Genomic DNA, 243,793 nt, shown 5'->3' with positions numbered 1-243,793 from the left:
TGTGCCGTGGCATTTAATTACAAATTAAATTGAACTGTGGTGCGGCAGCGATGATTAGAGTGACACTGACAATTGTTCTCTGGAGCAGAAAAATAAAATTGGATTGTGTTGATAAATTAATGTCTTTGCAGACAATAATAGCTCAGAGGTAAGCACTTAGGAAATAGTTTCTCAGTCATCTTACAATACAAATAATGTTTTTCATCGAGGAAAGAGCCTGCATCAGAAAAATAAAACAGGGTTTCAGATTACCACTAGAGCGGCTGACTTAATATTGAACGTGTGAACTATCATGGCTTTGAATCATTATCTTTAGCACAGAACCAGAGGATGTAGGTTTAAGGTGAGACAGGAAAATATAATAAGTACCTGAGAGGTAACTTTTTCACACTGTGGGAGGTGGGTGTATGAAACGAGCTGCCAGAGGAGGTGGTTGAGGCAGATACCATCACAACGTTTAAAATGCACTTGGGCTGGTGCATAGATAGGATAGGTATAGAGGGAAGTGGGCCAAGTGCAGGCAAGTGGGACTGGTGTTGATGGGGCATGTTGGCCACTGTGGGCAAGGTCGGCAGGAGGACCCATTTCCATGCTGTATGACTCTATGGCTGAGAAGAGGGCCATTCATCTTCACTGGTCCATGTTGATGTTGCTGTTTCAGAGGAGCCTCCCCTATGTTCCTTAGTTGAAGCACCAATCAATGTATCCTTCTATTCGAATCCCTTCTTTGTATCTAACCTCTCCTTGAATATGATGGAATAAATCGATTAATTGTGTTCCAGATTATGCAGCCTAAAATATGGGTGGCAGAGTGGCGCAGCTGGTAGAGCTGCCACCTCATAGCACCCAAGACCTTGGATTCGATCCTGATATCAGGTGCTGCCTGTGTGGAGTTTGCACATTCTCCCTTGGACAATATGGGTTTCCTCCGGGTGCTCTGGTTTCCCCCCACATCCCAAGGACATGCGGGTTTGTAGGTTAATTTGCCTCTGTAAACTTGTCCCTAGTGTGTCGGGAGTGGTTGAGCAAGTGGGATAACATAGGACTAGTGTGGGTGGTTATCGATGGTCGCTGTGGACTCGGTGGGCCGAAGTGCCTGTTTCCATGCTGTATCTCTAAACTAAATCGTACACTGAAGACAAAATAGTGAAATATCTGCTTTTGAATTATTTTCCCTCCCACTATCAAGTTGTACGCATGCATCGAAAGCAATTAAAAAATAATATCTCAAAATTATTGTCCACAACAGATTGCTTACAAGTATTTTTAAACAAAATTGATTATTTAAAGTCATGCACTTTCCCCCCCAAAAATTCTCTTCTTGCATCAACTCGCCTAAGGAGTTGCTTCTTAATATTTAAATAAGCATAAATTGTATGTACATCTCATTAATGGAAATGGTTTATTTTCAGAACGTTTGCTAATTATTTTGTGTCGGCGTTTGAACAATGAAACATAGTTACTAAAATAAATAAAATTGCTTTTCAAAAGGTCTGCACTGAGTTGACATGGAGAAGGTTCAGTTCATTATAACTCAGATTAAACAATGACAATCCACCAAATGGATTAGATGTACTTCAATGAAATTAATTAATAAGACCATTCATTGCTGCAAATTAATTGGCTATCAACTTCTACCACAATGCTTCATTTGTTGAAGAAAATAGGATCAAAATTAAACATTTGTTGCTTCTTTTTGAGAGACAGCATGGAAACATGCCCTTCAACCCACGATTCCACAGCAACCATCGATCATCTGTTCATGCTAGTTCTGTTATCACATTTTCACATCCACTCCATACATACTAGCGGGAATTTAGAGGCCGCACGTCGTTGGGATGTGGGAGGAAATGGGAGCACCCGGAGAAAACCCATGCAGTCACAGAGAACATGCAAACTCCACGCAGGCGGCACGTGATCAGGATCAAACTCGGTTCTCTGGTGCAGTATGGCAGCAGCTCTACCAACTGTACCACTGTGTCACTCTTAGTCTGGGAATGCTAAAGTAGGATTCAGAGAATGGGGGGTGGCGGTGCTGGAATAATCGGGAAAGATATTGAAGTTGGCAGAATTGACGGCAAAGTGGCACAATGATATATTTAATGCCTTGCAGTACCAGAGATCCGGGTTCGATCCTGACTGCGGGTGCTGTCTGTATGGAGTTTGTACGTTCTCCCCGTGACCGTGTGATTTTTTTCCCCCCTTGGTGCTCTGGTTTCCACCACATTTCAAAGACATGTAGGTTTAAAGGTTAATTGGCTTCTGCAAATTGTCTCTAGTTATGTAAAATTTGTAAATTGTCCCTAGTGTGTGTAGGACAGTCTACACCAGACTCAGGAAAAGAGTCTTTGAAGACCGAGATCTAAAGGCTCCAACAAAACTGCTGGTCTACAGAACCATTGTCCTCTCCACCCTGTTGTATGGAGCCGAGTCATGGACCACCTACAGCAGGCACCTGAGAGCCCTGGAACAATACCATCAAAGATCCTTACGATAGATTCTGAGGATCGGCTGGGCGGATAAACGCATCAACATCAGCGTTTTGGAGGAAGCCAACATGACCAGCATCACCACTACAATAACGCAGCACCAACGTTGATGGACTGGCCATGTCATCCGCATGTCCAACACATGTCTCCCTAAACAATGGCTGTATGCTGATCACATTACACTGTGCCAACTGGCACATGTGAAAAATAAATGTATCTTGTATCTTGTACAAATCCTGTACTCACAAGTGAAGGAAGGTTGCCGAGCTCCCAGCGGGCCAAAGGAACACTTCAAGAACAACATCTAGAACAGTCTGAAGAAATTCCGTATCAGTTCGAGCAACTGGGAGCACATTGCACTGGACACACACTCCTGGAGGAAATCCATGCAGGAAGGAGCTGCACGCCACAAAATGGAACTACGCTGTGTCGCAGAGACAAAGTGACAGCACCATAAGGGGAGAGAGAACGGGGCTCAACGACTACCAACCACCGCCAGTCAACACTGCCCACGTTGCACCAAGGTGTGTGGATCACAGATCAGCCTCTGCAGACATCTGCAGACCCAAAAGTAGACGACCCTATGGAGAGGAGAGGACAGTCATACTCATTTCGAGTGACCGCTGATGATGGTAGGAGTGTTAGTGTATGAAATGATCTCTGGTCAGCGGGATCGCAGTGTTTCCACACTGTATCACTAAACTAAACTAACACTAAGAGTTAATTTCCGGATGCTACCAAATTGTTTGTGGTACAAGCTGTGCCAGTTCCTGCGACTATCAGGACTGATGGCTGTCATCCGGAAAAAAAGAGTAATGCCCCTGTCCCACTTAGGAAACCTGAACGGAAACCTCTGGAGACTTTGCGCCCCACCCAAGGTTTCCGTACAGTTCCCGAAGTTGCAGGTGGTTGCCAGAAGTTGCAGGTAGTGGAAGCAGGTAGGGAGACTGACAAAAACCTCCGGGAACCGCACGGAAACCTTGGATGGGGCACAAAGTCTCCAGAGGTTTCCGTTCAGGTTTCCTAAGTGGGACAGGGGCATAAGCTGTTCATGGCTCTAATCAGCCAACAACATTGAATCAGGTTTTACTTGTAATTTATTTTGCATCTGTGCTTCACTGGATAGTATTTATTACCCATTCCTCATTTTCCTTTGAGAAGATGGTGGTGGTTAGTCCATTTCAGAAGTGGGTTGAAGTCGCACATTGATTCGGTTTATTATTGTCATGTGCACGAAGGTAGTGTGAAAGGCTTTCTAGATGATAATGATACTTTATTGTCACATGTACCTAGCTCACAATATAGATAAGCACAATCATAGATAAGTACAGAGGTGCAATGACTGGAGCTTAACAGTAGATTTCATCAAGGCGTTTCTGGCACCCACAAAGTTTCAAGAGCGCAGTCTTGACTTGGCCTTAAAGGCCTGTTGTCCCAGCAGCACCGATCCTCTCCTCCATCCACCGCCATCTTGAAAACGGCCCTTTGACAATAGCCGTCATTGACTCTCTCCACCCTCCTCCCCGGTTCCTCGTCGGGTGAGCCAGGCGTGGTGTGGCTGTGGTTTGCGGCCTTTGCATGTTGTCCAGTCTAATCCTATAATACACATGAATACAATCAAGTAAAACTGGAGTACAATGGGTTGAGCAAATGGAACGGAGCAGGTTTCAACATTGTAGGGTAGCTGTTCCAGAGACAACGTTTGACAATGTCCACAATAAGGCAGGTCAGAGGATCGGACAGTACTCTAACTTATGGAAAGCCCATTCAGCAGTATATTAACAGACAGAAAGAAGCTGCTTTTGAGTCTAGTGTGCACTATCAGACTTCTGTATCTTCCACCTGAGAGGAGTGGGGAGAAGAAGGAATGACCAGGGTGGGACATGTCTTTCATTATGTTGGCTGCTGTCCTGAGGCAGTGTGAAGTGTAGATGAAGTTAATGGTGGGAAGTTTTGTTTGTGTGATGGATTGGGTTACTCACAGCTCTCTGCGATTTGTTGCAGTCTTGGGCCAAGCTGAGATGCAACTGGGCTGAATGCTTCCTATGGTGCATCTGTAGAGCTTGTAAGAGCCGCTGGAGACGTGCCGAATTTCATCTGTCTCCTGACGAAATAGTGGCATTGGTGTATCGCCTTGGCTACACTTCAATGTGGTAGACTGAGAAAATGTGCTGGATTCCACCCTAACTCCAACCTTAACCACATTACCATCACCATCTTGAAGGACGTTAGTGACATTGGATGGATTTTTTTTTTTGACAATTCAGTTGGTTTTTTGGTCTTCATTATTGGAATTAATTTGTGTTGTTTACAACTGAATTAAGTACGACAGCTGCCGGGCTGGGATTTGAACTCTGATCTCTGGGTCTTTAGGGCAGCGCTCTGGGTTACAAGACTATTATCTTAACCACTGGACCATCAATGCACCATGCGTCTGTGATGAGAAAGTGCTATGATTACAGAAAGCTCCTGACATTATCATAATTGACCGCAAAATCTATATTTCCGTGCATTGATATGCATTTGTGAATGCTGACATCCAGATATTGCCAACAACATTTGACAACCAGACAGCTAGTGTGAAGGCATCTGGCACTGGACCTGTGTGTTCATTGTAAACTTTGGCAATGTGCCCACGCATTTTAGACTTGCCAAGGAATCCCATGGGTAACTGAGTGGTTATGTCAGAAAGGTTCTCCGTGTAAAATATTCCTGATCCCAAAATAAAATATCTAGTGGATGGGTAATTTTGATTTTTTTTTTTTGCTTAGCCTTTATCTCTGTAATTTTAATGCTACAATACTGCACTAAATGCAAAAATACTTAGTATTTTTAGTATTTAATACCAAAAATACTCTGGTATTTTTCTCATTGCTCTCAAGGTGGCACAGTAGTGCAGCGGTAGAGTTAATGCCTTACAGCACCAGAGACCCGGGTTAAATTCTGACTACAGGTGCCCTCTGCGCAGAATTTATACATTCTCATAAGGTCATAAGTCATAAGTGCTAGGATCAGAATTAGGCTATTCAGCCCATCAAGTCTACGCCGCCATTCAATCATGGCTGATCTAACTCCATTTTTGTGGGTGCTCCAGATTCCTCCTACAACCCAAAGACGTACAGGTTTGTAGGTTAATTGGCTTCTGTAAAATGTTGTAAATTGTCCCTAGTTTGTTGGATAGTGCCATCTTGTTACCTTGTTACCTTCTTGCTTTAAATGTATGTATGAAAAGTCTTTGGATTCTCTTTAATTCGACTTGCCAATGACATTTCATGGCACCTGCAGCTCCTCTGAATTCCCTACTTTCATTTAGAGAAACAGCATGGAAACAGGCCCTTCAGCCCACAGAGTCCATGCCGACCAGCGATCACCTGTACACTGGTTCTATCCTACACACAAGGGACATTTTACTGAAGGCAATTAACCTACAAACATGCATGCCTTTGGAATATGGGAGGAAACCGGAGCATGCGTAGAAAACCCACGTGGTCACAGGGAGAATGTGCAAACTCCGTGCAGACAGCACCTATAGTCAGGATCGAACAAGGGTCTCTGGCGCTGTAAGGCAGCAACTCTACTACTGCGCCACTGTGCCACTCTAACATTCTGGGTCACTATGCTGAGGTCAGTGTGTGATATGTAAGCTCAAAATTTCAGAGGCAGAGAACAGTTCAGTCGGCACAATGACTGTAAATGGCAGCGTACGGCACCAGGAACCAGTGTGATTTTTCTTCTGTAAGAGCTCTTCACCCTGAGTGGTGACTCAGCCTGTGTGATTATCCCATGTTTGTTGTACACCAGTGAATGTATTAAATCAATGTCTGACATCTAAAAAGCAGGTGGGAGAAGTTTTTTTTAGAAGCAAATGCCAAGTACAGTTGCTTTGCTATTGATCACAAAATCCATTACACTCCTTGGAGATTGTTGAGGTACAAGAGTGATGGGCACAGGTCTCAGCGGTAGAGTTGCTGCCTTAAAACGCCAGAGACCCCGGTTCAATTCTGACTATGGGTGCTGTCTGTGCGGTGTTTGTACTGTATGTTCTCCCTGTGACCACGTGGGTTTTCTCCAGGTTCTCTGGTTTCCTCCCACATTCCATAGATGTGCAGGTTTGTAGGTTGTAGAAATAAAGAACTGCAGATGCTGGTTTATACCAAAGATGGAGTAACTCAACGGGTCAGGCAGCATCTCTGGTGAAAAAGGATGGATGGCGTTTCAGGTCGGGACCCTTCTTCAAACTGAAGAAGTAGCCTGACCAGAAACATCACCCATCCTGTATGGAGTCACTACCAAAAGTTGTGTTTATGTCAGGTTTGTAGGTTAATTGGCTTCTGGAAATTGCCCCTAGTGTGTGGAGAGTGGATGCAAAAGTAGGATAACATGGAACTAGTGGAACAGATGATCGATTGTCAACATGGCCTCAGTGGATTGTAGAGCCTATTTCCATGCTATTTCCCTAAAGTAAACAGAAGGGTCCCAATCTGAAATGTCACTTATCCATGTTCACCAAAGATGCTGTCTAACCCGTTGAGATACTCCAGCATTTTGTGTCCTTGCAGGAGCTGATATGTGTTTCCAGCATTTGTCATTATTTGCTTTTCACCCTGATTTCATGTGCAAAGGGCATAAATAAACATGGGATTCTATACAATATGTTTTTTTTTTAATTTTGGATCATTGTGAAAATGTAATACTACTGGATGTGAAATGGTTACTGTTTCCTCAATGAAATCTGATACATGAACATGGGGCATAAAACATAGAATCTAGGGTAGCACAGTGGCGCAGCTGGCAGAACTGCTGCCTCTGTGTCAAAGACCCAGGTTCGATCCTGAGGTTGGATGCTGTCTGTGCAGAGTTTGCACGTTCTCCCCGTGACTGCGTGGATTTCCTCCAGGTGCTCCAGTTTCCTCCCAAATCAGCAAGACACGCAGATTTAGAGGTTAATTGGCCTCTGAAAATTGCCCCCAAGGTGAAGGGAGAGATGTGAAAGTGGGATAACATTAACCATAAAACAGTACAGCACAGGAACATGTGTTTTGGCCCAGCATGTCTGTGCAGAATATGATGCAAAGATAAACTAGCTGCACATGATCCATATCCCACCATTCCCTGGAAATCCATATGCCTACCAAAAAGCATCTTAGCGGTTACTATTGCATCGCAATCCACCACCACCACCCCTGGTAATATGTTCCAGACACCCACCACCCTCTATGTAAAAAAAAATGTCCAACACATCTCCTTTTAAACATTGCCCCACTCACCTTAAACTTTGCCCCACTACGCCCCCTTGTCTTTGGCAATTCAACCCTGGAAAAAATGTTCTGATAGCCACACTTTGGCGGCAAAAACAAGGGGGCAGATTATTATCTCAATGGGGTTAGGTTAGGTAAGGGGGAGGTACAGAGAGTCCTGGGTGTCCTTGTACGCCAGTCACTGAAAGTTGGTATGCAGGTACAGCAGGCAGTGAAGAAAGCTAATGGAATGTTGGTCTTCACAACAAGAGGATTTCAGTATAGGAGTAAAGTGGTTCTTCTGCAGTCGTATAGGGCTCTGGTGAGACCACATCTGGAGTATTATGTACAGTTTTGGTCTCCTAATTTGAGGAAGGACATCCTGTGATTGAGGCAGCGCAGCGTAGGTTCATGAGATTGATCCCTGGGATGGCGGGACTGTCATATGAGGAAAGATTGAAAAGACTAGGCTTGTATTCACTTGAGTTTAGAGGATGAGGGGGGTTCTTATAGAAACATATAAAATTATAAAAGGACTAGACAAGCTAGATGCAGGAAAAATGTTCCCAATGTTGGGCGAATCCAGAACCAGGGGCCACAGTTTTAGAATAAAGGGGATGCCATTTAAGACTGAGGTGAGAAAAAACTTTTTCACCCAGAGAGTTGTGAATTTGTGGAATTCCCTGCCACAGAGGGCAGTGGAGGCCAAATCGCAGGATGGATTTAAGAGAGAGTTAGATAGAGCTCTAGGGGCCAGTGGAATTAAGGGATACGGGGATAAGGCAGGCACGGGTTATTGATTGGGAACGATCAGCCATGTTCGCAATGAATGGTGGTGCTGGCTCGAAGGGCCGAATGGCCTCCTCCTGCACCTATTTTCTATGTTTCTATTTTTCTATGTTTCTAGTCTACCATATCTGTGTCTGTCATAATTTCATATACTTCTACCAGGTCTCTCCTCAACCTCCAGCATTCCAGAGAAAACAAGCAAAATTGTTGGGAAACAACCACTCCTTATAACTATTCCCCCCTAATCCAGACAGCATTCTGGTAAACCTGTTCTGCTACCTCTCCAAAGCCTCCACATCCTTCCTGTAATGGGGCGACCAGTACATTACGCAATACTCTAAATGCAGCCTAACCAAAATTATATTAAAACTACATTGTGACTTCCTGACTCATACTCAACACCCCGATCAACGAGGGCAAGCATACCACTCAATCTACCTGTGGTGCCATGGTTTATATTTGTATAATATGTTCTATTGTGTCTGGATTGTGGGCTACACTTGAAATTAGAGGCATAGAGTCATACAGACTGGAACCGGCCCCTTCAGCACAACTTGCCGACACAAACCAACATGCCCCACCTACACTAGTTTCACCAGCGTCTGTCTGTCTGTCTGTCTGTCTGTCTGTCTGTCTGTCAATCTATCTATCTATCTTGTTTATCAGTGAGTCTGTCTGTGAGTCATGCCCTGAATTATGCCAAAATGGTACATGACAGCGCTACAATTTCTGGGCCACCTTACTCACAGTTGTCTCGTGGTGTGTTTTTTTTTTATCATGTTTCGCTCAGATTGATGTTATATTTTACAAGTTATTCACATTTTTAACGTTACAAAAAACTTTGGGAAAAATTTCTTCCATCTGCACACTGGCAGTTACAGCTATGATGTCACAATGGGAACCAAATCCTTGCTGGCCCTCCCCACAACAATGTTGCAATCGCAGAACACTGAGTCCTGCCAGCAAGTTTTTTAAAGTTTAAAAACAGGGAGGTTGAAGAGGAGAGGGAGTTCTGGGGGAGGCAGGGGAAGTGCAATTGGATTATTTTTTAAAGTCCTGGCAGCAAGTGCAATTGGGAGGCTGAAAAGGGAGTGCTGGGGATAAGGGGAAATGAGCCGCCGCTGCGCAGTTGGGGGCTATGGGTGAGTGGTGGAATATTGTGTTGGGAGAACGGGTTGCATTGGGAAAACAGATGAGTGGTGGAATATTGTGTTGGGGAAAGGGTTGTGTTGGAGGACCAAGCCTCCCATGTGACAGGAACACAATGGGTCCCACTTGGTCTAGTATATATATTACTAAAACTCTCATCTTGTTTTGTGCATGCATGTGTGTGCTTGTGCATGTGAGTGCGTCATGGCCTGAACTATGCCAAAACCGTATATGAAAGCGTTACAATTTTTGGACCACCTTACTCACAATTGTCTTGTGGTGTGTTTTTTTTAATCAAGTTTAGCTCAGATTGATGTTATATTTTACAAGTTATTCACATTTTTTAGCTATGACATCATAATGGGATTGTAGCCCTGCCCGTTACAATGCTACAATCCCAGGACACTGAGTTCTGCCAACCATAGCAAGTGCAATTGCATTTTTTAATAGTTTAAAATGAGGGAGTGTAAATAACGGGAAATGAGCTGCCCTGCACAGTTGGGGACTATGGGTGAGTGGTTGAATCTTGCATTGGGGGAATGGGTGGCATTGGGGGACCAGGGCTCCCATGTGACAGGGACCCAAACGGGTCCCACTTGGTCTAGTATATTACTAAAACTCTCATCTTGTATGTTTATATATTTGTTTGTATGAATGTTCCCGAAATGCAGCCAAAACAGTACACTATAGCACAATCATTTTAGGCTCACCTTACCATTCACCTGGGGTTTGCAGTAGCAAGTTTCGTTCCATTTGATAAAGTAATTCCCAAGTTATTCCCTTAATGTTTAAAGGGTGGTGAATGTATGTTTGTGTGGAAAGGGTGGTGGATGTATGTTACCCCTCGGTAATTAATTTGCAACCTCATATCAAAAATTCACGGGCGGGAGGTAGCTGCAACGTCAAGTTGTTACAATTTGGTGCACATTCATTTAACCGCATCCAGTTTATCTGCGCTGAATCAAACGGAGCTTCATTATTCCGTCCCCTCTAATGTGTGCAATTGAACCAGCACTTGACGCATTGGTGATCGTCAAATCCTTCGTTCGGCATCTTGACTTATTCAGAAGCAATTCCGAACGCGCCGAAACGCAGCAGGCATGACCATTCTTGTCCGTGTTCATCAGTGTTATTTTGCGAAATGCCTGCACCGTTTATAGTGGAGAGAGTGATCAGGCGCACGGTATTGATATCAACCGTGTGGGTATGGAGTCTCGGATATTGATTCCGGATAGATTCTATTATTGGATGTCAGCTTCGACAGAAACCGTGTTGCGGATGTCAGCAGCATTTTTTTTTCGTGTGTGAGATCTGTAGAAGTATTTATTTGTAATAGTTAAAACTCCATACCTTACCACGCAGATGGAAACGGTGCAATTGTATTCTGAGCTCTTGAAAATCGTTTCCCCTTGCATTTGTCCCCCTTTGCCTTTCTATGTATGTGTAACATGTGTAAACTCGTTGTTTCCTCGCCCCCGCCGTCGCCAGTTCTCAGAAGGAACACGCAAGTGAAATCTAAAGCAGCAAAGACAAACGCGAGTAGTTATTACCGAGACGCTGCACTGAAACCGTTGCTTTGTGTTTAAAAACCCCTTCCCTAAACCGCGCTCCCTCGTCACCACACACCCTCTCTAGTACAATTATATAACATGGATAGCGCTTGGCTTCGGAGTAGAAATGGCCACTACTTAACCTCATTGCTAGTATCAACATCCCACATGAAGCAGTGGAGCCGATGAGCTTTAAGTTTCTGGTTATTGTTTATTTGGTTGGGGGGCGGCGTTAGGCGAAGGTAGGGCCCTATAAACAGTCCGGGTCTATTCTTACATGGCCTTGACGTAGCCAGGCAGGTTTCCATTCACTGAAACCTGCGCAAACTCTTCGAGCCGCGCATTGTAAATTGTTGGAGATATTTGAAATAAACAGTTCTCCCTTCAGTTTGAACAGTGTATTTTACCTGTGTTCCTGTCCTGTGTTCCCGTCCTGTGGGTAGTTTGACTTGGATCCGTCCCATGCGAGGCACAGGGTCTCGACCCGAAACGTCACCTATTCTTCTTCTCCAGAGATGCTGCCTGACCCGCCGAGTTACTCCAGCTTCTTTGTGCGTAAACTGGCATTTGCGGTTCCTTCTCGCGCACCCCAACACCTCTCAGCCCTTCAGACGGGCGCTGTCCAGAGTGCTGAAAGTCGGGCCCGGCCTCTTGAATTACCTGATCTCCGAACTGTGCAAACAGCGAGGGCTGATACCAAGTCGCCACGTGTAGCTCTAATTCATTTCAGGTTGGTCCGTATCCTCTCGTTGTCACGGCCTTCCTGTCTGGACACTTGCTTTTTTAAGGTAACCCTATAGAGCGCCCAGTTGTTGGAGAACCGCCAGCGTCTTTTATCCTGAGCCTTCTCTACTGAAATAACATCCAGGTCGGCTCTCCATTGTGTCGCTGAAGTTCACTAAAGAAGGTTATGATGTGACTGATTTGTTCAGATGGATCGATACTGGCTGTATCAGTAAAATGCCATCACATTTTTGGTTTCTAGCTATAATATCTGCGCTTCTAATTGCCTTGTGGAGTAAGTATGAGTTAATTTATTAAAACGAGAGTCCGATGTGGGATCTCAATAGCATATAAATCTCGTGGATTGTGGTGTTTAATAACCTGACAGCCGTTTCAGCAGTGAATTAGTTTATTACAGCGTTATAATTAATTTGCATATTCATATATCAAACGAGACCCTCCTTCAAATGCATAAAGAGGACATTAACATGCGTGATATATTTGCTGTTATGAAAGAATTGGATTTCATAATTGTTTGAAATGGATTTTGTAATTTGTGCTATGTTTTCTATCGTGGAGATATGGCTGAGAATTTGCTGATTTTTTTCTGGCATAATGAAATACTAGCAATCTTACGTTTTTTACTATTTTCAAATTACAAAGCAAAGTAGTTCTGGGATTTAGTTATCCTTTTGCAGATTGAGTTCACATTTAACTTTAAGATTCTCTTTAAAATAAGGGTGGGGTTGGTTGATAGATCTAATTCTCTCAATATTCAACTGCCCGGTAGAATGATATAACATTATGAACGGCATAGATAGGATAGACACTCAGAATTAAAGCATGGAATAATCTCCACCCTACTATAGTTACCCAACCAGATGCAACTAATTTTAAAGTAGCTCTTTCTTCCCAATAACCCTTTCTGGCTTAAGCCCTCCCTTCACCACCTCCAGTTTAAATTCCATTTGGAATATTTTGGAGGACCACGAAACCAAGAACCAAGAACCTTTGTTTTCCCAGGGTGGACATATCAAAGACTAGAGGGGTTAGCTTTAAGGTGAGATGGACAAAGTATAAAGAAGTATTCAGAATCGTTTCCTCAGTCAATATGTAGAGGACCCTGCAAGGGACAGGGCAAAGCTTGATCTACTCTTAGGCAATTGGGAAGGGCAAGTGATTAAAGTGTCCGTGAGTAAGCATGTTAGGATCAGTGGATCTATTAGCTTTAAGATAGTCATGGATAAAGACAGGGCAGGTCCACAAGTTAACATTCTGAATTGGGGTAAACATAATTTGATGGTATTAGACAGGAATTTGCTAAAGTTGATTGGAGTAGGTTGCCTGTGGGCAAAGGAACATTTAGAAAATGGGATGCTTTTAGACATCTGATAGCAAGAGTACAGGTCATGCATGTTCCTGTTGGAGCGAAGGACAAGGCAGGTGGGAGTAGGACGCTTGGATGATGAGAGCAATTGAGGTTCTGGTCAGGGAAAAAGAGGAGACAATGGACAGAAAGAAACTGCTGGAATCAAATGTATCCCTGGAGGAGTTTGGGGAACTGAGGCATAAGAAGGAACTCAGGAGGGCAAAAGAGGAGGCAGGAGATAGCTCTGGTTGATAATGTTAAAGACAATCTAAACATATATTATAAATGCATCTTATAAATGTTTCCCACTTAAAGGAAAGAGGGTTGGTTGAGAAACAGTTGGGTTTCTCAGAAAATGATGATCTCTGTAGAGCTGCAGGAGATGGGCAAAGTCTTCAATGAATATTTCTCCTCCATTTCTACTGTGAAAAAGACATTAAGATGGGAGATAGACATAAATTGTTGGAGTAACCCAATGGGTCATGCAGCATCTCAGGAGAAAAAGGATGGGTGATGTTTCCGGTTGGAACCCATCTTCAGACTGAAAGTAGGGGGTTGGGGGGGGGGGAGAGATGAATAGCTGGAGGCTCAGGGACAGCTATATATTGCTTCAGGCAGGGCATTGTCTGGTAGGTCCACTGTTGGCTAGGGAAAGTGTGATCTCAAGAGAAACAATGTGGAGATCTGTGGAACTGGTAAACTAACTTGGGAGAAGGGGCAAGGAGGGAAGGGAGAAGGGAGAGAGGTATGAGATTAAGTTATTTAAAAATGAGAGAATTTAATATTCATACCACTGGGTTGTAAACTACCCAAGCAAAATGTGAGGAGCTGTTCCTGTAATTTGCATGTGACCTTAGTCTGGCAGAGGAGGAGGCCCAGGACAGAAAGGTTGGTATGGGAAGGGGGAGAGTTGAGATGGTTGGCAACCGAGAGATCCTGTAGGCCTTGGTGGACTGAGCATATGTGTTCAGCGAAATGCTCGCTGAGTCTATGTCTGGTCTCGTCATTGTACAGAAGCCCACTAGATGCAGTAGATGAGGTTAGAGGAGCTACATGTGAACCTCTATCTAAGTGAGGGTCAGTACTACCTATGACTACAGGCTGATTTGACCCTGTAAATGCAATACAAATTAAGGAAAGCTGTAGTTTTAAAGAATGATCACCATAAAGCCATTGATAACATGGGCGAACATGCATTATTTGCATATACAGTAAACCCTCCTTACAATGGACCATGGAGGGAAGGGGGAATAGTGCGGGTTATTGCTGATTGTCGGATAAAACAGAGTAAGGGTTTTCCCCACATTGTCATCACTGCCCAGGTGACTGGTCAGAATACTGGAGCCCCATCACTGATAACCCAGCCGGGCCCCCCTCACCACATGGAGTGCAGCGGCCCAAGGTGGCCGCCTGGCACCACTGTCCAGCACGGCTGGGGAACGCCAATAACCGCTGCTCCCGCTGCTGATTCCCATGTTTGGTGATGGAGAGCACAGTGGGAGGTCTGGGGTGGCGGTGTGGCTGGTTAAGGATAACGTGTCCCGTTCTAAGCGAGACTCCCACAACTACTGCCCACCCAGAGTTCAGGGTGAATGGCTATTGAATAAGGAATGTTAGCTCCATTTCTCTTTCCAAAGACGCTAACTTGCTGAGTATACAAAGTTCTCTTTAACAGCTCAAAATATATGTTTGTTACTGCAAGTTAAAAATACTAGAGGCTGTTTGTTACATCGTTTAATAGAGTTACATTTTTAGACCCTGAGATATACATGTGGAAACAGTCCCTTCGGCCCAACAAGTCAGTGCTCGGTACACTAGGAACAATTTACAATTTTTCTTACCAAAACCAATTAACCTACAAACCTGTGCATCTTTGCCATGTGGGAGGAAACCTCACATTTATCCACATTATACTGCATCTGCCATGCATCTGCCCACTCACCCAACCTGTCCAAATCACCCTGCAGCCTCATAGCATCCTCCTCACAGTTCACACTGCCACCAAGCTTTGTGTCATCTGCAAATTTGCTAATATTACTTTGAATCCCTTCTTCTAAATCCTTAATGTATATTGTAAATAGCTGCGGTCCCAGCACCGAGTTTTCGGTACCCCACTAGTCACTGCCTGCCATTCTGAAAGGAACCTGTTAATCCCTACTAATTTCTGACTCCTGGGAACCTGAGGCAGTTCATGCCTATAGCATCAAGAACAATACAGCTTTCAGACATAGACCTGAAACATCACCTATTCCTTTTCTCCAGAGATGCTGCCTGACCCGCTGAGTTACTCTATCAAGCTATGTCTATCTTCAGACTTAAGGTCATCTCTTCTCCCTGCTCCCATCTAGCAAAAGGTACACTGGCTTGAAAGCATGCACCGCCAAACTCAGGAAGAGCTTCTTCCCCTCTGTTATCACGTATCGGGCTTCTGAACGGCTCTTCCATAAGCAGGGATAGTGTCCAATTCACCTCTACCCAATTGTGGACATTGAACTCTGGAACTGATGCTCCACAGTGCTGGGAACTATATTCTGTATTCTGTATCTTCTCCTTTGCTCTACCTTTTGCACGAGGTTGGTATTGTATTTGTGTATTGTATTATCTGATTCGATAGCATGCAAACAAACCTGTTATCTGTACCTCAGTACACTTGACAATAATACACCTAAACCTAAATATTTCTGCTGGGCCCTCTTCACTCGGTCTAAAATAGGCTTCCGCCCTGGAATATCATCTGGCTATTTCCTGCACAGATGCTGATTGACACCACCCCCCCCCCCCCCCCCCCCCCCCCCCCCCCCAGTTCCTCCAGCACTTTATGTTTTGCTAAAGATTCCAGCATCTGCAGTTCCTTGTGTCTCCACCCTACTGTTAATACGGATATTTACAGAAAGGCGGCACTGAGGGTACATTGCAGTCTGCCAGGCTTTACTGGTACACCTTATATTACATCAAGAGGGGTTATCTACATTTAGTGGGATGCCAATACTACTCTATCTCCGCCAAGGCAACCTTTAAAAATAGAAATACGCAAACATTACTCTCTGTCGCCACCTTGCGTTCAGTGGTCAATCATTGAACTGAACACACAGCATGTATGTACGATGCCAATTCGGAGCTCATGCTTTTATAATCCAATCCATCATTTCACAGCACACGCGAGTATGATAACCGAAATATCGCAGTAGCACACTGCATTTTCGGCCCATCAATGATCAACTGGTTTGCTAGTGGCATCAGGCAAGAATCACATCAGAGGGGTAGGAGTGCGCTCCCCATTTTGCCTCCATTTGTTCCAACGGGCAATCGCTGCGGTGGCATTAATAACCACCTGATGTCCGATTAACTTTCAGATTGATGCTCTTCAAATTGGTAGAGGCAGAAACATCAGTCAAAGAGACCGGCGGCTCTGTGCCATTCCCCGTCTTCGATGCCATTCCTTTCAAATTTGCGGAACGGGATTGCATATTGATCCATACCTGCATTCACGACTGCACCATCATTATGTTCTTGGATTAAACCCCCCACCCCCCGTTTTATTTACTATATTCTGTAAAGTCAAGATACCGAGTCGAGATTCTTATATCGCGTCCTTATGTATTTTAGATGTAATTTGACGTGTTGAACGCTGTGAATGGGATTTCATCTGTCCACATTGCAAGACTGAAATGAAATCTGATTTTCCAAACACACACACACACGCAGGATTTAAGGGAGGCATTCTGGGTGTCTAATCATGCATGCTGGCTTTGTGCCATGGCTAATTTTTAACCAATGCGCTAAATACAGGATGCGTGCAGCGTATGGTCAGTGAAAGGTACTTAGAACTAAACGGGTTGATAATTAGTGTCGGTCGATACAGTCTCACTAGCGGAGAAATGTCTTTGACCGCACAGAGCACGGTTCCGAGTGGTGCTCCGAGATGCCTGGCGCTACTAATGAATCGATTCATTGTCACCTTTGTAATTAAAACGCGTAAAATATGTTCAATCAGATCATGTCACGGAGCGCTGGACTCTTAAAAAAAACAAAAAAAACGCTCCCCGTGTTCGCTCTGTTCAGTGTCGGGAAATGTAAACGATTTTTATTTAACGCGCTGTATTCCGAATGCATCGAGTGTGGCGTCTCTCACTGCCTTGCTTGGAAAGGCAAGCAGAGAACACATTGATTCCACGAACTCCGCGTTGTTCATGGATACCCAACAGTTCGACAACAGGAATTTTACTGCATCAAACTTAAATAACTTAAAATATATATTTTCGGGTGTGCCTCACAGTCATTAAATAATTCAACTCGAAGCCTATCACCCGAAAGACGACTGTCCCTTTACCTCCCCCCTCGACTCCATCCAAGGACCCCGACAGTCTTTCCAGGTGAGGCTGAGGTTCACTTGTACCGCCCTCAACCTCATCTACTGTATCCGCTGTTCCAGGTGTCAACTCCCGAACATCGGCGAGACCAAGCGCAGGCTTGACGATCGTTTCGCTGAACACCTCCGCTCAGTCCGCCTTAACCTACCTGACGTCCCGGTTGCTCAGCACTTTAACTCCCCCTCACATTCCCAATCTGATCTTTCTGTCCAGGGCCTCCTCCATTGTCAGAGTGAGGCCCAGCGCAAATTGGAGGAACAGCACCTCATACTTCGCTTGGGCAGCTTACACCCCAGCGATATGAACATTGACTTCTCTAACTTCAAGTAACCCTTGCTTTCCGTCCCCCCCTCTCCTCCTCCCCATCCTCCTCCTCCCCCCCTCTTCCCCCTCCTTCTTCCACCAGTCTTACTGGCTCCGACTCCATTCTATCTGTCCCACCCACTCCTCTGATATCAGACTGCAGAAGCGTCTGGAACCGAAACGTCACCCATTCCTTTTCTCCAGAGATGCTGCCTGTCCCGCTGAGTTACTCCAGCATTTTGTGTGTCTACCACCCGAAAGCCAATGTCTGTATCTTTAAGCGTGCAGCTACAAAATGGCTTAAGGTGATCATTGACTAGCTATGTTGATATATTAAAGGGGTCAGTCTTAAACAAAACAAAAAGACATGTTGGGTTTGGGAAGATTGCGATGTATGTGGGAGAATGTCAAATGTATAACACCACACGAATACATCACAACGGATGGCACTGGATCAGGCTGAAGTTTCATGAAAGATGGACAGTGTGCATTAGCCCTGCTAACCAATTTAAATGATGGTGATATGTATACCTTTCATTTCAATTTATCGATACGCCTTTTTTAAAGTAAGGAAAATGGCAGTTGTTCGGAGGAAATAATTGTCAAGTGTAAAGTTATGAAAATAGCTGAACTTGTGCAATATGAGTCATGGCGGTTGTCATGGAACAATAAACAGGTGGGAACAAATGGCACTGTAAGGCTCAAAGTGCCGGAGTAAATCAGCGGGTCACGCGACGTCTCTGGAGAACATGGATGGGTGATGAATGTTGAATTCTCTAATTTTAAGTAATTTCTACTAACACTCCCCTCCCCTCTTGCACCCTCCCTCCCTCCACCTTAGTCATTAAACCAGTTCCACTGTTCTCCACTGGCCAACAATGGGCCCACCAGGGCAGCACCCTGCATGAGGCCATTTGTGGGCGGCCCTGGCCTTTTCTCGCCTCTTCACCACCCCCCCCCCCCCCCCCCCCCCCCCCCCCTTCTCCTCCCCTCCCTTCAGTCAGAAGAAGGGTCCCGAGCCGAAACGTCACATATCCATGTTCTCCAGAGATGCTGCCTGACCCGTCGAGTCATCCCAGCGTATTGTTCGTGTAAACTAGCATCTGCAGTTCCAGTGTGAAGTAGGGGTTCGGGGTTATGGTGGACCCAGGCCCAAAACGCCACCTATTCCCTTTCTTTCGAGATGCTGCCTGATCCGCTGAGTTACTCCAGCACTTTGTGTCTTTTTGTGTGTGTGTGTGTGTCTGTGTGTAAACGTGCACCTGCCGTTCCTCGTTTTTAACAAACGCTATTGACTGGACCACCTTAAAAAATAAGACCCAATCCGCGGCAGAGATGTATCTGTGTATCAGACGTTACACAAACTTTTCTCTTCCGCACCGTGAAAAAAAGCCGAGGGTGCCAGCATGAATATTTTAACGTGACGCCCGCCAGTCAGTGCATTAAACACCCTTGATTTATTTCTGGGCCGTTCGCAGCGCTAGCAGGGTTAATTACGCGTCGTTCCTTTCACGGATAATTACAACAGGCGATCGATAGACGCTGCTAAAGCTGTGACTGGGCGCAGCCGGAGACCTTGTTGCTGCAGGGGTTCAGGCTGAACGTGGTTCCCGTGGCGTGGAGGGGGATAGAGGGCAGAAAAGCTGGGCTTTGGTGACCCAGATGCTTAACCCGCCCAGTGGCCCGCCACGCCTGTGCGTTCGAGGTGGTTTGGCACCGCCGTTGGACTGGAGGCTTGCACAGGTGCCTCGCTTTTGGATTAGCGCCGCGTCTTTTTGTGCTGTTTCTCTGGTCTTTGCAATCGCCCGCCGACTTCTGTGGCTTGGATGTGGAGAGAGGATGTTCATGTGTGCGCTTGAGACGCACAGAAGCCGCGCTCCGAAGCCGGGAGACCCCAGCATGTTGTCGGCCTCCAGAGGACTGAACGCCGGCGTCGGAGCCGCACTTTGTTGCCTGCTTCTCTGGATTATCATCTCGCACTTAGTCAAAGAAGGTAAACCTGCCATGATAAATAGCACTGCATTATTCTGACACGGCTAACCTGATAAAGTTCTAGTGGGAGACACACAGAGAGAGAATTGCATCTTGTTTCCCCCCCAGAACCCTATCCTTCTAATTTCTGATGCCTTTTACCGTGTAATGTTTGGACATGGAGCTAATATCACAGCCGTGACACGCGGCGATGATTATTGAGATGGATTTTGCAGCGAAATAAGCTCCGAACACCTACACACGCCTGCGCAATTAATAAATATGTACGCATTTTCTCTCTTGCGTATATGGCTAACGGCGGCTTATATTCTGTATCATGTGTTTATGTCAGTAATTCAAACACACACACAAACACACGTTTCTCTTGCAGCGGTTTGAACCAGTGAAGTCGGTGTCTTACACTACTCTGCGACAGGGCGCCGAGGTTGGAAGTAGGAGTTTTTTTGGGGGGGAGGGGGTAGGAAGGCACGAGGAATTAAGTGGGGGCGACCGAGCTCCGACGAATGCTTCAAGACTTTCGCAAGCTTAGCAACAGCCCTGGCGCTGCCAAGGAGTGTAATGTTACAGAGGGGACAGTGAGAGGAATCCAAATGGTAGAGGCAGTTGGCATTAATGACTGCAGCCGGATAACAAAGTTGGCTGAAACCACCTTATACCGAGTGTTATGTTCCGCTCGGTTACTTTTTCGAGGCGTATACGTTGTAAAAAGAGAGTGCCCGCAGCGGCACATGTAGCATCGGGCAGGAAGTATTAGAGCGATTTTTATTATTTTTGGAGCTTCCCCGTGACCTTTGAATTGGTGCCATGATTGGGGCACTCGGTCTACAGAGGTAAATCTATGCACCTGATCCAAATTGCTGGAGTAGCTCAGTAACTGGTGTCATTTTTCTCCAGAGATGCTGACTGACTCGCTGAGTTACTCCAGCACTTTGTATGTATCTATCTACTGGAGTAACTCGGCGGATCAGGCAGCATCCCTGAAGAACATGGAACGGCGACGGAACCCTTCTTCAGACAGTGTTAAAACCCTGAATCCAAACATCACTTCAGTTCATATGTAGTAACGATGAAACTGCAGATGTTGGTTTAGAAAAAAAAAATACACGAGGTGCTGGAGTAACTCGGCCGGTCGGGGCAGCACCTGTGGAGGGAATGTATGGGTAACGTTTCGTGTCGGGACCCCTCTTCACACTACGCAAACTATCCATGTTCTCCAGGGCTGCATGACCCTCCGAGTTACTCCAGCACTTTGTCTTTTTTCTGTAAATCAGTACCTGCATTTCCTTGATTCTACGTTAACTCCAGCGGTGCTTGGATTCGGGGCTAGGGAGGTCTGAAGAAGGATCCAGACCCGAAACGTCACCTATTCATGTTCTCCAGCTATGCTGCCTGACCCGCCGAGTTACTCCAGCACTTTGTGCCTTTTATTTCTGTAGACCAGCATCTGCAGTTCCTAATGTCTCCATATATAACCCCATAATTTGTCGATATTTCCAAGTTGGCCATTAGCTGGACGCGACTTAATTCCAGTCTTTGATACTGGGATCTGGGAAGCGAGATCTTCTGTTCCAAATATCATGAAGGTTTTTAGCTTTTGGAAGTTTCTATGCACGCAGCGTTCACCGTTCGCTATTGGATGTCAAAACCTAATGAAAGCGGCCTCCGGGATATATCCAATGACTGGAGCAGATTACTTTTATTTTGCAAGTGCGAATTAATGAATATCTGCCACTGTTTCTATAGATGTCAGAATAATTGGAAAGGGAACGCTACTTTAAAAAAACCCGTTCAAGATCGTTAAATATTACTCATAGTGTATTGCCAATAACAGTATTTACTCAGAGAACCGTTCGTTCAATTGCAAATTCAAAGGCCCTATCTGATTGGGGGGGGACAACGAGCGCCATTTGGCTTGGGCCTCATTCATGCCTGTCTGCTCCAAAGGGATCTTGATTTGGGGGCCTCTAAAATGGAGGGGCCTCTGCTTGATCTTGATTTGGGTGCCTCTAACATTGAATTTGGCCTGGGCCTCAGTTCATCTATGAGAGGGCCTGCCTGTATCTTTCTCTTCACTCTACCTCCTGCACTTGAGTTTGGCTTGATTGTATCTGCAGTGTATGTATATGTATTATTATCCAATCTATCCCCTGTTTGGATAGCATGCACAACAAAGCTTTTCACTGTATGTGCATGTGGCAATAATGAACTTTAATCTAAAAATCTAAGTCAAGACAGTCTGAAATTAGCAGGTGGGTGATCCCATTATAATAAGCACCCAATCAATTAGTTTGAAGACTTTGGTCTTTGCCCGAAACAACGCCGATCCAAGTACTCTGCGGGATGCTGCCTGACCCACTGAGTTACTCCAGTACTTTGCATTTTAACAATACTCCAGCTGTGGTTTCATCAATGACAAATACATTTTTAACATCATGGGCAGCACAGTGGCCAGGTAGTAGAGTTGCTGCCTTACAGCGCCAGAGAACCAGATTTGGATCCTGACTACAGGTGCTGTCTGCATGGTGTTTGTATGCTCTCCTTGTGACTGCATGGGTTTTCTCCAGGTGCTCCAGTCCCCCCCCCCCCCCCCCCCCCCCCCCCCCCCCCCCCCACACACACACACACCAAAGACATACAGGCTTGTAGGTTAATAGGCTCCGGTAAATTTGTAGATTGTCCCTAGTGTGTAGGACAGTGCTAGTGTACAGAGTGATTGATGCTGGGCATGGAGTTGGTGAGCCGAAGGACATATTTCTACGCTGTATTTCTAAAACTACAACAGTGATCTCATCAAGGACTTGTACTTTGTAACATGATGATTCTGTGTTCCTGTACCCCTTGGTCCCACTATTTATTTTGGTTTAGTTTAGAGATGCAGCACGGAAACAGGCCCTTTGGCCCACCGAGACCACACTGACCAATGAACCCCGCACATTAGCACTATCCTACACACATAGGGACAATTTACAATCTTTACAAAAGCCAAGTAGCCTATAAACCTGCACGTCTTTGGAGTGTGGGAGGAAACAGGCGCACCTGGGGAAAACTCACGCAGTCACAGGAAGAACGTACAAACTCCATACAGATAGTAACATTAGTCAGGATGGAATCAGGGTCTCTGGTGCTGTGAAACAGCAACTCTACCACTGTGCCATCGTTCTGCCCTAATTTTATTGAGGGTTATTTAATTTTATTGAGGATTTATTTAAATTGGCACTTTTTGTCTTTTTTTTGTACACCACAATCTGCTGCTACTTGTCTATAATAAATATACCTGCCATCTTGGGATTCTCATCCAAATCTGATATATAATCTCCTTGTTTTCTCAGCTGGGTAAAAGAATGTTTAATGTGCAGTCATTATCGTTGCCAAATGATTTGAATGTGAACAAGAGCGGAAGAATTGGGTGTCTCTCAGTTTATCCCATGGTAATGCTCACTCCTCTGTAGAGAGTGGTGGCAGGCAGTCACCGGATGACTTGCTGTGGCACTATGTTGAACTGGTCAGCAGAGGGTGCACACATGCAATGGGCAGACAGTTGCATTTCATCTTCTGCAACCTTGTGGCGCAGCTGGTAGAACCGTTGCCTTGCAGTGCCAGAGTCCCAGGTTTGATCCTGCCTGACTGTGCATGCTGTCTGTGGGGAGTTTGCACCTTCACCCTGTGATCCGGAGGGGGGGGGGGGGGGGGGTTATCACACTCCTCTGCTTGCTCTGTTTCCTCCCGCAACCCAAAGACGTGGATTTGCAAATGAATGAATTGGGGTAATTGACTTTTGTAATTTCCCCTAAAGTGTAGAGTGTGGATGAGGAAGTGGGACTAGTGTGAATGAGTGATCGATGGTCGGCATTGACTAGGTGGACCGAAGGGCCTGTTTCCATGCTGTATCTCTAACTTACTAAAGTTAGGTAAACACCTCACATATGTAGGTGCTGCACTGATTGGGAAACATACTGAACACTAAAGTAACAGGCCTCAACTATCACTCTATCTAAAGAAGTGTCCCGACCCAATACGTTGGCTGATCATTTTCCTCCACAGATGCAGCCTGACTCCCTGAGTTCTTTCTGAAAGTTCTGAAGGAACTCAGGGAATCGGGCAGCATCTGTGGAGGGAAATGTGGAGTTTTGCTCAAGATTCCAAAGTCTGCAGTTCCTTGGGTCACCACTCTCTCTGCGCCCTCAATTGAATTTAGAGATACAATGTGGAAGCCAGCGTTGACTACATTGAGTCTGCGCCGACCAGAGATCACCCCTGTACACCAGCATTATCTTACACACTAGGGTCAATTTTCAATTTACAGAAGCCAATTAACCTGCAACCCTGCACGTCTTATGAGTGTGGGAGGAAACCGGAGCATGCACAGAATCTGGACCGAACCAGTCTCAGGCACTGAGACAGCAACTGCTGCTTCACTGTGCCATTCTTGTAAACATCCTCTGGCCCCTCTCCTGTTGCGGCACATCCTTCCTTGGATATGGGTCCAAAATGAGCTCAATGTTGATGTCCCCCTCTTTAGACCATCGTACTGCAGGATTTATTTGATGCACTTTTGATTTTAATTACCTTTCTGTTTGCTCGACGTCCTAATGGACCTGCTTTAAGATTCTGCACTAAGGTGCTTGTGATCTTTGAATAGACTATTCTCTGATTAAATATTACAGAGGCTCACATGAAGGGCTCGACTGCAATAATGTTGTTAGCAATTCATTGGCCACTTTCACAGTATTCTCTGTCTTTCCGTGACCCCCATGCAAAGAAAGGGGGTGATTTGGTGATTGGACTCTCAGTCATTGGGGGACCTCACAAAATTATTCCTAGTCTCCCTGTTCATTCACGGACAATTTACATTTTTGCCGAAGCCAATACAAAAGATGTACAAACCTGTACATCTTTTGGAGTGTGGGAGGAAACACACCCAGAGAAAACCCACGGGGTCACAGGGAGAATATACAAACTCCGTACAGACAGACCCATAGTCGGGATAGATCCCGGGTATCTGGCATTGTAATGCTGCAGCTCTGCATCTGTGCCACTGTGCTGCCCTCATTGTTAATCGATAATTGTTTTGCTCAACAATTATCATGTGTGGCTTTGATAATGATGCACATTTACAAGTTTCCAATATGTCTATTGGTAACTTGTAAACATATGAATATCACAGTTAGTAGCTCCTTTTCATCTTGTCCTTATGGTGTCCCTGCATCTGTCAGAGCTCTACTTTATACCTATGGCTGATCCTCCTGCTATGATATTCTTTTCTGAGGCATCTGCCTGTACAAACAGGCCCTTTGACCCGCCGAGTCCATGCAGACCAGCGATTCATACACACTAGCACTATCCTACAAAGTACACTTGTACTCCAATGCAGATTCTGCCCTGAACATCTTGTGTCTTAGAATCACACAGCATAGAAATGGATCCTTTGGCCGAACTTGTCTGTGCCAACTAAGATGTCCCATCTACACCAGTCCAGATGCCCACATTTGGCCCATATCCCACTAAACCGTTCGTATCCATGTACCTGTCCAATTCTTTAAAATGTTGGGATAATACCTGCCTCGATGATCTCCTCTGACAGTTTGTTCCATATACCGGTCACCTTTTGTGTGGAAGAAGTTGCCCCTCTGTTTCTGATTTACTATGTCCTCTGATTCTTGATTCTCCTGCTCTGGGTAAAAGTTCAAGTTCAAATTCGAGTTCAAATTTGCCAAAGGTTCTGTGTATTTATCCTATCTATTTCAGGTTCACAAGTTATCCCAATTGGGAGTGCACATGTTTAGTGTTTTGGTAATGCAAGTCAATTCCGACACCCAAATCTCATAGAGACGCATGAAACTGCAAGAATATGGACTAACCTGCCAGAGGTGGTGGGGGAGACTGTTACAATCACTGTGTTTAAAAAGCATTTGGCCAAATACTTACATAGGAAAGAAAGAGGGAGATGACCCAAATGTAGGAAATTAGAATTTGTGAATAAAGGCACCTTGGTCAGTGTTAATAAGTTAAAAGACTCTGACTATCTACCCTGTCTATGCTCTTTTATGAACCTTGATAAGATCACCCCTTGGGCTCCAGTGTTCCAATGAGAACAATCCCATTTGATCCTTATTCTCCTTGTAACTAAGCCCTTCATTCCAAGTAACATGCTGGTGAATCTTTCACACTCTTTCTTGCAGTTATTGCATTCTTAATAACATGGTGACCAGAACTGCAGACTTTATTTTAAGTGTGGCCTGACCAATGTCTTGCAGAGCAACAATGTGATGTCCCAACTCCAGTACTTGGTATCCTTGCCTATGGAGGCAAGCAAGGTTATCCACTCATCATGCCATTTGCTGGGATCTACAGACTTGTACCAGAGGTCTCTCTGTACATCAATGCTTCTAAGGTATCTCGGCCACCTGGACACTTAAGACAGATCATTCTGGTACCATTGGACTCTTCTCGGAGGACGTGACCTCTGGTCCTGCTAAACGGCGAATCCAGTCAGGTTCTGGAAACAAGGTTGCCGGAAAATCGGTGGTGGACCTGTATTAAAAAGTTTAATTTTGTAAGAAAGTTGCAAACCATTTTTGTGAATAGATTTAAAAAGTTTGAAGTTTTCAACTGTTTTGTCTTCTAGTGGAGCAGACCCCTTCACAGAGTGCTGTGAAACAAAGGAACTTGTTACTTGGCCTTTACAACAATACGCCTTAGCACTGATTCCTGCCACTGAGTTCAACTTTGTTCATTTCTTTTGAATGAACTAAGCATTTCCACGGGGACATTTCATATTGATGCCAAAGACAAATTTATGCAGGAACCAGGCAACATAAAGCTTCCAGATGCTCTAAATTAGAAATATAAACATGACATGAGATAGAGCTCGACGGACTAGCGGAATCGAGAGATATGGGGAAAAGGCAGGCACGGGTTACTGATTGTGGATGATCAGCCATGATTACAATGAATGGCGGTGCAGGCTCGATAGGTGCAGGAGGGGGGCCTCCTCCTGCACCTATTTTCTATGTTAGGAATATTCTGCAGAGTCAGGCAAGATATGTGAAGACAGAAATAGTGTTGATAATAAGAGTGTTAATATGGGGTGACGCAGTGGTAGAGTTGCTGCCTTGGAGCCAGAGACCCAGGTTCGGTCCTGACTATGGTGCTGTTAGTGTGGAGTTTGTATATTCTCTCTGTGACTGCGTGGGTTTTCTCTGGGTGCTCCGGTTTCTTCCCACTTTCCAAAGACATGCAAGTTTGTGGCTTAATTGGCTTATGTAAATTGCCCCTAATATGTAGGATAGAACTAGTGTACGGGTGATCGATGGTCAGCGTGGACTCGGGTAGACCGAAAAGCCTGCTTCCACGTTGTATTTCCAAACTACATTTATGTCAAAAACATGTCACCTTCAGATCATTTGAATACTTGAAGCATTTTTGTATTACAATGAAATACAGGTTGCATTAAAATGTGTAGGAAGGAACTGCATATGCTGGTTTATACCGAAGACGTGCACAAAATGCTGGAGTAACTGCGGGTCAGGCAGCATCTCCGGAGAAAAGGAATGGGTGATGCTTTGCATCGGAAAACTCTATTAGGTTGCATTAAACATCCGTGGAATTGTTTTGCTGAGGTTAAGATTACATTTGGTACAATTAGACCAGAGATTTTTTGATATTTCCAAAATTGATTAAAAACGGTTTGCATAACATGTTTTTATAATGTTGCATGCATTTAATGTACACAGGAAGCCTAAATGACTGGGCAAAAATCAGATATAAAAAACTTTATACGTCTCGTTTCCTTATTCTGGGATAATAAGTTGCATCATTGTAGAATAATTTGTAAGGTAAATGAGCCCTGAACTTGGTAGCTGTATTTGAGAGGATTGGTTGTGACTGGTTTGAGGTGGTAGCAATAGAGTTATGGTGTCATAGAGTGACACAGTGTGGAAACAGGCTAACATGTCCCAGCTACACTGGTCCCATCTGCCTGCATTTGGTCCATATCCCACCAAACCTGTCCTATCCATGTACACTGTCTACCTGCTTCTTAAACGTTAGGATAGTCCCCGCCTCAACTACCTCCTCGGGCAGCTCGTTCCATACAAAATTGTTCCATGAAAAATTTACCCCTCAGATTCCTATTAAATCTTTTCCCCTTCACCTTAAACCTATGACTGCTAGTCCTCGATTCACTTACTCTGGGCAAGAGACTCTATGCATCTACCTGATCTATTCCCCTCATGATTTTGTACACCTCTATAAGAATACCCCTCATCATCCTGTGCTCCAGAGAATAGAGTCCCAGCCTACTCAACCTCTCTCTAGACCCGCTAGTCCTGGAGACATCCTCGTAAATCTTCTCTGTACCTTTTCCAGCTTAACAACATCTTTCCTATAACATGGTGCCCAGAACTGAATATAATACCATTCAGTGAGAGTGTGGAAGAGATTCACCAGGATGTTGCCTGCAGTGGAGGGCTAGAAGCATAGAAACATAGAAAATAGGTGCAGGAGTAGGCCATTCGGCCCTTTGAGCCTGCACCGCCATTCAATATGATCATGGCTGATCATCCAACTCGGCATCCTGTACCTGCCTTCTCTCCATACCCCCTGATCCCTTTAGCCACAAGGGCCACATCCAACTCCCTCTTAAATATAGCCAATGAACTGGCCTCAACTACATTCCGTGGCCGAGAATTCCAGAGATTCACCACTCTCTGTGTGAAAAAAGTTCTCCTCATCTCGGTTTTAAAGGATTTCCCCTTATCCTTAAGCTGTGACCCCTTGTCCTGGACTTCCCCAACATCGGTAACAATCTTCCTGCATCTAGCCTGTCCAACCCCTTAGGAATTTTGTAAGTTTCTATAAGATCCCCCCTCAATCTTCTAAATTCTAGCAAGTACAAGCCGAGTCTATCCAATCTCTGCTAGTGGTAGTTATCAGGGGAGATTGGATGTTGGGTTTACTATTAGTGGAGCATGGGACGTTTTGAGGGTGAGCTGAGAGGTTTGCTAGATTGAGGGATATGGAGACCATAGATGGCCAGAATTTTGTTTTCTGTCTAGACAGGGAAGTCCTGAATTGAAGGCCTCGGGTTTGAAGTGAGAGGGGAGAATTTTGAAGGTGATCTAAGTGGTGGATTTTTTTTGTACAGGGATGTTGAATATTTGAATATACTTGGCTAATACCAATACCAATACTAAATCCATGCCCTTTTAATGAACTACTGCCAGTGCTTTATTCCAAAAATACCAGCGCATAAAGCTTTAGGGTGGTGCAGTGGCACAGTTGGTAGAACTGCAGCCTCACAGCACCAGAGACCCAGGTTCGATCCTGACCTTGGGTGCTAGCTGTGTGGAGTTTGCATGTTCTCCCAGTGACCACGTGGGTTTCCTCTGGACACTCCGGTTTCTTCCCACATCCTGAAGATGTGCAGGTTTGTAGGTTAATTGGACTCTGTAAATTTCCCCTAATATGTAGTAGGGTGTGGGTGAGAAAGTGGGATTACGTAGAACTAGTGTGAACAGGTGATCAAAGGGCAGGGTGAACTAGTTGGGCCGAAGAACTTGTTTCCATGCTGTATCTCTAATGGAGACTAAAATATTCTCACTGCATCAGGTTAATTGGCTTCTGTTTAAAACCAAAAGTGACACTAATATGTAGGGAGTGGATGTGAAAATGGGATAGCATTGAACTAGGGTTGACAGGTGACTGTTAGGCTTCATGGGTGTGTTTTCATGTTCTATCTGTAAATTAAAAAAATCCAGCACTTTATCTATCATGTTATTCCAGAACTGAAAATGCACATTTACTAAGAAACATTGACATTAAACTTTTTCAATTTACAGTAAATTACCATTTGACATATGCAGCAAGAAGTCAAAGTTTCCAAATATTTATTTTAATTTTCATAGAACTAGGGTTAACAGGTAGTTTCCATGTTTTATCTAAATCAAAATTTGACTACTTGCTGCATATTTAGTTTAATGTCATTGTATCTTAAGTAAATGTGCATTTTGAGTCAACTGGAACAATATGACAGATAAAGACAATGCTGGAGTAACTCAACGGGTCTGGCAGCATCTCTGGAGAACATGGATAAGTGATGCTTTGGGTTGAAACCCTTCTCCCATTTTAATCCTTTAGTTCTTGGTTCTCCACTGCACATGGCTCAATGGGGCTTCGCTTTCAGTTCTATCATCTCTCTCTCTCAATTTCATAGGAGTTTGTGGTGGCTCAAAATGACTTCTGACACAAGAGACACATAACCGATTATTTAATTCTTCACAAATACCACTCCCACTGGTTATACCCAGCACAAAATCCCATGATTCTTTGAGCCTATAACATCAAAGAGCTTTGATTGTTCCAAATCCCTTCTCCTGCGTCTCCCTATATACATTTTTGAAGTGACTTGCAGAAGACACAACTACTTGGGACAACCTGTTTATTTTATATTCCACTCGCCAATATTTCTAGATATAGAATGGTAGAGGTAATGGATTTCAATGATTAATTGAAAAGTTATTGTTGCATGTACGTAAGTACAGTGAAAGATGTTGTTTTGCATATAGTCCGTTAAAGGTCAGCTCGATGGCACAGGGGTAGAGTTGCTGCTTTACAGCACCAGAGACCCGGGTGTTGGCTGTGTGGAGTTTGCACGTTCTCCCAGTGACTGCGTGGGTTTCCTCTGGTTGCCTCCCACATCCTAAAGAGGTTTGTAGGTTAATTGGACGCTGTAAATTTCCTCTAATATGTAGGGAGTGGACGAGAAAGTGGGATTACATAGAATTATTGTGAACAGGTGATCAATTTTCGGCATGAATTTGTTGTGCCGAATAATCTGTTTCCATGTTGCATCTCTAATGGAGACCTAAAGATTCTCACTGCATCAGGGTTTGTAAGTTAATTGGCTTCTGTTTAAAAATAAATGACATTAATGTGTAGGGTGTGGAAGTGAAAATGGGATAACATAGAACTAGGGTTAACACGTGACTGTTGGGTTTGATGGGTGTGTTTCTATCTGTAAATGAAGTTAAATATTTGGAAACTTTGACTTCTTGCTGCACATGTCAAATGGCAATCTACTGTAAATTGAAAAAGTTTAATGTCATTGTATCTTAGTAAATGTGCATTTTCGGTCAACTGGAATAACATGATAGATACAAAGTGCTGGAGTAACTCAGCGGGTCAGACAGCATTTCTGGAGAACATGGATAGGTGACACTTTGGGCTGGAATCCTTCTTCAGCCAATACGATGACTGTTTCTAACCTCTTGGCTCTCCTTTTGTACTTCAAACCACTTTTATAATCCTTCAGTTCTTGGCTCTCCACTGCACATGGCTCAACGGGGCTTTCTCTTTCAGTTCTATCATCTCTCTTTCAATTTCATAGGGATTTGTGGTGGCTCAAAATGGCTTCTGACACTAGACACATAACCGAGTCTTTGATTCTTCACACGTACCACACCCACTGGTTATATCCTCACAAGATCCCCTTATTTCTCTGAACATATAACATTAAAGAGTGTTGATTGTCCTCAATCCCTCCTCCTGTGTCTCCCTATATGTATTTTTGAAATAACTTGTTTATTTTATATTCCACTAGCCAATAACCATATACCAATTACAGCACGTAAACAGGCCATCTCGACCCTTCTAGTCCGTGCTGAACATGTATTCTCCCCTAGTCCCATATACCTGCGTTCAGACCATAACCCTCCATTCCTTTCCCGTCCATATAACTATCCAATTTATTTTTAAATGATAAAAACGAACCTGCCTCCCCCACCTTCACTGGAAGCTCATTCCACACAGCTACCACTCTCTGAGTAAAGAAGTTCCCCCTCATGTTACCCCTAAACTTCAGTCCCTTAATTCTCAAGTCATGTCCCATTGTTTGAATCTTCCCTACTCTCAGTGGGAAAAGCTTATCCATGTCAACTCTGTCTATCCCTCTCATTTTAAAGACCTCTATCAAGTCCCCCCTTAACCTTCTGCGCTCCAAAGAGTAAAGCCCTAACGTTCAACCTTTCTCTGTAACTTAGTTGCTGAAACCCAGGCAACATTCTAGTAAATCTCCTCTGTACTCTCTCTATTTTGTTGACATCCTTCCTATAATTAGGCGACCAAAATTGTACACCATACTCGAGAATTGGCCTCACCAATGCCTTGTACAATTTTAACATTACATCCCAACTTCTATACTCAATGCTCTGATTTATAAAGGCCAGCACACCAAAAGCTTTCTTTACCACCCTATCTACATGAGATTCCACTTTCAGGGAGCTGTGCACAGTTATTCCCAGATCCCTCGGTTCACCTGCATTCTTCAATTCCCTACCATTTACCATGTACGTCCTATTTTGATTTGTCCTGCCAAGATGTAGCACCTCACACTTATCAGCATTAAACTCCATCTGCCATCTTTCAGCCCACTCTTCCAACTGGCATAAATCTCTCTGTAGACTTTGAAAATCTACTTCATTATCCACAACCCCACCTATCTTAGTATCATCTGCATACTTACTAATCCAATTTACCACACCATCATCCAGATCATTGATGTACATGACAAACAACAGTGGACCCAACACAGATCCCTGTGGCACCCCACTAGTCACTGGCCTCCAACCTGACAAACAACCATCCACCATTACTCTCTGGCATCTCCCATTCAGCCACTGTTGAATCCATCTTGCTACTCCACCATTAATACCCAACCATTGAACCTTCTTAACCAACCTTCCATGAGGAACCTTGTCAAAGGCCTTACTGAAGTCCATATATACAACATCCACTGCTTTACCCTCATCAATTTCCCGAGTAACCTCTTCAAAAAATTCAAGAAGATTAGTCAAACATGACCTTCCAGGCACAAATCCATGTTGACTGTTCCTAATCAGACCCTGTTTATCCAGATGCTTATATATATTATCTCTAAGTATCCTTTCCATTAATTTGCCCACCACTGACGTCAAACTAACAGGTCTATAATTGCTAGGTTTACTCTTAGACCCCTTTTTAAACAATGGAACAACATGCGCAGTACGCCAATCCTCCGGCACCATTCCCGTTTCTAATGACATTTGAAATATTTCTATCATAGCCCCTGCTATTTCTACACTAACTTCCCTCAATGTCCTAGGGCCAACCTGTTTATTTTATATTGCATTCACCAATATTTCTAGATATAGAATGAATAGAGGAAATGGATTTCAATGATTCATTGATACTTTATTGTCACGTGTACCTAACTTTGTTTTGCATACAGTCTGGTAAAGGGTGGCTTGATGGCACAGCGGTAGGGTTGCTGCCTTACAGCACCAGAGACCTGGGTTCGATCCTGACCACCAGTGCTGTTTGTATGTCATTTGTACATTCACCCTGTGACTGCGAGGGTTTTCGAACCCGGGTCTCTGGCATTGTAACACAGCACCTCTACCACTGCGGTGGCACTGTACATATTCCATCATTGTTAGGAGACAATTTTTGTTTTAACAAGAATAAGCTGTTTAGTTGGTGGAGCTTATGAATGGAGAAGTGGGGAGGTAGAGAATTTCATGAGGTGGATGTGCGTTAATTCATGTTTCTTGATTTGCTGTCTCTATTCTTTTAACGGGAACCTCTGCCCTGAGGCCAGGCCAATTGGCAAGATTGATGTTAGGGTGAGGGAGGTGGGATTTATCTCTGAATTGTAGTGTCCAGGTCTTTATTAAGGCAGGAATGTGCCCCATAACCAACCTCTCAAAGCACTTTATCACCATGGAGATGAATGCCACTGGCCGCTATCCTCTGAGACATTTCATCCTGTCCTTGGGCATTATTATTGTGGATGTCCTTTTAAACCAGATGAGGACCTTTGACTGTAGTAGAGAGAGGTTGAAGATGTCTGTGGAAGCCCCAGCCATTGGTCAATGCAGGCCTTAAGAGCATTACTAGAGACACAATCAGGAATCAAAAGCCAAGAGTGGTTCATTGTCATATGTACCAACAATGGAACAATGAAATTCTTACTTGCAGCAATGTAATAGGCCCGTAAACAAAATTCCGCATAGAAAATATATAATAGTCAACAATACAACAATTTAATAACAGCAGCACTACGTAACCATAATAGTGGAAAACTGAAGTCTGTAATACAATGAGACAGTGAATGAGTCGGTCCATAAAAGTGTTTAATTGCTGAGGTTAGTGTTGTGCAGTGCTCAAGAGCCTGATGGTTGCTGGGAAGATGCTGTTCTTGAACCTGGAAGTCACGGTTCTCGGGCTCCTGTACGTTTTGGGTCGGGATCCTTCATCAGCGTGTGTAGGAAGGAACTGCAGATGCTGTTTTAAACCGAAGATAGACACAAAATGCTGCAGTAACTCAGTGGGTCAGACAGCGTCTCTGGAGAAAAGGAATGGGTGACATTTCCGGTCGAGAAAGAGTCTAAAGAAGTCGAGACCCGAAACGTGACCTATTCCTTTGCTCCAGAGACTCTGTCTGACCCATTGAGTTACTCCAGCTTCTTGTGTCTTCCTTCTTCAGAGTTTTCCTTTTTGCAAATCAGCATCTTCAGGTCCTTATTTTTCCAATGTATTGCACAGTGCACAGCTGGTGGAATTGTTACCTCAAAGTGCCAGAGACCTGGGTTCAATCCTGACTTTGGGTGCTGTCTGTGTGGAGTTTACACATTCTCTCTCTGACTGTGTGGGTTTCCTCTGGGTACTCCGGTTACCAACCCACATCTCAAAGATGTGTGGGTTGGTAGGTTAATTGGCCTCTGTAAAATTGCCCCAAGTATGTAGGGAGTGGATGAGGAAGTGTGATAACATAGAGCGAGTGTGAATGGGTGATCGATAGTCGGCATGGACTCAGTGGGCCGAAGGGCCTGTTCCCATGCTACACATCTTTCAAGTAACTTCAGTTAGAACTCACCATGCTGCAATAATAGCAGTATTTGAATTGGCTAAGCTGTGAAATATTTGTGTGGAAGTCTCTGTATCAGATCGCAAATTTTAAAGTATTACAATACAGTATGGATACATTATAGAATTGGGTCACCAAAGTTGCACATGATAAGACAATAACTGTCTGCAAACGTTCGTCATAAGTGTGTGTCACTATCAGTTTCACTATTCTGACAAACACATTGACTATATTGAATTGCTCTATTTGTTCAACAGCATTATGTCCCAGAACAGTTCAAATAGTGGGGCTTCACCCTAAATTGCTGGAGATAATAAAAGTAAAACTAAGACGATATATAAAGGGAAGTTTATCACCGATATCCTGAGAGGCTTATTTGTTTCCGTCGGGATCTAAAAGCCAGTGTAGAATGAAGAGAAGCAAATATGAACAATATAGATCAGTGGAAGTGGTGAGTGTATGCATCTTCCTATTTTATTTTATTGGTAAATGAAATTTAAATGCACTAATCCATATATTGTGTGTGTTTAGTTGGATTGAGGGCGAGAGAGTCCCAGGGATGGAGATTGTTCCTCTGGGAACAAGGGAAGCTCAGAATTCTGGTCAGATTCACTGGGTTAGTATGGAGAGTTGTGTATGTAGTCAGTGAGGATGGTATGCAAGAGGTTCGGGGGTGTTGGTGGTGAATTGGTGATCTACCATTTGTAGGACTCATAGGTGATAACCAATTCATCAAAGTCAGGCAGCATGACACCATGTATTGGTCCAATTGTCTTTAAATATATTTTTTTATAACCTGCCTCGACTACCTCCTTTGTCAGCTTGTTCCAGATACCCTCAAAATGTTGTCCCTCAAGTTCCTATTAAATCTTTCACCTATCTCAACCTCGACCTATGTTGTCTAGTTCTTGATTTCCCCACCCTGGGTTCACCCTATCTATTCCTCTCGTTATTTTGTCTTGTTTTGTGGACACAAAGTCCAATATTCATAATGAGGACATTTTAAATGGTGAGACATGAATTGATATGAACCATTGGGGTTTGGACAATATTTTCTTCTCTCTTGCAAAGTTCCAAGGATTGAGTTCTTCTCTATTGATGATTAAATTTGCCACTGCCTCCAGCGTTTTGGCTATTTGAGGGAAGAGGTGTTTCTCCACAAAGTTCATGATCCACTCGGCAGCTGGGATTTCCTACAATAGCACACGCCTGAAAGAAGACATTCTACGGATTCAGCACAGTAAACATTTGAGTCTGAAGAAGGGTTTCGGCCCGAAACGTTGCCCATCTCCTTCGCTCCATAGATGCTGCTGCACCCACTGAGTTTCTCCAGCATCTTTGTGTACCTTCGATTTTCCAGCATCTGCAGTTCCTTCTTAAACAGTAAACATCCTGTCAGGTTGTACCACAGTTTGGTTTGGGAACACGGTGATGCAGCTGGTAGAACTGCTGCCTCACGGCGCCAGAGACTTGGGTTTGATCCTGATCTCGAGTGTTGTCTGTGTGGAATTGGTACAGACATTCAAATTCCATGTGGGGCCATGTGGGTTTAATCTGGGTGGTTCTGTTTTCTCCCACATCCCAAAGATGTGCGGGTTTGGAGTTTAATTGGCCCTAGTGTGCAGGGAGTAAATAAGAAAGTGGGATGACATAGAACTATTGTAAAGGGGCGATTAATGGTCAATGTTGACTCGATGGGGAGGTCAGTACTCATGATGGACTGAGCTGTGCCCACCACTCTCTGCACCCTCTTTCATTCTTGGGCATTTGTTCCCCAGCCAGGCCCTGATGGAACCAGTCAGCATGTTCTCTACCGTACGTCAATCGAGTATTTGAAGACAATTGACTGAGGAATCTGGAACCAAACAAAAGAGTGGTATTTAGCAAGCTGCATTAATAGGGGGCAGGAAGAGAAGAGACAACTGCAGCCCTTTTACTCGGGTGCCAGTATAGGCAGGATACCAGGAGCGATTCTTCCTCACTTTCCTCCTTGAACATTCTATGAGCAACGTAATAGAGGGGCATTTGATGGTGCATGAGCAGTCATGACCCCCTATAATCCATTGAGTGGATGTTCCTGGGGATGTAAGTGTTCAGAGATGCAGCGCGGAAACAGGCCCTGACCGAATCTGTGCCGGCCATCGATCCCCGCACATTAACACTATCCTGCACACACTAGGGACAATTTACAATTTTACCATGCCAATTATCCTACAATCATGCATGTCTTTAGAGTGAGGGAGGAAACCGGAGCACCCAGAGAAAACCCACACAGTCATGGGGAGAACATACAAACTCCATACAGACAGCACCCAGAGTCAGGATCGAACCTGGGTCTCTGGCGCTGTAAGGCAGCAACTCTACCTCTGCGCCACTGTACCGCCCAGGTTCTTAGTTCTAATAAAATGCTTCTTCATCTTAATAGGAGTTCAACCCATCATAAAATCACCCCTCGCATCCCGTTATCTTGGCCTTCTGTCTGCTGGGTCCCCACAATAACTAGTAGTCATTGTTCCCAAAGGCTTAATCCCAGCTGAACGTTTGGAGTGTTCCTTCTTTGTGAGACTAGAGGACCATGCAGATGTATGAAGAGGAAATACACGTACCTTGTCAGTAGCCCAGGGCAATTGTTACTGATCCACATCCAATGGGGAAGAACTGGGTAAAAAATAACCAATATGGATTATATGAAGATCTTTGTTAAAACAACGATCACTTTATTTGGCATTTTTGCAATAAATATCCCTTGAGCAATATTGTAAAGACAGATTTCTGTTCATAGGTTCTTACTGGGCACGGATTGACTGCTGTGTTTTTTAATGGAATATTATAATAGCATTTAAACTTATTTTTTGTTTCAGTTGTGGCTCTGTTTGTAGATATTTCCTTAGAAAACAGGAAGAAGATTGTTAATTAGGATTAGTTTCTGTTCAGCACTCATTTATTTCATTTGTCAACACTGAAACAAGTTTATTATATAAAACTCAGAGGTTGAATGTTTTTTATCCCCTAGCCTCTGTTGCATGTGGAACAGCAGACTGCAATTTTTTTTTTTTTTTTGTTTCGTTTAGAGATACAGTGCGGAAACAGGCCCTTCAGCCCATCAGGTCCTCGTCGACCAGTGATCCCCACACATTAACGCTATCTACACCCACTAGGGATAACTTTTACATTTACCAAGCCAATTAACCCACAAACCTGTACATCTTTGGAGTGTGGGAGGAAACTAAAGATCTCCGAGAAAACCCACAGGTCACGGGGAGAACTCCTAGCGCTGGAGACCCAGGTTCAATCCTGACCTCGGGTGCTATCTGTGTAGAGTTTGTACATTCTCTTTGTGACTGCATGGGTTTCCTCCAGTTTCCTTTCACATTCCAGGGTTTGAAGGTGAATTGGCCTCTGTAAATTGCTCCGGGCGTCTTGGGAGTGGATGTGAACGTGGAACAACATAGAACTAGTAGTGTGAGCGAATGATCGATGTGTGGCATGGACTTGCTGGGCCGAAGGGCCTTTGCAAATGCTGTATCTCTAAAATTAAATCTTTGCATCCGGATTACAACAACAGTTTAACTTGTCTTAACTGGCAAAACCCAGCCACCAAATCTCAAAAGATTTAAAGAGTAATCCCAGATATAGAAAATAACACCAAGAGCTGGAGTACCTCAGTGGGTCAGGCAACACCTTCGGAAGACATGGATAGGTGGCATTTTGGGACAGGACCCTTCGTCAGACTTCGTGGATGGGGGTTTGAAAGCCCAGGTATAGGCTAGTTTAGAGACACAACACGGAAACTGGCCTTTCAGCCCACATAGTCCACACTGACCATCGATCACCCATTCACATCGGATCTATGTTGTTCTATTTTCTTATCCTGCTTAGCAGGAGTCATTTATCTACAAACTATCACTTCTTTGAGATGTGGGAGGAAACCAGAGCACCCCGAAGAAACCCACGCAGACCCAGGGAGAATGGGCAAACTCCACACAGAGAGCACCCGAGTTCAGGATGGGACGTGGGTGTCTGGCTCTACCAGCTACACCACTGGCCATTGAACTGCAGAAATCACCATTGTTGGAGCTACAAGCGAGCTACATGTTTAAGTAACATCTCCCATCGCAGCCAAGTGTTACCTAAGTCCACATTTTCATTTATATCATCTGCTGGGTTTTGGAGGGATTGTGTGATGGTACAGATGAATGAGGACGATTCAGAAACCGAAACGGGCTTTAAAAATTAGTAGCCTGCAGGTTTTCAACCAGTAAGTCATCGAATTACACAGCCTGGAAACAGGCCCCTCAGTTCACCAAGTCTATGATGACCACCATTCTAACCCAACATTAATTGCATTTTAGTAACTACATTCCCATCCACTCCCTTCAGATTCTACCATACATCCTCACAAGGGTACAGCGGCCAATTTATCTCCCAACAGGCAAGTCCGTGGAATGTGTTTAGTTTATTGTCACGTGGACCGGGGTACAGTGAAAAGCTTTTGTTGCATGCTATCCAGTCAGCGGAAAGACAACACACGAGTACAATCGAGCCATCAACAGTGTGTAGATACATGATCAGTGAATAACCTTTGGTGCAAGGTAAAACCAGCAAAGTCTGATCAAGGATAGTCTGAGGGTCACCAATGAGGTAGATAGTAGTTCAGGACTGCTCTCCAGTTGTTGGTAGGATGGTTTAATTGTCTGGTAACAACTGGGAAGAATCTGTCTCTGAATCTGGAGGAGCAATCCTGAGAGAAAGCCAAGGCATTTAGAAGGAGCCGAGGCAGTCACAGGGAGAACGTGCAAACTCCACACTGATGTCACCAGAGTTCAGAACCAAAATCGATCGAGCTGTACAAGCGAGCCACCCAGTTGGTTCGAACAAAAGCTGGATTCTGCAAAGTGTATAATTCTCTATTAACTCACCAAATTGAAGGTCAGCCCGTCAATGTGCAGCTGTGTGGAGTATTGTGGCCATAATAGAGCAGTCAGGAATGTGAAGGTTTTATAGTGCAGACTTTATTATTCAGTGTCCTCTTCCCTTGGGTAAAATCTGAACTTGAATCAATTAAATGCTAACTGTGTTAGTTACACTTCTGAATACTAATCTTTCAAAGTCTACATAAAGTTTTAGTATATCGAGTCACACAGCACGGATATGGTTCCTTTGTCCCAGCATGACCATGCCAACCAAGTTGCCCCGTCTGCACTAGTTTCACCTGCCTGGGTTTGGCGCAGATCCCTCTAAACCTTTCCTATCCATGTATCTGCCAGAAAATTGTTTAATAGTTCAATGGTCCTTTATTATTATTCGTTTAGATGTTGTTATAGTACCTGCCTCAACTACCTCCTCTGGCAGCTGATCCCATATGCCGCTGTGGTAAAATGTTGCTCCTCGGGTTCCAGTTAAATCTTTCCTCTCTTAACTTCAACCCTGGTTCTATTTTGTTCAGTTTTGGTCACCATGTCATAGGAGAGATATTGTCTAGCTGGTAAGGGTGCAGAGAAGATTTATGAGGATGTTGCCAGGACTCGAGAGCCTGAGCTTTAGGGAGAGGTCGAGCAGACTAGGACTTTAACCCTCGTCCTCCTGCACTCCAAGGTATAATCTTATAGAGGTACACAAAGCCATGAGAGAAATAGATTAGGTAAATGCACAGAGTCTTTTGCTCAGAGTAGGGGAATCAAGAACCAGAGAACATAGGTTTAAGGTGATGGTGGAAAGATTTAATAGACACCAGAGGGGTAGATTTTTTGCACATAGGTGGTGGGTATATGGAACGAACTGCTGGAGGAGGTAGTTGAGGCAGGTACTATCATGACATAAAAGAGGCATTTGGGCAGGTGCCTGGATAGGATAGATTTAGAGATATATTGACCAAGTGTGGGCAGATGGGAGAAGTGTAAATGGGGCATGTTGGTTGGCGTGGGCAAGTTGGGCTGAAGGGTCCGTTTCCACACTGTATGGCTGTATGGTTCTTGATTCCCTTATTCTGGGTGAAAGACTGCATCTCCCTTGTGATATCCATGTAATCTAAAGGGATAGATGAGACATGTTTGCTTAAGGCCCTACAGAAAATGTGTGCAGGGAGCATAGGGTGTTTAATCTGGAATATTGTACTCCTTTATACAGTTGGATACCTATTCACTGTACAAGCGTTGCAGGCAACTCATGCAGGGAAGTGAGGCTGAAGTACTATATGTAATGACTAAGATACAGATGCATTCAAGGATGTGCACGTCTATTTAACATTGCTTTTGCCTCTTGATGGTGAAGCTTAAGGCTAAGGGATATTAAAAAGCATGTCACTCCTAATTTATCTGGATAATGATGAGATTCTCTGTGCATATTATGAATGTTCCCAATCTATGAGATCATATCAATGTTAACCATAAGTTTGGATTATAAAAAAAATCAGTTTGTCCGTTAGTATCAACATATGATATTACTATAAAATTCATTCAACACTGCGAAGTTGAGGACGTAGGGACAAGGAACTGCAGACGCTGGTTTGTGAAAAAATGCACAAAGTGCTGGAGTAACTCAGCGGGTCAGGCAGCATCTCTGGAGAACATGGATAGACGATGTTTTGAGTCAGTCAGACCTTTCTTCAGACTTGTCCTGCCCAAAATATCACCTATCCATACTCCAGGGATGCTGCCTGAAATGCTGAGTTACTCCAGCATGTGTATAGGGCACTCCTGATAATAGTAATGAATCTCAAACTTCTAAATGTCAGTGAATGGGCACCACTCATGGATTAATTCCACAACTTTAATGTCCTGGAAATATGAAGATTTATGAATAAGTTTATTGGAATAAGTACACATACAAGGAATTTGCCTTCGTGCTCCGCTCGCAAGTAACAACACATACGGTAAACAATTAAGAATAAAACATAAAACATTAAAAATAAAACATTACAGTTTAAACATGTGAATGAAATAAAATACCTGAGCAAAAGGAGGCTACAAACTTTTGGTTATTGAGTAGAACTGCTGCTCGTGGGGGAAAAAAGGTGATTTTATGTCTGGCTATAGCAGCTTTGACAGTCTGGAGTCGCCTTCCAGAGGGAAGTGCTTCAAAGAGTTTGTGGCCAGGGTGAGAGGGGTCAGAGATGATCTTACCCACTCGCTTCCTGGCCGTGTACAATTTGTTGATGGGGGGAAGGTTGCAGCCAACAACCTTCTCAGCTGATGGAACAATTTGCTGCAGCCTCCGAGTGTCGTGCTTGGTAGCTGAGCCAAACCAGACCATGATGGACAAGGTGAGGACAGACTCTACGATGGCCGTATAGAATTGGACCATCATTGCCTGTGGCAGATTGATGTATTTCCTCAGCTGCCACAGGAAGTACATCCTCTGTTGTGCCTTTTTGACTGTGGAGTTGATGGTGGCCTCCCATTTAAGGTCCTTGGAGATGATGGTTCCAAGGAACTTAAAAGACCCCACAGATGTGGCTGTGCTGTTGTTGATGGTGAGTGGGGGGAAGGGGTGGGGGAACTCTCCTAAAGTCTACAATCAATTCCACTGCCTTAAGAGCATAGTTGTTGCGAAGGCACCAGGACACCAGCTGTGTCACTCCCTGTCTGTAGGCAGATTCCTCCCCATCCTGGATCAGTCCAATCAGGGTTGTGTCATCTGCAAACTTGAGAAGCTTGACAGAGGAGTCTGTGGAGGTGCAGTTGTTGGTGTAGAGAGATTAAAGGAGAGGGGAGAATGCACAGCCTTGCGGTGCTCCTAAGCTGAGGGTCTGCGGGTCCGAGATGTGCTTTCCCAGCCTCACATGCTGCTTCCTGTCTGTCAGGAAGTTGGTGATCCACCAACAGAGGGGTTCAGGCACGGCCGGCTGGGAGAGTTTGTAGTGTAGTAGCTCTGGCTACACATGGATCACTGTGTTATCTCAGATCAATTGTCTGTGTGGACTCAGTGGGCCAAAGGTTCTGTTTCCATGCTGTACCTTTCAATCAATGCAACCCATGTAATCCTCCTTCCTTCATCAGGGGTAATCTGTCATCAGCAGAAGAAAATATTGCAACGGGTGGGAATCAGGCGCTGGAAAGGGTATTTGTTTTGACTTTAGGAACTTTGGTTTACTCTGAAAGATGTATCAGATCGCTATCCTTCAACTTGCCCATAAGCATTCAATTCATCAGCAGTTCAAAGTTATAAGAGCTCATTTTTCACCACCATCTGGCAAAATATTAAAGAGATGTGCATGGCAAGACTTTTGCACAGAGTTGTGAGTGCTTGGAATGCGCTGCCAGGGGTGGTGGTGCTGGAGGTGGAGGTGGAGGCAGGGCACAGAACGTGGGTTTGAAGAAGCTTTTAATATGAACATGAAAATGCAGTGAATGGAGGAATATGGATCATGTGCAGACGGTGGAGATTATTTTAACTTGGCATTGTATTTGTGGGCCTACGGGTTTGCTACTGTACTGTACTGTTCTACAGTATGTTATAAGTAACATCTCATTTCGGAATTCAAAGTCCCTTCAATAATTTTAAGATTTTGAAAAGCAATGTGGAGAAAGTGTCTTAAGGGTAAGGCAGTGGGCAGGGACATGATCTCGGATAAAGACAAGTGAAATCATCCATGGGGAAAGTATCACAAAAATTGCTGGGCATTAGACGAGACTGTCAAAAGAATAGAAAGTGAGTGCAAAATCAGACTGTGCTAGTGTCGGGGAAATATCATTGATCATTGGCAATTGGCCAAAGAATGATAGTCCATCATCATGTCATCTAAATATGGTGTAATATAGATAAAAAGGTTTAGGAATTGCTCTTTAATCTGGCAACAGTTTCCTGGCATCTTCACAGCTGCTGTTCCTCTTTTCTGTTGACATTGGTGTACTATTGTCACATGTACTGAGATACAGTGAAAAGTTTTTGTTTCCGTGCTATCCGATTAAATCAGATACTAGATCTGATCAGAGCGGCACAGTGGCTCAGCGGTAAATTTGCTGCCAGAGACCAGAGTTTGATCCTGCTTACGGTTGCAGTCTGTATGGAGTTTGTATATTCTCTCCATGACCGTGTGGGTTTTCCTCTGGAGATGCTGCCTGACCTGTTCAGTCACTCAAGCATATTGTGTATACAGTGCATTGAGAAAGTATTCAGTCCCCTTCACTTTTTCCACATTTTGTTACATTACAGCCTTATTCTAAAATTGGTTACAGTCATTTTTTTTTATCATCAATCTACACACAATACCTCATAATATAAAAGCGAAAACAGGTGTTTAGTAATTATTGCAAAATAATTAAAAATAAATAACTGAAATATCACATTTACGTAAGTATAAAGACCCTTTGCTGTGACTCTCAAATTTGAGCTTTGGTGCATCGTGTTTCCATTGATTATCCTTGAGTTTTTTCTACAACTTGATAGGAGTCTACAAGTGGTAAATTAAATTGATTGTACATGATTTGGAAAGGCACACACCTGTCTATATAAGGTCCCACCGTTGACAGTGCATGTCAGAGCAAAAAACAAGCCATGAAGATGAAGGAATTGTCTGTAGACCTCCGAGACAGGATTGTGTTGAGACACAGATCTGGGGAAAACATTTTTTGGAGCATTGCAGGTCCCTAAGAGCACAGTGGCCTCCGTCATTCTTAAATAGAACTTTGAAACCACCAGGACTCTTCATAGAGCCTGGCCAAACTGAGCAATCGGGGGAGAAGGGCCTTAGGATGGAGACTTACTAACATATTCAGGGAGGTGACCAAGAACCCGATGATCACTCTTGACAGAGCTCCAGAGTTCCTCTGTAGAGATGGGAGAAACTTCCAGAAGGACAACTATATCTGCAGCACTCCATCAATCAGGCCTTTATTGTAGAGTGACCAGAGAGAAGCCACTCCTTAGTTAAAGGCACATGACAGCCCGCTTGGAGTTTGCCAAAAGGCACCTAAACAAGATTCCCTGGCCTGATGAAACCAAGATTGAACTCTTTGGCCTGAATGCCAAGTGTCACGTCTGGAGGAAACCAGGCACCGCTCATCACCTGGCCAATACCATATCTACGGTGAAGCATGGTGGTGGCAGCATCATGCTGTAGGGATGTTTTTCAGCGGTAGGAACTGGGAGACCAGTCAGGATCGGGGTAAAGATGAACGGAGCAAAGTATAGAGAGATCCTTGATGAAAACCTGCTCCAGACCTGCTTCAGGACCTCAGACTGGGGCAGACGTTCACCTTCCAACAGGACAACGACCTAAAGCTCACGTCCAAGACAACGCAGGAGTGGCTTTGTGACAAGTCTGTGAATGTCCGTAAGTGGCCCGGCCAGAGCCCGGACTTGAACCCAATCGAACATCCCTGAAGGGATCTGAAAATAGCTGTGCATCGACACTCCCCATCCAATCTGAGAGAGCTTGAGAGGATCTGCAGAGAAGAATGGGATAAATTACCCAAATACAGGTGTGCCAAGCTTGTAGCGTGATACTCAAGAAGACTTGAGGTTGTAATCACTGCCAAAGGTGCCTCAATAAAGTACTGAGTAAAGGGTCTGAATACTTATGTGAAAAATGTGATATTTCAGTTATTTATTTTTAATTATTTTGCAAAAATTTCTAAACACCTGTTTTCAATTTTTTATTGTGGGCTATTGTGTGTAGATTGCTGATAAAAAAATAAAAATAATTTAATCCATTTTAGAATAAGGCTGTAACGTAACAAAATGTGGAAAAAGTGAAGGGGTGTGAATACTTTCTGAATGCGCGGTATCTTCGGAGTCAACCAGCGTCCGCAGTTCCTTCCTACACAACCTACAAACCTGCACGTCTTTGGAATGTGGGTGGAAACCGGTGCACCCGGAGAAAACCCACGTATTTCACAGGGAGAACGTACAAACTCCATACAGGCAACACCCGTAGTCAGGATCGAACCCAGTCTATGGCGTTGTAAGGCAGCAACTCTACTGCTGTGCCACTATGCTTTACTGAAACCTAGTTTCAATCTGCCAATGGGTGTTGCAAGCAGTACTTACCCTCTGTTCACTTCTAGCCCTTGTATTTGTATGTTAAGATAGGAAGTACTGTCTAAGGATGTACTGTTCTAACAATGTTTCCATTGCTGGTGAGACTGGATTTTTCTGCTTTCCTTGGCTACTCTGAGGGTCAGAAGTGTCCTTGTTCTCTCGCTAATTGTCATCAGCCACTCGGAAACATGTCTTTGCCAACTATGCCAATAGTAAATGGTCTTAAAATGACAGCTGTGTGACAGTTCCCTCTCCTGAAATGGGTGTAGGTCATCAAAAACACGAGGCACGGCGAGTCTGTCAGTTCAAGGCTACCCGTGTATGCTGCTGCATAATGTCATGGAAATTTGGGTCACATCTCTGGAAGCTTGACTTTCAGAAAACAATGCTTGCTAAATCTGCATAAACCTGTCATCTGGCTCTGTGTTGTCCCTAAGAAAGGAAAGGAGCTGTGTGCTTCAGGTAAAAATGATCAAGATTTTGTTTGGTTTGTATTCCTGCTCCTTGCAGCAGAATAAATGAGGGGGGACCTCATTGAAACTTAGTGGAAACATCCACTCTATCCAGGCCTTTCACTAAATGTTTCCACTCGTGGGAGAGTCTAGGATCGGAGGTCACAGTCTCAGAATGAAAGGACATTGAGTTTGAAGTTTTATCATCACGTGTACTGAGGTACAGTGAAAAGCTTTGATGGCGTGCTAACCAGTCAGCGGAAATACTATGCTTAATTACAATTGAGTTATCCGCAGTCTACAGATACATGATAAAAGGAATAACATTTAGTGCAAGGTACAGTCTGATCACAGTCTGATTTGCAAGGGTTTCGGTGGTTATGAGGAGAAGGCAGGAGAATGGGGTGGAGGGAGAACGATAGACAAGCCACATTTGAATGGCAAAATAGACCCGATGGGCCAAATGGCCTAATTCTGGTCCAATAACTAATGAAAATGACCTCAACCAGCCTAAAATGAGGGACCCGGTCGAGTGCTTTACCCAAGGTCCATGTGGACAACTCCAATGGCCTGGAGACACAAGGAAGTTCAATACTTTGAGTGTTGCTCCAGTGTCCTGGCCTCATCAATCGTCATCTTCCGAAAACTGAACCATATTTGCGAGACAGGCCTCCACCACACAAAACCATGTTCGCTGTTCCTGATTAATCCATGTTTTTCCAAATGCACGCAAGTCCTGTTTACAATAGTTCAACAATTGGGCTGAAGATTTCCAGGAATTGCTGAGGGAGTTACATTTTCTTGAGCTTTTGACAGCATCTTTGAAGAGTTTTCTCTCCCATGGAAATCTCTTGCTTGAAGTAGGCGGCTTCTTTAGAGAGTCTGGTGTCGGGCATGTGAACCATGAAGCTGATTGGGTGTGATCTGAATTTCAAGCATGAGATTATTGACCTGGCAGAGGGTTTTGCCATAGGATAACCGTAGAACAGTAATGTGCAGGAACAGGCCCTTCCGCCCACAATGTCTATGTCGAGCATGATGACGAGACTAACTTGTATCTACCTGCAACTAATCCATAACCTACCATTCCCTGCATATCCATGCCCCTATCCAACAGTCAATTGAATGCCACTATCATATCTGCCTCCACCACCACATGGGCAACACATTCCAGGCATTCACCACTCTGTGCAATTTAAAAAAAAAAAAAAAAAAAAAAAAAAAAAAAAAAAAACTGCCCTACACATCCCCTTTAAACTTTGCCTCTTTCACCTTAAAGAACGATGGCGCAGCGGTAGAATTGCTGCCTTGTAATGCCAGAGACCCGGGTTCAATCCTGACTATGGGTGCTGTCTGTATGGACTCTGTATGTTCTCCCCGTGACAGGGTGAGTTTCCTCCAGGTGCTCCGGTTTCCTCCCATACTCCAAAGACTACAGGTTTGTAGGTTAATTGGCTTCAGTAAAAATTGTAAATTGTCTCTTGTGTATAGAGTTGTGTAGGTTTGCGGGATCACTGGTAGGTGCGGACTCGGTGGGTCAAAGGACCTGTTTCTGCACTGTATCACTAAACTAAACAATGCCATCTAGTATATGATATTTCCATCCTGGGGGGGAAAAAGGCTCTGATTGACTCTCCTATCTATGAATCTCATAATTTTATATGCTCCCATCAGGTCGCCCCACAACCTCTGGCATTCCAGAGAAAACAATCTAAAATTGTCCAATCTCTCCCTGTTGCTAATACCCCTAAACCAGGCATCATGACATAGGTTCACTCACACTGCAAGTAGATCTGTGGGATTATTTTGCGATGAAAATGTCAGTGTATTTCAGATTTGAACATACTTTGCACGAGTAATTGGTGCATTAACATCAACTGGGCACATTTTGCAATGAAGCTATCATTACTATAATTGGATCTATCAAATTTTCACAAATTTCGCCTGCTAATAATGATGAAATCCATTTATTGTTAATAGTTATTGCGTTCATAAAGCAAATCATTTAGACCCCTTATAGGACAGAGTTAGCATAACAGGACCTGAGTAATGCAAACAATTTTAAAATTATTGTTGTTTATGTTAAGAAGGCCTCTTTGTTGGGAATTATGAGCTGGGGGATATATGGGGAATTTAGCAGTAAAGTAACAATGTTCTTGAAGGCAGACCATCAGTTTCTGAACATTGCAGAATGCAATAGGAATCAAGTCTAATGGAAAATAACTCCCAAGATATTCTGTCTTTGTATTTGCGTCATTTGTCTTTTACACGAAGCTAGGAAGATCAAGATGTTGATCATTTCGCTTCAGATATGTTCATGTATGCCCTAATTGTAACTCTCATTGGTTTAGTTTAGTTTATTACTGTCATGTGCACCAAGACACAGTGAAAAGCTTTTTGTTGTGTGCAGTCCAGTCAGCTTGAAAAGACTCGACATGATTACATTTCATATGTGGCATCTCAGATTTATGCCAGCATTGCTGGGTACAACATCAGTGCAGCCTTTTTCCTCAAACAATTAGTGCTTTGGTTACTTGTATTAAGCAATATTAACATTTAAATAACATTTTTGCCAAAGTAACAAGAATTATTGAAAAATGTTCCACTGTTTCTGCATGAGAGCGGCATGGTGGTGCAGCGGTAGAGTTGCTGCCTCACAGCATCAGAGTCCCAGGTTCAATCTTGTCTAAGGGTGCCTTCCGAATGAAGTTTGCACATTCTTTCTGTCACCACGTGAGTTTCCTCCGGGTACTCCAGTTTCCTCCCACACTCCCAAAAAGTGCAGGTTCGTAAATTAATTGGCTTGGTAAAATTGTAAATTGTCCCTAGTGTGTAGGATAGGGGTGATTTCTGGTTAGCACGTAGTCAGTGGGGTGAAGGGCCTGTTTCCGCATTGTGTCTCTAAAGTCTAAAGAGTAAGCATTATGGAGGTGTGCGCGCAAGGTGTTAGTTCAGCTGCTTGTGAGCTAATCACTGATGGTGAACCAGCCACCAGGCTTTGGTAGCCTCCCCTCGCCACACCGCATAGGAAACATGCCCCTCAGCCCACTGACTCCATCTGCAATTTATCCCATCAGATAACGCGTAAAAAGAAGTTTAATTTGACACCTAATTCACTTTCATATGTTCAGTATTAAAAGAGTTATGGCCATTTTCATACTCTGAAATTAGCATCTTGTTCCCTATTGCTTTTCCAATGACTGTTAATGAGTTTCAATGAGTCTTTCAATGAGTTATCAAAATCCATGATCAAAGGCAGTCAAAAGCCCATAACATTCTTAAAAATTAAGAGAACTGAATGAAATTTTCAGTTATTATAGATTGAAGCATTCTGAAACAAATATGAAATAATCTTACCTGGATGACCTGAAATTAAAGCATATAATTAGTTAGTTACCTAATTGTAGCTAATTACAAAATTCAATTACTAGATCTAAACATCTATCCATTTCTTAAGACAAGGTTAACATTTTTAAATAGCTTAAGTGTCGAAATAACATTCACACAAGAATTCACAATATAACATGATTTTTTAAATCTCATTGTCATGAATTTATAGGCGAAATGGTAGGAATTTAGTGTTTAATTCCTGTAAATTAGTGGGCATTTAAATCATCTTGCGAGTGAGATTTTGTGGAACGCGATAGTTTGGATCGTTCCGGTAGCGGTGAATTTGAACCCCATATCGGCAGGAAAAACACTGCCGGTTCGTATTGGGCCATAATCAAGTTTATTTATGTGTAAAATAGACGACTTGCCTTATGTTTTGTCCCCTATGTGAGACCCCCCCCCCAAAGGCGCCAAAGTCGCGCACACGGCCAGTGGCAGTACTGCAGTCCTGCTGAAGGTAAATATTGTAACATACCTATATAGAGGTGTTCAAAATCATGAGGAATTAATCAGGTAAATGCACAGTCTCCTATGAAAAAGAAAACTGGAGTACCTGGGTTCAATGTGGGGAGAGGGGGGATGGGGGCGAAGATGTAAAAGGAACCTGAGGGGTAACAAGTGAAGTTCCCATAGTGCGTTCGGCCGAAGCACTACTCTCTGCAGAGCCTTCTTGTCCTTGGCAGAGCAATTCCCAAACCAGATGGTAATGTTCTCGGACAAGATGCTTTCCACTGCCGCTGCGTAGAAGCACTGGAGGATCCTCGGAGACACTCTGAATTTCCTCAATTGCCTGAAGTGGTAAAGGCGCTGCCTTGCCTTACTCACGAGTGCTGAGGCGTGTGATGCCCATGTCATATCCTCGGAGATGTGGACTCCCAGATATTTAAAACAGTTCACCCTATCCACAGGATCCCCATTTATCCTCAATAGAGTGTACGTCCTCGGTTGATGTGCCCTCCTAAAGTCCATGATCAGCTCCTTCGTTTTTTTTGATGTTCAAGAGGAAGCTGTTATCCTGGCACCAGAGTGCTAGATCAGCCACCTCCCCCCGGTAGGCCTTCTCATCGTTGTCTGAGATCAGGCCCACCACCACAGTGTCATCAGCAAACTTCGTTATTGAGTTGGAGTTGAACCTAGCCACACAGTCATGTGTGTACAGGGAGTACAATAGGGGGCTGAGGACGCAAACCTGGGGAGATTCTGTGCTCGGGGTGAGGGACTTTGGGGGCCTGGCGGTGAGAAAGTCCAGGACCCAGGCACACAGGGAGGCGTTGAGCCCCAATTCCATTAGCTTCTCGGCCAGTCTGGTGGGGACTATCGTGTTGAAGGCTGAACTGTAGTCTATGAACAGCATCCTCACGTAGCCCCCCTTCTGGCTGTCCAGATGGGAGAGAGCGGTGTGCAAGACCTGGGAGACCGCATCGTCCGTGGATCTGTTCGGACGGTATGCGAACTGCAACGGGTCCATGTTCCGAGGGAGGAAGTCGCAGATGTGTTTCTTCACCAGCCTCTCAAAACATTTCATGACTACCGAGGTAAGGGCCACCGGACGGTAGTCATTCAGACAGGCTGGGGAGGCATTTTTAGGTACCGGTACAATTTCAGATGCAGAACACTACCATATTGTATGTTTAATATTACATACTGGGGGTGGATTTCTAGCCACTAATGTGTGAATTTAATTGCATTTTATTTCTGATATTCAGAAGCGATTCTTATTTCCACTAATTATTTTTTTAAAAAGGCTGCTTATTACTGATGCTTTTATCTGTTGGCAGCTGAGTTAACTTTGAACACAAAACCCCATAATTTGAAAAATCTTACATTCAAAAATATCTGCTTGGGGAAAATGCCTGCGATGTAATTGGCAAATTTATTCATTATTTTCATTTTTGGGGTTAATTAGAAAGTATTGAACCTGAAAATATAACCGTTATGGTTTTTTTTCTCAACGAAAGAGAAGCATTGATTCCTAACGTAATATGTTTAATAAAATCATAATCTATATAATTAAAGTAACTTTGTATTTATTCCACCTGGGGATTAAATATTATGAAACGTGCAAAATGGTGAGTGTTATATGTATATGATCAGTTATAACATCAGTGGCAACAAACATAGAACGGTACAGCACAAGAACAGACCTTTTGGCCCTCAATGCTTATGCCGAACACGATGCCAGTTAAACTGATCTCATTTGCCTGGATGTGATCCACATACCTGCCATTCCCTGCACTTCCATGTGCCCATCTAAAAGTGACATAAACACCACTATCGTATCTGCCTCCATCACCATCACTAGTAAACCATTCCAGGCCCCCACCATGCTTTGTGTTTTAAAAAAAAAAAAAAAAAAAAAAACTTGCCCCACGCATCTCAATTGAACTTTCCCCCTCTCACTTCATGCCCTCTAATATTGGACATTTCCACCCTGAGAGAAAAGGTCCTGACTGTCCACCCAATCTTTGCCTCTCCCAGAATTTTATATCATTCTATCAAGTCTCCCCTCAACCTCCAATGTTCCAGAGAACACAAAGTTTAAGTCTAACAAAACGCAGCAAAAGAAATAACTGAAAGCCTTGCAATTTTAGTACAGCCAGTCTGTTTTATAGTCAATAGCATTCTTAAGAAATGTTTTCATTATTGTAACTTTAGAGTGGAAATGGCAAAGACTCGAGGGCATAGCTTTAAGGTGAGGGGCAAAGTTTAAAGGCGATGTGTGGGTGTAATTTTTTTTTTTTTACACAGAGACTGGTGGGTGCCTGGAATGTGCTGCCTTGGGTGGTGATATAGGCAAATATAATAGCATTTAAGAGGCGTGTAAGTCGAGGAGATACGTTAACTTTGCATCATGCTCGGCGTGGCCATTGTCCGCTGAAGAGACTGTTCCTGTGCTGAACTGTTCTATATACTAAATATGGCAGCTAATGTAATGTCATACAGCACAGAAACAGGCCCTTCGGCCCAACATATCCATGCCACAAAAGTCCCATCTACGCTAGTCCTACCTGCCTGTGTTTACCCATATCCCTCTAATCCTATCCATGTACCTATCTAAATGCGTCTTAAACATTGCGATAGTGCCTGCCCCAATTGCCTCCTCTGGCGGCTCGTTCCATACACCCACTACCCTTTGAAATAAAGTTACCCCTCAGGTTCCTATTAAATCTTTCCCCTCTCCTTAAACCTACAGTATATCCTCTGGTTCTCGGTTTCCCCTATTCTAGGCAAAAGACTATGTTTGCCCAATCTATTCCTCTCATGATTTTGTACACCTCTATAAGATCACCCCTCACCCTCCTGCACTCCAAGGAATAGAGGCCCAGCCTGCTCAACCTCTCCCTACAGTTCAGGCCCTCGAGTACTGGCAACATCCTCGTAAATCTTCTCTGCACCCTTTACAGCCTGACAGCGTCTTTCCTATAGCATGTTGACCAAAATTTGCACACACAAATTTCTTAGAACAGGCATGTGATTATATTTATAAAAATGTGGTTTGAGAAATAGGATGTTCCTTCCATTCCTTTTTGAATTTGTTTATCCACTTGTGAAACTAAGCCTTGTTCCTCATTTGAAAGATCATGGTTGACTAATGCCTTGGGACAATAGCAGGAATGATTAAGTGCGGTTGAAAATCAACAGCAACGGTCAAAGGGCCTGTTTCTGTGCTGTAATTAAACTAAACATTTATCTAGAGCACAAACTGCTAGCATAACTCAGCAGGTCAGGAAACATCTCTGGAGGACGTGGATAGGCGACATTTCAGGTTGGACCTTTCTTCAGACTCCAGAGATGTTGCCTGACCCGCTGAGTTACACCAGGACTTTGAGTTCCATGCTATGCATTCTAGGTTTAGGTTTAAGATTGTTATTGTCACATGTGCCAAGGTATAGTAGCAAGCTTTGTTTAGCATGTTATCCAAACAGATTAGAAATACGACAACCAAGGCAAACTCAAGTAAAATATATATACAGTAAAGGGGAAGATACAGAGTGCAGAGTACAGTTTAAAGTATGTTATTGTCATGTGAAATTATTTTTCACTGCTCTCTGCATGGTAGCAAATCAGGTCCCTAGACAAAGTCCAATGTCCACAATGGGGAAGAGGTGAATTGGACAGGACCATAGCTTCAGGCACGTGCCGAGAGTAATTATCTTAAACCACACATGCACAGATTGTTCTCCTCTCCGTAAGCTGTCAGTCAATTTTTATAAAGTCTTCAAAAGCTATATCTCTTAATAAAGTACCATACTTCCCGGCAATGATGACACACCTGCATTGAAGATGCACCCCCATTTTGAGTTGCTAAATTTTGAAAGAAGGCTGGCGGGCATGAATTTCTCGCGCTCAAAAAATAAAAAATAAAAATAAAGAAAGTAGCAATTCAATTTGCCCCCAAGGCTTCCAAGTCTCTTTCATTCTGAATTACTGAATGGGTGGGGGGGTGGAGGGTGACGGCAGGTGGAGAGATGGTGGGGAAAACGGGAGCACTCCGGGACAAGTTGAATCCGTTGTGATCTTATTGAATGACTATACTAGTTCAAGGGACCAATTGGGGTGACGGTTCCTTTCACAGCGTGTGGGAAGTCTGGCCAGGGGTAAAGTTGAGGGGAGGGCAGGAGCGTTGAGAAGGAGGGGGTCGGGGATCATGCCAGTAACCCACTCATTCACCGCTGCCACGGCGCTCTGGGCGCGGAGCCACCGCATTGTGGTCGGAGAGGGAAGTAGCTCGGGTGGCTGTGTGCGGCCGCCAGGACCTCAGCGCTCTCTGCTGGCCCTCTCACCTCTGGCAGTGCTCTCCGTCTGAACACCACTCTCCTGCTGCTCGCCGGCCTCGCTCACGTCAGCCACTTCCCGCAAATCCTTAAATTCCGATTAACAACATAGCCTTCGGCCTCCATGACGCATGTAAATTTTTGTGCCTTACTTTTGGGTAAAAAAGAGCGTCTTCATTGCCGGGAAATCCGGTATTTCAAAACGTATAGCTCAAAGAAATCTACTTACCACATATTTGTAGATGAACTCCATTCTTCTCTCTGTTTCTTAAGATAATGACAATCCATGTTTGTAAACCCCGCCAGTAGGCTGCTGCGCATGCGCAGTATGCAGTCCACTGTGTAAAGGCAGAATTTCAGCTCCGCTTGTCATGAAGCCTTGACGGCACGTGAGCTGCACATACTTTCACGTATTACATGAACCGCTCATGAAAGGCACGGAGAATTATGCCTACGTAAGATCGATCACTTGGATAGGTATAATTCTCCCGTGCCTTTACTTTTTATATTTAATAATTACCATTTTATAATTTTATTTGGGTTGGGCAGATCCTACCTTGTCTACCCTGATGGCACGTGCCTGCATAGCTTATGGAAGGACCATTCAGAAACTTAAGCGCCTACCCAATTCTTTGTGTAAATATTTATCTAAATAGGTGGTCTTTGGCCAGAACCAGTTCCCCATGTCTCAACCCGAAGCGTCACCCATTCCTTCTCTCCATAGATGCTGCCTCACCCGCTGAGTTACTCCAGCAATTTGTGTTTGCCTTCGATTTTATCCAGCATCAGTTCTTTCTCACGCACCCCATGTGGCCTAACTTGTTTTAGATTTTACTTTTGGAGATAGTGTGGAAACGGGCCCTTCGGCCCACCGAGTCCGCACTGGCCACTATTACCCTTGCACTAGGACAATTAACAGCAGCCAATTAACCTACAACCCTGCAGGTCATTGGAATGTGGAAAGTAACCGGAGAGAACCCAGGCGGTCAAAGGGAGAACGTACAAAGTCCATATAGTTAGCGCCCGTAGTCAGGATCGAACCCGGGTCTCTGGCGCTGTAAGGCAGCAGCTCTACTGCTGCGCCACTGTGCCGCCGGTAATTTTTGGAAGGTAATATTTTAAAAGTGCTTGCTGAAGGTGGAACTTAGTCATAAAGGTGCATCTCCTAGTTCTGCGTTGGAATGGTTGGCAGCCTTGGGCAAGTTGTGGACTGCCGTAGGCAACTTTGCTCCCTGATCAGTTTATTCCTGCGTCCTGAAGTACAAGAAGTAATTGAGGAGTTGAAACCAGAATCACTTTCACGCTGGGCTTCATGATATTGCTCAGCAGGCATCTGTAGCCCTCCTGTTTGAAGCAATCCAGGCCTTAGGACCACGTTGCTGGTGCCTTGGGCTACACGTCTCAGAGCTGGGATCAAATCGATTTCTCAACCCTAATGTAATGGCGTTAAGCTGGATTTACGAGGGTGTTGCCAGGACTCCAGCATCTATGGGCAGCACAGTGCCTTGCAACGCCAGAGGCCCAGGTTTGATCCTGGCCACGGGTGCTGTCTGTGTGGAGTTTGTACCTTCTCCCTGTGACTGCATGGGTTTTCTCCGGGTGCTCCAGTTTCCTCCCACACTCCAAAGACGTCCAGGTTTGGAGGTTAATTGGCCTTAGTAAAATTGTAAATTGTCCCCAGTGTGTAGGATAGTGCTGGTGTAAAGGTTGATTGGTGTTTGGCATGGACTCGATGATCAGAAGGCCCATTTTTATGCAGTGTCTCTAAAGTCTAAAGCCTGAGTTGCAGGGAGATGTTGGGTAGTTCAGGACTTTATTCCTTGGAGTGCAGGAGGTTGAGGGGTGATCTTATAGATGTATATAAACCATGGGAGGAATTGTTCAGTTTAGTTCATGATTGTCACGTGTAACGAGATGCAGTGAAAAGCTTTTTTGGTGCGTGCTATCCAGTCAGCAAAAATACTGATTACAATCATGCCATCCTCAGTGTATAGATATAAGATAAAGGGAATAACGTTTAGTGCAAGCTAAAGTCTGATTAAAGATAGTGTTAGTGTCTCCTTTCAGGTAGATTGTAGGTCGTGACTACTCTCTAGTAGGGGATAAGTTGGTTCAGTTGCCTGATAACAGCTGGGAAGAAACTGTCCCTGAATCTGGAGGCATCTGTTTTCACACTTCTGTACCACTTGCCTGATGAGAGAGGGGAGAAGAGGGAATGACTAGTGTGAGACTGATTCTTGATTATGCTGGTGGCCTTGCCGAGGCAGCGTGAAGTGTACAGAGTCAATGGAAGGGAGGTTGATTTGCGTGATGGCCGGGGCTACATCCACAACACCCTGCAATTTCCTGCGGTCTGAGATGGAGCTGTTCCCAAACCATGCTGTGATACATCCCAATAAATTTTGCCTATGGCATCTATCGCATCTATAGATGTTGGTGAGAGGTGTTCATGACATGATGAACATCCTAAGCCTTCCAAGGAAGTTGAGGCATTGGTGAGCTTTCCTGGCCATTGTTTTGATATGGCTGGTCCATGACAAGTTGCTGGTGATATTTACTTCTGAGAACTTGAAGCTTTCAACCGTCTCTACTTTGTCACTGTTAATGTATACAGGGGTATGTGTACCACTTCGCTTTCTGAAATCAACCTCAATCTCCTTTGTCTAAATCGGGTTGATGTACAGAGACTTTTACCCAGAGTTTGGTGAGAGTAAGTGTTCGGCAAGGACTAGAAGGGCCGAGATGGCCTGTTTCCGTGCTGTAATTGTTATATGGTTATATAGTTGAATCAAGAACCAGAGGACATAGGTTTAACGTGAGAGATACAAGATATAAGAACCTGAGGGACAATCTTTTCGCTCATCGGGTGGTGGATATATGGACCAAGCTGCCTGAGGAGGTAGCTGAAGCAGGTATTATAACAGCATTTGAATGACATTCGGTTCATGGATATGAAAAGTTTAGTGCGATATGGGCCAAAGACAGGCAATTAGTACAAATGTAGATGGAGCATCTTGATTGGCATGGACGAGTTGGGCCGAAGGGCTTGTTTCCATGCTATAGAACTCTGACTTCATGAAATGTGTTATGAAGATGTTACCCCCATTGGTAATAGATTATGAGTTTTCAAGTAGTACGGTTGTATAAAAAATGACGATTTGCTTGTTTTAATAAGTCATTGGTTTGTCCTTGGATCTCCTTTCTGTCAATTAATGTATCCCAGGGTTATTTTAATTACCGCTGTAGTTTTTTGGAGAGGGTGTTATAAATGTCAAAGTCAATTTAGTACGAGATAAGATGATTCATTTTGAGTTGCTCTCGAATCATTGAAGAGCATACATTGAACTATATAGCACAGGAACAGCTCATCCATGCCGACCAAGATGATTTTTGTTAAATGATGGAGTGTAGGATAGAAAAGTGAGACAGTGTTGTCATAGAATCTAGAACAGTACAGCACAGAAACAAGGCCCTTCGGCCTACAATGTCTCTGCTGAACATGATGCCAAGATCAACTTTTATCCACCTGCACAAAATACATTTCCCTCCTTTCCCTACAAATACATGTACATGTTCAAAAGTCGTGTGTGTTTGCACCACCTTACTCACAATAGTCTCGTGGTGTGTTTACATCAAGTTTTGTTCAGATTGATGTTATATTTTACTAGTTATTCACATTTTTAACTTTACAAAATCCAGTTTGATAGGATTGATAGCAGCGGCAGTTACAGCTATCATAATGGGATCTCATTTGCAACACTGTTGCAATCACAGATCACTGAGTCCTGGCAGAGGGAGGCTGAACAGGAGGGGGAGGCAGTGCTGGGGGAGGCAGGGGAAGTGGAATTTGATTTTTTAAATTTAAGTCCTGGCAGCAAGTGCTTGCATTTTTTTAAAGTTTAAAAAGAGGGAGGATGAAGAGGTGGGGAAGGGATTGCTGGGGGTTAAGGGGAAAATGAGCTGCTCCTGCGCAATTGGGGACTGGGTGAGTGGTGGAATGTTGCGTTGGGGGAACGTGTCACGTTGGGGGAAACGGGTGAGGTGGAATATTATGTTGAGGGAACGGGTTGCTTTGGAGGACCTCCCGTGTGACAGGAACCCAACAGGTCCCACTTGGTCTAGTCTCCTTTAAACGTTGCCACTCTCTCTTTAAAGTTCTTCCTTGTGGACAAAATATAAGGCCAAAGAAAAACGACAAAAGAAAAGCAAAATGAGGAAAATAATTTTGCATTTATGGGATACTGAGGAAATTATTGCAGATGCTGTAATTTTGAACAAAACACAAAGTGCCTGACAAACCCAGTGGGTCAGGCATCATCTGGAGGGAATGGACAAGTGGCATTTCAGATTACAGGCAATGTTTTGGATCGGGAGTGGCTTTCATCTGAAGAAGGTTCCTAACCCTGAGCATCACCTGTCCATGTCCTCCACAGATGTGTCCTCCACGTTATGTTCCTCCAGGATGATGTTTTTCTTTTGAAAGAGTTTGGTTATATTGCATTTGAAAGAATGACGTTTCATTGCCAAGTAACTGTTTTCATTGCTTACACAATTTCACTTGAAATGAATAATGCCTCTTATTGGATCAGATGGCCCAATGTTCTGATGTGCCTTCAATCCCTCAGTCAGTGCTTTATGCTGTTGCTTTCCTTGCTACATTTGCCACACACAAACCCCATCTGTCATTGCCTCGGGATATTGCAATAGCAAATGGTTGTGTTACTCCCAGGCCAGTGCTAACTTCTAAACAATTGTTAACCATTTACCAATTTCTATTCAATTAAAATAGCACAATGATGAAGCTGACCTCGGTTACTGCCTGTGTGTGGAGTTTGCACTTTTTTCCTGTGACAGCGTGGGTTTCCTCTGGGTGCTCTGGTTTTCCTTTCCCATCCCAAAGACGTGCAGGTTTGTTATTTCATACGTTATCGGAGCAGAATTAGGCCATTCGGCCCATCATATTGACTCCATTCAAACATGGCTGATCTATCGTTCCCGCTCAACCCCATTCTCTTGCCATCTCCCCATAACCCATGACACCAGGTTAATTGCCCTCTGTAAGTTGCCCCTAGTTTGTGGAGGATGGATATAAAAGTGGGATTTCATAGAACGAGTGTGAATGAATAATCGATGATCAAAGAGGACTCAGTGGGTCAAAGGGCCAGTTCCCATGCTGGGTCTTTCGATCCGTCCTGTTCAATTACTAATTACTGTGAATGCCACCCAGAATAAAACTGCTGAAAACCAGCATTCCTAACACATAGCATCCTACTGGCCTACTGAGAAAGAACGCATTGTGTGAAGTGTGATTCCTCATCTTTAATTTTAAACTAAAAATTTGGTATGTTTAGTTTAACTTGGAAATGCAGTGGGTAATCGGGCCCTTCGGCCCTGCGAGTTCACACCGACCATTGATCACCCGTTCAGACTAATTCGATGCTACTCCACTTTTCCACCCACTCCCTACACACTAAGGGCAATTTTACAGAGGTCCACTAAACCTACAAACCTGCACGTATTTGGGATGTGGGAAGAAACTTGAGCACCTGAAGAAAATCCACAGTCACAGGGAGAACGTGCAAACTCCACGTAGACACCACCCAAAGTCAGGATCGAATCCGGGTCTCTGATGTTGTGAGGCAGCAGCTCTACCAGCTGAGCCACCGTGCCGCCCATTGTCAAGAACTTGGCTAATGTTGGTTGGAACTAGTTAAAATTCGATTGAAAGTCCTTTTAGAATATTTGTTTGGTCTTTCATAACTATTGTCCATTGATTCTTACTGGCATTCAACTTCAATGGCATTGGTTGAGAGTCTTTAAGGGATATCTTGCAATTCACACAATGAACAGTAACTGGGAATCGGGGGAAAGATCAATCTGCTGATTTGCCATTTAATGCACAGTCTTCCAATTGACCTCTTGGGAGAGTTTAGACTTTAGAGATGCTGCGTGGAAACAGGCCCTTCGGCCCACCGAGTCCACACGGACCACCGATCACCCATACACTAGTTCTATCCTACACGCTAGGGGCAATTTCAGAAGCCAATTAACCTACAAATCTGCATGTCTTCGGAGTGTGGGAGGAAACCGGAGCACCAGGAGAAAACCCACACGGTCACAGGGAGAACGTACAAACACCGTACACATAGCACCCACAGTCAGGATCTAGACCGGGTCTCTGGCACTGTAAGGCAGCAACTCTACCGCTGCGCCACTGTGCCGTCTCCCACACTGGAAAAAGTAAAGCTTACTAACAAACTCGCACTAGCTTCCTCCAGGGTGACCATTTTGTCAATTTGTATTGAGTGATTAGGGATGAGCGAAGGTTTACGCATTGATTCCTGTGTTGTCTGTTTTGTTCTAGGTCAGCTGTCTGTGGGTGCATGTGAAATAGTTACCTTGGACAGAGATAGTAGTCAACCACGAAGAACGATAGCCAGACAAACAGCACGATGTGCGTGTAGGAGAGGACAGATTGCTGGTACAACAAGAGGCAAGCCAGCATGTGTGGATGGTAAGTGATAGACAGTTGCAAATGGAAAAGCAGGGAACCTTCTGAAATGTAATTACTTCTGAGCATTTCATAATTACCTTGGGTGCCTATTGATGAATACTATTGTCTTGGTGATTAAATAATAATTATTAAATGCCTTGGATTTTAAATTCTTGGACCTTGGGACACCAGGAACAAACTCTAGAAAGGAATTGCGATTCCCAGGAGGACAACATCCTCTTTTTTTGCTTCTTCTTCGACAAAACATCCCCTCAAAGCAAAGTCTAATATAAATGATAATAACAGGGAATTTAAAAACCTCTTACCATTGCAAGAAACAGTAATTGAAAGGCATTCCCCTGTCCACATGAGCAATAATTTGATTCTTGAGTTTGAGCTTGCTTGAACTGTTTGTACAATCCTCCAAATTATCTATTAGCAGACATTTCAGTATGGATCGCACAAACAAGGAACTGCAGTTGCTGGTTTGCACCAAAGGACGCAGCGTGCTGGAGTAACTCAGCGGGTCAGGCAGCTTATCTGGAGAATGTGGACACGTTTGAAGAAGGGTCCCGACCCAAAACGTCATCTGTCCACGCTCTCCAGAAGTGGTGCCGTGCTGCAGCTGGTACACCTGCTGCCTCTCAACACCGGAGACCCGCGCTTGAGTTTGACCTCTGGTGGTGTCTCTGTGGAGTTTGCACATTCTCCCTGTGACTGTGTGGGTTTCCTTTGGTGCTCCGGTTACCTCCCGCATCCCAAAGACGTGCGGGTTTGTAGGTTGATTGGCCCTCTGTAAATTGCCCCGAGTGTGTTGGGAGTGGATGAGAAAGTGGGATAACATAGAACTAGTGTGAACGGGTGTTTGATGGTCAGCACGAACTAGGTGGACAAGGGGTATGTTTCCATGCTGAACTTTAAACTAAGGTAGATACTGCCTGACCCACTGAGGAGCGCCAGCACTTTGTGTCCTTTTCAGTATGGATCTGCTGATTAGCTGACATGGTTTTGGCTGCTTTTACATGACATCACATTATTCCTCGCTGTTTTAAGGGCAGGTCTAGAGAGACCTAGAGATGCACTGTTGAGTTTCGAGAAGTTTGCATTTTCTTGCAGCTGGAGGAAGGTGGAAGAACCAGATTCTTCTGCTAATAAAGATAACTGAAGTGTTTTTTTCAGTCAATTAAACAGGTAGTCTATTGTAAGCTGAGGACTTGTCTTGTGTAGTCTTTGACACAACTCTCTGCTGATTCACTAGGACTAATTTATTTGGCAAAACATTGAAACTTTGAAAAGACACAAAGTTATCGAGCAACTCAGCAGGTCAACAAAAACACAAGCTTAATGAAGAATGAGTCGCACCATGACCACTCCTTCTTCTCCCCTCTCCCATCGGGCAAAAGGTGTAGAAGTGTGAAAACGTTCACCTCCAGATTCAGGGACAGCTTCTTCCCAGCTGCCATCAGGCAACTGAACAATGCTACCACAACTAGAGAGCAGTGCTGAACTACTATCTACCTCATAGGAGACCCTCGGTCTATCTTTGCTCAGACTGTACTGGCTTTATCTTGCACTAAATGTTATTCATGTTATTCCCTTTATTGTGAATCTGTACATTGTGGATGGCTCGATTATAATCATGTATTATCTTTCCACTGACTGGTTAGCGTGCAACAAAAGCTTTTCGGAATGTGTGGCAATAAACTAAACTTAAACTCAAAAATAACTTCAGCACTTTATTTTTGTGAACCAGTATCTACAGTTCTGTTTCCATGTTGAAACTTTGAAACATGAAAGATACACGAGGTGCAGAAAACATTATTCTTGTGTACTGTCTCGGTATAATCTACTACTCTTACGCACTTGTAGAATCATACAGTGTGGAAACAAATAACTGTTTCAGCCCAACTCATCCAAGCTGACCAAGATATCCCATTAACCTAGTCCCATTTGCCCATGTTTGGCCCATATCCCTCTAAACCTTTCTCATCCATGTACCTGTTCACGTATAATTTAAATGGTGTTAAAGCACCTGCTTCAACGACCTCCTCTTGATCTGCTCTAGAATCATAGTTGTACAACACTGCAACAAGACCTGTGGCCTAACATGCCCCTTCACTTCCCTGGGTTTGGCCCATATCCCTCCAAACCTATCCTATCCAAGTAACTGTAAAAATGTTAAACATTGTGATAGTACTTGCCTCAACTACCTGCTCCGGCACTTTGTTCCATGTACCCATCTCCCTTTGTGTAGGGAAAAAAAGGTTCCCCTTAGATTCATATTAAATCTTTCTCCCTCATCTTAAACCCATGTCCTCTGGTTCTGTATTTCACTGCTATGGGTAGAAGACTGTGTAAATACCCTATGTATTCCCCTCATGATCTTGTTAACTCTTTGCTCTTGTTCCCATTTTCTGTGATTTTCTCCATTCTCCTTGTCCTTCTGTCTGTTACAATGCCCCTCCATCTTCCCGCATCCACCTTGTCCTTCTAGGTCCCTTCCCTTTTGCTCCATTCACCATGATTCACTAATGGCTGCAGCCTCGTACAAATATGAATCCTCCAGGTTTTGAGGCAGCACAGAGGCGCAGCGAGAGAGTTGCTGCCTTGCAGTGCCAGACACCCAGGATCGATCCTGACTACCTGTCTGTGGGGAGTTTGCACGTTCCCCCTCCGCCTCTTTGCATGCTGCATCTTTTAGTTTGGTATAGTCTAGTTTAGAGATACAGTGTGGAAACAGGCCCTTTGGCCCACCCAGTCCACAATCGACCAGCGATCACCTCGTACACGAGCATTATCCTACACACTAGGGACAATTTACAGAAGCCAATTAACCTCCAAACCTGTACATCTTTGGAGTGTGGGAGAAAACTGAAGCCCCTGAAGAAAACCAATGCGGTCACAGGGAGAATGCACAAACTCTGTACAGACAGAAACCGTGGTCAAGATCGAATCTAGGTCTCTGGTGCTGTAATGCAGCAACTTTATGTAATGCCGCCATGTGATGGTTGTCAATGATCATCTGGAACAGAGAGTAACCTTGTAAGGTGGAGTGTTTCACCGCTCCAATTATTTTTTAATGTTTCTGTATAAACTAAGTCTCTGCCTGCTCACTTAGGTGAACATAATAGATCACTTGGCAACACTCCGAGATAAACAAGGAACGCCGCTTGTATCCTGGCCAATATTTATCAATGAATGGGTATAATTTTTTTATTTTTTTTTAAACTATGTACTGAGCAACAAATTGTTGTGTAAATTGGCAACCATGTTATAACCAAATATAGACACAAAGTGTTCAAGAAGGAACTGCAGATGCTGGAAAGATCGAAGGGAGAGAGGAGGAGAACTCTAGACACAAGGTGTTGGAGTTACTCAAGGCGTCAGGCTGCATCTCTGGAGCAAAAGGATGGCTGACATTTCGGGTCGGTCTGAGGAAGGGTTCCGAGTCGAAACATCACCCATCCTTTTTCTCCAGAGATGCTGCCTGTCCCACTAAATTTTGCCAGCACATTGGGTCCATCTTCAGCATATACCAGCATCTGCTGCAAATTCCCACACATCCTAAGGAATATTCTTTCTAAGATGTACTTGTTTCTAGGCTGAGCAGATATCCACAAACCGACCCAAAACAATTAAATATTTTATAGTTTTCAAGGAACTCATCAAGCAAGTCTTTTTAATTGGCTTTGCCTTAATATAATGGATTATTCTACACCATAGCCTACCAACAAATTATATTTTGCATACCATATTAAATGAAAAAATAATTTAGTATTAATTTCAAATTAATAAAAAGAATAATAAGTTGGGCGGCATGGTGGAGCAATGGTAGAGTTGTTGCCTTAAAGCGCCAGACACCCAGGTTCGATCTTGACTACGGGTGCTGTCTGTATGGTTTGTACATTCTCCCCATGAACTGCGTGGGTTTTCTCCAGTTTCCTCACATACTTAAAAGACATGCAGGTTTGTGGGTTAATTGGCTTGGGTTAATTGTAAATTTGTCCCGTGTGTGTGTGTGTAAGATAGTGTTGGTGTGCCGGGATCGCTGGTGGACTCGGTGGGCCGAAGAGCCTGTTTCTACACTGTTTCTCTAAACTAAACTGATAATAAGTTAACTCTCGGTGGATCTATCTGTGGCATATTTATTATGAACACTGCATACAGTCAGTGCGTGTAAATCACTGACGAAACATAATTTCATGATACCTGTAGTAATCCAGAAATGGTGCAGAGTGACCAGAAGGCAAGGACAAGGAATTTCCTTTAATGAGTTACATTTGGCAAAGCTATATGAATAAAACAACAGTTAAGCAATGTTTATATATTAAAGGATATTTAATTCTACACATTTAGTCATGAGAAAGAATAGTCTGTGAAAAACAACTCTGAAGGGACATTGCTGTTAGGATGGATTATTGAATTCAGATGGAAATTATTTTTGGGACACAATATACTGCAGATGCGGATTATGTTTTACAAAGCACAAAGTAACAGCAGTAGAATGAAAGAACTGCAGATGATGGTTTATACCAATGATAGACTCAAAGTGATGCAGTAACTCAGCGGGTCAGGCAGTGTCTTCAGAGGATGTGGATGGGCCATGTTTTCGGTTTTCTCACTGCAGAAGGGTCTCGACCCTTTCCTTCTCTCCAGACATGCTGCCTGTCCCACTTGGGCATCACATGCTCGTTACAACGCGTAAATTATGTTGTGTAAATGACGCCCAAGTGGGACAGGCCCTTTACTCCAGCGTTTTGTGTCCATCTTCGGAGGGATATGTATTATGTGCAGATAAGCGGCCATCTTGGTATCATGTTCAGCACAGACACCGTGGGCCACAGGGCTCGTTCTTGTGTTGTTTGTCCTTTGTTCGATGACTCAAAACATCACCTATCGGTTCTCCAGCGATACTGCGTGACCAGCTGAGTTACTCTAGTACTTCGTGTTGGATTTGATTTGGGTATTACTTTTGACTATGTGACTCACTTAAAGATATTAAAATAAAAGTTGCTGTTAATTTTGAGATGCGCATATGAGCGATGCTATTGTCAGTCAGTTAATTGGATAATTTCCGTATCTATCACGAGCGATGACCACAATACAGTAATTGATGCATTGAATTTAAGTGCGTTTTAAAATTGTGCATAGTGACTCTTTCTGCAGAAATTATCCTACTATTATTGTCGGAAGATGCTGTAATTTCTACTATTTCTGTTCATTAACTAGTTTTCTCAGTAACTTGAGTTTAGATTTTAGAGAGACAATGCAGAAACAAGCCCTTCAGCACACCGAGTCCTCACTGACCAGCGATCACCCCGTGCGCTAACACGATCCTACACAGTAGACACGTCTTTACAACTTACAAACCTGGATGTCTTTGGAGTGTGGGAGGAATCTGCAGCACCCGGAGAAAATCCACGCGGTCACGGGGAGAATGTACAAACGCCGTACAGACAGCACGTGTAGTCAGGATTGAACTCTGGTCTCTGGCGCTGTATGGCAGCAACTCTGCCACTGTGCCTCCTTTGTAAAACAGAAAATGTTGGAAATATTCTGTAGGTCAAGCAGCATCTTTGCAAATGGAAACTGAGTTAATACATCAGGTCAAAGACCCTTCTTCAGAATACCAAGAACAATTATTTTATTTGAAATGTTGAGTCTCCTTTCTCCACAGATACGCTCTGGCCCATTGAGTGTTTCCTGTGAATTCTGTTTTTGTTTCAGATTTCCATCATCTGTGGTATTGTTGATGGTCATTTGTTTAGGGCCATATTGAACTATTCACTATTTAGGACTCATTGAACTATTCACTCATTGCTTCTGCAGTGTTACTGGAAAAAAACGTTCTGTTAATTGTTTTTGTTATTATTCTTATGACCTTAGTACAAAGCAAGAGCAACATTGTACATGACTGAGTTACTGCAATTACATAAGTACATAACAACGTTGTGATTTCTCCGTGAAGACAGCATAGTGGCGAAGCGGTTGAGTTGCTGCCTTAAGGGCCTGTCCCACTGTATGAGATAATTCAAGAGTTCTCCCGAATTTCCCCGATTCGAACTCGGAGAATTACGGTAATAGCCGTTCGTAGGTACTCGGGGCTCTCGTGGACATTTTTTCAACATGTTGAAAAAACTTCACGAGCTTACCGCGTTTCCCGAGTACCTGCCATTAGCGTTACGAGCCGCTAAGAGACGTCCCGAGCTCTGACATACAAGCTACGTACATTCTACATGCTTACCACAAGTTTGATTTTTTTTTTTTAACTCGGGAGAGCTCTTGGGTAAACTCGTATAGTGGGACAGGCCCTTTAGACCCGGGTTTGATCCTGACTATGGGTGCTGTCTGTATGGAGTTTGTACATACTCCATGTGACTGCATAGGTTTTCTCAAGATGCTCCAGTTTTCTTCCACACTCCAAAGGCGTACAGGATAATTGGCTTCTGTAAATTGTCCCTAGTGTGTGTGTAGGGCAGAACTAGCATACGGATGATCATTGGTCATGTGGGCAATTCCATGCTGTATCTCTAAACTAAACTAAATGAAACTACCGGTAAATATTATCCCTCATTGGTCAAGATTTTTTGATGTTCAGTGATACACGTAGCACCAGGGGGCGACGCATGATGGCAGACTTGCCAACAGTCTGTCTGTCTTTTTGCCTTTTTTGGTTATTTTTGGTGTGTTTTAAAAGTTTGTCTTAATCCTTCGCTCCATAGATGCTGCTGCACCCGCTGAGTTTCTCCAGCATTTTTGTGTACCTTCGATCTTCCAGCATCTGCAGTTCCTTCTTGAAAACTTTGTCTTAATGTTCTCTGGTTTGTTTTGTGGGGGAGGGAGTCCGGGGAAACTTTTTTTCAATCTCTTACCTTGCCGGAGATGCGATTGTTTTCCGTATCGTATCTCCGGTCGCTCTGCGACCTAACATCATGGAGCTGGAGGCCTTGCTCAGGACTGACTTTGAGCCCCACCACGGGGATGCGGACTTACCATCAGAGCCGATCCCTTGCCCGAATTTCACCATCGAGGAGCTCATAGTCTCAGGTAGAGACCGATGTTGGGAAGCTCTAAACAACCCAGAAGTTTCGACCAACCCTGATCCAGGGTCAGACCGCCCCGCATGGGGAGCTGAGATTCCCCCTCCCCTACGGGAGCTTGATCACCTCGAACGCGGAGGGCGCGGACGTCGCTGGCTACGGGAGCCAAGATCGTCCCGTCAACGAAGAAGGGAAGAAAATGATCTTTTTTTTCACCTTCCGTCACAGTGATGAATGTGGAGGAGTCACTGTGGTGGATGTGGAGGGGTTACTGTGGTGGATGTGGAGGGGTCACTGTGGTGGATGTGGAGGGGTCACTGTGGTGGATGTGGAGGGGTCACTGTGGTGGATGTGGAGGGGTCACTGTGGCGGATGTGGAGGGGTCACTGTGGCGGATGTGGAGGGGTCACTGTGGCGGATGTGGTGGTGTCACTGTGGTGGATGTGGAGGAGTCACTGTGGCGGATGTTCATATTAAAATGTATTTTGGGTGTTTCGTTGCTTTTTAATGGTATGACTGTATGGCAAATCAAATTCCTCGTATGTTGCAAAACATACTTGGCTAATAAAATATGATTATAGCTTGGAAACTGGCCCTTTACCCACCGAGTCCAGCTGACTATCGAACACACCTTCAAACTCGTTTTATGTTATGGTACTTTCACATTCGTACTCTGCACAATAGGGGCAATTTGCGGAGGCCAACTAACCTACAAACTCCTACATCTTTGGGATGTGGGAGGAAACGGGAGGAAAGCCACGCGGTCACGGGCAAAACGTGCAAACGAACACAGACAGCGCCCGAGCTGTGGATCGAACCCGGGTCTCTGGAGCTGTGAGGCAGCAGTGCGACCAGCTGCCACCATTGTGCTGTTTCTGCTAGTTTATAAAATTGCCTTTTATCTACCATTAACAAATAGGGAAGACGCAGAAATATAACGTTCATACAGTTGTTAGACTTGGATGTGACAACTGGATGTCAATGAGTTTCACGGATTTGCCTTTCTTGCTCCTGCAGATAAACTAGTGTGGGAGAATTAAGAAGCAAATCCACTTGTAGATACCTCTTTGTATTACAAAATCTTTTTGTATGCAAGGCTTCTAAATTCCCCAAATAGCTGCATCACTTCCAATACAATTTGCTCATTTGTAAGCACGGCTTTTTCATGCTAATTCATTTTGATGCATGAAGACAATGTATTTATTTTCGTTCTAATCCTATCTACTATGTCTCCGATGCCAAGCATCAGACACGGCAAGAAATAACTGGTTATGGAAATACTAGTTAATATTTATTGCCCATGTTTCCCATGGGGGGTGCATTCTGTTCATCTACTTGAGCAATCCAACTCCAAATGGGCTGGAGGCTGTTCTTAAATCACTGTAAATTTGGTTGGTGGCACAGCTGGTAGAGCTACTGCCTCACAGCACCAGAGACCTGGCTTTGATCCTGACCTTGGGTGCTGTCTGTGTGGAGTTTGCACGTACTCCCTGTGACCACGTGGGTTTCCCCTGGGTGCTTCAGTTTCTTCCCATGTCCCAAAGACATGCGAGGTTGTAGGATAATTGACTTCTGTAAAATTGCCCCTAATGTGTAGGGTGTGGGTGCGAAAGTGGGATAGCATGGAACTAGCATGAATGGGTGACCGTTGGACTCCGTGGGCCGAAGGACCTGTTTCCATGCTGTATCTTTCTGAAGGCCCAGAGAGCAGAGTAGGGTGGCTCGCTGGCGAACTGGCTGAGATGATGGCTACAATGGGCCTTTATGACCAGCTGCAGCTTGGATTGTGTAAAATGGTGCCTGTGCAGGAAGGAACTGCAGATGCTGGTTTGCACCGAAGATAGGCACAAAATGCTGGGTAACTCAGCGACACAGGCAGCATCTCTGGCGAGAAGGAATGGGTGATGTTTTGGGTCGAGACTGAGAGGAGGGAGAGGGAGACACAGAGATAAGCAAGTGTAAGGTATGAAAACAAGATCAAAAATCATTGCTCTATTCCAGGGCTGCCAACATTGGGTGAGAGTTGGGAGTTAGACTGATACATGGATAGGACAGGTTTGGAGGTATGGACCAAAAGAAGGTAGCGTAGCTGGGACATGTTGGCGGGTGTAGGCAAGTTGCACCGAAGGGCCTGTTTTCACACTCTATCACTCTATGACTACATTACATCACTTCAAAATCAAGTGATCGAGTTTTATTGCCATATACTCAAGCATAGATACATAGAAAATAGGTGCAGGAATAGGCCATTCGGCCCTTCGATTCAATATGATCATGGCTATTCATCTAAAATCAGTACCTCTTTCTTGTTTTTTTTCCCATATCCCTTGATGTTGTTAGCTCCAAGAACTAAATGTAACTCTCTCTTGAAAACACCCAGTGAATTGGCCTGCACTGCCTTCTGTGGCAGAGAATTCCACAGATTCACAACTCACCAACCACCCCCATTTGAAGTCCACTATCTTCCACCATTTCTACCCAGTGCTTGGTACTTACTTCCAGCAGCCATTGGTTGTCCTCCAGGATGCACCGAGCTGCAGCCTGATCCATGCCGGTCACCTGGGCAAATTCGACACAGAGACTCTCTCTCCCCCCTCTCTTCTGCTCTCTCTCCTCCCAACCCCTCTCTCTCTCTCCCTCTATCTCTCCCCCCCTTCCCCTCTCTTTACCCTCTCTCTCTCTCCTCTCTCTCTCTCTCTGTCTCTCCTCTCACCCCCTCTCTCACTCTCTCCCCCTCTCTCTCTCTCTCCCTCCCCTCTCACTTTCTCCCCCTCTCACTCCCTCTCTCTCCCCTCTCCCCTCTCACTCTCTCCGCCTCTCACTCTCTCCCCCCCTCTCAGCGTGAGAAATTTCTGATGAGCGTGAGGGCGTGAGAGTTTGCTTGAGGGTGTGAGTCTCACGCTCAAAGCGTGAGAGTTGCCAGCCCTGCTATTCTATGTTTTCCTTGAACTACATCCCCTTTGATGTCTCATTTTCACACCTTACACTTTCTTATCTCTGTCTCCCTCTCCCCTGACTCAGTTTGAAGAAAGGTCTCAACCTAAAACGTCACCCATTCCTTCTCTCCATAGCTGCTGCCTGTTCCGCTGTGTTACTCCAGCATTTTGTGTCTAAAATGGTGACTATTGCATGTGGACTCAGTGGGCTGTTTCAATACAGGGGGCACTTAGTTGAGGATTATCTTTATGTATGGCAATAAATGTACTGTTCTATATGTAAAACATGTATTTCACTATACCTTTGGTACTCTTGACAATAAAAGAATCGGTGAACTATTGACTTAATCGATAGCGAAATACTCCATGTCAAGTCAAGTTTATTTGTCACATACACATACAAGATGTGCAGATATATATGTAATATATAAATGTAATATATGAATAATATTATCTGGATATTTATGTGAATAAATAATATTTGAATATTTCCATGGTTAATGAAAAAGACAAGGAATACAAGGGAAAATTATGGTTGGAGGCAGTTGAGTAGGATTTTTTTTTTACTGCTTTCCCAAGAAATCCCAGTTTATAACTCTTCTCTTTGCCTCATCTCTCCTTCGTTTTGCTTCAGAAAGCGAGAGATTTCAATTAAGCTCTACTTTGGCATAAAGCACAAAATCAAATAAAGCAATTCCCACCAAAATTGTACTGTTTTAATTAAGACCATTTTGCTGCGTATCCCTTGTGATATTTATCTCTTCTCAATTAAAATCTTTTGTGATCTGGAGGCCAATTGGACACAAAGTTAACAGACCATGCATATTTTTACCTAGACTCCATGCAATATCCCTTGTCTTCAACGGGAATGAAAGTGAGTTGTAAAACAGGGCACCGTTTCAATAACACAGATGCAGCACAGTTTCACAAGGTCAGAATTAACCCCATTCAGCATAGGTGTCTTTAAAATATGCTTTGTTTCAGCCTCGTCTAAATGCTTTGGTAAAGACAAAGGACATGACGTAGTGAATGTGATACTGATTGTAGTGGCTGGAGTGAATGCATGTATTGTCCAGCATGATGCTGCAAGTGAAAGCTCTACCTAGTTCTTCATTTGAATTACAATTGGCCACTACCATGGCCTTTACACCCACTTTGGTTTGGCTGGCAAACCTAGTACTTTTTTTAGAACGTGGTGCTACAATTATAAGCATATTTGCATAGAACACAGAACAGTACAGCACAAGAACAAGCCCTTAGGCCCACAATGTCTGTGCCGGTCATGATGCCAAGACCAACTCTTATTTTGTTTTTTTAGGTTTAGAGATACAGTGCGGAACCAGGATCTTCGACCCACCGAGTCCGCAACAACCAGCGATCCCCGCACACTAACACTATCCTAAACGCACTTGCTGACAATTTACAATAATACCAAGCCAATTAACCTACAAACCTATATGTCTTTGGAGTCTGGGAGGAAACCGAAGATCTGGGTGAAAACCCACGCAGGTCACGTGGAGGACATACAAACTCCATACAGACAAGCAACCATAGGCAGGATTGAACCCGGGTCTCTGGCGCTGTAAGGCAGCACCTCCTGCCACCCCTAACATGTAGGGTGTGTATCTACCTCACATAATCCATATTCCTCCGTTCCCTGCGTATCCATGTAGCTTTCCAAAAATCTCTTAGACGCCACTATCATCTGTCTCAATCACTATCCCCCGCAATGCATTCCATGCACTCACCACCTTCTGTATGTAAAAAAAAACTTGCCCTGCACATCTCCTTTAAACTTTGCCCCTCTCAACTTAAAGCCATGCCCTCTAGTATTAGATGTTTTCCTTCCTTGGAAAAAGGTTCTGACTGTCTACCATATCTATGCCTCTCATAATTTCACACATTTAATTAAATTGGAAGATAACAATCATGTTCCAGTGTACATGAATTTTGAAGCTGAAGTTCAAGTTACCTGGGTTCCTATCTTATTAACAACCGTGGGGGTGTATACAATACATTTTCCTTAAATTAAAAAAAAGGTCAATATTATCATTCGATATGGAGCTTGCTTGTATACAATTCCATTGTGTTCTTTTAATGATGCCTTTAATATGTCTATTGTAATTGTTTTCCTTTAATTAGTTTCAACATTTATTTTATTCATGAAATAAATATAGAAATATCGCAGACCAAGTAGATGCTGTGATAAGATAAACAGAGCAAATGTTTAAGGGTGTAATCAGAACTTATTTCCAAATCTGATGAGGAATTTTCGAGATGAAATTGAAAATTCTCTATTTTGAAATGCAATTGTGAGGTGTTGCACTTTGGGAGGTCAAACGTGAGGGGTTGCCTTACAGCGCAGAGACCAGGGTTTGATCCTTACTCTGGGTGCTGTCTGCACAGAGTTTGCATGTTCTCTCTGTGACTGAATGGGTTTTCTATGGGTGCTCCAGTTTCCTCCCACATTCCAAAAACTATCGCAACATTTAAGAAACATTTAGACAGGTACATGGATAGAACCGATTTTGAGGGATATGGGCCAAATGCAGGCAGGTGGGACTGGTGTAACTGGGCTGAAGGGCCTGTTTCTACACTTTATATGTCTCTATGACTATGCTGTCCAGTTTTGTAGACTAATTAGCTTCTGTAAATTGTCCCTAGTGTGTGCAAAATAAAACTAATGTAGGATGAACACTGGTCGGTGTGGACTAGGTAGGCTAAAGGGCGTGTTTCCACGCTGTACCTCTAACCTAAACTAAACTAATTTCATGTATAACAACTAGCAGTTTGCCTTGATGGAGTGACTAGTTTAGTTGCCTTCTGCTGTGCTCCACTTTCCCCTGAATCCACTAAGGCAGTGAATATGCTCCGACCATTGTATCAGGTTGATGGAATGATATAATTCAGCAATTGTTCTGTATACTGACGTGCCACCAAAATACGAGGCCGTGGTTCTTTCTGTTTTAGCAACCTCGTTTAACAATAAGCTACTGCCGCTAGTAGTTTGATATTCCTTTGCAGGGCAGATTTGTGGCTGACTCCAGTTACACTGTATAGGCAGTTGGAAGATGCAGCACAGAAGTTCATTTTGATATCACAAAAGTTAAAACGTGGCTTCCCCCTCCCACACACACATGTTCCAGTAAAGCGTCAAAGAGAAGGTTATTGCTTAGAACTTTATCCTTGGTTGACAAGGCTACTTGTGTTATGCAATAGAGTTAGCATTGTGCTCAATCTCTGAAATCCTTTTGGTTGCCTTTGTATTTCATTTTGTTGCATTCTAAATACAATGTTCTAGCAATGACCTGCATTCACCACTGATAATTTAACCCATTACGAACTGTGAATGTATTTCTGGGAGCATCTCTTTTCTAGCACTTATTCATTAGAGTCATACAGCACAGAAACCAGTCTTCCACCCCAACTTGTCCCTGCCGCTCCATTTAAAGAAAGAAAAATGAAGAACTGATTAAACTATGAAGAACATGAATATAAACGGGGAAAAAATACACAAAGTGCTGGATTAACTCAGCGGGGCAGGCAGCATCTGTGGAAAATATGGATAGGTGAAGTTGTGATGTTTCAGTGTTTAAGAAGGAACTGCAGATGCTGGAAAATCGAAGGTACACAAAAATGCTGGAGAAACTCAGCGGGTGCAGCAGCATCAAAGGAGTGAAGGAGATAGGCAACGTTGCCTATCTCCTTCGCCCCATAGATGCTGCTGCACCCGCTGAGATTCTCCAGCATTTTTGTGTACCTTGTGATGTTTCAGATTGCGTCACTTTTTCAGACAGATTGTGGTGGGGGTGGGGTGGAAGAGGTAGGGGAGGGACAAAGCCTGGTGAGTATTTGGTGGGTACAGGGATAGTGTTGGGGGGGGGGGGGGGGGGGGGGGGGGAGGGATAGGGTGTTGATAGGCAGATGGTTGGACACAGGCCGGAGATGAATAGTGTGAGCAAAGGATAGAAACGTGCAAATTGTAAAACCAACTGAATGAAAGAATCGAGTCAACTGTCATTGTCAACTGTCCCGAAACAGAACAATGTAATCCTTAAGGGCCTTTGTCCCACTGACGATTTTTCGGCGATTGCCGGCATAATTGATTGATGTATCAGGTCACCGAAAAAGTCGCAGCGTGATGAAGTATCGGTGTTTCCTCAAGTGCCGCAACCTTTTTTGTCGCCGCTGGATTTTGAAAAGTTCAAAATCTTCTGGCGACCCTGATATGTCGATCAATGACGCCGGCCTTTAATTGCAGCTGCAGCAGCACCAATTTGTAAACTTGGGTGGAAGGGGAGAACGGGGTGTGAGTTTACAGGGAGCTCAGAGACGAGAGGGGCAAGACAGAAGAAGCAAACTAAGTCATTTGTAGCTTATTACTTAAAATTGTAGAATTTACCGAAAGCCAAAATAAGGCAAAGCCAAAAAAGGTAGACAAAAGTATCATTCCCACCTCCAGTTTTCCCTCCCCTCTACTTTCAGTCGGAAAGAAGGTTCTGACCCGAAACCTCACCTATTCCTTCTCACCAGAGATGTTGCTTGACCTGCTGAGTTACTCCAGCAATTTGTGTCTATCTTCGGTGTAAACCAGCTTCTACAATTCCTTTCTACGAAGGAAAAATATTTGTTTATTCAGTGTTTCTTAATATAGGTCATTGGCTCAGTTCCATTGAAGGGGGAAGGGTGGGGGGGGAAACAAATTGCAGTAGCTGATTTTACTTTAGACTTTAGAGATACAGCGTGGAAACAAGCCCTTCGGCCCACCGGGTCTGCGACATCCCCGTACTTTAGTAACTTTGTCGGCACCAGAAACGTGGCAACTCCTTGAGTACTCTGTGTAATGTTTGCAAGAACCCAAGTGCCCAGGTACATGGAACAGTAAAGTATAATTGATTGAATGATCATTGATCCCTGTGTACTGATGTTACCACTGATGCTTCATAGGCTTAAGATAAGATGAGGAAGATTTAATAGGAATCTGAGGAGTAACCTCTTAACACAAAGGTTGGTGGGTGTATGGAACGAGTTGCTGAAGGAGGTAGTTGAGGCAGGTACTATCACAACGTTACAACTGAACTATCCTACCAACAACTAGCGAGCAGCCCTGAGCTCCCATCTAATCCATTGGAGACCTACAGACTATCTTTGATCAGACGTTACGGGACTTTATTATTCACGTTTTTCCTTTGATCATGTATCTATACACTGTGGATGACTTGATTGTAATCATGTATTGCCTTTCCAATGACTGGTTAACATGCAACAAAAGCTTTACACAGTACCTTGATACATGTGTCAATAAACTAAACTAAATGTTTAAGAAACACTTAGACAGATACATGGATAGGATAGGCTTAGAGGGACATACGCCAAATGCAGGCAGTGGGACTAGTGTAGATGGGGCATGTTGGTCGGGGTGACAAGTTTGGCCAAAGTACCTATTTCCATGCTACATGACTCTATGACTCTGCCTTTGTAGTCTCCTCCCCAGTCTTCAGTCCACCCATCCATTGCCCATTTCCCATCTGAATGCTGCACTGGATAAAGCTCATAATACACATTAAACATTCTCGTTGACAATGTTAAGCTAATATTGATACTTGAGACATAATGAAAACGTTGTTAGTTCAAGCACGTTCAAATTTCATTTGGATTGAAATCATTATAAATTTTACATGCTCATTAGTTTCATTTAAATGGTTCTTTCCACCTAAATGTGTGGCTCTCTTGTAAATGTACATTGACAGTCATTGTTACGTTAGGTGTGGCTCTTGTTTTTGTTGCCTCATTGCCAACATTAGACTCTGTCTTTGGATCAGTAGCGCTTCAACGCTGAGAGCTATATCAGTGGTCAATTTACAGCTCAGTAAAGTATTGTCATACCTAAGCATGATCCCCGATTAGTACAAAGTGCATAGAATTAGCCCACTGAGACCGCATGCAAGAGTCGCCATGTTTTGGCGCTATTTTCAAAGTGCAGTCTGGTCCGTGCGCTCGGACTTCTGGAGTGGCGCCCGTTCCAGGCGAGCCCCAGGATGCTGCGGGGCCTCCAGCCATCACTTCCATCCAGATCGTCCTGTGAACCATCGTCCCTCTCTTTGCCCGATCACCTTCAGGCTTTGTGCCCTGGGGGTACCTCCTGCTGCCGATCTTGAGGGCGTGGATGGTAAGACCCCTGTATGTAGGAAGGAACTGCAGATGCTGGTTCAAGCCGAAAGCTGGGTTAACTCAGTAGGACAGGCAGCATCTCTAGAGAGAAGGAAGAAGGGTCTCGACCCAAAACATCATCAATTCCCTCTGGTAAGACCCCCAGTCACTCGCTTACCAGCCCTTTGATCTTGCGTCCGCCGTCGTCGGCTCCCTCCATCCACCTCTCTGGTTCTATGGTCCTCGGGGGAAGAGCAGAGATGGCTCCACACTTTGTCTATTCTCCTTCACTCTACCTATTGTACTTAAATTTGGCTTGATCGTATTCATGTAGAGTATTATATGATTAATTTGGCCTGCATGAAAATCAAAGCTTATCATCGAGCCTTGGTACATGTGAAAGTGATAAACCAAAGTTCATCCCCTCGGATGAGAATTATTGTTACTAGGTAGAAACTAGGATCTACTTATGCTGGTTAATACACAAAAGGACACCAAGTGTTGGAGTAGCTCAGCGGGTCAGGCAGCATCTCTGGAGAACATGGATAGGTGACGCTTCGGGTCAGACCCTTCTTCAGTCTGAGTTGCTCCAGCACTTTGTGCCCTGTTAAGCTATGATTATTTGAGGCAACTTAGAAAATTCAACAAGCATTTCCCATTTTGACCCATAGAGAGACACAAAAAGCTGGAGTAACTCAGCGAAACGGGAAGCATCTATGGAGAGAAAGAATGGGTGACGTTTCGGGTCGAGACACTTCGTCAGAGGAAAGGGAATCGAGAGATATAGATGATGATGTAGATAGATAAAGGACAATGAATGAAAGAAATGCAAAAAATTAATGATGATAAAGGAATCCGTCCATTGTTAGCTGTTTACACAAAAAAGCTGGAGAAACTCAGCGGGTGCAGCAGCATCTATGGAGCGAAGGAAATAGGCAACGTTTTGGGCCGAAACCTTCTTCAGACGGATCCCTTCCTTCGCTCCATAGATGCTGCTGCACCCGCTGAGTTTCTCCAGCTTTTTTGTGTAACCTTCGATTCTCCAGCATCTGCAGTTCCTTCTTAAACATTGTTAGCTGTTTGTTGGGTGACACTCTCACATGACGAGGCCTTGTGGGATTACCTCATTTCCTGTACATTATAGCATTTGGAGAATTAGCAGTGGCGAGGCGATTGAGTTGCTGCCTCACAGTCCAAGAGACTAGTCCATCGATCCTGACCTCTGGTGCTGTCTGTGTGGTGTTTGCACGTTCTCCCTGTGACTGAGTGTGCTTCCTCCCGGTGCTCCGGTTCCCTTCCACACTCCAAAGACCTGCGGGTTTGTAGGATAACTGGCCTCTGTAAATTGCCCCTAGTGTGTAAGAAGTGGATGAGAAAGTGGAATAACATAGAACTAGTATGAATGGGTGATAGATGGTCAGCATAGACTCGGTGGGCCAAAGGGCCTGTTTCCATGCTGTATCTCTAAACTAAACATGGAAGGGAAAGGTTTAGAGAGATATGGGTCAAATGGGACTAGCTTCGATTGGGCATCTTGGTCAGCAGGGGCAAATTGGACTGAACGACCTGTTTCTGTGCTGTATGACACAATACATTTTACGTGTTCATATTTGGTTTAAACCATGTGCATTTTTATGAATTTAACTTCCTTGAGGGACAGCACTATTCGGGCAGAATTATTGTTGAATCTCTTAAAATATTTTCATTGGCACAGCACTCCTGTGAATTCTAATTTTGAACATTTTATGACACAGTTATTTTAATTTCCAGATTTCTCCGTCTTCCTCCCTCTTTACCCTGCTGAGCAGTTCGTAGGTTTATATTTAAAATGTTCGTGTATGAAGGCACCTGCTCCCCACTCTCTTAGCTGAGCTTCATGTCTTGGGAGGTTTATAGTTGCAAGTTTTGCAATACTCTTGGCAGATGCTGGTGGATATCATTAGACTTGGTTATCATCTGTTTACGATGAATAGATGTTAAGCTAGTTCTAGTTTTAAAAATAACATGCTGTGTCATAGAGTCACACAGCATGGAAACAGGCCCTTCGGCCCAACTTGCCCACACCGAGCAACATGTCCCATCTACACTAGTCCCACCTGCCTGTATTTAGCCCATATCGCTCTAAACCCGTCCTATCCATGAACCTGTCAAATTGTTTCTTAAACATTTACAATAGTCCCTGCCTCAACTACCTACTCTGGCAGCTCGTTCCTAAACCTTTGTGTGAGAAAGGTACCCCTCAGATTCGTATTAAATCTTTCCCGCTTCACCTTAAACCTTTGTCCACTGGTTCTCATTTCCCCTCCTCCGTCTACCCAATCTATTCCTCTCATGATTTTATACACCCATCAGTTCATCTGCCTGCATTCCACGAAATAGAATCCCAGCCTGCTCAACCGCTCCCTATAGCTCAGGCCCTCTAGTTCTGGGAACATCCTTATAAATCTTCTCTGTAAATCTGTTCACCAACCACCTTGCTGACCATCCAACCTTTACTCTACACCTTTGAAAACTTGTCATAGAATTATGCAGCGTCAAAACAAGCTCAGCCACGTCGACCAACATGCCGCATCTACACTAGTCCCGCCTGCCCACATTTGACCCATATCCCCCTAAACCAGTCCTATCCATGTTCCTGTCTAAATGTTTCTTTAAAGCATTTCCCTTCTTTCTTGGTGCGTTGCTCTCTTTTAGCCATCATTTTAATTCACGCCAAATGTTGTCTGTGAATTAATTTGCTGCCATCCTCGCTACCAGTAAATAGTGATTTTGTACATTTGAAATGACATGCACAGATTCTATTGTTGGACAACGGTCTTATTTGCGATTTGATCCTCCATCTGTTCCTTGATTGATTGATTGAAGGATACAGCATGGTGACCAATAGTCAGCATGGACTCAGTGGGCTGAAAGGTCTGTTTCCATGTTGTATCTGGCAGAGCAGCAATAGAGCCGTTGCCTCTCAGCGCCAGAGACACAGGTTTGATACTGACCGCCAATGCTGTCTGTGTGCAGTTTGCACGTTCTCCTTGTGACCGCATGAGCCTCTTGTGTCCGGGTGCTCCGATATCCTTCAACATACCAAAGACGTGTGGGTTTGCAGGCTATTTGGCTTCTATAAATTGGCCCAAGTGTGTAAGGTGTGAAACTGGGATAACAGGGCCTGTATCCAATGTGTACCTCTAAACTAAACTAATCTTTTGATTCAATTCAGTTTAGTGTCATTCATCAAAGAGTCAGTAAGTATAGTTTTCTGCCAAAATTATATAGTGTAGTTCATATAATCATTGTGCAAGGTGATAACATTCTGCAGCCCACGTTTCGTAGTTTGACAGGGACTGTGTCTGTTGAACTCACTCACTTTGTCACCTTACCCATAGCTCTCGTTAGAAATAATTACTATTGCACCGTGAAATCCTTAATTATAAGCCACTTTGATTCTATACCATTTGATGCCAGTTAATATTCTGATCCCACACAAAACCCAAGTTAAAAAATGATTAATCTTTGACTGCTTACAGTAAGTCGCTGAAACGGGGCTTCCGTTGAATTAAGTCGAGCCAGATGCAGCACGATACACTTATCCAGTGGTTAAAACTCTCCATTGCATTTGAAACTAGTGACCAAATCAGGCAAATTTCTCCTTTAATGTTTACTTAACACACACTGATTTCATAGCAACTAACGGTTATTCATTACTGCCTTGATGAGTAAAGTTCACTGAAATATACCAACTAGGTTGTACAGCCTTTTTAATTAACATCCATAAGCTCACAGATGAATTCTTGATCCTAAAGCTAATCGTTCTACTCCCTGCCAGATGGGAGCAGGGAGAAGAACGAATAGCTGGGCTGGAGCAATCTTTGATTATGCTGCCTGCGTTTAGAGTCATACAGCGTGGAAATAGGCCCTTCGGCCCAACTTGCTCACTCTGACCAACACGTCCTATCTACATTAGTCCCACTTGCCTGCGTTTAGTCCATGTACCTCCAAACCTGGCTTATTCATTTAGGTTTCTACTTGCATCCCTGCCTCAACTATGGCAGCTCGTTCCATACAACCACAGTCCTTTGAGTGAAAAAGTAACCCCTCATTCCTATACAAACTATCCCCCTTCACCTTAAACCTTTGCCCTCTGGTTGTTAATTCCCCTACTCTGGGCATGAGACACTGTGAGTCCACCCAATCTATTCCTCTCATGATTTTATACGCCTCTATAAGATCACTCATCATCCCAATGCACTCCTGGGAAAAGAGTACCAGCCTGCTCTTCTTGTCCCTCCAGCTCAGACCCTTGAGTCCTGGCAACATCCTTGTAAATCTTCTTTATATCCTTTCCAACTTGACAACATCTTTCCTATAGCATGGCGCCAAGAACTGAACACAACACTCTAAATGCGGTCACACCAACGACTTGTATAACTGCAACATGACCTCCCAACTACACTCAGTATTCTGACCGATGAAGGCCAACGTGCCAAATGTACCACCCTGCGACTCCATCTTCAAAGGACTACGTAACTGCAATCCTAGATCCCTTTGCTCTACAACACTTCCAGAGCCCTACCTTTCACTGTGTACATCCTGCCCATGCTAGACTTTCCAAAATGCAACACCTCACATTTTTCTGTATTAAATTCCATTTGCAAGGCAACGTGAAGTGTAGATGGAGACAGTGGTGGAAGTCTGGTCTGGGGAGGGGAATTTGAAACTTTGTCAGTGCCCTTTAAGTATGATTATTTGCATACCTAGATTTACTAGAATGTTGCCTGGTTTCAACAACTAAGTTACAGAGAAAGGTTGAATAAGTTAGGTCTTTATTCTCTGGAGTGCAGAAGGTTAAGGGGGGACTTGATAGAGGTCTTTAAAATGATGAGAGAGATAGACAGAGTTGATGTGGATCAGCTTTTCCCTTTGAGAATAGGGAAGATTCAAACAAGAGGACATGACTTCAGAATTAAGGGACAGAAGTTTAGGGGTAACCTGAGGGGGAACTTCTTTACTCAGAGAGTGGTAGCGGTGTGGAATGAGCTTCCAGTGGAAGTGGTGGAGGCAAGTTTGTTGGTATCATTTAAAAATAAATTGGATAGGCATATGGATGAGAAGGGAATGGAGGGTTATGGTATGAGTGCAGGCAGGTGGGACTAAGGGAAAAAAGTTGTTCGGCACGGACTTGTAGGGCCGAGATGGCCTGTTTCCGTGCTGTAGTATTATATGGTTATATGGTTATATGCACAAAATTTCACTGTGACCTGTCACATGTGACAATAAAGTATTCAATTCAATTGTAATCATGTATTGTCTTTCGCTGACTGGTTAGCACGCAGCAAAAGCTCATACTGACTGCACCTCGTTACACGTGACAATAAACTAAACTAAATAGAATGCAACAAATGTCATCTATTTCTGCAGAAAATACATCAACAAGGTGACAACATTAGACTTGCCTGCAGAAACCACAGCAGGGATATTATTGACAGTTTTGATCTCTGTAACTGATGTACTGAAGTAATGAAGAATGTGTTGACTAGATTTACCAGCAAAGAAAGGAGACAATTATGATTGAGTATGGAGATGGTTTGAATGGCTTTGGGACTATGAGGACTAAGAACAGATCTGAAAAATAATGAAGGTTGGATTTTTGTTAAAGAAATAGTAACCACTTGCAGATTAATCCAGAATAAGAAAGCATAAATATAAGATAAACTCTAGCAAATATTAAAGCATTTAGGAGATATTCAATTACGTGGACTTTGGCGAGAATGTGCAATTCACAGCCAATGGACTGGTTGGAGCAGATAACACTGGTGCGATTGAGGAGATGTTTACTGCATTTGTGACGGAGAGGGAATATAAAGATACTGGAATGGGATGAGAAGAAGTAATTAAAGTGGATAGAGTCTCTTCTTGAGTATAAATCGGGGCACAGTTCATCCAGTTTTTCAGATAAAGATTCTATGTAATTTTACATAAAATAGTTTGAGACAAACCACTTGTGTATCCGTTTTGAGAATATGCATGCAGTAAATTAATCACAAGTATTATAAACTGATTATTCATGATATTTTGTCACAGTAATGTAAACTATTTTGTCAAATTGCCGTGTAAACTCTATCTACGTTTACAACTACATGTTATAGTCATAGAGCTATACAGCATGGAAACAGGCCCTTTGGCCCACCTTGTCCATGCCAACCAAGTTGGCATTCTGGGCTAGTCCCATTTGCCTGCATGTGGCCCATAGCTCTCTGAACTCTTCCTATCCAGATATCTAACCAAATGTATTTTGAAAGTCATAATTGTATACACTTCCATGGGTTCCTCGGGCAGCTCATTCCAGATGTGGGCTACCCTCAGAGTGGAAAAAGCTGTCCTCGAGTTCCCTCTTAAATATCTCCCTTCTCATCTTAAGCCTATGCTCCCTTGTTTTACAATCTTATATACTTGGAAAATAGAAATCGTGAGCATTCATTTTATCCATGCCCCTTCTGATTTTGCTTACTTAAATATGGCCACCCTCTCAACCTCCTCTGCTCCTAAGAAAAACATCCCAATCCATCCAACCTCTTCATAACTCAAGCCCACAAGTCCATGTAATATCCCGGTAAAACTCTTCTGCATCCTTTCCAGCTTAATGACACACTTCCTGTAGCTGGGCAACCAAAATTGCACAAAGCACCCTAAATGTGGTTTCAACAGTGACTTGTACAGTTGTATCATGATGTCCCAACTTCTATATTCAATATTCTTCTCATTGAAGACCAGCAGGCCAAATGCTATCTTCATTACCCTATCCACTTGAATACCTCTTTCAGGGAACTATGTATCTGTACTCCTAGATATTTCTGTTCTACAACATTCACTGGGCTCCACCATTTAGTGCGTAATCCTGCGATTTACGGTCTGTAAATCCTGCCTAGATTGACATCTGTAAGTGCAACGCCTCACACTTGTCAGGGTGAAATTCCATTTGCTGTTCTTTGGCGAACCTACCCGACTGTTCCTCATCCTGTTGGAAGCTTTCCCAACTGATCTCAATCCTGTTGTAAGCTTAGATATCCTTCCTCACTATCCACTATACCACCCAGTTTGGTGTCATCTGTAAATTTAATAACAATGCTTAACAATATTGTAAATAGGCACACAATGCTCGTGAAACTCTGCTGGTCAGGCAGCATCTCTGGAGAAAAAGAATGGGTGACGTTTCGGGTCGGGACCCTTCTTCAGAGTGAAAGTAAAGTTGGGGATGGGATGAAACTAAACTGGAGGCAAGAAACGGCTGGAACAAATCTGGGCTGGCAACACATGACCTGAAGAAAGATGGAGCCTGTAATAGCCCATTGTTGGCTGTGGAAAGTGTGATAACAAAAGGAAGACAAGGATGCAAACTGGTAGTGGAGAGGGAAGGGGAGAGCAGAGGAGATGGGAGAGGAGAGGGAAGGGAATGCAGGAGTTACTTGAAATTAAAGAAATCAACGTTCATACTGACTGGTTGTAAGCTGCCCAAGCAAAATGTGAGTTGCTCCTTTCTCTTTAACAATATTGCCATCCAAATCATTAATGTAGATAGCAAACAACATTTGGAACCAGATAGACACAAAGTGCTGGAATAACTCAGCGATACAGTAGGCATCTCTGTAGAAAAAGGATTGGTGCCGTTTTGGTTCGGAACCCTTCTTTAGACAGGCCCAGCATTGGTCACAGGCTGCCAATTGTAAAACACTCCTCCACAACTAGCCTTTGACCTCGTCCTCCAAGCCAATTTTGAATCCAATTGGCTCACTGGGATATGACCTTCCAAGCTAGTCTTCAACATGGCGCCTTGTCAAAGGCATTGCTAAAGTATTTTAGTTTTTACTTTTAATGCCTTTGTTTAGATTCATATCTCCTGCTTTAGGTTACGAAGCAATGGTCTCACACAATAGTGAAGATTAATGAGAGGGTTGTGTTCTAAACATTTTATTTCCCAAGTCACTCTGGTTGCAGGCTAATCAATTCCTCTCGTATATGTATGAAAACCAGCACAGTGTTCAGTATACTTCAGTTCATAACTTCTACTGAGCCAATGTACAACAGTGAAGGAAGCAAGACTGAGAGAAACGCAAATGCTGTTATTCTTCTGGGTACTTTTGCAGAGGCTGTAATTCATCTGGCAGCTGAAACAAGTATTTATAGTGTTCATAGTTTTGTTTTATTTGAAGTATTTTGTACTGATTTACATCCTTACTGTCACACTGTGATAATTCTTTGAAATCCATTTATTATGTGAAACGACTTTGGAGTTTTGGAATTTGGATGGATATTTTTTGCAATGCAGGTCAGCTATTGCAAGTGACAGATATACATAATTAGTTTCTGGTATAAAGTAGTATACTGGCATTGTCTGTAGCTTACAGATACAGTAGATGAGATTCAATTTATTTAACAAAAATCTGTCCTGAACATGTTTCTGATCAAAGGAATATTCCTAGTATGGAATATTCATAGTATGCTTGCTTGTGATTATAAAGCACTAAAGTAATAAATAATACATCTATGTGTCATACACAATATTTCCTTGAAAGGGAAAATCCAATGCACATGATCCATATCAATACCAATGGCACAACTGGTAGAGCCGCTGCCTCACAGCACTGGAGACCCGGGTTCGATCCTGACCTTGGGTGCTGTCTGTGTGTAGTTTGAACATTTTCCCTGTGACCACTTGGGTTTCCTCCAGGTGTTCCAGTTTCCTCCCACATCCAAAAGACCTGCAGGTGTGTAGGTTGCTTAGCCCTCTGTAAATTGCCCCTAATTTGTAGGGAGTGGATGAGAAAATGGGATAACATAGAACAAGTGTGATCTTCTGCCTGATGGGAATGGGCAGAAGAAGGAATGACCGGGGTGAGATAAATCTTTGATTATGCTGAAATAAGGAACTGCAGATGCTGGTTTATAAAATAAGGTGCAGAGTGCTGTAGCTAGCGGGTCAGGCAGCATCTCAGGAGAACATGGATAGGTGACGTTTCGGGTCGGGACCCTACTTCAAACTGACAAGGGGTCAAAACAATTGTCAGGGCCCAAAATGTCATTATCCTGAGATGCTGCCTGACCCGCTGAGCGATTATGGCACTCTGTGTCGCCTATGATTATCAAAAAGACACAAAGTGTTGGAATAACTCAGCGTGTTAGGCAGCATCTCTGGAGAACATGGATAGGTGATGTTTTGCCTTGAGACCTTTTTTCAGCCTTGGATTATGTTGGCTAGTTGGCCTGAACCAAAATAACAATATTATTCAAGATGGAAATGGTTGGTAGAGTATAAACAATGATTATGCACCATTTGAATAACTCCAGCATATTTTGATACACTTCTACTGGGCTAAATTTTTCCTTATTGGCGCCAAATTCCTATTCAACGAGCTATTTGTCAAAAAGTGCAGCCAAATTCTTCCAGCAATCAAATCAATCAATTCACCCAAACTTCATCCTCAGCCCACAGTGCTGAACAAAGCACATCGTAATTAAAACAAATTGAATATTGATGAAATAAATCAATCAAAATAACTTTTGACATCCATCAATGCGTTTCTCAGGTTGCCAGCTAGGCAAAAGTTTAAAAACAGTCCATTGTATAATTGATACTAGAAAAATATGAGTAATTATGATAAAAAATACCTCAATACATTTTTGTAAAGATATTTTCTCCGAGGGATTTGAGTGTTGATTTATTGGCTTAGCATCTGCTCCTATGTTACTATTATCTTTATTATTTTCTATCCTCAATGCACTTAGATCTCAATGGGTCCTTTGGGTGTTAGTATTGTTTCTGACCTATGGCCCTCTCTTCATCATCTTTATCTCCTCCTGGCCACTAGCTTCAAGACGTTTTTTTTCAAGTTATTTATACTGGCATCAAATAAGTTGTCTGTGAGAAGCTAGTGGCCAAGGCACACCAGCTTCTCGTTTTCGCCCAACAAACAGCCAAAAATGGCCTGTTTCCTTTATCATCGTTACTTTTTTGCATGTCTTTCATTCATTGTTCTTCATCTCTCTACATCATCGTCTATATAACCGTATAACAATTACAGCACGGAAACAGGCCATCTCGATCCTTCTAGTCCGTGCCGAACACATATTCTCCCCTAGTTCCATTTACCTGCGCACAGACCATAACCCTCCATTCCTTTCCCGTCCATACAACTATCCAATTTATTTTTAAATTATAAAAACGAACCTGCCTCCACCACCTTCACTGGAAGCTCATTCCACACAGCCACCACTCTCTGAGTAAAGAAGTTTCCCTTCATGTTACCGCTAAACTTCTGTCCCGTAATTCTCATGTCATGTCCCCTTGTTTGAATCTTCCCAACTCTCAGTGGGAAAAGCTTATCCACGTCAACTCTGTCTATCCCTCTCATCATTTTAAAGACCTCTATCAAGTCCCCCCCCTTAACCTTCTGCGCTCCAAAGAATAAAGCCCTAACTTGTTCAACCTTTCTCTGTAACTTAGTTGCTGAAACCCAGGCAACATTCTAGTAAATCGCCTCTGTACTCTCTCTAGTTTGTTGACATCCTTCCTATAATTAGGTGACCAAAATTGTACACCATACTCCAAAATTGGCCTCACCAATGTCTTGTACAATTTTAACATTACATCCCAACTTCTATACTCAATGCTCTGATTTATAAAGGCCAGCACACCAAAAGCTTTCTTTACCACCCTATCTACATGAGATTCCACTTTCAGGGACCTGTGCACAGTTATTCCCAGATCCCTCAGTTCACCTACATTCTTCAATTCCCTACCATTTACCATGTACGTCCTATTTTGATTTGTCCTGCCAAGATGTTGCACCTCACACTTATCAGCATTAAACTCCATTGCCATCTTTCAGCCCACTCTTCCAACTGGCATAAATCTCTCTGTAGACTTTGAAAATCTACTTCATTATCCATAACGCCACCTATCTTAGTATCATCTGCATACTTACTAATCCAATTTACCACACCATCATCCAGATCATTGATGTACATGACAAGCAACAGTGGACCCAACACAGATCCCTGGTGGCACCCCACTATATCTCTCGTTTCCCTTATTCCTAACCAGTCTGAAGAAGGGTCTCGACCCGAAATGTCACCCATTCATTCTCTCCAGAGCTGTTGCCTGTCCTGCTGAGTTACTCTAGCTTTCTTCTGGAGTCTGTACGTTTTCCCTGTAACCCGCGTGTGTTTCCTCCGGGTGCTCAAGTCCCTCCCACATTCCAAAGAAGGCGGGTTTATGGGTTAATTGTGCTGTGTAAACCTCCCTCAATGTGTAGGGAGCAGATGCGAAAGTGGAACATCATAGAACTAGTTTACGGATGGATGGTCAGCATTGACTCAGTGGATCAAAGGGTCTATTTCCATGCTGCGTTATTAAACTAAACTAAACTAAGAACAAATGTGAACGGCAGATCAATGTTAGGCATGGACTTGGTGGGCAGAAGGGCCTGTTTCTGCGCTGTATCTTTACACTACACTAAAGTAGTGTGAACGAGTGATCGATGGTCGGCACGAGCTCGGTGGACCAAAGGGCCTGTGTTCGGCGCTGTATCTCTAAACTAAGTAATTTTGAAGAGATATCTGAAAACGAATGATTTATAGGAATCACGTCAAAAAGTAGAGTGGAGGGGGACGGATGCGGCTTCAAAGCACTAGCTCGAACTCGATAGATAATATGACCTCCTCCTGTGCTCTGGGCTTCTATGGAGATGTGGGGATTATTTTTTGAACAGCTGTAAATGAGAGCAGGGATCTCGAAGCAGACATAAGCGGCAGCCATTGCTTCCAACACAGGTAGCATGCCTGAACAATTGCAGGAACCTGTCAAATTTATCTTTAATTTACTTTAGAGGTACAGCGTGGAAGCAGGCCCTTCGGTCCACCGAGCCGATCGGCGACCATCCCGTACACTAACACTAATCGATACACTAGGGACAACTTACAATTTTTACTGAAGCCAATTAACGTACAAACCTGTTCGTCTTTGCAGTGTGGGAGGAAAATTGAGCACCCGGGGAAAACCCATGTGGTCACAGGGAGAAAGTACAAACTCTGTACAGACAGCATCCGTAGTCCGGATTGAACTTGGGTCTCTGGCGATGTAAGGCAGCAACTCTACCGCTGCACCACTGATTGTAGTGGTGATTGACAAGCCCACTTCAAGCCGAGCTGACAAATACTTTGTGAGGGGACACCATGAAGAACAATCAAAACTATCCCAGCCCCGAAAATAAAGTGCGATAATAATAATCACTGAGTATTGGCCCGAGATTTCGATGAGTGTCAAAGTTGAAGTGCAGGTTAGGACTCCATTCCTTGGAGTGCAGGAGGATGAGTGTGATCTTATACAAGTGTACAAAATCATGAGAGGAATAGATCAGGTAAATGCACCGAGTCCCTTGCCCAGAGTAGGGGAATCTAGAACTAGATTGCATAGGTTTATGGTGAGAGGGGGGGGAGATTTAATACGAACAGGAGGGGTAACTTTTTTTACACAAAGGGTCCATGGTACGAGCTGTTGGAGGAGGTAGTTGAGCCATGTACATAGATAGGATAGGTTTAGAGGGATATGAGCCAAACGTAGGCAGGTGGGACTATTGCAGGTGGGACATGTTGGTCAGTGTGGGCAAGTTGGGTCCTGTTTGCATGCTGTATGACTATCAATGTAAGTATTAGATTTTTTTTAAGTCTGAACATTTCAGATTGTGAGTTATTCAAAAGCATTTTTTTCTTTTAAAAATATTAGGGGTGAAATTAATGAACTAAACATGTTAAACAATTGTAAAAGAAAAAGTTAGTCATATTTAAACATTTTAAAATCCTTGTAAGGTGACCTCTACCTTTTGATTCTTTGGAGATATAATTGGAAGGAATGAAGCCGAAAATATTAAATTAATAACATAATGCTTAATTTATTGAATTCTTACTGCACTCTCTTAACGAGGTTCTCTCAATCATTTCCTTCTATTTGGGTTATTATGGGAATAATACCTCTCACTCCTCCATTGGTGCAGCATTCATAGAACAGTGAGCATCGAACATGGTACAGCACAGGAAGGGGCCATTCAGACCACAATGTCTATGCCGAACATGATGCCAAGTTTAACTATTGTTCTCTGCTTGCACGTGATCTATATCTCAACATGCACATTCTTCAAGTCTCTTAAATGCCCATAATGCATGTGCCTCCTCCACCACCCCTGGCAGTGCGTTCCAAACACCCACATTATCTGTTTAAAAAAAAAACTTGCCCAGCATATCTCCTCTAAACTTTGTCCCTTCTATTTTAAAATTATGCCGCTAGTTTTTGAAAATTCTCCCCTCGGGGCCAAAAGGTTCTGACTATCTGTAAATGCCTCTCATAATTTTATATACTGTCATCAGCTCTTCCCTACACCTCAGCTCCAGCGACAACAATTCAACTTTGTCCAATCTCTCCTTATAGCTAATACCCTTTAATCCAGAAAAAGACATGAAGTCCTGAAGGAACTCAGTGGGTCAGGCAGCATCTCTGGAGAACATGAATAGGTTTATCTAATCCAGGCAGCATTATGAAGAAGGGTCCCGACCCGAAACGTCACCCATCCTCTTTTCCTCCGGAGATGCTGCCTGACCTGCTGCGTTACACATGGTTTGTGTCTATTTTCAGCATTCTGCTCAACCTCTTCTGCACCTTCTCCAGAGCTTCAACACCCCTTCCTGTAATGAGGTTGACCAGAACTGCATGCAATACTCTAAATGCGGTCTAACCAAAGTTTTATAACGTTGCAACATGACTTCCTGACTCTCATAGGCCATGCCTTGGCCATACCATATGCCTTCTTTACCATTCGATACACTTGAGTTGCCACATTTTAAATCTCAGGCAAGTGCGAAATGGAACAGTGGATTATTTACCCCAAGTTCCTTATACCCAAGCCAACTCCATGAAGGCCAGTGACAGAGAACAGACTGCTGTCTAGCAATATATCCCAAACATCTGGTTTCCAACATTTACATATCCATGCGCAGAAATCACATGTTTCGGGTCGGGGTCTTTTTTAAGGCTGAGTGTGGTGGGGGTGGGGAAGAAAGCTGGAAGAGAGGACAAGACCAAGCCTGGCAAGTAATAGGCGGATCAAGTGAGAGTTTATGAGAGGAAGATGGTTAGACAAAGGCCAGAGTTGAAATAATGGAAAGAATGAGACCATAGGATTGAAGAATTGCGAATTGTGAATGAAAGGAAAGAATGTAGGTGGAAGGAAAGGGAGAGCAGATAAATAGGTGTGAATCCAGGGAGAGAGGGTGGCAAAGAGGAAGGGGGGGGGGGGGGGGGGTTTGTTGCCAAAAATTTGAGAGTTGATGTTCATATTGTTGGGTTGTAAGCTTGGGTAGCCTTTGACTCATCTCTGGCCTTTGTCCAATCATCTGCCGATCAAAAAAACCACTGGCAGATAACTCATTGGTTCAATGATGCTTTTGTTGTCACATGTGCAAAGTGCAAACACATGGTGAAAGTATTTTCTTACAAACCGCCCAGTGAAGTATTGCCATACCCAAGCACATGACCGATTAGCAGGTGTTCAGAAATAGCCCACTGATCCCGCATGCGAAATGCTCTGTGTTTTGGCGCCATTTTCAAAGTCCAGTCCGCGCTCTAGTTGTTATGAGTGGTGCCCGTTACAGGCGAGCCCCGCGCTGCCGTGGGCCTCCAGCCGTCGACTTCCTTGGACGTCTGGATCGATCTGTGAACCGACGTCCCGCTCCTCGCAAATCCACCTTTGTTTCCCAGGTACACCTCCCACAGCCATCCTCAAGGGCATAGTAGGCTAGACCTCACTTCCCTTTCTTCTCCTATTACTGGCTTCAACTTATTAGCTGTTATGCCTTATCCTGCCCCTCCTCTCTTCCAGCTTGCTTAGATTTCCGAGATTTACGTCCCTTCCTCTGTTGTCACTGGCTTTGCACTTCCTCCCTTGCATGAACAGGACCCCACCATCGCCTGTGTGGCCTCTGGAGGCAAAGTCCCACATCATCACTCATTCCAAGCAATGGTCCTGACATCACGCATTCTTGATTTCAAGAGCAAAGCAGTTATGACAAAGTGCAAACACTCCAAGAAATTTAAATTAGTGATGCCCCATTTCCATTAACCTTTCCATTAATCCCCACATCCATTATCCATAAAATCCGCATCTCCTCTAATTCACAGGTCAAGAGTCTATCATCTTTCCAATTCACCAACCCAGTCGTGGGTGAAGAATGAACTTGGCAAGTTACTGATTTTCTAAGGGTAATGCCAACTCCGATTTTTTTCAACCTTGCATTCTTAATACTTGATCCCTGAATATATTAAATCAATGAAAAAATTTATAATAAGGGATGTTGTGTAAAACAAAAAATGCATTGGAGTGCACCAATGCATCTAGATTTTTCAGGAGTGTTTAAGAATGGTTGCGTTCAATTTATGCAATTGCATCTCACCTCTTGCTATCAGATTAGGAAATAAATCAGTTTTTGTGTGTGCAAATATAGATCCGCCAGATTTTCTGGCATTCTTGGTTCCAGAGCCTTTCTGGAATATCCATTTTGCTGGATGAACAAAGCTCACATCCTCCGAGATGAGCCCAATAGTACAGGAATGGTTCACCTAGGCTGCCTGAGAGCTAAGATATCAGACCGCAAAGTCGGCCTTGGATGTTGGCTATGGAAACGGTTCTGCCGGCTACCACTGAGCCAGAGTTCCAGAGCCCCGGCAGTAGGGGGCATATTTGGCTGTCGATGGGCTTTGGAAGTCCCGATGAGGTTGAGATCGGCTGCCACACCCAGTTTAGGCGCCACATTTTCGGGGGGGACTTCCGGTGGGGAACTTCAAGTGCGCTCTTGTCATTTTGTCCAAATTAAAGGAGGTGCCTGGCCACCAGTTGCTGGACAATCGGTGAGGGACTTTTATACACTTCTTGATCTCTGGGCCTTCTTAGAGGAAAAAAGAAAAGCGAAACTTGAATAGAAACAAACATGATTTATGACAATTTTCTAAAAGAGCATTGGTTTCCAATTTTTTTTAAATGATCCTTGAATATTGTAACGGTGACTGGGTTTCAATGTTGTTGCAGTGTTGTAAGCATGAAATGGATCACCTTGCAGAATTAAACCCGAATGATTTTTGATAACATGAAGTGAAATAAAGCTGAGGTCAGCAAAGTATTGGTATTAGAGTTGCAAGACTGCCTAATGTGTAGCGAAACTTATTATGATTGTGTATTGACTTGATTATTTTTCTATGCAGCACCATTTTGATGCATTCTCCCTTGAATATTCTTGCATCATTTCCTCATGTGTTGATCTAGATGTTAAGGGCTGTTGTTAACAAGATATTTAAAACATCATTCTCAAAATTACTGTCAAGAAATTATATTGAATAGCCTACAATTCTTACCCCACTGAACATGCAAAATTTGATTTCACCAATGGAAAATTGAACTAACAATCATTTCTTGGTAAATTCTCATCGATTTCGAAGTTAGACCTGTGCAAGATCCATACTATCTTGTTGCAACAATAGATATGCTACGAATGATATCAATTTTGGGTAATGTTTGCATCCATGTAAATCGGAGCTCAGAGTTCCATAGCGTGACTGTCGTGAAACGGTCTCAAACCAACCAAGCGAAGGGATTGTGCTTGTAGACACAAGGAAGTGCAGATGCTGGTTTACCAAAGTGAACAAGTAACTCAGCGGGTCAGACAGCATCTCTGGAGAACATGGATTGACATGGAAACAGGCTCTTTGGCTCACCGAGTCTGCGCCGACCAGCAATCCCCATACACTACCCCTATCCTACGCACCAGAGACAATTTTAACTAAAGCCTGTCCCACTTGGGTGTCATATGCGCATCACGCAGATGATGGGCAAAGATTTTGTACATCCCAAAATCCTGGGGCACAGCGCGCGACCGCGCGTAACTGCCTACATCACCAGGCACCATGCGTGTGTAATGCGCACCATGCATGCATCACGTGCGTGTCACGGCGTGCGTCGTAACGCGCAAATGATGTCGCGTAAATGATGCGCAAATGGCGCCCAAGTGGGACAGGCCCTGTACGTCTCACAAATGTCTTATACAAATGTAACATGACCTCCCAACATGACCATGACCTACACAATACTCTGACTGATGGCCAATGAGCCTTTTTGACCACCCTGTCTAACTGTGATGCAACTTTTAAGGAACTATGCACCTGCGAGGGGTACATCGGGTACCCTCCTGATGGGGAATGTAAGTGTAAAAGAACTGGGCGTCCACAGTAAGGAAGTTGTTGAAGTAGTGGAGAGCATGTGAGATGACCTATATGTACGTGGAAGGGACTGAACAAGGTGGGGACAAGATAGTGCTGAGGTAAGACTTCTGTGGGGCAAGAGAAGGCAGAAGTAACTGTCCTGTTCCACAAATGAGAACTTGTTCCATGTAGATCTGCAACTAGTCAGCCACAGATTGATCCTAAATCTGCGTTATTTAGTAAAACTACAAACTCAGCTGGAAAATCTGCAACCTGAAAGTATTTCCCCAGACATGGCGTACAAAATTGTGAGAACAATAGATTGGGTAGAGACACACAGTCTCTTGCCTAGCGTTGGGGAATCAAGAAACAGAGGAAATAAGTTCAAGGTGAGCAGGGGGGAAAGATTTTAATAAAAACTGGAGGGGTAACTTTTTTACACAAAGGGTGGTGGGTGTATGGAATGAGCTGTTGGAGGAGGTAGTTGAGGCATGTACTATCACAACGTTTAAGAAACATTTAGACAGGTAGATGGATAGAATAGGTTTTTCAGGATATGGGCCAAACGCAGGAAGGTAGGGCTAGGATAAATTCATAGAAACTTGGAAAACAGGTGCAGGAACAGGCCATTTGGCCCTTCGGGGCCAGCACCGCCATTCAATATGATCATGGCTGATTATCCAAAATCGGTACCCCGTTTCTGCTTTCGCCCCACATCCCTTGATTCCGTTAGCCCTAAGAGCTATATCCAGCTCTCTCTTGAAAACATAATGGGACATGTTGGTCGGCGTGGACAAGTTGGGACGATGGGCCTGTTTCCACGCTGGGTGATTTGATGACTCTATCATTCTCCTGGGGGGGAAAAAAGTTACCTCTGAGGTCCACTTCGTAAACAACTCCGACAAACAGATCTGTATTTAAAGTTTAGGGATTACAGTGTCTTTGATCAATAAAGAGGAGAGGTCACCATTGTTACAATGATTTCTGTCTTGCTGAGTATGTCTGATGGCTCTACGTCTCAATTGGAAGAAGAGCTTAAAAGAGAGGCTACTGTTCTCAGAGTAGATTAGAAATTACTTTCTAATTAGTGTCAATGTCCATTCTCATTTTCGGCAGGCAAAATGCTTCGAGCATGCTTGTAATTTCCAATATCTTTCTGCTTAGTTTAGTTTAGTTTAGGGGTAAAGCACAGAAACGGGCTCTTTGGCCCAAGGAGCCCATGCTGACCAGCGATCACCCCGTATGCTAACACTATCGTACATACGAGGGACAATTTACAATTTACGGAAGCCATTTAGCCTATAAAACCTGTACGTATTTGGAGTGTGGGAGGAAACCAGAGTACCCGGAGAAATCCTGTGCGGTCACAAGGAGAACGTGCAAACTCCGCACAGTCAGCACCCATAGTCAGGATTAAACCTCATTCTCTGGCGCTATAAGGCAGCAACTCTACCACTGTGCCACTATGCAACCCTATGCTTTTGTTTTAAATCTTCTGATATCCTTGGTTAACAAAATGACCTTTTGATTTTAACCTCGATCATTTCAATTAATTCAACATCCATAGCTTTTTTAGGATGTTTCTTGAGTATATAATTTTTAATTCTATTTCAAGTGTGCCTGGCTTTATATTTTAATGATACAGAAACTTGAAAGTTCTCACCACCAGACTCAGGATCAGCTTCTCTCCCTCTGTTATCGGGCTTCTGAATTGCCCTTCCATAATCTAGTGTACTGTCCGATTATCCTCTACCCCATTGCAGACATTGGACTTTGACTCTGGAACTGGTACACTACAGTGCGGAGAACTATATTCTGCTCTCTATCTTCTCCTTTGCTCTCTCTACTGGACTTGAGTTTGACTTGGTGGTATTTCTGTATGGTATATCTAATTTGGCTGCAAAACAAATCTTTTCTCTGTACCTCGGTACATGTGCCAATAATAAACATAAACCTAATCATGTGCACAAATGGACGCAAAGTGCTGGAGTAACTCAGCAGGTCAGGCAGCATCATTTCTGGAGAACGTGGATAGGTGATGATTCGGATCAAAACACCTCCTCAGACCTAATTATTACCATGTAGTTCACGCAAACTGCACTGTCATTTTCTGAGATTGTCGATCATTCTTAATTACAATCGGACTAATTCAAGTGTCTATCTGTTCTTGGTCCATGCCAGTTCTTCCATTGGCACAAGAACTGACAACCAGTAGCGTTGCAGTCCATTGCGTTGGAAGTCAGCCAAGCCCATAAAGTTGACCATGCGCCTAAATCACGTTAAACACCATTGTGATTTCCCATAATTATCCTCCTTTGCGGTACTTTGATAAAGCTGTTAAAACAATTTTTAAACAGAAGACCCTTCAGGGAGAGAAAGCAAGTTTTTACAGCCTAGTGTAATGATACTTATAAATTGATTAAAATCTTACCACTATATGCCAATATAACTCTTAAGCAGGATTTCAACTTTGATTTCATTCACTTTAAATGGAATTGCTGACATGCGGTGGGTTAGATGTGTGGCGGCGCAGTGGCACAGAGGTAGTGTTACACAGCGACATTTTACACAGAGAGCAGTGGGTGCCTAGAACACGCTGCCAAGGGAGATGGTGAATGGGCAGCAAATGGTGGGATATGGATCATGTGCGCACAGAGTTTGGCATCATATTCGACACAGACATTGAGGGCCGAAGGGCCTGTTCCTATGCTGAAGTGTTACAGCTGTCACACAAAGGATGGTGGATATGCAGATGTGGGGATATGCAGACAGAGAAGGTTGACTTAGTATCATGCTCGGCACAGACATTGAGGGCCAAAGGGCCTATTCCTGTGCTGTACTGTTCTACGTTTAGTTTAAACATAGAGGGTGGAAACAAGTCCTTCGGCCCACTGAGTCCGCACTGACCAGCGATCCCAGCACATTAACACTATCCTACACACACTAGGGACAATTTTACACATACATCAAGCCAATTAACCTAGAAACCTGCACGTCTTTGGAGTGTGGGAGGAAACCGAAGATCTCAGAGAAAACCCATGTGGACACGGGGAGAACGTACAAACTACGTACAGACAGCACCCATAGTCGGGATCGAACTCTGGTCTCTGACGCTGCAAGTATTGTAATGCGGCAACTCTACTGCTTGGCCACCGTGGCTGCCCTTGGTCGTTCTTGCCATATACGCTCATATGCAGAATGATTTGTTTGTGCACTTGCACTGCAGGGCTGTTGACTAATTGTTGACGAAGGTCACGCTGTCATTTAAAGTGCCTCGAATGACCGTGCTCATTCCAGCAGTCTTAAAATGATACATCTTTGAAAAATCCTCGTTTGATCTCTTATATTTCTGCCACATGCGGGCATTGATTATCATTCCCAGTGTGTTCTCCGTAATAATGCTGCAACTCACTGCAAAATGACTAATCCTTCCACAACTAGCTGGAGGGAATCTATGGTTCACAGTGGTGTTCCATCGGCAGTTTTATCATTCCTGATAACTCTTTACTAATATTGGTTTCCTTGTTGCACATCTCATTCGTGCAAATGACAGAATTATATCCGTGATGCCCTTGCAAATGAAGACGAGCCGTGATTTCCGTGGGTTTTATATGTTTCCCGAGGTAGATGAGAAATAATGTGGCAATCTTCCCCGAGCTTCATGTCTTTCTTCCCCTGCTTTAGATCATCCTCCTCCCACAAGCCATCCAGCAAATTGATACATCGTGTTGCAGTGTGTTATTATCTAGACCGAAAACTTTTGAGTTGGAGTTTACATTATCTCCTGTTGTGCCTATGCAGATTAATAACAGACATAAGAGTTCGGTAAAGGACGAAAGAGGGGAAGAAACTGAGGAGAAAATGTTGTATTCATACAGGGTCTGCAAGTAAAGAATATTTAAAAACAGAAACTACGAGAATGGTCTCAGAGGGACTTTGATGGCGAATGTTCATCTATCACTGAAGATATTCACTTTCATAATCATCCCTTTGTGAACAGTTCAATGGTTATTCTAACATAATTTCATCACATCTCTTATGTCCAGCAGTGCACTGGATAAAATGGGATGTTACGGTGCAACCATAGAAACATAGAAAAATAGGTACAGGATAGGCCATTCGGCCTTTTGAGTCAGCACCGCATCAGCACTGGCTGATCATCTAAAATCAGTACCTCGTTCCTGCTTTTCCCCCCATATCCCATGATTCCTTTAGTCGAAGAGCTAAATCTAATGCCCCTGTCCCACTTAGGAAACCTGAACGGAATCCTCTGGAGACCTTGCGCCCCACCCAAGGTTTCCATGAGTCGCCAGAGGTTTTGGTCACTTGCCTGGAAAGCCTCGACCGAAGCGTGAGTTGCATCAACTGACCAAAGATCCTACAGGATCTTTACTACCGACTGCACGCGCACACACACACGCACACATGCACACAGCACAGAGGGGGGCCAGGGACAGCGGAGGAGCGCTGTCTGCGCGATGAAGAGGAAGGTAAACGGCTGCCACAGAGCACGGTAAGTCCTTTAGAGAGCGAGGGAGAGAAGGGGAGAGAGACGGGGAGGGGGGGGAGAAGAGAGGTAGTGGAGACAGTTTTAAGACGTTTAATAAAGTTAGCGGGCATTTTACCTTCCGGCGGATCTTCTAGGTCCTGAAAACCAAAGATCCTACAGGATCTTTGCTGAAAACTCCAATGAGCCAATCAAAATGGCTGGTCAACGAAGGAGATTGCCTTCGACTGCCTGTAAGTAAATAGCAACCCCACTCCACTGGCTTCGACCAAACGGCAACCTATCTTTAGTCGTGGCCGGTTTTGTTTTGTTTTAAATAATCGCAGGAACATAGAAGAAGCCTCGACTACGCGGAAACCACTTTCCACCATTAGGAAGAGTGACCAAAACCTCCGGGAACCTCACGGAAACCTTGGGTGGGGCGCAAGAACTCCAGAGGTTTCCGTTCAGGTTTCCTAAGTGGGACAGGGGCATAACTCTCTCTTGAAAATATCCAGTGAATTGGCCTCCACTCTCTTCTGTGGCAGAGAATTCCACAGATTCACAACAGTCCAATGCTCCTCCTGTAGATCATCTCAATGGTGGGAAGGTCAGTACCTGTGGACTGATGGACCATTCAGTGTCCACCACTCTCTGTAATCTTCTTTGTTTCTGGCTGTTTGTGTTGCCAAAGTAGGCTGCAATGGAGCTACAGGAATGTAGAACTTGTGATTGTCCATTCACCCCTGAACAGGTTATCTATTCCATTCAATCACTACTGATATCCTTCTTGGTTCCTTTTTTTATTTTACAGCGCAGAAAAATACACTTTGGCCCACCGAGTCTGCACTGACCAGCAATCCCCACACATTAACACTATCCTACACACTAGGGACAATTTTACATTTACATCAAGCCAATTACCTGTACGTCTTTGAAGTGTGCGAGGAAATCGGAGAAAACCCATACAAATCACAGGGAGAATGTATAAACTCTGTACAGACAAGCACCCGAGGTCAGGATCGAACCTGGGTCTCTGGAGCCGTAAGGCAGCAACTCTACCGCTGCGCCACTGTGCCGCCCTGAGAAAGTGAATTAAAAAGTGGTCTGAATGGGCAGGAGACCAAGTACAGGACACAGAGCGCAGGTGTATATCAATGGGTCAGGCAGTATCTCTGGAGAAAATGGACATGCTCATTTATCCATATGCTCCAGAGATGTTGCCTGATCCGTTGATTTACCCCACCACTTTATTTCATTGTAAACCAGCATCTGCAATTCATTGTGTCCCAAAACAGCATTTACTTTGTTGGGAGATCATGGAAAAATTAATTGGTTGAAAGATACAGCATGAAAACAGACCATGTGGGTTATCTCCGGGTGCTCCGGTTTCCTTCCACATTCAAAGGATGTACAGGGTTGCAGGATAATTGGCTTTGGTAATACAGTAATTGTAAATTTGTCCCTACGATAGTGATAGTGTACAGGGTGATCACTGGTCGTCGCGGACTCGGGGTGGGGGGGGGGGGGGGCCTATGGGTCTGTTTTCACTCTGTATCTCGAAAGTCTTAAGTCAGAAATGAACCTGGGTCAACAGCGCTGTGAGACTAATGTTAACCTTTAATAGTAAGATTAAACGAGAACTTACCAGTTCGAAGTTTGATCTGTATTTTATGAGGAGTTACGATGAGGGATTACGTGAAGAACCCGCTCAGTGCGCAGGCGCGGCATACTTCCAAGCAGCGGTGTGGAATCACAGATAGACACAGTTATTTGAAGTAAACATAGTAAAGATTAAGGAGACATCAGTTTACTAGTTTGATCTATATAATGAGGGTGGGAGCGGAGGGCACGTAATCCCTCATCGTAACTCCTCATAAAATACAGATCAAACTTCGAACTGGTAAGTTCTCGTTTAATCTTACTATTTTACTTCGTAGTCACGTGAGTGACTACGTGAAGACTTCAAAGGTCTGTGATTTCAAACCGTGTAACAGTTTTTATTTCACTCACTGCCGAAGTTCTTGAGGGAGGAAGTGTTATCATAATTAACCAAAGAATCTGTTTTTTCAAGAAACAGAAAGGTGTTTATTAACAATAACAAAAAATAAATGCTCCCCCGGGCTTAAATTAAAGATTTGCAGTTTGTATAATTCTATCTGCAAACAGGTCTGGCTTCATCAACGGTTTGTTATAAAACGTTCTGAATGTCGATTCCCTCGACCATCCTGCCGTATTGAGGATGTGGTCAATCGGGACGTCCATTCGCTCTGCCGCTGATGTCGATGCTGCCCTGGTGGAATGGGATTTAAAAGTGTTAGTGTCTATTCCGGCAGCTTTCAGCACCTGTTTGAGCCACCGTGAAATGGTTTGGCTCGTTACCCGTCCATGAGGTTTTTTGTGGCTGACCCATAAGGCTTTTTCACTCCCTCTGAGATTGTGGGTTGTGTCTAGGTATTGCTGTAGATGGGTCACGACACACAACCTTGGCTCTGGTGGGTAGGCCCGGAATACCACCGGTGGATTGGGCGTTCCTGGCCTGCTTTGTTTTACCAGACCTAGAATGATGAACGTGATCCGGTCTGGGGTGATCACCATGTTATCCAGTCTTAGTTTATGGAGTGACTGGACCGTTTGAGCGGATACGAGAGCCATAAGCATGAGCGTTTTTAACGTAGATTGCTCAAGACTGAGGGATCTAGCTGGTGGCCATCCTCTGAGGTATGTTAATACCACACTGATATCCCATACATGGGTATACCTGGGTTTTGGGGGCTTGTTATTGTAAATGCCCTTCATAAGTTTTATCACCAGTGGATGGGATCCCATGCTCTGCTGTCCTGCTGGTTTTAGGTAAGCAGACAGGGCGCTTCGTGCTGTATTTACAGCACTGTAACTCATCTTTTCGTCATGGTGTAGATGGGCCAGGAACTCCAGCACGTCGGTGGTTGTAGTAGTTTCATATGTTGTCCCTGTGTCCTGGCAGTATTTTTCGCATTTTTTGATGTAGGTTAGATACTGCTTCCTGGTGGATGTTCGCAGGGCTGCCAAAATGGTGGTGATGGTTCTTTCAGATAATCCCAGTCCCTGGTAAGGTCTATTTAAAACCTACAACCCAGGAGTTTGATATGTTCATGGCATGGGTGGCTCATGCCGGATACTGGGTGAGTCAACAACCGTGGGTCGCTAAGGAAAACCATAGGTGACTCGACCACCATGTCGTGAAGGACTGGGAATCATGGCTGGGTAGGCCAGTCGGGCACGATCAAAATCCCAGAAGCAGAGTCACTCTGAATTTTTCGAAGTACCCGACTGATGAGGCAGAAGGGAGGGAAAGCATAGAAGAAGAAATTTCCCCAATCCAGCATGAAGGCATCTACCGCTGCTGCCTCTGGGTCTGGTTCCCAAGCCACATACATAGGTAACTGGTGATTCAGTCTTGATGCAAACAAATCGATATCTGGCGTTCCATATTGCTTAATAATTTTAGCAAAGATTTTAGGGTTTAACATCCATTCGATGTTATCATTGAATTTTCGTGACCTGGTGTCTGCCACTGTATTTAGCTTACCTGGTAGATAGGCAGCTGATAACCAAATATGTCTTTTGACACACCATTGCCAGATTATATTGACCAATTTGTCGCATGATAATGATTTTATGCCGCCCATATGGTTAACGTAAGCCACCACCGTAGTATTGTCAATCTGTAACCTCACATGCACGTGCTGCATTTTAGATGCATATGCTTTTAATCCATAATAGGCGGCCAACATTTCTAAATAGTTGATGCCCAGTGTGTGTAATAAAGATGATTCTGGTTTAGTTCATCTGCCACCTGTGCTGGATATGGAGTTAGTTGCTCCCCAGCCTAGAGCACTGGCATCTGTTTTAATAACTAAATTAGGGTTGGTGATGATGATAGGGCTGAAACTGTGCCAAACATTCTCTGCCCACCACTGTAGTTCTGATATAGCTTCAGTGGGTAATTTCATGATTCGGTCATAGTGACCCGAACATCGTTGTAGTGCATGTACCTTTGCTCTTTGTAGATTTTGATAGTGCAAAGGTCCAAATTGTGTAGCTGGAATTGCTGCTACGATTATCCCAATTACTCTAGCCACTTGTCGAATTGTTGGTCGTTTGTTGACCATTAAGTTGTTGCATGATTGTGCTAATGCAACCATTTTTTCCCTTGGCAAAGTAACAGTCATATGAATTGAATTGATAGTGAAGCCCAGGTAATCCATGGTAGTAGATGGCTCCAACTTAGATTTATCTGGATGTAGGACGAACCCCAGTGTTTCAAGGAGCTGTTTTGTAGCTAGAACTGCTGCCACAGCCAATTCCTTCGTTTTTCCTAATATGAGGATATCATCCAGATATGCCATGACTATATGCTTTTGTTTTCTTAATATTTTCATGGCTACTTTTAGTATTTTTGTAAATAGTCTAGGGGCTGAGGTTAGATCATTGGGCAATGCTCTATACTGCCATTGTTGCCCCATCCAGATACATTTTAGGTATCTGCAATGATCCTTGTGTATGGGTATTAGATAGTAAGCATCTTTAGTATCAATGCTTGCCATAAAGTATCCCTTGGAGTTCAGTTGTCTGGCAGTAACAAACGTCTCCATTTTGAAATTTATACACTCAACAGATTTATTTAGTGATGTTAAGTCAATGATGATGCGACATCCACCATCTTTTTTAGTTTTAGTGAATATATTCGATACAAATTCCAATGGTTCATGTTTGGTCTTTTCAATGATCCCTTTTGCTATGAGCCTCTCCAGTTCAGCTTGTCCTTCTCGCTTCTCTTTCTCGGAGGGAGAAAATACCCTTTGGGGCGCATGCTGAACTGGCGGTAATATGCCCGATTTAAATTCAATTTTGTATCCACTAATACTGTTGAGTATATATCGGTTATTTGTGACAGTACCCCATGCTTTTTTAAACAAGTGTAATCGCCCCCCAGTTAGTAGAGCACCCTTGTTCTGTGTATGCTGGCAGGAACCAGACCCACCTACCTCCATGGTTATTGTTGTTTCTTCTGTTTTTTCCTGTAGGCTCTGTTTTGCTGATATGCTGGTGCTGTCGGGGGGCGGCGCATTTTCCATGGGGTCCGCTCTGGGCCCTGATCTAAAAAAGACCTTTGGGGGTAATAAGAAGCGGTCCCCGAGCTTTCACCAGTCCTTGGATGTGGGCGTCCACTGGTGGATGCCAAGGGGTGCTGCCAGCTGGGTGTCGGATGTGATGTCCTGCTCGTTCCCGGGCCTGCCCTCATGAGGCCAACAGGTTTAGCTGCCTCTTCTATGTCCTTCAACCTTTTATTCAGGTCTTTCCCGAACAGCAGTGCCTCTTGTTTCTGCTGTAGGGGTTTTGCATAGCCCCGCATATTTGGGGTTGAGGGCAGGTCTTATATTGTCCCGCCGGAGATTATTGATCTCGTATTGTGTGTTGCACATTAGTGCTAACACATCCTGTTGGCAGGTGTTCATGTCTGTATGTTCCGTGGAACGAGCAAAGGCGGTGATAGCCGATGTCAGGAGCCTCAGGATCCGCTGCAGCTTTAGTTCTTGGTTGCGAATCTGCTGCCCCAGCTGTCTACAGATTTGATTGTTGACACTTTTCACTTTTAGTGCCTCACAATTGTCTGGTGCTGTATACTCTTCTAAGGCTTCCAGAAGGACTTTCTCTTGCAGGGCTTTGTTGGAGAGGTGGTTTATACTGGCTGCCATCTTAGGTTCCAGTGATCTTCCTGCGCGTGGGGCCGCACGGCCCACACCCAGCAGCTCTTCATGTTCCTGCTCCCCTGGCATACTCCTGCACTCGTCCGCCTGCCCTTGTTGTAGACCAGCCCAGCCCTGGTCACCCGTGCTAGCCTCGAATATTGAGGGAGCAGAGGGGAGTGCACTAGACACTGTGGAGGAGGCAACTGACTTACCTCCATGAAAACGCTTTTGCTGCGTTTCTTGGTGGAGCATTTGCTCCAGGAGCTGTTTAATGCAGCTCAGGCGGCTGTCTCTCCTCTTTTTAGGTGGAGACATTTCCTCCTCCGACGAGTCGGAGATAACCGGCTGATTTGTCTTTTTTGTTGCTTTCTTCCCTGTCCGTGGTTCTGAAAATAGCGGCACAGGGGTTGGCTCGGCTTCGGGAATTGGGGAGCGCTCAAAGAGCGGTCCTGCTGCCTGTGGCTGCCGCCCTGATATTGAACCCTCCTCTGGTGGAGTCGGGCACGGGGCAGTTTTCTTCGAGAGTCGCTTTTGCCTTGAAGTCATTTTTGCAACTCTCCTGTTCTCCTGTTCAAAATACTTACCTGAAACGGTCCGTTTTTATACTGCAGCTGGAGAGCCTGACTCCAGCTGCCGCCGCTGTTGCACTGCTGGGCGTTAATGACGCCGAGCAGTGCCGCGCCTGCGCACTGAGCGGGTTCTTCACGTAGTGACTCCGAAGTAAAATCAGCTAGTATCTGTTACATCTGCTCTACCAGCTACACCACTCGCCATTACAATTGACAATTAAAGGCAGTGCAGATCTTCTGTGTGGTATCTGTGAAGGGTACTTCCAGCATCTTTGTCAATATAAAAAATCTAACACTAATTAATGCTAACGCTAACCTTTAATCAGCTGGTATCTGCTACATCAGCAAGTTGAATGAATGAATGAATGAACAAATGTATGATATGTGATTGTCACATGTACCTACGGTACCTAGCTACAGTGAAATGCTTTGTTTTGCAAACAGCCTAGGCAGTACACAAGTGTCGCCAAAGTTACGAAAGTTATGAAAGTTACGAAAGGCACCACTTGTTTGTGTACCGGTGTTAGCAATAAACCAATGACCTCTAGGTTGTTCCAATTAAGAACATTTGAGTATTAGCCAAGATGACTACTGTATTTTTAATTTTGTCTTACTTCCCACAACTTCACAGATCTATGGCAGGAGGACAATTTGATTAAGTGGACTGAGTCATATCTAAGCTGTAGTGCCTATCCACACTGGCCAGATTTGACAAATAGCTCCAGTGAATCATGTCTGAAAAGTACATTGTGTTCTCCATGACTGCAGTAGATAGCAAAATGACTCTGCAAGAACTTTTGTATAAGGTCCAAATGACTTTGGTAAGTTTTGCTTGCAAATAGCATGGGATATGGAATCTAAAAAGACACAGCAGGAAACCGACTTACATTTATATAGACACTTTAATGTGGTAAAATGCCTGCAGGAAAGCTTACATAAAATAAGAGGCCGTGAATTTTCATTGTAATTATCTCGCTCCGAGGAGGGTTCCAGCTAATTAAACATTCTGAATAGCTCTCTCCCACAATGTGAAAAGCAGACCAACCAATTTGCCCTCACAAGCAATGAAATAACGAGAAGATATGAAGATAAAGGGACCAATATTGACCAAGATATTGGGGATAACTTTGGGTAGAAAGGAACTGCAGATGACGGTAAATACTGAAGTTAGAGGCACAATGCTGGAGTAACTTAGCAGGTCAGGCAGCATCTCTGGAGAAAAAACTGCCTGACTCACTGAGTTACTCCAGCACTGTGTGTCTATCTCGTGGTTCACTTTGCTGTTCTTCAGAATCATAGAGTACAGAAACAGGTACTTTGGCCCAGTTTGCCCATGCTGACCAAGACATCTCCTCTACACTAGTCCCACTGGCCTATGTCTGGCCCCTATCCCTGTAAACCTTTCCTAACCCTGTACCTTGTCTAAATGTATTTTATATGCTGTTCTAGTACCTCCCTCAAATATTTTCTCTGGCAACTAGTTGCATATGCCTGTGTGCGAAAAGGTTCCCCTTCAGGTTTTTATTTAATCCTTCCACTGAGATGTTATCATGCGATCTTCGTTGTCACTTTTGAGGTAAGTGACACAGTCCCAATCTCATCCAAACGACAGCAACATTCACAAAGAGAATGTTAATTACGTTTCCAAACAAATGTTCAACATCAGCAAGAAACAAAGTGCTGGAGGAACTCAGTGGGTCAGTCAGCATCTGTGGATGAGAGACGATGTTTTGGACAGACGACGTTTTGGGTCGGGATCCCTTCGTCAGACCCTTCGACAGTCTGAAGAAGGGTCCCAACTCAGAACTTCGCCCATCCATTTCCTCAACAGATACTGCCTGTCATGCTGTTCATCCAGCACTTTGTTCTTTGCTCATGATTTCAGCATCTGCAGTTCCTTGTGTCAACACGTCAACAATCTGTAGGAAGACACGTTAGGGCAGATATTTCAGCCAAATAGACATAATATATCAACTAATCTGCCTATTAAAATGAGGAAAAACTCGGTATTTGTAATTATGCCAAAAAAAAGCAAGGAAAAGCATTATTAACTTCAAGAAAGCGAGTGTAGACAGTGGTTGAGAAAGTGGGATAACAGAACTAGTGGACATGGATGATCGATGGTCAGCATGGAGTCAGTGGACTGAAGGGCCTGTTTCCATGCTGTATCTCTAAAGTAAGCCGGGCAGTGCAGACATTTTCTAGGCACAATACACTCCTGAAGGGTGGGAGATGTCAGTGCTGAGAGAGAGAGAGAGAGAGAAAGAGACCCTGCAAAGCAACTAATGTGAACGGGTGATCGATGGTCAGCTTGGAGTCAGTGGGCTGAAGGGCCTGTTTCCGTGTTACATCTCTAAACTAAACTAAGTGGTTTCGGATGATTTTACAAATCGAGTTCATTTGAATTTTTAAAGCACCTTTACATTTAAATCTATTTTTCATTATTCTGATTAATTTTTAACAACTTTTGAATGTTGTTGAATGTTCCTTAATGTCAGAGGCTGCTGTTACTTTCATCTTCATAATGCACTGCTCCCAAATGCCAAAGTATCAAAGACGATAATACAGCAATCACCGATCTGTTCTCAGCGCATCCTTGATAACACAGCCTTTGAAGTTGCATTATCTTAATGGGTTGTTATTGGGTCCATACTTCACATTCTCCATTCCCGACCAGATCAATAGAAGTCTGAAGGCCTAGTGTTCATCACTGGATCATTCAGGTGTTTATCTTGTTGTGTAAAAGGCCATCGGCAAAAGGTGGCAGATGAGGAGAGTAGAAGAGGAGTGAAATGCAAAGCCAGAGGGCGAGTTGTGTGTGGAAGGGGGAGGCATGGAAGTAAAATGGGGGACTTGGGGATGGGGGATGAGTGGGCAGAGGGGAAAGGAGCAGGGTGACGAGGTAGCTAAGGAGCGTACATTGAGATGGGGGCGGGGTAAAATACCTGTACCGAGTGTGTTCATTCTCCCCGTGACCGTGTAGGTTTTCTCCGGGTGCTCCAGTTTACTCCAACACTCCAAAGACGTACATATTTGTAGGTTAATTTGGCCTCTGTAAATTGTAAATTGGTCCCAGTGTGCAGGATTTTGTGCTTGTGTGTGGGGTGATCGGTGGGCTGGTCGGCATGGACCTGGTGGGCCGAAGGGCCTGTTTCTGTGCTGTATCTCTTAGCTAAACTAAACAACAAGTGATAACTCCCTAAAATGCATCCCTCCAGCATATTACATGCGCCCAATCTTCCTGGCTACCTTTGAGCAATACCTTATTGGTTATGGTATAAATTATATTTCTTGTCTGGAAATGGAAAAAGGGATGAAAGAAAATTGTAACAGCTTAAAGATATTGACAGGTTTTTGATGGCTGCCGTTGTATTTTTTTGCTGAAGTTGCGAGCTGCCAATCGTTGTTGTTCATTCAAATAACCAGTTGCTTGGTTAGCCTTGCTCTACCGTTGACTTGTATTTGGTTTATTTTTGAACCTGTTATGTTTAAATAAATTAGCAGAGTGTATCCATTATGTATCAGTTACTTGTGCAACAAGATCCAAATGTGACTATACAATCTTTCAAACGTGACGGTTTTCAGACAGTTTCAAGGTTAAAGTCGTTCAGCATGGAAACAGGCCCTTCAGCCCAACTCGTCCATGCTGACCAAGATACCCGTTTATGCTAGTCCCACTTGCCTTCGTTTGACCCGATCCCTTTTAACAATTTCCTACCCACATACAGGTCCGCCACCGATTTTGCGGCAACTGGTGGCCCGGCACCTCGTTCAATCCGGACCAAATTACGAGAGCGCACTTGAAATCCCCCCCAGAAGTCCCACGAAAATGTGGCGCCTTGGCCGGGTGAGGCGGTGATCTCGACCTTTTTAGGGACTTGCGCGGGCAAATTTGGCCCCTGTGGTCGGGGCTCTGGAACTCCAACCCGGTAGATCCGTTCCCATAGCCGACTTCCGAGGTCGACTCTACGGGCTGGTATCTCGGCCCTTCGGTGGCCTAGGTGAACCGTTCCGGTACCATTGGACTCCTCTCGAAGGTCATGACCACTGTTGAGCTGACAAACCAGATAATCCAGAATGACTCTGGAGCCAAAGGTGCCGGAAAATTGGTGGTGGACCTGTACCTGTCCAAATATTGTTTGCATGTTGTTGCTATACCTGTCACTTCCACTTCCTCTTGTTCCATACACGTACCACCCTCTGAGTTAAAATGTTGCTCTTCAGATTCCTATTAAATCTTTCCCCTCTCACATGAAACCTATGCCCTTTGATTCGTGATTCCCCAACCCTGGGATTAAGACCATGCATTCACCCGATCTATTCCTCCTTTTTTGATTAAATTGCTTTTTTAATTTAGTTCAGCTTAGAGTTTCAGCATAGAAACAGACCCTTCGGCTCACCAAGCCTGAGCTGACCAGCAATCACCCATAAACTAGTTCTATCCTACACATAAGGGACAATTTACAGAAGCCATTTAACCTACAAACCTTTGTCTTTGGAACGTGGGAGAAAACCGGAGCACCTGGAGAAAACTAATCTGCTCACAGGGAGAAGGTACAAACTCTATGCAGATAGCACCTGTAGTCAAAATCAAACCTGGGTCCCTGGTGCTGTAAGGCAGCAACTTTACTGCTGCGTCACCGTGCCTCCCTAGGAATCCTGCATCGATTGATTGAAAGATGCAGAATGGAAACAATCCTTCGCCCACCAAGACCACGCCGACCATCGATCACCATTCACACCAGTTGCATGTTATCATCCACTCCCTACACACAACGAACAGTTTACAGAAGCCAATTAACCTACAAACCTGCAAGTCTTTGGGAAGTGGGAGAAAATGGGAGCACCTGGAAAGGGCCTGTTTCCGTGCTGTATCTTTCTATCAATCAATGCAGCCTCCTCCATTGCTAGAGGGAGACCACATGCAAACTGGAGGAACAGTACCTATTATTCTACCTTGGTATCTTCCAGCCCAATGATATGAATATTGAATTCTCCATTTCTAGGTAACCTCTAACCACCCTCCCTTCTTTTTCTCCCCCATATCCCTCCTTTTTATTCCACCCCCGCACCCCTGTGTCCCACCTGGACTAACACCTATTTCTCTCCTCCCCTTCCCCTCTTTTTACATTCCTTCCTTAGGCTTTACAATTCGCAACTCTTCCATCTGTTTGTATCACATCTTTTCTTCTGATCTCTGGCCATTGTTCCGATCATCTGCCTATTGGAAAAACCCTTGCCTGTCTTTGTCCTGTTCCTCCTCTCATCCAGCTTTCTTCCCCTCTTGCACTCCCCCTTTACAATTGGTCAGAAGAATGGTCCTGCCCTGAGACGCCACTAGCCATGTTCCCCAGAGATGCTGCCTAAGCTGCTGAGTTACTCCAGCACTTTGTGTCCTTTTCAGCCAAAGTATTCCTTAGTTAGACACAAAATGATGGAGTAACTCAACGGGTCAGGCAGCATCTCTTGGAGAAAAGGAAAAGGTACTGTTTCCCTTCTTTAGACTGAGAGTCAAGTGGTGAGGTAATCTAGAGTAATATAAAATTCAGGACAAAGTAGAGCCAGCACTGATGACCAAGGAAAGGTGGAGCCCACAATGGTCCATTGTTGGCTGTGGAAGAAATTATAATGAAGGGATATATGGATGCGAATGGTGGAACTGCCAGGACAACTCGAGTGGGGGCAGGGCCAGAGAGAGATGGAATGCAGGGGTTTCTTGAAATTAGAGAAATGGGTTTGTAAGCTGCCCAAGCAAAATATGAAGTGCTGTTCCTCCAATTTGCATGTGGCCTCACTCTGACTGTAGAGGCCCTGGACAAAAAGGTCAGTATGGGAGATAAACAGAAAAAAGCTGGAGTAACTCAGCTGGACAGGCAGCATCTCTGAAGAAGGAATGGGTGACATTTCAGGTCGAGACCTTTCTTCAGACTGGTTAGGAATAAGGGAAACAAGCAATATAGATGATGATGTAGAGATAAAGAACAATGAATGAAAGATATGTAAAAAAATAATGATGATAAAGGAAAAAAGATCAGTATGGGAGCTAGAGTTAAAATGTTTTGCAACTGGGAGATCACTTAGGCCAAGGCTACACAAAGAGTTCCTGAGTCATCTATCATGCAGGCTAGTTTCAACTGAGTCCAGCTACTCATGATATTGCACTGCTGTTGTTGATGTGCAACTAATCAACACATAGGTAGCACTGCCTGGTTGCAGCATGGGCTTGGCATTCTGCTTGCATTGAAGTAATGTTTGGAGCTTTATTGAAATCCCAGTGCTCATTTTCGGAGGCGATTGAATTTAGCCACCTTGATGATTTCCCCATGGAGAGGGAAGAACCAGACACCATGATGAAGTCTGGCAAAATATCATTCAGCAGCAGGTTGCAAGTGAACAGAATGACTTATGATGGTTTCGCTACTCCATTAAGCTGGGTAATAATAAATGTTTAATGTGGAATTTATGTTATAATGCGGAAAGTGTTACTGCACTCAATTAATATTGGGCTTGAAAATTCATTAATTTTTGAGATGCACAAAACATAATTTGTAAATACTGGCAGATTGTAGCAATGTTACAAAATTTTGAGATTTAAAAAATCAAGTCTGCAATTTATCCCATCGGATAAAGCATAAAAAGAAGTTTAATTTGACATAGAAACATAGAAATTAGGTGCAGGAGTAGGCCATTCGGCCCTTCGAGCCTGCACCGCCATTCAATATGATCATGGCTGATCATCCAACTCAGTATCCCGTACCTGCCTTCTCTCTCCATAACCCCTGATCCCCTTAGCCACAAGGGCCACATCTAACTCCCACTTAAATATAGCCAATGAACTGGCCTCAACTACCCTCTGTGGCAGAGAGTTCCAGAGATTCACCACTCTGTGTGAAAAAAGTTCTCCTCATCTCGGTTTTAAAGGATTTCCCCCCTTATCCTTAAGCTGCGACCCCTTGTTCTGGACTTCCCTAACATCGGGAACAATCTTCCTGCATCTAGCCTGTCCAACCCCTTAAGAATTTTGTACGTTTCTATAAGATCCCCTCTCAATCTCATAAATTCTAGAGAGTATAAACCAAGTCTATCCAGTCTTTCTTCATAAGACAGTCCTGACATCCCAGGAATCAGTCTGGTGAACCGTCTCTGCACTCCCTCTATGGCAATAATGTCCTTCCTCAGATTTGGAGACCGAAACTGTACGCAATACTCCAGGTGTGGTCTCACCAAGACCCTGTACAACTGCAGTAGAACCTCCCTGCTCCTATACTCAAATCCTTTTGCAATGAAAGCTAACACACCATTCACTTTCTTTACTGCCTGCTGCACCTGCATGCCTACCTTCAATGACTGGTGTACCATGACACCCAGGTCTCGCTGCATCTCCCCCTTTCCCAATTGGCCACCATTTAGATAACAGTCTGCTTTCCTGTTTTTGCCACCAAAATGGATAACCTCACATTTATCCACATTATACTGCATCTGCCAAACATTTGCCCACTCACCCAGCCTATCCAAGTCACCTTGCAGTCTCCTAGCATCCTCCTCACAGCTAACACTGCCCCCCAGCTTAGTGTCATCCGCAAACTTGGAGATATTGCCTTCAATTCCCTAATTCACCTAATTCACCTAATTCACTTTCATATCTCAAGTATTTAAAAGGTTATGGCCATTTTCATACTCGGAAATTAGCATCTTGTTCCCTATTGATTTTCTATGGACATAACAAAAAAGCTGTGATCGTGGACAGTCAAAAGCTCATAACTTTCTTAAAAATTAAGAGAACTGAATGAAATTTTCAGTTATCATAGATTGAAGCATTCTGAAACAAATATAAAACAATCTTACTTGGATGACTTGAAATTAAAGCATATAATTAGTTAGTTACCCAATTGTAGCTAATTTCAAACTTCAATTACTAGATCTGAACATCTATCCATTTCTTAATAAATGATTAACATTTTTAAATAGCCCAAGTGTCCAAATAATATTCACAAATAATTCACTATAAAACATGATTTTTAAATCTCATTTACATTAATTTATAGGCCAAATGGAAGGAATTTAGTGTTCAATTGCTGTAAATTAAAGTCAATTTAAATCAGCTTTCTAGTGGGATCCTGTGAACGCGCTGGTTTAGAACGTTCACATTGCGCTGGATTTGTGGCCCAAATGCCCAGAAAAATACTGCGGGATATAATGGGGCCAAAATGAGCTACTCGCAACATTAAACTTTGTATAAAGGGATCTTAAGAAGCCCTTTTTAATGTAAAAATAAACAGCCTACCTTCTGTTGTCTGCTGTATGAGATCCGGCCAGTTGTCGGCGGTCACGGGTTTAGAGGTTAATTTTTAAACTACTATAACAATTAGATAAAGCCCTTAAAAGTAATAATAGCTAAAGCGATGGAATCTTCCAGCGATTTTTCGTTAATAATTAACTAGGCTGAACATCCTCGATTTGAACAGCCTAGGGAAAATCGCGTTTTAAACCCGCCCCCCTCTAAACGGCGCCAAAATCGCGCACACGGGCTGGGACAGATTTTCAGCGACGCTTCAGGTACGCTTTGCAACATACCTACAGATTGGATTTACTGATTGATTGATAAATACAGCATGAAAGACTCTTTGGATTTTGGCTATTGATTGGTTGATTGGATATACTGCCTAGAAACAGGCCATTTGACCCACTAAGTCCACGCTGATCACCGATCACCCATTCACACTAGTTCTATGATCAGCCATGGTCATAATGAGTGGTGGTGCTGGCTCAAAAGGCCAAATGGCCAACTCCTGCACCTATTTTCTATGTTTTTCTATATATGTTATTCCCACTGTCTCATCAACACCCTGCAATCCTGGGGCAATTTACAGAATCCAAGTAACCTACAAACTTGCACGTCGTTGGGATGTGGGAGGAAACCGGAGCACCTAGAGAAAAACGACAGTCAAGTGGAGAACATAAACCCATGTCTCTGGCGCTGTGGAACAGGACTTCTACCAGCTGCACCACCTGAGCACATTCAGTCCACCGAATCCACGCTGACCATCGATCACCCGTTCTCACTAGTTCTATGTTGTCCCACTTTCTCATCCACTCCCCTACACACTAGGGGTGAGTTACAGAAGCCAATTAACCTACAAACCTGCACGTCTCTGTGATGTGGGAGGGAACCAGAGCACCCAGAGGGAAACCACGGTCACAGGGAGAACGTATAAACTCCACACAGATACCACCTGAGGTCAGGATTGAACCTGGGTCTCGAGCGCTGTGAGGCTGTAGGTCTACCAGCTGTGCCACTGTGCCTGTGTGGGAAACCGGCAATCATTCACTATTACTTTACGTGTCTGGAGATCATCACAATAGTGTGAGAAAAAGAAAAAGAAAGTGGCATTTACTTGGATTTGATTTAGTTGATGCTACAGGAGCAGAGAACGGGTCACTTTGTGCTGAGAAAGAGGCATATTCATTGTTGTGATGGAATTCTCACTGAATCAGAAGTGCTGGCAGAAGTTAAATGTCAATTTTGCCAAAAAAAAAGCATTAAAGAAATAAATTAAAGAGTCTTGAATCCTATGCATGTTAAATAAATCAAGGTCTTTATAAATGAAAGGAACCAAAATCTATATAATTAAAAGTCTCATCTTGACCACTTCCTGTTTGCGCTATATAGATTTTAGAAAAACCGCTGCCGTATATCGCTATGATTTGGGCCATCTTACTCACAGTCCTCCTCCGCTGAGCAGGCCCTGAGGATTTTTCCCATCGATGATAAATAAAAAAGTTATGAATGTTTAAAAAATCTTGAGATCCTCTTGCCGCGATTAAGGTAATGCCTCTACCGGGCGAGGGGGGGGGAGGGGGGGGGGGGCAGGACTATAAAACCCTTGATACTTGGACATGACTCAGTCCATTTGGCCCACAATGTCCATACTAGCTCTCTGGAAACCAGTCCATTCAGCCCACAACACCCATATTAGCGCGCCAGAACCCCCCCCCCCCCCTCACTGGCCACTAATATTGGAATTGCTAGAAAGGTGGAATATTGCGTTGGGGGACAGCCCTCCCATCTGAACATGGGACCCAACTTAGTCTAGTTTATTACTGAAAATACTAAGGTGGCTTTTTGTAAGCGATACACATACGTGAAATGTAAAATGTTATTAACCGAGCTACAAAAGTAATAGATACTTTGGAGACACGAGAAACAGCAGGCGCTAGAATCTTGAACAAAACACAAAGTGCTGTAGGAACTCAGCAGGTCAGGCAGCATTTGTGGAGGGAAATGGACCCAAAACGTTGCCTATCCTTTCTCTCCACAGATGCTGACTTACTCCAGCACTCTGTGCAAATTACACTTCAGCCTAGTGCCCATAAACATGACTAGATTTTTGAATGCCAGTTCAAAATTGATAAACTTTTGCTCACAGCTTCAATTTATATTAATTTGTTTTGAATGCCACATGTCATTTGTGATTATCATTTACATTTCTTCACAATATAAGACCATAAGACATAGGAGCAGGAATAAGCCATTCGGCCCAAAAAGTTTGCTCTGTCATTCAATCATGGCTAATCTGTCATTCCCTCTCAGCCCATTCTCCTGCCCTCTCCCCATAACCCCAGACACCCGTGCGAATCAAGAATCAATCAATTTCTGCCACTAAAATACCCAATGACGGCCCCCACAGCTGTTTGTGGCATTGAATTCCACAGATTCACCACCTTCTGGCTAAAGACATTCCTCATCTCCATTTTAAAGGTACATTGTTTAATTGGATCAGCATTATTTTCTATATCAGTGGGCAGAATTATTTCTGTTACGATGCTAATTTTAGTGAGATTTTACATTGATTCATTTTGGATGGGCAAAAGCTGATAGCTGGCACTAGTTCTGTCATCATTTCAGGGCAGTACAGTGGCGCAGATGGTAGTCCCGTTGCCTCACAATACCGGAGACCCGGGTTCAATCCTGACTACGGGTGCAGTCTGTACAGAGTTTGTACATTTTCCCTGTGAGCACACTCGAAAGACATACAGGTTTGTAGGTTAATTGGCTTCTGTAAATTGTAAATTGTCCCTGGTGTGTAGGAGAGTGCTAGTGTACGTGGTGATCGCTGGTCGTTGCGGGCATGGTGGGCCGAATGGCCTGTTTCCACGCTTGTTTCCATCTTTAAAGTTTAAAGTCTAAAACTGAATAGGCAAGCCAAAAAAATCATGGTTTGTCCCATATTGTGTTTGTATTCACGGGATCTCAGGCGACGTACAGTAGAGGTAATAAATGTGACTGCAGCTCACAAACTCGAGGGGAGGAAGTTTGGATGTGTTGAGCTGAACACACAATTGGGATTGTCAGGTTTAGTCTCCAGGGAACCATAGCCTGTCAGCAATCAATGTTGAGACAACCAAATGCTCGTGCAAAGCTCAGGAGAGCAAAGGGCACACAGGGAAATCTGTCTGTGAAAAATCAACACTTTCAAAGGTGTGAAGAGTGAGGTGAGAGAAATTAACAAGGATTGCAAAAAATATTATTATTCCTAAAAGACTAAAGAATTTGGCTGATCGTTCAATGATTTTACAGCATTTATCTGACTCCACATTTGTTCTGGATGTTAGGAACAACTTTCCAGAGTCAAGAGTGTTTTATTGTCACATGTCCCAAACATAACAATGAAATCCCTACTTGCAGTAGCACAACAGACAGATATGTCAACATAGTAACCTGTAAACAATGTAATAAATGAAAGAAAGTTCAATGTGTATGTGTGTGTGTGTATATATATATATATATATATATATGTGTGTGTGTGTATATGTGTGTGTGTGTGTATATGTGTGCGTGTGTATGTGTATGTTTATGTGTATGTATATGTGTGTATATATATATGTGTATGTGTATATATATATATGTGTGTGTGTATAGATGTGTGTGTGTGTATATATATATATGTGTATATTACTACACACACATATATAGTAATATATGTATATTGACACACACACATATATTACTATACACACACATATATTACTATGTGTTGAGTTGCTGCCTTACAGCGCCAGAGACCCGGGTTCGATCCTGAATGTAGGCGCTGTCTGTATGGAGTTTGTACGTTCTCCTTGTGAACTCGTGGGTTTTTCCTGGGTGTTCGGTTTCCTCCCACACTCCAAAGACGTACGGGTTTATGGGTTAAATGGCTTTGGTGAATATTGTAAATTGCCCCTAGTGTATAGGATAGTGCTAGTGTACAAGGATCATTGGGCAGCATGGACTCGAAGGATTTGAAGGATTTGCGCTGTATCTCTAAACAAAACCAAACTAAACTGAACTAAACAGGAACTTCACTGAAATGTTATCAGAAATTAAACAATTTTGTTGTCATGTACTACTAAAGATTGGAAATTATGTTGTTTATGATACATTTAATTTTGCAACTTTATGTAATGGAAGTTTGTATTCAGCAGTTGAATGGCCATGAAGAAGCAATGCTAATGAGAGCTTCTCAGAAGTTTCTAAGCTAAACTAGCTACAGAAATAACGCAACTAACATTTGCTTAAATGCTTTTGGTCCCAAGATAACATTAGCAGCAAGATTTAACATGGATTAAACAAACACTTCTGGTATCAAACAAAAGCTGCATCAGTATGTTTTGTCAATGATTACAGTAATTACACACAGACATATATTTAAAGCTCCCTAACTATTCATATCATTTTGCAAGTTAACAAGCAGGTTCTTTGTTCTGCCAGCTGCATATCTTTAGATAACACACTTTCTCTGAGTTGGAATATTTTGGGTTTAAGTTTCTCTCGACCGAAGCGACCTAAGAAAGTTTTATAGGCTTATTACTTTATAGAACTTCATCTTGCACTGAATGACATACTCTTCATCCTACATCTGTGCGCTGTGGACGGTTTGATGGTAAACGTGTATAATCTTGTAGTTTACTGGATAGCATACAATGAAAATAGCTTTTTTGGACCTGGATCCTTCCATAAGCAAGGGAGTATTGTGGAGTGGCACGGAGGCGCAGCGGTAGAGTCCCAGCATGGCAGCGCCAGAGACCCGGGTTTGATCCTGATCACGGGTACTGTCTGTACAGAGTTTGTACGTTTTCTCTGTGACCCCGTGAGTTTTCTCCGGGTGTTCTGGTTTCCTCCCAAGGCATAAAACTTTGTAGGTTAATTAGCATCTGTAAATTGTAAATTGTCCCTGGTAGTGCTGGCGTGCGGGGGGGAGTTGCGGACGGACTCAGTGGGCCGATGGGCCTGTTTCTGCACTGTATCTCTGAAGTCTTTTCACTGTATCTCGGTACATGTAATGAACGAAACTAAACTAAATGGACCAACGGACAGTGAAAAGCTTTTGTTTGCGAGACGTGTAATTAAACAAGATCATATCATACACGAGTACATTCAAGCCATACACAAGTACAACAGGTACTGCAAAGATAAACATATCATAGTTTTATTGCATCTGCAACGAGGGTGGGTTGGAAGAATAAGGAAAGTCCTGGATAGATTGATTGGATGTGGAGATGATGTTACCAGTAGTGGGAGAGTCGAGGACCAGAGGGCACAGACTCAGAATAAAAGGACGCCCCTTTAGAATAAGGATGAGGATGGATTTTTTAGCCAGAAGGTGGTGTCTCTGTGGAATTCATTGCCACAGATGGCTGTGGAAGCCAAGCAATGGTGGTGAGTGCTTTCAAGCTTTTGTGTCTTCTGCCCGAAATGGAGAGGGGAGAAGAGGGAATGGCCAGGGTGAAAATTGTCCTTAATTATGTTGACTTTTTTCCTGAGGCAGCGTGAAGTGTAGATGGAGTCGATGGTGAGGAGTCTGGTCTGTGGGGTCGACTGGGCTGTGTCCATAATTCTCTTATCTTACAGTCTTGGGCAGAGCTGTTCCCAAGCCAAGCTATGACGCAACCCGACAGCATGCTTTTGACAGAGCATGTGTAGAAGTTGGCACGAGTTGTTGGAGACATGCCAACTTCCTTTGTCTCCTGAGGAAGTGCTTTTTGTGGCCATAGCTTTAATGTGGCTGGTCAAGGATAGGTTGTTGGTAAACACAAAATGCTGGAGCAACTCAGCGGGCCAGGCAACATCTCTGGATAGAAGGAATGGGTGATGTTTCATGTCGAGACCCTTCCCCACACTGAGAGGCAGGGGAGAGGGAGACACTGAGATAGCTGGAGAGCAGGAGGAATCACAGAGGGGAAGCAGCGAGAGAGAACATTGCAGAACTCTCGTTGGAGAGAGGAAAGAGAACAAAGTACTTCTTGAGGAGATTTTGCAGTGGAGTAGACAAAATGTGTAGGTAGGAACTGCAGATGCTGGCTTACAACGAAGATAGACACAGAATGCTGGAGTAAGTCAGCGGGACAGGCAGCATCTCTGGAAAGAAGGAATGGGTGATGTTTTGGGTCGAGACCCTTCTCGAGACTGAGAGTCAGAGGAAATATTTACACCAAGGAACTTGAAGCTTTCGACAGTTTTGATTTTTGCACCATTGATGCTGATTGTGACATGTTCTCCACCATGTTTCCTGAAGTTGATAACAATGAGGGAAAATGTAGATGGATACCCAAAACTGAAGCCTTGTCTATTCTCTCAGGTAAAGATCCCATAAAATAATTTGGATGGTGAGTTATGGAGTATCCTAGTGCCTTGACCAATACCTATTCATCACTCAATATCCCTGAAAATATCTCAAAAAAGCTGAGGACGCTATGAAACTTGAATTTATAAAATTTGAAATAAAATCAAAAAATGTTTGAGGCACTCAACAGGTCAGACAGCAAAGTGGAAAGAGAATGATTTAGGGTTGAGAACACTTCCAGTGTTTGTGGGCTTCTGTGCCTGAATTGGCAGCTTCATTTCAATGTGGGAGGAGAGAAATAAAGCCTACGCAGTCACAGAGAGAACGTGTGGACTCTGTACAGACAGCACCTGTAGTCAGGACCAAACCTAGGTCTGTGGCGCTATATGGCAGCAACTCTACAGCTGCGCTAATGTGCCGGTCTATTAAAATCAATATGTGTAAAATCTGTGAATATATTACAATGAGACCACACCCGGAGTATTGTGCGCAGTTTTGGTCTCCTAATTTGCGGAAGGACATGCTTGCTATTGAGGGAGTGCAACGTAGGTTCACAAGGTTAATTCCCAGGAGAGTGGGACTGACATATGATGAAAGAATGGATCGACTAGGCTTATATTAACTGGAATTTTGAAGGATGAGAGGTAATCTTATAGAAACAGAAAACAAATTCTCATGGGATTGGACAGGCTAGATGCAGGAAAAATATTTCCGATGTTGTGGAAGTTCAGAACCAGGGGTCACAGCTTAAGAATAAGGGGTAGGTCATTTAGGACTGAGATGAGGAAAAACGTTTTCACCGAAAGAGTTGTGAATCTGTGGAATTCTCTGCCACAGAAGGCAGTGGAAGCCAGTCCACTGGGTGTGTTCAAGAGTGAGTTAGATATAGGGCCAATAGAAATGAGGCATATGTGGAGAAAGCAGGAACGGGGTCCTGATTTTGGATGATCAATAATGATCATATTGAATGACTCGAAGGGCCAAATGGCCTACTCCTGCACCTATTTTCAATGTTTCTATTCTTAGTACTTTTTTCAAATAAATTCACTGGTACTCCTGTTACCACCCACATCCCAAAGACATGCGGCTTTGTAGGTTGCTTGGACTGTAAATTGCCACATGTGTGTCGGGAGTGGATGAGAAAGTTGGATAACATCAAACTAGTGTCCATTATGTTTCTCTGTCTTTCCTCTTCCTTAACATCACGTAAAATGTATTTTTTTAAACCAGCAGAGACTGGACAGTAGTGCAGCTGGTAGAGCTGCTACCTCAGCACACCAGAGATCCGGGTTCGATCCAGACCTTGGGTGGAGTTTGCATGTTCTCTCTGTGATCGCATGGGTTTCCTCCGGGTGCTCCGGTTTCCTCCCACATCCCAAAGACGTGCGGGTTTGTTGGTTAGTTGGCCCCTGTAAATGGCCCCTAGTGTGTAGGGGTGGATGGGAAAGTGAGACAACTCCAAACTAATGTGAACGGGTGATCAATGATGGGCATCAACTCGATGAGCCGATCGGCCTGCTTCCTTGCTGTGTCTCTAATCCCAGGAATTTACCTAGTTACTCTTTTCTTTGAACCATGAAAACAAAGCTTAAATGTTGGCTTTGCGTCACATTTTAAAGATTGCATTCAATGAACAATATATCAGACATGCTTCTTTAGGAATACAGTTTCTGCATCTTCTGTCTCCTTGGTTTCCCTTCACGCCATATCATTCTGCTTAGATTGCTGAAAGATTGGACAGCCACTTTGATGAAATCTCCACAGTCAACTTCCCTAGACAGAAAGGGACATAGTTGGAAAGAATTAGTTTACGTTCCATCAGGGTCTGTCTATCTTGTGCTTTTGTTTTTTTTTCACTGAAGCAAATCTTTAGGGGCGGTAGAGTGGCACGGCAAACCTTTAGGCGATGCTGCCTTCCAGAGCCAGAGACCAGGGTTCGATCCTGATTACGGGTGCTGTCTGTATCGAGTGTTAGTGTGTGGAATATTTGGGCCGCAGGGTCTGTTTCCGTGCTGTATCTGTGGACTAATCTAAACTAAACACATTTCTATTTCATGCGCTCATTGCAATTGAGATCGGGTTTTGTTACTGAATGAAGCCCTTTTCACATTGGCATCCTGTCTTGGTGCCAAACATTCTCAGCCATGCATAACCTACTTAAACAGACTGAACGATCATCTCTGACAATGTGCATTTAAGTCAATCTCAAAAGACTTGTGCCACAGTGGCTTTGTCCACTTTGCGTCGTTACGATCCTTTCAGCTAGTTAATGAGACTGTCAATTTAGCGACAAATTATGTCCGGCTTTTTTGCGATCCTCACTCCACCAGGGTGGCGGGTACAATGCCCCATATTCATTTACTCTGAGACGCTATCAAGCTACAAAGAAAGCTTTCACCATTTTGTGCTTGAACCAAAGTCGTGTTTCCAGGGTTGCAACTCATGTGACAGAATGCTGCAATGCAGAAACAAGGTTGGCTGCATCAACATGGATGATTAACACAGGCCAAATGACCTCTCATTTTAGTTTAGTTTGGAGAAACAGCGCGGAAACAGGCCCTTCGTCCCACCGAGTCCACGCCGAGTAGCGATTCCTGTACGCAGCACTATCTTACACACACACACACACACGGGACTGTTTACAATTTTACCAAAGCCAATTAACCTACAAACCTGTACGTGTTTGGAGTGTAGGAGGAAACTGCAGCATCCGGAGGGAAATCCAGGCAGGTCATGGGGAGAACATGCAAACACCGTACAGACAGCACCTGTGCCAGGGGAACCCAGGTCTCTGCTGCTGTTAAGCAGCAACTCTACCGCCCACCAAGTGAATTATTCTCCATTATTGTGTGATCCGGTGAACTCATTGCACTGCTCAGTTTCATTTTACACTTGTGAAAGAATGTTTCAATTATTCATTTCTCAATGTGGTCTAACCGTTTCTTTTTTTTTTGTGTGTGTTGATTTGCAGTTCGAGTTGTAAAGAGCAAGCAGTGGTGTGATATGATCCCATGCACGGAAGGAGAAGTCTGTGGTTTATTAATGAACAAGTCAGGGTGGACCTGTGCACAACCAGGAGGTCGAATAAAAACAGTAACGGTAGGCATATCACCAACGATACTGTATCGTTTATTTACAGAATTCAATAAATTATTTTGAGGAACTTAGCTTTAATGTAACTTCAAAATCTGTAAGATTTATCCCGAACAACAAACACAACTAAATCAGCATATTTTGCAGCCATAGTTATATTGCGTGGAAACAGGCCCTTAGACCCAACTTGCCCACACCGACCAACATGTCCCATCTACTCTGGTCCCACCTGCCTGCGTTTGCCCCATATCCCCAGGGCCGTCTTAACGCATGGGCACGCTGGGCTGTTGCCCGGGGCCCCACAAGCATAGGGGCCACTTGCTAATCTATGTATTGTAGAATGTTATTGTAGAACATGAAAACGGAGAAGAACATCGCAAGTACATGACGGCACCTTTGTGTTGTAATAGTCCCTCCTCTGGCAGCTCGTTCTATACACCCATTGCCCTTTGTGTGAAAATGTTACTCCTCAGATTCCAATTAAATCTTTCCCCCTTTACCTTAAACCTATGCCCTCGAATCCTTGATTCCCCTGCTCTGGATAAGAGACTCTGAGTCTTTACCCAATGCAATAGCTTATTTATCAAGTCGATATCTAAAGCAAATATACCCACATTCATTGTATAATGCATGCTGTGATGTATTGAACAAAGCCAACTGACTTGCAAGTAAACTCATTACATATTTTTGCCTGCAAGTGGATAAATAGATATGGTTTTACATAATTGTATTATGTTAACTGTTTATGGAAAAGGAAGATGTGAATTAAATATTGGCATGGTGGCATGGTGGCGCTGCGGTAGAGTTGCTGCCTTCCTGCTCCAGAGACCCGTTTTTGACCCTGACTACAGGTGTTGCCTGTATGGAGTTTGTACGTTCTCCCTGTAGAGACTGTGTAGCTTATCTCAGGGTGCCCCCGTTTCTTCCCTCGCTCCAATGACGTACAGGTTTGTAGGTTAATTGGCTTTGGTAAAATTACAAATTGTTCCTTGTGTGTAAGATAATGCCAGTGTACGGGATGATCGCTAGTCAGCACGTAAGCAGTGGGTTGAAGGGCCTGTTTCCACGCTGTATCTATGAAGTCTAAATTGCATTCTTCTAGTAATGTATTCTGCATGATGAAGATGGGAAGGAAAAGATGGTGCAAAAAATGGGAATAATACCCCATGAGGAATCGATAATTATCAATGATACGTAGGAAGCAGCAACTTGGAAATTCATGCGGAATTTTACTGCACTGTTGCATGTGGACTTGTGTCCCCAATAGTAATTTCTGTTCCTCCACCGCATCTTGTTGCACAAAGCTGACCGTAACACATTGGGGAAGCCGCAATTAGAGTACTCGGATTGGGTCACCCTGCTATAGGGAGGATGTTGTTAAGCTGGAAAGAGTGCAGAGAATATTTCTGAAGATGTAGCTAGCACTTGAGGGGTGGAATTAGTTATTTTAGTTTACTTTAATTTAGTTCACTTTCGTTTAGTTTATTGTTAAGTGTACCGAGGTACAGTGAAAAGCTTTTGTTGTGTGCTAACCAGTCAGCGGAAAGACAATACTTGATTACAATTGCACTATTCACAATGTACAGATACATGATAAGGGAATAACATTTAGGGAGGTTTTGGGCAGACTAGGACTTAATTTCTTGGAGCGCAGGAAACTGAGGGGTATAACATAGCGTTGTATAAAATCATCAGTGTCTTTTAGCCAGGATAGCGGAATTAAGAACCAGAGGGCAGAGGTTTAAGGTGGGAGAGGGAAAATTGAATTGGAACCTGATAGTAGTTTTTTCACAGAGGATGGTGGGTATATGGAACGAGCTGCCTGGGGAGGTAGTTGAGGCAGGTCCTGTACCAGCAGGTAAAAGACCATTGGACAGGCACAGTATATGGATAAGAAAGGTTTAGAGCGATATAAACCAAATGCCCGCAAGTGGGATTGGCTTAAATGGGGCATCTTGGGTGGCATTGGCGAGTTGGGCTTCCGTACTGCTGGACTTTGTGACTATATAGCTTCAAATCATTTACTTAGTGAAATCCTATCACAGTAGGAAATATAAGCAGTTGCATGGTTCATAAGTTATAGGAGCAGAATGAGGCCATTCTGCCCATCGGGTTTACTCCATCATTTAATCATGGTTGATCTATCTTTCCCCCTCAACCTCATTCTCCTGCCTTCTCCCCACAACACCTTAACACTCTTACTAATCAGGAATCTGTCACTCTCCACCTTAAAAATATCCATTGATGGCCTCCAATACCTTCTGTGGCAATTAATTCCACAGATTCACCACCCTCTGACTAAAGAAATTCCTCCTCAACTCCTTTGTAAAGGTACGTCCTTTTATTCTGAGGCGACGGCCTCTGGTCCTAGATTTTCCCACTAGTGGAAATATCATCTCCTCATCCACTCTGTCCAGGCCTTTCATTATTCAGTAAGTTTCAATGAGGTACCCCCTCATCCTTCTAAACTGCTTATATTTCCTTGGGCAACCAGGTCTCATATTGAAGCAGAATGTTGAGAGGATAGAGCTGTCAGCGGTTGTCATTTGTGAGTTGTCTTGCCAAACTAATAGTGTATCTCCGCCCACCTGTAATTATGATCCACTAACGTGCTTGAAGCAGTGGTCAATGCTACAAACATCCAAAGCTTTAATAACCCAGTTGCAGAGTGCTGTATTGTTGGGGATGATGTTTGATGTCAATGTGGAAGTCAATTTATGAATGAACTCCTTTAAGTGCTGGTAACCACAGTAATGAGACAACGTAAACACATATTGGGTGGAAATGCAAGGTCTTCTTGCCATACACAGCAATAGAAAAGCATAGCAATATATTACAAAGCTCGACCTATCTCTCTATATCTTTTATGATAACAGTACTTTAAATTGCTATTTATTACTGTGTAAGGAGGAACTGCAGATGCTGGTTTATACAGGTTAGACACAAGGTGCTGGAGTAACTCAGGCAGCATATCTGCAGAAAGAGGATGGGTGACGATTCGGGTCAGAATCCTTCTTCAGACTGAAAGTATGGGGGGGGGGGGGGGGGGGGGGGGGGGGGGTTACTGGAGGCTGGATCAGGCTAGAAAAATCAGGGCTGGCAACAGATGACCAAGGAAGGTTGGAGCCCATGATGGCCCATGGTTGGTTGTGGAAGGTGTGATAATGAGAGGGATGAAGGGATGCGAACATTGAAACTGCTACGTAGACAAAAATGCTGGAGAAACTCAGCGCGTGAGGCAGCATCTATGGAGCGAAAGAAATAGGCAACGTTTCCGGCCAAAACCCTTCTACAGGATGCCTAGGGTGGGGGAGGGGGGGGGGGGGGGGGGGGGGGGGGGAGGGAACTAAGGGATTACTTGAAGTTAGAGAAATACTGTTGGAACAAAACAAATTGCATGCATTATTATTTCCACGAAGGAATAAAAAGCACACTTTATATCACTGCCACAATACTTCTCTTTTATCTGAAGGCAACATGAATAAACAGATAGATACAAAAACTGGAGTAACTCAGTGGGTCAGGCAGTATCTCTGGAGAAAAGGAATTGGAGACTTTCGGGTCGAGATCCTCCTTCAAACTGAGAGTCAGGTGAAAGGGAAACAAAAGATATAGATGGACAAATGAATTAAAGATATGCAAAAAAGTAATAATGATCAAGGAAATAGTCCATTGTTGGCTGTGGGCTGGGTGAAAATGAGTTATACAGACAACGAAACTCAACAGGAGGGCACTGAAACTAGTATGTCAACTAGGGTGGGGAAGCGACAGAGAGAGGAGGGGATGCAAGGATGACTTGTTAAATAAATTAATATTCAAACCTCTGGGTTTATAAGCTGCCCAAGCAAAATATGAGGTGCTGTTCCTCCAATTTGAGTTTGGCCTCACTCTGACAATAGAGGAGGCCCTGGACAGAAAGGTCAGTGTGGGCACTTTAGCTCCCCTTCCCATTCCCACATGGACCTTTCTGTCCTAGACCTCCTCCATTGTCAGAGTGAGGACAAAATGCAAATTAGATGAACAGCACCTTATATTGTATTTTGTTTGAGCATCTTAAAACCCAGCAGTATGAATATTGATTTCTCTAACCTATTTCTAATCTATCCTACACACTAGAGACAATTTACAATTTTACCGAAGCCAATTAACCTACAAACCTGCACATTTGTGTCAGAGGTAACCGGAGCACCCGGGAAAAACACACGGTCACAGGAAGAACGTGCAAACTCTGTACAAACAGCACCTGTAGTCACGATCAATCCCAGGTCTCTGGCGCTGTGAGGCAGCATCTCTACCGCTGCGCCACCATGCCGCCCTTAGCCCTTAGCCTCTAGCCTCATTGCTTTAAGGTGAGAGGGGCAAAGTTTTCTACACAGAGAATAGTGGTACCCGGTTCACATTGCCAGGGTTGGTGGTGGAGGCAGATACGATAGTGGCATTTGAGGCTTTTAGATAGGAACATGGATAGGGGTCTAAGCCATTTAGAACGGAGATGAGGAAAAACGTTTTCTCACGGAGAGTTGCAAATCTGTGGAATTCTCTGCCTCAGAAGGCAGTGGAGGTCTATTCTCTGGAGGCTTTCAAGAGAGAGTTAGATAGAGCTCTTAAAGATAATAAAGTCAATGGATATGGAACAAAGGCAAGAACGGGGTACTGATTGTGGATGATCAGCCATGATTACAGCGAATGGTGGTGCTGGTTCGAAGGGCCGAATGGCCTACTCCTGCACCTATTGTCTATTTTCTATTGTTATGCAGGGAATGGCTGGATATGGATCATGTGCAGGCAGAGGAGATCAGTTTATCTTGGCATCAAGTTCAGCAGAGACATTGTGGGCTGAAGGGCCTGCTCCTGTGTCGTACACTTCCATGTGCTATGTCTGTATGGGTTTCTGTAGGTTGCTGCTGTTATCCTTAACACTGTGGATCAGCGAGAGTCTTGACTCTTTCAGAGGGGGATGTGTACAAGAATGCTGGGATGAAAGCTAATGAATGAAGATTAAATAAAAGATTCTTCATGTTCATGAATGCGGCAATTAATCTTCATTATGCAAAGCTAATGGACTTGGCAATAGACTCAAAGCATTCAGGAGTGAACAGAGGTAAAAGGAAAGCAGCGCAACAGAAAAGGGAGAAGATATTTCAAGCGCAGAATTGAACATAGATGCTTGGAGCTGTTTTCTTTAGTTCATCTTTCTTTTCATGCTTGGTAGCATATAAAGAAATAGCAATTTATTATCTGGCTATCATTGGTAACTCCTTAATAATTTGGGGTAATGTCCTGACACCCTTTTTTATTCTTCAACAGTGCATAGTATTTAGAGCATAGAAAATTACAGAAAACAAGAAACAAACTGCTGGAGTAACTTAGTGGGTCAGGCAGCAACTCCTGAGCACAAGAATGGACAACGTTCTTCTGAGACGTTACCTATTCATGCTTTCCAGACATGCTGTCTGACCCACTGAGTTAGTCCAGCACTTTGTGACTTTTTTGTACAAACCATCATCTGCCATTCATTGTGCCCATAGAAAAGTACAGCATGCTAACAGGCGCTTCGTCCCACAATGTCGGTGCTGAAGAAAATATTCATGTTCGCAAGTTATAAGAGCAGAATTAGGTCTACTCTGCCATTCAATCATGGCTGATCTATCTTTCCCTCTCAACCCCATTCCCCTGCCTTCTCCCCATAACCCCTGACACCCATACTAATCTATGTTTAAAATGCCAAGTTAAACTAATCTCCTCTGCCCTACATATGATCCATATTCCTCAATTCCTTGCCTATCCAAGAATGTATCTAAAACCTCTTAAATGCCACCGTCATATCTGCCTCCACCATCACCTCTAGCAGCATGTTCCACTCACCCACTATGTAATAAACTTGCCCATCATGTCTCCTTTAAACTTTGCCCCTCTCACCTTAAAGCTATGCCCTGTAGTCTTTGACATTTCCACCCGTGACAAATCTCCACTGGCAAAAAATCTTTTTAACTGCATTTTCTTCTGCATGTAATACTTTGGCTTGTTCTTTCTACATGTTTCACCATTCCACAAGAAAACCGAGTGAATTGGAACTAGGTAGCCATAGGAACAGTACTGCATGAACAGCAAGAGAAGCAAGAACAGAAACTGCCTGCAATACGTGGGTGGGCAGAGCAAAAAGCATCTGTCATGTTGTGATGGTATCGCCTCTCAAACGTCTTGATGTTGTGATCAAAGCTATTGAGTCTACAAGTTATTGTTAAAGCCAATGCTACCCAAAAAGCCAAAGTGTAAACTTTTGTTTCAGTCCTAACATTATTCAAATAGGTCATTATTCTGTATAAAGAAATCAATAAGAAAAATATATTGACAAAGGATCGGTGTGATCTCAATCTGCCTTGTGTTTTGAAGCATGCTTTGATAATAATAGAATTGAAGGGTATTCAGACTCACCAACAGCTTCTTCCACTATGTTATCAAGCCTCTTTATGGTCCTTCTATAAGCTAGGGTACTGTCCAATTCACCTCAACCCCATTGCAGACATTGGACTTTGTCTGTGGAACTGATGGGCTGCAATGCTGAGAACTATATTCTGCACTCTGCATCTTCCTCTTGGCTCTCACTACTGTACATGAGTTTGGCTTGATTGTATTCACGTATACATATACTCCCAACTTGCGGAAACTCGCACTTACTTACTTACTTACAATTCTGGCAGTTTGTAACTTCCACAAGACTGTACGATCACTCAGGTTTACATCGGAAACAAGCCAGCAATGGTGGCGGTGTTTACCCAGAAGGCCGTGCGTCACAGAAAGTGCCCTGGACGTAGCCGGACGCCGCTGTGACAGTTCATACTCTCAGTGACAGACACAAAGTACTGGAGTAAGTCAGCGGGCCAGGCAGCACCTCTGGAGAACACGGACAGGTGACGTTTTGGGTCAGGTTCCTTCTTCAGACCCAGCGAGTTATTTAAGGGGGGTTGGTTGATTCTGCCTTATTTAAATCTGACTTGCGTAAGGGTTCAGTGAGTGCCTGTAGTATTATCTGATTTTATTAGAAAGCATGCAAAGCAAAGTTTTTCACTGTACCATGGTACACGTGACAATAATAAATCTTAAACTATACACTGTTAAAACCATTCACCTGCACCTCCTCCAACCTCATCTAGTGTATCAGCTGCTCTAGATGTCAGCTGCTCTACATCGGTGAGACCAAGCGTAGGCTTGGCGTTGCTTCGCCCCACACCTCCGCTCGGTTCGCAATAACCAACCTGATCTCCCTGTGGCTCAGCACTTCAATTCCCCCTCCCATTCAGAATCTGACCTTTCTGTCCTGTGCCGCCTCCATGGCCAGTAAGGCCCACCGTAAACTGGAGGAGCAGCACCTCATATTTTGCTTTGGTAGTTTACACCCCAACGGTATGAACATTGACTTCTCCAATTCCTGCTTTCTCCTTCTTTCCTCTCTCCTTCCCAGCTCTCCCACAGCCCACTGTCTCTGCCTCTTCCTTTCTTCTTCCAACCTCCCCCCCCCCATCCTCACATCAATCTGAAGAAGGGTCTCGACCGAAACATCGCCTATTTCCTTCGCTCCAGAGATTTTGCCTCACCCGCTGAGTTTCTCCAGCATTTTTGTCCACCATTAAACTGTGTTTAGTTTTAAGCTTAGTTTATTGTCACGTGTACTGTGGTAGTGAAAAGCTTTTGTTGTGTGCTATCCACTCAGTGGAAAGGCTATACATGATTACAATCGAGCCATCCACAGCGTACAGTTACAAGGGAATAATGTTTAGTGCAAGATAAAGTTTGTTTAAAGATAGACCGTGGGTCTCCAATCAGGTAGATAGTAACTCAGGGCTATTCTCTAGTTGTTGATAGAATGATTCAGTTGCCTGATAACAGCCGTGAGGAACCTGTCCTAGAATCTGTAGGTGTGCATTTTCAAACTTCTGTACCACTTGTTTGATGGGAGAGGGGAGAAGAGGGAGTGACTGGGATGAGACTCATCCATGGTTATGCTTGTGGCCTCAACGAGGCAGCATGAAGTGTAAATGGAGTCAATGGAAGGAAAGTTGGTTTGTGTGATGGTCTGGGCTGCGTCTGCAATTCTCTGCAAATTCTTACGATCTTGGATGGAACTGTTCCCAAACCATGCTTTGATGCATCCCGATAAGATGCTTGCCTCGGCGCAGTGAGATACGGGGGATTAAGTGGGTGGGTAGAATTTTAAACCTCAGACTTGATAAAAGTATGAAGTGCGTGTTTTTGGCTTGTGCAAACATGCTTCCAGGCCCAGAGGTTTTTGGGAACATCTTTATCATGTACAGTGATTTTTTTATTGTGACATTAAGATCTGGTATGATGCATTGACATCGCTACAAGGTTCTGGCAATGTGACATATCTGTTTGGTAACATTTTTTAAGGGTATGTTAAGGGCCTGTCCCACTGTACGAGGTAATTCAAGAGCTCTCCCGAGTTAAAAAAAAAATCAAACTCGTGGTAAGTACGTAGAATGTATGAAGCGGCTACATCGGAGCTTGTGGATGTCTCGTAACGGCTCGTAATGCTAACGGCATGTACTCGGGAAAACGCAGTAACTCGTGAAGTTTTTTCAGCACTGTGAAAAATGTCCACAAGAGTCCCGAGTACCTACGGACGGCTATTACTGTAGTTCTGCGAGTTCGAATCGGGGGAAACTCGGGAGAACTCTTGAATTACCTCGTACAGTGGGACAGGCCCTCTATTGTAATAATATGTATTGTTTTTAACGTGTTGATTTAATATTTTTCAGTAATTAATATATAATAATTTTTTTTACTTGCAAAACGGCATTGTGGTGCAGTGGTAGAGTTGATGCCTCACAGCGCCAGAGATCCGGATGCGATCCTGACCTCTGTGCTGTTTGTATGTAGTTTGCATGTTGGCCCTGTGACCATGTGGGTTTCCTCCCACATTCCAAATATGTGCAGGTTTGTGGGTTAATTGGCTTTTGTAAATTGTCCCTATCATTGGCCTCTCTACTTTAGAGATAAAGCACGATCATGGCCCTTCGGCCCACCGAGTCCTTCCGATCAACGATCACCTCGTACACTAGCACTATCCTACACACGGGGGACATTTTACAATTTTTACTGAGGTCAATTAAACTACAAACCTGCATGTCTTTGGAGTGTGGGAGGAAACCAGAGTACCTGGCGAAAACCCATGTGGACACAGGGAGAACATACAAACTTCGTATAGACAGCACCCGTAGTCAGGATTGAACCCGGGTCTCTAGCGCTGTAAGGTAGCAACTCTTTCACTGTGCCACGTACTGCCCCCAGTGTAGGATAGAACTAGCGCAAGGATGATCGCTGGTCGGCATGGACTCAGCGGGCCGAAGGGCCTGCTTACATGTTGTATTGCTTAATTTAGAAGTTGGTTAGTCACAAAATCAAAATAGAAGGGGGGTATAGGGGTGGGTATATTCATTGGAAATAATTGTTGATGAATGTAGCTTAATCTTTAATTTTATACGCGTACATTTTGTCTCCAAAAATAGCGCAGATAAAGCGATCTGGAAAGGTGTTGACGAGAAAGGAATGCAATCATATCACTTAAATGTGGGTTTGATCCAAGGCTCACGTTTTAGTAGCAAGCTGTGACACCCCACCCTCCTTCCTCACCTCCTTGTAAATATCAAGGCTACCTGCTCTGTACAATATCTCATCAAAACTTTCATTCCAAAATTAAAATAATCTTTGGTCAGCTTTGTTGAAATCGAGATGACCCAGTGTATTTGGGGATTTAACCTTGCTAATGGAGTGCATGTATGCACCTTACATTTTAAGGTTGTGTGCTATTAATATAGATTACTCTCAGGAACTGAAAAAGAGAGGCAATTTGTCATCACTTGAAAGATGTCATAAAGGTTAGAAGTTTATATTCTCCAGCTCTGATAGACTCCGGACCAACACGAACAGACGGAAGAAGGCAAGCATAAACAGAAATTGCCTGAAGGCAAATCTCTCGATTGTTAGTTGTTCTTAATAATGGTCTCAGTTTTTGAGCAATGGTAACAATTCTTGCTATTTTACTGTGTTTATGTTTTTCATGGGTTTTGTGTGAGATTCAGAGTCATACAGCGTGGAAACAGGCCCTTCGGCCCAACTTGCCCACGCCGTCCAACATGTCCCATCTACACTAGTCTAACCTACCTGCGTTTGGCCCATCTCCTATCTGTGTACTTGCCTCAATGTTTCTTAAATATGGTAATAGTACCTGCCTCAACGACCTCCTCTGGCAGCTCGTTCCAGACACCTAAACATAGAAGATTGTTTATTCCCTTTATCATGTATCTGTACACTGTGGATGGCTCGATTGTAATCATGTATAGTCTTTCCATTGACTGGTTAGTATGCAATAAAAAGCTTTTCACTGTACCCCGGTACACGTGACAATAGAGTAAACTAAGCAACTTTGATTGCACGGCAGAATTTGGTTTTGCACCATGATGCTTCCCTTGTATTACTTATTATTATATATATATTTGTGTATTATTACATCATCAGGCCCATTAAGCTGTAGCAAGTAAAATCTTAATTGGTTCCTTGCCGATACATATGACAGTTAAACACTCTTGGCTCTTAATTGACAACAAAGATTTGACAACATTACGCCTTTCGTTGAAATTGGATTGCGCAGTGTACCTAAACAGACTGCAGGCCAATCTAGACACAAGCGACTGTAGGTGGTGGAATCTTGTGTAGAGCTTAAAGTGCTGGAGTAACTCAATGGGTCAGCAGGTCTGAAGAAGGGTCCCAACCTGAAACATCGGCAATCGAAATCCTCCAGAGATGCTGCCTGGCCCGCTGAGTTACTCAGCACTTTGTGCTCTTGCTGACCATTCAAGTTCTTTGAAGGTAAACAAAAAATGCTGGAGAAACTCAGCGGGAGGGGCAGCAGCATCTATGGAGCAAAGGAATAGGTGGCGTTTCGGGTCGAGACCCTTCTTCAGACCTCTTCAGAATTCTTCCGAATTCTAGTTCTTCGTGTTGTTTTCACTTTGCATTTATAATGACCAAAATGTAAATGTTGCTGTTTTATTTACCAAGCTTTCTCTTCACATACGACTAAATCGCTATTGTATAACAAATTTTATTTGGTTACTGCGGCATTAATCAATCTGGAGTGATGTGAAGACAGATTTTCAAATACTGGGGGGAAAACACAATACTAGTAGTAGTGCAGAAGAACTGGAGTATTGATTGTCTAATAGAATGCAGACTAGTCTCCAGCAAGTCAAACCAGATACTTTAATCTAACGGCAGTTTTGTGCCTGTGCCGATATTGAATTTTACTCTGTACATGTCAAGTCAGTGTTCTGCAACTACACAATACCCTAAACACCTGTGAATGTAATAGTCTTTAACTTTCTTCCATTCTGTCTGTGAAAGTTGATCAAATAAAAGTACTGTTCCAGTGATAGACGCAAAGTGCTGGAGTAACTTAACGGGTCACGCAGCACCTGTGGAGGTAAAAGGATAGGTGACGTTTTGGGTCGGAACCCTACTGGGGTGGGGAAAGAGGAGGAGAACTGGAGGTAGAAAAAGTTCAGAACAAATCACGGCCAACAACAGATGTTCAAGGAAGGGTGGAGCCCACAATGGCCCTTTGTTACCTGGGGAAGAGGCGATAACACGAGGGATTCAAACATTGAAACTAGTAGGACAACTAGGGTGAGGGAGGTGTTACTTGAAATTAGAAAAATCAACATTCATACTGCTGGGTTGTAAGCTACCAAAGCGAAATATGAGGTGATGTTCCTCCAATTTGTGTGTGGCCTCACTGTTCCAGTGAGATAATTTACTTACCAATCGTGGATCTTGTGAAATCTGTGTTTTTTTAATCATGATTTTGTACAGAGTAATCAGTATTGGAGTTTGCTTACAATGGAGATGTCAAGGACTAGAGGGCACAGCTTTGAGATGAGTGGGCCAAAGTTTAAAGGAGTTGCAAGGGTTAAGCTTTTTTTAACACAGAGGGTGGTTTGTGGTGGTGGAGGCAGATATGGAGGTGGCATTTAGTGGCTTTAAGATAGGCATGTAGATATGCAGGGAATGGAGGGATATGGATCATGTGCAGGCAGAGGAGACTTTGCTTCATGTTTGGCACAGTCATTATGGAGTGAAGAATCTGATCCTGTGTTATACTATTCTATATTCTATGGTTGACTTGGCATCATGTTCGGCACAGTCCAAACTGAGCCGAAGGGCCCTATCCTGCGCTGCACTGTTCTACAGAAGCAAGGAATCGCAGATGCTGGTTTACAAAAGAAGACACAGAGTACTGGAGGAGCTTAGTGGGTCAGGCAGCATCTCAGGAGAACATGGATGGGCGACAGTTGGGACCCTTCTCCAGACATCAGACTCTTCTTCAGTCTGAAGAAGGGACCCAACCCGAAATGTTGCTTATCCACTTTCTCCTGAGATGCTGCCTGACCCACTGAGTTATTCCAGCACTCTGTGTCTTCTTCTATCCTGTATATGTTCTATATTCCATGTTTAACTTGACATCATGTTTGGCAGAGAAATTGTGGGCCGAAGGGCCTGTTGCCGTGCTGCACTGTGCTGTGTTCTATACAATAGCTGACTGGGAAGACTTTGGACATGATCAGTATTCTTAAATCTGGATGTAAAATGTTAAAATAAAATTCAGGCACTATGTTCCATGACTCATAACCCAACAAGATTAATTGATATCAACATCAGTAATAGGAGTTTTTGCTGAAAATTCTGATTAGTTAAAAATCTAGCCATGTGCTAACTTTGCAACCCCTTCCAGTGTTATATTGCCATTGACATACTTTCTTCTCTCTGTACCTCGGTACACCTGACAATAAATTGAACTTCAAACTTCTTGATAGCACCATTTATGCCGCAAAACTCCCATTCATTAATTTCACTAAAGCTTCTAAAACCTCCCTCCACTTTCATGCCACAATTTGGAGCTCGTACACTAATGTTCTCCACCTGGCTTTTCATCTTCATTTCTGACACAGTGTCAGCCTCTATTCGTTTTTCTACATAAAAGGTGTCTGAGACTTTTTTATGTCGAAAGAGCACATTTTGTTGTTTGTCATGTTCTCTATAAACAGAGCCATCAGAAACTGACAGAAGATCTCGTTCAATGTTAACAGTGACTTAAATCAACTCATTTATCATGTCAGAGTCGTACAGTACGGAAACAGGCCCTTCAGCCCAAATTGCCCATGCCGACTAAGATGCCCCATCTACTGGTACAATTTGTCCGTGCCTGGTCCATACCTCCAAACCTTTCCCATCCACCTGTCCCAATGTCTCTTCAATGCACTTTTTGCTGCACTCCGTAATTTTCTTTAATTTTTTTTGCAGTTTAGTTTAGAGATACAGTGATGAAACGGGCCCTTCAACCCACCATGCCTGCGCCGACTAGCAATCCCTGTACATGACCACTATCCTATACACTAGGGACAATTTACAATATTTATCGAAGCTTATTAACCTACAAACTTGTATATTTTTTAGAGTGTGGGAAGAAACTGGAGCACCCGGCGAAAACCCACGCGGTTATGGGGACAACAGGCAAACTCCATACAGACAGCACCCGTAGTCAGGACCGAACTCGGGTATCTGGCGCTGTAATGCCGGCGACTGTCAGAGTGGAACACACACACACACACACATATCGCTTCCTTCACCAGCCCGTTATGCAGGTGGGGGACAGGGCAAGCGGGGGGAGCGCCGTCTGAGTGAAATTCACATGGAGCAAAGCCAATGTGATACCGCGATGAACAGGAAGGTTGGTGCTGCAATTAAGATGGCTAAAGCACAGTGTACGGTAAGTTCTTTAAAAGATGGGGGGGGGGGGGGGGGGGAAGGAGGGGGGGAAGGGGTGAGAAGGAGTGGAGACAAATTTTAAGAAGCCAGAGAGAGACGTTTGTAAAGCTCGGCGGACATTAACATTACCGGTCGGTTCACCTTGGCTCTGAAAACTACTGCTTACGATTTTTTTCCCCAATGAGCAAATAAAACTCACCGGTCAGCACCGGCTACAACCTACGAGAACCTTCCTGGCAACCCACTAGGACCTCCTGGCGACCCATCTATGGCATGAGAATTCTCGCTACTCTCCATGGCGGCTCCATTCTAGTCGCCGCTAATTTTTCAACATGAGTGAGGCAGCGAGTAGTTCCCAGAATGCGGGAACTCCTCACAACTATGTAGGCGATCCTCGGCAACTACCTGCGAATGTGGCCGCTGTATAGTCTCCTGCAGTCAAGCCCACAAGGCAGCAACTCTACTGCTGCACCACTATTGCTGCCCTGAGTTGCTCCAGCACTTTGTGCCCCTTTGGTTTAGGTTTAGGATTATTATTGTCACGTGTACTGATGTGCTGTTAAAACTTTGTTTTGCAAGCTATCGAAATAGATCAGATATACTGTACATAAATACAATCGTCATACTCAATTACAATGGGTAGGTCAAAGGGAAAGATACAGAGAGCAGAATATAGTTCTCACCATTGTAGTGCATCTGTCCCATGGACAGATGTCCGCAAATAAAAAAATTGGACGGCACGGTGGCGCCGCACAGCGGTAGAGTGTCCGCCTTACAGCACTTGCAGCGCTAGAGACTCGGGTTCGATCCTGACTACGGGTGCTGTCCGTATGGAGTTTGTACGTTCTCCCCGTGACCTGCGTCGGTATCCTCCGAGATCTTCGGTTTCCTCCCACACTCCAATGACGTACAGGTTTGTAGGTTCATTGTCTTGGTAAATGTAAAGAAATGTCTCTAGTGTGAATGTGCGGGGATCGCTGGTCAGCGCGGACCCTGTGGGCCGAAAGGGTCTGTTTCCGCGCTGTATCTCTAAACTAAACTAAACTTAAGTTCCATAAACTTGTATCTGCCAAATGCCCCATTCGCATCTATCCTTTAGTTTTATTTCAGAACATTTTAATAAATTGGCTTCTCGTGGCTTGGAATGTATTGGTTTATTTTATTGCTTTTGGTGGCATGCTGAGAGCACAGGACTTCAATGCAAATGATACCTAACTGGGTCATTGATTCTCTTAGTTTTTCATTTGCATTTTAATGACATGCTGCTTTGCAAGTGGGGAAATTCAGACTTTTTAGTCCACACTTGTTAACATTAATTGTATTTCTGCTCGAAAGCTTCGAAAATAGTATCTCAAGCCAGAAAAAAACTGGTAAGTACTGCTGGCAATCGATTGTGATAGGTATACAGATATCCAGGCAGGGAGAAGGGTACAAAATATCTACCAGTCGATGAAAACATGAAAATAATTAACTTAAAGTTTCACATGGAGAACCTATATCAAAAACAAAAAGAAGATTGCAAAGCAGGTCCCTTTACAGGACCAAATTAATCCTGGAAGAGCAACAAACTGCAGATGCTGGTTTAGAAAAAGAGACGTTAAGTGCCGGAGTAACCTAATGGGTCAGGCTGCATCCTGGGAGAATGTGGATAGGTGATGTTTTGGGTCGGGACTCTTCTTGAGATGGATTGTGCATGGAATGGTGGAGCAAGAGGAGAAGTGAGGATAGGACAATACTTGGCGAATGATAGGTGGATGCAGGTGATGAGAAGAGGGAGGGTTTGATAGGCAGATGGTTGGTCAAAGGCAAGAGATGAAATACTAATCAAACTTTCCTTGCAAATCACCAGGACCTAGAGGGAAGTCAGAATAATTCGCCTTTTGCGATCGGCCATAGTTTTCTTTAAAGTTTGCCACTGCTTTTCTGCAACTTTTTTCAAGGCCAATTGGGTGCATGTTTGTAGTGTCTTATCCACCTATATATGAAGTCCCTGGAAAATGACTTTCAAACCATGTTGTCAAAGAGCTATCTTAGATCTCAGAACGTAACCATGTTGTATCTACGTGGAAATTTTGTACAAAGTCTAGGGCAAGGGTTCCCAACCTAGGGTAAATTTTCCCCCTGGTTCTGGTAAACCGGTATCTGTTCATCACTAGTTGTTCATAAATAAGTGAAATAACATTGTTAGGTGCTATTAAAGTTGCTGGGGGTAAACAGGACGAAAAAGGTTGGGAACCCCTGGTCTTGTTGTAATTCTAGCAAGGTGGACTAATAATTTCAAATTGGTTAACCTGAAACCTGTCTTGGTGCTGCAGATCTCCATTATTGAGCTATCAATTACTGAATTACGATTCAATACTTAATATCACAAGCACTTGGTATCGTTACTACTTAGTATCATGGGCACCTTGTATCGTGAAAAATAAATAATTGAGTCAAACAGCTCAGAAATAGGCCCTTCAACCCAATTCGTCCATGCTGTCCAAGATGCCCCAGCTAAGATGCAGAAGCGTGAAAACTCATAACTCCACATTCAGGGACAGTTTCTTCCCAGCTGTACAATAAAATATGTTTCCCAATCTCTGTCAGTTTCTTCACAACAGTTATCAGGCAACTGAACCATCCCATCACCGACTACACAGCAGTCCTCATTGGAGATGCTCTAATTATTTTTAATTAGATTTTACTTTTCTTTATCTTGCACTAAACGTTATTCCTTTTACCCTGCATTTGTACACCATGGACGACTTGGTTAGAATCATGTATAGTCTTTTGACTGGCTGGATAGTATGCAACAAAAAAGCTTTTCATAGTACACCTAAACCCCTGTCCCACGGTACGAGTTCATTCCAAGAGCTCTCCCGAGTTTGCCCTGATTCGAACTCTGAGATTTACAGTAATGGCCACTCGTCGGTATTCGGGGCTCTCGTGGACATTTTTCATCATGTTGAAAAATCTTCACGAGTCTTCCCGTGCTTACCTGCCACTAGCGAGTCTTCGCGAGTACCTGCCGTTAGCGCTAATAGACGTCCCAGAGCTCCGACATACCCGCTACATTCATTCTCCGTGCTTACCACGAGTTTGATTTTTTTTAAACTCGAGAGGCTCTTGGAATGAATGTGCACCGTGGGTCAGGGCTATTAGCAATAATAAACTAAACTTAATTAAGATGGTCCCATTTGCCCGCATTTGGCCAACTTACAACTATCATGAGTGCTTATTACTTAGTAATATGTGACTACAAAGGTGCTCCTATTGGCTTCTGCATCTACCTTTATCTCATTTATTACTGAAAAATATTCATAGAATTTATATAAAGACAACATGACCGTTTATCATTTCTCTTTTTTTATTATTTTAAGACATGATAACTTCATTGAAAATTATTTCACATCCATTGGCCAAAATAATAAGCAAACTATAATGTAAATGCATTACATTTTGCCTGATGCTATCATGAGCATTATCGTGTATGTTTATTGCAAAGTCACTCATGGTTTTAGCGGCCACACAGCAAATGCAAATATGTTTTTTGCCCTTTGATTTCTTCTCTCGTACAGCTTGCAATGCAATTAATGTTGATGATGCGGGAAGGCAAATCGATTGTCGTTTAGTGAGGACTGAGTAACAGGAAATCGGAAAAACACACAAAGTTCCGGAGTAACTCAGCGTGTCAGGCGACATCTCTGGAGGACATGGATAGGTGACGTTTCGGGTCAGGACCCCTCTTCAGACTCTTTCAGTGAGGCAAGAACATGTAGAAACTATGGGTCTGCCGGGGCAGTTCTACTTGTACATTTTGGGGAGGAGAAAGGGCAATAGACACTAGGTGCAGCAGTAGGCCATTCGGCCCTTCGAGCCAGCACCGCCATTTAATGTGATCATGGCTGATCATCCGCAATCAGTACCCCGTTCCTGCCTTCTCCCCATATCCCTTGACTCCACTATCTTTAGGAATAGTCCTGACCCGAAACGTCACCTGTCCAGTTTGAAGTTTGATATTCAGTTTATTGTCACGTTCACTGAGGTACAGTGAAAGAGAATCCCCCATGGTAAAACTGTTCATGTTGTTACAAGAAGTGCAAACCACAAGGGGCTCAATTATCAAGGTGGTTTCTAGCTGGGATTTTTTTAGGAAACGGTTCTTAGAATGAGTTTCACACCTGCAGCTGATTTTTCTTGGGAAACAGAATATGCTTTTCAGTTTACTGCAAAACCAAAAAAAACGAGGTTTCAATACAGAGGCTGGAAGACGTGTGTACATAATAAAGTCCTCACCGAATTCTCAAACTGGAGCACTTGCTTCAATAGTAAGAATTGCTCGCAAGGTGAATTATATTCATTATAGCCTTGTAAAGAAAATCTTCATCTGTTCCTGACATTGTTAGGGCACTGATCTGTATTATTTCTGGAATATGCTTATTTCTTACATTTTGTATGCATTAGTGTGAAAGCGAGATGTAATTGCATTATCTCCTCGCCCACAAAAATCAGCTGTTCCAGAATATTTCTGTTTCCAGCCTTTAGATTTGCTTGTCCTCGAGCCTGAACAACAATTGTAAGATGATTACCCACACATTTGCCTTGCTTCCTTTTCACAGTAAAATCCATACCCCTACGCTCCATTATAATGTAACAGATCGAAGGTAGATACAAAATGCTGTAGTAACTCAGAGGGAACAGGCAGCATCTCGGGAGAAAATGGACAGGTGGCGTTTCAGGTCAAGACTCTTCTTTAGACCCACGCCTGAAGTAGGGTTCCAATCCCAAAGCATCAGTCTGAAGAAGGATCTCGGCCCGAAACATCCATCTGAAGAAGGATCCCATCCCGAAACGTCACCGATCTCCACCAAGATGCCGCCTGACCCGCTGAGCTACTCCAGCTATCTTTGGTTTAAACCAGCACCTGTGCAGTTTCCTGTTATTACACAGTATAACAGATTAGTTGGCAAAGGTCCCAACTTGCTCAGCGCTGACCAAACCTCCGTGGCGCAGTGCCCACATCCCTGGGAACATCAGCAACTCCTCACAGCACCACGCTAGCTCTTCACGCTCCACGGACCCCACACTCCACGGACCTTTTACCAGCCTCCATGGAACATTAGCCACTCTTGAAAGGGAGGACCAGTCTTTCACGGTACAATGCCTTCTCCATTCTCCATGATGTGGCCAAACCTGCAACAGCTGGAAGCTCAGCAAGAATAAGTATCTTAGTTAAATAGATTTTTAAATGAATACTTGATTCAGCAGTGCACCAAATACCAATTTGTGCCTGAATAGTATTTGATACATAAAAGGAAAATTGTAAAACTTGACAGGAGTTTAATTTTTAAGGGCTGCACTGTGGTAGCTTTAGAGACAGCGCCAGAGACCCGGGTTTAATCCAGACTATGGGTGCTTGTCTGTATGGAGTTTGTACGTTCTCCCCGCGACCTGCGTGGGTTTTCTCCAGAAGCTCCGGTTTCCTCCCAAAGACGTACAGGCTTCTAGGCTAATTGGCTCGGTAAAATTGTAAATTGTCCCTCGTGTGTGTAGGATAGTCCTGGTGCACAGACATTTGTAGTCACATATCGCTGGTCGACGCGGAGTCAGTGGGCCGAAGGACCTGTTTCCATGCTGTATCTCTAAACTAAACTAAACTAAAATGCTTCATAAGAGTTAACGTTTTTTTATTAAACTTCTCTATGATTAAGAAGAGGCATCAAAGTAGATGGAAATTGGGTTGACAAGGGTTTAAGAATGTCTTCTTTTAAAAAAAAATTTTTTTTTATTAGAGGTACAGTAAATAACATTAATACACATCACATATATCTTATTACATTTTGTTGTACCACTTCGTTTTTTGAGCCTTAAAAAAGGTAGAAATAAAAGAAGTAAGGAAAGTGAGCAAGATACGTGAATGTGCAGGAAAGTGTTGGGAGAAGAATACCCCCTAAGGGAAGAAATTAGAGAAGGAAGTAAAGAAAGGAAACAAGACCCCAGAAAGAAAAGAAAAAAGGAAAAACAATCGCTCTATTGTAACGCAAAACTCCGCAAAAAAGGATATACCAACCGTGTTTTTATTAAAATTTTATTTTATACCCCCCGTATAAGAATGTCTTTGTCATGAAAGTGTTTTAAGTGATGCTGACAAAATCAGAATTTATTGTCTACCCATTTTTGTCTATGAGTTGAGTGTCTGCCAGAATTCTAAAGACAGAAAATAAAAATTAAAAAAGACACATAGTGCTGACGTAACTCAGCATGTCAGGCAGCATCTCTGGAGAACATGGATAGGCGATGTTTACTGTGGAACCCTTCTTCAGGCTGATTGTTGGAAGCGGGGTGGGGGAGAAAGCTTGAACAGAAGTGGGGTGGGACAAAGCTTAGCAAGTGATAAGTGGATACAGGTGAGGGGGACACAAGGTGCTGGAGTAACTCAGCAGGTCAGGCAACATCTCTGGAGGAACAGGATAGGTGACTTTTCGGGGGAAGGGTCCCTACCTGAAACGTCACCCATCCTTTTCCTCCAGAGATGCTGCCTGATCCACACAGTTACTCCAGCACTTTGTATCTTTCTTTGGTATAAACCAGCTTCTGCAGTTCTTTGCTTCTACTGGTGAGGGTTATATGGTTGGCAGATTGGATGTAGGCAGGGGATTGTGATGTGTTTAACTTTTATCTTCAAGTCATGGTTATTAGTGCAATAATCTAATAACTACACCACCATCCCCAAAGGCCCCAATGTTGTGACAGGTATACCAGGTCATAGTTAGATCTTGAGCAGTTAATTTTAACGTCAAATTATATTAAATGCCTTGTCAAGATGTGAGCAGATATTAATAATTATTAACTATTTTTCAGATTAGTTTAATAATATGTTTCTGAGTTCCATCAAATATCTTACTTTAGTTGCAGCTAAAACCTGACAACTATTGTATAAAATGGCATCATTATATTCACTGCCTCTTCATTGTTTCCAGATTTGAGCATGACACACTTCTTCGTAAATTTGCATATGTGTCAGAGTGCTATGAGAATTTGATTCTTGGAAAGCGAGTTCCCAGTTTCATTTTACACTGATTTTCCAGCGCCCTTGGCTCCAGAGCCTTGCTGTCTATTTTGCCGCACCAACAGAGGGCACAGCTTCAGGGGGGCCGAGATACCAAACCGCAAAGTTGGCCTTGGAGGTTGGCTATGGAAGCAAATCTGCCAGCTCCATCTGGGATGGAGTTCCAGAGTCCCTGCCGCAGGGAGCGAATTCGACCCGCTGATCAGCCACGGAAGTCCCGATGAAATCGAGATCAGCTGCCTCACCCGGCCTAGAACTTCCGGGGGGGATTTCAAGCGCCCTCACGTGGTTTTGTCCAGATTAAAGAAGGTGCCGGAAAATCGGTAGCTGTATTTTCATTTTTGAAGGCATAAAATTGTTATTACAGAATTTGAAGAAAGACACAAATTATTGGAATAACTCAGTTACTCCAGCATTTTGAGTCTATCTGGTGTAAACCAGCATCTGCAGCTCCTTCCTACACATTACTGAATTTGTTTGAACTCTTGCAGTGATAAGAATTGAACTAATTGGGAACTGATTTTGTGGGTTACGTGATTGTTTGATATTGGTGTGAAGTAGTTTAGAGAGACAGCATGATAAAGCAGGCCCTTCAGCCCACCAAGTCCACGCCGACCATCGATCACCCGCTCACACGAGCTATATTACCTCGCTTTCTCATCCATTCTCTACAAACTAGGGGCCATTTACAGAAGCCAATTAACTTACAATCCAGCACATCTTTGGGATGTGGGAGCAAACTGGAGCACCGGTAGGAAGCCCATGCGGTCACAGGGAAAACATGCCAACTCCACACAGACAGTAGCGATGTTACACTACTTACCTTCAGCGGCGCTGCAGTTCTGCCACTGGCCGTGTGCGCGACTTTGGTGCCTTTGAGGGGGGTGGGGGGGGGGGGGGGGGGGGGGGGGGGATTAAAATGAGTATGAAAATGGCCACAACATTTTTTAATACTGAAGATATGAAAGTGAATTAGGTGTCAAATTAAACTTCTTTTTATGCTTTATCTGATGGGATAAATTGCAGACTTGATTTTATTAATTTCAAAATTTTGTAACATTGCTACAGCCAGCATCCAAGGTCAGGATCGGGTTTCTGGCGCTGTGAAGCAGCAAATCTACGAAGTGCCCCCCCTCCCTGTGCCTCCCTGTTTAGTAATGTTTTATGAAAAAAGGCTTAAATTTAACAAATAGTGCATCAGTCAGAGATGGATAAAAACATTATTGAGGTCAAAGGGAAAGCTGAAATGAATTTCCTCCTGCTCCACAATAAGACTGGCTCATGATATAAGACCATAAGAAATAGGAGCAGAATTAGTCTATTCGGCCCATTGAGCCTGTTCTGCAATTCAACCGTGGCTGATATTTTCTCCTCATCTCCTTCCTCTGGACATCCTTTTGTTCTGAGGCTGTGCCCTCAGGTTCTCCACTCTCCCATTACCGAAAACATACTTTCTACTTCTCAGTTTAGTTTATTGCCACGTGTTTCGAGGTACAGTGTAAAGCTTTTGTTGCATGCTGACCAGTCCCAGTCCTGGGACCGGCCCCGCGAGGCCGTACGGCTCAAGCGACCACGTTAGGTCGCGCTCGCCGCATGCAGTCACATGCTGGTCGGACAGGCCCTTTAATTCCCCAACTCTGGTTAAAAAAACTCTGTGCATTTACTCTATCTTCTCCCTCATGATCTTTTACCCGCTCATCCTCCTGCGTCTATAGGAATAAATTCCTAACCTGCTCAACCTCAATAGCACAGGCCCTCGAGTCCTGACAACATTCTCGTAAATCTTTTTCTGTACCCTTTCCAGCTTATGTCATACACTTTGGTAGAAACACAGAAAAGCAGAGTATTTTTAAATGTTACGAGACCAAAAGACAACTATGTGGAGGAGGACAAGGGTATTAAACGTATTTGTTAACAAATCACTAGCTTATGTAGAGTAGAGGGCATAGCTTTGAGGTGAGTGGAGCAAAATATAAAGGAGATGTGCGGAACAATTTATTTTTACACAGAGGGTGGTGAGCGCCTGGAATGCGCCGCCGGTGGTGATGGGGGAGGCAGATACGATAGTGGCAGTTAACAGGTTTTTGGATCGGCCCGTGAATATACAGGGATTGGAGAGATATGGATTCTGTGCTAGCAGAAAAGAGATGGTCTTGGCAACATGTTCAGCACAGAACATTGTAGTTCCGTGTTCTGTCCTGGATATCACTACCAGAGATGAATCAGGATAGAAGACAATGAAGACTGCCACTGTTTCGTTGAAAGATCCAAGATTTTGAAATCACATTGAGGATCTGAGCGGAGAATTTTTTATGGTTGACATCTATGGTACCATGTATGATTGACATCTGACACTTTGCCAGAGGAGATGGTGGAATCAAATATATTTACTATATTTAAAAGCCACTTCCATTGACACATACATGGATGAGGCATAGAAGGAAATAGTCCAAAATGGAAGCATTTGGGAGTATAATTCCCACGGACTTGCCCTATCAGGATAGGTTCTCTGGATCGGGCCATGCTCATTAGAACTAGATCACGGACAGGGCTCTGAAAATGGCATCTCGTGCGTGCCTTGGTTGCTGGCAATATTCTACTGGGCTGTTTGTAAGGAAAGAATGTCACTGTGCATACGCACGTGACAATAAAGCATCATTGAACCATTGTGTTATGAGCTTTGATCTGTCCTTTAGCACTATGTCTTTTAAGCAAATTATTATCGTAGAAATTATACAATTATCACAACGCCAGAGAACCGGGTTCGATCGACTGCTGTCTGTATGGGGTTTGCACCTTCTCCTGTGATTGTGTGAATTTCCTTCGGGATCTCTGGTTTCTTCCCACATCCCAAAGACGTGCTGGTTTGTAGGTCAATAATTGTCCTCTGTAAATTGCCCCTGGTGTAGGGAATGGATGAGAAAGGTAGTGCATGAGAATGTGGGACAACATAGAACTGGTGTGGATGGGTAATCGATGGTGGGGTGGATTCTGTAGGCCTGTTTCCATGTTGTATCTCTGAACAAAATTAACTATGTAATAATGGCTCTACTATTGTATCTCAAAAATTATTTTAAAAGTTGAGGATGCATTCAGTCTGAACTGAGGTATTATCTTGTCTCCTTTCGGTTTTAATTTTACTTATCTCATTATTCATCTAATTATCTGATATCATGCTTCCCTATACTAATTCCCAAGTAAATGCTGGTAAAATCTGATTGAATATTTTTTCTCTCTCCCTCCTTATCTATCCAGTGTTACAATACACAATAGATTAGCGTTGATTTTAATTAGCAATGGATATTTTGAATAAATGGGGGTCCTCGGATGGGTTTACATTTGATTACTTTCAAATACTCCAAGTCTGTGAATCTACAATAGATCTTAATTCTGGATCATTTTTGCAAATGGAACCAAATATGCGTGTGAAAAGGGGAACATAATTATTTCAGCGACAGGTGATTCTTGATGAATATTATTCAAATGTTATATTATTCCTATTCAAGTAAATATCTTCACAAATCAACCATAGGTTCCAAATAACATAGAACACAGAACAATACAGCAACCGCACTGGGTCAGGCCCATCGGCCCACAATATCCGTGCTAAACACAATACCAACTTATTGTGATCTCCCATGCCTGCACATCATTTCGCTTTCTCCTGTTTCACTGTCAGTAGAAATTTCTCTCTAAATGTAATATTCCCTTCAATCCCTGCGCATCTGCAATGTTTAGAGGGATATGGGCCAAACGCGGGCAGGTTGGACGAGAGTAGATGGGGCATCTTGGTTGGCAAGGGCAAATTCCAAGTTGTATTACTCTTATTATTCTGTATCCACCTGCTTGTCTAAAAGATTGTTACAGTACCGCTGAACCTCCAGCATGGTGCTCCATAAATACTTAAGCATTTAAGTGCTTTTATTTCACTTTCTGTGGAATATTTTCTCAAAAATATAATATTTACTAACAAAATAATTTTAAGAGGTCAAGTTCTGGGATTTGCTTGTTCTTATTAGTGAGGGGGGGGGGCTCTAGCTTTCAATTACAAATACAATACATATGTTCTTGTACCCCTAAACTAGTGGCCATAGTTGCCATCAGAATATTGACAGACTGTTCAATTTCCCTGTCATCAATAGGTTTATTATTAAGGCGCTCAGTCCACCTGGTTGCCAAACACTTAAGTCCCCTTCCCATTGGGACCATTCTGTCCTGGGCCTCCTCCACTGTCAGAGTGAGGCCAAATGCAAATTGGAGGAACAGCACCTCATATTTCGCTTGGGCAGCTTACAGCCCAGCGGTATGAACATTTACCTTTGCATCCTCTCTCTCTTCCCGTCCCTCTCCCACCCTAGTCACCGTGCCAATTTCACTGTCGTCCTGCTGAGTTTCACTATTTGTGCTACTTGCTATCACCTTCCCCACAGCCAACAATGGACCGCTCCACCTTTCCTTGATCATCGTTGCTTTTTGCATTTCTTTCATTCATTTGGTCTATGTACCTTTACATAGCTCTCGTTTCCCTCTGATTTAGTCTAAAGAAGGGTCTCGACTCGAAACGTCACCTATTCTTTTTTTCCAAAGATGCTGCCTGATCCACTGAGTTACTCCAGCACTTTTGTGTCCATCTGGGGGCAGGATGAAGCCTTGCAGATTTCTCCAGAGATGCTGCCTAACCTGCTGAGTTACTCCAGCACTTTTTGTTTTACTCAAAAAGATGGAAAGTATATCTGGTGTGGAGTTTGAGATCTAATGATAGTTCAAGAGAGTGACTGAGACAACTTGCTTTCAGCACAATGGGAGCTTAGATAGAAAAATTAGTAAATTATTCAACAGTTAAGGCAGTGTTGAGGAGCTGCAGATGCTGGAATCTTGTCAAGATCATAAGGTGCTGGAGTAACTCAGTAGGTCAGGCAGCATCTATGGAGGACATGGATAGGTGACATTTCGAGTTTGGACTCTTCTTCAGACTGATTGTGGTGGGCGGGGGAGAAAGCTGGAAGAGAGGGGCGGCACAGTGGTACAGCAGCAGAGTTGCCGTCTTCCAGCGCCAGAGACCCAGGTTCAACCTGACTATGGGTGCCGCCTACACGGAATTTGTATGCTCTCCCTGGCACCTCATGGGTTTTCTCCAGGTGTTTCAGTTTCCTCTCACATTTCAAAAACTTGCAGGTTTGTAGGTTCATTGGCTTCCGTAAATTGTCCCCAATGTGAAGGATAGAGCATGGAGTTTCAGTGTAAAAACCGTCATCTGCAGTCCCTTCCCGCACAAGTTTATCATGATCCCTGGCCACACGATCGAACACTCCACAATGACAGACACTTCACTGCCTGGAGGAGAGGCAGCTGTACATCACACACCATCTGCACACCAATTTAATGATAGCTGATTGAAGCACGTATATTCATCCAAGAATAAGGCCTTTTGAGTGCTCGAGCGATCATCAAATAGACAAAATGTCCTCCACTGAATTATTACGAGATGAATCAAGTGTTTATTTCAGCTGCGAACCAAAAGAATGACTTTCATCTTAGATAATTAGCTCTAAATATCTTATTGTTGCGAGCTACTTTGGTTAATGGCCATATCAAATATCTGCTATCATCTTCAAAACATGTTTAAATAATAATGCAATAATATACAATTAAATGCATAGTTGCTGCCTCAACATTGGATTGATATTGTGGTAGTTAAGATTGGTATATACGTTCACCATTACAATGTGCAGTTGTAGAGGTTTTCCAGATCTCAGCGTGTAGATTTCAAAGATGCAGTGCCAATTCCATCTTTTTTATAATTGGAGTTTCACCAGAAATTGGAAGGAAATAGCGACAAAAAATATATAAATTAGGCATAGAAGTCCATTGTGGCATTGATTTTAGTTCAACTTGAAAGTCTGTGGTGTGAAGGACTTACTCAGCTCTTCACATTACAGCACCATCACGTTGTTAAGAAGCAAATTAATTAGGAACCCAGGATGGATTAGGTTTCATTTATTTGGGTTGAATTTGCGTTGGACTTTGCACCACATCACTGCATTTTCCACACTAATTCAAACAATCGATCTGGCTGCTGTTCAGCCATTTCCTTCAACCGGTCTCTCATATGCCAGAGAAGAATTCCCAATCTTCCAATCTGCCTCATTGCCACCTTTGCACTTTTTTTTATCTACACTTCCGCTGCAGCTGCAGAACTATATTCTGCACACTGTCATAGATGGTATCTTTGTATGGTATGATTAGCCTGTATGGTACACAAAAGAAAGATTTTCACTGTTTAAAAAAAAAAAGGCACAAAGTGCTGGAGTAACTCAGCATGTCAGACAGCATCTCTGGAGAACATGGACACATGATGTTTCTTGTCGGGACCCTTCTTCAGTCTTGCATGTATAGATGATGTTTTGGATCATGACCCTCCTTCTAAAGATGGGTCCCGACCCAAAATGTCACCTATCCACGTCTACCACAGATGCTGCCTGACCTGCTAAATTACTCCAGCATTTTTTTTTTACACCAACGATTGATCAGTCTGACACGCAAGGTATCCATGTTCCCCAGAGGCTGACCCGCTAAGTTACTCAAGCACTTTGTGCCCCTTTATGTTAACCAGCGCCTGCAGTTCCTTGTATCTCCAGGATTAATTTGGTCCTATAAAGGAACCTGCTATCTTTTTGTTTTTGATATAGGTTTTCCAAGTGAAATGTTAAGATAATTATTTTCATGGCTTGCCAAACCTATTGAGTTACTCCAACATTTTTGGTCTTTTTTTTTTGTCAACCAGCATCTGCTGTTCCTTCTTTCTAAGTTTTTCTTGGTACGCGACAATACTAAATCAATATCAATACCATGTTAAATCAGCTCTATTCAGTCAATAACCTTGGTTATGAAATACAAAGAATGGAAGGGCATCATTTTCCAACTTGCTGTGCTGGGGCTGTCAGAGGAACATTGATGTTTTACAGTAGACTGATATTTATATCATGATGATTTGTAACTAGGAGAAAGACTATGGTTCAATGGTCCATGGTGCTTTACTTGTCACCCATGCAACTGCACAATGAAATTATTTTTGCACATATTACACATGCGGACGCCGCGATGTTTTGGCGCCATTATTCAACATCCATTGACCGGCGGGATGAATGGACGACTAAGAGTTTTAGTTTAGTTTATTATTGTCACGTGTACCGCAGTACAGTGAAAAAGCTTTTTGTTGTGTGCGAGGTGTGCAGATACATGGCAAATGTTTCTTACCCTATCCTTCATATCATTCAAATTACAAGCTATGCAATGCTGTCAAACTAGGGCAAGGAAGTTTCTCTGGTGACTCCTGCATAGAACAGAGTTGAGAGAAACAGTGGTGCAGCAGGTAGAGCTGCTGCCTCACAGTGCCAGAGAACCTGGGTATGATCCTGACCTCGGGGTGCTGACTGAAGTGAGATTGCATGTTCTCTCAGTGTCCGTGTGGGTTTTCTACGGGTGCTCCGGTTTCCTCCCACATTCCAAAGACATTCAGCTTTGTAGGTTAATTTGCTTCTGCAAATCACCCCTAGTGGGTTAGATGTGAAACTGGGATGAAATAGAACGATTTTGTGTCTGAGTGATCGTCAGTCTGTGTGGACTCAATGGGCCGCAAAATCTGTGTCCAGACTGTACCTCCAAACTATGCAGGCTTGTAGGGTAATTGGTTTTTGTAAATTGTCCATGGTGCGTGTAAGAAATAACTAGTGTATGGGTGATTCTGGGCGGCGTGGACTTGGTGAGCTGAAGCACCAGTTTCCATACTGTATCTCTTAAAAAATATCTATGTCCTTATTTGCTTATTATGGCAGATAACCCCACATCCATAGCAATGCAGTCTACTCTGAAATGCCCTTTGAACAGGTCCAACAACCTAGTCAGTTCAAGTTCATTGAAGGATTGATAATAAATATTGGCCTTGACATCCTGTGAATGATTAAAGAAGAGGGCAGAGTTGAAAGCACCACCATGCTGTGCTCCCAACATTGATAGAGATGAGAGAGAACCTACATTGCTGCAACTGCTCTTCGTTTAGTGTTACTGTAGCAGTAGAGGCCAAAGCATTGGGCATAATACTTGGAGGAAAATGTACAGACTTGCAGAGTTGTGGATGTAGCCCGGTCCAGTACGCAGATCAGACACCTCACCATTGACTCCATCTACACTTCATGCTGCCAACGTAATCAAAGATTTGTCCCAGCCCGGTCATTACTTCTTCTCCTTTGCCTGCTCCCATTGGGCAAAAGGTACAGAATCTTGAAAGCGCGCACCACCAGACTCAAGAACAGCTTCTTCCCCATTGATATCAGGTTTTGTAAATGGTGCTTCAATAAGCTAGGCTACTGTCCAATTCACCTCTACCCCATTGTGGACATTGAACTTTGCCTATGGAACTGATTCTGCACTCTGTATCTTCCCCTAATCTACCCGTTGTATTTCTGTTTGACAATTGTATTTTTGTACAGTATTATCTTATGTGATTGGTTAGCATTCAAAATGAAGCTTTTCACTGTACCTCTGTACGCGCCATAATAATAAACCTAAACAACCTAAAACCTTACATCCCCAATAAGTGGGTGAGTTTCACTGATCCTTTGCTAAACTCATGATATTGTGAATGTTTCGATAATAATGATATCATAAGCTGATTTAGGTTTAGTGGGAATCTGATTCTGAAGAATGGGTATCAATCTGAAATGTCACCTATCTATGTTCTCCTCAGATGCTGCCTGAGCTGCTGAGTTACTCCGGCACTTTGTGTCCTTTTGTTTCGGCATAGTTTGAGGTTTGTTATTCTCACGTGTACTGAGCTACAGTGAAAAGCTTTGTTTTGCATGCTATCCAAACATGCAGTCCAAAATGATCAGATATACCATGTTTGGAGATACTAAACCTGTCCTTCCAGGATTCTGTATCTGCATTGAGATCTCTCCAGAAATATACCTCCATATAACAATATGCATATGTGTGCAGAATTCAATGTGAAACTAATTCAAAATGAGTTGTTATCTGCCTCCCACAAGCATTGTCTAATTTCACAGCATTAGGCACCGTAAGTTCATATCAGGTTCCCTCTCTCTAAAGCTGTTCATCTCACTTTGTAATTTTTTTAAATTTATTCCACCAGGTTAGTAACTACATGTGTAAGCAATAATAAGCAATGAGTTAAACACAGGTGAAATGATAGTCGATGGAAGGGTCTCGATCTGAAACGTCGTCTGTCCATTCCCTCCGCAGAGTTGCTGCCTGACCTGTTGGGTTTCTCCAACACTTTGTCTTTGAGGGACGGTGTAGAATCAAACCCTTCGGCCCACCGAGTCCATGTTGACCAACGATCACTTGTATTTTATTCTAGTTTTGCATGCTACACACTAGGGACAATTTGCCAAAGCCAATTAACCTACAAACACGCACATCTTTCGGATGTGGTATGAAACCGGAGCACCCGCAGAAAACCCACGTGATCACAGGACGAATGTGCAAACTCCGTACAGACAGCACCCATAGTCAAAATCAAACCCAGTTCACTGGCACTGTAAAGCAGCAACTCTACCACTGGCCCACTATGTCAGCCATGTTTCCATTTGTTGATATAATTAGTTGGCTTCAAAGTTTACTTCTTCCAGCAAGCAAAAAGTGGGTTGCTATTAATGGTATTAGTAAGCCAAAACATTGCCTATTTAAAATAATCAAAATTCTAATATGAATTAAAAATATACATTAATGGAAATACTCATCAGATCAGATATCATCTCTGGTGGAAGAAACAGGGTTAAAATCACAGGTCTGATATGACTGATTTAAGACTGACCACTTTCACGACTTCTGACGAGTTTGCCCTTGACTTATGCTCGCAGCATGGTCATCACGAGGTCACAGGAGGTCGTAGGTAGGTTGTAGGTAGGTCGTGATGCTAGTCAAAGCTACTCGTGGCATCAAGGGCGTTTTTCAACCCTGATAAAAAATGTCCACGAGTAAAAAAGGTTGTGAATTAAGTTGTGAATGTGGGACAGACCCTTTTAGAAATGATAGTTCATCTAGTCGACACATTGGCTCACAATACACAATACACAATACAATTTATTTGTCACTTGAACCTCATAGAGGCTCAAATGAAATGTTGTTTCTGCAGTCATACACACATGAAAAAAAGACCCAAGACACAACACAATTTACACAGACATCCATCACAGCGCATCTCCTCCTCGCTGTGATGGAAGGCGAAAAACTTATCCCTCCCCTGCACTCCCCATTCCCCTCCCGATGTCAGTCAAAGCCCCCGGCAGGCGATGGCAATTGTCCCGCGGTCATTAACGCCGCGCTGGGTGATGCAAGGCCGCGGTCCGGGTCTTGGTGTTGGAGCTCCCGGCGGGCGCTAGCAAAGTCCCACAGCCTTTGAAGCCATGCCGGGCGATGATGTAAGGCCCCGCTCCAGGTACTCCTCGACCCCACGACTCGGGCGGGTGAAGTCACCGTTGCGGAAGACGCGAAAAGCGGTCTCCCAGCAGGGACCCGCGGGCTCCCGGTGTTCCTGTCTGCCAGACCTGCGGTAAGCCTTCGAATCCCGGGGTCAGGTTGCAGCAGCGCGCCACCACCGCTCCTCCCGCTCCGGACTCGGCCAGCTCCGCGATGGTGAGTAAAGTCCGCAGGCTCCGTAACTGGAGCCCCAGGTCGTTCCTGACGTACGTCGGCCTCCCTGTGACTGCGTGGGTTTTTTCCGGGTGCTCCGGTTTCCTATCACAGTATTATTACACTTTATACAACCACATATTATTATCACTAAATCTTCCAAGCACAAGACCTAACAAGTTTCCATTATTAACAATGATTCAGGCTGAACCATTTTCTTCAATTAATTGTTTTAGCCAATGGCATTCATACAACCTGCTTTTACATCACACTTAAATGCAAATAATAGGCCATGTGAGAAACTGAATTAGCAAATAAGATTTGTTGCGTTCTAATCAACAGGTAATCTCACGTCCACACACACATAGACACACACACAGACACACACACACACACACACACACACACACACACACACACACAGACACACACACACACACACGTCCACACACACACACAGGCACACACACACACGTGCATGTACACACGCCACACACACACACAGGCACACACACACACAGACACACACACACACACGTCCACACACACACACACAGACACACAGACACACACATGTCCACACACACACGTCCACACACACACACACACATGGACACACATACACACACACACACACACACACACACACACACACACACACACACACACACGGGCACACACACACACACACACACACACACCACACACACACACACACACACACACACACACACACCACACACACACACACACACGCCAGATTCCAATAAGTAACATTATTTTTTAATGGAAGTCTGAGTTATTTTCATGATTAGATCATAGGAACTAAAAATGCACAAAATCTTCTTCAATTTTACTGAGTGCTTATGAGTTTAATTGAACAATGAATTAAGGAGTTATAATTCTGTGAGTCAACTTTATTTCCTGATTTGCCGAACAGTTGGACTGTTTTCCATTTCCACACTGACCTTTCTGTCCTGGGCACGTGCAAACAGGAGGAACAGCACCTCATATTGCGCTTGGGCAGCTTACAACCCAACGGTATGAACAATGAATTCTCCAATTTTAGGTAACAACAAATACTTTCCCGCCCAACCCCCACTCCCATCCCTTTCTCCCCCTCCCCTTTGTTCTCCGCAGCCAGCCACCATCTCCCCTGTGCCCCACCCGCTCTTGCACCTATTTCTCCCCTTCCCTTCCCTCCCACTTATATTCCATTCTCTAGCTTCACAATTCACAACTCTTCAATCTTGTTGTCATACATCATCTATATCATCATCTCTAGCTTTTGTCCAACCACCTGCCTATCAAAGCCACACCCTCACCTGTATCCACCTATCACTTGCCAGGCTTTATTCTGCCCCTCCTCCATTACGGCTTTCTTCCCGCCTCCCCACCACAGTCAGTCTGAAGAAGAGACCTGACCTGAAACGACACCTATCCACATTCTCCAGCGATGCTGCCTTACCTGACCTTGTGTCTGTTATGTAAACAAGCATCTACTTATCCCCTGTACTGTTCTAGATGCAAATTCTTCATTGCTTTGATACCTAATAGAAAGAAAAACTGAAATTTAACTATCAATATTGTGATCTTAATATATTAAATTAATTCACAAACTGTAATAATTATGGAAAGCATAACATTGGGTGCAAGAAATAAATATATATTGTCTACATTTAAAGAAAATGAAAGTCAGTTTGAAAATGTCAATGAAAACCTTTAGCAAAAGTCATGCAAAGTGATGTTGCAGCCCCTTGTGGCCCAGTAAGGATTCTTTTGTTCATCATTCATAGCAAAATCATTAATGTGCTTTCCACACTGACGATTTTGCTAAAAATAAAGTTCCTTAAGAAAATCTGTTCTGCAGATCGCTTTATGTTGCTGTTTACTGCTCGAACAATTTGGGTTTCTCAGCTAAGCATATTGTTCCATCTTCTGAATTATATTGTCAGATGCCAAATATATATAATTTTTAAACCATTTCTGAACATTTGATGGAAATGTATATAATGATTTAAAATACATTTAATTTTAAATGAGATTATTGGTTAAAATCTGGGCAAAATGCCCTGGTGAATCTACAGATATCCCCATGGGTTTCGATAATCCTTTGCAGAGATGAGAAGTGATAACATAAACCAAGAGCCAAGATTAGATCCCGTTGGGAAGGAAGAACAAGAGAACGGAAGGCAAAGTCAACAATAAAACCAATTCATGCCTACTGGAGTCGAACAATCCACTTTCAGCAGAATCAGACATAGAGAAACAACATACATTTATGAAACATTAGATTAGATTGATTCACCACTTAGCCGTAAATAATTCTGCAGAAACGAAGGGTAGGGAACACAAACCGTTTTGAGAGGTTTGGGTGAAAATCACATCACCAGTGGTTTAATGAAAAACCTCTTTACCTGCTGTAATAAGCATAGAATTGCAAGGTCATTGTATTCCATGCAGTCTTTATTGAATAGTGGACACGTAGACTAGTGTTTGATTTCTATATATTTGCCACCGGTATGGTTTTGAATCGGGTAACTTGCCTACTATTCACCATTCACCTATTTTACCCTAACAGATTTATATTAATCATTATTTATATTCTAGTATGTTTTCTTATAAATAGAATAACCATCAAAGCAATTGAAATATCTGGATGTTGTTGAGCAGCATCGCCTTTTTTCTGAAGAGTACTTATGTTATTATAGTCATTATTGGTGTGAAACTTCCTCTCATTTTCTTTGAATTACCACTGGCATTTGTTCAAATAACTATATTATTTTTGTATTAAGCTTAGTCATGTGAGGAACAACGTTAGAGAAAAGAAAACTCAATCTTTCATAATCCCCCTTTCAAGATACCGACATGAAAGAGTGTTGTTAAATTGTGCTAATACCAATATTTGTAGACGTGTCTCTGATGTTCTTAATGGACAATGTATTCAAGAGAGAGTTAGCTATACAGTAGCTCAAGGGTTATGGGGAGAAAGCAGGAATGTGGTACTGATTTTGGATGATCAGCCATGATCATATTTAATGGCTATGCTCGCTCGAAACGCCGAATGGCCTACTGCTGCACCTATTTTCTATGTTTCTATGACTCATCTTTAGTGTCAATTAAATAATTATCAAAGTATTTTGAATATAAAATTGAGAAAGTAAAATATTAAGACAATGAATAGTGGCCATTTTTTTAACTTGGTTCACTATATCATTCAAATGCCATTAGAAATTCTGATTTAAATTTTGCAATGATAATGAAATTATGAATTTGCATTGATTCAATTAAATTAATGATGAAAATGTATTCATAATAACATAGATTGCTGGATCCTTAGTGACTTTGATTTAATTAAAGCACTGATATTCCTACATTGAAATAAGATGTTTCAAGTTGGTTTAATTGGTAACTTGAGTGAAGATCATCTTTATATTTATATGTATGTCTGAAGAAGGGTCCCGACCCGATATGTCACCTATCCATTTTTTCCAGAGATGCTGCCTGATCCTCTGAGTTACTTGAGCATTTTGTATCTATCTTTGGTATAGACCAGCATCTGCAGTTCCTATTTATTCTTTATGTAATTTACTTTAGTTTAGTTTAGAGACACAGCATGGAAACAGGTCCTTTGGCCCAATGACCCATGCCAACCATCACCATTACCCATTCACTAGTTCTATGTTATCCCACTTTTGCATCCACTGCCTACATACCAGGGGTGATTTACAGAGGTCGATTAACCTACAAGTGTGTTATGGTTTACAAAATTGGTTGATCTATTTATTTGCATACCTGGCAATTTATAAAATCAATAATAAAATGGACAGGAAAGGTTCTGTGGCGTTTAGGGGAACATTGGCTTATTGTGGGCAAATGACACCAGAATAGATGGGCCATATTGGTCGGCATGGACAAGTTCGGTCGAAAGATCTGTTCCCGTGTTGTATGACACTGTGACTTTATGGCTTGTCAGGCATAAAAAGATTGTTTTATTCACCAGGGCGGCACAGTGGTGACTCCACTTGCTGTCTGTACAAAGTTTGTAAATTCGCCCTGTGACCTCGTGGGTTTTCTCCAGGTGCTCCGGTTTCCTCCAAAGACGTACAGGCTTGTAGTCTTTGGCTTTTGGCTTTTGTACAAATTGGCTTTTGTAAAATTGTTCCTCGTGTGTAAGATAGTGTTAGTGTACGGGGTGATCGCTGGTAGACGCGTACATCTCTAAAGCATGAAGGTGCTTTTTAGAACCCAGTGCTTTTATTGAATAACAAAAAAAAATTGTGAAAATCACTGTAATGTACAACACTGGTGGGAGAGAAAAATTAAATGATTTGTCAATTTTCTTGTTTAATCTGCATTTTGATGGGATGCAGTTTGTATCTTTCTTTAAATCAATTAGCATTGAGTTAAAGAAAGACAAAATGTATAAAATTAGTGTGTGCGCAGAAAGAATGTTATTTAGTCAGGTATTCTGGCTGGGAAAGTTAATTGGGAAAATTATTTGTCTTTGCACTATTCAACGGACTGTTATGTCATTAAAGTGTGGGTGGATTGTCGTGTAGATGTGTGTAATGCAAGGTTTATTTATACCACTAGAAGATGGCAGCTGGGACAACTCGGAGCAGTTACTTGTCAAGAGTGAGGTTATTTAATAAAGCAAATAACATACAGTTTAATCACTGCTCAATATCAATAGACAATAGACAATAGACAATAGGTGCAGGAGTAGGCCATTCGGCCCTTCGAGCCAGCACCGCCATTCAATGTGATCATGGCTGATCATCACCAATCAGTACCCCGTTCCTGCCTTCTCCCCATATCCCCTGACTCCACTATTTTTAAGAGCCCTAACTAGCTCTCTCTTGAAAGCATCCAGAGCACCGGCCTCCACTGCCCTCTGAGGCAGAGAATTCCACAGACTCCCCACTCTCTGTGAGAAAAAGTGTTTCCTCGTCTCCGTTCTAAATGGCTTACTCCTTATTCTTAAACTGTGGCCCCTGATTCTGGACTCCCCCAACATCGGGAACATGTTTCCTGCCTCTAGCGTGTCCAAACCCTTAGCAATCTTATATGTTTCAATGAGATTTCCTCTCATCCTTCTAAACTCCAGAGTGTACAAGCCCAGCTGCTCCATTTTCTCAGCATATGACAGTCCCGGAATCCAGGGAATTGATCTTGGGTTGCACTCTTATGTAACCCTCCCTCAATAGCAATAATTGCTATATCCTGCTTAAATTCTCAAGCAAATTAGTTGACAAACAAAATATTTTTAATAAAACTTTTCTAACATATAATTGCTGTCAATATTATTACAACTCGTGATTCTTTCTCCCCAGAGAAGGGTGGTGAGTATATGGAACGCGCTGCCAGAGGAGGTTGTTCAGGCAGGTATTGTAAAAGAGTTCTCGACACATACATGGATCGAAATGTTGTATTTTTAAAATGGAGATTTATAGGTTCTTGATTAGTAAGGGTGTCAAAGGTTACAGGTAAAATGACCTTAGACCAAATGCTTCAGAGTTAATGAAGCAGGTGGACTACTAAGTCGATCTCCTCTTAAAAATATATTTCCTGATCAATAATAGTGGATGTTCTTACTTAAGAAGCCTAGGTATAGTGGATGTGGAGAGGATGTTATGAAGGAGTGAGAGAGTGCCTAGGACCAGAGGACACAGCCTCAGAATGAAATAACATATCTTTAGAATAGTGATGAGGAGGATTTTGTTTTTTAGCCAGAGGGTGGTGAATCTGTAGAATTAATTGCCATAGATGACGGTGGAGGCCAAGTCATTGGGTATTTTTAAAGCGGAGATTGTAGTTTCTTGATTAGTAAGGGTGTTAAAGATTATGGATAATGAAGTAGATTTTCAAAGTCTACAGAGAGATTTATGCCAGTTGGAAGAGTGGGCTGAAAGATGGCAGATGGAGTTTAATCCTGATAAGTGTGAGGTGCTACATCTTGGCAGGACAAATCAAAATAGGACGTACATGGTAAATGGTAGGGAATTGAAGAATGCAGGTGAACAGAGGGATCTGGGATTAACTGTGCACAGTTCCCTGAAAGTGGAATCTCATGTAGATCTCATGTAGAGCTTCCAGTGAAGGTGGTGGAGGCAGGTTTGTTTTTATCATTTAAAAATAAATTGGATAGTTATATGGACGGGAAAGGAATGGAGGGTTATGGTCTGAGCGCAGGTAGATGGGACTAGGGGAGAATACGTGTTCGGCATGGACTAGAAGGGTTGAGATGGCCTGTTTCTGTGCTGTAATTGTTATATGGTTATATGGTTACAGGCAGAAAGCAGGAGAATGGTGTTGAAAGAGAAAAATAGATAAGCCCAGATTAAACGGCGGAGTAGACTCAATGGTCCAAATGACCTAATATTGCACCTACAGTATGTCTTATGGTATGGTTTAGTGGGATATTGGCCAAAAGTGGGCAAGTAAGACTAGTGCAGGTGTGCATTTTGGTTGGCGTGGGCAAGTTGGGCCGAAGGACCTGTTTCCATGTTGTATCATTCTGTCTTTAAATCTTTAATAACATACGATACCAGTGAAATTGCTTTCAAAATCATGTTTCTTAACATTACAGGACAGCATGTTGGCGCAGCTGATAGAGCTGCTGCCTCACAGCACCAGAAATCCAAATTCGACCCTGACCTTGGATGTTATCTGTGTGTAGCTACTGAACTTGCAGTTTTTAGTTGAAAGCATTGGAAAGAATCAAGAAAAGGTCTCCCATTCAACAAATTATGGCAACAGAATCAGACTCATTGTGCGCTTAATTTCCGAGCTGTTCCATTAATTCAATAACAAAGGAAGTGATTTCTCAGGATCTCAATAGTTTATACATAGGTAATACAAGATATGTTTGAACATTCATTGGTATGGACTAAATAGATTGGTGTGCTTATTGGCAAGAGATTAAATTGTATACATTAATATTAATGTGCAAATATTAACTTACATTAACTTACATTACAAAGAAGTACATTAATGGAAAGATATTCTTAAGATCTCCAAACATCTTTGTTTCATTGTTCTGTAGCCATTGCTGATGCAATGGTACATTTAGAGGAGGGAGATTGAGCCCAATGGGGATCAACTCATACGTGAAGAGGAAATTCAATATTTTATCCATCAAAGGAAAAATATCAAACTTGAAATAACTTCTGTTAACTGAGCATCTGCAAAGTCATCATACACTAACTGCTTCAGAGTTAATGAATTAAGTGGACTACTATGTCGATCTCTTCTTAAAAATATATCATCTGATCAATAGTAGTAGCTGTTCTTGCTTAAGGGGACTAGATAGAGTGGGTGTGGAGAGGATGTTTCCAGTATTGGGAGAGCCTAGAATCAGAGGGCACACGGCTCAGAATAAAAGGATAAGAGATTCAAGAGAGTTTATTGTCACGTGTCCCTGATAGGACAATGAATAAATGAATAAATAAACTGATAAAGTGCAAATAAACAGATAATGGGCTATTAATGTTCAGAGTTTTGTCCGAGCCAAGTTTAATAGCCTGAGGGCTGTGGGGAAGTAGCTATTCCTGAACCTGGTCGTTGCAGTCTTCAGGCTCCTGTACCTTCTACCTGAAGGTAGCGGGGAGATGAGTGTGTGGCCAGGATGGTGTGAGTCCTTGATGATGCTGCCAGCCTTTTGTGAGAGAGCGACTGTGATAGATCCCCTCGATGGAAGGGAGGTCAGAGCCGATGATGGTCTGGGCAGTGTTTACTATTTTTTGTAGTCTTTTCTGCTCCAGGGCGCACGTTGCCAAACCAAGCCACGATGCAACTGGTCAGCATGCTCTCTGCTGTGCACCTGTAGAAGTTAGAGAGAGTCCTCCTTGACAAACCGACGCTCCGTAATCTTCTCAGGAAGTAGAGGCGCTGATGTGCTTTCTTAATAATTGCATCAGTGTTCTCGGACCAGGAAAGATCTTCAGAGATGTGCACGCCCAGGAATTTGAAGCTCTTGTCCCTTTCAACCATCGACCCATTGATATAAACGGGACTGTGGGTCCCCACCCTACTCCTTCCAAAGTCCACAATCAATTCCTTGGTTTTGCTGGTGTTGAGGGCCAGGTTATTGTGCTGGCACCATATGGACAGTCGCTCAATCTCTCTTCTATACTCTGACTCATTCCCATCAGTGATACGTCCCACAACAGTGGTGTCGTCAGCGAACTTGAAGATGGAGTTCGCACTACGACCGGCTATCATTCATGGGTATAGAGTGAGTACAGCAGGGGGCTGAGCATGCAGCCTTGAGGTGCTCCTGTGCTGATTGTTATCGAGGCTGACACATTTCCACCAATTCGAACAGACTGTGGTCTGTGAATGAGGAAGTCGAGGATCCAATTGCAGAGGGATGTGCAGAGACCCAGTTCTGCGGGTTTGGTAACCAGCTTGGAGGGGATGATTGTATTAAATGCCGAGCTGTAATCAATAAATAACAGCCTGACATATGAGTTTCTGTTGGCCAAGTGGTCCAGAGCAGAGTGGAGAGCCAGCGAGATTGCATCCACCGTTGATCTGTTGTAGCAGTAAGTGAACTGCAGTGGGTCCAGGTTTGTGTCAAGGTAGGAGTTGATTTGCGCCATGATCAATCTCTCAAAGCACTTCATCACAAGCGTTCGTGCCACCGGCCAATAGTCATTGAGGCACGTCACCTTGCTCTTCTTGGGCACTGGTATAATTGATGCCCTTTTAAAGCAGGTGGGAACCTCAGACCTCGGAAGTGAGAGGTTGAAAATGTCCGTAAAAACGCCAGCCAGTTGGTCCGCACAGGTTTTTAAGAACACGACCGGGTATACCATCAGGTCCATGTGCTTTTCGAAGGTTCACCCCTCTGAAGGGTGAACCTTTAGAATCAACCTTTAGAATGGCGATGAGGAAGAATATCTTTGGCCAGAGGGTGGTGAATCTGTGGAATTGATTGCCACAGATAGCAGTGGAGTCCAAGTCATTGGGTATTTTTAAAGCGGAGAGTGATAACTTCTTGATTAGTAAGGGTATCAAAAGTTAAGGAGCGAAGGTAGGAGGATGGCGTTGAGAAGGAAAAATAAATCAGCCACGCTTGAATGGCGGAGCAAACTTAATGAGCCAAATGGGCTAATTCTGCTCCTTTGTCTTATGATTTTATGATCTTAAAAGTCAATAATACCATTCAGATGGAGAGTGGGGGTGAGAGACACTTGTATAGAAAGTAGCACTGATTGTAATAACTGGAAATATCCAATCGACTTCTTTGCAATGTTACAATGATGTACTATGAATGAAACCACTTTGAGGCTTATGGAAAATGGAAGTGGAATTGAACAAGGAGGATCAGTAGTGTAACAACAATGGCATGATGATCCCACCCTGTCCCCATCAGTAAATTAACACTGAGAGAAACAAATCAATAATATAGAGTTAGACAAAATCCTAGAGTAACTCAGCGGGACAGGCAGCATCTCTGGAGAGAAGGAATGGATGACGTTTCGGGTCGATACCCTTCTTCAGACTGATGTCAGGGGATTGGGTCAGGGGAGTGCAGAGATAAAATGTAGTCAGAGATAGTAAGACTGGTAGGAGAACTGGGAAGGGGGAGGGAATGGAGAGAGAGGGAAAGCAAGGACCACTTGAAGTTTCAGAAGACATAGAGAAGAAATAATATATAGACCCTGCAGAGGACAAGGAAGGGAGATGCACATTTGCAGCACTCCAAGTGACATCTTTCATTGAGTTTAATGGATATCGATCTCTTCAATTCTGCACAGTAATGTTTTATAAAATGGGTAGTGATACACCTGAGAAACAAACTGATATCACAAAGTCACGACAAAACAAATATAAAGGATTTATTTTAAAGCAATTTAAACGTTACTAAGCAATTTGTATTCCATAGACCAATATGTTGCGTTGTTATGATATATTAGGCTCTTAAAATTATATATCGGAAACCAAAAATAGAAGAAGTATTGCATTGGAAGAAGCCTCATAAAGCAGTTGTTATTGTGTTCAGCGATGGACTGACATCTTGGGAGTGATCATCAATCAATGTGTCATCTTCACAGCCTTTTACAGCATCATTCATGGAAAGTAAGCGCAATGCCTCTAACTTTGACGATTTACGTTCCAGGTGGAAAATGTATTTTAAAATCATTGCATATAATTTCCCTTCCCATCAGAAATATGGAGAGAATAAATAAATTTAAAGGACTCATTTTTCTTTCTACTGCGGATTACAGTAAAGTCTTGTTTTAACTAACCTCTTTTTACCGAAGATAGACACACAAAAAGTGGGAGTAATTCAGCGGGACAGGCAGCATCACTGGAGAGAAGGAATGAATGGGTGATGTTTCAGGCTGAGATCCTTCTTCAGACCTGGAGTTTATAATATAAACCATATAACCATATAACAATTACAGCACGGAAACAGGCCATCTCGACCCTTCTAGTCCGTGCCGAACACATAATCTCCCCTAGTCCCATATACCTGCGCTCAGACCATAACCCTCCATTCCCTTCCCATCCGTATAACTATCCAATTTATTTTTAAATGATAAAAACCAACCTGCCTCCACCACCTTCACTGGAAGCTCATTCCACACAGCTACCACCGTTTGTTTATAGCGGTTGAGGCTCTGCTCGCACCGTCACCCAGGCCTCTTGCAGCCCAGCCGCCCACACGGTCCGGTTGACACGACCGCTGTAGCGGCTCACGTTGTAGCGGCTCCTACCTTGACACAAACCTGGACCCACTGCAGTTCACTTATTGCTACAACAGATCAACGGTGGATGCAATCTCGCTGGCTCTCCACTCTGCTCTGGACCACTTGGACAACAGAAACTCATAGACTTCGCTTTCTTCCGTACACTGACACCGACAGGATGCGCTCTTTCACTGTAAGGGTCCCTTTTCTCTCGCCTGCCGCCTCTTCTCTCTGGTGGCCATTGTTTTGTCTACTCCCCTCTCCACTGACCCCTCCTTTTCCATCTCCTGTCCCTTTGTGTACTCCGCCACTGCCTCCTCCTCCTTCTCCCCCAGATTCCCTGACTTCTTCCAAGCATGTTAGCGACTCTGGGGGAGAAGGTGGGGGGGGTGGGACGAGGCTGAAACAATGCAGCATGGTAGCACAGCGGTAGAGTTGCTGCCTTACTGCGCTTGGAGCGCCGGAGACCCAGGTTCAATGCTGACTGTACGGAGTTTGTATGTACGTTCTCCCCATGAACTCGTGGGTTCTCTCCAAGATCTTTGGTTTTCTCCCACACTCCAAAGATGTTCAGGTGTGTAAATAAATTAGCTTGGTATAAGTGTAAATTGCCCCTTGTGTATGTAGGGTAATTTTTAATGTATGGGGATCGCTGGTCGGCGTGGGCACAGTGGCCCAAAGGACCTGTTTCAATGCTGTATATATATTTTTTAAAGTCCTCAATTGTCTCAATTATCAGGCGCAGCTGAGGGGTTCCTGTTGTGATGCCAGAGATCCTCGTTGTGATGCGAGTCACAGCAACCCTCCCCCAACTACGCCTGCCCCTAACCTCCTCTATTTCCCCTCATCCCCCAGCGCTCCCTCGCCCTCTTCACCTCCCTCTCCTTTGCCCTACCCTCAGTCACTTCCTCCCTCCCTTCATAGCAAAGGCTTCATAGCCCCTCTCCCCTCCATAGCCCCTCCTCTCCCTCTATCTCCCTGCTCCCCCACTCCTCACTTCCCCCCATCCCATCCCCCACAATGAAAATCGCTTTTTTTTAAATGAAATCTCCCCCCTATCCCACACACCCACGCCCCCACAATGAAAATCGCAATTTTTTTTAAATTAAATTCTCAATGAAAATCACATTTTTCTTTAAAATAACCGAAACACAATGTCAGCTGTTAATGAAAACGGAAGAATTTGATTAAAACAATGGGGTTTTTTTAATCGCGATTTTTAATGTAAATGAGATTCGGGATGTCATTGTGATGTCATTGTGACATCAAAGGTGGCTGATGGGCAGGGCAAGTGGAAAAGTGGTTTAAAAATTGATTTTTGTAAAGTTTAAAATGTCAATATGTAAAATATAACATCAATCCGAACAAAACGGGTTTCATTTAAATCCCAGGACAATGGTGAGTACGGTGGACCAAATATTTTAGCGCTATCCTGTTTTGGAGGGGTGTTGGGATTTCACGCACACGCACGCATACAGACAAAGAAACAAGATGAGACTTTTAGTAATATACTAGACCAAGTGCAGACCCGTTGGGTCTGCTCCCCCAACACAGCCGTTCCCTACCCATAGCCCCCACAGGAGACGTGGTCCTCCAACTCAAGCGGCTCAGGAATCAGCAGTGCGGCTGTTTTTAAATGGCGTCTTTGAGGCGAGATGCGGGCGCAGCAGCCGTTATGATCGCTGGCCAGCAGGAGGCAACAAAATGAGTGTGGGAGGGAGGGGGGGGAGAGAAGGATTTCATTAAAAAAGTGTACATAAACATGGCGAAATTTAATGAGGAGTGGATACTTGGAATGAAAAGTGAAGTCTCTACCGAAATGGAAAAAATCAGGGCGTTTCTGGGTTGGGTGTTGTCATAGCAACAAATCAAAGGCTGGCAGCCACAAGTCAGGCAAAAACACACAGTCAGCCGGCAGCCACACAGTTTTATATAGATAGATATAGATAGATAGATAGATAGATAGATATATAATATACCAAGGGAGACCCATTGGGTCCCTGTCACACGGGAGGGCTGATCTCTGAACACAATATTCCACCACTCACCCAGTAGCCCGCAACTGTGCAGGCGCAGCTGACAAGTTGAAAGTTTAAAATGGCAATAACTTGTAAAATATAAGATCAATTTGAACGCATCTCACTCTCCTTCTTCAGTCCCTTATTCCCCTCCTCCATTATCCCTCCCCCCACCTTCCACCAACTCTCCTCTGCTTACTCCCCTCACCCCCTCCATCCCCTCCTCTCTCTTCCCCTCCCCTCCTCCATTACCTCATCATCTCTCTTCCTACTTCTATCCTCCTCCATTCCCCCTCACCCCCCCAGCACTCCCTCTCCCCCCTCTTCACCCTTCCTCTTCTTCCCCCCCCCTCCTCCTCCCCCCCCCCTCCTCCCCTCCCCCCCCCCCTCCCCCGCCCCCTCTTCCCTCCCCTCTCCCTTCCTCCCTCCCTCCCCCCTCTCCCTTCCCTCCCCCGCTCCTCTTCCCCCTAACCCTCTGCCCCCCCCCTCCTCACCTCCCCCTATCCCACCCCCCCACTCTCCCTCCTCACCTCCCCCACTTTCCCCTCCCTCTCCCTTCCTACCCCCCTCCTCTCCCTCAATTCCCCCCGCCTCCCTCCTCAGCTCTCAAGGATTTCGATGTAAACCCCCGCCGGCCCGTTTTCTCCACCACTTTGGCGTGAAGTTGTAGCTGTAGGTGGGGGGGGGGGGGGGGGGGGCATGGCATGGGCCGAGCGCTCTGGAGCCGTGGGAGGGAGAGACTGAGCCTGCGGACTGGAGCCGCGGGAGGGAGAGGGAGAGGTCGAGGCTGTGGTCTGGAGCTGAGGGAGGGGGAAAGAGAGGCCTCCCCATGGGCCCGGAGCAGTAGCCCCCGGACCCCGCACCGTCTCGAACTCCAGTCTATGTCTGTGTCTGTCCAGCGTGCTTTTATCAGGAAAAGCGAGTTTTTTTTAATGTAAATGAGATCCCATTGTGATGTAATGGTGGAATGCTGCTGTGTGTTTTTTAAAAGTGAGTTTTTTAAATATGTAAATTCGATCCTATTGTGATGTAATTGTGGGGTTGAACACTGTTGTTGGGCAGTTTATGTAAATGAGATCGCATTGTGACATCTCATATGCTGCTAACGGCAAGTGGGAGCGCTGTTTTAATTTTTTTTTAAAGTTTATAATATCAATAACTTGTAAACTATACCATCAATTTGAACAGAACTTGACATAACACACCACAGCACAACAGTGAGTAAGGTAGGACAAAAATTGTAGCACTATCATGCACCATTTTGACGTAATCTCAGGATCACATGGACAGACAGACAGACAGACAGACATACTAACAAACAAAATGAGAGTTTCAGTAATATATATTGATAGATATATAATCAATGCATGAAAGCAATAAGATTAAACATTTGGGCAATCGCTGCCTGTAAAATGAAATCCACCAAACTTTCTCAGCATTCCTACTTCCATCCCCGATTATAGAAGCCCACGACAAAATACTCCTTGAATGCAATAGCATTTAGAATTAATTTCCTGAAAATTGTGTTGTTTGTGGTTATCATCAAATAAAAGATTTCTAATTTACACCTCAACGGTATAAACATTGACCTCTAATTTCAGATAGTGCATGCTTTCTCCCTCCTTCCCCTACCCCTTCCCAGCTCTCCCAAAGCCAACTGACTCTGCCCTTTCCTTTCTTTTTCCCGCCCCCCCAACATCAGTCTGAAGAAGGGTCTCAACCCAAAATGTCACCTATTCCTTCTCTCCATAGATGTTGTTCCACCCGCTGAGTTTCTCCAGCATTTTTGTCTACCTTCTAATCTGAGAAAGATTAGATTTCTAATTTATGTTCAAGTGCTTGACTTTGTCTCATTCTTAAACATGTCTAAATTCCATGGAATGCAAAGACCTTTGCTTTAATAATTCAGCGTTTAACCTGTTCAGTGCCACCCCTGAGTATACTCGGGTCATGGCCTCAGTAAATTGCCAATCATGTGCAGGGAGTGGATGATAAAGTCATGGCCAATAGTGGAAAACAAACTAGGCAGTGAATAGGTTAGTTTTGTCTAGTTAGTATTCACCCTGCTCAAATAGATAAGTTAACAAGAAATGTTACACATGTGTTCTACATATGTAAATCACAGCCAGATACCTATTTCTCATTTTGATATTTATAGCAGCAATAAATAATTTATTTGTTTCAACTCTAAACAAATAACCATACACTACCATTCTATTTTGATATACCAAATGCAGCTTGCCCACAGGGCAGTACAGTACGAGAACAGGCTCTTCAACTCACAATGGCCCACCAGTTCATTCTGTAAATCTTCTCTCTTAAAATTCAACTATTTTAGCTTTCCAAAGGGCTAAAGATTTTGTAACATTTGTGGGAAATTAACATAATATTGGTACAAATTAAATTATTTCAAAAATTCTATTGTTAGTCTATCTTGAATTAAATAGAAATTACAGCATGGAATCATGTTATTTGGCTTGACTGAATTATACTGTTGTTAATGTTCAATATAGGTTTAGGTTTATTATTGTCATGTACAGTGAACAGCTTTGTTTTGCATGATATCCAATCAGATCAGATAATACTATAAATTAATACAATCAGTTCAAACTCAGGTACAATAGGTAGAGCAAAGGGGAAGATGCAGAGTGCAGAATATAGTTCTCAGCGTTGTAGCGCATTAGTTCCCTACTTAAGTCATCTAAGTCTCTCTGCGTATCCTTCTGTTCCTTTCTCTGGTAGACCCTCCTAAAGACATATTGATTGATTTAATTTAATTGAAAGACACATGGAAACAAGCCCCTCGGCCCACCAAGTCCACGCCGACCATCGATCACCCATTCACACTAGTTCTATATTATCCCACTTTCTCATCCACTCCCTACACACGACTGGCAATTTACTGAGGCCAAATAACATACAAACCTGCACAACTTTGGGATGTGGAGGAAACCGGAGAATCCTGAGGAAACCCACGTGGGCACAGAGGGAATATGCAAATTCCACGGAGAGGGCACCTGAAATCAGTATTGAACCCGGGTCTCCAGTGCTCTGTCTCCACCACTACACCACAAGTATGTGTTCATCTCTCCCACACTAGTCAGTAAGAGTTTCACTTCATAAACTATTTGGGGTGTAAAGAATATTTTGAAGAATTGCTGGATTTATTGTTGACTATCTCATATTTATGGCCCTATGTATGTCCCACCCCTTGTTGCCTTCAGTTTCCAAGCTCCTCTGAATATTTATATCTCTCTATCTCTCTTTCTTCCTTAAAGATGCTCTTTAACAGAAACCTTTGTGTCCCAAACCTCTAAACATTTTCTCCAACATTTCCCTTTGTTCCCAGTGTCATTTTTTCTTTGTTAATGCTGCCTTGCAGTATCTTTAAATATACCTCATAATGCATAATATGTCTTAATTAAATAATTAAACTATGATGAGAACTTGCATTTCCTCATCAGTAATTTACCTCTGAGGTCAAAGCATGCTAATCCATTGTATAAATTGATGGTTTTAAGTTTCCTTCCACAAGGGGACCAGGGTGTCGCGGGGTGTCACCAGGGGGCATGTCACCAGGGGGGTCGCCTGTGTGGTCGTGAGAGGTCTCCTAGTCACCCAAAGTCACCGTAGCGTCTTTCTGGTCGCCGCTGAATTTTCAACACATTGAAAATTTTCGGCGACCTATGACGGGTGCCGGCAGTCGCTGAAAAGGTCGCGTAAGTGGGACAGGCCCTTTACAGCGCCAGAGACCAGGTTCGATCCTGACTAAGGGTACTGTCACTATGGAGTGTGTACATTCTCCCTGTGACCGTGTGGGTCTCCTCCGGGTTTCCTCCCACACTCCAAAGACATGCAGATTTGTAGGTTAATGGGCCTCAGTAAAAATTTTTAAAAATTGGCCCTAGCGTGTAGGAAAATGGTAGTGGACGGGGTGAGCGTTGGTTGGTGTGGACTCAGTGAGCCGAAGGGCCTGTTTCCATGCTGTATCTCTAAAGTCGTCTAAAGAGGTCTCAATTTTCTGAATTACTTGAATAATTCACTGGGAGATGCAATAGAATATATTCTCAAGACTTTAAACGTCATGAATTTGCGTTTGTAGAAACAAGGAACTGCAGGTGCAGGTTCATAAAAAGCGACACCAAGTGCTGGCGTAACTCAGCGGGTCAGGCAACACTCTGGAGAACAAGGACAGATGATGTTTCGGGTTGGGGCCCTTCATCAGATAAAGTTTCTACTTAATAATAATAATGACTTTTGACCCTGTGTACTATTTCTCTGATAAATTCCATTGCTCTTAGATCTTTTCACTTTTTATTAGTGTTGCTCCTGTTCCCTCGACTCTTCATCTTTCTTTCCATTATATCACTTTTATTACCATGCCGACACATTACTAGTGTCATGGAGACAGAGGGGGATCTATCATTTGGGCATGTGTTATAAACTAGCGATGGGAGGACCACACGATTTAAAAAAAAACTGATATCACAATCTCTGCTTTTGGTGGCGCACCGCGTAGATCTGCTGCCTCACAGCAGCAGAGATCCAGGTTCAATCCCGACCTTGGGTGCTGTCTGTGTGAAGTTTGCACATTATCCCTCTGGCTGCCTGGGTTTCCTCTGGACGTTCCTCTGGATGCTCCCACATCCCAAAGACTTGCAGACGTCCACACCAACCAACCAACGATCACCCGTACCCTAGTTCTATGTCATCCCACTTTCCCATCCTACCCACTAGGGGCAATTTACAGAAGCCAATTAACGTACAAACCCGCACGTCTTTGGAGTGTGGGAGGAAATCAGAGCACCCGGAAGAAACCCACATGGTCACAGGGAGAATGTACAAACTCTGTACAGACGCACCTGTGGTTGGGGTCAAACCCGGGTCTCTGGCACTGTAAGGCAGCAACTCTACCGCTGCGCCACTGTGCGGACCTTAATATACCTATCCACCTAAACTACTTATTATGCCCATTTTTGCAAACATGATCACTTTCTATCCACCTTCGTCGTTTTCTCTAAGATGGAAAAATCACACGAATCTATAAAAAGCTATATCCAAAGACATAATCCACAAACAGGCGCGAATGAAACATTTGATTGATTTTTAGCAAATTTCGATAGAAGGAAGCTTTGCCATAAATCACAAAGCCAAAGCAAAATTTATGAAACCTCATTCATATTCATTAACAGCCTGTTAAATTTATGGAAACCTTTGATCTGCAAAATCACATTTTTGATTTATTAAATATTTATATAAACAAATCAAAATGTCAAACATCAAATTTTACATGAATCATTCATTTTTTAAATGTAGAAGATTCATAACTGTGCAAGTCGAAAGGTAAATATTCTTCATCAAGTGGAAATCTATGGTTATTTCTCGTTCTCAGCCATTCCTTTTCATATTGTTTTATCGAGACTAGGTTTTGTTCCTGCACACCGTCGTGAGCAGATTTCCCACCAATGACTCCATCTTCATTTCACGCTGCCTCGGAAAAGCAGCCAACATAATCAAAGACTTGTCCCATCCCAGGCAGTTTACTTACCAAACAAAGATGGGGGCTGAGGATGCCGTCATCCACCTGCTCCATCGTGCCTCTGCCCACCTGGATAAGCCGGGACGCATTGTGAGAGTCATGTTTGTTTATTTCTCCAGTGCTTTTAACACCATCGGCCTTCACTGGTTGGGAGCAAACTGATGAAGTTGCGGGTGGATGGTCCATTGGTTTCCTGGATCACCAACTACCTGACTGGACGACACAATATGACAGGCTACAGAACTGTGTCTTGGACATGGTAGTGAGCAACACCACCACCTGACCCCCCCCCCCCCAAACCCCCCAATCTTTGCACATCCTCAATCCTTTCCACTCATCACTTTAACTTCATGTTCCATGCATTTTGTGTTTTTATAAGGGTTGGCAGATCAATTTCCTTCCTGGGATAAATAGAGTTCTATCGTAACGTATCGCTCCCGTTCAGCTGAAGGTACAGAAGCATGAAAGCGCGCACCACCAGACTCAGGAACAGCTTCTTCCCCAATGTTATCAGGCTTTTGAACAGTCCTTCCACAAGCTAGCGTACTGTCCGATTCACCTCCACCCCACTGTGGACATTGAACATTGTTTATGGAACTGATGCGCTACAATGCTGAGAACTATATTCTACTCTTTGTATCTGCCCCTTTGCTCTATGTATTGTACTCAAATTTGACTTGATTGTATTTATGTGTGGTATATCTGATCTGTCTGGATAGCATGCACACCAAGCTTTTCACTGCATCACACGGCAATAGTAAACTTAAACCTAAACCTTAGTCGTGATGTCAAGAGTCAGGAGTGTTTAATTCTCATAAATACCGCCAAGAGAACAATGAAATTCTTTGCTTACTTACTGCAGCTTTACTCGCCCGTTAACGCAATAACACACATATAAATATATAACAATCAATAATATAACAAAGTAATGCCAGGTAATGCCAGCTTGTACTCGCTAGAATTTAGAAGATTGAGGGGGATCTTATAGAAACTTACAAAATTCTTAAGGGGTTGGACAGGCTAGATGCAGGAAGATTGTTCCAGATGTTGGGGAAGTCCAGAACAAGGGGTCACAGTTTAAGGATAAGGGGGAAATCTTTTAGGACCAAGATGAGGAAAACATTTTTCATTCAGAGAGTGGTGAATCTCTGGAATTCTCTGCCACAGAAGGTAGTTGAGGCCAGTTCATTGGCTATATTTAAGAGGGAGTTAGATGTGGCCCTTGTGGCTAAAGGGATCAGGGGGTATGGAGAGAAGGCAGGTACAGGATACTGAGTTGGATGATCAGCCATGATCATATTGAATGGTGGTGCAGGCTCGAAGGGCCGAATGGCCTACTCCTGCACCTATTTTCAATGTTTCTATGTTTCTATGTAATCAGAATAGTGCAAAACCAGAGTCTGTAGCACAACCAAAGACAATGGTCCATAGAAGATCATATTTACTGGTACATGGATATTGCTGTGCAGTTGTTGGGAAGAAGCTGTTCTTAAACTTGGAGAGGTTTTGGATGGTAGATGGGTGGACAAAGGCCAGGGATGAAAATGAGATAAAAGGGTGTGAGACACGGAAAGAAGAGGCACAAAATGTGAGGCAGATGGAAGGGGTGTAGGTGAAAAAGGACGGGGTGAGGAGGGGAAGTGGGGAAATGTGTGCCCATCCAGGCATCCAGGTTGGGCACAGTGAAGAGAGACTTTCGTCTGTGTCCCACGCATCCCCCCCCCCACCCCCCACCCCACCACTACGCTCAATCTGAGGATGGATCTTGACAGGAAACGACGGCTGTCCATTCCCTCCATAGATGCTGCCTGACCCCTTGAGTCACTGGGCCTCCAGTCGCTGGAGTTTAGGATGAGGGGGGAACCTCATTGAGACATTGAATATTGAAAGGCCTGGATAGAGTGGATGTGGAGAGGCTGTTTCCACTCATGGGAGAGTCTCGGACCAGAGGGCATACGCTCAGAATAAAAGGATGTGCCTTTAGAAAGGTGAGTGGAATTTATTGTCACGGACACCTGTGCAGGTCATATCAATGGATAATTTAAGGCGGAGATTGATAGATACTTGATTAGTAAGGGCATCAAAGGTTATGAGGAGAAGGGTTGAGAGGGAAAAAATAGATCAGTCATGTATGGGATTATGGGGAGAAAGGAGGAGAATAGGGTTGAGAGGGAAAGATAGGTGAGCCATGATTGAATGGCGTATTAGACGTTGGGCCGAATGGCCTAATTCAGCCCCCTGTAACTTATGAACTTACTCCAGCACGTTTGTGTTTTTCGCTCAAGATTCCAGCATCTGCAGTTCCTCGTGTCCCCTGCCCGATTGTTGAAATACCAGGGGAAAAATCCCAATGTTCTGCTATGCGTTTCAATGCATGCTGATTTCCTTTCGGAATGCAAAGCGGAACATTTTCTCCATAAAATTGTTTACTTTGTATCAAGACAGAACAAAGAGGAAATGCTCTTGGCAGCTGAAATTTATGAGGAATGAAATCAGCAGAATATTTGACTACATCTCGTGTTATCGGTATCTGGAAGAATTGCAAATTAATCGTAAATTAATTTTTCTTGCATGAAAGGTCGGTAAATATATTCGGCTGGATCAAACTGGCAGCTAGCTGGCAGTTCCACAGAGAAATGCTGGCTGGCTCCAATATACACATCAGCATATTCCAGACACCTCTATATCTGCATAATGAGGGAAGGATGTGCAGATGGGCTTTAGTTTAGTTCAGAGATACAGCATGGAAGCAGGCCCTTCGGCCCACCGAGTCCATGCCGACCTGCAATCACCCAGTACACTAGTTCTATTGTGTGTACTAGGGACAAGTGTCTCCAGAACCCAATGAATGTACAAACCCGCATATCTTTGGAATGTGGGAAGAAACCCCGAGCACCCGGAGGAAACCCACGCAGTCACAGGGAGAACGTGAAAACTCCACACAGGCACAGCACCCGAGGTCGGGATCGAACCAGGATCTCTGGCACTATGAGGCTGCAGCACTACCAGCTGCGCCACTGTGCGCCCACAAGTGGAGATTGTGATATCAGATTTTTTTTAATCATGTGGTTTTAACCTGCTCGAGTTTATAAGATATGCTCAGACGATTGTGCACGGCTATGTTGAGAACTATATTCTACTCTCTCCATATCTCCCCATTCGCTCTACATATTGCACTTAATATGCACCTGTCCCACTTAGGAAACCTCTGGTGACCTTGCGCCCCACCCAAGGTTTCCGTGCGGTTCCTGGAGGTTGCAGGTGGTTGCCGGAGGTTGCAGGTAGTGGAAGCAGGTAGGGAGACTGACAAAAACCTCCGGGAACCGCAAGGAAACCTTGGGTGGGGCGCAAAGTCTCCAGAGGATTCCGTTCATGTTTCCTAAGTGGGACAGCGGCATAATAAGTTTAAATTGATTGTGCTTTTGTACTGTATATCTGTTTTGATTGGGTAGCATGCTTATGAAGCTTTTCATTGAGTCTCCGTACACATGACAATAATATACCTAAACTTAAACCTAAGCCACAAAGTATCTAATGAACATACTGGTGAGTAGTGTAGGAATGAACTGCAGATGCTGGTTTAAACCGAAGATAGACACAAAATGCTGGAGTAACTCAGCGGGACAGGCAACATCTCTGCAGAGAAGGAATGGGTGACGTTTTCCTTCAGTAGCGCTATGTTTGTCATCAGATATTAGTGGCATGGCTATAGAAAGGAAGGTTATTTTTTATTTTGAGGAGGCACAGGGGTAGGGTTGCTGTCAGAGACCCGGGTTCGATCCTGACTATGGCTACTGTTTCCACACTGTACCTCTAAAACGAAATGAACTAAAAACCACTTTGGCCACTCATTGCTTATGGTCGCAACATTCCGAGTGAAAGAGTTGCACCTCAGGTTCCTATTACATCTTTCCCCTCGCACCTTAAAAGGATGTAATCTAGTTTTTGATTCCTCTACTCTGGGTAAAAAGACTCTGTGCATTCAGTAGCGGCACAGTGGCGCAGTTGCTGCCTCATAGCGCCAGAGACCAGGGTTCGATCCGGACTGTGGGTGCTGCATGTACGGAGTTTGTGTTCTCCCTGTGACCATGTGTGTTTTCTCCAGGTGCTCCTGTTTCCTCCCACACCCCAAAGACGTAGATTAATTGGCTTCTGATAATTGTCAGGTTTGTAGGTTAATTATCTTGTGTGAATTGTCCCCCAGTGTGTAGGATAGAACTAGTGTGAATGGGTGATCACTGGTTGGCACGGACTTGGTGGGCCAAAGGCCCTGTTTCCGTGCTGTGTCTCTAAACTAAACTAAATAGGTACTTCTGAAGCCTGCACCACAATGCCTTGTTGCAATGTGTTTCATGATGTTGAAGCTTCATCGGGTCAAGCCTGGTGAGTGTTTTGCTCTTCCCGAGGCTCATGTATGCAGAGAGTGTGAAGGTAACATCAACATCAATCACTGCTGCATCGCAGACCAAAGCGAGTGTTTTCCTGAAAAACTTGATGATGTGTTGATAAAAATGCTGCTTTGCTATCGCCAGTAAGAAATGTGTTCTGTATATTGCATATTCAAAGGGTTTGGGAATCATCGGAAGCAGGAGAAAAGGAAATAAAATTCATTGCATGTTCCCGCATTGTCCAAGTTGAAGTTATGTTGTTTGATCATTATCATGGATGAAATTTATGTGGATGTGCACGTATTGTTTGCTTTTAACTTAGCCACCCAGTGTATGCAGAGGCGCAGCGGTAGAGTTGCCACCTTACAGCAACAGAGTCCTGGGTTCGATCCTGACCTCCGGGTTCAATCCTGAGCTGTCTGTACAGTTTGTACGTTCTCCCTGTTACTAAGTGAGCTTTCCCCCGGGTTATCCGGGTTCCTGGCACATTCCAAAGACGTACATGAATGTAGGTTAATTGGCTTTGGTAAAATTGTAATTTATCCTTAGTGTGTGGGATAGAGCTTGTGTAGGGTGTGATCGCTGGTCTGCGTGGAATCGGTGGACCGATGGGCCTGTTTCCGCACTGTATCTCCAAAGTCTACACAAATACTGGGATACATTAGAATATATGCATTTAGTTTATTCAACTAATGAATTCCACAGAGCATATTTGTATATGCACCATTCTACTATATCATTCATGGATGCCATTGATTTGCATACATTACAGTTGTATAAAATATAATGGATGCACATGTGGCCAACTGATAATCAAATTTATATCCCACTTTATTTTACTTTCATTTAGTTTAAAGATACAGCGTGAAAACAGGCCCTTCGGCCCACCAACTCTGCACCAACGAGCAATCCCTGTATATTAACACTACCCTACACACAGCAGGGACAATTTTACATTTATATAATTATACCAGTTGTAACCTACAAACCTGTACAACTTTGGAGCATGGGAGGAAAATGAAGGTCTTGGAGAAAACCCATGCAGGTCACAGGAAGAACGTACAAACTCCACGCAGCCCAACACCCATAGTCAGGATCGAAACCGCGTCTCTGGCGCTGCAAGGCATAGCTCTACCGCTACGCCACCATTTATTTACTGGGCTCTGTAAACAAATCTCTCTTGTACTGCTTTCCGCTCTTCTCAGCCTCATGCATGATGGTGTGGAAGCTGTGGAAAGGGTGCGGAGGAGGCAGGGTGACTTGGGTGTAAACATACATGGATTGCTTTTCCATCCTTGGAAAGAAAAATTCTGGCAGTTTACTCTTTCTATGCCCCTCGTAATTTTATGTACATCGATCAGCTCTCCCCGCAACCTCCGGTGCTCCAGAGAAAACAATCCAAGTTTGTCCAACCTCTCCCTGGAGTTAATAACCGCTAATCCAGGCAACATTCTGGTAAACCTCCTCTGTATCCTCATCAAAGCCACCACCACATCCATCCTGTGACAGGGTGACCAGAACTGCACGCAACTGCTTATGCTGGCTCCTCTTGAGGAGTTCACATCAGACACACTCAAAATCATTGGCCTACTGAGGCCAGCAGCTTAACCGGGTTCTAGGCTCGTTCAATTAGGGAACTCCACACTGTCAGCTCCAACTACTTCACATAGACTGACTCTGCTGGGTCCTACAGCTCCCCCCTTGCAACAGGGAGCCTCAATGATGATGCCACTGAGCCCCGCTGCCCTTCCCCCTATACCAACCACGCCACGTTTCTCCCTCCCAACACCCCCACCCCACCCCTCACTCTTCCCCAAGCCCCATCATCCCCCCCCTCCCCCACTCCCCCTCCGAACACCACTGTACCTCCCCCATCCTCTCTCGACCCCTCTACCCCCCTCAGTGCCTGATCTGACTCCAACCCTTACTCCAGTTACTCCAGCGCTTTGCGTCTTTTCTTTGTGAACCAGCATCTGCAGTTCCAATTTAGAGACTCCAGGGACGATTTACTATTTTTACCGAAGCCAATTTACCATCAAAGTGTGGAGTGTTTGGAGGAAGCCGGAGCACCCGGAGAAAACCCACATCGTCACAGGGAGAACGTACAAACTCCGGACAAACAGTACCCGCAGTCAGGATCGAACCTGGGTTCTAGCGCTGTGAGGCAGCAACTCTGCCACAGCGCCATTATGCCGCCTCTTATCTTATGCTTTAAACAGTGAAAAGAACAATGCTATGAAAACTGTCCATAGTTTATAATTTGCGAGTCTATATAACCACCGAGCGAGTGCCCCTTATTTATTTTACTATGCAAGTTATCGATTTTCCTGGAACTGTCAAGACTGGGAAAACCTATTCCTATATATTTCACCAAATGAGCCAGTTCTCTCTCACTGGTTGCGATGTAATGTTTAATGCTGCAGAACATTAGTTAATTCTGTGTTATGTTGCGTGCAGCTAGCAAGTAATATAACTGAGGATTGATATTATATTCCGCTTCGAAAACTCAATTTTATTAAAGCCAATAGAAGCAAATTTCAGAAACAGAATTCAACCAAGGACTCCATTGTACATTGTACACCGAACATAGAACAATATAGCACGGGAAAAGGCCTTTTGGCCCACACTGCCCGTGCTGAATATGTTTCCAGGTTAAACTAATTTCCTCCCCTGCACATGTTGCATATCCCTCCATTCTCAGCAGATCCACGTTCCTATCGAAAACCCTCCTAAATGCCACTATCATGTCTACTTCCACCACCACCACTATCCCAGGCCACAGGGATCTTGGCACTCACCACTCTCCCTGCAGTAAACTTGCTCCACACCTTTCCTTTAAATATTACCCCTCTCACCTTATAGCTCTGCATTTCTACCCTGGGAAAATCCTCATAAGTTTATATTAAAGTAGTCGAATGAGGCCATTCAGCCAATCAAGTCTATACTGCCATTCAAACATGGCTGATCTGTCCTACCCTCTCATCCCCATTCTCTGGCTTTCTCCCCATAACCCCTGACACCAGTACTAATCAAGAATGTCAATCTCCTCCTTAAAAATATTCATTGACTTGATCTCCACAGTCAACTGTGGCAATGAATTCTACAGATTCACCACCCTCTGACTAAAGACATTTCTCCTCATCTCCTTTCTAAAGGGTCATCCTTTTATGTGAGGCTATGGCCTCTGGTCTTAGACTCTCCCATTAGTGGAAACATCCTCTATGCATCCACTCTATTCAGGCCTTTCACTATATGATGACATCCTATCAACAACTAGACACGCACGAGCGTGCACAGGCGCACACACACCAGATTCAGATTCAGATTCAATTTTAATTGTCATTGTCAGTGTACAGTACAGAGACAACGAAATGCATTACAGAGACAACAAAATGCTCAAAGTGCTTTTCACTGTACCTTGGAGCGTGATAATAAACGAAACACAATTAAACTACAATACAATACAATAATACGCACGCCACCCTCGGGTGTGGAGGCACTCGGGTGGGGACGGGGATGATCCAGTGGCCGTGCGGCAGCGATTGCAACGCCGGAGACCCGGGATCGATCCTGGCTGCGGATGAGGCACTGGTCTGTGTCCAGGGCTGCCGAGAGTGTTTTTCGCTTGACCTGGGCATGCGATTCAAGCTGCGCTCTGATCTTTGCTCCATGGACGTCTCCCTCCTCCAATCTCCGCGCTCTATCCCCAGTCCCAGCCTCCTACTTCTGCCTCTGACCGACACTTCCATCCTCCAATCATCACGCTGAATTATCATGGTCCCGCTCCCATTGCCTGCTCACCGACGTCTCCCGAGGTCAGGACCGCAGTCCTGACCTTACATCGGCAATCCTCGGACTACCTTTAATCGTACTTTACAGGCCTTTATTTTGAACTAAATGTTATTTTCTTTATCCTGTATCTGTACACAGTGGAAGGCTTGATTGTAATCATGTATAATCTTTCTGTTGATAGTACGCTCAAAGTGCTTTTCACTGTACTTTGGAGCGTGATAATAAACTAAACACAATTAAACTACAATACAATACAATAATACATTATTAGCCAAGTATGTTTTGCAACATATGAGGAAATTAATTTGCCAAGTCAGTCATACAAATATAAAGCAACACAGAACACACAAAATACATTTTAACATAAACATCCACCACAGTGACTCGTCCACATTCCTCACTATGATGAAAGGCGAAAAAAAAGTTCAATCTCTTCCCTTCTTTGTCCTCCCGCGGCCGGGGGCCTCGAGCCTTCCGTTGACGGGACGATCTTACTCCCATAGCCAGAGGCGTTTGGGCCCTCCGCGTCGGGGCGATCACTCCTGCATCGGGGGGATTCTCAGCTCTCCCCCGCCGAGTGATCGGATCCCGGATCGGGGCTTGTCGAACCTTCTGCATCGTTGCAGTTCCCGACATCCACGGTCTCTCCCGAGACTGTGAACTCTCTATGGTAAAGTCTGCAGGACGCGGTTGGAGCAATCCCAGGCAAGGGATCGGCTCCGACGTTAAGTCCATGCCTCACGGTGCGGCTCAGTCAGTCCCGAGCGAAGCCTCCAGCTCCAAGTTGTTAGGCCACAGAGCGACCAGAGATAGGACTCGGAAAGTAATCGTATCTCTGGCAGGGTAAGAGATCGAAAAAAAAGTTTCACCCGACCTCCTCCCCCTCCCCCACCATAAAACAAACCAGAGAACATTAAAACAAACTCTCAAAACACACTAAAAATAACAAAAAAAAGACGAAAAAACAGACAGACTGTTGGCGAGGCTGCCAATCGTACGGCACACCTGGTGGTATCCTAAGCACAAATAATGCAGTCATTGATTTGAAGCTCTACTCTCACTAACGGATGCTGCATGATCTGCTGAGCATTTACAGGATTTACTGCCAGCATTCAACAGCTTTGCACAAACTGATCACGATTGGTGTTCTAATCCGTTCTAACCTTCTGCTGTAACAGCGGGTAAAATGTGCATTTCAGTTGGAGGTCTAGGGTATGTAAAGCGTTATATTTGATCTGAATACTGTGAATGTCTCCAGGCGATATGTTAGTTGAAATTGTGTTGACTCAGTAATTAGTAATTAGATTGAGTTCACCATGGAATGGAATGGCGCATGCAAAATAATTGGGCTGTTTTTCACAGGAAATGTTTAAAAACTTGGACATCCATTGGATTCCATGAACTATTGAAAATTACATTTTATAACCTGCAAGCAGGACATTGGGCAAATAATGCCATAAGTTGCAGAAACAAAGAACTGCAGATGCTGATTTAAACCAAAGGTAGGCACAAAGTGCTGGATTACTCAGGGGTGTCAGGCAGCATCTCTGGAGGAAAAGGATAGGTGATGTTTTGGGCCAGGACCTTTCTTCAATCTGAAGTAGAGTCTCAGCCCAAAATAAATTATGTAGGTACTGTGAATTTATGAAATACTTTGTGTTCTCTCATTGTGTCTCACAGCGTGCACCTTTATGGTCCTCAATAAACATACTTTTTTGAAACACTCACCACTGATCTACAATATGTTTTAATTTGTGTCTGTTCCTATCTGAACCCAAGAAAAGCCACACTCAGGGTATGGGTATAACACAAAATTCCCTTCTACAGGCTTGGTCGGCCAAAGGGCCTGTTTCCATGCTGTATCTGTGAATGAATCACCCAGAGTTAGACACAAAAACCTGGAGTAACTCAGTGGGACAGGCAGCATCTCTGGAGAGAAGGACTGGGTGAAGTTTTGGGTCTCGAGCCTACACGTCACCCATTCCTGCTCTCCAGGGACGATGCCTTTCCCGTTGAGTTACTCCAGCTTTTTGTGTCCATCTTCGGTTTAAGCCAGCATCTGCAGTTCCTTCCGACACAATGAATCAACCAGAGTTCGAGTCAAAGTCATCTCTTTAGATTCTGGAGTAGTTCCTCAGGATTGGAGGGTAGCTAATGTAACATCACTTTTTAAAAAGGGAGGGAGAAAGAAAACGGGGAATTACGGACCAGTTAGTCTAACGTCGGGGAAACTGCTAGAATCAGTTATTAAAGATGGGATAGCAGCACATTTGGAAAGTGGTGAAATCATTGGACAAAGTCAGCATGGATTTATGAAGGGTAAATCATGTCTGACGAATCTTATAGAATTTTTCGAGGATGTAACTAGTAGAGTGGATAAGGGAGAACCAGTGGATGTGTTATATCTGGACTTTCAGAAGGCTTTCGACAAGGTCCCACATAAGAGATTAATATACAAACTTAAAGCACACGGTATTGGGGGTTCAGTATTGATGTGGATAGAGAACTGGTTGGCAGACAGGAAGCAAAGAGTAGGAGTAAACGGGTCCTTTTCACAATGGCAGGCAGTGACTAGTGGGGTACCGCAAGGCTCAGTTCTGGGACCCCAGCTATTTACGATATATATTAATGATTTGGACGAGGGAATTGAATGCAACATCTCCAAGTTTGCAGATGACACGAAGCTGGGGGGCAGTGTTAGCTGTGAGGAGGATGCTAGGAGGCTGCAGGGTGACTTGGATAGGCTGGGTGAGTGGGCAAATGCATGGCAGATGCAGTATAATGTGGATAAATGTGAGGTTATCCACTGGTGGCAAAAACAGGAAAGTAGATTATTATCTGAATGGTGGCCGATTAGGAAAGGGGGAGATGCAACAAGACCTGGGTGTCATGGTACACCAGTCATTAAAAGTAGGCATGCAGGTGCAGCAGGCAGTGAAGAAGGCGAATGGTATGTTAGCATTCATAGCAAAAGGATTTGAGTTTAGGAGCAGGGAGGTTCTACTGCAGTTGTACAGGGTCTTGGTGAGACCACAACTGGAGTATTGTGTACAGTTTTGGTCTCCTAATCTGAGGAAAGACATTCTTGTCATAGAGGGAGTACAGAGAAGGTTCACCAGACTGATTCCTGGGATGTCAGGACTTTCATATGAAGAAAGACTGTATAGACTCGGCTTGTACTCGCTAGAATTTAGAAGATTGAGGGGGGATCTTATAGAAACTTACAGAATTCTTAAGGGGTTGGACAGGCTAGATGCAGGAAGATTGTTCCCGATGTTGGGGAAGTCCAGAACAGGGGGTCACAGTTTAAGGATAAGGGGGAAATCTTTTAGGACCGAGATGAGGAAAACATTTTTCACACAGAGAGTGGTGAATCTCTGGAATTCTCTGCCGCAGAAGGTAGTTGAGGCCAGTTCATTGGCTATATTTAAGTGGGAGTTAGATGTGGCCCTTGTGGCTAAAGGGATCAGGGGGTATGGAGAGAAGGCAGGTACAGGATACTGAGTTGGATGATCAGCCATGATCATATTGAATGGCGGTGCAGGCTCGAAGGGCCGAATGGCCTACTACTGCACCTAATTTCTATGTTTCTATACCAGTATTGACAATAGAAGCCCATCTCCCAATGTTGTCAGACACAGCAAAATAATTTGTACTAAAACATTGGATCCTAAATCGCAGTCCTCATTTATCAGCTTTCACAGATGTTAGTTTAATTAGAACACTGTAATTGTCACAGGTCAGGATTTTAGCCATGCATTTTGGCATTTTGGTGTGAAACAGTAGCAAGAACATTGCATTTTCTGCTTGAGGTAATTTTGGCAGTTCAATTAAAATAAAAGTTGAATCCATTCGAATTGAAAATCTTAACAACTCATAACGATTAGATTTAACACAAAATGCTGGAGTAACTCAATGGGACAGGCAGCATCTCTGAATAGAGGAATGGGTTACGTTTCGGGTCAAGACCCTTCTTCAGACACAGGAGACTCGGGTGTCTGAAGAAGAGTCTCGACCCGAAACGTCACCCATTCCTTCTACCCAGAGATGCTACCTGTCCCACTGAGTTACTCCAGCATTTTATATCTATCCGGTTTAAACCAGCATCTGCATGGGTACATGGGTTTTCTCCGGGTGTCCCGGTTTTCTCCCATATTCCAAAGACATACAGGTTAATTGGCTTTGGTAAAATTGTAAATTGTCCCTGGTGGATAGGATAGTGGTAGTGTACGGGTGATCGCTGGTCGGCGCGGACTTGGTGGGCCAAAGGGTCTGTTTCTGCACTGTATCTCTTAAGATCAAAAATCCTTATTCCAAACCTAGCCATGAGATCTCAGTGAAGGCATGTCCCATAAAGCACTGGATCCCAAGAGGAATTGTACATTCATGTAGTGGGGCAGAGGTGGATCATTCAAACTAGGTGTGGTGGGTTGGAGATGGGATCAAGTATGTGTCTCCAATAGATAGTTAGGCAAGGTCACTAAAAAATTCCACAGATTTGTAGAATCAAAAGCTGAGTCTATTACACAAGGTCTCTGACCTGCTGTGGTAACCACACTATGATCTTGGACAGTTACACGGACAGGAAAGGTTTAGTGAGATATGGGCCCAATGTGTGCAGGTGGGACTTTTGCAGATGGGGCATCTTGCTTGGTATGGGCAAATTGGGCTGATGTGTCTGTTTCTGTGCTGTGTGACTTAATAACTCTATGACTCTAAGACTCCGTGACTGTTCCAGGTAACATGCTGATCAGCAGAGATCTCCAGAATGTGTTTTATCAAGGGGTGATGATAGATCCTAAAGGGCCTGTCCCACGAGCATGTGACTGCATGCGGCAAGCGCGACCTAACGTGGTCGCTTGAGCCGTACGGCCTCGCGGGGCCGGTCCCACTTCGATTGCCGGAGCCGTATGGAATTGTGCGGAGCTGGTCCCGACATCGCTCAGGATTCCGAAAAATTGACAGTTCAAAAATTCCGCGCGGCAAAGGCCAGCCAGCCCGCAGCCGCCTTGACGGGCATGCGCAGTGTTTCGACGCCGTATGCAGCGTCTTGACGCCGTACGTCACTCGCGAACTTCCCGCGGACTTCGCTTGAACTTCACGTTGCTCACTCGACCTCCGCGCGGGCCCCGCTTCCAGTTTGGTCACGCTCGCCGCATGCAGTCGCATGCTCATGGGACAGGCCCTTTAGGCTTTCGACTTTAGAGATACACCACAGCCCATCTGTCCATCCAGTCCGTGCCAACCAGTGATCATCCGTACATTAGCACTATCCTACACACTAGGGACAATTTACAATGTTACCACAGCCAATTAACCTTCACACCTGTACATTCTTTGGGTGTGGGAAGAAACTGGAGCACTCGGAGAAAACCCATGCATTCACATGCAAACTCCGTACAGATAGTGTCCGTAGTCAGGATCGAACATGGGTCTCTGGTGCTGTGAGGCAGCAACTCTACCGCTGTGCCACCGTGCCGCCCCTTCGTGTGTTGGAGATGGTCGCTGTTTGGCATTCACATGAACGGCGCTGCCATTTGCCACCCAAATCCAGCTCTAGCTGCATGTTCATACAGACCACTTCATTATCTGAGGAGCCATGAATAGAAGCAGTGAATTAGCAGACAATGACGAGCAAACATCACGGTGTAGGGAGTGCCATTGACGAAGCAGATGGCTAGGATTAGTACATCGCCCTGGGGAGGCTTCAATGATGTACCAGGCCTGGGAGGATTAGCCCAAAACCAAATTGCCTTTGTGTTGGATATTATTGTAGCTGGTGGATCAATCTTCTCTTGTTACCCTTTCACTTCAATTATACTAGGGCTCTTTGATAACGCATTCAATGCAAAGCTGTCTGTATGTCAAAGATCATCACTCTCACCTCATCTAGAATTCAACACACACCCATGTTGAACCATGTTATAGAGATACCTTGGACTAAATCATCCTCACTATCCCCACACCTAACATCAATGAGTATGTTGGAGACACAAGGAACTGTGCTGGACACAGTTAATTGGCCTCTGTAAATTGCAAAGTATGTAGGGAGTGGATGAGAAAGTTGGATAACGCAGAGCTCGTGTGAACATGTGATCGATGGTCAGCCTGGACACGGAGAATATAAGAAATTAAATTCCTGGCTTTTTAAACAATAAAATACATTTAAACTTTTTTTTAAGCTAATGCCATTTTATCTCAGTTACATATCAATAATGCCCACCATTGACTGAATGTATAATTTAGAATTATTTTCCATTTTCTATGGAGAATATTGTTATATTGTAAATATAATGCGATTTATAAAATATATTTGTTACTAGACTAAGTGCAGTATTCCACCAATCACCTGTTCTGCGAACGCAACCCGTTCCCCCAACGCAAGATTCCACCACTCATGCATAGCCCCCAACTGCGCAGGCACAGCTCATTTCCCCTCATCCCCCAGCACTCCCACCCCCTCCTCTTCACCCTCATACTTTCCCCTCCCCTTCCCCAATCCCTCCCTCACTCTGCTTTCCCCTACCCCATCACTCCCTCCATAACTTCTCTCCCTATCCCCTCCCCCCCCCCCCCCACTCCTCACCTCCCTCTATCCACCCACTATCCCTCCTCACCTCCCCCACTGCCCTCCTCTGCCTCTATTCCCCACTCCCTACCTCCCCCACTCCTCGCCCTCTATTCCCCCTCCTCCTCCCGCACTCTCCCTCCTCACCTCCCCCACTTTCTCCTCTCTCCCTCCCTACCCCTCCTCTCCCTCAATCCCCCCACTCTCCTTCATCACCTCACAGGGTCTTTCCCATCCCCCAATCCCTCCTTCACCTCTCCCTCTCCTTTCCCCAACACTCAGTCACTCCCTCCATAACTCCTCTCCCTTCCCTACCCCCCTCCAATCCCTCTATCCTCCACCTCTCCACTCCTCACCTTCCCCTATCCATGTCATGCTTTATTTCTCAACCTATTCTCCACTCATTACTGATTAAGTCAAAAGACTGAAATTAAAACCACCAGTTTAAATTGATGACGTCACAATGGCACAGCTAACAGAGACAAGCCTCAATGAAGATTTCATCCTATATTTGACATTATTCGCGATTAAAGCTTTAAAAATGCCAACTTTCACTAGATTTTTACATATTCTGATTCACATTATTCAGCTTGAGGCAGAGATCACTTTCACTGAACATTTTCTGCTTTATTTCTCGACTTATTACTGATTAATTACCTTGAATTTCAAACCAAATGATGACGTGTTTGAATTTCAAACTGACCAGCTTCAGCTGATGACGTCACAATGACTCGATTAGCAGGGGGAGAGCAAATTGCTATTGCAACATGCAAGGCAAGTGCAATTGGAATGTTTTTTGAAGATCACTGCTGAGGAAGGAAACGGGAGTGCTGGAATCTTGCGTTCGGGAATGGTTTGAGTTGGAGGACCACACCTCCCGTGGGGGCTACGGGTAGGGAACGGGTGCGTTGGGGGAGCACTTGGTCTAGTGAAACAATAAATTTCAACCTGAAATTTAGCAGATACTTTCCAGCTGTAATTTGTCTCTGTATCAATTTTGTTTTGATACATTTTTTATTATAGTCTCACTTGTTATTATAAAGCTGGGAGTTGTTGAGTATCGATTAATCCTTGCACCACAAAACATCATGGAGTGGTGTAAACATTGAATGTGAGGCAATTAGTGTGCCAAAGTGCCTCAAGATTACCTCCTCCATTGTCAGAGCAGGACTTCTGAAAAATAATAGTGAACAGATGACAATTACTGTTACTTCTTATCGAATGTTGTAACGATGTGCACTAACTATGGAATTTGTTCCACACCGCTTGCAGTCTCTGAGCACTTTCTTACTTTTGTATAAGCAGATTTAGACTTTAGAGATATTGTGCAGAAACAGGCCCTTCGGCCCACAGAGTCCTTTCCAGCGATCACCCCCGTACACCTGCACTATCCTACACACTAGGGACAATTTACAATTTACAAGAGCCAATTAATCTACACCCTGCAGCTCTTTGGAGTGCGGGAGGAAAACGGAGCACCCGGAGAAAACCCAGGGGGTCACAGGGAGAACGTACAAACTCCGTTCAGGCAGCACCCGTAGTTAGGTTTAAACTTAGGGAGTTAGCTGTTCCAAGTTTTAGACCCAGTGACAAAAGTGATTTGTTTCCTAGTCAGGAGAGTCGATGACTTACCGAATATTGAAAGACTGGCGTATTATGTACACTTCTGGTCCCCACACTCTAGGAAGGATGTGGAGGCTTTGGAGAGGGCGCGGAAGAGGTTCACCAGGAAGTCGCCTGAATCAGAGGGTTTAAGGAGAGCTGGACAAGCTTGGATTGTTTGCTCTGGGACACCAGTCTGAGGGAAGATCTGATAGGTATAGAATTATGAGGGACAGATATGATAGATAGTCAGAGCCTTTTTCACTGGGTAGAAATGCCAGATAGTGGATGACATATCTTTAAGGTGAAAAAGCCAAACTCTAAAGATGTGTGAGACAAGGATGAGGTTTTTTTTTGCGTACTGTGGTAAATGCCTGGCACACACTGCCAAGGGAGTCGGAGATTAGAAGCAAATCTGAGAGCAATGTTTAGGAGATATTTCCACGGTCATACAAACAGGCAGGGTGGTGCAGCGGTAGTGTTGCTGCCGTACAGAGCCAGAGACCTGGGTTCATTCCTGATTACAGGTGCTGGCTGTACAGAGTTTGTACATTCTATCTGCGACCTTGTGGGTTTTCTCCAGGTGTTCCAGTTTCCTCCCACATCCCAAAGACGTAGGTTAATTGGCTTCTGATAATTGTCCCCAATGTGGAGAATAGTGATTGTTGGTCGGCGCAGACTCAGTGGGCCGAGGGGCCTGTTTCCATGCTATATCTCTAAACCAAAACTTAGAAAGTTATGAGCCATGTACAGGCAGATGGGATTAGTTAGCTTGGCATTAAGGACGGCACATTCCTGGTAGGTTGAAGAGCCTGTTCTTGTGCTGCGCTGCTCCACATTCCATCATTCTGACTTACAGCCTTCGCATAGAACATGGTTAGTGGAATCATCCATCTTTACAATGCAGTGGTATCAAATGTCTAACAGCATATGGTCTTTCCAGTCCCAATGGAAATTAAGACATGCGCCCTCACCTTTTCAATCTGTAAATAAATTATGACAGACTTTCCCTTTCTTAATTGCTCCCAGTGCACACATTAAGTATTGTATATTCAGTCATGCTGTAAGCTATTTTGTACAGATATACATCGCCATTCAAAATGCTCTGTACAATAAAATATCTCCCAATCTCTGTCAGTTTCTCCCAACAGTTGTCACCAACTACAGAGCGGTCCTGACCTACCATCTACCTCTTTGGAGACCCTCAGACTATCTTTAATCAGACTTTTTTAGACTTTATCTTGCAACTAAATGTTACTCCCTTTATCCTGTATCTGTACACTGTGGACAGATTGATTGTGATCATGTATTGTCTTTCCACTGACTGGATAGCACACAACAAAAGAGCATTTCACTGTGCCCCGGTACACGTTACATTAAGCATAACTATAACTAATTAACTTACGACCACATATTGATACTTCTATATGTGGCAGTAGGATGGACATATCAACTACCAGTGGGCATAACTTTAAGGTGAGACGGGCACAGTTTAAAGTAGATGTGCCGGGCAAGTTCTTTTATACAGTGGGGAAGGAGTGCTCGGAAACACTGTCAGGGGTGGTGGTGGACAGATATGATTGTGGCATTTAAGAGGCTGTTGGACAGGCACTAGGATATACAGGGAATGGAGGGAATTTGTAGGAAGGAACTGCAGAATCTGTTTTATACCGAAGATAGACATAAAATACTGGAATACCTCAGCGGGTCAGGCAGCATCTCTGGAGAAAAAGACTTCCTTTTCTTCAGGGATGCTGCCTGACCTGCTGAGTCCCTCCAGCATTTTGTGTCTATCTAGGGAATGGAGGGATATGGATTATGTGCATGGAGATAGGTGTTGGTCTTGGCATCATGTGCGGCACAGACATTGTGGGTGGAATAAGAGCGGAATAACTCAGCCGGTTGGGCAGCACTTTGGAGGACATGGATAGATGACATTTCGGGTCAGGACCCTTCTTCAGACTGATTGTAGTACGGGATGGAGGGTTGAAAGCTGGAAGACTTCAGTGTTCATATTATACCAGCTGGTGGCAATGTGATCCACTGGACTTTAGAGATACAGAGTGGAAACAGACCCATCGGCCCACCGAGACCACGCCGACCAGCCATCACCCTGTACATTCACACTATCCTACACACCAGGGACAATTTTCAATTTACCAATTAACCTACAAACCTGTATGTATTTGGAGTGTGGATGGAAACCGGAGCACCCAGAGATAACCCACATGGTTACAGGGAGAACGTACAAACTCCATACAAACAGCACCCGTTGTCAGGATCGAACCCTGATCTCTGGCACTGTAAGGCAGCAACTCTACCATTGCATCACTATGCCACTACATAGTGGCAACAACCTGAATATTTTCAGTCAACTCAAAGAGGAACAAATTGCATGCAAGTGGTTTTGTTATACAGGATTCGATAACACTAAACGCACTTTGTCACTTTCTATGTGGATGTGTAAGTGTCTATTTAGTTATCAGTCTGAATAAGTATTCCAGCAAATAACGTCATTTATTTATCTGTGAACCATATATCCATCACCGTGCAGTGTAACATGTGGCGTGTTTGTTTATTTTGTATCTTTTAAATTATATTTGTCATGATGTTTGAAACGTGAAACTGAAAATGGTTTGGATTCATGTACTGTTTTATCTCAAATATTCCAGCTACTTCAATTATTAACATTCACTATGTATGTGAATGACTGTATTTAGTTTAGTTTAGTTTAGAGATAGAGCATGAAAACAGGCCCTTCGGCCGACTGAGCCCATGCTGACCATTCACACTAGTTCTGTGTTATCACACTTTCTCATCCACTCCCTACAAACTATTGGCAATCTACAGAGCCCTATTAACCTACAAACCCACAAATCTTTGGAATGTGGGAGGAAACCGGAGTAGGCGGAGGAAACCCACTCAGAAGAACGTGCAAACTCCATACAGACAGCATCCAAGGTCAAGATGACAGAATTCACGCTAGCTGAATGATGACAGAATTCACGCTAGCTATCAAGCTTATGGCCATCTAAAATTAATTAATGGAGAATCACATTTGACGTAGCACTGGAACAGTGTCACTGAAAATAATGCTTGTTGACTGAAACTTTTAGTTTAGTTCAGAGATACAGTATTAAGACAGGCCCTTTGTCCCACCTAGTCCACGCCGACCATCAATCACCCGTTCACATTCATTCCATTTTATCCCACTGGCATCCACTCCCTACACATTAGAAGTAATTTACAGAGGGCCAATTTACCCTCAAACCCGCAGGTCTATGGGATGTTGGAGTAAACCAGAGCACCCGGAGGAAAGCCACACGGTCACAGTGCAAACTCCACACACAGGTGGCACCTGAGGTCAGGATCGAACCGGGATCTCCAGCGCTGTGAGGCAGCAGCTCTAACAGCTGCACCACTGAGCTGCAAATGCAAGTTGATGGGCGATGTAGGCCAGAATGCAAAATGGACTGTCTCTTTACTCAGTAACTCACGGAGTATTGTTGCGACGTAAATCCTCAGGTCACAAACGCTGACCCTGCGTCACTCTACTGATGGAATAGTAAGTAGTTTAAGTTATCTGTAACCCTTCAGTGGACTGTACTATACGCACACGGCAGTCAGTAGGAGTTAGAGGAACAGATGTAGTGGGAAATTGCAAAAAGCCATCAGAATAATAGGGTTGCATTAGTGGGAGATGACTTCTCCCTAGCAAGCGGCGCTAAAGTGCTGGAGTAACTCAGCAGCACAGTGGTAGAGGTGCTGCCTCACAGCACCAGAGACCCGGCGTCAACCCTGACCTTGGGTGATGACTGTGTGGAGTTTGCACGTTCTCCCTGTGACCACATGGGTTTGCATCGAGTGCTCCGGCTTCCTCCCACATCCCAAAGAAGTGCGGGTTTGTGGTTAATTGACCTCTGTAAATTGCACTTAGTGTGTACAGAGTGGATATGAAAGTGGGATAGCATAGAACTAGTGGGGCCAGGTGATTGATGGTTGCCATGTATTAGCTTTAGGTGTAGGATTATTATTGTCACTTGTACCGAGGTACAGTGAAAAACTTTATTTTGCATGCTATCCAAACAGATTAGGTAATACTATACATACATAACTTAGATACATAAGTCAAGGCATAAATCAAGGCAAACTCAAGTACATAACAAAAGGTAATCTTTCCCACTGTTTGGTCTATACCAGTGTGGTATATTTACTGAAGCAGCTTAGCTGAAGACTTGGGTAGTTCTACATCATTGCTGCTTCAGTACGTCTGGGATTTTGTCTAGTCCCTAAGTCTTTTCTGTAACTGATGTCAGATGTTTCTTGATATCAACTTGAGTGAAATGAATTTGCTAAAATTTGGCATCTGTGATCACAGGGGTTTCAGAGCGGAGTGAATCATCGCTCGGCATTTCTCCTGTGGCGATACTTTGATGGATGTGTGCAGAACGCTCCTATTACTGAGTTTGGGATTATATTCCATGAACCGACACAGTGGGGCAGTGGTAGAGTTGCTGCCTTACAGCGCCGGAGACCCGGGTTTGATCCTGACTACAGTGCTGTCTACGGAGTTTGTACGTTTTCCTTGTGACCGCGTGGGTTTTCGCTGGGTGCTCTGGTTTCCTCCCACACTCCAAAGATGTATAGGTTTGCAGGTTAATTGGCCTTGGTACAGTTGTAAATTGTCCCTAGTCTGTAGGATAGTATTAGTGTATGAGGAGATTGCTGGTTGGTGCTGAATCGATGGACCGAAGGGTCAGTTTCCATGCTGTATCTCTAAAGTCCAAACTTTATAGTAAAGAATGATGCCCCATCTAATCTTGTGCCATTTGCCCACATCTGGCCCATATCCCTCCAAAGCTTTCCTGTCTTGTGTGGAATTGTGATAGCAGATGAGTTTGAGCTTTGGAAATGGAAAACAATGGAAGATGTTGAGTTTGGGAGGAGGTGTGTTTATTGAATAGGTGGAACTGCTCCAACCTGAACCAAAGTAGGAGGTCCCCCTAGGAAAGACACAATGTGCTGGAGTAACTCAGCAAGTCAGGCAGCATCACTGTACGATATGGACAGGCGACAATGGACAATAGGTGCAGGAGTAGGCCATTCGGCCCTATGAGCCATTTGGCCCTTCGAGCCATTCAATGTGATCATGGCTGATCATCCACAATCAGTACCCTGTTCCTGCCATCTCTCCATATCCCTGGACTCCGCTATCTTTAAGCATCCAGAGAGCCAGCCTCCACAGGAGGCAGAGAATTCCACATACTCACAACTCTCTGTGTGAAAAAGTTTTTACTCATTTCCGTTCTAAATGGCTTACCCCTTATTCTCAAACTGTGGCCCCTGGTTCTGGACCACTTCCAAAAGACGTGGTCTGCATTTATTGAACTATTACAAGCATAAGGTGCAATAGTAATTTAAAATATAAATGGTACCAGGATCTGGTAACGGGGGGTATAAAATGTAAAAAAAACACGGTTGGTATATCCTTTTTTGCGGAGTTTTGTGTTACAATAGAGCGATTGTTTTTCCTTTTTTTTCTTTTCTTTCTAGGAGAAAATGGGATTTAATGCAGAGAAATGTGAGGTGTTGCATTTGGGGAAGTCTAACATGGGCAGGACCTACACTTTGAATAGTAGGCTTCTGGGTCATGTTGTAGATGTAGGTGCATGGTACCTTAAAGGTGGAGTCGCAGGTAGTTCAGGTGGTCAAAAACGCTTTTGGTGCATTGGCCTTCATCAGGCAGAGTATTGAGTATAGAAGTTGGGAGGTCATGTTGCAGTTGTATAAGACGTTGGTGAGACCGCATTTAGAGTATTGTGTTCAATTCTGGGCACTGTTTTGTAGAAAAGATGTTGTCAAGCTGGAAAGGGTACAGAGAAGATTTATGTGGATGTTGCCAAGTCTGGAGCTATAGGGAGAGGTTGAGTAGGCTGGCACTCTATTCATTGGAGCGCAGGAGGATGTGGGGTGATCTTATAGAGAAGTATAAAATCATGAGAGGAATAGACTGGGTAGCTGCACAGTCTCTTGCCCAGAGTTAGTGAATCAAGGACTAGAGGACATAGGTTTACGGTCTTTTTTATCGAGTCCACACACAAGATTAGTTGTTGAGCTGAACACACGTCTCGGCATCTGCATACAATGCTGTCTGTCTTGCGCTTCTTGTGCGTGGTGGTGGAAAGATTGGTGGAAACAGGGCCGTGACGTGAACGCTCTTTCCTTGACCCCATAGGTTTAAGGTGAAGGGAAAAAGATTTAATAGGAGTTTGAGGGGTGACTTTTTCATACAAAGGATGGTGGGTGTATGGAACAAACAGCCGGAGGAGGTAGTTGAGGCAGGGACTATCCCAATATTTAAGAAACAGTTAGACAGGTACATGGAAAGGACGGGTTTGGAGGGATATGGACCAAATGCGGGCAGGTGGGACTAGTATAGCTGGGACATATTGGCTGGTGTGGGCAGGTTAAGCCAAAGGGCCTGTTTCCACAATGTATCACTCAATGACTCTTTGCCACTGTAATAGTTTAAAAGGTGAAATATAATACTTGTAACCTATAAGTGATTGCAAGGTTAAACAGACTTGCCAGTATTTTCTACTAATCCTTCACAAAGCTATTCCTACTGAGAAGATTTCCTCCATACAAAATGTCCTCGATATGCCAGGGATTTTACACAGTAACACTCGCAAGTGACTGTGCTCAGTCCTAGCAGGTCGAAAATGAGACCACAGATTATTAAAGCAATTCCCACCACAGGACACCCATTTTGCTCTTGTGTCTGGCTCATTGTGTGATAAACATTTGGAGGGAGGTCAGGAAAATATTATTTTCTTCTAAGTGGATTCTATTCTGTGCACTCTGGGCGCCAAGTGGAAGTCACGAATAAAAAGGTCAGTACGATCATAGTCTCAGCAGAAGCTGGCTGATTTATTTCATTGTTAAAAGAGCAGAAAACAAAAGCTATGGTTATGGTGGTACATAAGCAAACATGTAGAAAATAGTTTCCCAGTAAATGCATTTCCAGTGCAGATTTGAAGATTTATTTAAAGCGTACTTAATACACACTCACACACCAGACATGCATATACACATAAACACACACCACACACACACACACCACACACATCCACCACACACACACACACCCAACTCACACACACACACACACACACACACACACACCAACACACACACACACACACACACACACACACACACACACACACACACACACACACACACACACACACACACACACACACACACACACAACACACACACACACACACACACACTACACACACACACACACACACACACACACACACACACACACACACACACACACACACACACACACACACACAGACACACACACACACAGACACACACACACACACACACACACACACACACACCAACACACACACACACACACACACACACACACACACACACACACACACACACACACACACCACACACACACACACACACAAGACACACACCAGACACACACACACACACTCACACAGACACAAGCATGCACGCGCGCACCAGACACACACACACACTTCTTAACAATGCTACAGAGAATAGTGAAGGCATTGGTATGAAGGTCACATGCCCAATGCCAGTATCCATTACTCAATTCTTATTTACTAATTAGATATCTAATTAGCTGCATTCAGTTTCGCAATTACCACACACAGTTGCTGGCTAACGCATTTGCAAATACTAAGGGGAATAATTGAGGAGCTGCATTGCTTCATTGTACCATGGCCTATGGCCGGATGCCCATTATGACATTACCCCGATGATACTTTAAGCTAGATGGTTAAGAGGTAAAACATACACAGGTGGTGAATCTGTGGAATACATTGCCACAGACAGCTGTGCAGGCCAAGTCAAGGTGGAGATCGATAGATAAGTATGGGTGTCAGGAGTTATAGGGAGAAGGCAGGAGAATAGGGTCGAGAGGGGAATGATTGAATGGCGTAGTAGATTTGATGGGCCGAATGGCCTAATTCTGCTATAATTTATGAGCTTATATCCATTGCTGCTCTTACATTATTGCAATCTGTGATGGACTGAGAAATTTGATCTGATATCTATCCATAATATTTGAACATCAGAATGATGGGTGGCACAGTAGAGCAGCTGGTATAGTTGCTGCCTCACAGCACCAGAGACCCAGGTTCGATCCTGACCTTGGGCATTGTCTCTGGGCTTTCCTCCAGGTGCTACAGTTTCCGCCCACATCTCAAAGATGTGTAGGTTTGTTGGTTAATTGCCCCACTGTAAATTGCCCCTAGTGGATAGTTAGGGTTTTGAGAACATGGATGAGAAAGTGGAATAAGTGAACTAGTGTGCATGGGTGATCGATGGTTGGGGTGGACTCAGTGGGCCAGCGGGAAGTAACCAGGGAGGAAACCGACGGAGTCACAGGGAGAATGTGCAAACTCCACACAAACAGCACCTGAGGTCTAGATCGAACCCGGATCTCAGACACAGTGTGGCAGCAGCTGTGCCACTGTGCCACCCGACATAGATCTGGGTGCTGCTGTGTGTGTATTTGATTGGGGTTTCAGCTGCTTTTGATCTTTATCTCACTTCTCAAAGTGAAAGGTACCATAGTACCTGACGCTATGGTACCCTTAAGGAAAGTTTTTGTTCTTAGAGATACCGCATGGAAATAGGGCCTTCGGCCCACCGAGTCGACACTGACCAGTGATCACCCACGCACTAGTTCTATCCTACACCCAAGGGACAATTCATAGAAGTCACGTAACCTACACATTCGTGCACATCTTTGGAATGGTGAAGGAAACCGGAGCACCGGAGAAAACCCACGCAGTCACAGGGAGAAAGTACAGACTCCGTACAGACAGCACCAGAGGACAAGATTAAACCTGGGGCTGTAAAGCAGCAACTCTACCGCTGTGCCACTGTGCTCCCTCTGTTAACACAACCAAGGACAACTTCTGAAGAAGGGTGTTTCCTTCGCTCCATAGATGCAGCTGCACCCGCTGAGTTTCTCCAGCATTTTTGTCTACCTAAAGACAATCCCTGTACTCTGAGATTAGCGAACTTGCCTCCCAACAGTTTAAAACTGATCAAGACGGTAAAGTGATCCTACTCATTTTAACTTCAACAGTGAGTTTAATTTATTTTAGTTATGCGCTTGCATGTGTCGGGAGGAACTGTAAACGCTACTTTACACCAAAGATAGACACAATAAGCTGGAGGAACTCAGTGGGTCAGACAGCATCACTGGAGAAAAGGAATAGGCGATTGTTTCAGGTTGAAACCCTTTTTCAGACTGAGTGCCAGGCGAGAGTGAAACTGATGTGAGCGGAGTAGGCGGTACAGAGATTAAATGTAGCTGGAGACGGTAAAGGGCCTTTCCCACTTGGCCATTATTTGCACGTCACGCAGATGGCGTGCGAAGAATTTGTACATCACAAAATCCTAAGGAGTACAGCAGCAACGCCTCACCCGTGGCCCCGTCAGTCGGCAGCCCAGCCAGCTGTCCGTCCTTCAGACCTTCGCTTACTGCCGACACCACCGTCCCTCCTTCTTGTGACCGATCATCGGTTCATTCCATTCCCCCTCCCATTCCCACACTGACTATTCTGTCCTGGTTCTCCTCTAGTCAGAGTGAGGCCCAGCGCAAATTGGAGGAACAGCAGCTCATTATAAAATAATGAGAGGCATAGATAGGGTAGTCAGTAAGAACCTTTCTCCCAGGTTGTAAATATCAAATAACAGAGGGCATAGCTATAAGGTGAGAGGGGCAAAGTTTAAAGGAGATGTGTGGGGCAACATTTTATTTACACAGAGGGTGACGAGTGCCTGGAATGCATTACATAGAAAATTGGTGCAGGAGTAGTCCATTCGGCCCTTCGAGCCAGCACTACCATTCAATATGATAATGGTTGATCATCCAAACCCCATTCCCGCTTTTACCCCATATCCCTTGATTCTGTTACCAGAGGTGGTGGTGGAGGCAGATGCGATAGTGACTTAAGAGGCTTTGAGATTGGCACATGTATATGCAGAGAATGGAGTGATATGGATAATGTGCAGGCAGATAAGAGTTGTCCTTGACATGATATTCGGCATGGACTTAGTGGGCTGAACGCCCTGTTCCTCTGCTGCACTGTTCCATGATCTATCTTCATACTTGTGGTTGTTCTGGTTGGTCTCGGTTTCATCCGCTAGCTGCTGGTAACTCCGTCACCAAGCTAAGGAAGGTCTGTGTTTTAATCTTGCTTTTAATTTTCTGTCATTTTAAACACGGTGATGTACAATAAAGAAGTTCCCACCTGCTGACAATGCTATAAACAGAACCTACAAAGGGATAAAAGATTTCAGAATTAAGACACCTTCAAAAATGTTTCAAGCTATAATTATATTTATCCAGCAAGCTAATGTGTCATTTGCAAAGGCCTTAAAATAGCACTAGTCGGCAAGGAACTAGTCACAGATGTATGGTGTGCCTATCTCTAAACCAGATTATCATCAATTCAAGTTGTCATTCCATGCCACTTGGATCCACTTATCCTAGTTATCTAACAATTTGAGCAATTGTGAACGGTGATTATCTGTGGAGAATTACGTAGACATGTTCTGCCATTTGAGTTGGAGAGGAGCACACAGGGAAGTGACAATATCCAGCTTCTATGAGTACATTGTGAGGTAACTTTTTTACTTCAGCTTCTCCTGACTCCCTTCCCTCCCCTCCCCCCACTCCCCCCCCCCCCCCCCCCCCCCCCCCCCCCCCCCTCTCCCCTATCCTCCCCTAAGCCCAGGCTGACCCACCACTGGTTTCTTACCTCCCCATCCCCCTTCCCCCCCCCCCCCCCCCCCCCCCAATCTGCAACCTGCATTCCTTCCAATTCACAACTTTTCTCACCCCAAGATTCGCAATTTGCAACTTAGTTTAAGTTTAGAGATACAGCGCGGAAACAGGCCCTTTGGCCCACCGAGCCCACACCGACCAGTGATCTTTACAGAAACCAATTAACCTACAAACCTGTGCATCCTTAGAAAGTGGGAGGAATCCAGAGCACTCGGAGAAAACCCACACGGTCACAGGGAGAACGTGCAGACTCTGTACAGACAGCACCCGTAGTCAGGATCGAACCCGGGTCCATAGCGTTGTAAGGCTGCAACTCTACCACTGCACCACTGCGCCTGCACACCTGACCTTTCATCCCCGGCTTATGTTCAACAATCTGCCTATCAAAACAAAAACCCTCGGCTGTGTTCACCTATTACCAGCCAAGCTCTGTCCTGACCCTCCTCTCTTCCAGCTTTCAGTCCTGAAGAAGTGTCCTAACCCGAAACATCGCCTATCCATGATCTCCAGAGATGCTGCCTGACCCGCTGAGTTACTCCAGCGCTTTGCGCCTCCCATTGATTTTAATTGAGGTTGTATTACAAGGAGGCAAAGGAAATAAAAGCTTTTTATTTCAATTACCATGCCTTAGTTTAATGTTCTAATTAACTATGTGTGTTATATGTTTAATAACTTTATTAAAATGATATAAAAAGAACAGAATGAATGATGTACTTCAACTTTAATGGTTATTTCTATATTTCTAATTATCGAGTTTTAAATTAATTGCTGGCAAAACTTTGCACTCAGCTGGAATAGTCTGAAGAAGGGTTTCAACCCGATATGTGACGCAATCCTGAAGAAGGGTCTCGACCCAAAACGGCCCCCAAGTCTGAAGAAGTGTCCCCCATTCCTTCTCTCCAGAGATGCTGCCTGCCCCGCTGAGTTGCTCCAGCATTTTGTGTCTATCTTCTGTGTAAACCAGCATCTGCAGTTCCATCCCACACAAAATAGTCCATAGTTCCCTGAAAGTGGCATCACAGGTAGATAGGGTGGTAAATAATGTTTTTGGTACATTGGCCTTCATCAGTCAAGGTATCGAGTGTAGAAGTTGGGTCGTTATGTTACAGATGTACAAGGAGTTGCTGCGGCCGTATTTGGAGTATTGTGTTCGTTTTGGTCACCCTCCCAGAGGAAAGATGTTATTGTGCTGGTAAGGGTGCACAGAAGACTTATGAGGATGTATGTAGCCAAGAATCGAGGGCCTGCACTGTGGAAGAGGTTGGGCAGGTAAGGACTTTATACCTTGGAGTGCAGGATGAAGAGGGGTGATCCAAGAGGTGTCTAAGATCATGAGGATTACACAGCGTGAATGCACAGAGTCTTTTACTCAGGCTAGAGGAATCAAGAACAAGACCTCACAGGTTCAAAGGTAGACACAAAGAGCAGGAGTAACTCAATGGACCAGGCATCATCTCTGGAGAAATAGGATGGGTGACATTTCTGCTTGGGACCTTTCTTCAGTAAGATTTATTAGGAACCTGAAGAGCAACCTTTTCACTGTGGGGAGAGCAGGTATGTTGAATGAGCTGCCAGAGGAGATAGTTGAGGCAGTTGGTCTTGACATCATATTCTGCAGACATTGTGGGCAAAAGGGCCTGTCCCTCTGCTGCACTGCTCCATGTTTAAGCTCTTACTTGTGGATATGCAGGGAATGGAGGGATATGGATCACGTTCAGGTAGATGAGATGAGTTTAACTTGGCATCATGCTCGGTACAGAAGGGCCTGGTGCTCTGCTGTTCTATGTTCTAAAAGTAAATGGTAGAAAGCTGACATGTTGCATAGAATATACAACAGTACATAACAGGAACAGGCCCTTTGGTCCACAATGTCTGTGCCGAACAAGATGCCAAGTTAAACTAATCTCAGCTGCCTGCACATGATCCATATAGAAAGTAGGTGCAGGTTTAGGACATTCGGCCCTTCGAGCCAGCGCCACCATTCACTGTGATCATGGTTGATCAACCAGAATCAGTGCCCTGTTCCTGCTTTTTCCCTATATCCCTTGATTCCGTTAGCCCGAAGAGCTACATCTAACTTGAATATATCCAGTGAATTGGCCTCCACTGCCTTCTGGGCAGTGAATTCCACAGATTCACAACTCTCTGGGCAAAAATGTTTTTCCTCATCTCAGTAATAAATGGCCTACCCCTTATTCTTAAACTGTGATCCCTGGTTCTGGACTCCCCCAACATCTGGAACATTTTTCCTGCATCTAGCCTGTACAATCCCTTAAGAATTCTAAATGTTTCTATAAGATCTTCTCTCATCCTTCTAATTTCCAGTGAATATAAGCCCAGTCGATCCATTCTTTCATCATATTGTCAGTCCTGCCATCCTGGGAATTAACCTGGTGAACCTATGTTGCACTCCCTCAATAGCAAGAATGGCATTCCTCAAATTAGGAGACCAAAGCTGCACACAATACTCCAGAGCCCTGTACAACTACAGTAGGACCTCCTTGCTTCTTTACTCAAAATATCCTTCCATTCCCTGCATATCCAGTCATGGTTCAATTCTGCTTCTTTGTATGTTTGGAGACTTGGTGCATCTTATAAGGAATTTCTGCTTTGAAAGGATAATCCATTTATGTTTCCTTGCTGTAGCCTGAAATTAAAATCATGTTGACACAAGGAACTGCAGATGCTGGTTCCTTATATTTGACTTTTTTATTAGCGGTATGTGATGTACAGCACACTTATCCCACAACATGAGAAATTGATTGCTGTTGAGATACAGCAGTGGTGATGTATTAGTTTAGTTTAAATACAGCACGGAAACAGGCCCTCACGCCCACTGAGTCCACTCTGACATCAATGACCTGTTAACACTTGTTCACGCTAGTTTCATGTTACCCACTTTCTCATCCCCTCCCGACATATCGGGCCAATTTACAGAGGGCCAATTAAACAACAAACTTTAGAATGCAGGAAGAAACTGGAGCACCCGGGGGGAAAACGACACAGTCACAGGGACAACGTGCAAACTCCATACAGACAGCACCTGAGGTCAGGATTGAATCTGGGTCCCTGGCGCCGTGAGGCAGCAATTCTACTAGCTGCACCACTGTGCCACCCTCTGCATGTGAAACTGTTTAAAAATAAGGAATCTCCCAATGAGACAAGGATAAGGCAAAATTATTTATCTCAGTGCATTACTAGTCTTTGGTAAAGATGTAATAGGAACATGAGGGGCAACATTTTCACACAGAGGGTGATGAGTATATGGAACGAGCTGCCAGAGAAGGTAACTGAGGCAGATACTATAACAGCATTTAAATGACATTGTATAGACACAAAATGCTGGAGTAACTCAACGGGTCAGGCAGCATCTCCCGAGAAAAATGATGGGTGACGTTTTGCGTCGGAACTCTTCTTCAGACTGGGCATCATTTTCTTTATTCAGAAGGTGGTGAATTTGTGGAATTCATTGCTGTGGAGGCCAAGTCAATGCATATTTTTAAGGCAGAGATTGACAGATTCTTGATTAGTAGGGGTCTCAGGTGTTATGTGGAGAAGGCAGGAGAATGGAATTGAGAGGGAAAGATAGATCAGCCATGATTGAATGGTGGAGTAGTCTTGATGTGCCAAATGGCTTAATTCTGCTCCTAGAACTTATTTACATGAACATTGGGACAGGTACACAGATAAGAAAGGCTTTGAGGGATATGGGCCAAACTAGCTTTGAAGGGGGCATCTTAGTTGGCATGGACGAGTTCGAGGTTATCCCACTTTCTCACCTTTGTAAAAACAATGTTCTTGAGTGCCTTTTTCTCACGCCATCTCTCCTTGGTTCGCAGGTTTCCTGACACATGCATGGGGCGAGAGAGGACCCTTACCAAGGCAGCTTATCCTGCGTGTGCCACTGACCTCAACAAAATGATTTAGCTGCTGTGAGTCTCCATCCGTCGTCTGTTACTCGTAACTCCAAAGCTGCACTGTGGGATCCATGTCTTCTCCAGCGAGGGGCTGAGCCACCATATCCAGCTGTTGGGTACACAAGCCCGGGAGATCCAGACGACCAGTCCACAAAGGAACCCGTGACATCTCCTCTCTTCATGAACCTGTTGCCGTCAAATGACTTCTCCTTTCCGATGAAAATTGCCTCGAAGACAGTCCGGGTATTTTCACTCACCCCTCCCTTCGTAAACACGGAACTTTTTACAAGTCGAGAAGAGAAGGGAGGGACAAATAAAAAGGACAATAGATCATCACGATGGGGATCCATCTGCCTTTCTTTCCAAGGCTTCAAACTAAAGACCAAAGATCTGTGCAGCAGACGGAGTTATTCAACAGCCTTTACATAATTTAGAAGTGCTTTCAGTTTTCTGTAAAGGATCCTGCAGCAGTTCAAGAGGAGCTTTTCAACTTAAGGTTAACAAATTACCTGAGACAATTTTCTTGCTGGAAAAGTTGAATCTGGGATTTTCTATGGCTGAATTATCCCGAAAGAACGAAATAGCACATGAATATAGACAACGAGGGCAGAATTACATTGGCATACGAAGACCTCTAAACCTTCTGAGGCAAATGCTCATGCAGTTTTATTTTGTAACATCTTGTTTTTGTGCTGTACTAAGTCACGTCACACGATTGCAGAGCACCAGGCAAGCTCTCGACGCGGATTCAGGCCTGTGATCCATCGTGGAATTCAGATAATCCGAGCCTATTTCAAAAACAGCATTTATTTTTTCGCCCCTTCCCCCCCCCCCCCCCAACCCCCACTCCATTCCTTCCAATGTGGCATTCAGAACAAGTTTATCATGCGGTGTGTTTAGAGAAGAAGAAAAACCCTGATTTGTAAGGCCTTTGACAGATTTTGTATGTTGTACCTTTGTAGGGAGCCTATTTACTTGTGTCTGTGCTCATCATATCAGGCCTTCAATACCACGATGGGAGAGCGGTGATGTGAATATAGTCCATCTCATGCTGCCAAATAAAGCTGTTACTTTACTGAACAATCACCTACCAGATAAATTATTGTCTCTTTGTCCAATCAAAGCGCCAACTAGAGTCTTGCCATGAAAATGAACTTCCTTGCTTGTTCGAGTGAAAAATAAAAGTGTCAGAATTAACAAGATAAGAAAGATTTTCCACCCCCTGCCCATAAGTGCGCAATCTCATGAAAATAAGCAATTCTTTAAAGTCATCTTTAACATTTTATGAAAATGATTTACTCTTATAATCACCAATATATTCTACGGCTCAGTGCTTTGTGCGTGAATATATTCATCATTTGTTTCTGATTTTAAATGCAGTCATATCTGGTTGAGAAATATATTGAATAATTTTCAACTGTTATGTTGTACGGTTTAGACACATTAATATAAGCAATCATAAATGTAATATCATTCCACTGAATCTCATTAGTTCAGTTTAGCTTATTGTTGTCATGTGTATCTAGATACAGTGAAAGGTTTTTGTTTGCGTGCTCTCAAAGAAAAGACTACACATGAATACAATGAAGCACCGTGGCTCAGTGGTAGAGTTGCTGCCTTACAGCGCGAGAGACCTGGGTTCGATCCTGACTACGAGTGCTTGTCTGTACGCAGTTGATCTGTTCTACCTGTGACCACGTGGGTTTCCTCCGGGTGCTCCAGTTTCCTTCCACACTCTAAAGATGTACAGGTTTGTAGGTTAATTGACTTCTGTAAATTGTTCCTAACCTGCAGGATAGAACTAGTGTATGGACAACCGTTGGTCAGTGCAGACTCGGTGGGATGAAGGGCCTGTTTCCATGTGTATCTCTAAAACTAAATCTACAATAAGCTATCCATAGTGCACAGATAAAGATAAAGGATAAAGTGTACAACATTTAGTGCAAATATTTTGCCTATTAAACATACCTGTACACAGAGAGTGGTGGCTGCCTGGAACATGGTGGAGGCAGGTACGATAGTGGTGTTTAAGAGGTTTTTGGATAGGTACATGGATATGCAGGGAATGGAGGAATGTGGACCATTTTCAGAAAGATGCGATTAGTTTAGCTTCATGTTCGGCAGTGGCATTGTGGGTGGGAGGGCCTGTTACTGCGCTGTATTATTTTATGTATAATGTTCTGTTAAAAAATAATCAAAATTCGGTTATTTTGGTGAGAAAAATATTCTTGTTGGAATAAGAAAAGGCACAAAGTGCTGGAGTTACTCAAGGGGCCAGGCAGCATCTCGGGCCAAGATGGAAAGATGACATCTCGGGTTGGGACCCTTCTTCAATGGTTCAAAGTTTTAATGGTTCAATGGTGGTTTTACTGTCGTATGTGCAAAGTGCAATTGCACAGTGAAATTATTTTCTTACAAACAGCTCAGTAAAGTATCGCCATACCTAAGCAAATCCCCAATTAGCAAATTTTACAGAATTATTCCACTGGTTGCGCATGCAAGAGGCGCCATGTATTGCCCCCATTACCAAAGTCCACTCTGTGCTCTAGTTCTTATGAGCAGTGCCTGATCTAGGCGAGCTCCAGGCTGCAGCAGGGCCTTCAGCCACCGCCTTCCTTGGATGAGTGGATCGTCTGGTGAACCAACGTCCTCTCCTCGCCTGTACACCTTTTTCTCATGGAAATGCTGGAATTTTTGTTATGACTTCATTTTACAAACTTGCTCCATGTATCTATAGTGAACAATCTTCATGAAACAATGTTTAGGCCCTTCAGATGGATGGCGTTGGATTAACAGCTGATTGTTTTTTGTGGACATCTATAATCATAGGTAAAACAACAGGGATGAGAGGGAGCATTTGGGCGGGTGAGGACTTTACTCCTTGGAGTGCGGGAGGCTGAGGGGTGATCTTACAGAGGTGTACAAGATCATGAGGTGAATAGTTTATTGTCAAATATACCGAGGCACAGTGAAACGTTTTTGTTTTACAAATAGATATAGGGTGGGCGAATAGATAGGGTGCATGCATGTAATCTTTTACCCTGGGTAGGAGAATCAAAAGATGATATAAGTTCAAGTTAAGAAGGGAAAGACTTAATAAGGATCTGAGGCAGAACTTTTTCACTCAGAGGGTGGTGGATATATGGAATAAGCTGCCAGAGGAGCTAGTTGGGACAGGTGCTACAACAGCAATGATGGTATCTGCCTCAACTAGTACAGTATTTGATTGCGTTGCATTGGCTGTGTCTCCGAGACATTGCAAGTTGGAGATGGAGTCAATGGCCCATATCGCACAGGTACATGGAGAGGAAAGGTTTAGAGGGTGTGACAACACATCCCCTTTGAGGTCCGCTCCGATCCTAGCCACAGGCAACCGAGCCACAGCTGGATATGATTAATGGTTATGGGGCTCTGGGGACAGAGAGGAAGCTGCTGGGATGAATCCAGATGCTCCAGTTTGTCGTTGGAAATCGAAGTCCATTGGGTGAGTTCACCTCACTGTGTGTGTGTGCCAGCGTGTTCATTGCTGATCTGGTGTCATGACTGGTGCCACAAGCGACATGTGCTAAATGTGGGCAAATGGGGTGTGCTTAGACGGGGCAACTTTGTTGGCATAGATGAGTTGGGCCAAATGGCTGTTTCTGTGCTCTGTGACACTATGATGCTACATGTGTAGGGCGTTTGTGATCATTGCTTTGATAGACGAGGTTGGATTTTAATTTCTCAGATGTCAGATGACCCCTTGATGAATCTAGAAACAAAATCTGCAGATGCTGGATTATACCAAAGAGATATACAAAGTGCGACCCGGGCACCTCCCTTCATGAGGATATTTGTTGTTGGCCCTGATTGATCCTGGTCTTTTCTCACCTCCAGCTCTTCACCTGCCCCCACCCCCCATCTACCTTCAGACTGAAGAAGAGTCCTGACCCAAAACGTCACCTATCCTTTTCCTCCAGAGATGCTGCCTGACCTGCTGAGTTACTCCAGCACTTTGTGTCTACCTTCGGTGAATCTACCTGTTTCACTGCATAAGTTGTTGGCCGAATCACGTTCCATATCCTGATGTTTAAAACGTTTAGATGGGGAGGGGAGGGGGGGGGGGGGGCATATGATCTCTTTCATGTTATGAAGTCAAACTTACAGACACTGCATAAATGAAGTACTGGCAGGGTAGTGGCGTTGCAATTAGCTCTCCGCTATGACAGCTGTTGTTTTTCATGTAACCTTTGCAAGAACAGCTGGGAAAACATCTTTGCTCTTCAAGGTTAACCTGCAAGCTCATCTGAACAATGCATCGCTGTCATTGTGCAAGTAATGGTGGCTGCAGAACAGAGAGTCTCAAAAACCAAGGGAGAAGTCTGATCTTCCCACCAATTGATGCTGAATGGCCTGGTACAGTAGTCAGTCACACAATAAATTAATAACAGTAATACTAGGTAACCCCACAAAAGTGCAAAACCGAAGCGTGTGGTAAGTGAGACAAAGAGTGAGAAGGATTTCAGGTACATTGAAAGGCAATTCATCATGATTTGTGATTTAGTGCTAGTGATAACGATATCGCTAGTCAGTGCGGACACGGTGGGCCGCTGTATCTATAAAGTCTAAGTTTCAAACTCGATGGTTTTGGGCACCAGTATTTTTAACCTGTAGGTTTAGTTTAGAGATACAGCATTGAACCTGGCTGTTTGGCCCACTGAGTCCACGCCGACCATCGATCACCTGTTCACAATAGTTCTAACTTCATTAGCACGATGACTTTTGGGGAAATGAAAGAGTCAGCTCCTAACGTCTTCTACAGAAATAATAATAATTAAAATTGAATGAATTTAGGGAGGCACAGTGGTAGAGTTGCTGCCTTACAGCACCAGAGACCCAGGTTTGTCCCTGATTATGGTTGCTGTCTGTACGGAGATTGTATGTTCTCCCTGTTCCCCCGTGGGTTTCCTCGAGGTGCTCCGGTTTCCTCCCACATTCCAAAGACGTACTGGTTTGTGGGTTAGTTGGCTTCGGTAAGATTGTAAATTGTCCCTAGTGTGTAGGACAGTGCCAGTTGATCGCTGGTCAGCACAGACTCCATGGGCCAAATGGTCTGACTCCACGATGTGTCTCTAATGTCTAAAGTCTAAAGTAAATCACTCTATAACAGTGCATGAGTTCACCTACAAACCCACACGTCTTTGGGATGTATGAGAAAAATGGAGCACCCAGAGGAAATCCACGTGGTTCATAGTTGAGGTGAGTTTTGTGTAATGTTCAAGAGCCCAGTGGTTGCTGTGAAGAAGTTATTCTTGAGCCTGTAGCTTAATTGGCCTCTGTAAATTACCCCTAGTGTGCAGGCAGTGAATGTGAAAGTGAGATAACTTAGTACTAGTCTGACCAGGTGATTGATGGTCGGCATGGACTCAGTGGGTCAAAGGGCTTGTTTCCATGCTGTATCTTTCAATCAATTTAATTAATTAATTGGTGTTGGTGACTGTGTCTATGTGGATTTCCACTGGATGCACTGGTTTCCTCCCACATTCCAAAGACGTTTGGGTTTGTAGATAGGCAACATATCTGCAGAGTGAACAATTTTGTACCTCCAGCTGATCATAATTATGAGTGCTTTAACCTTGCCTTAGCTCGGGGGTTCCCAATCTTTTTCGTCCCATTTACCCCTGGCAACTTTAATAGCACATAACAATGTTATTTCACTTATTTATGTACAACTAATGACGAACAGATACTAGTATATCAGAACCAAACACAGTCAGTAGCAATGTTACAAAATTTTGAGATTTTAAAAATCAAGTCTGCAATTTATCCCATCAGATAAAGCATAATTTAATTTAACACCTAATTCACTTTCATATCTTAAGTATTAAAAAAGTTATGGCCATTTTCATACTCGGAAATTAACATCTTGTGCCCTATTGCTTTTCCATTGACTTAACACAAGCTGTGATCAAGGACAGTCAAATGGCCATAACTTTATTAAAAATTAAGAGAACTGAAAGAAAGTTTCAGTTATTATAGATTGAAGCATTCTGAAACAAATATTAAACAATCTTACTTGGATGACCTGAAATTAAAGCATATAATTAGTTAGTTACCCAATTGTAGCTAATACCAAAATTCAATTACTAGATCTAAACATCTATCCATTTCTTAAGAAAAGATTTACATTTTTAAATAACCTAAGTGTCCAAAGAACATTCACACAAGAATTCACAATAAAACATGATTTTTAAATCTCATTGTCATTAATTTATAGGCCAAATGGAAGGAATTTAGTGTTTAATTGCTGTAAATTAATGGCCATTGCTTGCGAGTGGGATTTTGTGGAACGCGCTGGTTTGGAACGTTGTGGCTGTGGTGGATTTGAGCCCCATGTCGGCAGGAAAAATACTGCCGGTTCGGATGGGCCCCAAGTCACCTTCTCGCAACTTAAAATTTTGATTAAAGGGATCTTAAGAAGCACTTTTTAATGTAAAAATAAACAGCCTACCTTGCTTTGTCCCCTACGTGAGATCCGCCCCGTTGTCGCCGTTCGCGGCTTTAGAAGATGATTTTTAATTTACTACAGCAATTAAATAATCCAACTTAATTTAAAAAATAACTGCAACAAATGTATGTCGCAGCGATTTTTCTTCAGCAACTAAGCAGGCTGAACAACATCGATTTCAATAGCCTAGAGAAAACGGCCTTTTAAACCCGTCCCCCTCTCAAAGGCGCCAAAGTCGCGCACATGGGCAGTGACAGAACTGCGGCGCCGCTGAAGGTAAGTTTTACAACATACCTACAGTCAGTCAATGAGAAAAATATGTACAAATCCAGAATCAACATATTTACCCCCTGGATGGGTGAAATTTACCACCTGGGGGTAAATTTTCCCCAGGTTGGGAACCCTTGCCTTAGCTGGACCTTACCTCTCCTGCACCATAAGCTATTTAGTTATCCATCTCAGATTGAACGTTATAGCATGGAAACAGGCCCTTCAGCTCGCCAAGTCCACGTCCATGATCACCCATTCACACTAGTTCTATGTTATCGCACTTACTCACTGACCCCCTACACACTAGGGGCAATTTACAGAGGGCCAATTAACCAACGAACCTGCACGTCTTTGGGGTGTTGAAAGAAACCAGAGCACCCGGAGGAAACCCACGCGGTCACAGGGAGAACATCCTAACTCTACAGGGACAGCACCCAAGGTCTGGATCGAACGTGGATCCCTGGCACTTTGTGGCAGCAGCTCCACCAGTTGCACCACTGTTGCCGCTCAGCTATAAATGCAGCAATCGTTTAATATCCTTGAAGAAAGATTAAAAAATAACTGATGTGACTCAAGGTATTAATATCTGCCCAAGAAACTTTGGAGAGATAATTCCTCTCCTCATTCATTGCCAGCCCCTCAGGCATGTAGCTAATGAATGTGTATTGGCTTGCTCTTGAAAATCTCAATGCTTAGTGAAGGATCTAATGGTTACCATGCATTACAGGACCATGAAGGGAGAGTAATTTTGTACTTTGAGCAAGGTGATGAATAGCAGCAATATGACATTTCTCATTAAGTTGACTTTATTCCAGACAGCTCCAAACTAGTTACATAAAATAGTTAATTACATGATTTCAGGTTTGACATCGATTAAAGAAATGAGTGCAGTTGGGAACCTTGGTAAACACTATTCATTCAGTGTGTGTTTGATAAATGCCAGTGGTAAAAAGGACTATCAAGCACTGCAGTAATATGAAATATAGCTTACCAGGATAATGCGTGGAACCACTTTCCCATACTGATTATTGACTTAAATCTGCCCATGTTAAGTACATTACATAGCAGTGCCACACCGAGCAAAGATTCACACTGTGGATATTAAGCAGACAGACATGTTTTACTGTATGGCACTCAGTGGTCAGTTTGATAGTAATTTTATTTACTGATTGTATCTCGCACATAAATAATATTAAATCCAAAACATTCTCTTGTATGAGAGAAAGGTAAAGTGACCTTTCCAAGGACATAGAAGCATAGACTTTACTTTAGTCTTGAGAGATACAGCATGGAAACAGGGGCGCCACGAGTCCAGCAATCACCATGTACTCTAACACTATCCTACACACAAACCTGTACATCTTTGGAATGTGGGAGAAAACCAGAGCACCCGGAGAAAACCCACGTGGTCACAGGGCGAATGTACAATCTACATACAGACAGCACCCATGGTCAGGACTGAACCCGGGTCTCTGGCACTGTAAGGCAAAAGGGGCCGAAGGGCTGTTCTTGAGCTGTGCTCTTCTATGTTCCATGACTACCACCCCATAGTTCTAACATCGATTAGTGCTTTGAAAGACTGGAAATGGCCCACATCTATCCTTGTCTTCTGAACTGTCCAGAAACGTCACCTATCCATGTTTTTCATAATATATAAACCAGCAACTTCAGTTCTTTGTTTCTCTCGACCCCATGCAATTTGCGTACAGGAAAGATAGGTTTATGGAGAATATCATCTCACTTGCACTGCATTCAACTCCGAATCACCTTGACCATAAGACCTATCCCGTTCCTCTGTTCAATGTCCACAGCTCAGCCTTCATCACCATAATACTGAATATGCTCATCTCTAAATCCCTGGACATTGCCCTGTGCCCTTCCTTAGACTTGAGAGATACAGCACAGAAACAGGCCATTCGGCCCACTGAGTCTGCACTGACAAGCGACCAGCACTAGGAACAAGTTACAATTTTACTGAAGCCAATTAACTTACAAACCTGCAGGAGGGAACTGCAGGTGCTTGTTTACACCGAAGAAAGACAAAAAATGCTGGAGTAACTCAGCAGGATATGCAGCATCTCTGGAGAGAAGGAATGGGTGACGTTTCGGGTCGAGACCCTTCTTCAGACTGAAGTCAGGGGAAAGGGAAACGAGAGATATAGATAGTTTTATAAGGTTCCAAAACATCACCCATTCCTTCTCTGCAGAGATGCTGCCTGTCCCGCTGATTTGCTCCAGTATTTTTTGTCTATCTTGAACCTAGCCTACAAACCTGTACATCTTTGGTGTGTGGGAGGAAACTAGAGCACCCGGAGAAAAAAAATGTGGCCACATGGAGAAGGTACAAACTCTGTACAGAGAGCATCCATAGTCAGAATTGAACCCGGGTCTGTGGCGCTGTAAGGCTGCAACTATACTGCTGAGCCAACGTGCCACCCAGCTTGTATCATTGAAGGCCCACACCATCCTGGCCACGGGCTCAAAAACAAGCATTTTTCATTCATTTCAGTCTGTGAAATATATTTTCTCCCTTTGCATATTTACCAACAGGTGCCTATGGAAGTGTGGCCAATCTGCTCTCCCTGATCTCAGCAGTTCTCGCCCTGTGCCGCTCCACCAGAAGGTATTTCTGTTCATAAATATTTAGGTGCCGTGATCTTAACACCTTTTCAATGCTGTCATCCTGAATAAATGTGAGAAGTTTCCTTGACTGTTGCAAATATGTACAGGCCCAGAAGCTTTAGAACGAATGACATTAAAACACTTTGTGACCGTGCTGATTTACTGCAAACGGGGTAGAAGGACAACAGGAACTAGACAATCCTACCAAAGAGGAATTAGTATTCCCTCTCTCTCTCTCTCTCTCTCTCTTGGTATACAATCCTCTGTTAAATATTCTTTTCTACATTGGTATTATAAATAATTTGCTTCAAAGGTGCAGTCTTACTAACGAAAGCTCATAAATGAGTACAATAGCAATTTTACTAACATTGAGGTGCACCGGTAGAGTTGCTGCCTTACAGTGCAAGAGACCCAGGTTCGATTCTAGCTGTGTAGGCTGAACGGAGATTGTACGTTCTCCTGGTGACCTGCGTGGGTTTTCTCCAGGTGCTCCAGTTTCCTCCCACACTACAAAGACATATAGGTTTTGGAGGTTAATTAACTTGATAAAATTGTAAATTGTCCCTCGTGTGTGCAGGATAGTGTTAGTCTATGGAGATCGCTGGTTGGCGCATGCTCGGTGGGCCAAAAGGCCTGTTTCCATGCTGTATCTCTAAACTAAATTAAACAAAACAATGTAAAAAGCCAACTGATAACGTCATTCTTATTGTGTCATCTGTTATGTACCAGGATGGAATTCAAACAGAAAGAAATGTGGGTATGAGCTTAAACTATTTATGTGGAGTAACAATAAGACGGCTTTTTATATGTTTAAATGTGCTATCTGTTCTTATCAGTTTAATATGTTTTTTCTATGATATGCTCTAGATACAATAGTGGCATTTAAAAGGCATTTGGATAGGCACATGGATATGCAGCGAATGGAGGAATATGGATTATGTGCAGGCAGATAAGAGTTGGTCTTGGCATTATGTCCGCCACAGACATTGAGGGCTGAAGTGCCTGTTTCTTTCCTATTTTATCTGTTGCCATCACAGCAATTCCTCTCCGTATTCTTTTTGCTTTGTGTTTCTGGGGAAATCACATGTTCCTCAGGAAAAATGCTGGGAAATGAACATCTTGTTCCCAGACACTTGCTGTGGGACATACAATGCACAATCTTTGCAAAGGTCATCCATTGCACCAATGTTTCAAATCAAATCACATGCTCCAGTCCCACCAAAGATAGAAGTGCTGGAGTAACTCAGCGAGTCAATCAACATCACTGGAGAACACGGGTAGGTGATGTTCAGGTCAGGGCCCTTCTCTTCCGTCTTCCTTCTTCTGAACAAGGGTCCCGACCCGTAACGTCACCTATCCATGTTCTCCAGAGATGCTGCCAAACCCGCTGAGTTCCTCCAGCACTTTGTGTCTATCTTTGGTATAAACCAGCATCTGCAATTCCTTTTTATTACATTTTCTCCAGTCCCACCAACCCTGGAGGACATCGATAGGTAATCTATTCATTGATCCAGAGATGCTGCCTGACCTACTGAGTTACTCCATCAACCCTTCAAGTCAAGTCAAGATCATTTATTGTTTATTGTCATGTGTCCAAGATAGGACAATTACATTCTTGCTTGCTGCAGCACAACAGAATATAGTAAGCATAAATACAGAACAGGCCAGTGTGTCTATATATGATAGACCATATATATACCCATAAATAAACACATAAAGTGCAATAGGCTTTTATAGTTCAGAGTTTGATGGTGAGTTTAATAGCCTGATGGTTGTGGGGGAAAAAGGTGTTCATGAACCTGGATGTACCAGATTTCAGGCTCCTGTACCTTCTACCTGATGGCAGCAGAGAGATGAGTGTGTGGCCAGGATGGAGTGGGTCCTTGATGATGCTGGCTGCCTTTTTGAGGCAGCAACTGTGAATAATCCCTTTGATGGTGGGGAGGTCAGAGCCGATGATGGACTGGGCAGAGGTCACAACTTTCTGCAATCTTTTCAGAACCAAGTTGCCGAACCAAGCCACGATGCAACCGGTCAGCATGCTCTCTATTGTGCACCTGTAGAAGTTCGAGAGAGTTCTCTTTGACAAACTCTCCGTAATCTTCTCAGGAAGTAGAGGCGCTGATGTGCTTTCTTTATAATTGCATCAGTGTGCTGGGACCAGGAAAGATCTTCGGAAATATGCACGCCCAAGAATTTGAAGTGCTTTGGAACTCTAAGGACCATTTCCAATCCCTGCACCCAGCTTGCTGATCATGCCATCGACCTCATTAAAGATAAATTCTTAGCTGGAAATGACAAGAAAATAATGAAACCCATAGCTAACTTCCAAAACTAGAAATTCACTCACTTTTGATCTCAAATGTAATTACCAAAAATAATTGGGAATTTTGTGCGCAGATGGCTCAATTATGGAGATCTATTCTAAGTCGTCAGAGCATATGGCGCACAACTTTCTCAGCATAGTGCATCAAACAGTACAGCACAGCAATGGGCCCTTTGGCCCACAATGTTTGTGCCGAACATGATGCCAAGATAAACTAATCTCAACTGCATGTACATGACCCATAATCCTCCATTCTCTGCATTTCTGTATTTATCCAAAAGCCTCTGTACTATTGTATCTACCTCCATCACCATCCTGGTAGCAAGTTCCAGGCCCCCGTCACTCTCTGTGTAAAAGAAAACTTGCCCCGTGCATCTCCATTAACCTTTCCGTCCTCTCATCCTCTGGCCATGCCATCTAGTGTTGGACATTTCCATCCTGGGAAAAAGGCTCAGATTGTCTACACTATCTATGCCTCCCATGATTTTACATCAAGTCTCCCTTCAATCTCCAATGTTCTGTCACAATGTTGCGGTATTTCCTGTGGCACGTGGCCTTCTGGGTAAGCATGATGTGAACTTGATCGTACAGCGTTGTGGAAAATATAAACTGCCTTGTTTGCGCTCGGGACTAAGTACGGAATTGTTTACATGTGCAGGTTTACGTAAGATGCCTATTGCGTAGGTCGGAGAGTAGCTGTAGTTCAAACTGAAATATATAGATAACTGAAGCAAAGTCCTTGCTCTATATATAGACAAAAGGCATTAACTACGTTCTCCAGAGATACTGCCTGACCCGCTGAGTTTACTTTACTTTAGAGATACAGCGTGGAAGCGGGCCCTTTGACCCACCGAGTCCACATCGACCTGGACACTAGCACTATCCTACACACTAGGGACAATTTACAATTTTACTAAAGCCAATTAACCTACAAACCTGCACGTCATTGGAGTGCGGGAGAAAACAGGAGCACCCAGAGAAAACCCACGCGGTCACTGGGAGAATGTACAAACACCATACATGCGGCACCCATAGTCAGCAGTGAACCCGGGTCTTGGTGCTGTAAGGCAGCAACTCTGCCGCTGCACCACTGTGCGAGTTACTCCAGCACTTTGTGTCTTTATTTTTCCATGCTGTTTTAACATTCTTCAAGGAAGTCCATGGGAAGATGTGAAGATTTGTCTTGTCTAACATTTTCTGTGGGAATGATCTCCTCAAATATGGTCAAAGGTTGGAAGAGAAGTGTGTCTCTCCATTGTAAATCTGTTGCCGTTGGCTTCCTGCCAGCTTCTCCTGAAGGCAGAGAAGTGATATTTGAAGTGTCAGGGAAAATAAAGAGGCACCCAGGTGGCGACTCTACAGTTTCCTCAGGGTGCGAACACTTGCATAAGCCTCACACGTCTTTGGTTATTTTAGAAACAAGTTTGGATGAAAATCTTCCAAGAAGTTTGCATATCCAAGCTTGGTAAAGTTGTGTTCTGCATCAAAATGGACGTGCATTTATTGCTAAATTTGGGGAAGCGATTTTATGCCAAGAATACTTATGTGTGTGGAAAGGTTTCGTCATATTAACCTGAACGGTAGGTTTGAATTTACAAGGATGGCACAGTAGTGCAGCGGTAGAGCTGCTGCCTTACAGTGCCAGAGCCCCAGGTTCGATCCTGACTATGGGTGCTGTCTGTATGGAGTTTACACATTCTCCCTGTGACCGCGTGGGTTTCCTCCAGGTGCTCCGGTTTCCTCCCACATCCCAAAGACGTGCAGGTTTGTAGGTTTATTGGCATCTATAAATTGTCCCCAGTGTGCAGGATAGATGGGGCCTGTTTTCATGATGTATCTCTAAAGTAAACTAAATTTTACCATGTTATACTTTGCATATAACATTTTTTTTTTACCTTAAGAGTGAATACATTAATGCGCAGTGTGTGAAATCCCCTCACGGATGTTAAATGTTTCCTTTCCAGTGAGAGTCAGCTGATGATACTCACTACACACTGGGGGAAATTTACGGAGGCTAACAAACTACAAACTACAACCTACAAACGCGCAAGTCTTTGGGATGTGGGAGGAAACCGGAGCACCCAGAGGAAACCCACGCAGTCACAGGCAGAACATGCAAACTCTACACAGACAGCACATGAGATCAGGATCAAACCCGGGGCTCTGGCCATGCGAGGCAGCAGTTCTACCCGCTGTGGCTCTGTGCCGCCCGTAAATGAAAGCCAGCAAATTGAAAAAAATACATGAGCACTGAAGAAACATTATAAAAGCAACTGTTACTTTTTGATCTACAGGTTAACTTTAACAAAATAAACTGTCACGTGAAGCTACAAACAAAGCTACTTGTCAAGTATCTCGATGCTTCACGCAGAGCTTATGTTGCCATAGATTTTTTTTTCGCATGAATCAAATAACCATACGTAAAGAAACCCAAGAGTAAATTCAATAATATTGAATATCAATCCAATGTTACTCAGTTAGATTCCCCACAAAACGTCACGTGGTCTCTGCCACACCAATAACCATCTATATCCTCACAAACTTCACCCATTTGCCTGCCCAATTCCTTTTATAAGGGTATGCATCTGTTGGAGCCTTTCTTGTTTATTATACTTACTGAGTGTTCTGTTAAGAAAATATGTTCTTCAGTCTCTCATTTTAGTTTAAAACTGAATGTTTGAATACAGACTTGGAGAACGAGAGAAAAAAACTTCATAATTTGATTGGGTAGCTTCCAACTCAACAGTATGAGTTCTCTAACATTGAATTCTCTAATTTAAGGTAACATCTACCAACCTCCCCGCCCCCCAGCCCTCCTTCCTTCTTTTTCCCTCACACCCCCCCCCTCCCCCTTTCTTTGAAGACTTTGTGCACTCACCCTATCTATTCCCCTATTGATCATGCTCACCTCTGTAAAATCAACTGAAGAAAGGTCTCGACACGAAAAGTCACCTATTCCTTCTCTCCAGAGATGCTGCCTGTCTCACTGATTTACTCCAGCATTTTGTGTATCTTCTATAAAACCACCCCTCAGCTTCTATGCGCTTTAAGAAATAAAGTCGTCGCCTGCCCAACCACTCCCTACAGCTCAGGACCCTCGTGTCTTGGCAACATCCTCGTAAAATGCTCTACATTATAGAAGAGATAGGTGCAAGGGATGAAATGAGTCAAAGGAAGGTAACTTGGATATTTAAACCATCTGATCATGTCCTAAAACTTAACAAGTCACGGAGAACTGTTAGAGATGCCATATGAGTTTAATGCAATTCTGTAACAAGTTTCTCATTCACTTCTCTCCCTCATCTGACTAGAGAGAAGTGAACGAGAAACTTGTTACAGAATTGCATTAAACTCATATGGCATCTCTAACAGTTCTCCGTGACTTGTTAAGTTTTAGGACATGATCAGATGGTTTAAATAGAGGGGATATAAGTCTATATGGAATTTAACAGTGCAGGAAGCACCTATCAGTTTGGTGATCTATGATTGCATTTAATCTCCATATAATTCCTCTCCCTCTCTAATCTCTTCTCATTCTGTTGATTTAACCCTCGAGTTTCTCCTTGGATACATCCCCTTAAAAGCATCGGCTCCTCCAAAGATTCGAGGCAGCAGTGCATCCAATTCTCATCATCCTCTTTAATAGTAAAAATTCCTCCACCTTTCTCTTTTGGGCAGCACGGTGGCACAGCGATAGTGTTGCTGCCGTGCAGTGCCAGAGACCCAGGTTTGATCCTGACTACAGGTGCTGCTTGTACGGAGTTTGTACGTTCTCCCTGTGACCGCGTGGGATTTCTCTGGGTGCTCTGGATTCCTCCCACACTCCATAGACGTGCAGGATTGTAGGTTAATTGGCTTCTGTAAATTGTAAATTGTCCCTAATGTGTAGGATAGTGCTAGTGTGTGGGGTGATCACTGGTCGGCGCAGACTCGGTGGGCCAAAGGGCCTGTTTCCGTGCTGTATCTTTAAAGTCTAATTCCTTGATTTGATTTATGAACTGTTGTCTTCTATTCTTTCTTCTTCGTTGGAGCAGCCCCCACAAGTGCAAACAGTTTTTCCACCCTAAACTTTGCTGAGCTCCCGCAAATTAATTAGCTTGTTCTTTCTTTCAATATGGAACATTGCATGCAGTTCTGGGCGCCCTGTTACAGAAAGGATGTGGAGGCTTCAGAGAGGGTGTAGAGGATGTTTACTGGAATGCTGTCTGGATTAGAAGGTTTCATCTGCTTCAAGAGGTTGGATAGAATTGTATTATATTCTCTGGAACGCCAGGGTTTGAGGGGAGACCTAATAGAAGCATATACAATTATGAGAGGCATAGATAGGGTAGATAGTCAGAAACCTTTTCCCAGGGTGGAAATGTTCAACACTAGAGGGCTTAGCTATAAGGTGCTGGGGGAAAGGTTTAATGGAGAAGTGTGGGGTGAGTTTTTTAAGCAGAGTGGTGGGGGCCTGGAAAGCATTGCCAAGGCTGGTGGTGGAGGCAGATGCAAGTGGCGTTTAAGAGACTTTTGGATAGGCACATGGAAGTACAGGGAATGGAGGGATATAGATCAAATACAGGCAGATGTGATCAGTTTAGCTTATCATCATGTTTTGGCACAAACACTGTGGGCCGAAGGACCCGTTCCTGTGCTATATTCTCTATGTTGTAGTAAGCAATGTGCATGGCGTCATCCATTTACTGTCCTTGTTATGTGAATTTCATGGTGCTTGATGATGGGCTGCTTTGTGGCAAGGACGGAACAGTGGCACAGCTGGTAGAACCGTTGCCTCACAGCAACTGGGACCCGGTTCGAATCTGACCCCAGGTGCTCTTTGTGTGTGGAGTTTGCACGTTCTCCCTGTGACAGCGTGGGTTTCCTCCGGGTGCTCCGGTTTCCTCCCACATCCCAAAGATGTGCGGGTTTGTAGGTTTTTTTTTTAAATAGTAAGGAAACAAATCCTTCGGCCCACTAAGTCCATGCCGACCAACAACCACCCATACACTGGTTGTGTCCTACACACACTAAGCACAACAACAGAAGCCAATTAACCAACAAACCGGCACACCTTTATGGAATGTGGCAGGAAACCGGAGTACCCAGAGAAAACCCACATGGTCACGGGGAAAATGTACAAACTCCGTACAGACAGCACCCGTAGTCAGGGTCGAACCCAGATCTCTGGCACTGTAAGGCAGCAACTCTACCACTATGCCACTGTGGCCACTAGTGTGGATGGAATGGGAGAGTGTGATTGATGGTCAGCGTGGACACAGTGGGACGACGGGCTTGTTTCTATGCCACATCTCTGAACTAAACTAAGCTAAACATATACATATTTCACAGCATGTTTAGGTGCTCCAATACATTGCTTTTCACACGGGAAGTATGCAAGGTAATTGCATTTTAAGCATGGTGAAAATTATTCACTGAGCACCTGTTAGTTCCTGAAATATCCAACATCCATCACACACGCTATCATTTTAAATAAGCACAATTTAAGGTGGTTACGGGTATTTTTTTCAAAACAGATTGAGATAGGCAAGAGACTGCTTCAGTAAACGGGAGGTACTGTGACCAAAATGTTATAAGTCTATTTTAAGTTAGTTTTTCAGATAGAACCTTGAAGCATGGGAACCAAAATATTGCCGGTGTCAAGGTCATTTTTCTAGTTGTATATTTGATCAGCTTGAAAGCTTGTACCTCTTGCCTGATGGGAGAGGGGAGAAGAGGGAGTGTCTGGGTTGTGACTGGTCCTTGATATATCCCACTCCGATCATTCCTTCTGCTCCCAACTCTTGTCACGTAGAAGGTACTGAAACTTGAAAGCGCGCCCAACCAGATTCAGGAACAGCATCTCCTCTGTTATCAGACTTCTGGATGGTCCTTCCATAAGTTAGGGTACTGTTCCATTCACCTCAACCCTATCGTGGACATTGTGTCTAAGGAACTGATGTGCTACACAATGGTGATAACTATATTCTGCACTCAGCATCTTCCCCGTCACTCTATGTATTGTACTTGCATTTGAACTGATTATATTTATTGAGGGTATTTCTGATCAGTTTAGATAGCATGGAAAATCAGTCCAGCACCGTTTCCAGGCAAGCTTGGGTCCAGAGCCTATCTTTTTTGCCGAACCAACAGAGGTCATGGCCACCGAAAGCAGTCCAACGGTGACAAACAGTCTGCCGAGGCTGCCGGGGACCCCAGATACTGGCTTGCAAAGTCGGCTGTGGGAACGGATCTGCTGGCTCCGGCCGGGCCGGAATTCCAGAACCCCGGCCACAGGGGGAAAATTTGATCCCCCAGTGGCATGGAAGTCGCGATGAGGTCAAGATTAGCCGTCTCACCCAGCCTAGGCACCACATGTTCAGGGGGATGTCCAAAAGGGGATTTAAAGGGCTCTCAAGTCAAGTCAAGTCAAGAGAGTTTATTGTCATGTGTCCCAGATAGGACAATGAAATTCTTGCTTGCTGCAGCACAACAGAATAAGTAGGCATAAATACAGAACAGCTCAGTGTGTCCATATACCATAGAGTATATATATGTATATACACATAAATAAACAGATAAAGTGCAATAGACTGTTATAGTTCAGAGTTTGTTTAAAGTTGTGTTGAATAGTCTGATGGCTGTGGGGAAGAAACGGTTCCTGAACCTGGATGTTGCAGATTTCAGGCTCCTGCCTTCTACCTGATGGCAGCAGAGAGATGAGTGTGTGGCCAGGATGGTGTGGGTCCTTGATAATGTTGGCAGCATTTTTGAGGCAGCGACTGCGATAAATCTCCTCGATGGTGGGGAAGTCAGAACCGATGATGGACTGGGCAGTGTTTACAACTTTTTGCAGCCTTTTCCGCTCCTGGATGCCCAAGTTGCTGAACCAAGCCACGATGCAACCGGTCAGCATGCTCTCTACTGTGCACCTGTAGAAGTTCGAGAGAGTCCTCCTTGACAAACCAACTCTCCATAATCTTCTCAGGAAGTAGAGGCACTGATGTTCTTTATGATTGTACCAGTATTCTGGGACCAGGATAGATCTTCAGAGATGTGCACGCCCAGGAGTTTGAAGTTCTTAACCCTTTCCATCATCCACTCGTTGATATAAACGGGACTGTGGGTCCCCATCCTACCCCTTCCAAAGTCCACAATCAGTTCCTTGGTTTTGCTGGTGTTGAGGGCCAGGTTATTGTGCTGGCACCATTTGGTCAACCAGTCGATCTCACTTCTATACTCTGACTCATCCCCATCAGTGATACGTCCCACAACAGTGGAGTCGTCGGCGAACTTGATGATGGAGTTCGCACTATGTCCGGTTCCGCAGCCATGAGTATAGACTGAGTACAGCAGGGGGCTGAGCATGCAGCCTTGAGGTGCTCCCGTGCTGATTGTTATTGAGGTTGACACATTTCCACCAATACGGACAGACTGTGGTCTGTGGATGAGGAAGTCGAGGATCTAATTGCAATTTAATTGCAGAGGGATGCACAGAGACCCTAATTGCAGAGAGCAGTTTAAGGGGATAGTTATGGTGGATTAAAAATGGAGGATGCTGTGAGCGCAGGTATGAATAGGGGAGAATACCTGACGGATAGAAGGGTGAGATGGCCTGTTTCCATTCTGTTTATATGTGTATATGGTTATATGGTTATATGGATCACAGAGCGGAGTGGAGGGCCAGCGAGGGGATCACATCCACCAGCCTGTTGATCTGTTGTCCAAGTGGTCCAGAGCGGAGTGGAGGGCCAGCGAGATCACATCCACCGTTGATCTGTTGTGGCGGTAAGTGAACTGCGGTGGGTACAGGTTTTTGTCGAGGTAGGAGTTGATTTGCGCCATGATCAACCTCTCGAAGCACTTCATCACCACATGCGTTAGTGCCACAGGTCGGTAGTCATTGAGGCACGTCACCTTACTCTTCTTGGGCACTGGTATCATTGATGCCCTTTTGAAGCAGGTGGGAACCTCAGACCTCAGTAGTTAGAGGTTGAAAATTTCTTTAAAAACTCCAGCCAGTTGGTCCGCACAGGTTTTTAGAACATGACCAGGTATACCATCAGGTCCAGGCGCTTTTCGAGGGTTTACCCCTTTAAAGGATTTCCTGACGTCGGCCTTTATGACGTCTGTAATAACTGAGGCGTATTCATTCAGGTCCGTAGCGGAGTCCCTGAACATTGCCCAGTCTACAGACTCCAAACAGACCTGGAGTTGTTCCTCTGACCACCTGCGTACGTAATATTGTCCAGATTAAAGGAGGTGCAAGGACCTGTACAATCGCCCTACTCCCGGTGTCCCATCCACACACCCATTTCTCCCACTATCTCCCACCAACCCAGTCACCCCGCTCCTTTCCCCTGTTTTCCCTATTGTACTTGAGTTTGAGCTGATTGTATCTATGTGTTCCACATCTGATCTGTTGGATAACATGTGAAACAAAGGTTTTCACTGTACAAATATATTTGTACACACTTGACGAATATAAACCTTAACCTTAAACGTAACCTTAACGCATGTAAGAAAGTCTCCTCTTGGGAAGGTGGGAAACTGTAGTTAGTCATGTATTAGATTTATTCAAGGATCGGGTAAGAACTGCTTTAGAACTGCTAAAGAAAATATAAATCTCTTATTGCGAATTATTACATTGAGACATAGACACATGCAGTGTGAAAACAGGCACAGTGGGAACCTCAGATCTCAGTAGTGAGAGGTTGAAAATTTCCTTAAAAACCCCAGCCAGTTGGTCCGCACAGGTTTTGAGAACATGACCAGGTATACCATCAGGTCCAGGCGCTTTTCGAGGGTTTACCCCTCTAAAGGATTTCCTGACGTCGGCCTTTATGACGTCTGTAACAGACGTTATTCAGAATTCCCTCCGCTTCAAGAAGGCCTTCGGCTCAACTTGCGTACGCCAACTAACATGCACTATCTTCGCTAATCACACCTGCCTGCATTTGGCCTTACCTATCCTAGCCATGTACCTGCCGAAATGTATGTTGAATGTTGCGATAGTGCCTGCCTCAACTAACTCCTCAGGCAACTCGTTCCATACATCCACCAACCTTTGTAAAATTGTTACCTCTCGGATTCCTATTAAATCTTTCCCCCGTCACCTTAAACCTATTTCCTCTTGTTCTTGATTTGCCAACACTGGGCAAGAGACTGCATTTACCTGACCTATTCCTCAATTCCAATGATAAAAAATATAATCTAAGTATCATTAGAGAATTTTTTAAATGCAACATACCAGTATAAACATGTTATTTAATAATGAAAGCTTATGGAAGGACGGTTCTAATGCTATTTTAAGGAATATTGTTACTACCTATTATGGAACAGGTTTTAATATTTATCAACTGCTCATTAAAATATTCCATTAGGTTTATAATTTCCTTTGCATCTGTTTAAAGTGGGCTATTTAAGGAAAAGGTTCAGTATGGTTTAGGAACTGTCAGAACACAGCAGGTATTCACTTAAATATCTTAGAAAGTATTCTAGGGCCTTCTTGAAGCGGAGGGAATTCTGAATAAATGCCCTTCCCATGGAGAATTTACGCGCAATGGGAATAATTATAGTGAATTCAGAAACGTGCCTCTTTTCTTCTTAATTTCCCTTCTCGACTTGAATTATTACCATTGAGAAATTGTTGCAGAGGAATTGAACCCAAAACCAAGCTAAACCCTGTGGCAGGTATTTTCTTTTCACCCACAGATTTGAAATCATATTTTATGCCTTTTAGACTCAAAGAACTGCAGATGCTTGTTTGCAAAACAACACAAAGTGTTGGAGTAACTCAGCAGGTCAGGCAGAATCTCTGGAGGTCATGGATAATTCGATCCTGACTACGGGTGCCGCCTGTCAGGAGTTTGTATGTGCTGCCTGTGACTGCGTGGGTTTTCTCCAGGTGCTCCGGTTTCCTCCCACCTCCCAAAGACTTGCCGGTTTGTAGGTTAATTGGTTTTAGTAAAATTGTCCCTAGTGTGTGGGATAGTGCTAGTGTACGAATTGATCACTGGTTGGCATGGTATTGATGGGCATAGGGCCTGTTTCCACACTGTTTCTCTAAAGATAGTCAAAAGATAATATTTTGGGTCTTATCTAAACATTACTTAACAGTGGTACAGCGGTAGAGCTGCTGCCTCACAGTGTCGGAGACCTGGGTTCGATCCTCACTACTGGTGCTGTCTGTGCGGAGTTTGCACGGTCCCATGGAGAATTTACCTGTTTCTGCGCTGTACCTCTAAAGGTAGGTGCAATAGGCAGAGCCAAGAGAGAGAGAAATACATGGGTGCAGAAATACAGCTCTCAACATACTACTAATACTAAAAAGACACAAAGTGCTGGTGTAACGCATTGAATCATCCTCTCTCCTTTTCCAAGTTTTTCTCCACCCCCACCATACCCCATTCCCCCACCCTCACAATCAATCTGAAGTATCTCGACCCAAAACGTTACCTACCCTTGTTCTCCAGAGATGCTGCCTGACCCGCTGAGCTACCCTAGTGCCTTGCGTTCTTTTGTGTATCAACCAGCATCTGCAGTTCATTGTTTCTACTGCCGATATTACCAATCCAGTCGTTCAACATTTTTTGCACAGTATAACTCGACTAAAATCCGATAAAACATTTAAAAACGTAGCGTTTAAAAATTAGAATAAGTGCAGAGAAAAGAGTCTAATCACTCCAACAACCAGTTAATTTAGTGATGGTCAAAAAAAAGACTGTACTGTGAATTAATGCAGCTGGTTTAGCTGTTTAGAAAGGAACATTGGGTGCAGAATTAATAAAAGAAAATCATTCAGCTTAGGCCCAGACAAGATCTGATAATATACTCATTCATCTTCTGAAAATGGTGTACTCTTGACAAGGGTATGTGCTCATTTGATTCAGATTTAATCAATCAAGTATGTTTCCTTTTGTCTATTTGCTCTGGGTTTTTTTTCCTAATCACATTTAAATTCCTTCTTGGCACTAAATTATTTTCTAATGAGCATCTTGCACTTGGCACTATATCTTCCTTTCCCCAGTATTTATTTACCTTTTGAGACAATTCATTTACTTGACGTGGTAAATGACCAAAGTACTAAGAGGCAAATGATGGTCTTAATAACCAAGTGTCACTCGTTCTCTATGTCACTCTGTGCTGCAACAAATGAGAAGGTAAACGGCAAGCCCAGGAATATTTTTTATATCAGATGGTTTAATCACAAACGCTTGATGCCTTTACACAAAGAGTCATTGATTAGGAGGATACAACACCACGACTGGTCCTCTCCTGTCAAAGATGAGAGGGTATAGCTTTAACATGAGAGGGGCAGAGCTTCCTACACGGAGGGTGTTACTTGGGGTGGCTGTGGAGGCAGATATGACGTGTGCGACACGGTGGCGCAGTGGTAGAGATGCTGCCTCACAGCGTCAGAGACGCTCAAGGGTTTGATCCTGACTATGGGTGCTGTCTGTACGGAGTTTGTGCATTCTCTCTGTGACCGCGTGGGTTTTCTCCAAATGCTCTGGTTTCCTCCCACATTCTAAAAAATGTCCCTAGCGTGTGACATAGTGCTAGTGTACGGGTTGATCGCAGGTTGGCGCGGACTCGGTGAGTCGAAGGGCCTGTTTCCACGCTGTATTTCTAAACTAAACTAAACTAAACAGGGGAAGAAACGGCTCCTGAGTCTGGTGGTGCGCGCTTTCAAGTTTCTGTATCTTCTGCCCGGTGAGAGTGGGGAGGACAAGGAAAGATCAAGGTTAGATATATTGATGCTTGCTCTATTTTATTGTTGTTTTGTCTTCAGATGACAGCTTATAGTCTGAAGCTGTGCCCCGCATTCCCCAAGCTATCTGTAAACAAGGTTTAAAGTAGTTACCACTGCTGTCACTGAAATAATAAAGCACGCACTTGACATTTTTTAAAATGAGGTTGTGATGTTTAGACGCATAACAGCAGCCTCAAAACATCTGTGACAATGTTATTACCTGGTGTGCTTTGTACAACATGGCAAACCTCCTACCTACAAGGGGTGACTGGCTGGAAGGCAGCAACAGCAGATGGAAATGGACAACCAAATGGGAATGTAAAAATGCAGATTGTGTAATCAGCAGGAAAGCCTGGGATGCTATCGAGTATAATTATGTTTGACTGTGTGCTATGATTACATGGTTGCAAGCAGAGATTGGCAACAAAAAAAGTCTCCATCCAACAGTGGCGCAGCGGGTAGAACTACTGCCCCACAGCGCTGGAGACCCTGGTTCGATCCTGACCTCGGGTGCTGTCTATGTAGAGTTTACACATTCTCCCTGTGACCATGTAAGTTTCCTCCGGGTGCTCCAGTTTCATCCCACATGCCAAAAGACATGCGAGTTTGTAGGTTAAATGACCATCTGTAATTTGCCTGTAGTGTGCAGGAAAATTGGGGATAATATAAAACTGGTGTGAATGGGTGAACTCATGTGAACTAGTTTGGAATCTTTTGCCCAGAGTTGGGGAATTCAGAACCAGAGGACATAGAGGCGGTGAAAGATTAATAGGATCCAGAGGGGTAACTTTTTAACGCAAAAGGAGGTGGGTGTATGGAATCAGCTGTCGGAGGAAGTCGTTGTGGCAGGTTCTATTGCAACATTTAAGAAACATTTAGACAGTGTACATGGATAGGACAGGTTTTTAGGATATGGGCCAAATGCAGGCAGGTGGGACAAGTGTAGATGGGCCTGTGCGTCGGCATGGACGTTGGGCCGAAGGGCCTGTTGCTTTATGCTGTATGAGTTATATGGCATTATGTGGCATTGCCATAGATGGCTGTGGAGACCAAGTCAGTGGATAATTTTTAAGGCAGAGATAGATAGATTGTTGATTAGTCCAGGTGTCAGGGGTTATGGGGAGAAGGCAGGAGAATGGGGTTAGGAGGGAGAGATAGATCAGGCATGATTGAATGGTGGAGTAGACTTGATGGGCCGAATGGCCTAATTCTTCTATTCCTTATGACCTTATGACAAGATTTGAATCCAGGAATGTTAAGAATAGAATATAAGTGAAGATAAGGTTGGAAGAAGGCATACAAATAAAAATATGCAGAAAGCAGCTGAAAACATAAATATGGTCAAAGATTAGTTAAAAAAAAGGAAGTAAAATTACACTCTGTTTGAAAGTAGGAAAGTGTAGTTTAAAATTAGTAATATTATGAGTTTTTTGCACTTTTACCAAGTATGTTCTGTTGGTAGGGTATCTGCAAGGAAAAAAGATGAATATAACTTGAGACAAATGTGAGTTGTAATATTGATTGATTGAATTAAATTGTTAGTTTTATAGTAGAGGGCATAGGTGTAGGGCATAAGGGGAAGGTTGTTACAGGAGCCAGATGGGCAACTTTGTCACACAGGTGGGGCTGGTTGTATGGAATGAACTGCCAGAAGAGGTGCAGTGGTACAGCAGTAGAGTTGCTGAGTTACAGCGCCAGAGACCCGGCTTTGAAACGGATTACGGGTGCTGTCTGTAGAGTTTGTATATTCACCCTGTGACCACGTGGGTTTATCCAGGTGTCGTGCTACTGCGCCGCCCATGCTTCCTGTTGGCTACTTCTTTTCATTCTGCACTCCCTCACTCTTTGTCCCTTGTCCCCCCACCCCCCTTACCCACAATCAGAGTGTTATAGAGTCATAGAGCATGGAAACAGGCCCTTTTGTTCCAACATGTCCATGCCGACAAAGATGCTCCATCTAGGCTGGTCCTTCCTGCCTGCGTTTGGCCCCATATCCCTCTGAACGTTTCCCATCCATGTACCAGATTCACTTATCCGGGGGGATGTGAGAGGGTGGCTCCAAAATTGGATGGAGTCCAACGTTTTCTGAATAAATCAGAATATGCACTGCAAATTACAGCTTTGATTTATTGTGACACTTAGCTACAGTTACACTTTAATCATTGGCAGTGGGTAGATTGAGGAGACTGACTTTCTCATCACACTACCAAGATCCGAACGGTACAGAGGAATTTAAATGCACTAAATAAGCAAAGCGAGTTGGATTTCCTATCTTGACAAAACAGAATCTATCGGTTTAGCAGTGTGATTTATGGAACCAATTTGAAGTGGTAAATGAGATATAGCAAACTCCATGACAGAGATGGAATTAAAATCTTGGATTGCTTGCACCATGTTCGTGATTGCACACAGGATATGAATGGTGTTGGGAGGATTAGTTTACTTATTCCTTCTCAAAGCAACATTGAAAGGTCTTAAAGGTTACCCAGAAATAGTTGAATCGGTGATCAATAAATTCCCAGCCAAAATGCAATGGCAGGTAAACAAGCAACAAATAAATATTCAAAGTAAGTTTCTGAATATTCAAAATATTTCAGTGTGGCAATCACTGTCAATGATTGATTGATTGATACAGCTTGGAAACAGGCCCTACGGCCCATCGAGTCCACGCTGACCATCGATCACCCATTCACATTAGTTCGATGCTATCCCATTTTCTCATCCACTCCCTACACATTAGACATGAGTTACGCCAGCATGTTGTGTCTATCTTCAGTGTAAAATAGCATCTGCAGTTCCCCCTACAAGTTGAATATTTAAATGCTTGAATTTTAATAGATTTTGAATGTTTCTGCAAGTGTGACAGGCAAGTAAGTTTCAAGCAAAATACTAGAGGAACTCAACAGGTCAGACAGTATCTTTGGAAGGAAAAGGATGTCTCTTTTTCACCTCTAGCCTTTGTCACTTATGCATAAACCATCTACAACATTCATCTGCCAATCACCATCCCCCATCTCCTCAACTGATTAGTTTATCTTGGTATCATGTTCAGCATGGACATTGTGGGCTGAAGGGCCTGCTTCTGTGCTGTACTGTTCTATGTTCTATGTTCTATGTTCTCCAGTACCAGCCAACTTAACAGATTCAGTGTATGCTCAATTCATCAACCCCCCTAAGTGCATTCGAGACATCGTTGATAAGTTAATCGTTTGATTCTAGCATGACCCATTCTTTCACTTATCTATTGATATGCTGACAACTTGCGAAAGGAAAATCGACATCACTGTAAAATAATGGCTGATGATTGAGATAATGGTAATGATGAAGGAAAATCAGGGGTGGCACAGCTGGTAGAACCTATGCTCACACAACCAGAAACCCAGGTGCTGTCTGTGTGGAGTATGCATGTTCTCCCCTGTGACCAGGTGGGTTTCCTCTGGTGCTCTGGTTTCCTCCCACATCACAAAGACATGCAGGTTTGTAGGTTAATTGTCCCCTGTAAATTGTCTCTAGTGTGTTGGGAGTGGATGTAAAAGTGGGATAGCAGAGAGTTAGAGTGAAGTGGTGATAGATGGTCGGCGTTAAATCATGGGCCGAAGGGTCTGTTATCTTGCTGTATCAATTCAATTATCATTTTGATTCACCAAAAAAGTCTCACTGGAGCTATAGGAAAAATATATCTGCAGTCTGCAAATTTATTATTTTTTCTTTATTTTTGTAGAACAAAACCTGCTTTTTCAACATTATATGTTCTGGTCAAGTTGGAATTGAAAACATCTACATTGCAATGTCTCCATCTTTTATGTGTGATGCATAAAACAAAATGATAATTGCTCATTTCTAAGCTTCCCCCGGTCTAGTTTCAGTAAAAACACTGAATCAAACTCTTGAAACAACTAAATTTTACTTTACCAAAGCGCGTTACAGATCAACTACTGTACCTATCCCACCGCAGGTTCGATCCTCGTGTCTGCCTGTTCAAGCCCTCTAGGCCTCGCTCAGAAAGAGACACTCCAGAAGTTCACGCAGTCCCAAGCGCTCTTCCAGAAGATCGACGCTGAGCCTCGTAGTAGCGGACTTTTATATGTCCCAGGACCTCGAGGGGCCCAACCACATGGGGGTGGTCTCGTAATAACCACATTACAGATATCGATTAACGCCATACATAACAGGCATTCCCTAACCCAATGATACAACAGTTCAATACATTGTATTCAAAATGGACTTCGAGAGGAAGCCAACTTAGAAACATTTGCCCTGATTTACAGAAAGCCCAGACAAGGCTCAACACCTCATCCAATCAACACTCGGCAAAGTCAAACTCTGGAACATTACTTACAACTATTTACAAGGTGTATGTCTGGTTTGCAACCATCCAATCCATTCTATGCATTTTGCACCAAATTGACAGGGTTTGCAGATGTTCCCATTCTTTGCTTGCAAATTGTATCTAAGCTCCAGACACTCTGGCACCTCTTCGCAGCTTGTTCCCAGCTCTGCCGAGAGCAATTCCAATTTGACCAAATCTCCCAGCAACCCTGAAACTTAACCCCATTTTGAAGTCCTAGCTGCTCCAATTTAGCCAGGATTAACAAATACAGAATCTTCATTATCTTCAGTCATGTCTAACCGCTCAGCATGTGATTAACTTGGAAGGCAGCACGTTCTAAACCTAAGCCAAATAAATTAAAACCGCTCTTCATTTTACAATTAGACATTTAAAAGAAGCATAATGGTCTAACATTGTGAGATTAAAAAATATTCTCTGACATATAAATCATTGAACTGGGAGACTCCATAAAGCTACAGTAATACAAACCAATTAAAAGTTAAATAGCATGAAATGATGAAGACCAACAAGGTTATCATGGCCCTGCAAACTCGTTGAAGGTCGAATAAACAGTTAATAGAATTCATAGTAATTTATACAGAATACTTTATACATTTTAATGTGCTGCGAGAGATTTTGCTGTGCCAAAAGCCACTCATTCATCACACAGGAGGCTAAAGTGTAGCGTAAGGGACAGGTTTGACTGCAGGGATCTTGCAACATTACTGACATTACAAAGTCAGGCTTTTCTCAAAGACTTGTACATTCAAACCTTGCATAATCCAAACAGGTCATCAGACATAGCTGTCTAGAAATTGGACCCGCTTCATGAGTTTTTTTACACAGGCAAATCATGGACGTAACTGTAGACACAAAGAACTGCAGATGCTGGTTTATGAAAAAAAAAGACACTCAGTGCTGGAGTAACTCAACGGGTCAGGCACCATCTCTGGAGTCAAGAGTTATTTAATTATCATATGTCCCAAAATGGAACAATTAATTCCTTGCAACAGGCAACACATTATATATTAATATGGTATATATTATATAACACATGTATGTATGTATATATGTATGTATGTATGTATGTATGCACATATATGTGTGTGTGTGTGTATATATATATATACACACACATATTTATATATACACACGTACTTAAATAGACTCACATGTGTGTGTGTGTGTATATATATAAATGTGTATATATATATACACACATTTATATCCATATTATGTCTGTATATGTCACCGTTTTTTTCCACGAGCAGTAGCTCTACTCAATAGCCAAAAGTCTGTAGCCTATTTTTACTCTGGTACTTTAGTTTCACATATTTAAATCATATTGTTTTATTTGTAATTGTCTACAGTATATCAAGTTTTTTATTCTTGTAAGCAAAGCACCAAGGCAAATTCCTTGTATGTTTACATACTTGGCCAATACTTTTTTTAAATTATTATATTCATTCATTCAGGGTTTCAACCTGAAACGTGACCTATCCATGTTCCACAGAGTTGCTGCCTGACCAGCTGAGTTACTCCAGCACTTTGTGTCTTTTTTCATGGACATAAGTGTTTCCCTTGGTTAGATCACATTGACAATCACTTCTGGTTTAAATAGGGCTGAGACTCGTCCGTGCAAGATTCTCCTCGATATGATGATGCTTGCCCTGGTTTCAGTCATGTACCAATGATGTCCAAGAGAATAGAACAGTATGGCATAGGATCAGACCATTTGACCCCCAAAGTCCGTGCCAAACACAATGCCAATTTAAACTACTCTCCTCTCACTGCACATGATCCATATTCCTCCAATCCCTGTATATCCATGTGCCTATCTAAAAGCATCTATTGTATCTGCTTCCACCATCACCCCAGGCAGCGTGTTCCAGGCATTCACCACCCTCTGTGTAAAAAACCTGCCCTGCACATCTTATTTGAACTTTGCCCCTCTCACCTTAAAGTTATGGGAAAGCAAGCAAGCTAGGCGACCCTCGGCATACTGGTCCCAGAGCAGATCTGCAATCGTTCATTACAATCACTCCACTCTCCTCCTTCTCCTGCATCTGTACACAGTTGGTATCTTGGCTGTAATCATGTCGAATCTTTCCGCTGACTGGAAAGCACGCAACTAAAAAGTAAACTAACCTAAACGTTTCTGACTATCAACATCATCTATTCCACTCATCATTTTTTAAATTTTTTATCGGGGTTTCCTTCCACCTCATATATTCCAGAGAAGTCTATCTAAGTCTGTCCAACCTCTCCCTGTAGTGAAAACCACCTAATCCAGGCATCATTCTGGTAAACCACCTCTGCACCCTTTCCAAAGCCTCCAAATCCTTCCTGTAATGGGGCGACTGGAGCTACACACAATGCATCGTAAATTCATGACTCTTATACACAAAAGCACGGACCGATGAAGGTGAAGAAACCATACCAGTCTGAAGAAGGGTTCCGACCCGAAACGTCAACCATCCTTTTTCTCCAGTGATGTTGCCCTGACCCGTTGAGTTTCTCCAGCACTTTGTGTCTATCTTCAGTATAAACCAGCATCTGCAGTCCCTTTCTACAGATACCATACGCCATATTTATGAGGTGGTATAAAAATGCAGACGTTTTCAGTCCATTTGTGAACAGATCTATTTAATAGTATCTGCATTTTAAACAGCATAGCTGAGCTCACACAACCAGCTGTTACAGGAAATACCTTGTACCCTGTGGTCATTATTTCCGAAGAGTCCACCAGGGACTATACTGGAAGTTGGACAATTTATACTGGACAATTTTTACATTTATCAAGCCAATTAACCTACAAACCTGTACGTCTATGGAATGTGGGAGTAAACCGAAGGTCTCGGAGAAAATACACACAGGTCACGGGGAGAACGTACAAACTCCGTACAGACAGTTCCCATCATCGGGATCGAACCAGGGTCTCCAGCGCTGCATTTAGCTGTAAGGCAGCAACTCTACCGCTGCGCCACCGTGACCGCTAAGAAATGTTTATTAACTTGCAGGGTTTGGAACAAGGCTGAACATTAATACTTGAACATATGGTGGTAATTAAGTATCTGGGGAAAGCAGCAGTTTGCGGAGGTTGGACTGTTTGTTGAGCACCAAACAGTAAGCAGTCAGGGAGGAAATATCCTGGTTAAGTTGCTGACTAACAGCCAGAATTCGGCAACATTTAGCCAGAGATTTGACTTTGAATCCCAGGTCAGGTTTTAAGAAAATGTCGGTGTTATTCACGGATTGGAGTAAAGAGCTTTTGACTCAGGGAAATGAAAACATTGTCATTCCTTATCTGCCCCGTTTCTGACTCCTGACCCACCAATACGGGCCGCACGATGGCACAGTGGTTGAGCTGCTGCCTCACAGCGCCAGAGACCCGGGTTCGATCCTGATTATGGTTGCTGTCTGTACGGAATTTGTACGTTCTCCCTTTGACTGCGTGGGTTTTCTCCGGATGTTCCAGTTTCCCCCCACACTCCAAGGACTTGCAGGTTTGTAGGTTAATTGGCTTCGGTAAAACTTGTAAATTGTCACGAGTGTGTGTAGGATAGTGTTAGTGTACGAGGCGATCGATGGTCGGTGCGGATTAGAGGGGGCCGAAGGGCCTGTTTCTGCATTCTATCTCTAAATTCAAAGTCTAATATCGTTGGCTCCCAGTTGACTCTGCAGTTCAGGAACCATTAGGGGTAGCACTGTGGCACAGTTGTTGGAGCAGCTGTGGAGCAGCACCAGAGATCCGGGTTTGATCCTGACCTCAGGTGTTCTCTCTCTCTGGTGCTTAGTACTTTAATATCGAATTCTCCAATTTTCAGTAACCACAAATCATCCCCTTCTTCCCTCTACCCCACAAAACCTCCCCTTCAACCAACCATCCCTCCCTCTCCCTTATGCCCCATCTGGGCGCGCACCTATTTCTCCCTTTCGCCCCTCCTTCCATCTACATTCCTTCCGCCAGCTTCACTATTCACAATTGTGCAATCCGTTTGACTCACATCTTTTGGCTTTGCATCTCTGGCCTATGTCAACCATCTGCCTATCAACTCCCCTCCTCGCCTATTTCAACCGACTACCTGCCAGGCTTTGTCCTTCCCCCTCCCCTTTTCCATCTTACTTTCTCCCCCTCCCCCCACACACAATCAGTCTGAAGAAAGGTCCCAACCCAAAACATCACTATCCATGTTCTCCGGATCAGCTGAGTTACTCCTGCACTTTGTGCCATATAAAAATGTGTCTTGGAAGATTGTGAATTGTGACAAAACATTTATTTTAAAAGGGCTGACTTCAAAGCAACTGAACAAAATAAATACATTTCTGTCACTTAATGTATTGAGCGGCACAGTGTCACAATGGTAGTTGATTGCTTACAGCACCAAGGACCCAGGTTCGATCCTGTGCGGAGTTTGTATGTCCTCCCAGTGACTGTGTGGGTGTTCTCCAGGTGCTTCGGTTTCCTCCCACATTTCATAGATGTGCAATTTATAGTTTGAGTTCAAGTTTAGTTTATTGTTACTTGCACCGAGGTACAGTGAAAAGCTTTTGTGTGTGCTAACTGGTCAGCGGAAAGATTATACATAATTACAAATGAGCCATCCACAGTGCACTAATACAAGATAAAAGGAATAACGTGAATAATGCATAGTGCAAGATAAAGTCTGTTCAACGATAGTACAAGGATCTCCAATGAGGTAAGATGGGAGATCAGGACTGCTCTCTAGTTCAGTTGCCTGATAACAGCTGAGAAGAAACTGTCCCTGAATCTGGAGGTTTGCGTTTCCACACTTCTGTACCTTGTGCCTGATGGGAGAGGGGAGAAGAGTGACTGGGGTGCGACTAGTCCTTGATTATGTGTGATAGTCTGGGCTGCGTCCACAATTCTCTGCATTCCTTATTGTTTTGGATGGAGATGTTCCCAAACCATGCTGTGATGCACTATGATAAAATGCTTTTCATGGAGCATCTGTAGATTAATTGGCTGCTGTAAATCGTCCCTAGTGTGTAGAATAGAACTAGTTCATGGGTGATTGCTGATCAGCGAGGGCTCTGTGGGCCGAGGGGCCTGTTTCCACGCTGTATCCCTAAACTAAACTGATCGAAACTTTGGATCTAGGTCTTTAATGGGTAATTTATGTGCTTTGACATTCAGATGGCATTAATCGTGCAGTATTTGTTCTCATTCCACAATTCCACAAAGCTGATTCGCTTCCGTGTTAACATTCCCCCATTCCACACCTCTACCCCAGACCCTCATCTCCCTGATAATTGCTGCAATAGCAGTAGTACAAACAGATTTGGATCAGCCAACATTGTATTAAATAATTGAGTGCCTGTTTATGTTCATATTCCAACTGCTTAACTGCACTAAAGATGAAAAACAGTAATTACTGTGTCAGCTATGGCATCATCGATGTTAACTCTGAATGTGTATTATTTTGTAAAAGAAAACATTATGATTCTGACTGTAAGTGTTGATTTAAAAGAGCATTCCTTTATTATAACACTGCGGTACACTGCTTTTAACCTCCTGACAAAATATTCAGATAATAGACATTTAATTCTCCAATTTTACATAATACCCCATGCTCGAACTGGAGCACCTAGAGAAAACCCATGCAGTCACGGGAAGAATGTACAAACTCCGTACAAACAGCACCCATGGTCAGGATCAAACCCAGGTCACTGTAAGGCAACAACTCTACCGCTGCGCTATTCCAATAACATCTGGTGCACTTCGTCAAAATGCAACCCTCCAGATTCAGGGACAGTTTCTTCCCAACTGGGGGGAGTGGGGAAGAAAAAGGGGGAGGGAAATCTGTAACTTTGTAAGCATCCATTAGGGGCAACCATTTGCAAACCTTGGCAAAGTAAAGAATTTATCCTGTATCTGTAAACTGCGATGGCTCGATTGTAATCATATGTTGTCCATCTGCTGACTGACCGACACGCAACAAAGGATTTCACTGTACCTTGGTACACATGACAATAAACAAGCATGCTAAGACTGTAGATCGGTCCTGGGCCCAGCACATTGATGCAATCGTAAACAAAGCCCATCAACTCCTCTACGTCCTGAGAAGATTGAGGATGATCAGCCATGATCACATTGAATGGCGGTGCTGGCTCGAAGGGCCAAATGGCCGACTCCTGCACCTATTGTCTATTGTCTATTGAGATTCAGTATGTCGATGAATACGCTCTTTAATTAGACAGGTATACAGTAGAGAGTGTACTGACTGACTGCATCATGGCCGGGTTTGGCAACTCAAACGCCCAGGAACAAAGGAGATTGCAGATAGTGGTGGACACTTCATTGATACTTCACTGAGAGGGTGGTGGATATGTGGAATGAGCTGCCAGTGGAGATAGTTGAGATGGATATTATAACACCATTTAAAAAGCATTTGCATAGGCACATGGATAGGAAAGGTTTAGAGGGTTATGGGACAAACGTGGGCTGGTGTGACTAGTGTAGATGAGACCTCTTGTTCAACACAGGCAAGTTATGCCAAAGGGCTGTTTCCAAGCTGTAGGTCTCTAAGAATCCATGACTATGACACTGCCCGTTCCATCATAGGTACTGACCTCCCCACCATCGAAGGGATCTACAGGAGGCACTGCCTCAAAAATGTATCCGCTATCATCCAAGACCCGCACCACCATAGCCATTCTCTCATTTCACTCCTGCCATCGGGAAGAAGATGCAGGAGTCTGAAAACCATAACCACCAGGTTCAAGAATAGTTTTTCTCCCAACAACGATCAGGCTCTTGAGAACTGCACAACACAAATCGCAACTGTGAATTATGGACTGCCTTTGTTTGCACTTAGGGTTTGTGTTCTTTGCAGTAGTATTTACTTTAGTGTAGAGAAAGACCGTGGAAACAGGCCGTCTGACCCACCGAGGCCGCATCAACCAGCGATCACCCCGTACACTAGCACCATTCTACACACTCAGGCCAATTTTCAATTTTTACCAAAGCCAATTAACCAACAAACCTGCACGTGTTTGGAGTGTGGGATGAAACCGGAACACCCGGGGAAGACCCACGCGGTCACAAGGAGAACGTACAAACTCAGTACAGACAGCACCTGGAGTCAGGATCGAACCCGGGTTTCTGGCACTGTATGGCAGCGAATACCGCTGTGCCACTGTGCCACCCCAATAATATGGGTTATTTGATTTTCCAACTCAACAATTTCCAAATGTGATTATTGATTTAAATAAATTATTATAACAAAAAACAACACAAACCAGTAATGGAATCTAAAGTTGACAATCTGGAGAGAAGTGGGGTGGGAATGAAACCGATATTTGGGGATTTGTATTGTGTTTGTAACTGCTCATAGCCGCATCCCAATCCATCCCATAGTCAGGATCAAACACAGGTCTCTGGCGATGTAAGGCAGCAACTCTAGTGCTGCGCCACTGTGCCACCCCTCGTACTGTGGTGATCATTTTATTGAAGTTTTGGTCATTATATATTATCTGTGGGTATTGCATTTACAGGCCTGTTTTCCTGCTACGTCAGAATTTCATTGTTCCGTTGTCGATACACATGACAATTGATGACAACATTTAAAGTGCTGCAGTGTATTCAACACCAAACTCCGCAGAGCAACATTACCATTATAATTTGTGACTTTCTGTAATTATTTCATATGCATGCAAAATTTAAGGAAAAGATAAACTGTGCTACTCAATTAAAACTCGCATTTCTGGGCGCAAGCCACAGGCACAATTATGCACAGGATGTTACACATGAGACCTGAAGCGCCTTTCAACAAAGGCCAGCTTAATGTGTGTTTTCTTAAGCTATTCTCATAAAAAATGCCCAAAGGGATATATTTTGGCACCATTTTCACCTCATTCTTTAGTTTGTAGTCAGACTGACTCAAATATAATGAACACAGAATTTTGCTCATTTTTAATATAGAAACGTAGAAACATAGAAAAATAGGTGAAGGAGTAGGCCATTCGGTCCAACGAGCCATTACAGCCATTCAATATGATCATAACTGATCATCCAAAATCAGTACCCCGTTCCCGCTTTTTCCCCATATCCCGTGATTCCGTTAGCCCTAAGAACTAAATCTAACTCTCTTGAAAGCATCCAGTGAATTGGCCTCCACTGCCTTCTGTGGCAGAGAATTCCACAGATTCACAACTCTCTGGGTGAAAAAGTTTTTCCTCATCTCAGTCCTAAATGGCCTACCCCTTATTCTTGTGATCCCTGGTTCTGGAGCCCCCCAACATCGGGAATTTTTATCCTGCATCCAGTTTGTTCAATCCCTTAAGAATTTTATATATTTCTACAAGATCTCCTCTCATCCTTCTAAACTCCAGTGAATACAAGCCCAGTCGATCCATTCTTTCATCATATGTCAGTTGCTCCATCCCGGGAATTAATCTGGTGAGCCTACGCAGCACTCCCTCAATAGCAAGAATGTCCTTCCTCAAATTAGAACTATCATACAGTTTCAAATTTAAATGTGTGTTTGCTTTGATTTTCCCATAAGGTCATAATATCGTAAGTGATAGGAGCAGAATCAGGCCATTCAACCCTCCGTCATTCAATCATGGCTGATCTATCTCTCCCTCCTAACCCCATTCTCCTGCCTTCTCCCCATAGCCATGCCAAAATTGATTTATTGATTGATTGATACTTTATTATCACCTGACATGTCATAGTGATATTCTTTGTTTTCCATACAAACACGGTAGGCAAAAGTAAAACACAAGGTGTGCAAAGCGTAACAATGATCTATTCTACATTTTCCTTCAACTTCATCCCCTTTGATCTCTTGTTTTCACACCTTACATTTCCATATCTCTCTGTCTCCCTCTCCCCTGGCTCTCAGTCTGAAGAAGAGTCCCGACCTGAAGCGTTGCCCATTGTATCCAGAGATGCTGCCTGTCCTGCTGAGTTACTCCAGCATTTTGTGTCTATCTTCGTATGCAGAGTTGCCACAAATAGGGCACTGACAATGTTACAAAGTGTTAATTACAGTCCCCAATGGTCCCCCTTTGTTCTCGCCCCCCAACCTTAACCCCCCCCCCCCCCCCCCCCCCCCCCATGCCGGGTCCCCCTCTGTTCTCGAAGGCCTGTCCACGACCGACCTCCTGCTCCCTCTGAGGGTTTGTCTGAAGTCATTCTAATGTGACATGGAAACTATTTATTTGGTGTAAAATGGCAGAAGATGGAACAAACAGTACGTTAAAATCATCCTGAGATTCCAAAAATAATTTTGTTTGACCTCATGTATATTTATTATTCTCAATGCAACAAAGTGAGTTCTAAACCTTTGGGTCTTTCAGTGGACTATTGTCTGAAGGATGTATCTTGAGGATAGCAATTTACTAATTACTGCTGCCTGTCCCACTGAATTGCTCCAGCAGTTTGTGTCTATCTTTGCTTTAAACCAGCATCGGTAGTTCCTTCGTATGCAAAAAATGAATTTGACAGTGCTTAGCTACATGTGACAATAAAGTACCATTGAATCACTGATTAAATGATTGTACTTCATTCATTCATTCAATCATCACCAGCGATTGTTGCAGACAAAAAGGTGCCGGTGTGCATGAAACGGACTGCTGCCTAGATCAGGGGGCATTAGCTGCAAGGAAAGGATGAACAAACTTGGATTGTTTTCTCTGGAATGTCAGAGACTGAGGGGAGACCCTATAGATAGATGTAAAGTAGATTATGAGAGGCATGCATAGGTTAGACAGTCAGAACCTGTTTCCCAGGGCAGAAATGTCACGGACTGGAGATTTCAAGATGAGAGGGGCAAAGTTTAAAGATGTACAGGGCAGGTTTTTTACACAAAGGGTGGTGGGTGCCTGTAATGCACTGTCATAGATAGAATGTTAGCAGTGGCATTTAAGAGGCTTTAAAATAGACACACGAATAGCTGGGGGAAGTAGTTGAGGCTGAGTTTAAGAAACATTTGGACGTACATGGATAGGATAGTTCTAGAGGGATGTGGGAAAATACAGGAAGGTGGGACTAGTGTAGGTGGGACATGTAGGTCAGTGTAAGCAAATTGAGCCGAATGGCCTGTTTGACTACTCTATGGCTCTAATTGCAGGGAATGGAGGGAAATGGATTATGTGCAGGCAGATGAGATTAGTTTAGCTTGGTATTCTGTTTGGCAAAGACATTGTGGGCCAAAGGGCCTGTTCCTGTGCTGTACTGTTCTATGTTCTAACAGCCATTGCCTGTTGTACATCTAGTTTTTAACTAGAGGTGCCTGTACATCTTCACAAAGAAAGTACTGTTCGAATATATCTTTCATCTGTACATTTGCTAAAATGGATTATTAAGATCATTTTTATTTCAGAATCAGAATCAGAATCAGATTTTATTTGCCAAGTATGTTTTGCAACATATAAAGAATTTCACTGGCCAGGTCAGTCATACAATTAAAAGCAACAGACTCATAAACACATTTTAACATGAACATCCACCACAGTGACTCTGACGCATTCCTCACTGTGATGGAAGGCGAAATAAAGCTCAAGACCTTCCTTTTGTTCATCCGCGGTCGGGGGCCTCGAGCTCTCCGTTGATGGGACGATCTTGACTCCCGTAGTTTGCGGCGTTCGGGCCTTCCACGTCGAGGCGTTCAGCTCCTGCATCGTGGGGTTATCAGCTCCCCCGCGCCGGGCGATTGAACCTCGCGTCGGGGCTGGTTGAACCTACTGCGGCGTTGGAGCTCCTGACTAGCCTCTCCCGAGACCGCGAGCCCTTGATGGTAAGTCCGCAGTCCGCGGTGCGAGCAATCCCAGGCAAGGGATCCGCTCCAATCCGCGGTGGGGCTCACGACATTATTAAGATCATTTTTACTTTATTTTAGACTAGAGAGGCAGCGTGGAAACAGGCCCTTGGTCATACTGAGTCTGCAACAACCAGTGATTGCCCCATACACCAGCAATATCCTACACACCAGGGACAATTTACAATTTACAGAAACCAATTAACCTACAAACCTGTATCTGCAAAAAAACTGTTCCCTCCCAAAAAATGAAAAAAATGGCAGCACACTGGTACAACGGCAGAGATGCTGCTTCACTGCGCCAGAGACCAGGTTTGACCCTAACAATGGGTGCTGTCGGTAGGCCGTTTGTACGTTCTCCCTGTGACTGCATGGGTTTTGGCCGGGTGCTCCGGTTTCCTCTCACACTCCAAAGATGTGCAGGTTTGTAGGTTAATTGGCTTTGGTAAAAAATTATAAATTGTCCCTAGTGTATAGGATAGTGGTAGTATATGGGACCATCACTGGGCAAAGCGGACTTGGTGGGTAGAAAGGCCTTATTCCATGCTGTATCTCTAAAATTTTAAGTGTTTGGAGTGTGGGAGGAAACTGGGGCACCCAGAAAAAACCCACAACGTCACTGGCAGAACGTACAAACTCCACAGAGACAGCACCTGGAGTCAGGACCGAACCCAGGTCTCTGGCGTTGTGCGGCAGCAACTCTACTGCCGTGCCGTATCAGTCAATATTCTATTGCTTTTTATGTTTAAAGGGGTTTGCTGGAAAGAAGTTTAAAAGAACCAAAGAGGGGGAGCAGCGAGAGAGGGTCTCACAGAACTTCCGTAGAGAGAGGAGAAGAACGTCTTCAAAGTAAAATTCCTTCAGCCCTTTCTGTTTTACATCTGCAGTTTCTTGTGTGAGATAAGTATGGCATTGTGCACAACATCTTTCCTTCAATAAAAATCACCATTTTCAGACAATATGCAATATAAAAGAACTGATGCTGCTGCTCTGTGATGGGTCCTGACCTGAAACGTCACCTATCCATTTATCTAGAGATGCTACCTGACCCGTGTTACTCCAGCATTTTGTGTCCATGGTTTTTATATCGTTTAGTTTAAAGACACACCATGGAAATAGGATCTTTGGCCCACCGATTCCATGCCGACCCCTGGCCAACCGTTGACATTAGTTCTATGTTATCCCACTTTCTCATCCACTCTCTACACATTGGGGGCAATTTTACAGAGGTCAATTAAAAACCAAGCCTGCACGTTTTTGGGATAGTGGGAGGAAACCAGGGCACCCGGAGAAACCCACGCGGTCACAGGGAGAACGAACAAACTCCACGCAGACAGCACATGAGGTGAGGGTCGGTCCAATGTATCATTCTAACTTTGGAAGTCACTGGCAGGTGGGACCAATGTAGATGGGGCATCTTGGTCGGCATGGGCAGGAT

The 243,793-nt window shown here is 43.7% G+C and overlaps 1 protein-coding gene and 1 long non-coding RNA gene across 6 annotated transcripts; one reads left to right on the top strand and one right to left on the bottom strand.

The window, feature by feature from the left end:
• Positions 1-3,438: 3,438 nt before the first annotated feature.
• Positions 3,439-17,968, bottom strand: LOC129708690 (uncharacterized). 4 transcript variants are annotated; one of them, XR_008725393.1, is made up of 4 exons: positions 11,622-12,529; positions 11,015-11,179; positions 7,757-7,802; positions 3,439-4,085 (listed from the first exon to the last, which is right to left on the bottom strand). It is a non-coding gene; the product is annotated as an uncharacterized LOC129708690 (long non-coding RNA). The 4 variants fall into 4 exon arrangements; XR_008725395.1 differs by lacking the exons at positions 7,757-7,802; positions 11,622-12,529 and adding an exon at positions 17,825-17,968 and having other exon boundaries at positions 3,614-4,085; XR_008725392.1 differs by lacking the exon at positions 7,757-7,802 and having other exon boundaries at positions 3,615-4,085; positions 11,622-12,510.
• A 1,265-nt stretch (positions 17,969-19,233) lies between these two features.
• LOC129708687 (chemokine-like protein TAFA-3) lies at positions 19,234-204,631 on the top strand. 2 transcript variants are annotated; one of them, XM_055654612.1, is made up of 4 exons: positions 19,234-19,972; positions 60,835-60,984; positions 122,738-122,865; positions 203,722-204,631. In XM_055654612.1, the coding sequence occupies exons 1-4, from the start codon at positions 19,642-19,644 to the stop codon at positions 203,728-203,730; spliced, it is 618 nt and encodes a 205-aa protein (XP_055510587.1). In that variant the 5' UTR covers positions 19,234-19,641; the 3' UTR covers positions 203,731-204,631. The 2 variants fall into 2 exon arrangements, with proteins under 2 accessions (XP_055510587.1, XP_055510586.1); XM_055654611.1 differs by lacking the exon at positions 203,722-204,631 and having other exon boundaries at positions 122,738-124,350.
• Positions 204,632-243,793: the final 39,162 nt, after the last annotated feature.

Source organism: Leucoraja erinacea, chromosome 24 (genome assembly GCF_028641065.1).
Source record: "Leucoraja erinacea ecotype New England chromosome 24, Leri_hhj_1, whole genome shotgun sequence".
NCBI lineage: Eukaryota > Metazoa > Chordata > Chondrichthyes > Rajiformes > Rajidae > Leucoraja > Leucoraja erinaceus.
The sequence above is the reverse complement of the archived record's forward strand: the minus strand, read 5'-3'. Positions and strand labels throughout refer to the sequence as shown.

Excerpts from the sequence above, each read along its gene's own strand:
- LOC129708687 (XM_055654611.1), top strand. The coding sequence starts at position 19,642 with ATGCTTAACCCGCCCAGTGGCCCGCCACGCCTGTGCGTTCGAGGTGGT. Across the intron at positions 19,973-60,834 it reads CTCGCACTTAGTCAAAGAAG|GTCAGCTGTCTGTGGGTGCA; the intron begins GTAAACCTGCCA and ends GTTTTGTTCTAG. Across the intron at positions 60,985-122,737 it reads CAAGCCAGCATGTGTGGATG|TTCGAGTTGTAAAGAGCAAG; the intron begins GTAAGTGATAGA and ends GTTGATTTGCAG.